At 46.6% G+C, this 288,358-nt stretch overlaps 7 protein-coding genes across 8 annotated transcripts in view; 6 read left to right on the forward strand and 1 right to left on the reverse strand.

Moving 5' to 3' along the window:
• Nucleotides 1-29,878: 29,878 nt before the first annotated feature.
• On the forward strand, nt 29,879-81,430 carry LOC145356403 (transient receptor potential cation channel subfamily V member 6-like). Of its 2 annotated transcripts, none has more exons than XM_080209110.1 (15): nt 29,879-30,194; nt 33,409-33,506; nt 36,165-36,287; nt 40,838-40,978; nt 45,747-45,845; nt 48,407-48,573; nt 52,084-52,233; nt 52,326-52,658; nt 54,271-54,357; nt 62,017-62,093; nt 62,843-63,008; nt 69,143-69,209; nt 72,047-72,315; nt 76,091-76,197; nt 80,016-81,430. In XM_080209110.1, the coding sequence occupies exons 1-15, from the start codon at nt 30,064-30,066 to the stop codon at nt 80,254-80,256; spliced, it is 2,256 nt and encodes a 751-aa protein (XP_080065236.1). In that variant the 5' UTR covers nt 29,879-30,063; the 3' UTR covers nt 80,257-81,430. The 2 variants fall into 2 exon arrangements, with proteins under 2 accessions (XP_080065236.1, XP_080065237.1); XM_080209111.1 differs by having other exon boundaries at nt 52,326-52,538.
• A 21,084-nt stretch (nt 81,431-102,514) lies between these two features.
• trpv6 (transient receptor potential cation channel, subfamily V, member 6) lies at nt 102,515-144,930 on the reverse strand. Its single transcript, XM_080209227.1, has 15 exons — nt 144,800-144,930; nt 139,576-139,673; nt 137,851-137,973; nt 133,064-133,204; nt 129,617-129,715; nt 126,963-127,135; nt 123,687-123,836; nt 122,603-122,815; nt 121,257-121,343; nt 118,202-118,278; nt 115,363-115,528; nt 111,367-111,433; nt 109,803-110,071; nt 104,058-104,164; nt 102,515-102,737 (listed from the first exon to the last, which is right to left on the reverse strand). The coding sequence occupies exons 1-15, from the start codon at nt 144,928-144,930 to the stop codon at nt 102,515-102,517; spliced, it is 2,124 nt and encodes a 707-aa protein (XP_080065353.1).
• A 7,697-nt stretch (nt 144,931-152,627) lies between these two features.
• On the forward strand, nt 152,628-158,684 carry LOC145356592 (E3 ubiquitin-protein ligase TRIM47-like; the record flags this gene model as incomplete). The annotated part of the gene is made up of 3 exons (XM_080209375.1): nt 152,628-153,736; nt 156,486-156,581; nt 158,568-158,684. Coding segments are annotated over exons 1-3 (792 nt in total), but the record flags the coding sequence as incomplete, so codon positions are not given.
• A 9,859-nt stretch (nt 158,685-168,543) lies between these two features.
• On the forward strand, nt 168,544-171,925 carry LOC145356593 (E3 ubiquitin/ISG15 ligase TRIM25-like). The gene is made up of 2 exons (XM_080209376.1): nt 168,544-168,622; nt 171,348-171,925. The coding sequence occupies exons 1-2, from the start codon at nt 168,544-168,546 to the stop codon at nt 171,893-171,895; spliced, it is 627 nt and encodes a 208-aa protein (XP_080065502.1). The 3' UTR covers nt 171,896-171,925.
• Nucleotides 171,926-195,812: 23,887 nt separating this feature from the next.
• Nucleotides 195,813-216,423, forward strand: LOC145356594 (E3 ubiquitin-protein ligase TRIM47-like). Its single transcript, XM_080209378.1, has 8 exons — nt 195,813-197,287; nt 200,227-200,322; nt 202,309-202,542; nt 206,459-206,627; nt 208,108-208,146; nt 212,010-212,063; nt 215,052-215,333; nt 216,374-216,423. Exons 1-8 carry the CDS (start codon nt 196,709-196,711, stop codon nt 216,421-216,423), a joined length of 1,503 nt encoding a protein of 500 aa, XP_080065504.1. The 5' UTR covers nt 195,813-196,708.
• A 25,731-nt stretch (nt 216,424-242,154) lies between these two features.
• Nucleotides 242,155-262,206, forward strand: LOC145356500 (E3 ubiquitin/ISG15 ligase TRIM25-like). Its single transcript, XM_080209228.1, has 7 exons — nt 242,155-242,898; nt 245,697-245,792; nt 247,757-247,990; nt 252,520-252,688; nt 254,169-254,207; nt 258,067-258,120; nt 261,118-262,206. Exons 1-7 carry the CDS (start codon nt 242,320-242,322, stop codon nt 261,663-261,665), a joined length of 1,719 nt encoding a protein of 572 aa, XP_080065354.1. The 5' UTR covers nt 242,155-242,319; the 3' UTR covers nt 261,666-262,206.
• An 18,538-nt stretch (nt 262,207-280,744) lies between these two features.
• Nucleotides 280,745-288,358, forward strand: part of LOC145356595 (E3 ubiquitin-protein ligase TRIM47-like) — a 19,574-nt gene continuing 11,960 nt past the window's right edge. The window contains exons 1-3 of the mRNA XM_080209379.1: nt 280,745-281,748; nt 285,217-285,312; nt 287,299-287,532. Coding sequence (XP_080065505.1) covers nt 281,170-281,748; nt 285,217-285,312; nt 287,299-287,532 — 909 coding nt within the window. The 5' untranslated portion in view covers nt 280,745-281,169. The remainder of the gene's footprint in view (nt 281,749-285,216; nt 285,313-287,298; nt 287,533-288,358) is intronic.

Raw genomic sequence — 288,358 nt, forward strand, 5'->3', positions numbered from 1 at the left:
AAGAAATAGAAACTGGAGTTGGCATTGGACATTCGAACCTACTCTGCCACTCAGTAAGATCATGGTTGATTTTCAGCCTCAGCTGGTGGTAGGATGGCATGGTGGCACAGTGGTTCGCACTGCTGCCCACAGTGCCAGGGACGCAGGTTCGATTCCAACCTTGGGTGACTTCTCTGTGTGGAGATTGCATGTTTTCCCTGTGTCTGCGTGGGTTTCCTCCGGATGTTCTGGTTTCCTCCCATGATCTAAAGATGTGCAGGTGAGGTAGATAGGCCATGGTAAGTTGCCCCTTAGTGTCCCAAGGTGTGTAGGTTAGGAGGATTAGGCATGGTAAATGCACACAATCAGGGGGATAGAGCAGAAGGGAGGACCTGTGTAGGATGCTCTTTCAGAGAGTCGGTGCAGACTCAATGGGCTGGGTGGCCTTTTCTGCACTGTAGGGATTCTATGATTCTAACTCCAGTTGCCCGTACTTTGTCCATATCCCTTCATTTTCTTAGTTCCCCAAGGTTTGTCTGTCTTAGCCTTGAATATGCTCAATAACTGCACATCCACAGCTCTCTGGACAGAGAACATAAGAAATAGGAGCAGGAGTAGGCCATCTAGCCCTTCGAGCCTGCCCCGCCATTCAATAAGATCATGGCTGATCTGTCCTGGCTCAGTTCCACATTCCCGCCCTCTCCCCATAACCCTTAATCCCCTCTCTTATCAAAAACGCATCAACCCGCGTCTTAAAAATATTTAGCGAGGTAGCCTCCACCACTTCAACGGGCAGAGAATTCCAGAGATTCACCACCCTTTGAGTGAAGAAGTTCCTCCTCAACTCCGTTCTAAACCACCCCCCCTTTATCTTGAGGCTGTGCCCCCTAGTCCTATTATCCTTTCTGAGCGGGAAGAGTCTCTCCACCTCTATGCTATCCATCCCATTCATCATCTTATACGTCTCAATGAGATCTCCCCTCATTCTTCTAAACTCTAACGAGTACAAGCCTAATTTATTCAGCCTCTCCTCATAGCTCAACCCCCTCAACTCCGGCATCAGCCTAGTAAACCTCCTCTGCACTCCCTCCAAGGCCAAAATATCCTTGCGTAAGTACGGCGCCCAAAACTGCACACAGTACTCCAGCTGCGGCCTCACCAATGCCCTATACAGCTGCAGCAAGACCTCCCTACTTTTATATTCAATCCCCCTCGCTATGAAGGCCAGCATCCCATTCGCCTTCCTGACCACCTGCTGCACCTGCAAGCTGGGTTTTTGCGACTCATGCACAAGGACCCCAAGGTCCCTCTGCACCGTCGCCTGCTGCAGTTTTTCGCCATGTATGTGATAATCCTTCCTACCATTATTCCTACCAAAGTGGACCACCTCGCACTTGCCAACATTAAATTCCATTTGCCATTTCCTGGCCCATTCGCCCAGCCTATCTAGATCCTTCTGTAGACTCTCCACACCCTCCGCACAATTTGCCTTTCCTCCAATCTTGGTGTCATCAGCAAATTTCGACACCCTACACTCGGTTCCCTCCTCCAGATCATCTATATAAATGGTAAATAGCTGAGGCCCCAGCACCGACCCCTGAGGCACTCCACTAGTCACCATCCGGACGCGCGTCCGGGAACCCACTTTCTCCTCCTCCATCTGCACCAGAAACTCCACCATACAATGATCACTCTCCCCAAGAGGATCCTTCACTGCAAGGTCCCTAATTCTACCCGCCTCATTACATAGCACCAGATCCAAGATAGCTCGCTCCCTCGTCGGCTCCAACACACACTGTTCGAGGAAACTATCCCGGCAGCATTCCAAGAACTCCTCCTCGAGCCCACCGCGTCCAACATGGGTCGACCAATCTATATGTAGATTGAAATCCCCCATAACTACGGCTGTCCCATTCCTGCACGCCTCACTTATTTGTGCGTTAACAGCCCGCCCCACCTCCAGATCATTATTTGGGGATCTATAGACGACACCCACCAGCGTCTTCTTCCCTTTGCTGTTCCTAATCTCTACCCACAACGATTCCGCTTTCTGCTCCTTGGCTCCAATATCATCCCTTGCTACCACCCTGATGCTATCCTTAATCAGCAGAGCTACACCCCCCCCTTTTCCCTCCTGCCTATCCTTCCTAAACACTTGATATCCCTGGACATTCAGCTCCCAGTCCCTGTCACCTTGCAGCCACGTCTCTGTAATGGCCACCAGATCATATCCATTTGTGCTGATCTGCGCCACCAGCTCATCCACTTTATTCCGAATGCTTCGTGCATTCAGGTAAAGTGCCTTCATCCCAGCCTTCACCTGGACCCTATTTGCCGTAACGCCACCAAAGATTTACAATCTGTCAAGTGAACAAATTTTTCCTTTTTTCTGTCCTAACTGGTTGATCCTTAATTCTGAGACTGTGACCCCTTGTTCTAGATACCCCAATGGGCGTTTGATCTGATATATTTCATTGTTCTTTATTCGATCTTGTTAATCCATCATGCATTGTTACGTTCTTTATTGTCCATAAGGATAATGCTCCGTTCCATTAGGAGTCAATTATTTGGATTAAAAACATCTTATCAGGAAATCTCTAATTTATTGGGCTGTATAAGAAATATGTAAAAGGCAAGGTAAAGTGGCCATAGTCCCAGGTGACCATAGGCTGCTCTCCGCTTTGATGGGGAGCGCTGACTTGTGGTGACTTAACATAAGAACTAGGAGCAGGAGTAGGTCATCTGGCCCCTTGGGCCTGCTCCACCATTCAATAAAATCATGGCTCATCTATTCGTGGACTCAGCCTTACTTACCCACCTGCTCACCATAACCCTCAATTCCTTTACGGTTCAAAATCTTATCTATCCTTGCCCTTAAAAACATTCAACAAGGCAGCCTCAACTGCTTCACTGGGCAGGGAATTCCACGGATTCATGGTCCTTTGGGTGAAGAACTTCCTCCTCAACTCAGTCCTAAACCTGCTCCCCCTCATTTTGAGGCCATGCCCCCAAGTTCTACTTTCAACCTCCCTGCTTCTACCTTATCTATTCCCTTCATAATCTTATATGTTTCTATATAATCTCCCCTCATTCTTCTGAACTGCAATGACTACAGTCCCAGTCAATCTCTCCTCATAAGCCATTTAACCCAAGGATCACCATACCTCAGGCAAGGGGCAAGATTGAGAAGATGGGGCCTTCGTGAATAACCTCAGCTGAGCGGCATGATGGCACAGTGGTTAATACTGCTGCCTCACAGCATCAGGGACTTGGGTTCAATAAGGCTTCGCAGCTGTGTGGAGTTTGCACATTTTCGCCATGTCTCCTTGGGTATCCTCCAGGTGCCCCTCCCACAGTCTAAAGATGTGCGGGTTAGGTGGATTGGCCATGCTCAATTACCCCTTAGTGTCAGGGGGACATGCAGAGTAAGTACATGGCGTTATGGGGATTGTTGTCACTGCGGGCCTGATGGGCTGAATGGCCTCCTTTTGAACTGTAGGGAATCCATGTTTCTATGGTATGGGAATTGAACCGGCACTGTTGGTATTGCGCTGGATCAGAAACCAGTTGTCCAGCCAACTGATCTAAACCGACCCCTTTATAAAGAATAAATTTAGCACTGATTTCAATGGCCTGTTTTACTTCTGCATAATCATAATTCAGAATAAATGTATTTTACAAATTTAGCCTGAGCATTGCTGTTTGAGAGCGTGTCGTTGTTCTACCCGTCAGTGAGAACTGAAGACAACCTCAATTGTCAGGTATTTTGGGAAACGGGAAATTGGTTGATTGTTTTCGTAAACCTCTAAGGCAGTCTACTGTTATGTTTGTAAATTATTCCCTGACCCTAGTAAAGGGAAACATCAACATATAAACTAGAGAAATGTTGGAAGAGATATTGCTGATCATGGAACTTCCAAAAGTCATATTAAAACTATGAGCGTATTTGTTCAAAGTTGTAAATGATCTGGAAGAATTGATTCTGTGTTATTGGATCAGTTTGAAAAGGAGTTATCTTACTGGGGGGAAGTGCTGAGAAGTGATGTAGCCACAGTCAAACTGCTGTCTTCCTTTAAGAGGACACAATGAGTAAACAGTGTCAGGTTGAAAAGGTAGTTTTTAGGCTGCCTTGAATATCTCAGCGAATTTGACAAGTTTCTCAAAGAGCATTTGAAAAGTTACCAATATTGTGGCTCAGGGAAGAGCCACAGAATCTACGAATGGCAGAATGGCTCTCAATTCATCAATGAGGTTAAAGATGCCAAATACTATGCCATAATAGTTGAATCAACAGCAGATGTGAGCCATGTGAACCAATTAGCATTAATTTTAAAATATGTGACCAGTGATGGTGAAGATGTAGATTGATTTCTGTTTTGTCCAGCTACAATTCCACACGGAGCCTGGAATCAACTGTTTTGGAAATCATTGCAAATTTACATGTGGATGTCAAAAACTGTCAAGGGTAGAGTTTTGATAATGCCCAGATATGGCAAGAAAATATTCAGGTTTATGAGCAAGACTGAACGATGCCAGCCCCTGTGCATTATTCATCGCATGTTTCAGTCATTCCTTGAATTTAATCTGCAACGCTGCAGCTGAGGCAGCAATACGTTTTTTTGACTTTTGGTTTCCACGCATTGGTGGAATGTGTTGCAATCACTCTTGGAGCAGGGACATAGAAAACATTTGATGGTCAAAAGAACTTGTGACATCAGGTGGTCCACTCATGCGGGTGCTGCTTTGGCTTTGAAACTGGACTTTGTTGATATGCTTACGTGACAGCAAATTCTGAGAAACCACATGTGAAAACTGAAGCAACATCAGCATAGAAGTTTGAAACGTACAATATTGCAGCTTTTGCTGCCTTGTGGAACACGCTTACTTCAAAGAATCAGTGCCGTCAGCAAATTGCTGTAAAATATTGATACAACTTCATCTAACGTTTCACAATTGTTAGCCTCATTTGGAAATTTTATCCTGGAAGTTCGAAATAACAATACCTCAGTGGAAGCAGAGGTGCAAATATTAATGAAAAGGACAGGTCAGTCTGATGATGAGAAGGTATAAGGCGCAGGAAGTTATTTTCTGATGAAACTAGAGACAATGAAACCACTTGTAAAGGGAAAGAGAAGATCATAGTTGAGACTGTCAGTGTTATTTGTGACATAGTAATGGTACAATAGCAGAGTAGATGTGAATCTCTGAAGAAAACTGTTCAATTATTTTCCGTGCTTTTCGACAGAACGTTGGATGTGAATGCCACAATGAAAAATGAATGAATTCTACAGGGAGAATGTAGACACAATCTTTTTTAAAGATGAAGTGAAACAATTCATTCATTTCGTCAATAATGATGAGCTCCGTGGTTCAAAGTCACTAGTTGATTTGTACAGATTTGTATGTGATGGTTTGCAGGCAACCTTTCCAAGCTGGAAAGCATTCTGAAAATATTTTTAACAATAACTAATCTTTTGGATGAGCATTCTTTCTCTGTATTGAAAAGAGTTAAAAATTATCTGTGAAGTACAATGTGTAATACTGATGATTGAAAATGCACTCTTGCAAGATTTTATCTCTAATGATGCTATTGATGATTTTGTGAAGAAAAGCTATCTAAATTGCCATGGATTACAAACAACTGATGAAACTAGAAAATCTTAAAAAGATATCCTTCTTCCCTATTCTCCTGTTTATAGAATCCCTACAGTACAGGAAGAGGCCATTTGGCCCACTGATCCTGTACCAGCCACAAACCCACCCAGGCCCTACTCCTGTAACCTCACTGGTCCTCCTGACACTATGGGGCAAATCACATGACCTGTAAACCTAACCTGCACATCTTTGGAGTGTGAAAGGAAACCAGAATGCCCGGAGGAAACCCATGCAGACACGGGGAGAAAGTGCAAACTCCACACAGGCAGTGACCCAAGATCAGAATTGAACCCAAGTTCTGGTGCTGTGAGCCAGCAGTGCTAACAACTGTGCCACCCCTAACTTTTCAAACAGGACCACTATTTGCTGGTCTGATATCATGGCTGTCACTCACAGACACTTATAACCGGTGAGTAATTGCCATCCCCCCACTGCTCTCAGTATTGGCCTTCAGAAAGTCTCTTTTGGGTAAGGAATGGAATCCTGCCAGACAGTTGCCAGTGGAGCCACTGATGTTGGACTTGGACTGACTGGGCTGCACTTGATTGGAGTATTTACTGCTGCTTTGGACTTTTTCTGGCTCATTCTGTCTTGGCCTGAACTATGCTGGAATCATAGAATTGGCTGATTTCTCATCTCATTGCTTGTCAGCCAGTGCCGTGTTTGCTTGCCTCAAGACACAGAGATCATGAATCAACCACCTCCACCTTCATGCTGACAACAGAAATACTTGGATTTCAACTGATCAAAATTACAGGCTTGTTTCCATATGTTAAAAGAAAAGAAAGCAGTTAGGCGCTGGTTTGTCATTAGTGCATTTTGTTTTGTATTTTTGTGACTTGCATTGTGGAATTGAATTTGAATTCACCGATTACAAGCTTGTTTTCATAAGTTACAATGCCAACGAGCAATGATTTGTGTACTTTCGTACTTTGTTGAGTTCCTGTGGCTTCCATTATGGATTTGAGTTAATCAATCACAGGCTTGTTTGCATAAGTTAAAAAGCACTGAAGCAGTGACTTGTGTACTTTTCTGTATTTTTGTGGCTCACATTGGTTGAGCTGAGGGTGGACGTGGTCAGGAGGACAATGATGTCATTTAGGGGCAGGGTTTGATGACATTAGGGGTAGGGATTGGTGGGCAGGGACTTGAAGTCACCGAGGGAGAAGCCCCTAAAATGTAAGTCCACCCCTGGATGCATGTTCAGCTGCTTGAGTCCTAAGCTCTGAAATTCCCTCATTATCTCTCCTCCTTGCATACCCCACACCCTTCATCACAGGGGAACATGCTGCAGTGGGTCGCCATCGGCAAGACTGGAAGACCCTGCTGGCGAGAAGCCATGAAAATTTAAATTTTGGCTCATAATGATCATAAGAAGCACCTTGGGACATTTTACGGTTATGGATACTATTTAACTACAAGTTGTTGTTGTTATTATGTGAGCCTGCTGAATATGAAGTAAAAAGAAGAATCGTGAGATAGAAGAATACGAAATCTACACAAGCTGTACAAAGCATGGTATCCAAAATTTAAACACGTAATCTATTAGAACAGAGAACCATACAGCACAGGAACAGGCTCTTTGGCCCACAAAGCCTGCGCAGATGCACAGTTTGTATCCCTCTGTTTGCCTCCTGTTCATGTGTTTAAGGTGGATGCCTGGAACACACTGCCTGGAATGCACGTTTCTTAAGTGCCTACTTCCACCACCACCACTGGTAGTGTGTTCCAGACACCCACCACTCTCTGTGTGAAAAAGCTTCCCCGCGCATCTCCCTTAAACTTATCACCGCTCACCTTAAACCTGTGCCCTCTTGTAATTGACATTTCTACCCTGGGAAAAAGCCTCTTACTATCCACCCTGTACATTTTTATTTGTTTGTTTTTATTCCAATTCAATCAAGGAGAGATACAAAATTGTCCAGAGGGGCAATTTTTTCACACAGAGGGTGGTGAGTGTGTGAAGCAAGCTGCCAGAGGTAGTAGCAGAGGCGGGTGCAATTTTGTCTTTTAAAAAGCATTTAGACAGTTAAATGGGTACGATGGGTATAGAATTATCATAGAACCCTACAGTACACAAAGAGGCCCTTCGAGTCTGTACCGAACACAATCCCACCCAGGCCCTAACCCCATATCCCTACATGTTATGCCCACTAATCTACACATCCCTGGACACTAAGGGACAATTTCTTAGCATGGTCAATCAACCTAACCCACACATCTTTGGACTGTGGGAGGAAACCGGACTGCCCAGAGGAAACCCACGCAGACGCGAGGAGAATGTGCAAACTCCACACAGGCAGGGACCCAAGCTAGGAATCGAACCCAGGACCCTGGAGCTGTGAAGCAGCAGTGCTAACCACTGTGCTACCGTGCCGTCTTGCATATAGAGGGATATGGGCCAAATGTGGGCAATTGGGATTAGCTTAGGTTTTTTAAAACAGAAAGGGCGGCATGGACAAGTTGGGCCGAAGGGCCTGTTTCCATGCTGTAAACCTCTATGACTCTATAAATCAAGTCCAATTCAGAGTCTCAACAAGTTGAGACATTCCTGATCCAAGCTGACAAGACAGGGCTCTCACCTCCTGTCTTGGGCTTGATCTACATGATCCAAGCTGGAGTAGGAATAGCTCCTCCTCCAAGGCTTGGTCTCATTCGTATCTTAGCCAAAAGGCCGAGATGCTGCTTTTAAAAATTACTTCAAATGAAGCTGAAATGTAACCTAATGACTTCAACCAAGCACAGCATGTCGATGCTACACTTGATCATAGCCAAAAGGCCGAGTGCCTCTCATAATTTTGTAGATCTCTGTCAATATTAGTTACAGCGTATCAAATTAATCCTTTTGCCTTTGTATTAAAAAAAGCCTTGCATTTAATGAATGCATTACATTACCTCCAGATTTCCCAAAGCACTTCATAGCCACTGATGTACTTTTTGAAGTGTAGTCAATGTTGTTGAGTGAGAAGTGTTACAACCAATTTGCACACAGCAAGATTCCATCAATAGTGATGAGTTTCTAAGTAATTAATCTGCCTCAGTGATGTTGGTTAAAGGACAAATACCGAGCAGCATACCAGGAAGAATTTTTCATTGATTTTTTAAATAGTGTCATGGAATCTTTTATCTCCATGTGTTGCAAGCTGGTTCGAGTTCCACCTTCTCAGATCATGATAGCTTGAGAGACCAAGCCTCTCTTCAAACTTAATGTTAAGTTAAACCTTTACTGGATATTAGTTACGCTTAAATGCCACCGTGCCTGAGCCAGTACCACACAGAGGAGGCTGTTTATAGTCTTAAGGACACCAACGTGCTACTAAATAACGCCACACAAGAGGGTCAAGCTCTGTGCTCTAATTGCATTCACACACCAACAAAGGGATCGCTTACATGTGTAATGGCAAATGATTAATAATAGAACATAGAGCACTACAGCACAAACAGGCCCTTTGGCTCACAAGTTGTGCCGATCATATCCCTACCTACCAGGCCTATCTATAACCCTCAATCCCATTAAATCCCATGTACTCCTCCAGAAGTCTCTTAAAAGACCCCAACGAGTTCGCCTCCACCACCACCGACGGCAGCCGATTCCACTCACTCACCAAAATACAATATTTGTTTGTGTAATGTACAAACAAATTTTTATTCTCAAGCCTCACAGCACAGAAATAACATCTGATTAGCTTGCACAACTGTTAACCAACCAACAGTTTAATCATAGTAAGTTTTCTTAATGTTATATAGAAAAAGAACGTAGTCGTTCTCACAAGCCATGATTTCCCAAATCAGATTACAGTCAGTGAAGTCATTTTGGAGTGTGGTCATTGTAATGTAGGACAGCAAGTCTTCATAAGCTGCAGTGATAATAAACATTACAACATCATCTTTTTTTAGATTATGCCACAGTATAGTACCATGGGATCTTTAATGTAATGTAATATGCTAGTATAAGCTGTTATGAGGTATCCTGGCCTTTTTAACAGCTAAGAAAAAAAGGCCTATTGCACAATGCGAACTTTGTATAATGTCATTTAATGTCAAACTGCCTTAATATATTACAAGCCTGACACTTCCTTCATTGGTTAGCAACTCGCAGTGATAAACATGACTTTCCACCTTGGAGGATTGCGTTTGGATAGAGTGTGATTGGAGTTGTGCCTTGAATGTGGGTTAGTGCACACATACTCAGCTCCCAGTCTGAGCAGCCAATCATACGTATAACCTTGAAACAAATAATTTCTGCATCATAACACCTCAGTTAACAAGCCCAGTAGTTAAATGCAGCTTTAAGAAATGTCTTTTCCTTTCATTTTACTGCTTAAACAATTGTTTGACATAATTGCTTTTCAGTTGCTGGGCTTTTGACCATATCAACTTGTTGGTATAACACACACATGATAGAACATGCTGAGAATGTCGAAAAACATTAGGTGAGAATTATCTTTTAGAGTCTTTTATCTCTTTTAGAGTCGTAGCAGACATGCCAAATTTCCTTAGTTTCCTGAGAAAGTAGAGGAGTTGGGGGCTTTCCTAACCATAGCATTAGTGTGGAGGAACCAGGACAGATTGTTGGTGATCTGAACACTTAGCAATCTGAAGCTCTTGACCACTTCCACTTTATCCCCATTGATGTAGACGGGGGGAGAGATTGTCATTACAGCAGCTCACCAGATTCTCTAGTATTTATCCAGTAACCACACTTCTTTAAAATTTGATTTTGATTTGCTTTATTATTGTTATGTGTATTGGAATACCGTGAAAAGCATTGTAACTTGCACGCTTTACAGACAAAGTGTACCGTTCATAAAGTACATAGGGGAGAAGGAAAGGAGAGGGTGCAGAATATAGTGTTACAGTCATAGCTAGGGTGTAGAGGAAGATCAACTTAATATATGGCAGGTCCTTTCAAATGTCTGATGGCAGCGGAGAAGAAGTTGATTGCTTGAGTTGGTTGCTATGTGACCTCAGACTTTTGTATCTTTTTCTCGATGGAAGAAGGTGGAAGAGAGAATGTCCGAGTTGCGTGGGGTTCTGGATTATGCTGGCTGTTTTTCCAAGGCAGCAGGAAGTGTAAACAAAGTCAGTGGTTTGCATGATGGCCTGGACTTTGTTCATGACCTTTTGTAGTTTCTTATGGCCTTGGACAAAGCAGGAGCCATACCAAGCTGAGATACCTCTGGAAAGGATGCTTTCTATGTTGCATCTGTAAAAGTTAGTGAGAGTTGTAGCAGACATGCCGATTTTCCTTAGTCTCCTGAGAAAGTAGAGGAGTTGGGGGCTTTCTTAACTATAGCATTAGTGTGGAGGAACCAGGACAGATTGTTGGTGATCTGAACACTTAGCAACCTGAAGCTCTCGACTGCTTCCACTTTATCCCCATTGATGTAGACAGGAGCATGTCGTCCACTATGCTTCCTGAAGTCAATGACTATCTCCTTTGTTTTGCTAAACATTGGGGGAGAGATTATTGTCATTGCAGCAGTTCACCAGATTTTCTAGCTCTTTCCTGCACTTTGTTTGAAATCTGACTCATAATGGTGGTGTCATCAACAAACTTGAAAATGGAGTTGGAGCAGAATTTGGCCATACAATCATGGGTGTATAAGGAGTATAGTAAGGGGCTGAGGACATAGCCTTGTGGGGCACCAGTGTTGAGGATAATCACGGAGGTGTTATTGCCTATCCTTACTGATTGCTTGGACATTTTGCTGCATTGGCCTCTAATTTGGTTTTCTGTGTTCTATGAAGAAATGTTATAGAATCCCTACAGTGCAGAAAAAGGCCATTCTGCCCATCAAGCCTGCACTGACAACACATAGAAACACATAGAACATTACAGCACAGTACAGGCCCTTCGGCCCTCAATGTTGTGCCGAGCTATGTCCAATCCCAAGTTCAAGCTATCCCACTCCCTATAATTCTGGTGTGTTCCATGTGCCTATCCAATAACCGCTTGAAAGTTCCTAAAGTGTCCGACTCCAGTACCACAGCGGGCAGTCTATTCCACACCCCAACCACTCCCTGAGTGAAGAATCTACCTCGGACATCTCCCCTGTATCTCCCACCATGAACATTATAGTTATGCCAAACAATTCCCCCAGGCCCTATCCCTGTATCATAGGAACCCCACAGTGCAGAAGGAGGTCATTCGGACCATTGAACCTGCATCGGCAACAATCCCACCCAGGCCCTATCTCTATAATGTCATGTTTTCAACCTGTTAGTCCCTTTGACACTAAGGAACAATTTAACATGGCCAATCAACCTAACCCACACATCTTTGGACTGTGGGAGGAAAGTGGAGCACCTGGAGGAAACCCATGTAGGCGTGGGGAAAACATGCAAACTCCACGCAGACAGTGACCTGAGATCGGAATTGAACCTGGGTCCCTGGTGCTGTGAGGCAGCGGTGCCAACTACTATTTCCTTAGTTTCCTGAGAAAGTAGAGGAGTTGGGGGCTTTCTTAACTACAGCATTAGTGTGGAGGAATCAGGACAGATTGTTGGTGATCTGAACACTTAGCAATCTGAAGCTCTCAACCACTTCCACTTTGTCCCCATTGATGTAGACAGGAGCATGTCCTCCACTACGCTTCCTGAAGTTGATGACTATCTCCTTTGTTTTGCTAAACACACCAAGGTTCCTTAAGCAGCACCTCTCAACCCTACAACCACTACCATCTAGAAGGACAAGAGCAGCAGGTAGCTGAGAACACCACCACCTGGAGGTTCCCCTCCAAGTCACTCACCATCCTGACCTGCAATTCTCTGTCATTGGGTCAAAATCCTAGAGCTCCCTCCCTAACAGCACTCTGGGTGTACGTACAGCTCAGGGACTGCAGCAGCTCAAGAAAAAAAAGTCAGTTGAACCGGAATCATCAATGCACCTGAGATACTACAGCCCACAGGGACTGAGAATTATACTTTGTCATGGGAATTTATTTTACGAATCAGTATCTACTCTTTGTGTGTGTGATCTTGTGTGTGAATCGAGCAACCGACTGAAGTTTAAATCTCCAGGGAAGTGTGGGATAATAAATAACATTCTTTCTTTTAAAACCCATTGAAAAGCTTGCTGCTGGATTTTTTTGAATAGGGTCAATCACTCTGAGGATAAGAAAATAAACCCACTTCATGTACAAACATGTTGAGCACGGACGGTAAGAGAACACATAAATTCTGTCGTTGGATCTGAGATAAATCAGATATCTCAGACAAGATACAAATCAACACTAGCGGATACATAACAAACATGGCGATAAGGAAGGTTGTGAGAAGTTCAAACGTACCCACTTCAGAGCCATTTCTTTCATCGCCAGGATATCCTCCCTTTTTGTGGGTGTGGTGGTTTTTGGGGTTCAGGATTTAGTTGCTCGCCACAGGGATGGACAGTCTGGATGTAGCAACAATCTGCAAGAAGGCGATGTCTGTACATTGTCTCAGAGCAAAGCCCAGTGAATATTCCAGCACTGATAGAAAAACACACCTACGTGGCAATAAATGGGGTAGGCGATGACCCAATGATATTATCGCTAAATTCAGAAATTCAGTTAATGTTTTGGGGGACTCGGGTTCGAATCCCGCTACAGCAGATGGTGGAATTTGAATTCAATAAAAAGTATCTGGAATTAAGACCTACTGATGATCATGAAACCATCGTCGATCATCAGAAAAACTAATCTGGTTCACTAATGTCCTTTAGGGAAGGAAATCTGCTGTCCTTATCTGGTCTGGCCTACACGTGACTCCAGAGCCACAGTGATGTGGTTGACTCTCAACGGCCCTCGGGCAACTAGGGATGGGCAATAAATGCTGGCCAGCCAACGATGCTCATGTCTCACAAATGAAAAATAATGCTCTCCAAAAATATTCAGAGCCAAAGAAAGGTATGGTGGTCTAATGGTACACAATCTGTCAGAGATCCCAAGGGAATAGTGAGCTCATCAAACAGCTTGTGGCAGTGTTGTGGTGATTGGTTTCCACATGTAAATTTTGTGTACTAACCAATTAAATAATCTGCAACCAAATAATTGAAAAGACTTCAGTTCCATGAATTAGGGAACATCTGAGGGAGGAGAATGATCGAACTTTGGAAAAAAAGAACCACAAGCTTGGCAGTCCAAACAAATCTGTCATGGTAGATCTGAAGAGGTTATGCATCAATGCACTTGAAGAGTCAGGGTCACGGACATATCTTGCCCAACAAGTTTTGTCATGGTGGCCACGAAGGCAGGGGAGTGGGGTGGGTGGTGGCGGGGTCATCAGTAGATCCACCCATGGGCTTCGTGAAATATAACTGTCTTAGTGATTGAGTGGAAGCTCGCTCAGTTGGAAGCAGTCAGCAGAGGTTTTTAAGCTTGTAACTTTACCCGCCCCGGAGTTGTAGGTCTCCGGGTGAAGACTACCTGACTGTAAGTTGCAGGAGTGCCCTTTTCCTTTGGTGCACAGTAGGGGGTGTTGGTGGCAGGAAACTGACATTTGGCTGAATTACTACAAGTTCAAGGCCAGACTTATGAACAAGGAGAGCAATCTCATTACGGCTTTATTTTGTGTTGAACAATGAATATTGTTCCTTTCCAATCGAGCTTCCTGAGTTATTTACACATCCTGAAAACCGGTAAGGTTTTTTCCCCATATTTGTGTTTGAATCAATATCTTAACTCATCACTCTTGCTGAAAGCTTTGTCAGAGTTGGGCCCAAATTGTAGAAATGCTCGCTGAATCGGAGCAGCATGTCTAGCTCAAGGGGAAAGCGTGTAAATGGTGGGACCATTTTGTAAATGTGTGCCAGTCATTAAAGAAGAAAAGCTCATCAGTTTGACATGAAGAGAATTTTCCCGAGAGTCAGGAATGATATGTATGTATCATCACAAAATGAGATACTCACAGAGATGTGTGTAAGAACCACAAAAAGGCACACTAGACAGAGAAACCCTAAATTATATACTTGCAGAGATGTATGTAAGAACCACAAAAAGACACACTAGGCAGAGAGACCATTCCAGTGTGAGGACTGCCAAGCTTTGTTACTGACTCCCTCTAGAGACCTCTACTGAGGCATGACAGTGTACAGGCTTTCAGATGTAACCTATGTGACAAAGCCTGTGTGACGTTCTCTATGATTAAGAGGCACAAGAAGAAACATCCTGAGGAGAACGAAGAGATTTGCCTGTGTTGCAGCCAGAGATTTAACAGCAGTGGAAGGTAGTCTGTGAAGCCCCACATGTGAATGGCCTTACCAGTCTCCCTGCTGTGACAAAGCTTTCAGCAAGAATGACAGATTATAATACTTATTCAAACACAAATATCGAAAGAACCTTGCCAGTTCTCGGAATGTGACAAGGTTTCAGTTAGAAAGAGGTAAATTCGCGAGGACAGTAACGTAAAAGCAAAATGCTGCAGATTCTAGGATCGGAAATAAAAATAGAAAGTGCTGAAAAAATTCAGCAGGTCTGACAGAGGCTGGAATTCTCTGATCTTGTTCACCCAGCTACTGCTGCCAGCGAGAGCAGAGGATTTGGCACTCAGCCAATCCCAGCTACAGTCGAAGTTGGAGAATTCCGGCCAATGTCTATCTGCTCTGGCACTCTGGTTCCCATCCCTCTGCAAATCTAGTTTAAACCCTTCCCAATAACACTAGCAAACTTCCCTGCAAGTACATTTGTCCCCTCGAAGTTCAGGTGTAACCCGTCTCTCTTGTACAGGTCCCTCCTGCCCCAAAAGAGGTCCCAGTGATCTAGAAATCTGAAACCCTGACCCCTACACCAGTTCCTCAGCCCCGTGTTCATCCGCCTGAGCATCCTACTCTTACCCTCACTGGCACATGGCACAGGTAGCAATCCTGAGATTACTACCCTTGGGGTCCTGCTTTTTAACTTCCTACCAAGCTCTCTATACTCACTCTTCAGGACCTCCACACTCTAACTTCCTAGGTCATTGGTACCAATGTGTACCATGACGTCTGGCTGATCTCCTCCCACTTCAGAATGCTGTACACGCGATCAGAGACATCCCTGACCCTGGCATCCGGGGGGGCAACAAACCATCCGGGAGTCTCTGTCACGACCACAGAACATCCTGTCTATACCTCTGACTATCGAGTCCCCTATCACTACTGCTCTGCTCTTCTTCCGCCCGCCCCCCCGCTTCTGCACTGCAAAATCAGACTCAGTGCCAGAGACCTGGCTGCCCCTGCTTGTCCTAGATGAGGCATCCTCCACAACAGTATCCAAAGCAATATACCTATTGTGGAGGGGAATGGCCACTGGGGAAGCCTGCTCTGCCTGCCCTTTCCCCTTCCCTCGCCTGACAGTAACCCAATTACCTGTGCTCTGTGCCTTTGGCGTACCTACCTCTCTGAAGCTACTATCAATAAACTTCTCATTCTCCCAAATATCTACCTCCTTCTTGAAAACATTCAATGTTTTGACCTCAACTACTTTCTGTGGTAGCGAATTCCACAAGCTGACCACTCTCTGGGTGAAGAAATTTCTCATCTCCGTCCTAAATGGTCCACCCTATATCCTCAAGACTGGTTCTAGACACCCCCACCATCAGGAACATGCTCCTTGCATCTACCCTGTCTAGTCCTGTTAGAATTGTATAGGGGTCTATGACATCCCGCCTCATCCTTCTAAACTCTGGTGAATATAATCCTAACTGACTCAATCTCTCCTCATACGTTAGTGGAAAGAGCGGGGGTGTGAAATGATTTGGATAGCCCTCTCAAAGAGCTAGTACATAATGGGCCGAATAGCCTCCTTCTGAGCCCAGTGATTCTGTGACTGGGGAAAATACACACTTTATTACCAAACAGCTGGTGGGGATGTGTATGCGCACTGTTGCTGAGACTCTTTTCATGTGGAGATGCCGGCGTTGGACAGTAAGAAGTCTCATAACACCAGGTCAAAGTCCAACAGGTTTATTTGGTAGCACGAGCTTTTGGAGTGTTGCTCCTTCATCAGGTGAGTGGAGGTTAGTTCACAAACGCGACATATATAGACAAAGGCACAATTGCAAGATAATTACAGATTCTTCACATTCCAATCTATAACTAGCTTGCAACTGTGTCTTTGTCTACATATGTTGTGTTTGTGAACCAACCTCCACTCACCTGATAAAGGAGCAGCGCTCCAAAAGTTTGTGATACCAAATAAAGGATTTTAACCTGGTGTTGTGAGACTTCTTAACTGAAACTCTTCTGATTGTCCTGAATTACTGGCAGGGTTGGTACGTTGGCAATAAAATCCCACACTGGAGCAGGGTGAGGAGATACTACAGTTTAAGAACATAAGAACATAAGAAATAGGAGCAGGAGTAGGCCATCTAGCCCTTCGAGCCTGCCCCGCCATTCAACAAGATCATGGCTGATCTGTTGTGGCTCAGTTCCACTTTCCCGCCCTCTCCCCATAACCCTTAATCCCCTCTCTTATCAAGAACCCATCAACCTGCTTCTTAAAAATATTTAGCGAGGCAGCCTCCACCACTTCAACGGGCAGAGAATTCCAGAGATTCACCACCTTTTGAGTGAAGAAGTTCCTCCTCAACTCCGTTCTAAACCGCCTCCCCTTTATCTTGAGGCTGTGCCCCCTAGTCCTACTGTCCTTTCTGAGCGGGAAGAGTCTCTCCACCTCTATCCTATCCATCCCATTCATCATCTTATACGTCTCAATGAGATCTCCCCTCATTCTTCTAAACTCTAACGAGTACAAGCCTAGTTTATTCAGCCTCTCCTCATAGCTCAATCCCCTCAACTCCAGTATCAGCCTAGTAAACCTCCTCTGCACTCCCTCCAGGGCCAAAATATCCTTGCGCAGGTGCGGCGCCCAAAACTGCACACAGTACTCCAGCTGCGGCCTCACCAATGCCCTATACAGCTGCAGCAAGACCTCCCTACTTTTATATTCAATCCCCTTCGCTATGAAGGCCAGCATCCCATTCGCCTTCCTGACCACCTGCTGCACCTGCAAGCTGGGTTTTTGCGACTCATGCACAAGGACCCCGAGGTCCCTCTGCACCGTCGCCTGCTGCAGTTTTTCGCCACGTAAGTAATAGTCCTTCCTACCATTCTTCCTACCAAAGTGGACCACCTCACACTTGCCAACATTAAATTCCATTTGCCATTTCCTGGCCCATTCGCCCAGCCTATCTAGATCCTTCTGCAGACTCTCCACACCCTCCGCACAATGAGGAACAAATACTTCCTGCAGCTCAATTCTGTTCCTTCGAGCACTGCAATATTAAAAAAATGACCATGCAATGTCAGGGTCTTGGACAAGTGTCAATATAACATGCAAGAAACAACGCGCCCGATTCTTTCAAAAAAATTCCTAGTGCTGAATTGGCGAGAAAACTGGTGTAATTCACAATTGTTTTTTCGGTGGGAGTTCAGACTCAAATCTCCCACACTCTGTGGAATGCAGAAGCCACAATTGTGAATCACATTAAAAGCTCGGGGGGGGGGGGCATTATCTATTCGTGCCGGAGTCTGAGCATGTCGGAGTTCTGGAACTCTGCGCATGCGCAGTGACCCCAGTCTGTCAGGTCGCAGTTTACTAGCCAGCTCGGTCGCTGGCCAGCCCAGGACCCCCTCACTGCTGCCCCTCCAACATGTCCCCACAGCCCGATCGCAGACCCGACGAGCATTTCTGGGCCAGCCCCGACTCTACCCCCTCCTGGCCAGGAGCGCCCCGTTCTCCAGCCACCCACCACAGCTAAGTGGTGATTCCCCCCACCCAGTAGATCTCCTCCACTGACACCCCTCCCTACCCCCGCGAGGCAGACCCCCCCCCCTCCCCCCCCCCCCCCGGTGGACCACCTCCCTGCCTGAGCCTGCCCCGATCGCTGGCCTCTCTCTAGCCCCGATCGATCCCAATGCAGAGTGGCAGCAGGACCCCCACCCCCACTGATTGCCTGTTGGCCCCATCCACAATAGGCCCTGCCCCTTTGCCCCGGCTCTGGCCTACTAGACCCCATCCTCTTGCCCTGGGCCTCATTCCCTTGGCACTGCCTGATGCCTGGTGGGCAGTGCCAAAGTGACCCCTGGGTATGGGCACTTTGCCCCTTGGGCAGTGTCAGGAGGCACAGGCTGGCACTGCCAGGGTGCCCATGCCCAGGAGACACCACCCGCCCGCCACCCAACCCCCTGGGGGAACCTCGATTGCTCCCTTAATTCCGTCGGGGTCTCCCGCTTGTTCCCTGTAAGTGGGGAACTGCGCTAAGCCCCACCGGAATGAAATACTCCTGGCAGGCTGGGAGATGCTAAGGGACCTGGAGAATTCTGTGCCGGCCCAATAATGAGATTTAAAATACATTAGAAAAAGATTTATGTGACTGATCTCGCTTCCCATCAGTTTCCAGTGTGGTGCCGACTGCTCCTGCTCTCCAGGTGTGGGAGACACACATACACAAATCCTGCAAAATGGCCAACGTGTGATTCTCCCATCCTGACGTGTCAAAAAAAACATGTGTGTCTGAATAGGAGAATTGAGCCCAAGACTTTTTACTGTATATTAATACATGTAACAATAATAAATCAAATCAAGTGCCTTTCCTAGGGTTGCCAAATGTAGTTAAACGCATCCCTGAAGGTTTCATCAGATGACTCCCCCCCCCCACCCCCCCCAGCACACTCCAGCCGTTAGTCGGCCAACACAACCCACCCTTTATCGCACTGCCCTCCTACACAAATTGGAGAGCAAAAGACCCCAATCTTGGCTGTCAGGCAAACGGCCTCTCTTTCCCATTTTTAGATCTGGTGAAGGGGAATTACAGTTAAAACAGTCCGCTTTAATGTCCCGATGGTTTTCCTCCAGGACTCTGATCTTCAGTTCCTGGAGACACCAGGCCATTCCTGGAGACACGGCAACCCCAGCTGCCACTCCAATCGGACAGCTTTCAGTCAAAGACCCTGATCGGATGCCAGTGGCTGGAGCACCAGCATAAACGGTGCAGCACATTACCCATTACCAGGCTAGAGCTGCCTGATCTGAGCCTGGTTAAAGCTGCAGGTGAGTGTGATGCAGTGCGTTCATCACCCAATAGATGGTGGTGTTATATCACACACCCTGAAGAAGGCCCACATCACAGTGTAGCACTGCCCCAGAGAGACGATGGGAAGAGGGAATTCCAATTCCTAAGATTGAACTTAAAATTTCCTCAGCTCTCTTCTCGCTGCCTTTAAAATTGGTTGGTGAACACGGCGGCTATTCTACATGACCAACATCCTATGGTGACAGGATTGAACAGTGAACTTATTTCATAGAATCCCTACTGTGCGGAAGGAGGCCATTTGGCCCATCGAGTAGAGAAGCCAGCTTTTGAGCACACTGTCCTCCATCCGGCGCCACCTTGAGACGGACATTCATTTGTCCTCCTTTTTGGGATCTGAGTAAAAAAGGGCAGGCGCTCAACTCTTTCCGGAGGATTTCCGAAGTCAGCTTCCTTCCGTGGAGTGCCCAAAGGCCAGCGACGCAACCTCCGTGCTTCCGAAGGTGATGCAGCGCTCGGTCAGAACGCAGCACCCTCGGCTCATCCCAATCGGTGGCCGTAGATGAGTCGGGAGTGCTCGGGTGGGTGGTGATGTTCTCGGCTGTGTGGAGGCTCTTGCTGAAGCTGACGCAATGGATGAGTGTCCAAGCGCTCGGTTGCTTCCGGAGGGATCGAAGATGAGTCGGAGGGGGGAGCTCGGATGGTGACGCGATGACATTCTGGTCTGAGCTGGCACGTTATGGGGGGTGGGGGTGGGGGGGGTCAGAGGATCGGGTGGAAACTCATGCAGACACGGGGAGAACATGCAAACTCTACACTAATAGTCACTCAAGGCCAGAATTAAACCAGGTCCCTGGTGCTGTGAGGCAGCAGTGCTAACCACCATTCCATCCACAAGGGAAAATAACCTCTCAGCATCTATCCTGTCAAACCCCCTGAGAATCCTGTATGTCTCAATGAGTCCACTGTTATTTGTCATTTATATTAATGATTTGGATGAGAATTTAGGAGGCATGGTGAGTAAGTTTGCAGATGACACAGAGATTGGTGCATGGTGGACAGTGAAGAAGGTTATCTCGGATTGCAATGGAATCTTGATCAATTGGGCCAGTGGGCTGATGAATGGCAGATAGAGTTTAATTTAGATAAATTCAAGGTGTTGCATTTTGGTAGATTGAACCAGGGCAGGACTTATCCAGTTAATAGTAGGACGTTGGGAAGAGTTATAGAATAAAGAGGTCTAGGAGTACAGGTTCATAGCTCTTGAAAGTGGAGTCATAGGTGGACAGAGTGGTGAAGACGGTATTCAGCATGCTTGGTTTCATTGGTCAGAACATTGGCTACAGGAGTTGGGGTGTCTTGTTGATGTTGTACAAGACATTAGTAAAACCACTTGGAATACTGTGTATAGTTCAGGTCACCCTATTAGAGAAAGGATATTCTTAAACTAGAAAGAGTGCAAAAAGATTTACTAGGATTCTATTTAGACTTGATGGTTTGAGTTATAAGGAGAGGCTGGATAGACTGGGACTTTTTTCCCTGGAGCATAGAAGGCTTGGGAGTGATCTTATAGAGGTCTGTGAAATAATGAAGGGCATAGATGAGATAGATAGTCAATATCTTTTCCCAAAGGTATGGGAGTCTAAAACTAGAGAGCATAGGTTTAAGGTGAGAGGGAAGAGATACAAAAGGTTCCGGAGGGACTTTTTTTTTACACAGAAGGTGGTGAGTGTTTGGAACAAGCTGTCAGAGGTAGTACTAGAGACTGGTATAATTTTGTCTTTTAAAAAGCATTTAGACAATTACATGGGTGAGATTGGTATAGAGGAATATGGGCCAAACATGGGCAATTGGGACTAGCTTAATGATAAATATTGGGCGGCATGGACAAATTGGGTCGAAGGGCCTGTTCCATGCTGTAAAACTCTATGATTCTATGGTTGTCTCCCATTCTTCTAAACTCCAATGAATACAGGCTCAACCTACTCAACCTCTCCTCATATCCAGGATCAACTTAGTGTCTGGACTCCCCCCACCCCCATGCCAGTTTATCTTTCCTTAGAAAAGGGGATCAAAACTGTTCACAGTATTCCAAGTTGTATGGTTTTAGCAAAAATTCCCTATTTTTTATACTCCATTTCCTTTGAAATAAAGGCTAACCTTCCAATTGTCTTCCCTGTTTCCAGCTGAACTAGCATGCTAGGTTTTTGTGATTATACACAAGGATCCCCAAATCCCTCTGCACTGCAACTTCCTGCAGTCTTTCTCCATTTAAATAACTTCAGCTCCTTTATTCTTCCTACCAAAGTGCAAAACTTCACATTTTGCTACAATATATAACAGTTGCCAAGCTTTTTCCCATTCATCTAACCCCTCTATATCCCTCTGTAGACTCTTTTGTCATCCTCACCACTTGCCTTCCCATCTATTATTGTATCATCTGCAAACTGCCAATAGTACATTCACTTCCCTCGTCCAAGTCATTGACATATATTGAAATGTAGAGTGAGGTTGGAGTGGGCAGAGTTGATGTAATGGGTAGAGTTGGTGGTGGGTGAACAATTTATGGAGCAGGCAGTTGACAGTGAAGTGGTTCCTCGTTGGATCAATAAAAGCGATACTCAGGGCTTATAATGGCTTCGCTTCATGTAAGCAAATTACAGCGAGTTTACACAATACAGGGACAGGCCATTCAGCCCATTAGTCAGTGTTGGCATTTATGCTCAACATGACCTTCCTCTGACAATATGTCATCTAAATTAGTTAGAAAATCTTTCTAAGAACATAAGAACATAAGAAATAGGAGCAGGAGTAGGCCATCCAGCCCTTCGAGCCTGCCCCGCCATTCAATAAGATCATGGCTGATCTGTCGCTGCTCAGTTCCACTTTCCCGCTCTCTCCCCATAACCCTTAATCCCCTCTCCTATCAAAAACCCATCAACCCGCGTCTTAAAAATATTTAGCGAGGCAGCCTCCAACACTTCAACGGGCAGAGAATTCCAGAGATTCACCACCCTTTGAGTGAAGAAGTTCCTCCTCAACTCCGTTCTAAACCGCCCCCCTTTTATCTTGAGGCTGTGCCCCCTAGTCCTATTGTCTTTTTTGAGCGGGAAGAGTCTTTCCACCTCTATCCTATCTATCCCATTCATCATCTTATACGTCTCAATGAGATCTCCTCTCATTCTTCTAAACTCTAACGAGTACAAGCCCAGTTTATTCAGCCTCTCCTCATAGCTCAACCCCCTCAACTCCGGTATCAGCCTAGTAAACCTCCTCTGCACTCCCTCCAAGGCCAAAATATCTTTGCGCAGGTGCGGCGCCCAAAAATGCACACAGTACTCCAGTTGCGGCCTCACCAATGCCCTATACAGCCGCAGCAAGACCTCCCTACTTTTATATTCAATCCCCTTCGCTATGAAGGCCAGCATCCCATTCGCCTTCCTGACCACCTGCTGCACCTGCAAGCTGGGTTTTTGCGACTCATGCACAAGGACCCCGAGGTCCCTCTGCACCGTTGCCTGCTGCAGTTTTTCGCCCCGTAAGTAATAGTCCTTCCTACCATTCTTCCTACCAAAGTAGACCACCTCACACTTGCCAACATTAAATTCCATTTGCCATTTCCTGGCCCATTCGCCCAGCCTATCTAGATCCTTCTGCAGACTCTCCACACCCTCCACACAATTTGCCGTTCCTCCAATCTTGGTGTCATCAGCAAATTTCGACACTCTACACTCGGTTCCCTCCTCCAGATCATCTACATAAATGGTAAAAAGCTGAGGCCCCAGCACCGACCCCTGGGGCACTCCACTAGTCACCATCTGCCAATCCGAATAGCACCCGTTGACCCCCACTCTCTGCCTCCTATTTGACAACCAATCCTCTATCCACGCTAACACCCTACCCCCAACTCCATGTCCCTCGACCTTCAGCAATAACCTCTTGTGAGGCACTTTGTCAAACGCCTTCTGAAAATCTAGAAAGACCACATCCACCGGCTCTCCTCTATCCACCGCCCTAGACACATCCTCATAGAACTCCAGTAAATTTGTCAGACACGACTTCCCTTTAATGAAACCGTGCTGCGTCTGCTCTATCAAGCAATTCCCTTCAAGATGCCTTGCAATTTCCTCCTTAATGACAGATTCTAACATTTTACCTACCACAGACGTTAAACTAACCGGCCTATAATTCCCCGCCTTTTGCCTGGCACCCTTCTTAAACAACGGCGTAACATTAGCCTTTTTCCAATCATCCGGCACTTCCCCGGAATCCAGCGACGTTTGGAAAATAACCACCAAGGCATCCACTATAACCTCCGCCATTTCTTTCAGAACCCTCGGATGCATTCCATCCGGTCCTGGGGACTTGTCCACAATCAGCCCCTCCAGTCTGTCTGATTGCACTTATCCAATCCTGCTTTAAGTAAATCAGTGATATTAATCTCAACCATTCCATCTGGCAGTGTGATGTTCAATTGTTTGTGTTTGATTATGTGAGTCTGTTTACTATTGAAGCTCACTTTGCTAGATTGGTTAAGGCTTGATGTGGACACAGGGAAAAATAAACCAACTGTAGAAAGAGCAGGGAGTGTGGAGTAGAGGCATAGGATAAAACATCTACAATTAAAGTTCTTGCACACATGTAGTGAAATTTTCCCATAATTTGATAGTGTTAGTGTCTGACTAAAAACCAGTGTGTATCTCTTCTGGTGCTCACGTGATGCTGGATTTCCTGCTTTTTAACACTTCTGGACAGAGATCCCGACAGCAGTTTTCAGATAAGGATATATCCTCCAAATAGTAAAACCTCAGAGAGGTAAATCCAGCCTTTGGCATCTTCCAGAAGGGGCAAGAGGGCAGGCTGTCAGGCAGCTTTTTACAAAGCCCAGCAGAAAACCACAAAGCTGCTCCAAGGTCAGAAACACAGCAGCTGAGAGTTATTGCATGAAAAGTGGTCAGTGAAATCACTGTTATTTTACAACTCATTGGATGCTGGGGAGGTGGGATGAGGTAGCTTAGAGGAGGGTTTGGAGGGAGTTCAGAGCTGTGATTATTAGAGGCATGTTTTATAAATATATAAAAAGGAAGAGGCTGGCTAGGGTGAACGTTGGTCCTTTAGAGGATGAGAAAGGGGACCTAGTGGTAGGGGATGGGGATATGGCTAAGGTATTGAATAACTTTTTTGTTTCTGTCTTCACGGAGGAGGACGTGAATAATTTGCCGGGTGTTAGCGATGGAAAGGTGGTAGGACTGGAGGGTCTTAATGACATTACTGTTACTAGAGAGGCGGTGCTCGACAGACTGGAGGGGCTGATTGTGGACAAGTCCCCAGGACCGGATGGAATGCATCCGAGGGTTCTGAAAGACATGGCGGAGGTTATAGTGGATGCATTGGTGGTTATTTTCCAGACGTCGCTGGATTCCGGGGAAGTGCCGGAAGATTGGAAAACGGCTAATGTTACGCCGTTGTTTAAGAAGGGTGCCAGGCAAAAGGCAGGGAATTATAGGCCGGTTAGTTTAACGTCTGTGGTAGGTAAAATGTTAGAATCCGTCATTAAGGAGGAAATTGCAAGGCATCTTGAAGGCAATTGCTTGATAGAGCAGACGCAGCACGGTTTCATTAAAGGGAAGTCGTGTCTGACAAATTTACTGGAGTTCTATGAGGATGTGTCTAGGGCGGTGGATAGAGGAGAGCCGGTGGATGTGGTCTTTCTGGATTTTCAGAAGGCGTTTGACAAAGTACCTCATAAGAGGTTATTGCAGAAGGTCAGGGGACTTGGAGTTGGGGGTAGGGTGTTAGCGTGGATAGAGGATTGGTTGTCAAATAGGAGGCAGAGAGTGGGGGTCAACGGGTGCTATTCGGATTGGCGGATGGTGACTAGTGGAGTGCCCCAGGGGTCGGTGCTGGGGCCTCAGCTTTTTACCATTTATATAGATGATCTGGAGGAGGGAACCGAGTGTAGGGTGTCGAAATTTGCGGATGACACCAAGATTGGGGGAACGGCAAATTGTGCGGAGGGTGTGGAGAGTCTGCAGAAGGATCTAGATAGGCTGGGCGAATGGGCCAGGAAATGGCAAATGGAATTTAATGTTGGCAAGTGTGAGGTGGTCCACTTTGGTAGGAAGAATGGTAGGAAGGACTATTACTTACGGGGCGAAAAACTGCAGCAGGCGACGGTGCAGAGGGACCTCGGGGTCCTTGTGCATGAGTCGCAAAAACCCAGCTTGCAAGTGCAGCAGGTGGTCAGGAAGGCGAATGGGATGCTGGCCTTCATAGCGAAGGGGATTGAATATAAAAGTGGGGAGGTCTTGCTGCGGCTGTATAGGGCATTGGTGAGGCTGCAGCTGGAGTACTGTGTGCAGTTTTGGGCGCCGCACCTGCGCAAAGATATTTTGGCCTTGGAGGGAGTGCAGAGGAGGTTTACTAGGCTGATACCGGAGTTGAGGGGGTTGAACTATGAGGAGAGGCTGAATAAACTAGGCTTGTACTCGTTGGAGTTTAGAAGAATGAGGGGAGATCTCATTGAGACGTATAAGATGATGAATGGGATGGATAGGATAGAGGTGGAGAGACTCTTCCCGCTCAGAAAGGACAGTAGGACTAGGGGGCACAGCCTCAAGATAAAGGGGGGGCGTTTTAGAACGGAGTTGAGGAGGAACTTCTTCACTCAAAGGGTGGTGAATCTCTAGAATTCTCTACCCATTGAAGTGGTGGAGGCTGCCTCGCTAAATATTTTCAAGAAGCGGGTTGATGGGTTTTTGATAAGAGAGGGGATTAAGGGTTATGGGGAGAGGGCGGGAATGTGGAACTGAGCCACGACAGATCAGCCACGATCTTATTGAATGGCGGGGCAGGCTCGAAGGGCCAGATGGCCTACTCCTGCTCCTATTTCCTATTTCTTATGTTCTTATGTTGGTGGTGAGGTTAGAGGGGTTTTGGAGAGGACAGTTAGAGGGGAATGTTCGAGGCAGAATTGGGTGAAGGTTGGAGGGGTTGTTAGGAGGGGCTGCTAGAGAGAGTTGGTAAAAAGTCTGACAACACCAGGTTTTAATCCAACCGATTTATTTGATAGTAAACGCACAAGCTGTTGTCAGACTTTTTACTGTGTTTACGCCAGTCCAACACCGGCATACCCACATCATGACTACTATCGACACTGCAAACTGCCGGATCCAAGTGGAGAGGATCTCCAAGAAGATTGCGCATATCGACACAGACATCAAGTTTTCAGTAATCTCTAAACAGTCTGTGCTTTATATGCTCTGTCTGAGGCCAGAACTCTCCATTCACCTGACGAAGGGACTAACCCCGAAAGCTTGTGCGTTTACTATCAAATAAATCGGTTGGATTAAAACCTGGTGTTGTCAGACTTTTTACTGTGTTTACGCCAGTCCAACGCCGGCATACCCACATCAGAGAGAGTTGGAGCAGGGGTTGGGGAGGTTAGAGGGAAACTGGAGGAGTTCATAAAATCCCTGCAGTGCAGAAGGAGGCAGTTCAGCCCATCGGGCCTCACTGACAATAATCCCACCCAGGCCCTACCCGTAATTCCACATATTTACCCTGCTAATCTCCCGGCACTCAGGGGAAATACAGCATGGCCAATCAACCTAACCTACATATCTTTGAGTGTGGGGGGAAACTGGAGCACCTGGAGGAAACCCACGCAGACACGGGGATAATGTGCAAACTCCACACAGATAGTGGCCCGAGGCCGGAATTGAACCAGTGTCTCTGGCGCTGTGAGGCAGCAGTGCTAACCTGTGCCACTGCCACGTAGCTGGGAAGTTGGTCATGTTGGCAGAAGTTAGAAGAGGTTGTGGGAAAGGGTTAAGGAGGGAGCTACAAGATTGGTTGACGGGTGAGATTGGAGGGGGTTCAGGGAAATTGTTGGCAGGGGTTGTGGGAAGGTCAGAAAGGGAGCTGGGGAAGGTTGGCTGCAGAGTTGAATTGTTTTGTAAATGTGGTGATGTCTTTGCAACCATTTTTCTAACATCAGTTGATTGCTCCGTGATTAATTATCACAGAGAACCAGCATTGGGCTTCCTTTTTCACCATTGCTACAGTCACACTGCCTACTGCTTGCTGGTCTAAGACAAAGCCTATATTTATACAGTGCCTTTCTCAATGTTCCAGATCATTTTATAGCCAATTAAATATTTTTGAGTTCTTGTCACTGTATAATGCTGGCAATGTTTTCAAGTGGCAGAGCAGGGTTGAGGGGTCGAATGGCCTAATCTGTTCTGAATAAATAAATTCCTATGTCATTCTGGATGAATGAGCTTGTTAAGACCCAGGCCAGAAATTCCAAGGTGTTTTGTGAAGTTAATCTAGACACTTAAGTTTTACATTTGATTTTGGCATTAATGAGCAGAAGGTGTTTCAGTCCAGGTATGATTCAAGTGATCCACTAGGAAGCTTTGATCAAACAAAGTTTATTTAAGAATTCAGTTAAAATATAACAAAAAGAATTAGCATAATTTTTACCAATTACAAGATTTAAACATGACACAGTATAACTCCTAACAGCTATCTCTGTTGATCCAGTGTAAAGCAATATCCCACCATTGCACAACCTTCTTCGGCATTAATTAGCACAAAAACAAGTATGCTCACGTGATGCTGGATTTCCTACTTTTTAACACTTCTGGACAGAGATCCCGACAGCAGTTTTCAGAGAAGGATATATCTTCCAAATGGTAAAACCTCAGAGAGGTAAATCCAGTCTTTGGCATCTTCCAAAAATAGCCACCCATAAGACAGAATCAGCAACTCCACATAGGGGGAGAAACACCATTGTCTCTTTCAGCATCAGTCAGCTTCTGGAAACAAAACTGGAATGCTCTAGGAAAAGTAGCTGTCTCTAGCTACATGACCTGACCTATCAATTATCCCCAATCAAGCTCTACACAGCAATCCCAAGGGAACACTGAAACTACAGAACACTGCATTAGTTCAGATTAAAACAACCATGATGTCATCTGTACTGCTTCAGTATCAATAAAGGACACTGGCTACAGACAACACAGTGCCGACAAAATCCCAGGGACTGCTAAAACATTTTGCAGAAAAACATGATTAAAATACAGTCCTTAATGGCAGAGTATCATCACAGGATGAACTGAGCTAGCTGGCTTTCGTCATCCAACAATCAATGGTATTTGTCATGATCATCATTACTGAAACCAGCTTTCATTTCCAGATTTATTAATTCAATTTAAATTCCACCAGCTGCTGTAGTGGGATTTGAGTCCACGTCCCCAGAGCCTGGGCCTCTGGATATTAGCCCAGTGATATTACCACAATGACACCATCTCCGCATCTCTTGTGGTACACCTGCTCACAAAATCTATCATATATTGGGGGTGCACCATTGCCGACTGGACCTGGGAGGCTGACTGTGGCAAACTAGGCTAGGTAGCCAAGCTACTAGGTTAGGTCCTGGGGCGAGGGGGTTGCTAAGGTCCTTGGAGCAGATGTCCTGGTGGGACTCAGCAACTTCAAGTGGGGTGGTGGAGGGGGCGGGGTGTGGGGTTGGGGGGATGGGGTGGTGGGTGCAGGTTAGCTGTGATGTTAGATTACATGGAATTTACAGCACAGAAACAGGTCATTCTGTCCGTGCGTACGCCCCACAAAAATCCTCCTCCCACCTCTCCTCATCCAATACCCTCTGTGTATCCTTCCATTCCATTCTCATGTCCTTATCTAGCTTCCCCTTAAACACATCTATCCTGTTTTCCTCGATGACTCCCTGTGCTGGCGAGTTTGACGTTCTCACCAAAATATTGCTCACAGAAGTGAGACCATCCATCAGCGCTGAATGTTTGTTGTTTGCCGTCAAGAGTCCCTACAATCTCCCAATCTGCAGTTTTCCAGCAAATTCTCTGAGCTCTACACTTCTCCCTTATTCTCCTGCCAATCAATCACTTTGCAGCTTGCCAAGCGAAGGGAGAAACAAACCTCTCCTGGCTGCCGTGACAACGCCCTCAGTAGGAGTGACCACCTCAAGTCAGCCGTTGTGTCACCGACGACCTTTCATTAAAGGGGCTGCACTCACAAACCCCCCCCCCCCCCCCCCCCCCCACTTGAGCACAGGAAGGGTAAAGGTGTCCCCACATCCTGACTCTTGGACCTGCCTCCACTCCTGGGCTCATGCACTGTGGGGTTGTAGGGGGGGGGGAGCGTGGGAAAGGCTCTTTGTTTTATTTGTTTTTAGGAAGAAATAGCTGGACAGGCAGTAGAGGGTTAAGTCAGGAAGTGTGTTGAGTGCAGAACACAAGCTGAGTGCATGTGGGCTCAGAGCAGCAGCAGATTCGCAGTAAATTCTCAGCAACCTGAGGTGACATTCGGGAAGATTTGGGGAATAGCGGGAGTTCTCCGCTCTGATTCCGATTGTCCTGGGCACAGAAAGCGAGAGCTGGAGGCAGCGAGCGAAGGATGATGGGATTTCTGCTGGGCAGTGGTCGATGGTCCGTCTCCCACTGTGTCAACGAGCTGTCATTGAAACTCCAGCCCAGGATCGCGCAGCAGGAGAGAATCGATGAGCTTTACATCTTGCAGCACAAGAGGTGAGGCAGAGGGCCCGGTGTCTGCAAGGCAAAGCCTCCTCCATGGAGGAGGCCACTGGAGGGGGGGGACTGTCCTGGGCTCAGGTGAGCCACAGCAATTGGTAAACCTGCTGGAAGAGGGACGTGACTAGGCACTGAGTGAGTGAGTGAGTGAGAAGCTGTGATGCCTAGTGTTCAATGGTCTCACAGCACTTACTGCCTGAACTTGCATCTGATGAATGCTTGTTTGATAAGAGTGTTGCATTCTCAACAGAGACCTTCAGGTGTTGCCTTTCTTCGTTCCTAAGCCTAAACGCTTTGCAATGCCCTGAAATTGTGAAAGGCATTGTGTAAATGCCAAATAAATGATAGCTTGGAAATCAGCCTGGGGACTGTGTCTACAGCAGTAAAATAAAGTCTGAGTGTTTGTGGGATCTTGCTGTGCACAGATTAACTGCCATGTTTCCTACATTACAACAGTGACTGCATTACAAAATGACTGTTGCTGTGAAGCACCTTGGGATGTGCTGAGGTTGTGAAAAGCTGTCCATGAGCGCAAATCTTTTTTCAATTTCCACTGCCTGTCACATCGATTTCATGACCTGAGTTCTTATTTTAAACCGAATTTTACAAACAAGACATTGGAATGAAGACAGTGACACGGGCAGGAATCCATTCCCTTAGGGCCTGGGTCACAATATGGAGCAAATGTACTGTGTGTGTGTGTGTGTGTGTGTGTGTGTGTGTGTGTGTGTGTGTGTGTGTGTGTGTGTGTGTGTGTGTGTGTGTGTGTGTGTGTGGAGTTTGGGGGGGTGGGTGGGGAGACGGGGATGGGTGGGAATGGCAGAACATTTGGAAAGTGGTACATTTCATTTTCCACCTAGCTTCAATTTAATGGCATTTCAAACAAAACCCTTAGTATCGGGGGACCAGCTGGGGTAAATACATGGGATTATAGGGATAGGGCCTGGGTCGCATTGTGGTCGGTTCAGACTTGATGGGCCAAATGGCCTCCTTCTGCACTGTATGATTCCATGATCTGTTTCTATCTACCCATACCTGCTCAGGTATACATAACAACCTACTAATTTATCTATCGTTTGTATTTATTGACCAGTTATGTTTCTTGTAACTTTGTTTCTGTTTATCTTTTCATTGTCTTTATGTGTCTCTCTCTATGGATGTAATTACTGATGAACCTGTCTCTACACATGTATCTCTTTCCATCCATCCAGAAATAAGACTTTTTTCCATCGGTGTTTCGATTTACTATCTATTCCTGTCTCTCTGTATAACTATCTGTCTTTCCATGTTAATATTTACTGTCAGTTTATGCTGCTATCTCTAGTCTGAGGGCTGACACCATTTTGGAGTATCTCTTTTACTGCTCAGTTCAGATTTTTAAAATTTTATTCCTTTCTCAGAGTTACAAAGCCAATGCGCAGAGTAACTGGGCGAGCCCTTAATCCATCTCTTTGATTCTCCAAAAAACAATTCAAATTCTAACTGAATTCAATTCATGGTCCCCACAAGGGAAACATACAGTTTAAAGTTTATTTATTAGTGTCACAAGTAGGCTTACATTAACACTACAATGATGTTACTGTGAAAACCCCCTAATTGCCATACTCGGCACCTGTTAAGGTACACTGAGGGAGAATGCACCCTAATCAGCACATCTTTCGGACTGTGGGAGGAAACTGGAGCACCCGGAGGAAACCGGAGCACCCGGAGGAAACCCCCACGGACACGGGGAGAATGTGCAAACTCCGCACAGACACTGACCCAAGCCAGGAATCAAACCTGGATCCCTGGCACTGTAAGGCAGCAGTGCTAATCACTGTGCCACCATGCTGCTCCAAGATCCAAGCTGACAAGAGCAGGCATTACACCTGCAATTGTATAAGATGTTGGCGAGGCCACACCTGGAGTATTTTGTATTTTGGTGTCCTTACCTGAGGAAGGATGTCCTTGCTATAGAGGGAGTGCAGCAAAGGTTTACCAGGCTGATTCCTGGGATGGCTGGTCTGTTATTGAGGAGAGTCTAAGTCGGTTAGGATTGTGAGTTTAGAAGAGTGAGACGGGATCTCATTGAAACTACAAACTTCTAACAGGTTTAGACAGGGTGAATTCAAAAAGAATGTTCCCACTGGTGGGGCGAGTCCAGAACTAGGGGGTCAGGGTTATAGTTTGAGGATAAACGATAAACCTTTTAGGACTGAGGTGAAGACAGAAATTTCTTCACCCAGAGGATGGTGAATCTGGAATTCACTATCACAGAAAGCAGTTAAGACCAAAAGGTCTGAGTTGAAGAAGAAATTAGATATAGCTCTAGGGGCTAAAAGGATATGGGGGGGAAGGTGGCGTCAGGATATTGAATTTGATGATCAGTCATGATCAAAATGAATGGTAGCAGAAGCACAAATGGCTGAATGGCCTACTTCCGCTTCTATTTTCTATGTTTCTGTGATCATGGGCTTGATCCTATGCTTGATCTTAGCCAAAAGCCCAGTTCAGATCAGCTAACACAGCACACTTCTGATGACTCATTCAGCAGTGTATTTACTGAGTTCACTGCCTGTAGGACTGAGTTACAGTCAGTTTTCAACTGTATCTATCCTGGCATTGGGATGTGGTGAAGATACTGCACTTTGTCACTGGTCCCTTTTGATTCTCATAACCTGAGGCTGCCGACAAGACACAGTCAACCTCGTGGACATGGATAAGCAAAATACGTTGTCACATTTGTATAGAATTGAGATTAGGTTCAATAAGGTTTTGTGAGTTGTAGCATTCTCAGCCTGTGACCTGCTGTACTCATTCTCTGAATTTCAGGAGTGAAACTTCTTCATGTGTCTGCCAAAGAACCAGGAGGAGAAGACATTTTTCCTCATGCAGCAAACTCTTACTGTTCAGAACGTGCTGCTCATGAAAGTGCGGATCCAAAAGTCAGTTTCAAAAGAAAATTGAAGAATTAATTCGAAAAGGATACATTGACAGGGCAGTGGGGAAAGAGTGGGGGAGTGGAACTAATTGGATAGCACAGGCACAATGGGCTGATTGGCCTCTTGCTGTGATTCTATGGGAGGACAGTTTCCTGGTCCTACAAAAAGGTGACAAGCCTGGAAAACAATATGGCTCCCGATCGAGTTAGCCTCATCCAGGTTGGTGTGACAATCAATATCACTCTTCATCTTTGCCTTCAATGCCCTCACTCTGACCTCTCACCCTACAGAATCATGGAAACACCTCTGTTTATAGCGGCAAGATCAAATGATGTCAATGCCATCAAGAAACTCCTCGCCTCTCCCTCCATCAATCCCTTTGAAAAAGGTGAGGGCATACATTTCATTTTGAGAAAAGGAATGAATGGGTTGACACTTTCACTTCGTTCTAAGACTGTTACATATGATAAACACTGCATAAACAGGCCATTTGGCCCAACCAGTTGATGCTGGCATTTATGTTCCACCTGAGCCTCCTCCATTCTCTCCCTAAACCTGACTATTCCTCTCCACTCTCTAATCCTTTCTCTCTCATCTGCTAGTTTCCTCTTAAATGCATCAAAATTATTTGCCTCAACCACTTCCACTGACAGTCAATCTCAGCACACTCTGGGTAAAGAACTTTCTTCTCCACTCTCATTTGATTTCTTAGTGACTATCTTATATTGATGGCCTTTAGCTCTTCCGACGAGACAACATTCTCTCTGGGAGGGAAATTTGTTCCTTTATCCTGTTGGGATGAGGGATGCGGAATGGAAAATCCAGGAATGTTGGCAATGAGACCCCAAAGGTGGTTTGGGAGTGTTTCTTCAGAAGGAACTCTTCAAAATGCAGCTAATGAAATACAACAAAACTTACTCCAATTTATAAATCAAAGAAAGGGTTTAACCCAAAAAACCCATTATTACCACAAACCTGGGGCCTTGTCCTGGGCCACTCCAAGTTCCCCTCAATTCTACGTAGTTCCTTATTTATAGTGAATCAGCAGATCAGCTGACAATTACATCACTCTGTAATTGCGGTTCCATTTTTTACTAGGTCAGCTGACCCTTACATCTTGTTCCCATTGGTCACATTAGATCCAATACAAAGTTGTCACTGGTTACATTCTATCAGGGTGGAGGTAGCCAATTATGTGGCTGCCTCTGGTAGCCCTGTCCAATTAAGGACAGCAGGCCACTCTCAAGTCTGGAGGACCAATAGGAGGCCATCCAGCACCGAAAGATTTCCAGTCCCTGCTCGGGGATGGCTCTGCTGAAGTGTATAGGGAGGTAGGAGAGAGCCCCCATTCATGGTCAGTTCTCACACATGGAGAATATAATGAGGGCCCAAACATTTGGGGCCAACAGACAAGAGGGGGAAAGCCCTCCATGATAATGGGCACTGTCAGGGTTACAGTTGTTTATAAATGCAATGCTATTGAATGCAAGGTCCGATTCCTAAGGCTGCCGGACTGCCACTGGGAAGCTGCCATCTGTTCAATACCAGCCTCATGGCTCAATAGGTAACAAGTATACCAGCTGGAACATCCAGGTGGCATTGGGTGTATATTTTATATTTATTCAGAGGTTTGGGCATTTCTGACTGGGCCAGCATTTGTTATCCATTTCTAATTACCCTTGAACTGACTGGCTTTAAGAGTCAACCACATTGCTGTGGCTCTGGAGTCACATGTAGGCCAGACCAGGTAAGGACGACAGATTTCCTTTCCTAAAGGGTATTAGTGAACCAGATATCATTGGTCGTGGTGAGATGCAAACCCAGGTCCCCAGAACATTATCCTGGATCTCTGGATCACTAGTCCAGTGACAATACCACTAGACCACTGCCTCCCCACTTCTAATTAAGCTCTCAAATAATTTAATTAGCTACCCAGTCATGTAAACAATCCCACCATTAACCCATCTCTTGAAGAGTTATTGAGCCCTCCATACTCCATTCGCCAAGGATTATGGAATTGAGAATTACTCTACAAGACCCCTGTCATTGGACAGGACTTTAGGTCACAGACTCAACCATATTGCTGGCTCTATCTTCAATCCTTCAGCTTTTGAATACCCCCTAAACCTTTCTGCTCTCTTATTCTCTCCCGAAACCTGTCCACTCTCTTTTTCTCTCTAAACCTGTCTACTTTCCCCCTAAACCTGTTCATTCTCTTCCTAAGCCTTTCCATTTTCTCCTTCTCTCCCTAAACATGTCCACTCATTCTCTCTCCCTAAACCTTTCCACTCTCTCCCTCACTCCCGAAACCTGTCCACTTTCTCTTCTCTCTTAAGCACTCCCTAAAATCTACTGCTTTGAACAATCTTTTGATAAGCTGCTCTAACATCTCCTCCAATTTCTTTTTGTCTGATAAAAGTTATTTGGAGCAGCCTCAGGCCATTTTACCATCTTAAAAACAGTATATAAATGCAGGCTGTAATTGTGTAGTGGTGAACTCCTTGCCCTACACTGGGAGCAGTGGTTTGTTTATTGCAGCTAATGTTGCAAATGATTCACTGTGATTTATTATGGACAATAATCAAATGACCTTGAGGGCCACCATACCACATGATAAGCCTCATTAATTACAGCTTAATACTCATTGCGCACTCTTGGTGAATGACTGATAACCATGTTTGATGTAGGGGTTGGGAGTGTCGCACTGATTGCGATACAGCACTGTGGGATGAGCAATGTTTGAAACAGGGTTGCCAACTCTGGTTGGACATGTTCAAGGAGGATTCTTCAGACGATTGCTGAACCATAGCTCTCCTCCCCACCCAACAGCCCTTTTCCCAATCTCCAATATTTCAACAGCTAAAATACTAAAGTGTTTAAAGAAGACAAAGAGAGAATTGTTTTAATGCCACCAGTGATTTTGAACTTTCAGCAACGTCCAAGAGATCAATCTTTAATTTCCAAAGATTCCAGGACATTCCTGGAATGTGAGCTGAATGTAAACCTCGGTGTTCAGTGTGATTGCCGCTGCTTTATTTCCTGATAGGAGTGATGGGTGAGACGGCATTGCACATCGCGGTATTGTACGGTAATTGTGAGGTTGCAACCGTGCTCCTTGAAAAAGTGCCAGATCTTGTCAATGTACCGGCTACGTCTGAGCTGTACGAAGGTAGTCTTCACAAATTCATTCATTTTTTTTCTTTCTTGTTAGCCGGTAATGGGGAGCAGCTGAGATATACGGTAGGGTAGGTGGGATTAAAAAACACGGATAGGTAAGATTTGAGACGTGTCTATTTTAACTTAAGGAGTGTTGTGAACAAAGTGGATGAGCTTAGAGCGTGGATCACTACTTGGAAATGTGATGTGGTGGCCATTACAGAGACTTGGATGACTCAAGGACAGGACTGGTTACTTCAAGTGCTGGGTTTCAACTGTTTCAGAAGGGACAGGGAGGGAGGCCAAAGAGGTGAGGGAGTGGCACTGTTGATCAGGGATAGTGTCACAACTGCAGAAAAGATGGACGCCAGGGATTGTCTAAGGCATCTCTGTGGGTGGAGGTTAGGAACAGGAAGGGGTCAACAACTTTACTGGGTGTTTTCTGTAGGCCACCCAATAGTAACAGGGATGTTGAGGAGCAGATTGGGAAGCAGATCCTGGAAAGGTGTAATAATAAGAGTTGTCGTGATGGGAGATTTTAATTTCCCAAATATTGATTGGAATCTCCCTAGGGTAAGAGGTTTAGATGCGGAGGAGTTTGTTAGGTGTGTTCAGGAGGGTTTCTTGACACAGTATGCGGATAAGCCTATAAGAGGAGAGGCTGTACTTGATTTGGTATTGGGAAACATGTCAGGTGTCAGATCTCTCAGTGGGAGAGCATTTTGGAGATAGTGATCATAATTCTATCTCCTTTACAATAGCATTGGAGAGGGATAGGATCAGACAAGTTAGAAAAGTGTTTAATTGGAGTAAGGGAAATTATGAGACTATCAGGCAGGAAATTGGAGGCTTAAATTGGAAAGAGGTTTTCTCAGGGGAATGTACGGAAGAAATGTGGCAAATTTTCAGGGAATATTTGTCTGGAGTTCTACATAGCAACATTCCAATGAGACAGGGAAGTTATGGTACGTTACAGGAACCGTGGTGTACAAAGGCTGTGGTAAACCTAGTCAAGAAGAAAATAAAAGCTTACAAAAGATTCAGAGAGCTAGGTAATGTTAGAGATCTAGAATAGTAAATGGCTAATAGGAAGGATCTTAAGAAGGAAATTAGGAGACCCAGAAGGGGTCATGAGAAGGCCTTGGCAGGCAGGATTAAGGAGAACCCCAAGGCATTCTACACGTATGTGAAGAGCTAGAGGATAAGACGTGAAAGAATAGGACCTATCAAGTGTGACGGTGGAAAAGTTTGTATGGAACTGGAAGAAATAGCAGAGGTACTTAATGAGTACTTTACTTCAGTATTCACTGTGGAAAAGGATCTTGGTGGTTGTAGTGCAGACTTGTAGCGGACTGAAAAGCTTGAGCATGTAGATATTAAGAAAGAGGATGTGTTGGAGCTTCTGAAAGGCATCAAGTTAGATAAGTCACCGGGACTGGATGGGATGTACCCCAGGCTACTGTGGGAGGCGAGGGTGGAGATTGCTAAGTCTCTGGCAATGATCTTTGCGTCATCAGCGGAGAATTGGAGGATCGCTGATGTTATTCCTTTATTCAGGAAAGGGAGTAGAGATAGCCTTGGGAATTATAGACCAGTGAGTCTAACCTCAGTGGTTGGTATAAACTGAATAAACTAGGCTTGTACTCGTTAGAGTTTAGAAGAATGAGGGGAGATCTCATTGAGACGTATAAGATGATGAATGGGACGGATAGGATAGAGGTGGAGAGGCTCTTCCCGCTCAGAAAGGACAGTAGGACTAGGGGGCACAGCCTCAAGATAAAGGGGGGGCGGTTTAGAACGGAGTTGAGGAGGAACTTCTTCACTCAAAGGGTGGTGAATCTCTGGAATTCTCTGCCCGTTGAAGTGGTGGAGGCTGCCTCGCTAAATATTTTTAAGACGCGGGTTGATGGGTTTTTGATAAGCGAGGGGATTAAGGGTTATGGGGAGAGGGCGGGAATGTGGAACTGAGACACGACAGGTCAGCCATGATCTTATTGAATGGCGGGGCAGGCTCGAAGGGCTGGATGGCCTACTCCTGCTCCTATTTCTTATGTTCTTATGTAAGTTGATGGAGGAGATCCCGAGAGGCAGATTTATGAACATTTGGAGAGGTATAGTGTGATTAAGAATAGTCAGCATGGCTTTGTCAAAGGCAGAACATGCCTTATGAGCCTGGTTGAATTTTTTGAAGATGTGACTAAACACATTGACGAAGGAAGAACAGTAGATGTAGTATATATGGACTTCACCAAGGCATTTGATAAAGTGCCCCATGCAAGGCTTATTGAGAAAGTGAGGGGGCATGGGATCCAAGGGGACATTGCTTTTTGGATCCAGAACTGGCTTGCCCACAGAAGGCAAAGAGTGGTTATAGATGGGCCATATTCTGCATGGAGGTCAGTCACCAGTGGAGTGCCCCAGGGATCTGTTGTGGGACCCTTACCCTGTGTGATTTTTATATATGACCTGGATGAGGAAGTGGAGGGATGGTTTGGTAAGTTTGCTGATGACACAAAGGTTGGAGGTGTTGTGGATAGCGTGGAGGGATGTCAGAAGTTGCAGCGAGACATAGATAGAATGCAAGACTGGGCGGAGAAGTGGCAGATGGACTTCAATTCAGCTAAGTATGCGGTGATTCATTTTGGCAGGTCAAATAGGATGACAAAGCTCGGTCTGTTCTCCTTGGAGAAACGAAGGATGAGGGGTGACTTGATAGAGCTGTATAAGATGATGAGAGGATTCTCAGAGGCTTTCTCCCAGGGCTGAAATGGTTGCCACAGGAGGACACAAGTTTAGGTTGCTGGGGAGTAGACACAGAGGAGATGTCAGGAGTAAGTTTTTCACTCAGAGGGTGGTGGGTGTGTGGAATTGGTTGCCAGCAGTGGTGGTGGAGGCGGATTCAACAGGGTCTTTTAAGAGACTTTTGGATAAGTACATGGAACTTAGTAAGATAGAGGGTTATAGGTAAGCCTAGTAATCTCTAAGGTAGGGACATGTTTGGCACAACTTTGTGGGGCGAAGGGCCTGTATTGTGCTGTAGTTTTTCTATGTTTCTATGTAAGGTTGAAAAGTTGGCTGACACAGTGGATTGAGATGTAGTGTCAAATAGTCATCTAGAAATGAGAGATAGAAAATCAGTGAGCAGTGGGGGATGGGCAGTGAGTGGGGAATGGGATGCAATAGAGAATGGGAATGGGGTACAGTAATGTATGGAAGTGGGATACAGTTGTGTATAGGGAGTGGGGTGCAATAGTGTATAGGGATTGGGTACAGTAGTGTATGGGCTGTGGGGTATGGTAGTATATGGGGAGCTGGGTACAGTAATGTATGGGGTGTGGGATATGGTAGTGTATGGGGTGTGGGGTATGGTAGTGTATGGGGTGTGGGGTATGGTAGTGCATGGGATGTGGGGTACAGTAGTGTATGGGGTGTGAGGTACGGTAGTGCATGGGATGTGGGGCATGGCAGTGTATGGGGAGGGGGGTGCGGTAGTGTATAGGGATTGGGGTACAGCAGTGTATCGGGTGTGGGGTGCGGTAGTGTAGGGGTGTGGGGTACAGTAGTGTATGGGGAGGGGGTGTATGGTTGTGTATGGGGTGTGGGGTACGGTAGTGTATGGGGTGTGGGGTATGGCAGTGTATGGGGATTGGGGTACAGCAGTGTATGAGGTGTGGGGTACGGTAGTGTATGGGGAAGGGGGGTACAGTTGTGTATAGGGTGTGGGGTACGGTGGTGTATGGGGTGTGGGGTACGGTAGTGTATGGGGAGGGGGGTACAGTTGTGTATGGGGATTGGGGTACAGTTGTGTATAGGGTGTGGGGTACGGTAGTGTATGGGGAAGGGGGATACGGTTGTGTATAGGGTGTGGGGTACGGTGGTGTATGGGGTGTGGGGTACGGTAGTGTATGGGATGTGGGGTACGGTAGTGTATGGGGAAGGGGGGTACAGTAGTGTAGGGGGTGTGGGGTACAGTAGTGTATGGGGAAGGGGGGTACAGTTGTGTATAGGGTGTGGGGTACGGTGGTGTATGGGGTGTGGGGTACGGTAGTGTATGGGATGTGGGGTACGGTAGTGTATGGGGAGGGGGGTACAGTTGTGTATAGGGTGTGGGGTACGGTGGTGTATGGGGTGTGGGGTACGGTAGTGTATGGGATGTGGGGTACGGTAGTGTATGGGATGTGGGGTACGGTAGTGTATGGGGAAGGGGGGTACAGTTGTGTATAGGGTGTGGGGTACGGTGGTGTATAGGGTGTGGGGTATGGTGGTGTATGGGGAAGGGGGGATACGGTTGTGTATAGGGTGTGGGGTATGGTGGTGTATGGGGTGTGGGGTACAGTAGTGTATGGGGTGTGGGTTACAGTTGTGTATAGGGTGTGGGGTACGGTGGTGTATGGGGAAGGGGGGTACGGTAGTGTATGGGGAAGGGGGGTACAGTAGTGTATGGGGAAGGGGGGTACAGTTGTGTATAGGGTGTGGGGTACGGTGGTGTATGGGGAATAGGGTTTGGGACAGGAGAATGTTACAGATTGATTGAAATTGAGCACATATCATTTTGTTGCGTAGGTCAAACGGCCCTGCACATTGCTGTAGCGAACGACAATTTTGATTTGATTAAAGAGCTGGTAAACCGGGGAGCTGATTTGGTATCACCACGTGCAACTGGGGTCTTCTTCAGGAGAAATGAAAACAACATAATTTATTATGGTAAGTCTTCATCATAACATGTTCTGAATGTCCAATCATCCTCCCTGCCTCACATCACCTTTCAGTAACCCAGCTAGACATCTTAAATAACAGAGAACCTCTGAATGTACCTCATCATGAACTATTCAATCTGTTTGAGGTCCTTCATGTGAATGGGAGATAAAGGGTACACTGCCTGGTTTACTCCACCATTTTGTGATCTGTGTCTTCTTGAGCCACGGTGGTAGAATGGTTAGCACTGCTGCCTCACTGCACCAGGGGCCCAGGTTCAATGCCAGCCTTGGATCACTGTCTATGTGGAATTTGCACATTCTCCCCGTGTCTGCATGGGTTTCTTCTGGGTGCTCTGGTTTCTTCCCACACTCCAAAGATGTGCGGATTAGGTGGGTTGGCCATGCTAAATTGCCTCTTATTGTCAGGGGGATTAGCAGGGTAAATATGTAGGGTTACGGGGATAGGGCCTGGGTGGGATTGTGGTCGATGCAGACTCAATGGGCCGAATGGCCTCTTTCTGCACTGTAGAGATTCTATGATCCTAATTTCCCCGGATCTTTCTTTACTTCCCCATGACCCAATTTCCCAAAGACTTTTTAAACACCACTTTGATCTTCTGGGGAGACTCTTTAGGGTATTTTAATTGGTTTATGACTTTGTCCCCTTGTCTGTATTTTTCCTTTGGAAGAAGAATCATTCCCTGTCAAAGCCACATTTCCCGAACTTGCCTCCCACGGTTGACCATTTATTGCGGCCCAAACATCTAAGTGTATTTGTCTTCACTTCTAATCACATGTCTTAGTAAGGAATCGCCGTGACATTCCTTGAAGCAGGAAAAGAGAGACAGTAAATGTTCCATTTGTTCAGGAGCCAGACCAGATACACCAGCGGAAGTCATTACTACCACGAGTGCTGAACAGTCTCAGAGATTTAACAATATAATTCTAGAGAGACAGACATTGTTTCGAACCAAGTATAAGGATTTGAGACCTGGGATTGGATCAAATAAGTGGTACATATTAGCCCTGTGCAGGCTAACCTATCCTGGATCAAGAGAATATATAGCAGAGAAATAGGCTAATTAGCCAGAGCAATGTGCACTAATTGATCATAAAATCATTACAGTGGAGCAGGAGGCCATTAGGCCCATTGAGCTTGCACCGATAACAATGCCACCCAGGCCCTATCCCCATAACCCCATGCGTTAACCTGCTAGCCCCTGAACACACTAAGGGCAATGTAGCATGGCCAATCAACCATGGAGTGTTGGAGGAAACCGGAGCACCTGGAGGAAACCCACACAGATACGGGGAAAACATGCAAACTCCACACAGACAGTGACCTGAGGCTGGAATTGATGATGTGGGTATGCCGGCGTTGGACTGGCGTAAACACAGTAAAAAGTCTGACAACACCAGGTTTTAGTCCAACCTATTTATTTGATAATATACTCACAAGCTTTCGAGGGACACCCTCTTCGTCAGGTGAATGGAGAGTTCTGGCCTCAGACAGAGCATATAAAGCACAGACAGTTTAGAGATTACTGATTAGAATGCGAATCCTTACACCTAACCTGCTGTTCAAGACCTGAAGTGGCTGATAATGTGAGTGGAAGGAGCACTGATCACAGTTTAAAGAGATGTGTATTGTCTCCAGACAGTACAGTAAGTGAGGTTTTGCAAACCCAGGCAAGTCACGGGGGTTACAGATAGTGCGACATGAACCCAAGATCCCTGTTGAGACTGTCCTCATGTGTGCGGAACTTGGCTATCAGTCTCTGTTCAGCGACTCTGCGCTGTCGTGTGTCATGAAGGCCGCCTTGGAGAATGCTTACCCGCAGGTCAGAGGCTGAATGCCCGTGACCACTGAAGTGTTCGCCAACAGGAAGGGAACAGTCTTGCCTGGTGACTGTCGAGCGATGTTCATTCATCCGTTGTCGTAGCGTCTGCATGGTCTCCCCAATGTACCATGCTTCGGGACATCCTTTCTTGCAACGTATCAGGTAGACAATGTTGGCCGAGTTGCAAGAGTATTTACCATGTACCTGGTGGACGGTATTCTCACGTGTGATGATGGTATCCATGTCGATGATCCGGCATGTCTTGCAGAGGTTGCTGTGGCAGGGTTGTGTGGTATTGTGGTCACTGTTCTCCTGAGGGCTGGGTAGTTTGCTGCGAATAATGGTCTGTTTGAGGTTGTGTGGTTGTCTGAAAGCAAGAAGTGGGGGTGTGGGGATAGCCCTGGCGAGATGTTCGTCTTCATCAATGATATGTTGAAGACTCCGGAGAAGATGTCGTAGCTTCTCTGCTCCGGGGAAGTACTGGACGACGAAGGGTACTCTGTCCACTGTGTCCTGTGTTTGCCTTCTGAGGAGATCGGTGCGGTTTTTCGCTGTGGCGCATCGGAACTGCCGATCTATGAGTCGAGCACCATATCCTGTTCTTATGAGGGCATCTTTCAGGGTCTGGAGGTGTCTGTCACGATCCTCCTCATCTGAGCAAATCCTGTGTATACGGAGGGCTTGTCCATAGGGAATAGCTTCTTTAACATGTTTAGGGTGGAAACTGGAGAAGTGGAGCATTGTGAGATTGTCTGTGGGCTTGCCTGGTGACTGTCATCACACCATCATCACACGTGAGAATACCGTCCACCAGGTACATGGTAAATACTCTTGCAACTCGGCCAACATTGTCTACCTGATACGTTGCAAGAAAGGATGTCCCGAAGCATGGTACACTGGGGAGACCATGCAGACGCTACGACAACGGATGAATGAACATCGCTCGACAGTCACCAGGCAAGACTGTTCCCTTCCTGTTGGCGAACACTTCAGTGGTCACGGGCATTCAGCCTCTGACCTTCGGGTAAGCATTCTCCAAGGCGGCCTTCATGACACACGACAGCGCAGAGTCGCTGAACAGAGACTGATAGCCAAGTTCCGCACACATGAGGACGGTCTCAACAGGGATCTTGGGTTCATGTCGCACTATCTGTAACCCCCGTGACTTGCCTGGGTTTGCAAAACCTCACTTACTGTACTGTCTGGAGACAATACACATCTCTTTAAACTGTGATCAGTGCTCCTTCCACTCACATTATCAGCCACTTCAGGTCTCGAACAGCAGGTTAGGTGTAAGGATTCGCATTCTAATCAGTAATCTCTAAACTGTCTGTGCTTTATATGCTCTGTCTGAGGCCAGAACTCTCCATTCACCTGACGAAGAGGGTGTCCCTCGAAAGCTTGTGAGTATATTATCAAATAAATAGGTTGGACTAAAACCTGGTGTTGTCAGACTTTTTGCTGGAATTGAACCCAGGCCTCTGGCGCTGTGAGGCAGCAGTGCTAACCACTGTGCTAATGTTACAACTGAGTGGCTTGTGAGGCCATTTCAGAGGGCAATTACATTGCTGTGGGTCTGGAGTCACATGTAGGCCAGACCGGCTAAGGACAGCAGATTCCCTTCCCCAGAAGCCATTAGTGAATCAGATGGGGTTTACAACAATTGACAATGATTTCATGGTCACAGCACAGAAGGAGGCCCTTTGACCCATTGTGGTTGCACCAGCCATCAAGCACCTATCTATTCTAACCCTATTTCCACAGTCCATAGCATTGTATGGACATTGGGAGAAAACCAGAGCACCCAGAGGAAACCCATGCAGACACAAAGAGAATGTGCAAACAAACCAGATATACCAGCAGAAGTCATTGCTATCACAAGTGCTGATTGGATCAAATAAGTGGTACCCAGTTTCCCTGTGCAGGGTAACCTACTCTGGATCAAGAGAGTATATAGCAGAGAAATAGGCTAATTGGCCAGAGCAATATGCATTAATTGATCATAAAATCTGTACAGTGGACGAGGAGGCTCATCGAGTCTGCACTGATAACAATCCCACCCAGGCCCTATCCCCATAACCCCATGCATTAACCTGCATTGGGTTACGGGGAAATAGACAGTGACCCAAGGCTGGAATTGAACCTGCTGTGAGGCAGCAGTGCTAACCACTGTGTAATTGTGACTCCCCCATCCTGTTTTTATCTTTGCTTTATTGAGTTCCAGCTGGTTCCAAATACTTCTAATCAATTTTAACTTATTCTGAGTCCGGCTACGTTGAGTTAGATGTCTCCTTGCTGGCAGGAGGCAAGGTGTGGAGATGCCGGCGTTGGACTGGGGTAAACACAGTAAGAAGTCTGACAACACCAGGTTTAAGTCCAACCGATTTATTTGATAGTAAACTCAGAAGCTTTCGGGGTTTCTCCCTTCGTCAGGTGAATGGAGAGTTCTGGCATCAGACAGAGCATATAAAGCACAGACAGTTTACAGATTACTGATTAGAATGTGAATCTTTACAACTAACCTGCTATTCAAGTCTTAAAGATGCCGACAATGTGAGTGGAAAGAGCATTAGGCACAGGTTAAAGAGATGTGTATTGTCTCCAGACAGTACAGTAAGTGAGGTTTTGCAAACCCAGGCAAGTCATGGGGTTTACAGATAGTGCGACATGAACCCAAGATCCCTGTTAAGACTGTCCTCCTGTGTCACAGGCAAGGTCACAGAGACAAACTGCATTTGTGGTGTTCAGAATGTAGCTGGGACAGTTCAGAGTATGATAGGGATAGGAATTGCTGGACCAACTGTCCTTCATTCACTTGGATTATTTCTGTATCAGTGACTGTCAATACTGTCTTGCTCAGACACATTCTGCTTCATTAACATTGAGTTGGTTTACTTGTCTCCGGTTTGTTGAGTTGTTGTCACTTTGTTTTAGGTGAACACGTGTTGTCTTTTGCTGCTTGTGTTGGGAATAAAGAGATTGTTCAGTTCCTGATTGAAAATGGTGCAGACATTAAGGCCCAGGATTACCTTGGTAAGGATCAGCAATGAATTGACTTAGAATAATATTGACCTTGAAATGTTAACTCTTTCTCTCCCAATAGATGCTGCTAGACCTGTTGAGTTTTTCTAGCACTTTTTTTTAATATTGCAGTTCATAGGCCCGCTCCAAAAAGTCTACAACCAATTGGGGCTTGTCAATCAGACTATGAATCGAGAGGCACCCCACTGTGATAATGGAAGCTTTTGACATCAGTCATACAGCACTAAGTTTATTTGATGGCAGTCAGGCTTTTGAAAACAGTGTGAAATAGCAAGCACTGATTTTTTAAAACACTGCATAATTTTCCCCCAAATATTTAAAGGGCAGGTGTTTTAAATGCTGTGACAGCTTGACCGCCCCTTTTGACAGCTCCCTTGACAGTTTCAATGAGCTTGATGGTTCCAGTGAATCTATGCATTCTTTACAAACATGTATGTCTATAGTTAACAATCCCAAAAGGCACCTTACCTCTCCCAAATGGCACCTTACCTCCCGTTGAGGGCAAATTACTTCCCCCATGTTCAAGAGGGTACCTTACCTCTCCAAAAGTGTACCTGAGCTATCCGATGAACTCCACAAAATTTATACCAGTTCCTGCCTGGTCTAATCTGCACGCATCGTGTGTGCCACTCCTAGCTGATGAGAATCAGATATGGCTAGAGACAGCTGCTTTCTTGTATGGACAGCTGCCTCCTTGAACCATGTATGTGCAGTTTGGAACCCACCCTCATTACCCCCTGTGGAAATGGTAGATGCTGTCTTCAGGGGCGGGACTTCCAGCCTGGACTTCCTACACTTCCTGGAGCCATTTTTGTAATGACGGAGAGATTCGATTATGGAATTCAGGTCTGTAACTCACAACATCTATCAATCTCAATTTTTAAATTGTCCAGTGATCACGGCCTTAAAATTCTTGGGGAAGAGTTCCAGATTTCCACTACCCCTAGTTTTGAAGAACTGCTTCCTGAAAACCTGTGACTCTCTGCTCTTTAGTTTTAAGATGTCCCCTTGATTTGGGCCATTCTACCAGAGGAAATAGCTTATGTCTATCAGATCCTTTAGTCGCCTCAAACACCTGAATTAGATCACTCCTTAGCCTTCCACACTCAAGGGAATACAAGCTTTGTCAATGCATCCTGTTCTCATAATTTAACCTATTTTGCCCTAATGTGGTTGTGTTGAATCTATGCCAGACACACTCAGAAGCCAATACATCCTTTTTGAGGTGCTGTGCCCAGAAATGAATCCAGGTGATGGATTTATGGGTCTTGCTGGAGATCACAAAGTTGAATTACTCTTAAGCAGGGTGATTTAGTGAATGGAGTGACTCACACAGAGTAATGCCCCACTCTGGCATCCTATTGTCTCTGAGCAAATCTGAGAGGACTGAAGGCCTCCTCCATTGTAGGGGACTGGGATGTACAGTACCTTCACTTAATATCCTATTTTTGTATGAACCCAACACTCAGATTCTCAGTATGCTGAGTTATTAGGTGCCAACGGCGGCTCTGTTGGTACCACTCTTGTCTCCAAATTTGAAGCACATTGGTTTAAGTCCCGTTCCAAAGACTTGAGAATGATACCTTAGCTGATACTTGCAGGGCAGTACTGAGACAGTGCTTCACTTCTAAAGTTGTCATCTTTTGGATCAGATGTAAAACTGAGGTGGACATAGAATCCCTGAAGTGCAGAAGGAGGCAATTCGGTCCATCAAAACTGCACCATATCTCTGACGGAGCATCTTACCCAGGCCATCTCCCCTGTCTTACTCCCGTAACTCCACACACATTTGCCATGGCTAATCCATCTAACCTACACATCTTGGGACACTAAGGGGCAATTCTGCCGTGGTCAATCCACATCTTTGGACTGTGGGAGGAAACCCGTGCAGACGCAGGGAGACGGTGAAAACTCCACACAGACAGCCATCCAAAGTCGGAATCGAACTCGGGTCCTTCGTGCTGTGAGGCAACAGTGTTAACCACTGTGCCACCACGCCGCCCATAAAGGATGCTGCAACATGATTTAGAAGAGCTGGCAAATTCTCCCATGTGCTTCTGGTCAGTATTAATCCCACAGGAAGACTATTGAAAATAAAAGATCTGATCATTGTCACTTTGTTATTTGTGGGATCTTGCTATGCACAGACTTTTAAATTAATTCGTGGGACATGGGCATTGCTGGTTGGCCATCATTCATTGCCCATCCCAATTGAGAATTAACCACATTGCTGTGGTTCTGGGGTCACGTGTAGGCCAGACTGGGTAAGGATGGTAGATTTTCTTCCCTAAAGGACATTATCAGGTGGATTTTTCCAACAAAAAAACAATGATTTCATGGTCATTAGTAAATTCCAGATATTTTTTATTGAGTTTAAATTCCACCATCTGTCGTGGCGGGTTCGAACCCAGTCTGCTGTACTTCCCATATAACAACGGTGTATATATGTGCTGGGTATTTTCATAAAGCTCTCTAGGGTGCCATGAAGCTGTAAAAAGCACCATATAGATGCGAGTCTTTATAATTTCTTTCCTCCGATGGGTCTATTTCAGGTAACACTGTTCTGCATCACCTGGCCCTGCAGGCACACCAGTACACGGCACACATGTACGATTTTATCCTGTCACTCGACCCAGAGAACGGCAGCCCACTGGAAATGATCACAAACAAAGATGGACTGACTCCCTTCAAACTCGCTGCCCGGGAAGGAAACGTCCAGGTGAGGGGGTGTTCAGTAATTTGTCATTTTCACAAAATGGAGAGGCTTTGCTACAGGAATAATCAAACTCATACATACACACAGAAAGGGGCAAAGAGGGTAGGCCAGAGAGAGTGAAAGGGATCGAGTTCTCATCACCATTTGATATTACATAGAGCCTAAATCCCAAAATGACAGAACTTGACTCAATAATGTCCAAACACCCAATAAAAGCCATCACTCTGATCAAATACCACTAATGCTGCAAATCTGAAACAAAGACAGAAATTGCTGCCAAGACTCAGCAGGTCTGGCAGCATCTGCGGAGAGAGTGATACAGAGTTAACGGACGTGATCTTTCCAGCTGTTCACACCCCGCTGCCGCCGCAATCGAGAATGGAGGATTCGGCGTCCAGCCAAACCTCCGTTCCCTGCAGTGGGACCAGGGAATTCCGCCAGCGTGAACAGCCACGAGATTCCATCCAGCGTTCCAGGTCTTTGATCAGAACTGGAAGAAGTTAAAAATTTAAAAATGTTGGAGACGAGTGAAATGAGGGCGTGTGCATGTTGGGGGAAGGTGGGGATCACTGGAGAGAGGGTGGGGGAAAAGGGCAAAAGGAAACAAAAAACGACAAAGCTTTGGTGGTGTCAGGCCAAATGGAGCGGTAATAGAAGAAAGAACGTGCCTAGAGAAGGGTCTCGACAGCAGAATGACATCGCTGCTGTCTGAAAGCCAAAAGAGCAGAAAAACAGGTCAAAACCTGCACAGAGAAAAGATACAACAAAGGGGCTGAGGTTATGGTATGATTTTGTTGAACACAAAGAGAGTTTGGAAGGTTGTAAAGTGCCTAAGCAAAAGGTAAGGTGCTGTTTCTTGAGCTTGCATTGAGTTTTATTTGGAACAGGATAGGAGAAAGGTGGGCAAGGTGGAGAATTACAATAATGGGTAGGACATGCTTGAGGGCTGAATGGGGGTGGACTGCAAAGTGATCACGCAATCTGTGCTTGCTCTCTCCAATGCACGGCAGATCACACTGAGCAGTGAACACAGCATCCTAAACTGAAAGAGGCACACACAAATCACTGTTACAGCTGGAAGGAGCGTTTGGAGCCTTCAGCAGTGAGGAGAGAGGAGGGAAAAGGGCAGGTTTGGCATCTCCTGCGCTTGTATTGAAAGTTGCTGCAGGGAGAGGAGTGGGTGTTGGGCAGATTGAAGAGTAGACCAGGTCTTCATAGAGAGAAGGGTTCCTTTGGAATGCTAAAAGGTGGGGGGTGTTTGGTGGTGGTATTGAGCTGGAGAATGATGCAATGAGTAAGGTGGCTGCTGGGGTGGAAGGTTAAGGGTGGCTCTGGGAGGGTGGAGTAGGGGTAAGGGCAGACATGTGGGAAATGGGGTGCACCCAATTGAGGGCCTGTCATGTTAATTGAGTAAAAAGGATTGATATGAGGGGTTACATCATCAGAATAGAATCTTGTAAAATGGAATGAGAGTCCTGCACAGGAAGGGGGAGGAAGTGTAGGAGAGTTAACTGTGGGAGTCAGTGGGCTTCTGGCGAATATTTACCGACAGCCTATCCCCAGAACTTGAGACAAGAGTAGTTAAGGATGGAAAGGCAGGGGGCAGAAATGGATCATATGCAGCTGGCTGCAAGTGGGAAAAAAAATCAATCAAATGATCCAGTTGGTATGAAGAAAGATTTATGTCCTATAAAACCACTGCCTGACTTCGCTATTAGGCTTGATTCACCAGTAACACTCTTGCCTCTACCACAGGAGGTGTGTGTTCAAACTCAACTACAGCAATCTGAGCACAAAGCCCAGGTTGACACTTCAGTGCAATAATTGAGGGAGTGCTGCATTGTCACACACTCGGTCTCAGAGGAGGCATTAAACCTCAACTATATCCGTCCTCTTAATTGTATATAAAAGATCGCATGGCTTTTTTTCAACAGAATGCTGCAGTAATGCTCATGCAATAACCAAGATTACTAAAATAGGCTATCTGACCAGTGAACATATTGCACAGTCTGGCTGCTGTGTTTCCCATGTTATGACAGTAGCTGCACTTCCAAAGCATTTAGTTGTCTGTGAAGTTGGCTAAGATCAAGTTTAGTATCGACACGCTGTGCTTGGTTGAAGTCATTAGGTTACATTTCAGCTTCATTTGAAGCAATTTTTTAAAGTGGCATCTCGGCCTTTTGGCTAAGATGCAAATAAGATCAAGCCTTGGAGGAGGAGCTATGCCTACTCCAATCAGCTTGGGTCATGTAGGTCAAGCCCAAGACAGGAGGTGAGAGCCCTGTCTTGTCAACTTGGACTGGGGATGTCCCAACTTGTTGGGACTCTGAATTGGCTTTAATTTGACTTGATTGGATTGGAATAAAGTAAACAAAAATGAAATTAGTTGTCTGTGAAGTACTTTGGGACATCCGGTGATTGTAAAAAGTGCAATACAGCTTTCTTTCTTTAAAATAATTTGTACACAGTCTATACCATCATGGTTTCTAACCTACTCTCTACATCTCTTCTGAAGAACTATAGAGTCATAGAATCATGACTCTGATTCTATGAGGTTTACAGCATGGAAATAGGCCCTTCGGCCCAACATGTCCATGCTGCCCTTTTTTTAAACCCCTAAGCTAATCCTAATTGCCCGCATTTGGCCCAATTTCTTCTATACCCATCTTACCCATGTAACTGCCTAAATGCTTTTTAAAGGACAAAATTGTACCTGCCTCTACTACTACCTCTGGCAGCTTGTTCCAGACACTCACTACCCTCTGTGTGAAAAAATTGCCCCTCTGGACACTTTTGTATCTTTCCCCTCTCACCTTAAACCTATGGCTTCTAGTTTAAGACTTCCCTACTTTTGGGAAAAGATATTGACTATCTAACTGATCTGTTCCCCTCATTATTTTATAGACCTCTATAAGATCACCCCTCAGCCTCCTACACTCCAGGGGAAAAAGTCCCAGTCTATTAAGCCTCTCCTTATAACTCAAACCATCAAGTCTCGGTAGCATCCTAGTAAATCTTTTTGGCACTCTTTCTAGTTTAATAATATCCTTTTTTTAATAGGGTGACTATTGAATGAAGAATTTGTAGCCTGCAAAATACCTACCCACCTTCACATGTCCCCTACTGATCCCTGGTTTACTTTTCTCTGTAAACACTATCCCTTAACACATTGGGTCGCATTGAGTAAGGGTGGTGAATTGAGTCAGGGTAGGGAAAGGGTGGTGAATCCCTGGAATTCTCTGCCCGTTGAAGTGGTGGAGGCTACCTCGCTAAATATATTTAAGTCACGGGTAGATAGGTTTCTGATAGACAGGGGAATTAAGGGTTATGGGGAGAGAGCGGGAAAGTGGAACTGATCCACTTCAGATCAGCTATGATCGTATTGAATGGCGGGGCAGGCTCGAAGGGCTAGATGGCCTACTCCTGCTCCTATTTCTTATGTTCTTATGAGTACATGGGCTCATTCTCTAAATGACAGCAACTATCACGTTGGATTTGTATTATATTTTCCAGCTGTTCCGACATTTAATGAGAAAGAGGGAATACCATATGCAGTGGTTTTTCAAATCGATTTCCGCCACCTTCTATGACCTGACTGGCATCGATTCCTGGGACGATGACCATTCTGTCCTGGATCTGGTTTTGTGCAGTAATGAAGCTGAGGTGAGCCAAGGCATTGCAGACAGGAGCACCCTGTGAAGGTGTCTGAGTAGAGTGTAACTGCTGAGTGTTTCTACGTCGTTCTGTCTTGGCAGGCCCTGAAAATCCTTGAACTCCCCGCGATCAACACACTGATCCGTTTCAAGTGGAACAAATATGGAAAGTATTATTTCCGCGTACTCGCTCTTTTCTACTTCATCTACATTATCATATTCACCTCCTGTTGCATCTTTCGACCTCTTATACCACGGCGTGACAATATCACAGACCCTAGAGACACACAGATTCTGGAAGAGGCGCCATTAAATGTTAGTAACCATAACCATGTGCCAATGGTGGAGTGGTACCAGCTACTGTTTGGAGCAAGGTGGGGAGGAATTTCTGCCATCAGTATGCCTCACCCAAGGGACCACATATCAGAATTCAGGGTGTGTTACATACAAAAACCAACGTGGCTACCCACTGGGACCACCAAATGTGAAAGTTATCTCTTGAATGCTATAGTTCCCAAGTGCCATGTTTCCATTGACAAACTAAAGGGAGATTAGAGTGTAGTTTGGGTGACCTTTCCTATGAATCGATTCAAAATTGTGATGTGTTACCACCAGTGCCTGCAGAATCATGTATCTTATAGAACATAGAACACTAAAGCACAAACAGGCCCTTCGGCCCACAAGTTGCACCGATCATATCCATACCTACCAGGCCATAGAACTATCTGTAACTCCCAATCCCATTAAATCCCATGTACTCATCCAGAAGTCTTTTAAAAGACCCCAGCGAGCTCGCCTCTACCACCACCGACGGTAGCCGATTCCACTCACTCACCACCCTCTGAGTGAAAAACTTACCCCTGACATCTCCTCTGTACCTGCTCCCCAGCACCTTAAACCTGTGTCCTCTTGACCATTTCAGCCCTGGGAAATAGCCTCCGAGAATCCACCCTATCTATTCCTCTCAACATTTTATAAACCTCTATCAGGTCGCCTCTCAACCTTCGTCTCTCCAGGGAGAAGAGACCTAACTCTCTCAACCTATCCTCATAAGGCATGCCTCCCAATCCAGGCAACATCCTTGTAAATCTCCTCTGCACCCTCTCAATAGCTTCCACATCCTCCCTGTAGTGAGATTGTGTAGATTGTAGTGAGATTATAGATTGTGTATTCAGGCAGTTGAGAGAGAGGGGAGTAGAGAAATGAAAAGGTTAGAAATATGTTATCATCCACATTCTTAACACATTCATTTGCAATTGCTCTTTGTTTCATCTTTAAAAAATTGTTTGTATGTTTGGCATGGAGATTGTGGCTGAGGCATGGTGATTTCAAGAGAACATTTGTTAAGATTTATTATTTTTTTCAAACCTGTTTAAGATATTATTGAACAAAACACACAAGAAGTAGAAGCAGGAGGAGGTCACCAGGCTCTTCAATCCTGCCCCGCCATTCGTTACAATCATGGCTGATCTATGCTGCCGTCAGCTCCTTTCCTGTGCCGTTTCCCCATATCCCTCAATTCCTTGATCTATCAAATATTTATCCACCTCCACTTTAAATACTTCTAATGATCCAGCCTCCAGCACCCTTTGGGGCAGAGAATTCCACAGATCCACCACCCTCTGTGAGAAGAATTTTCTTCGCACCTCAGTTTTAAATGACTGGCCCTTTATCTTGTGGTTTTATCCCCTTGTTCGAGATTCTCCCATTGAGAAAACATCTCACCATCTAACCTGTCAAGTCCCCTCAGGATCTTATACGTTTGAAAGAACTGAAAAACACAGAGCTCTTCTCACTGTTGCTGCATATAAAAGACTATCATATCTGCCACTTCTTTGGTGTGTACTAGATCTATGTGCCTCTCACTGAGGAAGTTCAGTGGGAGTTAGTTTCTGTATTAGAAACATTAATAAGAAGTCTCACAACGCCAGGTTAAAGTCCAATGCCGGCATCTCCACATCATTAGAAACATTACACAGACACTAATCTCATGTTAATCCAATGTCGCAATGCAGTGTAACTTTCACTCTCTGCCTCTTGATTCCAGCTGTGTTACGTATCAAATGAGGATTACATCCGTCTGGTGGGGGAGTTCATTTCTGTCTTTGGAGCCATTGCCATCCTTCTGGTAGAAGTAAGGAACGTGTTTTCTTTTTGCTTGGCTGGGTGTGTGTATGGAATGAAAGCTAAAATAAACGTGATTGCCCGTACTTAATTGCCTTTGAACTGAGTGGCTGGCTAGGTCATTTCAGAGGGCCTCTTACACATAGGCCAGAGCAAGTATGGACGGCAGATTTCCTTCCCTAAAGGACATTAGTGAACCAGATGGCTTATTCAGACAAGCGACAATGGTTTCATGATCATCATTATGGGCGGCACGGTAGCACAGTGGTTAGCACTGCTGCTTCACAGCTCCAGGGTCCTGGGTTCGATTCCCGGCTCGGGTCACTGTCTGTGTGGAGTTTGCACATTCTCCTCGTGTCTGCGTGAGTTTCTTCCGGGTGCTCCGGTTTCCTCCCACAGTCCAAAGATGTGCGGGTTAGGTTGATTGGCCATGCTAAGAAATTGCCCCTTAGAGTCCTGGGATGCGTAGGTTAGAGGGATTAGTGGGTATAATATGTAGGGATATGAGGGCAGGGCCTGGGTGGGATTGTGTTTGGTGCAGACTCGATGGGCCAAAGGGCTTCTTTCTGCACTGTAGGGCTCTATGATTAGGCTTTTAATTCCAGATTTTGATTGAATTCAAACGTTTAAAACCTGGGTCCCCAGAGCGTTACCCTGGGTCAGTTGATTATTAGTCCAGTAACAATACCGCTACATCACCAACATAGATCTTAGTAAACGTAGCTGAGAATCATGTGTCTATTGGTGGAGTCATCTCAGCTAAAGACAAAAAACAAATTAACCTTTTCCAACATGTCCAATGTTAGCTTCAATCTGCAGTTCAGTGAAGGGATCGCTAGACAATGAACATTGAAAAGATCAATGCAGCAATTACCTGCTCTTCAATCTGCCCAGTGATTAAGGCTGAACGTTTATTCTTGTCTAAAGAATGGAGACATGGGTGAAGTCTGATATTCACTCCCTGTGATGTCGGGGAAACGGCAGAAGGGAATCCGGAATGTGCCCTGTCCAGCTTTCCAAAGGAAAACCAGGCAGTTTGTAAACCGTCCCAACCATCCCAAATGATGAACATGCATTTACATAACACAAGAGGAGATCCAGAAGTCTTTGAGAGGTATCAGGACACTCAAATGGTAATGAGGGAGTGGTTGGGATCGATTAGGAGTCAAGAGGAATCAAGTGGAAGCAGACAGAATGACAGAGGTACTAAATGATTCCTTGCATCTGTCTTTACCCAGGAAGAGGATATTATCAAAATCTTTCTGGGTGAGGAGGTGATTGAGATACTAGGTAGGCTGAAAATGGTAAAGTGGGGATAGTAGGAAGATTGGCTGTATTTAAAGTTGCTAAGTTAACATGACCAGACTGATTGCAGCCAAGGATGCGATGGGAACTAAATACATAAATTCCATTCCAGTTCCTCTTAGATAACAAGATGTTTCCAGAGAACAGGATAATTATAAATTTGAACAAATCCTTGTTCAAAAAAGGGTAAACATAAACCTGGTATCACTAAACCTCACTGATGTTGGGGGCAATTCTCCCAAAAAGAACCTAAGTATCAAATTCATGGAAAGACTGGAGTAAATCCTGCTGCTTTCTTTCAGCGGGATCTCCCACACTCTGCATCACAGAGAGCCCTAGCGTGAATCATGCTGAAAATCAGTGGGCAGGACTGATTCCCGCTGGAGAGGCCAGCAGCATAGAGCTGAGTGGGCCATTGCGCATGCGCCGGTCTGTCAAAGCCTTGTTTGGTGCATGCACAATAGCCCCGCACTGCCGGGCCCCCAATCGTTGGCCAGCCTGATGGACTGCAGTGTTTAAAAGGGTCTTCTGTTTAATTCAGTTGAGTGTTCCTCATCGAGGGAAAGTTTGAAAATTTGAGGGGAAGGTTAACTGAGGTAGATTGGGAAGCTACATTAAACGGTATGACAGAAGAGAGGCAATGAAAAAAAGTGAAAGTCAGCCAGTCCCGTGAACCTGTATTGGTGCTCCTCCGATCCCCCCACTCTCTGATTGCTGGCCTCCTGGGCAAGTCTATGCCAGCCCCGACCATTGCCACCCCTCTGCCCATCTGGCCCACCTTGATCTCATGATTTCCCTCCCCCACTCCCACCTGCAGCCCTGACCGCACCCCCCCCCCACCCCCCAGGATCCCTCGTGTCCCTGTGCTCGTGATCCCTATGCGGAGTGGTAGTGGAAACTCCCATCTGCCCCCGCTAACCTCCCCCAAGAGGCCTTCCTCTGGCCCTGTCCCTTGGCACAGCCTGATGTCCCAATGGACAGTGCAAGGTACCCCCCCAGGCATTGCCACATTGCCCCTTGTGCAGTGCCAGAGGGCCAGGCTGGCACTACCCAGAGGGCAACAACCCTTGCCCCTGACCCCTTGGGGGGCCTCCATGGCCCCCCCCTTCACTCCAGCAGAGTTGGGCCGCCAGCTCCCCATTAGTGAGGAGCCATTGTAAACCTCCTCACGAGGTGGGGAGAGGCCAGCAAGCTTGGGGACTTCAGTCCCAGACCTGCTAATGAGATCAAAATTCAGATATTTTAATCAGAATCGTCGCCGTGATGTGCAAGAGTGTTCCAACCTGAAACTGGTTTCTCGTGGTACATTGTTTTTCGAATATTAGTGAGAAACCTTTGCGGAAACAATGGGAACTCAGACCTCTCTTTCATTAAATAAATAAATAAAAATATTTATTAAAGCAGAAGAATGATAATAAAAGACTACAAAGAACAATTTCATACTTCATCAAATTGGGTTTCCTCCAGTTTCGTCCCACAGTCCAAAGATGTGCAGGTTAGGTTGATTGGCCATGCTAAGAAATTGCCCCTTAGTATCCAGGGATGTGTAGGTTAGAGGGATTAGTGGGTATGATATGTAGGGATATGGGGGGGTAGGGCCTGGATGGGTTGTGTTTGGTGCAGACTCGATGGGCCGAAGGGCCTCTTTCCGCACTGTAGGGTTCTATGGTTCTATGATGATTCTATGATTAACAGTAAATGCTTAGTGCCTCAAAGACTGAAGACCCAAAAGTATCTGTTTCCGCCGTAATCCTAAACTCTGCTGAGATCCCCGTTTCCCAAACAACAACCATAAACCATCAAATCTAGCCAGTGATTACCACACTGTACCGCCTAAGTGACCAGGACTTGGGAATGGTCTTCGGATCAGCAAAGAAAACAATCTTTTACACAAACTGACCTTTGCATTCAGCACTTCATCTCGAGCTGTGCTGTTTCCCGAGGTCGCTGCCACTCTCTCTCTGCTGTCTTCAGCCTCTAACCTCACCTGGTTCCTGGGACTGCCTCTCTCTCTCTTGCTGCTGCTTCTTCAACACCCCATCTGTGTCTAAACAGCTTCCTGGCTCGCAGCACTCTGACTAGTAATTGTATCAATTGTAAAGGACATCCTGTCCCCTATTCTTTCCTTTTCCTTCCTTTCTCTTAGTTGCTGTCCAGACATGGTTTACAAAGTACATGGCAATTTGATTTTACTTGCAAAAGGAAATTCATTTTAGTAGCATCCTAACATTTCGTGGCCTTAGCAACTACAGGCCAGTCTCTTTACCATTGCTGGTGAAAAACAGTAATTGGAGTAAATTTATCAGTCATTTGGATGAGTATAGATTATTTCAAGGATGCTACTGTAGATTGTTAAAGACAAACCATGTTTCACTAACTTGATTGGGCTTTTTAAGAGGGTAACAGAGAGTATTGCTGAGGGTGATGTGGCTGATGTGATGTGTATGGATTTCCAAAAGATCATTGATAAAATCACACATAATGGGCTGGATATAATGGAAGCATTGGAGTCTCGCCAGCTAGCAAGAGAGTAGTAGGAACCCTGCATTGTCTTAAGACTATAAGACCATAAGACACAGGAGCAGAATTAGGCCATTCGGCCCATCAACTCTGCTCTGCCATTCATTCATAGTTGTATGATTCTCATCCCCATTCTCCTGCCTTTTCTCCATAACCCCAATCCTCTTATTGATCAAGTACCTATCTATCTCTGTCTTAAAGACACTCAATGACCTGGCCTTCACAGCCCTCTGTGGCAATGAGTTCCACAGATTTACCGCCCTCTGGCTGAAGAAATTCCTCCTCATCTCAGTTTTAAAGGAGCGTCCCTTCACTCTGAGGTTGTGCCCTCGAGTTCTAGTCTGTCCCACTAGTGGAAACATCCTCTCCACGTCCACTCTATCTAGGGCGCTCAATCTTTAGAGGAACCCGCTGAATTAACTGCCTATCATCTAGCAGTCAAGTGGTAGGCTTTGCTCCTGTATCAAGGACCTTGGGGTGGAGGTCCCAGTGGCCAAAATCACTCTGGCCAATCAGAGGCTGGCAGCTCTCTTATACTCAACAGTACCACTGGTGCGTTAGTGGCTTCTGCCAGTACACCTACCTGAGGCCTCAGATCAAAGAGATTGGGGTTGTCAACAAGGGCAGAGGGTGGCTGTCAGCAGGCTCGGTCCCTTGGCCTTGCCTTTGTTTATCGTGCTCCCAGAATGGCAAAGTCCCGTCGCCTGCCGTTGGGTTATAGGATCAAAAGACGTAAGAACAGAAGAAAGGCATTTGGCCCATCGAGCCTGCACCATCATCTAATGAGATCATAGCTGATCTGATACAAGCCTTTACTTTCCCACCTTATCACTTTAACCCTTCATTCCCTTGCGCATTAATCATGGCCAATGCACGTCTTTGGACTGTGGGAGGAAAATGGAGCACTTGGAGGAAATCCAAGCAAATATAAGAAGAATGTACAAATTCCACACAGTCACCCAAGGCTGGAATCAAACACAGGTCCCTGTCACTGTGAGGCAGCAGTGCGAACCACTCTGCCAAAGTGTTGTCTCTCATCTAAGTCGTGAATATATTTTGTTTAATCATGGCCCCGGTACTGATCCCTCTGGCACTACTCTAGTAAGAAGTCTCACAACGCCAGGTTAAAGTCCAACCAGTTTATTTGATAGTAATCCCACAAGCTTTTGGAAACGGTGTTCCTTCATCAAGTGTGTGGAAGGAATACCATTTCCGAAAGCTTGTAAGATTACTATCAAATAAACTGGTTGGACTTTAACCTAGTGTTGTGAGACTTCTTACTGTGTTTACCCCAGTCCAACGCCGGCATCTCTACATCAGCATTACACTAGTTACAGGTTGTCACCCTGACAATGTCCCTCTTATCCCAACTCTTCGTCTTCTATCAATTAGCCAAACCTCTATCTTTGCTAATATACTACCCCCAACACCATGGGCTCTTACCTCATTGAGTAAGATTTTGTGCTGCACATTTCTGAGCACTTTTTGGAAATCTAAAAATCAACATCTGCTAGTTCCCCATCACCTGCCCTGCTTGTCATCACCTCAAAGAATTATAATAAACTTGTCAAGTATGATTTTCCCGTCATGAAGACATGATGACTCTGCTTGATTATATTATATGTTTCTAATCGGTCTGTTATTACATCTTTTATAATGGACTCTAACATTTTCCCAATGACGGATGTTAAGCTAACTGGCCTATAGAGGATTGGCTAACTGAGAGAAGACAAAGAGTTGGGATAAGAGGGCCATTGTCAGGGTGACAACCTGTAACTAGTGTAATGCTGATGTAGAGATGCCGGCGTTGGACTGGGGTAAACACAGTAAGAAGTCTCACAACACTAGGTTAAAGTCCAACCAGTTTATTTGATAGTAATCTTACAAGCTTTCGGAAATGGTATTCCTTCCACACACTTGATGAAGGAACACCGTTTCCGAAAGCTTATGGAATTACTATCAAATAAACTGGTTGGACTTTAACCTCGTGTTGTTACTCATTTTTTTTGTCTCCCTTTTTTGTCTAAGGGTGTTATATTGGGAGCTTTCCAAATCTCTGGGACTTTTCCAGAATTTAAGGATTTTTGGAAGATTACTATAGTGCATCCATTTTCTCTGCAGCTACTTTCTGCAATATCCTAGGATGTAACCCATTAGGTCCAGGGCACTTATCGGCCTTTAGCCCCATTAGTTTCCCTAGTGCTTCTTCTCTAGTGATAGTTATTGTATTTATTTCCTTTTCTCCTTTTGCGACTGGATTATTTAGTATTTTTGGAATGTTATTAGTGAAGACCTGACACAAAGCATTTTTTTTAACTCCTCTGTTATTTGCTGGTTTTCCATTATTATTTCCCCAGTGTCCTTCTCTAAGGGGTCTATGACTATTTTGGTGTCGCTTCATCTGGACTTGGAAAAATGTATCAATTTTGTCTCTAATTTCCACCCCCCTGTCACCTTCACGTGACACTTCTTTTCCCTTCCTTGACCTCTCTGTCTCCATTTCTGGGATAAACTGCCCACCATATCCATTACAAACCCACCAACTCCCACAGCTACCCTGACTACAGGTCTTCACGCCTCACATCTTGTAAGAACTCTATCCCATTCTCACAATTCCTTCGCCTCTGCTGCATCTGCTCTGGTGATGTCACTTTGCAAAACAACACTGCCGATATCTCTCCCTTCTTCCTCAAGTGGGTTTTCCACCCACTGTGGTTGACATGGCTCTTGACCCATCCTCCAGGCCACGGTTGTCACCTCCTCCCCTCCCTCCAGGGCCCCCTTTGTCCTCACTTTTCACCCCACCAACCTCCACATTCAAAGGATCGTCTTCCGCCACTTCTACCAACTCCAGCATGATGTCACTATTCAACACATCTTCCCTTCGGTTTAAAGTCTCATCTGAAAGACAGCACTGCCGATAGTGCAGCATTCGCTCACGAATGTCCTGGAGTATTAGCATTTATCGTGTGGGTCAAATCTCTGGAGTGAGTTTTGATTCAGACTATGAGTCACTGCGCTATGACCGAGGGATCCCATCCACCATTGCCAGAGTTCCATCATTGCTGAATGTGAAAATTTGCCCCTAAATTTTGAGAAATATCACAGTGGCAGCCGCTTGAACTATCTACAAGATGCATTGCAGCGACTCCTCAAGGTTCCTTATGCAGCTGCTTCCAAACATTCAGAAGGACAAGGTGGAAGATTCCCGGGAGCACCACCACCTGCAAATTCTTCTCAAAGTCACTCATCATCTTGACTTGGAAATATGTCGGCTGCTCACTGTTGCTGTGTCACAATCCTAGAACCCCCTCATTAACAGTATGGTGGTGTGTACCTACACAGAATGCAGCAATTTAAGAAGGCAGCTCACATCACATCATAGAATCATAGAAACCCTACAGTGCAGAAACCGGCCCTTCGGCCCATCAAGTCTGCACTGACCACAATCCCACCCAGGCCCTACCCCCATATCCCGACACATTTACCCGCTAATCCCTCTAACCTACACATCCCTGGACACTAAGGGGCAATTTTAGCACGGCCAATCCACCTAACCCGCACATCTTTGGACTGTGGGAGGAAACTGGAGCACCCGGAGGAAACCCACGCAGACACGAGGAGAATGTGCAAACTCCACACAGACAGTGACCCGAGCCAGGAATCGAACCCAGGTCCCTGGAGCTGTGAAGCAGCAGTGCTAACCCACTGTGCTACCGTGCCACCTTCTCAAGGGCAATTAGGGATGGGCAATAAACACTGGCCCAGCCAGTGATACCCACGTCCTGTGAACAAACAAATTAAAAAATATTTACGAGTTGCTTATTTTCTCTTTTCTCCCTAGAGTGTTGACATGTTACGATATGGAACAGCAGGATATTTTGGGAAAACTGTCCTAGGAGGGCCATTCCATTGTATAATGTAAGCAGAATGACAATAGATTGTCAAAAGAAAATCAGTTAAACCAAATGTGTGAAATTGCAAATATTTCCACGTTGTTTTCTTCCACTTTCTCACTATGTTCTTCAACCTCTCACAGCCCATGATGAATGGACATATATCTTGTCTATGTTTTTTTGCCTAATTCCATTGGCACTAGTTTGTTTTGTGTGTGTGTGTGTGTGTGTGTGTGTGTGTGTGTGTGTGTGTGTGTGTGTGTGTGTGTGTGTGTGTGTGTGTGTGTGTGGATACTATTTCAACCGGACAGTCTTCAGAAAAGACACAAGATAACCTTATTTTAAGGCTCCGGATTATGATCTGGAACATGCTGATGGAACGGGTGGTCAAAGCAGATTCAAACTTTCAAAAGACAATTGGATCTTTCCCTTTTTTCCTCCAGAAAATCTTGGCATGCATCTCTCATCCTCCTCTTCTCTTACACTCCCTACTAGTTCCTTCTCCCTCTCTTTCTGTTCCTTTAAAATCCCACTCTTTTCTTTCTCTCTTTGTTCATCACACAATCTGGAATTACTTTCTCTCTTCATTTTACTGATTTGTCCATGGGCCCTATATCTATCTGCTCCTCCACAACTGCCAGCTTCTCACCACTTAGGAACTGTACAGGTGGACCTTTCTTAGATCCAAAGTGGAGAGTTCACACTTTTCCAATCCTCCATCAACCACAGTTATTTTCCCTCGCTTTAACCTTTGTTGTACTTTTCTCTCGACAGAATCTGCTATGCATTCCTGGTGCTATTGATTGTCATTCTAAGGCTGACAAGTGCAGGTGCCGAAGGATCCTTCATGGCTCTTGCCATCGTCCTGGCCTGGTGCAATTCCATATACTTTGCTCGGGGTTTCCGGATACTCGGGCCATTTGCCATCCTGCTCCAGAAGGTAAATAAACCAAATCTCCACCTGGGATAAACAGAGCACAGTTATAGAACATAGAACACTACAGCACAAACAGGCCCTTCGGCCCACAAGTTGCGCTGATCATATCCCTACCCACTAGGCCTATCTATAATCCTCAATCCCATTAAATCCCATGTACTCATCCAGAAGTCTCTTAAAAGACCCCAGCGAGTTCGCCTCCACCACCACTGACGGCAGCCGATTCCACTCACCCACCACCCTCTGAGTGAAAAACTTACCCCTGACATCTCCTCTGTATCTACTCCCCAGCACCTTAAACCTGCATCCTCTCATTGCAACTATTTCAGCCCTGAGAAATAGCCTCTGAGAATCCACCTGATCAGTACCTCTCAACACCTTATAAACCTCTATCAGGTTGCCTCTCATCCTTCGTCTCTCCAGGGAGAAAAGACCGAGTTCCCTCAACCTATCCTCATAAGGCATGCCACCGAATTCAGGCAACATCCTTGTAAATCTTCTCTGCACCCTTTCAATAGCTTCCACATCCTTCCTGTAGTGAGGTGACCAGAACTGCGCACAGTACTCCAAGTACTCCATAGACTGAACTGAAGGGAGCATGTTAAAACAGTAAGGAGCAAACAGGAAGGGGGTGCTCCAAACTTCACCGCAAGTGGGTTAACTTTGCAAAGTCAATGCAAGTTAACTGACTTACTGTTGATGGCCAGGATTCTTCAACCTTGCTCTTGTTTGGGATTCTCAGTCTCACTGCAATGAATGGAGTTTTAGCTGAACACAAAATTCTCCATTCTCAATGGCAGAGGTGGCAGGACGTACAGCATCGGAGAATTCCAACCAGTATGTTTGGCAAAGAGGGGTTGGTGCGAGTGGGAAGAGATTGCCCTGATACACCAGCTGGTCTTACTTGGGAATAGGAATCAGGGGGAATTCGTACCCCAATGTCAGTACCAGCCGGCAGATACAGGAAATCTTTCCTCACATATCTAGATTGCTAAAGCTGATGGGGGAGGATTCACTGCCCTTGTCAGTGGCAATCCCGATGCCCTGACGAATTGGGAGATCAGCCAAGAATCAGGATCAATGCCAGGCATGAGGGATGTTGGGATTCACTCCTAGCTGGTGGCAACCCGATTATTATGCAAACCCGTTTTAGATAACTGCAGCACTCCATTCTGCAGCAGGGATTTCCCTTTCTCCCTGGCAAATGCTGCAGCTGTGAGCAGACCCCTTTGAAGTTCTCTGTCAGAGAGGCAAAGTCAATTTCACTAAGGAAAGGGTTCTACACCACAGCTGTTCATTCAGCCCCAATGTATTCGCACAGCTTTTACTTGAAGTCTTTGAGGCATCTTAGAAAGCTGAAACCTTTAAAACCTTCTCTATTCCATTGAAAACCTTTGATCTTTTTTAATTTCAGTAATGCAGTGCTTTGAAATTGGCTTTGATTGACAGCTCAATGGATTTCTACTCAGCCTCCAGTCAGCTGTGCTTATTTACCCTCCCCTTCATACTTGGAGTTCATTGTTCCTAACCACAATACTTACAAAGACTCTCAGCCTGATTGAGAGCTGTGGTTTCTTCAAAGAGAAAAGTGGTCTGCAAAAGAGGAAATGAAATCAGCTATTCCCTATGAATAAACCACAGCTGCCAGTCTTTGAAGGATCTGAGGGAAGAGGATGGCTGAGTAGGATTGGCAATCTGAGTCCAAGCACCACTCCAGGGCAATTACACGCTGTGTTCTTCTGGTATCTACTGTTCTATTATAACTTTGGCAATTGGGCTTTTGTTGTTATTTGATTATTAATCTACACCAAAGCTATAGTAAAAGTGATGAGTTTACATCAACTAACTCACTATCAATTATCTTTATTAGTGGATGGACACTTGATATGACACAACATTCCTTTGTAATTGTATTGCTAACACTAATCTACAGGTTGGAACTTTGCTGTGTTAATTGTGCCACTGCCAGACTTTAGTGTGGGTCCTGTCCATGGTCTATTAATGCAGTTTTAAAACTGAATAGGATGGGAATGGGGTTATGTTGGGGTTGGGTTGACCAATCCAGATACTTAACTCTCCTCCCTCACCCCACCATTGATCACCTCCCATCCATCGGGGTAAGCAGTGTTCTGATTAATATTGCTGTGTCTGGAACTTTCCAAGTGGCATTCAAGGTTTTGATTTTATTTAGACTTTATGCAAAGTTCCAGTGTTTTGGCAAAGCGGAGTAATGATCCGTAATGCATTGGCATCATCCTGTGACCAAATACATCATCACGTATATCGTTCACAATGAATCAGAGTAAGAATGTTATGACATTCTTCAATGAACCATGGTCTATCTTTGAGAGATCCTGGCAGAGTGTCTTGCTGGGAATAGGCCATGTCGGCACCAAGTGTCAGACCGTGAAATGTTACATTTGTGTTCTCTGCTGGTCCCATGTTCTTGGTATGACATTGTTTGTTAGTGAGTGGGTGAAGCTAAGGTCTCAGGAATGCCGCTGGACTTGACCTGAAGCTTATTTATCATGTCTTGTTACATGAGTATCTGGAACAAGTTGCCAGAGGGAGTTGTAGAGGTGAGTACAATTTTGTCTTTTAAAAAGCATTTGGACAATTTATGGATAAGACAGGTATAGAGGGATATGGGCCAAGAGTGGGCAGTTGGGACTAGCTTAGTGGTAAAAAAAAAGTGGCATGGACAAGTTGGGCCGAAGGGCCTGTTTCCATCAGTAAACCTCTGTGACTCTATAACATTGAAGTACCTCACCTATAGCTTAAAATAGTTTGCCAAGTGAAGTCTTTAGAAGAATCTGTAGCCCATGGTCAGAAATGTAGGGCCCTGAAATCCCCAGTGGATTCACTTTTCTAATAGAGGCAATAATGAATGTCCTTGCAATGGCTGAACTCAGCAAAGGTTTTATCACCAACAATAAGAACATAGATCATGGGTAGGGGTATGGGGATAGGGCCTGGCTGGGATTGTGGTCAGTGCAGACTCGGTGGGCCGAAGGGCCTGTTTTTGCACTGTAGGGTTCTATGTTCTACGTTCTATGTAACATAGGACAGTACAGCACAGTACAGGCCCTTTGACCCTCGATGTTGTGCTGAGCTATGTCTGAACCCAAGATCAAACTATCCCATTCCCAATCATTCTGGTGTGCTCCATGTGCCTAACCGATAACCGCTTGAAAGTTCCTAAAGTGTCTGACTCCACTATCACAGCAGGCAATGCATTCCACATCCCAACCACTCTCTGAGTAAAGAACTACCTCGGACATCCCTCCTATATCTCCCACCACGAGCCTTATAGTTATACCCCCTAGTAACAGCTACATCCACCCAAGGAAATAGTCTCTGAACGTCCACTCTATCAACCCCCCTCATCATCTTGCGAACTTCTATTAAGTCACCTTCATCCTCCTCTGCTCTAAAGAGAAAAGCCCCAGAACAATGTATACAAGGTCAGACTAGATTTCAAATGCGACTGCTCTACGTGACTCCCTGGCACTGTGAGTCCCTCTTCAATCCGTGGTATGCACCCTCCTCTCAATTGGATCAGCTTCCTGCCAGGACAATCGATCGAGTCCTCGTCAATGACATGGCTTTTGGGAAACGAACACCTTTAAATGGCCACTCTATTACAACTTCATTGTCAATATTGTGGGGGAACAAAGGCGCACCATGGAATGCAATGACAGCTCTGCGTAGTTTTACAGGGATGGAGGCTATTGAATGCTCAAGCACGGCAGCTTACTCCTGTCAGGCCACCTATCAAATTCAGCAACCAGCAAAACTGGAACTGTATCATGCTGCTGACAAGGGTTCAACTGACACCATTAAAAGTATTTATGGGTCAAAATTGTGGGCCATTCCTCCCTAACACCCTTATCCTAGTGGAATGCTTTTGGCTGGCATGTGAGAACAGGGCAAAACTCTGTTAGACCCCTCATGCCACCCACTTTCGATTGAGAACGATTGTTGTCAGTTATATTTTGAAGCTTGGTATTTGAACTCACACGTCAGAATAGATCTCCTTCAGAGCAGAACACTCTGCAATTCAGTATATGAATGATTTGAGATTTGATTCGTGGTGATGGCATATCCAGGAGTAACGGATGATAATGGTTACCCTAATGATAAGATTTTCTTCCTGTCGAGTTGGTGGAGACTCATTCTGTGATTAGTCAACAACTCCATTGCTGTTGCATGGTGTGATGGTAAACCAAAAGAATCATAGAATCTCTATGGTGCAGAAGGAGGCCGTTTGGCCCATCAAGTCTGCACCAATCACAATCCCACCCAGACCCTATTCCTATAACCACACATTTACCCTAACTAGTCCCCCTGATGCTATGGGGCATTTTAGCATGGCCAATCCACCTAACCCGCATATTTTTGAACTAAAGTTGAAGTTTATTTGTTATTGTCACAAGTAAGGCTTACATTAACACTGCAGTGAAGTTACTGTGAAAGAAAACTGGAGCACCCGGAGGGAACCCATACAGACACGGGGAGGAAGCGCAAACTCCACACAGACAGTGACCCTAGCCGGGAATCGAACCCAGGGCCCTGGAGCTGTGAAGCAGCAGTGCTAACCATTGTGCTGCTCCTATGGGCAATTACGAGGTTATGCACTTTGGTAAAACCAGCAGTTGCTGTGTTCCTGCGTCAGCTTGTTAACTTGTTAGCTTTTCGTTCTGAAACACCCAACCCTTTCTGCTGTAGTTGTTTTTTAGAATCCTGTCACGGTTACCAGAATAACAGTCTGGCTGGAGAGAGGGCAGGTCTGGAGGCTGTCACAGCCAATTAACCTGATGTTCGTTTTTCTGCTGCTGATTGGATGGGGACTTGGAGGTGGAAATGTTTTAAACTGAGCTGCAGTTATCAATGGGCCAAACTGCTCACATTTGTGCTGTGTCACTCAGTGAGTAACTGAGGACATTGCGCATAGCTTGGTGATGCGTATAGAGTAGGAATCAGCGTGTGTTGGGCCATTGGGCACGAGTTAGCTACAACTAACTCCCAGGTGAGGGACACTATAGCTGCCAGCTCTCCAAAGGGCTCCAGCCTATAATTCTAAAATTAAACTACAGGCATGACAAGGGGGGGGTGAAATCAGGGAGCACCCCATTTTACAATGAGGACAGTCAAAATCTGAAACTCTTCCCCAGAAAGCTGCAAAAGTGGGGGGGCCAAGAGGGGTTTTGAGATTAAGGTCAATTCATTTCTTTAGGTAAGGGGCACCGATATGGATTGAAGGTGGAAAAGTGGACCAGAGGTACAGATAAGCTTTGATTGAATTGTATGGTGGAGCAGGCTAGAGGAACACCCTTTTCCCAGTCATGTGGAAGAGTGTGAGAGTCAGAGTGTGGAATGAGCTGCCGGATAAAGTGGTAAATGCGGGGTCACTTTTAACATTTAAGAAAAACTTGGACGGGTTCATGGATGAGAGGGGTGTGGAGGGATATGGTCCAAGTGCAGGTCAGTGGGACTAGGCAAAAAATGGTTTGGCACAGACAAGAAGGGCCAAAAGGCCTGTTTCTGAGCTGTAATTTTCTATGGTTCTATGTGTTTCTCCTAAACTCCTAAAATGGTAGCAGTCAGCTAAGTATAGCTGATTGTTGAAAATTCATATCCCGAGCTGCATCTTGCAAATCAAGTGTACACTTTTTAATTAATGGTTGAGGTCTGTAATGAGTCGTAGAGTCATAGACATATATATAAAACATATATATGTATATATATAATGTAATATGTAATATATATATAAAACATATATATGTATATATAATATATAATATATTATATGTATATATCCAGTTATAAAAACCTTTCTTTGCTCAGGTTAAAACAAACTCTCGGACCACAAGTTGCTGCAGGTCAGTAATAGTGGTTGCAGCATTCATGGAACATCCTTTGGTTTGATGATTAAATGAAGGCAATCCCACAAATCTTTCATATTATTTAAGGTCAGGAACTCCATGGGAACTGTGTCCTGAAATTCTAATACATGTGGTCGCTGGGCAACATTAGCAGTGCAGACACAGGGACAATATGCAACCTCCTCAGTGGAGAATGTTAATGGAAAGCTTTTTTTAATTTGCTTCTCAGATTATTTTTAATTTGCTTCTCAGATTATTTTGGAGAAATTCTTGACCTTTGTGATATTAATGGTGATGGTGCTAATCGGATTTACAACAGGTAATTTTAAATAAATATCACTTTGTTAATGTTTTGCCGATGCGTTATACATTAACTCTAATAAACATTATGTTACATCATTACAATTAGCAATAATATTAATAAATCAAATCATAATCAAACTTTGTGTCTTTCTTAACCCAAATTTTAATTGTGATTTTGTTGAGACAGTAAATGTCACCTCCCCTACTTTTCTGTTTAGGTTTGTAACTGAAGAATTTACTACAACTGAATCATATAATTGCAGAATGTTACAGCAGGAGAATATGGATCTGAAAAATATCAGCCATGATTGAATGGTGGAGCAGACTCAATGGGCCGAGTGGCCTAATTCTGCTCCTATGGTCTTATGATCTAACTTGGAAATTGGCCATGTCAGATCTGCTTTTATCACCCTCCTAGACCGTCCCTTCCCACCATGGTTCTTGATATTAAACTAAGAATGGATGAGTTGGGCTCAGATTGGAAGTTTGACATCAAACCTGCCCAATTCTGGGTCTAACCCAAGTCAGCCAGCCCATTCCCAGGGGTCAGGTTGGCAATTCATATATATAGGTGAGGCTGGCAGACTCTGATTTAATCAGATTTACAGGTTAGCTGTGATCTGCCAGGTTTCCCAGGCCTTGGCAACGCTAATAGCAACCGGACAGCACCTGGGGCAAAGAGCCTTTACAGCATTCCTTGTGGGTCAGACACAGTAGAAGTGCTTGCACCCGGCTGCCCCCTCAAGCTCTGCTCCCTGTATCAGAGCCCTTCCCTTCCATTAAAAGACCCCTTGGATCTGAGATCGGACTTTCCTGCACCTCCAGGGTTTGTGATCAAACACCTCCTGCTTCCAGAAAACAAAATCTTTCCCAAACTTGGGATTGAACCTAGCTGGGCGTGGGGCCTTTTCCAGAGGTCTGCCCGCCTGACTGGAAGTCAAGCAAGCTAACATTCAGGCAGGGGAACTGTCCCAGAACATACACGCACGGAGGGGTTTCTCCCTCACTTGCTGCTTAAACCCCCTTCCTACATGCAACCCCCACTGCCAATATCCAGGCTGCTGACTCCTTCTTACTCATAAAATTGAAAGGAACTTTAATGTTCCTCTCTTTCAAACAACTCCATTGTAATAGAGTTTTGGGATTCTGCCTCAAGAATGGCTTGTAGGGAAAAGCTGCCCATTTGAACATTGCCCCGTGAAGATATTTTGTCCAACCTCCTGATTTTCCTTCCATTATTTTTATTTTATGTGCCCAATTTGTATTCTTAGTGAAAAGTATCTAACTTTACTTACCTTGCTGCTCTCCTTGGCAATATTGAAGATCCTTATTTCAGTTTTTTTTAATCCTCCTCAGTCCTGGTGAAACTTAAGTTTCCCACCATTACTGACAACCCCCTTATCCGTGAGTAGGTCCCAGTCAGTCCCAGTCCAAAGATGTGTAGGTTACATGGAGTGGCCATGGTAAATGTGTGGGGCTGCAGGGATAGGGTAGAGGGGAGGGCCTGGGTGAGGTGCACTTTTGGAGAGTCAGTGCAGACTTGATGGGCCGAATGGCCTCTTTCTGAACTGTAGGGATTCTATGGTATGGTTCAATCTCTGCTGCACTTTTAATCATTGCTTTCCTATCTGAGCTCTACAGGGACGCCCTTAACTGAGGCAGTAATCCAAGGTAATGCTCTGGGTGACTAGGCCTTGAACTGTGCCATGGTGGGTGGTGAAATTTGAATTCAGTAAACATCTGGAACGAAAAGTCTAATGATGATCATGAAACTATTGTTGATTGTTATAAAAACCCATCTGGTTCACTAATGTCCTGTAGGGAAGGAAATCTGCCGTCCTTACCCAGTCTGGCCTACATGTGACTCCAGGGTCACAGCAATGTGATTGACTCTTAACCCCCCTCTCAAAGGGAACTAGGGATAGGTAAAAGTGCTGGTGTAGGAAAATGACACCCACATCCTGCAAATGTTTAAAAAAGATACACTAACCATTGGCTTAACAATGGCACTATACAAATTCAACATGCTCTCGTATTTCTCTAAATATAAGTAAAAAGTCAATGATTACGTTTGCCTTACCTGTTTGCTAAATCTCCTTTTTTGTTAGAGCGGTATTGTCACTGGACTAGTAATCCAGAGACCCAGGGCAAGATCTGGGGACCCCAGGTTCGAATCCCACCACGGCAGATGGTGAATTCAATAATAAAAACCTGGAATTAAGAATCTACCGATGACCACAAAACCATTGTCATCGAAAAACCCATTTGGTTCACTTGTGTCTTTTAGGAAAGGAAATCTGCTGTCCATACCTGGTGTGGGCTACGTGTGATTCCAGATCCACAGCAATCATCATAGAACCCTACAGTGCAGAAAGAGGCCCTACGGCCCATTGAGTCTGCACCGAACACAATCCCACCCAGGCCCTACCCCCATATCCCTACATATTATACCCACTAATCCCTCTAACCTCCACCACCCTGAACACTAAGGGGCAATTCCTTAGCATGGCCAATCAACCTAACCCGCACATCTTTGGACTGTGGGACGAAACCAGAGAACTCGGAGGAAACCCACACAGACACGAGGCGAATGTGCAAACTCTACACAGACAGTGACCCGAGCCGGGAATCGAGCCCAGGACCCTGGAGCTGTGAAGCAGCAGTGCTCACCACTGTGCTACCATGCCACCCTATGTGGTGGACTCTTAAAATGTTCTCTGAAATGGCAGGCAGTGAAGCAATAAATTCTGGCCCAGCGAGTGATGTCCGCATCCCATAAAATGAAGCTTAAGAATAAAGGTTACACAGCAAGGTTCCAGGTTTGATGCTGACAGTGGTTTCTTTTCATTCCAGCCATACACATGTCATTCCAGGAGCTCGACCCTGCCCAGTGGGTTCGTTTTAATGACTACAAGAATCTGCTCTTTCTGATGTTCATGCTCTTTTTTGGACTTCTGGACATCCCACTGAACTATGAAAAGCACACGCCTTTCATGGTGAAGATCTTATATGTGTCCTACATTATGATGACTTTCCAGGTGATGGCTATTCTCTTCATCTTCTTGATTGCTCAGACACTGCGGAGGGTGATGAAGAATTTGGATGTACTCTGGCAAGCTCAGGTATGGAGTTCACACGCATTCACTTGTTTGTCAAAGCCCGAAATGAGGTTTTCTTCAGTTGTTGTCCTTTTACATCATTGGGCGGAATTCCATGCCCCCAACAGATGCAAGGGCAAGAAAGAATTACCTGCATTTATATAGCACCTTTCAGGTTGTTTCCAAAGCTCATTACAGCCCATTAAGTTCTTTGAGGTATAATCACTGATGCATTCTTGGAAGTGGTAGTCAATTGGCACGTAGCTACGCCAACAGTGATGAAACAATTTGTTTCCGAATTGATATTGATTATAGGATAAATATTGGCCAAGACACCCACTCTTCCTCGAAATTATAGGGGCAAAATAGTGGCAATAGTGCTTTTACATCCACCTGAGAGGGTAGACAGGTTTAGGACAGAATTTTCCATGTTTAACACAGATTGTCACCAGCCCCAACGGTGGCTTTCTCCACCCTATCATGAGGAACAGTGAGGAAAATAAATCCAGGGTCAGATCCCACAACTTCATTGAGCCCAGCCTGCCAGCTACTTAGTTGTTTTAAAGGTTGGGCCACCATTTTTAAAGGCAGCAGTGAGGAAGCTGTGGTTGGGGGGAAGTGGGGGTGGCGGGGGGGGGGGAGAATTGGTGAAGAGGTTCCCTTCATCAACTAACAGCAGAGAAGAAAGAAAGAAGAATGAATAAGCATTTCTACAGCAACTTTCATGACTTCTGTGTGTCCCGGAGAGCTTCACAGCATTTCAGGATGAAGTCACTGCTATAATATGAAAAATATGTCAGCCAGCCATTTTTGTGCACAGAAAGCTCCCATAGACAACGGTGTTGGACCTTTGGGCGGCACGGTAGCACAGTGGTTAGCACTGCTGCCTCACCACACCAAGTGGTGAGGCAGCAGTGCCTCATCCACTCTATCAATCCCCCTCATCATGTTATAAACTTCTATTAAGTCACCTCTCATCCTCCTCCGCTCCAAAGAGAAAAGCCCCAACTCCCTCAACCTTTCCTCGTAAGACCTACCCTCCAAACCAGGCAGCATCCTGGTGAATCTCCTCTGCACTCTCTCCAATGCTTCCACATCCATAAGCCATAAGCATAGATAAGGGTCATGGGTGGAGGGGGGATTGGTAATGTTAAATTGGCAGCGCGGGTTTGTTTGGCCAAAGGGCCTGTTTCCCAGGCTGTTTTTGTTTTTATAGTGAGGTGACCAGAACTGAACACAATATTCCAAGTAATGCTGAAATATCTGTAATTTCCTCAGCTGAACCCAGGGTGTGAACCTATCAGGATCTGGGTTTTGTTGATATTTTGATGTATTTTTTCCATAAGCTGTTTTTATGTTAAGTTTAACTTCAGTGAGTTCCAGTCCTTGATTACTTATTAATTTCCCTGGAATGTCAAATATGTTATTCCCTTCCTCTGTTGCAAGGATAATTATTCAACAAACATGCCATTTCTTTGCAGTGTTTCATTTGTAATATTGTCCTCATCTGTTTTTAAAGACCCACACTCCCCTTTCTCTTCTAATACAATTGTAAAAATATTTTGTGTCAATCCCGATATCCCACACAAGTTTCTTCTTGGGTGGCATGGTCGCACTTTGGTTAACACTGTTGCCTCGCAGTGTCAGGGACCTGGGTTCAATTCCTAACTTGTGTCACTGCTTATGTGAAGTCTGCATGTTCTCCTCATGTCTGTGTGAGTTTCCTCCGGGTGCTCCAGTTTCCTCCCACAGTCCAAAAGACGTGCTGGTTAGATGCATTAGCCATGCTATATTATCCCTCCGTGTACCCGAACAAGCACCGGAGTGTGGTGATTAGGGAATTTCCACAGTAACTTATTTGCGGTGTTAATATAAGCCTACTTGTGACACTAATAAATAAACTTCAACTTAAATAATCTTAAAAACTTTTTGACTTTCTTTGCTCCATAGCTAATACAATTGGTGCATTATGGGAGGTACAAGGGGTGCATTGTGGGAATTGGTTAACTAACAGAAAGCAAAGAGTGGGGGTAAATGGGTGTTTTTCTGGTTGGCGATCAGTGACTAGTGGTGTGCCTCAGGGAGCAGTGTTGGATTCGCAATTGTTTACAATATACATAGATCATTTGGAGTTGGGGACCAAGTGTAGTGCGTCAAAATTCGCAGAGTACTGTGTGCAGTTTTGGGCGCCGCACCTGCGCAAAGATATTTTGGCCTTGGAGGGAGTGCAGAGGAGGTTTACTAGGCTGATACCAGAGTTGAGGGGGTTGAGCTATGAGGAGAGGCTGAATAAACTAGGCTTGTACTCGTTGGAGTTTAGAAGAATGAGGGGAGATCTCATTGAGACATATAAGATGATGAATGGGATGGATAGGATAGAGGTGGAGAGACTCTTCCCGCTCAAAAAAGACAGTAGGACTAGGGGGCACAGCCTCAAGATAAAGGGGAGGCGTTTTAGAACGGAGTTGAGGAGGAACTTCTTCACTCAAAGGGTGGTGAATCTCTGGAATTCTCTACCCGTTGAAGTGGTGGAGGCTGCCTCGCTAAATATTTTCAAGAAGCGGGTTGATGGGTTTTTGATAAGAGAGGGGATTAAGGGTTATGGGGAGAGGGCGGGAAAGTGGAACTGAGCCACGACAGATCAGCCATGATCTTATTGAATGGCGGGGCAGGCTCGAAGGGCTAGATGGCCTACTCCTGCTCCTATTTCTTATGTTCTTATGTTCTTATAAGATGAGTGGTACAGCAAAGCGTGCAGAGGGCGCTGAAAGTCTGCAAGAGGATATAGATAGTCTAAGTGAGTGGGCAAGGGTCTGGCAGATGGAGTACAATGTTGGTAAATGTGAGGTCATCCATTTTGGTAGGAATAACAGCAAAATGGACTATTATTTAAATGGTAAAAGATTGCAGCATGCTGCTGTGCAGAGGGACCTGGGTGTCCTTGTGCAGGAACCTCAACGAGTTGCTTTGCAGGTGCAGCAGGAATTAAGAAGGCAAAAGGAATTTTATCCTTTATTGCGAGAGGGATGGAGTTTAAAAACAGTGAGGTTATGTTGCAGCTGCATAAGGTGCTGGTGAGGACACACTTGGAATACAATGTACAGTTTTAGTCTTACTTGAGAAAGGATATACTGGCACTGGAGGGGGTGCAGAGGAGATTCACTAGGTTGATTCTGGAGTTGAGAGGGTTGGCTTATGAGGAGAGATTGAGTAGGCTGGGGTTATACTCACTGGAATTCAGAAAGATGAGGAGAGATCATAAAGAAACATATGAAAGGAGTAGATAAGATAGAAGCAGGGAAGTTGTTTGCACTGGCAGGTGAAACTAGAACTAGGAGCACAACCTCAAACTAAGTGTGAACAGATTAAGACTGAGTTGACGAGAAAACTTCCTTACCCAAAGTGTTGTGAATCTGTGGAATTCCCTGCCCAGTGAAGCAGTTGAGGCTACCTCATTGAATGTTTTTAAGGCAAGAATAAATAAGTTTTTGAACAGTATAAGGGCTATGGTGAGTGGGCGGGTAAGTGGAGCTGAGTCCATGAAAAGATCAGCCATGATCTTATTGAATTGCAGAACAGGCTCGAGGGGCTAATGGCGTACTCCTGCTCCTAGTTCTTATGTTCTTGTGATGCAATCGGTGCATTGTGGGAGACACAATCAGTGCATTGTGGGACATCGTGGGCGTATTGAAGGAAAGCAAAGAACTCGCATTCGTATCCATTTTTCATGACATCAGGGTGTCCCAAAATGCTCTGTCCAGCCAATCACGTAACAACGTTTATTTCTTTCCGACAACAGATTACGGCATCGATGATTCACCTGGAACGATGGCTTCCCAGATATTTCTGGTCCCGGGCTGGTATCTGTGGGACGAGGCTGGGACTTGACAACAACTGGTACATCTGGTGAGAGCTCGGAAGCTACTTCAAAAACGTTACAAGAACACAACACAGGAACACAAGAAATAGAAGCAGGAGGAGATCACCAGGCTCTTCGAACCTGCCCCGCTATTCATTACGATCATGGCTGATCTATACTGGCCCCAGCTCCTTTCCTGTGCCGTTTCCCAATAGCCCTCGATTCCTCGATCTATCAAATATTTATCCACCTCCACTTTAAATATTTCTAATGATCCAGCCATCACTACACTTTGGGGCTGAGAATTCCAGAGATTCACCACCCTTTGTAAGAAGAAATTTCTACACTCCTCAGTTTTAAATGCCCGGCTCTTTATGTTAGAGCAGGGAAAGAAATTATCTGAGAATTCCTTCGGGATTCATATCAGACAAGTAGGAATTTGGACATAAGTTGTGTGTGATATTCAAACCCTAAGGAATGTACTGTTGGTGGCCGGCGTTGTGTGGGGTTGGGAAGCTGCCAGTTTATGCAATTTCTGCACCAGCATTTGGAGGGAAAGGCAATTCGGGAAATGTATGAACCATAGACCCTGTCCAAATGATGTGTTTAAATCCTCTCTTACTTATTCCAGGTACAGGGTACTCACTGAATCCTGTTCCAAGCACAGGGTACTCACTGAATCCTGTTCCAGGCACAGGGTACTCACTGAATCCTGTTCCAGGCACAGGGTACTCACTGAATCCTGTTCCAGGCACAGGGTACTCACTGAATCCTGTTCCAGGTACAGGGTACTCACTGAATCCTGTTCCAGGCTCAGGGTACTCACTGAATCCTGTTCCAGGCACAGGGTACTCACTGAATCCTGTTCCAGGTACAGGGTACTCACTGAATCCTGTTCCAGGTACAGGGTACTCACTGAATCCTGTTCCAGGTACAGGGTACTCACTGAATCCTGTTCCAGGCACAGGGTACTCACTGAATCCTGTTCCAGGCTCAGGGTACTCACTGAATCCTGTTCCAGGCTCAGGGTACTCACTGAATCCTGTTCCAGGTACAGGGTCCTCACTGAATCCTGTTCCAGGTACAGGGTACTCACTGAATCCTGTTCCAGGTACAGGGTACTCACTGAATCCTGTTCCAGGTACAGGGTACTCACTGAATCCTGTTCCAGGTACAGGGTACTCACTGAATCCTGTTCCAGGTACAGGGTACTCACTGAATCCTGTTCCAGGCACAGGGTACTCACTGAATCCTGTTCCAGGCACAGGGTACTCACTGAATCCTGTTCCAGGTACAGGGTACTCACTGAATCCTGTTCCAGACACAGGGTACTCACTGAATCCTGTTCCAGGCTCAGGGTACTCACTGAATCCTGTTCCAGGTACAGGGTACTCACTGAAACCTGTTCCAGGCTCAGGGTAATCACTGAATCCTGTTCCAGGCTCAGGGTACTCACTGAATCCTGTTCCAGGTACAGGGTACTCACTGAATCCTGTTCCAGGTACAGGGTACTCACTGAATCCTGTTCCAGGTACAGGGTACTCACTGAATCCTGTTCCAGGTACAGGGTACTCACTGAATCCTGTTCCAGGTACAGGGTACTCACTGAATCCTGTTCCAGGTACAGGGTACTCACTGAATCCTGTTCCAGGTACAGGGTACTCACTGAATCCTGTTCCAGGTACAGGGTACTCACTGAATCCTGTTCCAGGTACAGGGTACTCACTGAATCCTGTTCCAGGTACAGGGTACTCACTGAATCCTGTTCCAGGTACAGGGTACTCACTGAATCCTGTTCCAGGTACAGGGTACTCACTGAATCCTGTTCCAGACACAGGGTACTCACTGAATCCTGTTCCAGGTACAGGGTACTCACTGAATCCTGTTCCAGGTACAGGGTACTCACTGAATCCTGTTCCAGGTACAGGGTACTCACTGAATCCTGTTCCAGGCTCAGGGTACTCACTGAATCCTGTTCCAGACACAGGGTACTCACTGAATCCTGTTCCAGGTACAGGGTACTCACTGAATCCTGTTCCAGGCACAGGGTACTCACTGAATCCTGTTCCAGGCACAGGGTACTCACTGAATCCTGTTCCAGACACAGGGTACTCACTGAATCCTGTTCCAGGTACAGGGTACTCACTGAATCCTGTTCCAGGCACAGGGTACTCACTGAATCCTGTTCCAGGCACAGGGTACTCACTGAATCCTGTTCCAGACACAGGGTACTCACTGAATCCTGTTCCAGGTACAGGGTACTCACTGAATCCTGTTCCAGGCTCAGGGTACTCACTGAATCCTGTTCCAGGTACAGGGTACTCACTGAATCCTGTTCCAGGCACAGGGTACTCACTGAATCCTGTTCCAGGTACAGGGTACTCACTGAATCCTGTTCCAGGTACAGGGTACTCACTGAATCCTGTTCCAGGCACAGGGGACTCACTGAATCCTGTTCCAGGCACAGGGTACTCACTGAATCCTGTTCCAGGCTCAGGGTACTCACTGAATCCTGTTCCAGGTACAGGGTACTCACTGAATCCTGTTCCAGGTACAGGGTACTCACTGAATCCTGTTCCAGGTACAGGGTACTCACTGAATCCTGTTCCAGGCTCAGGGTACTCACTGAATCCTGTTGCCAGCTGTATTGACTGGCCATAAGCCCTTTGTGAGGATTGAACTGTTGAAGTGTGAAGATCTATTTGTCTATAGGCTGCCTAAACCCCCAATGAGGAGAGCAGGATGAACACTAGGAGCTGGGGGTGCTGTGCCCGCCACCTCAGTTATAGCCCAACAACCAAAACACACCTTTTTCATACACCACTAAGGAACTCAGCAGCTTTCTGAGGCCTCACTGTAACATTGGCTTATTCTGCGACTGACAATATTAACTGCACTCAGGAACAGCCAGGCCTACCTGCAGCCGAACAGTGGCTGGGTGGGTGGTGAGTGGCAAGGGAGTGATGCAGTGTCCTTAGAGGAACCAACTGCAGGAATTCCCTTCCAGAGCCAACATTAAAAGAAAGCAGGTTGTTTCCAACACCCTACGACACCTAGAATCCCTGCATTGCAGAAGGAGGCCATTTGGTCCATTGCATCAGCACAGACTGCAATCCCACCCAGGCCTTATACGCTCAACCCCACCCATTTACCCGGTTAGTCCCCCTGACATAGGCAATTTGTGTGGCCAATCCACCTAACCTTCACATCTTTGGAATGTGGGAGGAAACTGGAGCACCCGGAGGAAACACATGCAGACACGGGATGAATGTGCAGACCCAAGCTGAGAATCAAGCCTAGGTCCTTGGCATTGTGAGGCAGCAGTGCTAACCACTGCGCCACCATGCTACCTCTCATTCATAAGATGTCTCTTCCCTTCCCCCTCTGCATTGCACCAATAACGCTAATTTCCTGTCCTTACCATATACCCCAACCCTGTTTGTCACCTCGCCTGCTACTAATTAGCTACCCTCCCATCACCTCTATCTCAGCATCACCCTTCCCCAATTCATCCCAACTCATCTCCCTTAAATCACCCACCCTTTCCGACAATCCACTCCCCTAAAGGCCCCTGCTGCGTGTAATGTTGTCCTAATCTTCAATTATGTTTCACCGGTAACTGTGTAGCTGGCAGATGGAAATGAGGCTCAATATTAGGGTGTGTTGACCTCACCAGTCCAAAACCCAGATTATATCCAACGCTGCAAACTCCCACAGTTAGCCCTCAAGCACAACTTGCTGACCCTTCTTTCGGGCCTCCCTTCCCAACTTTCCCACAAAGACTCATCGTCTCACTTTCTACCTTTCCTCTGTAGAAAATGCTAAAGCAAGTTAATTGTTTGTCCTCTCTATTTTGGCCTCACAGGGTGGAAGACGCTTTCGAGGGCGACACGAAGAGCTGCAGCAGCCCCAAGCACACAGAGGTGGAAGAGCATCAGGAACCTGGGAGCAAGACTGAGAAAGGGCAAAATGGCCACTCACCCCCTACTGGCAATGAAGCTGAGCTAAACTCTAGCATAGAGCTGCACATCCTCCAGCGCAGGTCCCGGACTCACTTCACCGATGAAGCTTACAATGAGGTTAAGGAGGCCGAGTGTTACTTATAAACTCTAAGAGACACTCTGTGTTAGCTACCATTGGAACCTCTATGCTGCGGAGCATCTAGTCCATTCTCCGATTGACGTGTAGGGAACATTACCACTGGAGGGGCAAAGGGGCCTATCATACACAAACCTGGAGGCTTGGAGGTGGCAAGGACCACTGGCACCTTGATACTTTGCTCAGACACAACATGGTCTGGTGAACAGTTGGTGGCGAGGACTTCCCTGAAGTTCCTCTTCCAGCCAGTGCTGTTGAGCTTCGCTATATTTACTACTTATCCTTCCCCGTCTCTCAAATCTGAGAGAATCTTACCTTTGATGGAGAGATTCAAATGTTTCATAATAGATACCTAGGAGCAAATCATAGGTTGGGTTCTAATTGAGCGGTTCAGATGATGACAGATAGCAGATACGCTAATCTAGGTAGGATAATGTATATCTGGGAGATTGAGCGCAGAGAGAATTCAGATCAATGGTACTATAGCCTGTTTGTAGAAGATGTCCACCTGATGAACAGCATGGAGATTGAAACCTCTACTTTCTGATCTGACGTTTAAATACACATATATATTTTATATATTTAAATCTAAATAAATCTCTATTCAGATGTGTGCTTTTGTTTATGATGAGCATCTTAGTAATTCCGAAAGGAAGTCTTCCAGTTCTCTGTATCTACAGGAGTGCTGGCTCTGCAAGGCTCAAACCTGGAAGGACAGTCCGGGGGAGATTTATCTGCTGGAGTTTAGGTTTAATTAAAGAACGGGGATGTGTGAAACCACAAAGGTATTCAAATTCATTCAGGAGTCTGGACCGAGGGACAAACTGTTCCCATTGCTGGAAGGACCAAGAACCAGAGGGCAATGATTACAGGTAATTGTTTAAAAAAATGGTAACACGGGGAAATCTTTTTACAGAAAGTGAGTGTTCAGAAGTGCACTGACAGAGAATGCGGTGGAGGCAAATTCCATCATGATCCAAGTGGGATTGGATCATTATCTGGAAAGGGAAACATTTGCAAGGCTACAGTGAGAGCTGGTACAGAAGTGACCGGCCAAATGGCCTCTTTCTGCACTGTAACCATCCTAAGATTCTGTGAAGCAGGGAGTGAGGGCTGATGAAGTGGAAACATTTTAAGGAAGAGAGCTGAGGGGGCTGGATGATGATTGAGGGAGGCTTGAACCGCAAGCAGCCTCTGACTCAGTTTTGCTTCTTGGGTTCCCTGCCCTTTCCCATGCCTCTCATATACTCTCCCTTTTCAGAAAAATGTCTAATTCCCCTTTTAAATAATGCTAACTCCTGCCTCAGTAAGAATGTGTGGTGAGGTATTGTGCAATGAGTGTCGCATCTCACTTGTTAAACTGTGGAATGAACTCCTTCCTCAGACATTTCCGGGAACCTCTGCCCACGAAACCCAGATTGCACACTTACACAAAACAGGTTCAGATCTTTATTCCCAGAGATGCTCACTTGATTTGCTCCTTGCGTTGGAAGATCTCATCAAAATTTAGCACATTTCCCATTGGTTTTTAACTTAATAAATCTCTATTCAAGTTCAGGAGTTTGATGTGGATGGAACTTTGAGCATGAAACATGGTTTGACCATTTGTACTGCAGTGTGTTGCTGCTTTGTTAATACCTAGTGAAATAAAACTCTGATGTTTGAATCAAAGGCTGCCTGCCATCCGTGTTCCCCCATGCTGCTAGCGAGATTTCCATTGCTCGAGGTTAGATTTATATCTTACTTCTTGAACCGTGGAGCATGTCAAAACATTTACATTCGACAGACCTACCAAAACACCTCCTTCCCCAAGGCCAGCTGAGCAGAGCATCTCAGCTCCAACCCTGCCGGTTCTCAGAACCTGTCAAAAAAGAAGGAATTACATCCATATGAGGCAGCACTTTTGAAGCGTAGTCACTGTTGTAGAATAGAGGTAATGGCAGCCACTATTTCGTTTCATTTGTGGGACATGGGCGTCGCTGCCTGACCAGTATCCGTTGCTCATCCCTAGTTGCCCGAGGGCAGTTGAGAGTCAACCACATTGTTGTGACTCTGGAGTCACGTGTAGGCCAGACCAGGTAAGGATGACAGATATCCTTCCCTAAAGAACATTAGAAACCCTACAGTGTAGAAGGAAGCCATTTGGCCCATAAATCCTGTGCTGACAAGAATCCCACCCAGACCCTATCCCTGTAACACCACCTATTTAACCTGCCAATCCCCTGACACTAAGGGACAATATTTCATAGCCAATCCATCTAACCTGCACATTTTTGGAGTGATGTGGAGTTGCCAGCGTTGGACTGGCAATTTGAGGCATACAAGATGATCAGAGGATTAGATAGGGTGGACAGTGAGAGCCTTTTTCATAAGAACATAAGAAATAGGAGCAGGAGTAGGCCATCCAGCCCTTCGAGCCTGCCCCGCCATTCAATAAGATCATGGCTGATCTGTCGTGGCTCAGTTCCACTTTCCCGCCCTCTCCCCATAACCCTTAATCACCTCTCCTATCGAAAACCCATCAACCCGCGTCTTAAAAATATTCAGCGAGGCAGCCTCCACCACTTCAACGGGCAGAGAATTCCAGAGATTCACCACCCTTTGAGTGAAGAAGTTCCTCCTCAACTCCATTCTAAACCACCCCCCTTTTATCTTGAGGCTGTGCCCCCTAGTCCTATTGTCTTTTTTGAGCGGGAAGAGTCTTTCCACCTCTATCCTATCCATCCCATTCATCATCTTATACGTCTCAATGAGATCTCCTCTCATTCTTCTAAACTCTAACGAGTACAAGCCCAGTTTATTCAGCCTCTCCTCATAGCTCAACCCCCTCAACTCCGGTATCAGCCTAGTAAACCTCCTCTGCACTCCCTCCAAGGCCAAAATATCTTTGCGCAGGTGCGGCGCCCAAAAATGCACACAGTACTCCAGTTGCGGCCTCACCAATGCCCTATACAGCTGCAGCAAGACCTCCCTACTTTTATATTCAATCCCCCTCGCTATGAAGGCCAGCATCCCATTCGCCTTCCTGACCACCTGCTGCACCTGCAAGCTGGGTTTTTGCGACTCATGCACAAGGACCCCGAGGTCCCTCTGCACCGTCGCCTGCTGCAGTTTTTCGCCCCGTAAGTAATAGTCCTTCCTACCATTCTTCCTACCAAAGTGGACCACCTCACACTTGCCAACATTAAATTCCATTTGCCATTTCAATTTCAATTCCATTTTCCATTTTCCTCGGATGGTGACGGCTAACACGAGGGGACATAGCTTTAAATTAAGGGGCGGTAATTATAGGACGGATGTCAGAGGTAGGTTCTTTACTCAGAGGGTAGTAAGGGCATGGAATGCCCTGCCTGCAGCAGTTGTGGACTCGCCAAATTTAAGGGCATTCAAATGGTCAGTGGATAGGCATATGGATAACATTGGAATAGTTTAGGTTAGAGGGTCATTAGATTGGTTCCACTGGTCGGCACAAAGTCGAGGGCCGAAGGGCCTGTACTGCGTTGGAATGTTCTATGGGATGAGCACAGTAAGCAGCCTCACATCACCAGATTAAGGTCCAACAGGTTTATTTGATAGCACAAGCTGTTGGAATGTCAGCCCTTCTTCAGGTGTTGCATTTTTGGGCTGTGGGAGGAAACTGGAGCACCTGGAGGAAACCCACGCAGACACAGGGAGAATGTGCAAACTCCACACAGACAGTGATCCAAGGCAGGAATCGAACCCGGATCCCTGGTGCTGTGAGGCAGCAGCGCTAACCACTGTGCTACCATGCTGCCCCAGATGGGTTTTTCCAACAATTAACAATGGTTGTGGGAAGCAGGGTGGGTAAGTGAGCTGAGTCCGCCAAAAGATCAGCCATGATCTTATTGACTAGCTGGAGGGGCCACATGGCCTACATCTGCTCCTAGTTCTTATGTTTTTCTTACGATTCTTGGTCATCAATAGATTCTTAATTCCAGATTTTTTAAATTGAATTCAAATTTCACCACCTATCCTGGCGGGATTCGAATTGCACGCAGCATGGTCTCACAAATTGCAATGGTCCCATGCACCCGACTGCACCCGCAAACATTTCACACCCACACCTGTTACCTTCCCTCCGCCTCCCATTGCCTCCTACTTCACAGACAGACACCTCCCCACCTCTCAAGTTCACTACCACCCCTTCCAAGGAGAGAGATACATCACCATCTCCCCCTCATGTTAGGTTGTTCTTGATTTGGAAGTGAGATATTTTTTATTCACGGGAACCGGGCATCAGGGGGCTGTCCAGCATCTAGAGATTGGATCTGGGTCCCTCCTGGTGTGTACTGCGTCACAACCCATTCTCAGCAGTGAATTTTTCCACTGGGTCATCAGGGATGTGTTATTGGGACGGTGATGCTGCCTTCCAGGTGTCCCTGAAAGCAAATTGATTAACGTGGATCAAAATAAACTCGCTGCAGGTGAGAAAATGAAAAGAGGCCTTAGATTCCCTACAGAGCAGAAGGAGACCATTCGGTTCATCGAGTCTGCATCAACTCTCTGACAGAGCATCTTACCTGCTCCCCCCCCCCATACCCCCATAACCTTGCACATTTGCCCCACTGGGACACTAAGGGGCAATTTAACATTGCCAATGCACCTAACCTACACGTCTTTGGACTTTGGAAGGAAACTGGAGCACCTGGAGGAAACCCACGGGGAGAACGTGCAAACTCCACATAGACAATGACCCAGGGCCAGAATTGAACCCGGGTCCCTGGTGCTGGGAGGCAGCAGCGCTAACCGCTGTGCCACTGTGCCACCATCCTTTTATACAGCACCACTCACAAACTCTACAAATCCTAAAGTGCTTTACAGACAATGAAATAATTTTGAGGTGCAGCTAACTTAGTAATTTTGGAAACCCAGCAACCAAAATTTGCATAATATCCCACAAGCAAATGTGCGATAATGTCCCATTATCATATTGTAGTGGTGCTGAATGGGGAGAAATCCTGACCAGAATACGAAGGAGAAATCTAAGATAAAAGCAAATTATTACTGCAGATGCTGGAATCTGAAACAAAAAATGCTGGAAAATCTCAGCAGGCCTGCTGAGATTTTCCAGCATTAGCTTTTTTGTACTGGGGAGAACTCCCATGCTTTCTCCAATGTAAGCTTTTACACCTGCCTGAGAATGCAGACTTGGTTTAGCGTCTAATCGAAAGGGCAGCAACGCCAACTATGTAGCAGTCCCTCAGTACTGCGTCGATCCGTCAGCTTAAAGTTTGAGTACAAGTCTCCAGAGTGGGTCTCAGCTTCAAGACCAGAGGAGAGAGTGCGTCCTGCCAAACTATCACTAACATAAATCTCCGGGAAGCTCTTGCCACAGAGCTGCTGTAGTGTCGGGCTCTTTATTGATCAAGTGGGAATTGTAAATATGCAGGCTGTCAGGAGAGAAAAATAGGTTCTTGTGTGAGTCAAACGATAGCCTGCTTCCCACACTCCCATATGCTGGTGTGAAATATACCGGGAAAGCCTGGCATCTCAATGCTATCGTTTCCCACGACAATACCACAGATGTCTAAAGGAAGGTCAGAGAAGGTTATCAAACCCATTTGTGATCCCATATCAATTAGCTGCTGCCATTCATCACACTGCCAGATTGACATGTTTCATCTATCTAACCATCATTGCGTTATTGGTGGCTTCGTACGTAGCACACTTGTCTCTCAGAAGGTTTTGATTTCAGTCTCCACTCCACACAGTCAAGGCTGATGTTTCCGTGCGGTGCTGAGGCTGTGTTGCACAGTCACAGGTATCACCTTTCAGATGAATGGCTGCACTGGGTCCCTGTCTACTTTCTCAGCGAGATGTTGAACATCTCACGGCACTGAAAGGAGCAGGCCAATTCTCCTGGTCAATATCTATCTCTCAACGAACATCATCAACACAAATTAACAGGGCAGTATCTCATTTGTGGGAGCTTGCTGTGCACAGGTTGGTTGCTGTTTTTCCTACGTCAGAGAGCATGCTTTGAAGGTATCTCTTTGGCTGTAAAACATTTTGAGATGCCCTGAGTCATGACGGTCTTCCTTTTTCAAATTTCCATTATATTTATTGGTCAATAAGAGATTGTAATTCCAGATAACAGTTCCATAGAACTCATAGAATCCCTATAGTGCAGAACAGGCCATTCAGCCCATCGAGTCTGCACCAACTCTCTGAGAGAGTATCTTACCCAAGGCCACCTCTCTGCTCTATTCCCATGACCCCACACATTTGCGATGGCCAATCCCTCTAACCTGTACATATTTGGACACCAAGGGACAATTTAGCATGGCCAATCCCCCTAACCTGTACGCCTTTGGACACTAAAGGGCAATTTAGCATGGCCAATCCTCCTAACCCACACATCTTTGGGCGCTGAGGGAGGTTTTAGCATGGCCAATCCACCTAACCTATACATCTTTGGACACTAAAGGGCAATTTAGCATGGCCAATCCACCTAACCTATACATCTTTGGACACTAAAGGGCAATTTAGCATGGCCAATCCACTTAAACCTCACAACTCTTTCACACTGTCTATTCAGGGTCCAGGTAAGCAAAAGACAACTCTGGAGTTTGGAAATAGTTATAATTGTTGGATAAGTAAGATTAGCCTATGAACTGACAGAGAAGGTCTTGTGGTTCAGCATCCCTGCCTCTGAGCCAGAAGCTCTGGGTTCAAGTCCCAGTCCAGGACTTGAGGGCCAAAGAAGGCCATTCATAACACTGTCAAACAGGTTGAGCGCCAACCTACAAATCCCTCCAAACATGCCAATGGTTGGCAGTAAGAGCAGGAGAGACTCCTGGTCTGCCAGGCTTAATATGAGTGGCACCCCTCAAGCTATAAGCCTCTAGTGAGAGATTAGCGACTTGTTCCAGAAATGACTAGTTATGGAAACAAACAAAAGTCTGCCTCAGAGCACCACTGAGCATGGGAAGGGAAAGAACAACAAAGAAGTAATTGATTGAAGATCCTTATCCTGTAATAGGACTTGAGCTGAGACTCGGGGTAGTTTATCTTTGTTCTTAACGGATTGTCTCCATTTGCCTCGATCATGGAGATATATCCGCCACTTCCAACAAATGCCTACATTTTCAGGGATTGATCACATTCTGAACAGAGATTGCAGTTAGAATCCCTTGTTCAGATCTATCGCTGGCTGATAGATTGTGGATCGTTGTAAAACCTGTAAGAATACAAATTGCCCAAGGCGATGATGGCAGGGTTTCAATCTTGATTAGTCCCATGTTCAAATGGTTGGAATTCTTATAGTGCAACAAGTGATAATAGCTGGGAGCTGATAAGATCAGATCATGGATAAGACTTGTTCTCATTCACTCATGCCTAAAACGGTACAACATCTTTACTGCATTTAACCCTTACGCTGCTGATGGTGACGTGAAGCACAGGAATAATAAGCAAAGACAGTGTTAAGGGAGTCTCTGTAAGTTCACAATGTCTTATTTAGATTGTCTCTCAGCGTATGTTGGGCTCAGTGGAGGGAAAACTGGAAGTAAAGTAGATATTTGTGATAAAAAAAGTTCACGGAACTTAAGTTTGCAGACTTGCTCTGAGGGGGAAACTAAAACCATTGTCATGGGAACCATGAGGGCCGATCATAGAATCCCTACGGTACAGGACGAGGCCATTCAGCCCATTGAGTCTCCCCGGCCAAAATCCCACCCAGGCCCTATCCCCATTACCCAATGCATTTACCCTGTTAGTCCCTCTGACACTAAGAGGCAATTTAGCATTTCTAATGCACCTAACCCACACATCTTTGGACTGTGGGAGGAAACTGGAGCACCCGAAGGAAACCCACACACACACATAAGGAGATGTATTCTCTTTTAGAGAATAGCTGGTTTAGAGAATGTACAGAAACCTCCATTTGACTTTGAGCATCAGCGGCTTTTGGGGAAGGTGATCCCAGAATTCCACCACCCTGTGTGTGAGGAAGTGACATCGCCCATCAGCAACCCTGCTCTAATTTTAAGATTAATCACTCAAAGAACAAAAACAGCCCGGGAAACAGGCCCTTCGGCCCAACGAGCCCGCGCTGCCATTTTAACACTACCAGTCCCCCCCCTCCACCCATGACCCTTATCTATTGTTTTATGGCCATCCACATTGAGGGAAACTAATATAGGGACTCCTTATTGTGTTACACTTAAGAGCGTATAAATCTTAGCCTGTGTAACCTGTCTTAGGTCATAGAACTCTACAGTGCAGAAAGAGTCGGCCCATCGAGTCTGCACTGAACACAATCCCACCCAGGCCCTACCCCCATATCCCCACACATTTACTCACTAATCCCCTCTAACCTACACATCCCTGGACACTAAGGGGCAATTTCTTAGCATGGCCAATCAACCTAACCTGCACATCTTTGGACTGTGAGAGGAAACAGGACTACCCAGAGGAAAGCCACGCAGACACGAGGAGAATGTGCAAACTCCACACAGTCAGTGACCCGAGCCAGGAATCGAACCCCGGACCCTGGAGCTGTGAAGCAGCAGTGCTAAACCACTGCGCTACCGTGCCACCCTCTGCAACATTAGACTCCAGCTTTTATACTCTACACCCCTCCCTATAAAGGCAAGCATTCCATATGCCTTCTTTGCCACCTTCTCCACCTGTACTGCCACCTTCATCTTTATCATTTCAACCTTTAATCCTCTGTATCACTCGCAGTATCTGCACGGCAGCCTCTTCAAGGCTAGTCTATCCTTGCTATGGTGTGCTCAGGATTGAACACAGTACTCTAACTGAGGCCTTATCAATGTTCCAAGCAGTAATGGTGGCATCGTGGCAATGTTACTGGGCTAGTAACCCAATGGCAGAATATACTGGGAAATCTCAGCAGGTCTGACAGCATCTGTGGAGACAGAACAGAACCAATGTTTCAAGTTTCAAGATGACACTTCGCCAGATCTCTTTTCTAGAATGTTGCAAAATGTTTAATTAGGACGTTGTTGATTTTGTTTTAGGATGTCGCAAGTTGTCCCAGCTGCCGTGGTAGAATTTGTCACGGCTGTCGAAATGGGAGCAGAGTTTTCAGAGCAGGTTGTTGGATGTGGATTTCTCTGAAGCCTCCTCGGTGAGATGAGAGTCCTTAATAAAAAGATTTAGTCTTAGAGCATCAGCCAGGCAGTGAAAAGCCTTAAGAAAGAGCTACATCATTGTAATGTCATTGAGTTAACACAGCAGGGCGGAAATATACATCCTAAATAGCACCCTCTTCACTTGTTCTGCATTGTTTCAAAATTCTTGATTATTGTACAGCTGGAACTATCCAGACTTCATCACTCTTCTGGTTTGTGCCCCACAGGCATTGCTAACACTTTTAGAGATTTAGACTCTGACTTTATCCGGTAATTAAAAAAATCATTTCACAGGATCTGGGTATCACTGGCTGGGCCAGCATTTATTACCCATCCTGAGCAGGTGGTGGTGAGCTGCCTTCTTGAACCTCTGCAGTCCCTGAGGTGTAGGTACATCCACAGTGCTGTTAGGGAGAATCTTGACCCAGCAACAGTGAAGGAACAGAGATACATTTCCAAGTCAGGCTGGTGAGTGACTTGGAGGCAAAGCTCCAGGTAGCGGTGTCCCCAGGTACTGCTGCTCTTGTCCTTCTAGATAGCAGCGGTCGAGGGTTTGGAAGGTGCTGCCTAAGGAGCTTTAGTGAGTTCCTTCAGTGCGTCTTGTAGATGGTACACACAACTGCCACTGTTTGTTGGTGGTAGAGGGATTGAATGTTTGTGAAAGGGGGTTGCAGTCAAGTGGGCTGCTTTGTCCTGGATGGTGTCAAGCTTCTTGAGTGTTTTTGGAGTTGCACTTATCCAGGCAAGCAGAGAGTATTCCACCACACTCCTGACTTGTGCCTTGTAGGTGGTGGACAGGCTTTGGGGAGTCAGGAGGTGAGTTACTCATCCTAGCCTCTAATCTGCTCTTTCAGCCGCAGTATTTATATGACTAGTCCAGTTCTGTTTCTGGTCAATAGTAACTCCCAGGATGGTGATAGTGAGGGGAACTCAGTGATGGCAATGCCATTGAATGTCAAAGTGTGATGGTTAGATCCTCTCTTGTTGGAGATGGTCATTGCCTGGCTAACGTTACTTGCCACTTGTCAGCCCAAGCCTGGATATTGCCCAAGTCTTGCCACATTTAGACACAAATTGCCTCAGTGTGTGAGGATTAGCGAATGGTGCTGAACATTTACAATCTCTTCAGTTTTTAATTGATCTCAGTATTTACGTGCCTGGTCCAGTTTTGATTTTGGTCAATGCTGACCCTCAGGTTACTTGGGGGGGATTTGATGTCTGTAATGACAAGGAGAAGTCATTAGCGTCACTCTCATAACAGATGGTCATCAGAAGCTACTTGTCACTTACTATCCCAAGCCTGATTATGGCACAGGTCGAGCTGGATGTTGCGTGATTTCTTTAATATCTTTAGATAATTCCTCATCATCTAAGGAATTGGAAATGTAACTGGGCATGGTGCAATCATTAACAAAGTACCTTCTTGTAACTTGAAGTGACGCTAGTGTACCTTTAAGAATTTCTTTTTAAAATCATGTTCTCTGCAGTTTATAAGCAGGCCGTTTGGTTTCATATTAGCTCCGGCTATCTGCTGGAAGTCTGTTTATTGCTGCTTTTATAGAACATAGAACATTCCAGCGCAGTACAGGCCCTTCGGCCCTCGATGTTGTGCCGACCAGTGGAACCAATCTAATGACCCTCTAACCTAAACTATTCCAATGTTATCCATATGTCTATCCACTGACCATTTGAATGCCCTTAAAGTTGGCGAGTCCACAACTGCTGCAGGCAGGGCATTCCACGCCCTTACTACCCTCTGAGTAAAGAACCTACCTCTGACATCCGTCCTATAGTTATCACCCCTCAATTTAAAGCTATGTCCCCTCGTGTTAGCCATCACCATCCAAGAAAAAAGGTTCTCACTATCCACCCTATCCAATCCTCTGATCATCTTGTATGCCTCAATTAGGTCACCTCTTAACCTTCTTCTTTCTAACGAAAATAACCTCAAGTCCCTCAGCCTTTCCTCATAAGACCTTCCCACCATACCAGGCAATATCCTGGTAAACCTCCTCTGCACCCTTTCCAATGCCTCCACATCTTTCTTATAATGCGGCGACCAGAACTGTACGCAATACTCCAAGTGCATTGGCCGCACCAGAGTTTTGTACAGTTGTAACATGACCTCACGGCTCCGAAATTCAATCCCTCTACCAATAAAAGCTAACACACCGTACGCCTTCTTAACAACCCTATCAACCTGGGTGCCAACTTTCAGGGATCTGTGCACATGTACACCGAGGTCTCTCTGCTCATCGACACTGCCAAGAGTCCTTCCATTAGTCCGATATTCTGGTTTAAATTTTGTTTTGTTTATTTTTACTCCGGGCGTTGGGTACATCCTGGGATCTTTTATGACCCTTGCCTTGTGAAAGGGAAGATTAATTGATGAGTCAAATTCAGGTGGTTCCTCCTCAGAAGAATCCAAAGATCCATTTTCAATTTTGGTTTTAGAGTCAGAAACTGCCCTGGTTGTCAAATGATAAGCAGGTTTTCACTCTCTCTCCTTGGTATTGGACATCCTGCCGGCTAGCTGAGCTCAAGTCTCCTGGCCTTCCTGGAAGGTGTGTGTGTGTGTGTGTGTGTGTTTGTCCAACCAAAAGACTACAGGACGGAACTAGAGCACTTGGAGGAAACCCACGCAAACATGGGGAGAACGTGCAAACTCCACTCAGACGGTGGCCCAAAGTCAGGATTGAATCTGGATCCCTGAATCTGTCTCCACCACACTCTCAGACAGTGCATTCCAGATCCTAACCACTCGCTGTGTGAATCTGTCTCCACCACACTCTCAGACAGTGCATTCCAGATCCTAACCACTCACTGTATGAATCTGTCTCCACCACACTCTCAGACAGTGCATTCCAGATCCTAACCACTCGCTGTATGAATCTGTCTCCACCACACTCTCAGACAGTGCATTCCAGATCCTAACCACTCGCTGTGTGAATCTGTCTCCACCACTCTCTCAGACAGTGCAGTCCCGATGCTAACCACTCGCTGTGTGAAATCATTTTTCCCCAATTTGCCATTGCTTTTTTTGCCAATTACTTTAACTCTGTGCCCACTTGATCCTTCTGCCAGTTTAATTCCAGACAGTGGAGATTTCCGCTCCTTTCTTCATTTATTGTAGTTAGACTTGAGTTCCTTGCTTCCACACTTGGTTAATTATTGTCAAGGTCGGTCACTCGAGTCTCACCTCTGGAACACAGCTCTTGTTTCTGTTTGAAGGAAGGCTATAACAAGGGGTGGAATTAGCCAGTGCTGGTGACAATTACAGATTAGGCCTTTGGAAATAAGGGCTGTTCGGTGGCAAGGTTGATGACCCCTCATTGGGAATGAGCAGTATTTGGCCTGCATTTTGTGATCGGAACATACCATATTCCCAGGTAGATTTAAACTGAATTGGTGCACCTTAGATACGCAGCTAGCATGGCTAACACTTGAGCTGAGCATCTGGAATATTGTCTGGGCCAATATGTGCAACACACTAATTAGCCCTTTGATTAATCAAATGGGCTAAAGATGGCCATCACTGGGGGTGGGTGCATGGTCCTCTTGTTAGTGCTCTCTGCATGATTCCCTCAATATACTGTGAGGTGTAGGGTATCCTCAACATCTTGTATAGCTTTCCCAGCCTACTATTATACTACACAAAGCTAAACTACCTGTCCTGGTGTTGTTGGTGAGACCACATCTGGAGTATCGTGTCCAGTTTTGGTCTCTTTATTTGAAGGAGGATGTGGTGGCATTGGAGGCAGTTCAGAGGAGATTCACTAGATTAATTCTGGGGATGAAAGAGATTAAACAGTTTGAGTTCATTGTTCCATTAGGATCTTTCATTAATGTCTGTATAGTCTGTTGTATGTTTTATTGATGTCTCCTTTTGACATCCACAGGGGATTCAGTCCGCCTTGTTGTCCAACAAGGGGCATACACGCGGTGGGTCATACGAGGGCTGCTCTTGAATGTTGCTTCGAGAGTTGCCCAGTGCTTCACATCCGTTAGTGTTCGCTTAAACTGGACCAACTGACGGGTAACACGACAGCTCGGTGACTATCACTGTTTGCTGTGCAGATACAGGGACCCGGGTCGGATCTCCGACTTGGGCCGGTGTCTGTGGGAGTTTGCACATTGTCCCCGTGCTTGCGTGGGTTTTCTCCGGGTGCTCCGGTTTCCTCCCATGTCCTAAAAACGTGCTCTTAGGCTGATTGGTGTCAATAAATTGTTCCTAAATTGGACCTCCCTTAATCTGGCGTACACATAATTCCCTAAATTTGCACCCCCCTTTATTGTGGAGTCCACTAGAGGCAGACAAGAGTCGTAGGTAGAAGAAAGACTTGAATAAGGCACTCACTGAGTGTTAAAATGGGCTGCGTGGGCTTATAGGGCCGAAGGGCCTGTTTCCTGTGCTGTGTTGTTGTTTGTTCTATACTCGCTGGAGTGTGGAAGGATGAGAGGGGATCTGATCGAGGTTTATAAAATTTTAAAAGGGACCGATAAAGTAAATGCAGACCAAATGTTTCCACTTATGGGGCAATTAGAAACAAGAGGAGACAGGTCGAGGTTGAGAGGCGGTAGATTTCTAACTGAGATCAGGATGAACTCCTTCTCACAGAAGGGGGTGAATTTGTGGAACTTGCTGCCCCGTAGCGCGGGGGACTGTGACTCGTTAAATGGTTTCAAGAAGGAGATCGATCTGATTAAAACAACGGGTTAAAGGGATATGAGGGACAGGGATAGATCATCAGCTATAATCTGACTGAATGGTGGAGCAGCTTGGAGAGCTGAATGTGCCAACTGCTGCTTCTAATTCCTTTGATCCTAAAATACCCTGAAGGAAGCTAAAAATAAGATTTAAAAAGTGAGATAAAGTAAATGTCTTTATGAAGTAATAAGCTGAAGCGGTTACCGGGCTGGCAGAGAGGGAGAGAGAAAGGGGTACTAAAACTGAGAATCAGACCACACAAACATACTTATGAAGTATTTTATTTGAAGCATTTCTTATACCTGACAGATTATGTACCAGAATGACCTTCTATCACACAATTATTTGCATCAATTCAATCTTCAAATATGAACCACAACTGCCTAAGTTCACACAAGACTATTGGAGACTTTCCAGAATGAGTTTGCTTTGATTTGCTTCACTTGGTGTAATTAAGATTATAACTCTGAGTATTTCTGAGTAACAGCAGCAGAGAGCACTGACCGGACATTTCCCCAACTTGTCACCGCTACACATTTCTTCCGATATCTCCCGAGCCCGCCTTTCACCGAGACTCTGCCGGACAGGAGTCGCTGCTCTAGCTACTAAAGGGTAAAGGTGCAGTCTGAATTTCCATGAATGGACGAGTGAATGGGTGAGTGAGTGAATGGGTGAGTGAGTGAAAGGGCGTGTGGGTGAGGTGGGTAAGACTGGTAAGTGGGTGGGTGAGGTCAGTAGATGTTTAGAGTGGGTGGCAAATGAGGAAGTAGGTGAACAGGATGGGCAGCCAGGTCTGGTGAGGGGGGGAGGTAGTCTGGTGCTTGCAGCTATTTGGGTGACTGGGCGAGGTGGTTGGGTCAGGTAGGCAGTTGCCTGGTCCAAGGAGACATCATCAGACTGGAGGGATGGTTGCGGGGTTTCACATTGCGCGGGGGGGGGGGATGGTAATGAGGTCAGTTTGTGTCTTGAGGGTCAGGGTCAGGTCGGGGTGGTAGTCAGGTGGATGTGGGGGTAACCAAGTTGAATTATGTCGGGGGTATTGAAGTCGGGAGGGGAGGCAGGTAGACAGGAGCATTGTCAGGTCAAGGGATAGTTGGCTCAGAAGGGCTGTTGGGTGGTTGCGAGGCCTCGTCTGGTTGAGGGTGGCCAGGTAGAAGAGGGGTAGCAGTTTGGTTGGGTAACGTCAGGATGATCGGCAGACAGGGTAGTCAGGCTGGACTGGTTGATGAGGTAGTCGGGTTGGGTCGAGGGAATAGTAGATGGTCAGGAAGTAATTGGGTCAGATTAGGGGTTAGTTATGTAGGTTCGGTAAGGTTGTTGGGGTTAGCAGGTTGGGTTGTGGAATTAGTTGGGTGAGGGGGAATTAGTCAGGGAGGCGTTGTGTCCAGAGATCAGAGAGTTAGCCAGGAGGGGGGATCAGGGGGTGATTTAGGGGTCAGTTGTGCAGTTACCCATTTATTAGATAAGCTTTAATCTGCCTAATATTTCCTAGGTCACAACTCAAGTAACTTCTGTGGAACTGGCCAAAGTCAGAGACATTCATGGAGGGTTCTTGGGAACAGGGATATTATCCATGGGAAACTAAAACTTCCTGGGCAATTCCCACAGAGGTCTGTGTGTCTGGACTTCCGTCAGGTTCCAACAGACGTCTCAGTCACAAGTCTGGTCTCTGATGGTTCAGAGAACAGAAAGTTTAGCCCATGATTTCCCTAGTCATTCTCCACATTCTCAGAGTCACTCTCAACATTCTCAGCATCTAAATCTATATTTACATCTGAATATTTGTTAATTCACGGACTATTTCATCCTCTCTCTGTACAGTTCCGCTGTTTGTTGAAGAATTTGATATTTAACAAGAGACTGTATGAGGAATTCTTCGTTCTTGAACTAAATTGAAGAGATTTCTTGATGTTCGTACTCAGCTGATATATTTTCTAATGTTTTTGTAAGAACATAGAACATTACAGCGCAGTACAGACCCTTCGGCCCTCGATGTTGCGCTGACCAGTGGAACCAATCTAATGATCCTCTAACCTAAACTATTCCAATATTATCCATATGCCTATCCACTGACCATTTGAATGTCCTTAAAGTTGGCTTTAGGCAGGCAGGGCATTCCACGCCCTTACTACCCTCTGAGTAAAGAACCTACCTCTGACATCCGTCCTATAATTATCACCCCTCAATTTAAAGCTATGTCCCCTCGTGTTAGCCATCACCATCCGAGGAAAAAGGCTCTCACTGTCCACCCTATCTAACCCTCTGATCATCAAGAAGGGTTTTGACAATTTAGTAATAAGGAACTTGAGCATTGCAGAAAGAGAGACATGTCAAAAAGCTCTTCAGTAATATTCAACTTTTGATTTTGATTGTTATTCTTATGGGAAGAAAGATAATGTGTGAGTTCCCTCACTTCCTGGTGTCAATTAAACTTTACCATTTTCCACTCTGATTGATGCTAATACCATCTCAGTCTGACTCTGAATGTTAAGATTCATAGATAAACATTTCCTTAAAGAATTCCGTTCTCTTACTTAACACTGCCTCTTTTCGCATTCTCTCACCCTCTGTGCTTCTTGCTTTATCCTCTTCTCCTTCTGTTGCTTCTCTCATTACCAAATAATAACGTGGAGTATTATGGGAGCAGAACTTACAGCAAACTAATGAAATGAGGAGGAAAATCAGGAAGTAACAATGTGAACTTGTCACATCCTTTCTTGGAATTGGTTAAAGCTTGTCTGGGTGGCAGTGTCAGCAGGAACAGAGGCTGGAATTTTCCATCCAGCAGGGTCTTCCACTCCTGCTGATGTTCACCCAACCACACACCTCCCCCACACTTCCCCCATCCTCCACAATGGCCATGGGGGGGACCTGGGGACCCACCTCCATCCACCATGCCCACCCTGCATTTTGGCCATAGTGTAGGCATGGTGACACAATGACCAGGGGAAGAGGGGGGAGGCTCAGAGAGGGATACTCCAGAGCGATTTTGCCCATATTAACCCAGGACTTGTCCAACAAGGGGCATACATGCGGTGGGTTGTGCGACGGCTGCTCTTGGATGTTTCGAGAGTAGCCTAGTGCTTCACGTCGTTAGTGTACACTTAAACTGGACCAACTGACGGGCAACACAACAGCTCAGTGACTATCACTGATTGCTGTGCAGATACATGGATTTGGGCCGGTGTCTGTGGGAGTTTGCGCATTCTCCCCGTGCTTGCGTGGGTTTTCTCCGGGTGCTCCAGTTTCCTCCCACACCCCAAAGATGTGCTGTTAGGCTGATTGGTGTAACAAATTGTCCCTAAATTAGTCTCCCCTCAATCTGGTTTCCAATGTGGAGTGCCATAAGCGTAGACGAGGGTCACGGGTGGAAGAGGGGACTCACAATGTTAAAATGGTGGCGCGGGCTCGTTGGGCCGAAGGGCCTGTTTCCCGGGCTGTGTTGTTCTTTGCTCTCTGGCTTTTTCACTCTTCTATTTTTGTCTGCCGCAGGAGTGAACAGGGTTCAATGGGAGGGAAGGAGTGCTTAGCTATAATGGTCTGTTCATCATAGTGAGGGTGGGTTTGATGAGGTGGTGGCTTGTTTTGATGCCTATCAATGCTGCATGTTAATGGCTCGGAAACATAATCCACTATGCTGCCACCACACTCCTGTTGACTGAATGCTTGTGGAGGCTGTTCTTAGCCAGGCATCATTACTCACAGAAATATGTCAACACCGGACTTATTCTCTAACTGTTAAACCTTTCATTTAAATATTTTAAGTTACTCTTGATGGAATTCAGATATTTTAGTGTGAATTTTCCCAGTTCTGCAGCACTGACACATTCCAGGAGCAGGGACAGTAAAGCTACAAAGATCTAGTCCACATTAACCAGCCAAATGTTAAGATCAGAGTCATGCATTTATTGCCCTGTGCTAGTTGCCCTTGAGGAGGTGGTGTCTTCTTGAATCACTGCAGTCGCTGAGGTGTAGGTCCATCCACGATGCTGTTAGGGACTAGCATGAGTTAGTCTGTCCTGGAGAGCAGGATAGAAAAGGGGGAGACAATAATTCCCTCGCTCTCCTCACTGATTACCTAAAGGGGTGATGGGATGTGCGAGATTGGATCCTGGTTCCTGGCTACACTGTTATTAGATTGACATAAGCTGTAAGCTGGTGTGTATGTTTAATAAGGCCCTGCTTTTTAAAACCATTTTATTTTAACTGTTGGTTACATCAAGCATCATTCATGGTGCGTGTTAAGAAAGAGAAGTCAGTTTGCACAATGTTCAGTACCGTTCCTGATCCCTCAGATACTGGTGCAGACCTTGTTCAGATACAGCAAGACCTCCCAGGGTATCCCTTGGGAACAATCCCTGGACTGAGTTCCAGGTAATACAGGTTGCTGTACCTCCTCTGGCCACCAGTGCTGTGCCTGGAAGGGGTTGGAGGACTGCCATCCAATCTGAATGGTTAACAGCTCTCCAAGGCGGGACTTCTTTCCAAGGGTGGACAGAAGTCCAACCCACTACCAATCAATGCTCATGTGAGCGTTAACTGGAGTGGACTCCCCAGAGTCAGGGAAGGGCTTACGTGCTTTCTCTCAGGAAGGTTAGCACCAAGCACTCACCAGCCTGAAACTTCTACCCATGGTCTGCAGCAGTTCAAGAACCTGACTCACCATCAGCTGCTCAGGGGCAGTTAGGGAGGGGCAACAAGTGCCATCCTAGCCAGAGACACCCATATCCTTCCTGCGAGTGAATAAAGGAAAAAAAACACAAGGACTTTTCATTGATAGTTTGATACGATAACAATCCAGTAGGTACAGTCTGTGCTGCCTTATTACAAGAGAGATTGCAACTAATTCACTAACGTCTCAGTTCAGTGCACAATCATTTAATCTAAAACAAAACAGAACAATCCAGAAGCTGATGGTTAAAGTCTGGAATGCAGTCCTTGGCAGCTGGAGATTGAGGTTCCTGGTTTTAGCCTTCCCAGCCCAGAGAGACAACCAAAGGCTATCCACCTTTCACAGTGTGGGATCATGCAACACATACACACACACACACACACACACACACACACACACACACACACACACACAAACACACACAACTGACATCTCATTGTGTAAGCAACTTGCGAATGGGCATGGTTAATTCTCCAAATCATACCTGTTACAGGTAGCTCAGGGAGATCTGCCTTCTCACCTTGTCCCACTCTTACAGAGAAGGGCCCCTCACACTACATATAACCCACTGTCTCTCTCTAATGGAGAGAGATGCCTATGGTCCTGTATGGACAATGGCTAATCAGCTATTATCTATCCTGCATGGTGAGGAGGTCTATGTGTGTGCGTGCGTGTGTAGCTCCACCTGCACTGCCTCGTCCAACACTCCCCAGATACGGTATGGATGTAGTCCAAACCAGGCAGACCGTCCCAACACAATGGGTGGGATTTTCCCTTTTGGGGACCAGGTCTACTGAAAGAGTCAAAAGTAGAAGTGACCGCCTTTGGAGCATGAGGTGGCGGAACACCTCAGATTTGGGGCGGCACGGTGGTCCAATGGTGAGCACTGCTGCCCCACAGCGCCAGGGTCCCGGGTTCGATTCCCGGCTCGGGTCACTGTCTGTGTAGGGTTTGCACATTCTCCCCATGTCTGCGTGGGCTTCCTCCGGGTGCTCCGGTTTCATCCCACAGTCCGAAAGGTGAGCAGGTTAGGTCGATTGGCCATGATAAATTGCCCCCTTAGAGTCCAAGGCCGGGATTGAACCTGGGTCCCTGGTGCTGTGAGACAGCAGTGCTAACCACTGTGCCACTGTGCCCTTTCTAAAACCATGCTGAGTCGAATGGATTGTGCTTTGATTTTCCAAACGTCCCGTTACTACTTCCTTAATAATGGATTTCACCAATTTCCCAATGGCGGGTGTTAAAACTAACTGGTCCACAGCTTCCTATTTTCTGCCCCTCCCCCTTTTTGAACAGGGGTTTTAAAATAGCCTTTAACCAATTCACTGGGATTTTTCCAGAACGAGGGAATTTTGGAATATTGCAAGCAATGCTGCCACTATCTCTGATCCAGCAAAGAATCTCAGTGATTTTTGAGTCAAGTCAAATTTGAATCTAATTTCAACTCCATTCAGAGCCACTCACATCGACAGATTTAAAGTGTTAATTGTGAGGAGGTCAATGTGTCTCCATCAGCAGAGTGAGTTGTTTCTGCTGTTTAACATTTGGGGTGGACATTTCTCATCCTGCGCCCCTCCCCCACCCCGCCCACAGGAATCATAGCGGGCGGACACGGACCATACAAAGGTTTGTTGACCTCAGGCGGGATTTTCTGGTCTTGGGGCGAGTGTGGCTGGAAAATCTCGCCTTAGATGTCCTTTTTGCCCAATAGACTGAGTGAGCAAGGGTAATTACTTCCTGGGTGTATGGATACATGCACCATTGAATACCGTTAGACTTCATCCAGTCAGATATCTAACCCAATTCAGCTGGTAAACATGGAATCCCTACAGTGCAAAAGGAGGCCATTCAGCCCATCGAGTCTGTACCGACTACAATCCCACTCAGGCCCTATCTCCATAACCCCATGTATTTACCCCACTAATCCCCCTAACACTACTGGGCAACTTAACATGGCCAATCAACCTAACATGCACATCTTTGGACTGTGGGAGAAAACTGAAGTACCCCGAGGAAACTCACGCAGACACGGGGAGAATGTGCAAACTCCACACAGACGGTGACCCAAGTCTGGAAATGAGCCGGGTCTCTGGCGCTGTGAGGCAGCAGTGCTACCCACTGTGCTGCCACAGTGCCAGCGAGCGGCTAAAATCATTTGGGTGGTACATTACCAGCAGTCGCGGGGCGTCCCACCATACAGAAAAATATTTAAGATCTCACAGATCACATTAAATGAGATGAAACTCCAGTCAGTGTTGTGAGCTGAATGAAGGATAGAAACAAGGCTAACACATTAACTAACTATTGGCTTTCCTGTGAGCAGAGCCTTCAAGCAGTTGATTAGAGGTCAGGCTGATACTGGGAGGGAGGATTGCGGGCGCTGGGTAGGATTTTCCACACCTCGCAGCATGTTCTGTGGCTGCGGAAATGGCCCGCCATTGGCTGGTGGTGGGATCTTCCAGTCCTGCTGCTGAGAGCAGGGTTTCCTGTTGTTTGTAAGTGCGGCCGTTGGGAAATCCATGGTGAGGCAGGGGAGGGAGGGTCACTGTCAGCAGGACTGGGATATCTCACTGTCGGGAAAGGCTGGAAAATCCTGCCGTCTTTGGGACTTTTGCAGAAGGTCAGGGGACTTGGAGTTGGGGGTAGGGTGTTAGCGTGGATAGAGGATTGGTTGTCAAATAGGAGGCAGAGAGTGGGGGTCAACGGGTGCTATTCGGATTGGACCAGTGATGGTGACTAGTGGAGTGCCCCAGGGGTCGGTGCTGGGGCCTCAGCTATTTACCATTTATATAGATGATCTGGAGGAGGGAACCGAGTGTATGGTGTCGAAATTTGCGGATGACACCAAGATTGGGGGAACGGCAAATTGTGCGGAGGGTGTGGAGAGTCTGCAGAAGGATCTAGATAGGCTGGGCGAATGGGCCAGGAAATGGCAAATGGAATTTAATGTTGGCAAGTGTGAGGTGGTCCACTTTGGTAGGAAGAATGGTAGGAAGGACTATTACTTACGTGGCGAAAAACTGCAGCAGGCGACGGTGCAGAGGGACCTCGGGGTCCTTGTGCATGAGTCGCAAAAACCCAGCTTGCAGGTGCAGCAGGTGGTCAGGAAGGCGAATGGGATGCTGGCCTTCATAGCGAGGGGGATTGAATATAAAAGTAGGGAGGTCTTGCTGCAGCTGTATAGGGCATTGGTGAGGCCGCAGCTGGAGTACTGTGTGCAGTTTTGGGCGCCGCACCTGCGCAAAGATATTTTGGCCTTGGAGGGAGTGCAGAGGAGGTTTACTAGGCTGATACCGGAGTTGAGGGGGTTGAGCTATGAGGAGAGGCTGAATGAACTAGGCTTGTACTCGTTAGAGTTTAGAAGAATGAGGGGAGATCTCATTGAGACGTATAAGATGATGAATGGGATGGATAGGATAGAGGTGGAGAGACTCTTCCCGCTCAAAAAAGACAGTAGGACTAGGGGGCACAGCCTCAAGATAAAGGGGGGGCGGTTTAGAACGGAGTTGAGGAGGAACTTCTTCACTCAAAGGGTGGTGAATCTCTGGAATTCTCTGCCCGTTGAAGTGGTGGAGGCTGCCTCGCTAAATATTTTTAAGAAGCGGGTTGATGGGTTCTTGATAAGAGAGGGGATTAAGGGTTATGGGGAGAGGGCGGGAATGTGGAACTGAGCCACGACAGATCAGCCATGATCTTATTGAATGGCGGGGCAGGCTCGAAGGGCCAGATGGCCTACTCCTGCTCCTATTTCTTATGTTCTTATGTTCTTAAATGAGGCGGGATTCATCACTGCCCTCGTTGTAAAAGTCGCTGCAGTTCTGACCCATCCTCCTCTGCCTCACCATCTGCCACCCCTGGCACGACCTTTGCTGGCTTTCCTCCTTCTCCGATGGCCCAGCTTTCTCCGTCTTGTCCTCACGTCCTTTGCTTTCCATGGTTTTGCCGCAAGGAGGGATCTTCAAGAGAATGTTATCATTCCGATTATCCACACTGCAACAACAGCAAGATTCGCCATTGGAACGGGCCACAAATCAAATCCCATCATAGCAAAAATCAGAGTATTGCAGATATCAAAGAACAACACAGCACAGGGAACAGGCCCTTCGGCCCGACAAGCCCACGCTGCCCATTTTAACACTCAGTGAGTGCCTCATTCCGATCCTCCTTCTACCTACCACTTTTGTCTACGCCTCTTGGACTCCACAATAAAGGGGTGCAAATTTAGGGAATTATATGTGCGCCGGATTAAGGGAGATCCAATTTAGGGACAACTTATTGACACCAATCAGCCCAAAAGCACCTCCTCTGCACTCTCTCCAAGGCCTCCACGTCACTGCAATGAAGTTACTGTGAAATTCCCCTAGTCGCCACAGTCTGTCGTCTGTTCAGGTCAATGCACCCTAACCAGTACGTCTTTCAGACTGTGGGAGGAAACCCACGCAGACACGGGGAGAATGTGCAGGCTCCACGCAGACAGTGACCCGAGTTGGGAATAGAACCCGGGTCCCTGGCACTGTGAAGTCAGTCCTTCCACCGTGCCACCTGTCTTGCTGACACTCTTTGGCTGGATTTTGCTGTGAGATTTGAGATCCCAATGATGGGACCAAATAAAGACCTGGAACCTGTCCTTCTGACCATTGGGACTGGCCATCTGTATTGTGGACTATGCAACTGTTATTGAAAGGAAACGAGTGAAAAGGCCAATCTTAACTGCTGTGAACATGGGGGATGGTGACTTGATTTGATTTATAATTGTCGCATGTATTGGCATACAGTGAGAAGTATTGTTTCTTGTGTGCTAGTGAGACAAAGCATGCTGTTCATAGGGTAGATAGAGGGGATGGAAAGTAGAGGGTGCAGAATATCTTGTTACAATTACAGATAGGGTCAAGAGAAAGATCAGCTTAATATATGATAGGACCATGGGGAGAGTCAGGGCTGCAAGAACACAGGGGTCTGTCCAATACAGACTACCCGCTGCCAAACCCGACTCCTACTGGAGTTAGAAGCTGCCCATGGCCACCAGCAAGTTCCAGCAGGGAAATTCAACGCAGACTTTTTTGTTGAGATAAGCTGCGAGTTATAGGCATGGAGTGTAGCAGGGTCCAAATGTCCCTAGACCCCTGAGCCAAGAATTCTTAGCTCAGCTCTGGCACGGTTGGTAATGGTTAAATCTCCTTTTCATCTTAATGGATGGCTTTAAATGGAAGTGGGATGTTGAGTGATCAATTCACTCTGTGGGTATCTGTGAATTTTGGGACAATCTCCATACACATATTTGTCAAGATATATATTTCCCTTTGAACTCACCGGAGATACCAGTTGTCTCCAAGCCCATATTTGCTTCCACAGATTCCCAAACGAGGAAAGAGACATCGCGGGAGCCGGCGCTCAAGAAGTAGAGTTGTTGCCGCAACCTTTGATCAGGAAACAATTTAACAGTAAAGGTCAGAGTATCATTAACATCTGTACAACCCTGGGACCTGGCTTCAAACCTGGTTTAGATACATGTTTGAGTCACACCAGCACGCACTAGGCAGCGAAATCTTTCTCAGTTCTCATACCTAACTGACAGAGAGTTCTTCATACCCTCAAGTACCTGAGATATCATCAGGGTTTCTTTACCAGAGACAAGTGGAACAAACAGTGTGCAGGAATTTGCAAATATTTATTAACTATATTCAACCATGTGCAGGGATAAATGAGCATGAGTTTCCTTTCAGAAGATCTCCAGTGATGTGTGATCTGATATCACCGATGATGCATATTAACCTATTGCCCCCAAGTCTTGCAGGTTCCTATTAAATATTTCTACATCCTGCCTCCCTCCTCCCTACCCAAAGGCACCATTACATCTCAGAATCTTAGGGAAAGATGTTCCAGCGGTTTGTCCCGTCTCTGCTGGTCCCTGGTTCCTCTTCTTACTTCTCTTGGAGAATTAGACTATTGGAGAATGTCTAGTTTAAGGACATTGGGAATGGTAATGGGGTCATTACAGACTAACATGTTGCCCTTAGGGTGACTGTTACGATGGCCACGCTCGTCAATAGATCTCCCCTTGGACCTCACAGAATACGTGCTCCCCGATTAGGCGAGTGGAGCCTCGCCCAGCAGGGAAGGAGCAGTGTGGGGGTGAAGGGGGGTGGGGGGGGATGGTGTAGCTAGAAGTAGCTGGCTCCACTCAGGCTGACAGTCGAAGGACTTCGGTGCTGACCTGTACTCTGTAGCTGCTGAGTATCACTCTGAGCGCGTTGTAAGGAAGTCTGGCCTTGGTGACATTATTACAACGTTGTACAGAACACAATTTCCCGGAACATATTCAGGCCATCCAATAACACAGAACTCCTATATTGGTGCACACTCAGCAACAGCTCTCGAGGCTCATATCTCTTCTCATTTCTTACTGGTCGCCAGGAGGAAGTTGACGGACGGGAAGACTCAAGACTCCACACTCTCAGCGAAGTGTTCAGTACATTGTTCTGTGCATGCTTCTCCACACGGATGTGGGATAATGCTTCATCTGTAGTCTGTTGTTTAGTTTCATCCTGTAATGGTGTCAAACCTCATGAGCTGCTCTTTGGCGTGTCAGCTACAAATCTCACAGATGTGTCAGAGAAAGCATTCTTTCTGGTTGTATCACAGCTTGGTGTGGCTCCTGCTCTGTCCAAGACCACAAAAGAACTACAAAGGGTCATGAACGAAGCCCAGTCCATCACCAGCCTCCCAACCATTGACTCAGTTACACTCCCTGCTGCCTCAAGAAAAGCAGTCAGCATATTCAACACACACCCCGGACATTCTCTCTTCCATTTTCTTCTGTCGGGAAAAAGATACAAAAATCTGAGGTCGCATACCAACCAACTCAAGAACAGCTTCTTCCCTGCTGCCATCAGACTTTTGAATGGACCTGCCTCGCACTAAGTTTATTTTTCTCTACACCCTAGCTATGACTGTAACACTGCATTCTGCAATCTCTCCTTTCCTTCTCTATGAACGGTATGCTTTTTCTGTATAACACGCAAGAAACAATACTTTTCACTGTGGGTTAATACGTGCGACAATAATAAATCAAATCTTATCAAGGTATCCTTGCTAATTCTGTGGTGTTCAGCAGGGTGACTATTGGCTTATGATTGATCTGGAGGGTGAATCTGAGCCCAGGATGTACACTGAAACCTTTGTGCCAGTTGACTTGACAGCCAGGTTTTCCTTTTCCATGAGAGTATACCGTGGCTAATTCTCTGTCATTGCCCTGGAGGAATAATAGACCAATCTGTGAGAACCATCTCACTGCATTAGGAACAATATGGCCCCGAAGTCAATGGACGATGTCCTCACTGCGACTGTGGTGAGAAGGTCTGGCTTGTAGTGGGCCAGTGTTTCCATGGACACGAGAAGGTTCTTGATTGTGCCAAACAGCCCCTGCCACTTTTCACCCCAACGTAGTGTACACTTAAACTGGACCAGCTGACGGGCAACACGACAGCTCAGTGACTATCACTGTTTGCTGTGCAGACACATGGATTTGGGCCGGTGTCTGTGGGAGTTTGCACATTCTCCCCGTGCTTGCGTGGGTTTCCTCCGGGTGCTCCGGTTTCCTCCCACACCCCAAAGATGTGCTCTTAGGCTGACTGGGTGTAACAAATTGTCCCTAAATTAGTCTCCCCTCAAGCTGGTTTCCAATGTGGAGTGGCATAAGCGTAGACAAGGGTCACGGGTGGAAGAGGGGACTCGCAATGTTAAAATGGCGCTGAAGGGCCTGTTTCCCGCGCTGTGTTGTTCTTTGTTCTTTGCTGATGTGTGTAAGATTGGGTAAGAATTTACCCAGCTGATAAAGCACACCTATAGGCTCTCGAAGCTTCATAACTGGAAGGGGTGATTGGAAACTTTTCATTGCAGTTTACTGGGATCTTCTTTTGTGTGAACAATGTGGTCTAAGGAGCTGACAGTGGGTTTTAAGAACTCGCATTTATGATGCCCATGGCGTGTAAATGCTGTAATTCTGTTTGTACCAAGGAATCATGCCCCAGGGTGATGGAGGGGAATATTGTCCATCTGGCAGATAGCTCCGTCCAGCCCTTCCAAAATTCCAATTATGGATGGAAAGGGATTGGTTTAGGTTAGAGGGTCATTGCTTTTTAACCGGTCGGCGCAACATTGTGGGCCGAAGGGCCTGTTCTGCGCTGTAATGTTCTATGTTCTAATCATGGAGCATAGAAAGGCCTCGGGAGCTGAGACAATACCAAACACTAGGTGACTGAAACAGGATGTGATAAAGGTTGGTCGCAGTTTGGACTCGATCTCATTGAGCTGATAGAAGCCACTGCTGGTATATAATTTAGTGAAAGCGGTCACCCCGGGCTGTGACCGACAGACGCTTTGAGACGAACCTCCCTCTCTAGGGCCTGGTTCAAATGTGTGAGGCACATACCAATATGAAGTGTCCCAATCACAAGAAATGGACTACGTTACTGGCATATTGTCCCCTACCACCCATCCCACCCCCACCCACCCACCCACCACCTCCCTAGTGCGGGATATAAAGTTTTAATAGCCTATTTATTAGTGTCACAAGTCGGCTTACATTAACACTGCAATGGAGTTCCTGTGAAAATTCCCTAGTCGCCACACTCGGGCGCCTGTTCGGGCACATTGAGGTAGGATTTAGCGCGGCCAATGCATCTAACCAGCACGTCTCTCAGGATGTGGGAGGAAACCGGAGCACCCGGAGGAAACCCCCACAGACACGGGGAGAATGTACATATTTCACACAGACAGTCACCCAAGAGCAGGACTGAACCCAGTTCCCTGGCACCGTGAGGCAGCAGTGCTAAGCACTGTGCCACTGGATGGAATCAATCTCGTGTCTCACCTTTTTCAAGAGAGGATATGGGGGCAAATAAACACACTGGCTTGGAATGTGGCTTTGAGTAATGTGGGAAGTTGTTTGGAGATCCCCCCGATCTGTGAATATTATGGGAACTCCCTCTTGAATTTCTCCAGTTTAGCTTGGTTGTTCAGCTCTTCCATACTGTAAACAAGTTGTAAATCCGAGCAGGATCTGCAGCTCTGCAATCAGTACTTCCGATCTTGGATAATGCCAGGAATGGCTGGAATTTGCCTTCCTCATTATTGTAATGGCGACATTCCCTTCCGGATGTTTAATTGTAATAATCCAGTAATATTACTCAAGCCAAAACTGCTGCCACTGCAATAAGACAGTCACTTCCACAGAAACTCACCTCCGGTCTGCTGTGGAAATCCAAGAGCTTCAGAACAAGACTGCTTTTTGCAGCTTTTGTGTCTTGACTGAAGGGTTCAATCCTCACCTTTCCCAACCCAGAGCTGTTTACAGGAGGTCTTCCCCAAACAGCCAACGCCAAATCAGCTTAACAACTCTGCTCAACTATCTTCTTTTTTATGCCTTCAATTCCATCGTTCCCCAGCACTTCCCTGAACTTAATATTTCCAAAATATAAATATCGTTTAGATGTCTCCATTGCCCAACTTTGGGATCAAGTAAAATTTAATAACCTTCCCTTGTTTATTTATGAAACATTTGTAAACTATAAAAGCCTTTTACTTTCCCTTCGAAATTTAATCGAGGGATATGGGTCAAATGCGGGCAATTGGGACACTTATTGTTTTATTTTTAACAATAAGTGTTCCTAATTGCCCGCATTTGACCCATATCCCTTGATACCCACCCTACCTGTGTAATTGTTTAAATGCTTTTTAAAGGACAAAATTGTACCCACCTCTATTACTACCTCTGGCAACTCATTTCAGCCACTCACCACCCTCTGTGTGAAAAAAATGCTCCTCTGGACCCTTTTGTATCTCTCCCCTCGCACTTCAAACCTACGCCCTCTAGTTTTAAACTCGGCTAACTTTGCGTAAAGCTGATCTGTGCCCCTCATTATTTTATGGACCTCGATAAGATCAACTGTACGCTCCAGAGAGAAAGGTTCTGGCCTTTCTGCCCTTGATGATGTTAATAGCTTGTTTGGAATGGGAAACTTTGAATAACAGCGTCTATCTGATGCTGGCCACTTTGGAGTGAATTTAAGTAATTCAAATGCCAGTTGCATCACAGCTGATTGACAAGCTCTTCCCACCCAATGTCCTTTCAGATTGTTAAGATCCTGGACCCGAACCCCAAGGTACATTTTGAAGCCAGATGAGATCCTAACAATTTTTTCTATTTTGGCATAAATGTGAGGAAAGGATATTTCATTCCAGGAGCGATTCCATTGATAAATTAGGGATCTTTTATCAAGGTAATCTTTTTCATGTCATAATTTAAGTATAATCACAACAAAATTAAGAATCTTAACTCTTAAAAGTTGAACAGCCTTTAAACATGAAAAGAAACAACTTGAATGTCAAACTTATCACTATTTCAGTTCCAAATAAGCAACATTCTGCATACAGACTTCAAACCCACTTTAAATACAGTTAGCAATCACAAATATACTTGTTGCAATAAGTGTAGAAACCGTGGAGTCTTCAGGGAGATATAGAGCCTTTAGAAGCCTGCAGAATTCTCTAAACTTCAACCAGAACAGCCAAACTAAAGTTCTCTAAACTTCAACCAGAACAGTCAAATTCCGAGTCCTTTCTGAAAAAAACTTTCTTTTTCTTGCTGCAGGTCCAAGTGACACATAAACCACAACATCACATGACCCTGTCAATCACTCTAATCTGAAATTCCAGGGCAATTTGAGAAAAAAAGTTCATTGACTCTAATTAACATAACCACATGCAAAGCTTGAAATAAGTACTTATTTTGCTCTCTCAGCATCTGAGCTGTATTCCTGTCAGACATACTGACTGCCTGCAGCACTATGCTGAATTTTAAATGTTCTCCTGAATCACATATATAGCTAGCTAATTTGCACACTTTACACAATGTTAGCTGAAGGTAGTACGGGTTACCCATTTCTCTACCCCATTTCTCTCTTCCTGACTGACTGCAGCTCCCTTAAGCTGCCCCTTCTCTGCATTTAGGTGTCTCTTGAATTTACCAAGTGAAGAACTATTTTATAATTTTACCTGTGCTCTCCAGAGGTCATCGTGCTGCTTTGACACTCGCCGAATCAATTCGCCCATCATGTGGATGACGAGAAAAACCGTGATGGCAAAAGCAAGCAGGGTGTACATGGCATAGAGGAATCGCGCCATGTCGGGCTGGATCACCTCCCAGTTCAGTGGCATGTTAACCAGCCCAAAGAAGAGGAGGTAAATGGTGAAGAGAACGGTGCTGAAATCCACAAAGCGTTCCCACTTTTCAGGATCCAAGACTTGGAAGGACAGATGGGTACCTGGGAAAAGCAGAGCGGAATGTCAAAGAGCACACGTTACCTGCACAAGACATATTAACATAAGGACATAAGAAATAGGAGCAGGAGTAGCCCTTCGAGCCTGCCCCGCCATTCAATAAGATCAGGGCTGATCTGAAGTGAATCAGCTCCACTTTCCCGCTTTCTCCCCATAACCCTTAATTCCCCTGTCTATCAGTAACCTATCTACCCGTGACTTAAATATATTCAGCGAGGTAGCCTCCACCACTTCAACGGGCAGAGAATTCCAGAGATTCACCACCCTTTGAGTGAAGAAGTTCCTCCTCAACTCTGTTCTAAACTGCTCCCCCCCTTTTTTTTGAGGCTGTGCCCTCTAGTCCTGCTATCCTTTCTAAGCGGGAAGAATCTCTCTACCTCTACCCTATCCATCCCCTTCATTATCTTGTAAGCCTCTGTAAGATCCCCCCTCATCCTTCTAAACTCCAACGAGTACAGACCCAGTCTATTTAGTCTCTCTTCATAGTCCAACCCCCTCATCTCCGGTATCAGCCCAGTGAACCTCCTCTGCACTCACTCCAAGGCCAATATATCCTTTTGCAAATAAGGGGACCAAAACTGCACACAGTACTCCAGCTGCAGCCTCACCAGTGCCCTGTACAGTTGCAGCAAGACCTTCCTGCTTTTATATTCTATCCTAAGACAGGAGATGCAGGAAGGACAGAGAAAGGAAGAATCAGGAAGTAATAGACAGCAAACGAAAAGTTAAAGTGGAGAGAGAAAAGGGTTCGCATTTATACAGTGCAGATGTTTGAAAGCATTTTATATGGGTCAGCAAGGTGGCCTAGTGGTTAGCATTGCTGCCTCACACTGCCAGGGCCTGGGTTCAATTCCCGCCTACGGTCAGTGTGGCATTTGCATGTTCTCCCCATGTCTGCGTGGGTTTCCTCCGGGTGCTTCAGTTTCCTCCCACAATCCAAAGATGTGAGGATTAGGTGGATTGGCCGTATTAAATTGACCCTTAGTAAGAAGTTTCACAGCACCAGGTTAAAGTCCAACAGGTTTATTTTGGAGTGACTCGCTGGATGAAGGGGATGAACCACAAAATAACCTGGTGTTGTGAGACTCCTTACCATGCCTCTCCCAGCCCAACACCTGTACCTGACCCTTAGTGTCAGGGGGATTAGTGGGGTGCATGCATGGGGCTATGGGGTTAGGGCCTGGGTAGGATTGCTTTCAGTGCAGACCAGTGTGGCCGAATAGCCCCCTTCTGCACTTTAGGGATTCTATCAATCTATGAATAACTACTAAATGCTTACTGCATGTGAATGCCAGAAGCAAGATGAGCATCAGCACCAAGTACGGCATTACAATCTCAAATATTATCTGTGGAGAAAGAAGAACATGTCAATAACATTTGAATTCAAACAGATTGATTTGTTGCGGTATTGTTTATGATTCATATGGACTGGACTCTCACCTCTCTAGTTATAGCAGTGGCTGCTGTTTACTGTATTACAGGTGGAAATGGGTTTCCGACTCATGTTTTAGCCCCAGTTTTCACCTTTGAGGCAGGTCATTTCCCAATGTCACAATCCCACCTTCTTACCGGGCAGTGCCTGTCATAGTGGTTTACAGCATGGAAACAGGTCCTTCGACTTAATTTGTCCACACCACTCAGTTTTTACCCTAAGTTAATCCCAATTGCCCACATTTGGCCAATATCCCTCTATATCCATCTTACCCATGTGACTGTCTAAACACTTTTTAAAAGACAAAATTGTACCCACTTCTACTACTACCTCTGGCAGCCCGTTCCAGACACTCACTACCTTCTGAGTGAAGAAGATTACCCCTCTGAACCCTTTTGTATCTCTCCCTTCTCACCTTAAACCAACGCCCTTTAGTTTCCCTACCCTTGGGAAAAAAACATTGACTATCTAACTCATTATGTCCCTCATTATTTTATAGACCTCTATAGATCATCTCTCAGCTTCCTACACTCCAGAGAAAAATAGTCCCAGTCTATCCAGTCTCTCCTTATAATTCAAATCATCAAGTCCCGGTAGCATCCTAGTAAATCTTATCTGCACTCTTTCTAGTTTAATAATATCCTTTCTATAATAGGGTGACCAGAACTGTACACAGCATCCCAAATGTGGCCTTACCAATGTTTTGTACAACTTAAACTGGACGTCCTAACTCCTGTATTCAATGTTCTGACCAATGAAACCAAGCATGCCGAATGCCTTCTTCACTACTCTGTCCACCTGTGACTCCACTTTCAAGGAGCTATGAACTTGCACCCCTAGATCTCTTTGTTCTATAACTCTCCCCAACGCCCTACCATTAACTGGGTAGGTCCTGCCCAGATTCAATCTACCGAAATGCATCACCACACATTTATTTAAATCAAACTCCATCTGCCATTCATCGGCCCACTGATTGATTAAGATCCTGTTGCAATCCTAGATACCCTTCTTCACTGTACCACCAATCTTGGTGTAATCTGCAAACTTACTAACCATGCTTCCTAAATTCTCATCCAAATCATTAATATAAATAATAAATAACAGTGGACCCACAACCGATCCTTGACGTACACTGTTGGTCACAGGCCTCCAGTTTGAAAAACAACTCTCTACAACCACCCTCTATCTTCTGTCATCAAGCCAATTTTGTATTCAATTGGCTACCACACCCTGGATCCCGTGAAATTTAACCTTATGCAACAACCTACTATGTAATACCATGTCAAAGGCCTTGCTAAAAACAATGTTGACCTCACTGCCCTCATCTACCTTCTTGGTTACCCCTTTAAAACAACTCAATCAAATTTGTGAGACATGATTTTCCATGTTGGGTTGGAGGGGATGGGCTGGATTCAGGGCCATCAACTGCTGGCACAGGCCCAAAATGGGATTGGAGACAGATGAATACCAGGAGGAGCAGATTTGAAGGCCTTTCTGCATTCACTTGGACATTTGCCCAGCTCAGGGCATTTGTGTTAGGCACCCTAGCCCTCAGTTTTCAGCACTGGCCACCCCCTCCCCTCACCCAAACTCCCCATGGCCCTTCCAAACACCCCCATGACCCATCCATGTTCTCATACCCCAATATGTTCCCACATAAGCCATCCATACCATTGGGAAATATTAGCGATGTTCATGACACTATCAAAATAAACAAACAGCTATTCAAAAACCTCTTGTAAAATATAATCTTATCAAATGTTCATAAACCTGTCAATCAAAACTTATCTCACAACTGTGTCAACAACTACTATTGAGCTGAATCCATTTGTGAGATTAGAGCTCAGGCAAATGTCCATAATGGAAATCAATGTTCATCTTTATTACTAAAGCCTCCACAGGAAATATTTTGAAGTCATGGCATGGACAGCCACCTGTTCCACTGCTTCAAAGGTTCAACAGATGATTGGGTGTTAATCGAAGAACTCAGCTCGAGGGTTTCATTTTAAAGGCTCAATAAGTGGCCATACCATTCATCAGAGAATCCAATTAACAAGTTAAAATTCAAAGCTCAACACAGTTTAAAGCAGAAGAGGACTTTATCCACTGGTGAAACTATTTTGCAACTGAAGATGTTTCCATTTTCACAATGCTCATCAATTTAGTGATCACTTACCCATTCTAAACAAAGCTCTATCATCAATTACTGCATTAACACCATACTTAACTATTCACATAGAATTAGTCACGGCATTTGAAGCTGTAAAAACATTTTGACTTATCTGTCAATTAGTTTCTATCTCCAGATTAAGATTCCCCTATGGTTCACAATTCCCCTGACGTGCTGTGAACTGTATCACCTACCAAGGCGCCATGAAAATATCGCAGGGTCTAAAATGCCCAAGGTGGGAGTGGAGGGCCTGCACTCCAGTCACCGCAGCAAGCCTGGGGAATCTCGAATGCGGGTGAGGTTGGAGAATCCCGGCCAATGACTTTTGCACGTGTCTTTGCATATTGTGTGATTTTCCTCCCCTTGCGGGTGGCTAGAGACAAATCTAGCACCATCTAGTTAACAGTGCAACATTAAAACTGCCCTTGTTCCCAGCTCCCCGATATCAGGTGGCTCCTCAGGGAGTGGAATAAGAGGCTAGAAAGAATTTCCTCCCTCAGAAGGTTGTAGAAGAATAGAATAGAATACATAAGAACATAAGAACATAAGAAATAGGAGCAGGAATAGGCCATCTAGCCCTTCGAGCCTGCCCCGCCATTCAATAAGATCATGGCTGATCTGTTGTGGCTCAGTTCCACATTCCCGCCCTCTCCCCATAACCCTTAATCCCCTCTCTTATCAAGAACCCATCAACCCGCGTCTTAAAAATATTTAGCGAGGTAGCCTCCACCACTTCAACGGGCAGAGAATTCCAGAGATTCACCACCCTTTGAGTGAAGAAGTTCCTCCTCAACTCCGTTCTAAACCGCCTCCCCTTTATCTTGAGGCTGTGCCCCCTAGTCCTACTGTCTTTTTTGAGCGGGAAGAGTCTCTCCACCTCTATCCTATCCATCCCATTCATCATCTTATACGTCTCAATGAGATCTCCCCTCATTCTTCTAAACTCTAACAATGCCCACAGTGTGGAAGGAGGCCAGTTGGCCCATCGAGTGTGCACCAGTTCTCCGATGGAGCACCTCACCCCGAACCCCCACCCCCTCCCCCCGCCTTATCTCCACAACCCTACATGTTTACCCTGCTAATCCCCCTAAACTACACATCTTGGGGCATAAGGGGCAACTTAGCATAGCCAATCTCTGAATTGAGAGAGGAAAACTGGAGCACCGAGAGGAAACCCATGCAGGTACGGGAAGAATGTGCAAACTCCTCACAGGCAGTCTCCCAAATCGAACCTGGGCCTTTGACGCTGTGAGGCAGCAGTGCTAACCACCATGCCACCATGCCACCACCCCCTCCACAGCATCTGCTGTGACAGATTTGCCAAAGGAAATGTCCGAAGCAGATACCATTATATCCGCGAGTGGATGGGTGGGAACATTGGGAGCTGAGGAAATACTGAGACAGTGGGAATGTGGGATTTGTTTTGAATTCCCATAACAAAGGCTCAGCACTGGCACACTAGTTAACAATGGTTTTTGTTCCCTAATGCAAACGTGGATGGCTCCATGAAAAATAATATTTTGACTTGTTTGTTAACCAATGATCCATTTGCTTTGATTCGAATCATGTTACGCAATGTTACGCATCGATTCCATCTGATTTCCTTGATAGAATTAGCTCCTGGACTTACACTTGTACCTGATTTGGACAGCCATAAACCCTTCGCCATTTACCTTCTGGATCATAATGGTGAATGGTCCTAACAAGCGGAAACCTCGAGCGAAGTACATGAGGTTACACCAGGCGAGGATGAGGGCCAAGGACATGGGGATTGATTCCCCAGCCCAGGACGTCAGTCTCAAGGCTAGAACGGTCAACACTAGGACTCCATAACAGATGCTGTGGGAGTAAAGCGACAAGACAGGGACTTAGGACAAAGATCGGAGGTGACAGTAGGATAAAGAGAACGAGAGATACAGTGGGAGCAGATCGAAAGATGGTAAGAGGGAGAGGAAAGTGGAAGAATATGAAAAAGCGCCAGAGTTAAAGAGGATGTGATGATTCAATAAAACAGAGAGAGAATTAGAGAGAAGCTAAGAAAAAGTGCAAGAGGAAAAACCAGTAGAAAATGTGACAAGCAGAAAGCAAAACGCAAAAGACAAAAAAAAGGAGAATGACCAAAAAATGGGAATTGAAAGAAAAGGAGAGAAAGGAAGTCAAGACGGGGAGTGAGAGAGCAGGTAGATACAGAGAGAGCAAGAGGCTGAGGTTAACACAAAAGCAAGATAACTTCAACAAAGCATTATTAGTTGTGATATTGAAAATTTATACAATGTTATACACCATTGATTTATACAACGGCGAATTGTCACTCACTCAGTGACAGCTATCAGTGTGGCTCAGGTCAACATATCCTGGGTGGGATTCACCAGCCACGCTCACCCCAAAACCAGAAAATCCCACCCCCCCCTCTAGACCTTTGCATAGCCCCTCACCCGTACGATTCCCGTGATGGATGGGAATGGAAAATTCCGGTCCTTGAGTAGATTAGCATCACTGCAATTTGATTTGATTTATTATTGACATGTGTATTGGTATACAATGAAAAGTATTGTTTCGTGCATGCTGTAGACAAAGCATACTGTTCATAGAGAAGGAAAGGAGAGGGTGCAGAATGTAGTCTTACAGTCATAGCTAGGGTGTAGAGAAAGATCAACTTAGTGCGAGGTAGATCCATTCAAAAGTCTGACGGCAGCAGGGAAGAATTCTTGAGTCGGTTGACTGCAGACTTTTGTACCTTTTTCCCAACGGAAGAAAGTGGAAGAGAGAATGTCCGGGGTGTATGAGGCCATCTCAATTCTGACACCCCTTCCAGAGATAGCTAGTGGCGGATTAACTACCCCTAGGCTGAGCTTAGTAAGGCCCCTGACCTTGTCCCCAGCCCCACCCTTCATTGAATAGAATAAAGTGATGTTAAGTGACATTAGATAACTTATATCATTGTATTATATATAATGTACTACGTGTATAATATCATAAACTTATATGAATCAGTTACTGCCCTTTTATTCATTTATTTTTCATTTTCTTTACATTTGTACTTTAAAAAGCTTCCGTGTATTTTTGGTTTACAAAAGTGTCGATAACGGCATGTAAATCAACAGGTCGAAGTGCGTCTGATTCAATGTGCATGAGTTCCAGATGAGTAAGTTTCTCACTGTTGAGTGCAAGTAGATTTTGATCCTCTTCAGTGCCAAAAATGAATGCTTACCTGAACAGTTAGTGATCATTAAGGACAGATAAATTCTGACAGATAAATTCCGGGGGTGAAGCTCCTCTATTTATAGATATTTGTTCTATTAATTCACCCACGCGGTGCAATTATGAAAACTTATTTCCCCCCTTAAGAGGGTTAAATCAATTTTTTTTTGCTCTCGGGCCCCCCCTCTCTTTCGGGCCCCTAGGCTTAAGCCTACTAATGGTTAATCCACCACTGCAGAGGGTGGTGGACCTGTGGAACTCACTGCCATAGAAACTGTTGAGACCAGGTCATTGAGTGTCTATAAGATAGAGATAGATAGGTTCTTGATCAATGAGGGGATTCAGGGTTATGGAGAGAAGGCAGGACAATGGGGATGAGAATCATATCAGTTATGATTGAATAGTGGAGCAGATTCAATGGGCTGAATGGCCTAATTCTGCTCCTATATCTTATGGTCTTACAAACATATCGGCCCACATAAATACATACACCCACTGACACACAAACAAACAGACACACACAAATGTATACGCTCACACAAACATATATACTCACACAGACATAGACACACACACACACACACACACACAAACACACACACACATATACAAACACACACACACACGCACACACACATATACAAACACACACACATACACACACATATACAAACACACACACACACGCACACACACATATACAAACACACACACACACACGCACACACACATATACAAACACACACACATACACACACATATACAAACACACACACACACGCACACACACATATACAAACACACACACATACACACACATATACAAACACACACACACATGCACACACACATATATAAACATACACATATACAAACACACACACACATATACAAACACGCACACATACACACATATACAAACACACACACACATGCACACACACATATATAAACATACACATATACAAACACACACACACATATACAAACACACACACATACACACACATATACAAACACACACACGTGCACACACACATATATAAACATACACATATACAAACACACACACATATACAAACACACACACACATATACAAACACACACACATATACAAATACACACACACACACATACACACACATATACAAACACACACACATATACAAATATACACACACACACACACATACACACACATATACAAACACACACACACATATACAAATACACACACACACAAATATACAAACACACACATCTGCCCATTCAGTGGCAATTTCAATAATGCAAACAGTTTTCAAGCTCACTTGATGACGTGGAAAGGTCCACCCAGGGCAGTTTTTCCAAAGTATTTCCTAGGTCCATATCTCAATATGTCATGAATCTATTCAGAAGAAAGAACAATCCATTCAATAATAAAAAAAATCCAATCAGGTAAAACTGAAACTCCAACAGAGACAGGAATCAAACCCCAACACAAATCAAAATTTTGCCCCCTCAGACTATTGGACTAAACAGCTCAACATCAGCTTTCCTGGTCCAATGTTGTTTGATTCTTCTGTGGTCAAGGTCTCCACAGCTACAAGAGATCTTATACAGCATCGCCTGGCTTATGATCTGCTGGGTGATGCCCCCCATGACTGAATGACCAATTTGGTGGGGTGGGGGGGCATCACTTCATCTCAAGCAAAGCAATCTGGGGTTCCTCCACGATCTCGGTCTTGGATTGGCACAAGGCAATATTTATTTTCAACGTGGTATATTGGGTCATAATTAGATGTAGCAGAGAAGTGGGGACCATCTGTTGTGAGTTGGGCTTGGCCGCGCAAGTGTAGGTTTTTGTGTGGGAAATTGGTGAATGTGTAGCTAGTAATGATCCAGCGAGGGACGCTGGCCATCTGGAAACAGGGAAAGTGACTGTGAATTCATTCATTAACAAAAACTTGCAAGATTAGCAGCGGGAAGACTGAGAAGGAAGTGTAAATTTGAGTGAGTGAATTTAACGTGAAACCAAGCACAGAACGAGAAATAAAGAGCGGGATAGGGTTCTGATGAAACGTCATCGATCTGAAGTATTGGACGGAATTCTCCGGCCTCGCCAACAGCTGGGATTCTCCGACCTCACCCCACAGCTGGGATTCTCCGACCTCACCCACGACTGGGATTCTCCGACCTCGCCCGGGGCTGGGATTCTCCGACCTCACCCAGGGCTGGGATTCTCCGACCTCGCCCAGGGCTGGGATTCTCCGACCTCGCCCAGGGCTGGGATTCTCCGACCTCGCCCAGGGCTGGGATTCTCCGACCTCGCCCAGGGGCTGGGATTCTCCGACCTCGCCCGGGGGCTGGGATTCTCCGACCTCGCCCGGGGGCTGGGATTCTCCGACCTCGCCCGGGGGCTGGGATTCTCCGACCTCGCCCGGGGGCTGGGATTCTCCGACCTCGCCCGGGGGCTGGGATTCTCCGACCTCGCCCAGGGCTGGGATTCTCCGACCTCGCCCAGGGCTGGGATTCTCCGACCTCACCCAGGGCTGGGATTCTCCGACCTCGCCCCGGGGGCTGGGATTCTCCGACCTCGCCCAGGGCTGGGATTCTCCGACCTCGCCCGGGGCTGGGATTCTCCGACCTTGCCCGGGGCTGGGATTCTCCGACCTTGCCCGGGGCTGGGATTCTCCGACCTCGCCCCGGGGGCTGGGATTCTCCGACCTCGCCCGGGGCTGGGATTCTCCGACCTCACCCCGGGGCTGGGATTCTCCGACCTCGCCCGGGGCTGGGATTCTCCGACCTTGCCCGGGGCTGGGATTCTCCGACCTTGCCCGGGGCTGGGATTCTCCGACCTCGCCCCGGGGGCTGGGATTCTCCGACCTCGCCCGGGGCTGGGATTCTCCGACCTCGCCCGGGGCTGGGATTCTCCGACCTCACCCCGGGGCTGGGATTCTCCGACCTCGCCCCGGGGGCTGGGATTCTCCGACCTCACCCCGGGGGCTGGGATTCTCCGACCTTGCCCGGGGGCTGGGATTCTCCGACCTCGCCCGGGGCTGGGATTCTCCGACCTCGCCCGGGGGCTGGGATTCTCCGACCTCACCCCCGGGGCTGGGATTCTCCGACCTCGCCAGGGGACTGGGATTCTCCGACCTCGCCCGGGGCTGGGATTCTCCGACCTCACCCATGGCCAGGATTCTCCGACCTCACCCATGGCCAGGATTCTCCGACCTCACCCGGGGCTGGGATTCTCCGACCTCACCCGGGGCTGGGATTCTCCGACCTCGCCCACAGCTGGGATTCTCCAGTCCCGTTGCAGTGAATGGAAATTTGGCTGAGCGCCAGATTCTCCATACTCGCTGGCATCGATAGTGGGCTGTTTGAGGTCAGTTCCCCTCTCTGCAGGTCAGACCTGCAGAATATTTCCAACATTTTCCGTTCTCATTTCCACATTTCCAGCGTGTTTTCACAAGGGGATTCAACATTAGAAACGTTGACTAGCAGGAATGAAATCTTATCAGGTGGTTTACAAATACATGGAGCGAAATGGCCAACTTTAAGGGCATTCAAATGGTCAGTGGATAGGCATATGGATAACATTGGAATAGTTTAGGTTATAGGGTCATTAGATTGGTTCCACTGGTCGGCGCAACATCGAGGGCCGGAGGGCCTGTACTGCGCTGGAATGTTCTATGTTTTAGAGTACTGTGTGCAGTTTTGGTCCCCTTATTTGTGAAAGGATATATTGGCCTTGGAGGGAGTGCAGAGAAGGTTCACCAGGCTGATACCGGAGATGAGGGGGTTAGCCTATGAGGAGAGATTGAATAGATTGGGCCTGTACTCGTTAGAGTTTAGAAGGATGAGGGGGGATCCGATAGAGACGTATAAGATAATGAAAAGGATGGATAGGGTAGAGGTAGAGAGATTCTTCCCGCTTAGAAAGGAAACAAGAACTAGAGGGCACAGCCTCAAAATAAGGGGAAGCCAATTTAGAACAGAGTTGAGGAGGAACTTCTTCTCTCAGAGGGTGGTGAATCTCTGGAATTTCTGCCTATTGAAGCAATGGAGGCTACCTCGATAAATATGTTTAAGTCACGGGTAGATAGGTTTTTGGTAGGCAAGGGGATTAAGGGTTATGGGGAGTAGGCGGGTAAATGGAACTGATCCACGACAGATCAGCCATGATCTTATTGAATGGCGGCGCAGGCTCGAAGGGCTAGATGGCCTACTCCTGCTCCTATTTCTTATGTTCTCATGTTCACTGTTCTCCTGACTGTGACTTTGACAGGAGAATCTGGCCGATTAGTTCAGGAACACCAGGTGACTCAGAGTTGAGCGTCCATATTGATTCAGTGACCCAGGAAAGATATGACAACCCCTTACCTCCAACAGAAGGATGATGACCGCTCCGAACACACTGATAATCTCGCCCACTAATCGCAAATGGTCTTCATGAGTTACGTAGCTTTCCTGCCAAAGTGATCGGAATTGGTTTTCAGAACAAGGGCTTTCTTTGCTTAAGACTATATATTTTAGATAATTGTAGTGTATCCAGAGCTGAGACAGAGCTGTGTAGGGAAATGGAAATGACTGTCTATCCCAATCATATTATATAGAGGAGAGGCTTCATCCCCAATCCTTCCCCTTCTAAAGTCGAAGTCATCATTGTCCCAGATGACCTTAGGGGGGTCTTCCCCTCAAAGGGGAGGATTACCAGTGGTGATTTAACCTGAAGGTTACCACACATTGCGGGGCGGGGTGCGGAGGAGGTTGAGAAGGTGGGGCCTGCATGGATAACCTCAGCCAGCGCAGGAATTGAACACATGAAGTTGGCATCATTCTGTATCGGGAACCAGGTGTCCAGAGAACTGAGCTAAACCAACTCCAAACAGTTCAATGTCTCAGGTGAAAGACAGCACCTCTGACAGAACAGCACTCCCTCAACACTGCACTTGCAACAAGGGTGTTGCCTGGATTGGGAGGCATGCCCTATGAGGATAGGTTGAGGGAGCTCGGTCTCTTCTCCCTGGAGAGACGAAGGTTGAGAGGCGACCTGATAGAGGTTTATAAAATGTTGAGAGGAATAGATAGGGTGGATTCTCGGAGGCTGTTTCCCAGGGCTGAAATGGTCGCTACGAGAGGACACAGGTTTAAGGTGCTGGGGAGCAGGTACAGAGGAGATGTCAGGGGTAAGTTTTTCACTCAGAGGGTGGTGAGTGAGTGAAATCGGCTGCCGTCGGTGGTGGTGGAGGCGAACTCGCTGGGGTCTTTTAAAAGACTTCTGGATGAGTACATGGGATTTAATGGGATTGGGAGTTACAGATAGTTGTATGTGTTGGTAGGTATAGATGTGATCGGCGCAACTTGTGGGCCGAAGGGCCTGTTTGTGCTGTAGTGTTCTATGTTCTATGCAACATCAGTCTTGATTTTTCTGCTAAAATTCCGGAGTGGAAATTGAATCGAGAGCTAAGAGCGTCATCAGCTAAGCCTCGATATACCCCACCAAGTCCTCTCTATACATCCTGCTGTATCACTGTGCCTTACTATATATTCCACAGACCCCCCCCACTGCCCCCTTGATGCGATACAAACTGGAGCAAGTGGCCATGGATTAACGGTAATGTATTGTGAGAAGGTTGGTTGTGTGGGGTGAGGTGGTGTGTGGGCTCGGGGGGAGGGGGGGCAGGGTAGCTGTGTGTGTTGGCACGCTGGCTGTGAACTGTACTAACCTCCAGTGTCCTCGGAACGTACAGCGTGGAGTCTTTCTCGCTGGTGGCGTTGTCGGTCCGCGGTTTGAGTGGGCGGTAGGCACAGCAGAAGGTGAAGACGGTGATGTAGACGAGGTACAGGAACGCCAAGAGCCGGAAGTAATACATCCCGTAGTTATTCCACTTCAGGTGGAGGAGGTCCTTGACTGGGGAAAGGCGCAGGATCTTCAGGGCCTGTGCGGAGAGACGGAAGGGGCAGGAATAATGGCCAGGACCTTGGGCCCAGGCTCTGTGTGGGATCGCTGGCGGGAGCGCAAAATCCAGACAGAACCCAAAATCGCAAATCTTTTTGGCGAGATCCCGATTTCCGATGGCCCCCATCCCGAGCTGTTCATGCCCCTAAATTTCAATCCAATTATCTAACCCCCTCACAACGTCCTCCCCCTCCCCTTATACATTCATACCCAAGGCTTACAATAAATTTGACCAGGCCTAATCTTGTCAAGTGGAACCCTCCGGGGGGGCACAGGGCTAAGAATAGCCCCCCCTCCTGGGGGAGACATGGCCAAGCAGTGACTTGGTAATGACCCCTAGCAATTACTCCTGGCACAGGCTGGCACTGCCCACTCGTGGGCAGGGGGCAGTGCCAGGGAAGGGTCCTAGTGGGAGCCCCGTGGGGTGGGGTGGGGCGCATTTACCTGTGATGGTGATGGGGGAGAGAGCAACCACTGTGGGTTTGAGATACCGGTGATGGTCGCGTGGGAAGGTGGTCAGGAGAGCTCCCAATACCCCTATTGTTGAGGGGGTGAGGGTTTTATTTTTATTTCTGGTTGGGGTGCCCTTAAAAGATGATGCCTCGATCTCTGTGGAGCATGTTGCCATCTCTAAGAGTCTCTGCCTTGCCAGAGTGAGCCGCACTCACTCATTTCTTTTTAAACAGCCTCAAAATGTGGAGCGAGGACAGGTCTACGCAACTGGAGAGTTACACAAGTCTTTACTCCCTCAGATTGACACTTGGACAAATTCTGGTAAGGCCACCCCCCTCCATATTGGTTATTTTCCTTTCCACCCTCACAGGTCTCCTCCCCAGAACTCTCGCCATTACCTCCTTGGACGTACTGGAGACCACCAGCTGCAGCACGGAGCAATCATCGTCCCAGGAATCAATGTCGGACAGGTTGTAGTAGGTGCTGGAGACGGGGCCGTAGGGCTGTTGGACAAGCCGTTCCTTCCTCTGCAGCAGATGCTGGAACATCTAACAAAGAGCAAGAACGTCAAACCCCAACTGAGAAAGAGTGACTCTGATGGAAATAGAAGGGGGGAGAGATGGAAATGGCCTTGCTATCGTCGGTCTCTCACTCTCACGCAGATGTTTGAGGGTACGGCATTGCTGGGATTGACGGGTTGCTAAAGACTGCCTGGTCCCTGAAGCCTGCCTCACACCCAGAACATAAGAACATAAGAAATAGGAGCAGGAGTTGGCCATCTAGCCCTTCGAGCCTGCCCCGCCATTCAATAAGATCATGGCTGATCTGTCGTGGCTCAGTTCCACATTCCCGCCCTCTCCCCATAACCCTTAACCCCCTCTCTTATCAAAAACCCATCAACCCGCTTCTTGAAAATATTTAGCAAGGCAGCCTCCACCACTTCAACGGGCAGAGAATTCCAGAGATTCACCACCCTTTGAGTGAAGAAGTTCCTCCTCAACTCCGTTCTAAAACGCCCCCCCTTTATCTTGAGGCTGTGCCCTCTAGTCCTACTGTCTTTTTTGAGCGGGAAGAGTCTCTCCACCTCTATCCTATCCATCCCATTCATCATCTTATACGTCTCAATGAGATCTCCCCTCATTCTTCTAAACTCTAACGAGTACAAGCCTAGTTCATTCAGCCTCTCCTCATAGCTCAACCCCCTCAACTCCGGCATCAGCCTAGTAAACCTCCTCTGCACTCCCTCCAAGGCCAAAATATCTTTGCGTAAGTACGGTGCCCAAAACTGCACACAGTACTCCAGCTGCGGCCTCACCAATGCCCTGTACAGCCGCAGCAAGACCTCCCTACTTTTATATTCAATCCCCCTCGCTATGAAGGCCAGCATCCCATTCGCCTTCCTGACCACCTGCTGCACCTGCAAGCTGGGTTTTTGCGACTCATGCACAAGGACCCCGAGGTCCCTCTGCACCGTCGCCTGCTGCAGTTTTTCGCCACGTAAGTAATAGTCCTTCCTACCATTCTTCCTTCCAAAGTGGACCACCTCGCACTTGCCAACATTAAATTCCATTTGCCATTTCCTGGCCCATTCGCCCAGCCTATCTAGATCCTTCTGCATCGGATGGAACATTACCCCCCCACCCGGCCTCACTGGCTGGGAGACGCATTCGCATTAAATGAGCACAAACTCCTTTCTGGGATCTTTAACACGCCCCTAGTGTGCGACACTACCATTTCTTCATCAGTATTAACTCTCATCTTAATAAGTGTAAACGTACAGAGATTAGACATCCCAATACCCTAATGTTTTAACTATTGAGAATCCTGCTGGGTGTAAAACTCAATCAAAGCTCGTAGATACTCTCCTTGGACAGTGTAGAGCTAGTGGATTTCTGTTGCAGTGTTAGCGTTGATATCAATGCTCTGGATGAAAGCTTATGAGAAATGGTTGAGAGCTTCAAGTTCCTCGTTGTCCAGATCACCATCAACCTGTTCTGATCCCCCCATGCTGACACTGTGATTAAGAAAGCCCCACCAACGCCTCTACTTTCCCAGGAGACTAAGGAAATTTGACATGTCCGCTATGACTCTCACCAACTTTGACAGATGCACCATAGAAAGCATTCTTTCTGGTTGTATCACAGCTTGGTATGGGCTCCTGCTCTGTCCACAAGAAACTGCAAAGGGTCATGAATGTGGCCCAATCTATTACACAAACCATCTATTGACACTGTCTATGCTTTCTTCTGCCTTGGAAAAGCAGCCAGTATAATTAAGGACCCCAGGCTTACTTCCTTCCACCTTCCTTCATCGGGAAAAAGATACAGAAATCTGAGGTCATGTAGGAACCGATTCAAGAACAGCTTCTTCCCTGCTGCCATTAGACTTTTGAATGGGCCTACCTCGCATGAAGTTGATCTTTCTCTACACCCTAGCTTTGACTGTAACACTACGTTCTGCACTCTCCTTTCCTTCTCAATGAATGGTATGCTTTGTCTGTATAGCGCCAAGAAATAATACTTTTCACTATATACTAATGCATGTGACAATAGTGAATCAAGTCAAATCCAGAACTCAGAAAGAAGACATTTTGTGCTGATATTTATATTCCACAACTTCCTTCCTAACCCTCTTCATCTGAACCAAACCACTTATAAGAACATAAGAAATAGGAGCAGGAGTAGGCCATCCAGCCCTTCGAGCCTGCCCCGCCATTCAATAAGATCATGGCTGATCTGAAGTGGATCAGTTCCACTTTCCCGCTTTCTCCCCTTAATCCCCCTGTCTATCAGAAACCTATCTACCCGTGACTTAAATATATTTAGCGAGGCAGCCTCCACCACTTCAATGGGCAGAGAATTCCAGAGATCCACCACCCTTTGAGTGAAGAAGTTCCTCCTCAACTCTGATCTAATCTTTTAGACCCTTCCCCCTCATGTACTTATACACTTCATTCTCAAATGTACCTTAGCTATTTGTCTCAATGACTCAGTGTGGTAGTAAGTTCCACAGTCTAACCGTTTGCTGAGTAAATATTTCCTCAGGAACTCTCCACTGAGACTATATTGTATTTCTGATACCTTGTTTCAGTCTCCAGTTGGAAGCATCTTTTTCTCTATATCTGCCCATTCAAACACCCATCATTTGAAATACTTCGACCAGATCATTTTTTCTTTCCAAATGAGAAGACCCCACCCCAACCTATTCAACCTTTCCTGATAGTTCTACATCTCAGTTCTGATATATTCCTTGTAAACCTAGCTTGCACCTTCCCTGGCTTCCAGTATTATGTGGGTGAACCAAGGATGTAGAAAGGTTACCATAATTCCTTCACTTTGCGTCGCCAACCCTCTAGAAAAGGGTAAAATAAATTAGTCGCTGTGACGGATTATTGTGAGTCTTTTCCTCTCCTGGAGTGTGTGGATTTTGGGAGCATCTATTTTGGCAGAGACACCTGCACCACTGAATGATCTTGCAATATTCACTCACCGTTTCCCCTTAAGAGATGGAACCTCGCTCTCTGTGGAGTCTGTTTCTGTCTCTAAGTGTCCCCACATGGGGAAACATGAGGGAACATGTCAACATCGATGGAACCGTACAGTCAGTGCCACGAGGAGAGAGTAGGGGACAAAAGTGGACAGTAGTAATTAAGCCAAAAAATTAAAATTCCTGACCTGAATGTTCCCTTCAACTGCTGCAAGTTTGATGGAGGTCAATCTGTTCCCATTGATGATCATGTCAACCGCAATTTCATTCTCTGGCTTGTCGTAGGACAGAATTAAATCGTACATCTGTGGGATGTGAGGATTTTTTGGTTGGAGCACCAGGACGTGAAGAACAGTGTTACCTGAGAAAAGGAGACATCAGGATTGAGGGCTTTACACTGTGTGGGAATGGTTCTCCCTCACATCCCTGCATAGAAATGCCTTGTCCCCCCTGGCCATCGCCCCCAACCAGCCACCAGTCTCTTATAGATCTCCAACTCTGAATTACACCAATGAAAAGAAGATTAAGTGCCAGCTGTGGCTCAGTAGGAGAATTACCGTCTTTGAGTCAGAGTGTTGTGAGTTCCCATTCCAATTCTAGTTACATTCCGGAACCAATAGGACAAAATCCAGCCTAACACTGCGGCACTGAAGGAGCGCTGCACTGTCAGAGACACTATCTTTCAACTAAACTAAGACCATTCTGTCTTCTATTAGAAAGGAGTTGAGGGTGGTGAATCTCTGGAATTCTCTGCCCGCTGAAGTGGTGGAGGCTACCTCGCTAAATATATTTAAGTCACGGGTAGATAGGTTTCTGATAGACAAGGGAATTAAGGGTTATGGGGAGAAAGCGAGAAAGTGGAACTGATCCACTTCAGATCAGCCATGATCTTATTGAATGGCGGGGCAGGCTCGAAGGGCTAGATGGCCTACTCCTACTCCTGCTCCTATTTCTTACGCTCTAATTCCCAGAAGCTTAACATAATTTCACTTTTAGACTCAGAATACTGGAGATCCAAGTGACTGGGAGACTGATAATACTCAGTATCTGATTACCATGTAGCAGTAAATGTGACTCTTTGGATGTATATCCACCTCGTAATTAGTCTCTTGCTCTTTATAAATAACGGAACAATCTAACAGAGGCCGTATCTGCTCCCTCAAGGCGATATATTCCGGGAAGAGCAGGGCCATCCCCCCATTTATTCCCCAACCAACATCATTGAAACAAATCATCTCAGGTTGCTATATAAATACAAATGTTTTCCTTATTTTTGTAGAGATTATCATCTAAGAAACGGCGACAAAGAGTTACTTGTGCAGGGCGGTGGTAATTTTTAATACAAAACGTGGCAGCTATCAGAGTCTCACAAATAGATTCCTGACGAATTAATCTGTTTTGATTTGCATTGGTAGTGGGACCAATGTTGGCTGGTGCACCGGGAGAACACCTTGCTCCGTGCCAAACTGATGATCCTCAACATCTTCCTGGGTGGAGAGGGGGGACTGGTGGTGTTGAGATGGCGGCGCGGGCTCGTTGGGCCGAAGGGCCTGTTTCCCAGGCTGATTTTGTTCTTTGTATTACTGGAAGCAGCAGATAAGGCCTCAGTTTAGCATCTCGTCAAATTAACAAATCAGATACCTTTAATATTATCATGGATGGTCGACAAAGAAAGAACTAACTTGTGTCTTTCATAGAATTCTATAGTGCAGGGGGTGGCCCTTCAAATCTACACTGACCACAATCCCAACCAGGCCCTACCCCTATATCCCTACCTATTATTACCTGTTAATCCCTCTAACCTCAGCATCTTAGGACACCAAGGGGCAATTTTAGCATGGCCAATCAACCCAACCCGCACATCTTTGGACTGTGGGAGGAAACTGGAGTACCCGGAGGAAACCCGCGCAGACACGAGGAGAATGTGCAAACTCCACACAGACAGTGACCCGAGCCGGGAATCGAACCCAGGTCCCTGGAGCTGTGAAGCAGCAGTGCTAACCACTGTGCTACCGTGCCACCATGACTGCAGTATGTATGCCAAAGTGCTTTACAGCCCATATTTTTGAAGTATGGTCTGTCAGAAATGTGGCTGCCAATTTGCAATCAGCAAGATCCCTGAAAATTAGACCCCACTTGGAGTACTGTGCGCCATTCTGGTCGCCTCATTACAGGAAGGATGTGGAAGCTATTGAGAGGGTGCAGAGGAGATTTACGAGGATGTTGCCTGGATTGGGAGGCATGCCTTATGAGGATAGGTTGAGGGAGCTGGGACTCTTCTCCCTGGAGAGACAAAGGTTGAGAGGCGACCTGATAGAGGTTTATAAAATGTTGAGAGGTATAGATAGGGTGGATTCTCCGAGGCTATTTCCCAGGGCTGAAATGGTCACTACGAGAGGACACAGGTTTAAGGTGCTGGAGAGCAGGTACAGAGGAGATGTCAGGGGTAAGTTTTTCACTCAGAGGGTGGTGAGTGAGTGGAATCGGCTGCCATCGGTGGTGGCAGAGGTAAACTCATTGGGGTCTTTTAAGAGACTTCTGGATGAGTACATGGGATTGAGGGTTATAGATATGTCTGATAGGTAGGGATATGATCGGCGCAACTTGTGGGCTGGAGAGCCTGTTTGTGCTGTAGTTTTTCTGTGTTCAATGTTCCAAGTCCACTCGCAATGTTCCTATCCAGTCAAACAATTGGTCTGAGCAGTTGAGATCAGCTTTGCCTAATGTATGAGTGTAAGAGGAAGCTCTCAGCCAATGCAGTGCATACCATTAGAGAACTGAAGCCAACACGCTGGCACAGTGGTTAGCACTGCTGCCTCACAGCCCCCCTTCTGCCTCTTACCCAGGTGGTCCTGTGCCCTAATGTCAGCCCCGTTTTCTATCAGAATCCGGACGATCTCTTCATTCCCAACACAAGCGGCGAAAGACAAAATGTGTTCACCTGGACAAAGAAACCAAAGGGTTGAAAATGAAACGGATGCAGTTGGATGGGAGTTACTCTGTTCCCAAGTTGTAGGGGTGTGTTCAACTCAGGGGCGCTGCTTGCACAACCATTTGGGGGCACTTTTCACACCAGGTGTATTCTGGAACTTTCCTTTTGAAGGTTTGAAGAGTGGGTTTATCGATTTTTGTGAAGGGGCGATATCAGGGAATATGGAGCTAAGGCAGAAAAATGGAGTTGAGATATAGAGTACTCATGGTCTAACTGAATGGTGCAGCTGGCTTGAGGGGATGAATGGCCTCTACCATTCTAATCTTTTTGCGAAAGAGTGACAATGATGAAATAAAGGGAACTTGGTTTCGTAACATGTCACCTCCTCGGTATACAGCCAATGAATGGCTTTGCAAAGTGCAGCCACTGCTGTTATGTAGGAAAATCTGCAGCTAATGTACACATAGCAAGATACCCCAAATGGCAAGGGGGCCTGCTGCCTCGGAAAAGCAGCCGGCATAATTAAGGACCCCACACGCCCCGGACATTCCCTCTTCCACCTTCTTCTGTCAGGAAAAAGATACAAAAGTCTGAGGCCACGTATCCACCAACTCAAGAACAGTGTTCTCTGCTGCCGTCAGACTTTTGAATGGACCTCCCTCACATTAAGTTGATCTTTCTCTACACCCTAGCTGTGACTGTAACACTACATTCTGCATGCTCTCCTTTCCTTCTCTATGAATGGTATGCTTTGTCAGTGTAGCACGCAAGAAACAATACTTTTCATTTTATCTAACGCCTGGACAATAATAAATCAAATCAAAATCAAAATGATGCCTTAGTGAGTTTTATGTTGGGTTGGTTTATGGAACAATTTCGATCAGGGAACCAGAACAATTCCTAATGTTTCAAATAATGCCAAGGGATTACTAATAACTAGCTGAACTATAGTACCACACTCGCCACTCATCATTCCAATCCTAAGACTGACAATTATAGAGATAATGATAACATGGGATTTTGCTTTTATTCTTCATAGAATCCTTCAGTGCAGAAAGAGGCCCTTCGGCCCATCGAGTCTGCACCGAACACAATCCCACCCAGGCCCTACCCCCATATCCCTACATATTATACCCACTAATCTCTCTAACCTACACATCCCTGGACACTAAGGGGCAATTTCTTAGCATGGCCAATCAACCTAACCCACACGTCTTTGGACTGTGGGAGGAAACCGGAGTACCCGGAGGAAACCCATGCAGACACGAGGAGAATGTGCAAACTCCACACAGACAGTGACCCCGAGCCGGGAATCGAACCCAGGTCCCTGGAGCTGTGAAACAGCAGTGCTACCGTTCTGCCCACTCTTCTGTGGGATGGAAGTGTAGCTGTTAATGGCATTTGTTGCCTCTCATTATTTCTTCTTGAGAAGGTGGTGGTGAGCTCCTTTCTTGACTACTACTGTCCATGTAGTGTAGGATAGAGGTGGAGAGACTCTTCCCGCTCAGAAAGGATAATAGGACTAGGGGGCACAGCCTCAAGATAGAGGGGGGGCGGTTTAGAACGGAGTTGAGGAGGAACTTCTTCACTCAAAGGGTGGTGAATCTCTGGAATTCTCTGCCCGTTGAAGTGGTGGAGGCTACCTCGCTAAATATTTTTAAGACGCGGGTTGATGGGTTTTTGATAAGAGAGGGGATTAAGGGTTATGGGGAGAGGGCGGGAATGTGGAACTGAGCCACGACAGATCAGCCATGATCTTATTGAATGGCAGGGCAGGCTCGAAGGGCTAGATGGCCTACTCCTGCTCCTATTTCTTATGTTCTTATGTACACCCACATTGCTGTTAGGGCGGAAATTCATTCATGTTGACCCGGTCACAGTGAAGGAATGCTGATATATTTCCAAGTCAGTGTGGGTGTGTCTTCAACGGGAACTGGTGTTCCCATGTGTCTGCTGCCTTTTTTCTTCCAGGTGATAGGGGTTGTGAGTTTGGAAGGTGTTGCCTTGGTGAGTTGCTACAGGGCATCTTGTAGATGGTTCACATTGCTGCCACTGTCACTAATATTTATATGGCTAGACCAGTTTCTGGTTGATTGTAACTCTCAGGATGTTGATCGTGGGGGATTCGCCTCCAGTTACTACAACCATTTTCCACTGTGCTAGGTATGATTCCAACCAGCGGACGATCTTTCCCCCGATTCCCATTGACTCGGCTTCTTGATACCACACCTGGTCAAATGCTGCCTTATGTTAAAAGCAGCCACTCTCACCCCACCAGAAGCTCTGCAGAAGTTACGGCCATTGTGTTTAAGCCAGCATTTCCATCTTTAACATTCCAGTATATGTCTTCTGGAAATGACCGTCAAACAGTCAGCAAACTGATTCCCTGGCTATTAAACTGGGTGAGGTTCTACCCAATGGCACTGAGCTCTAACCAATGACACTGAGTTCTACCCAATGACACTGAGTTCTACCCAATGACACTGAGTTCTACCCAATGGCACTGAGTTTTACCCAATGACACTGAGTTCTACCCAATGGCTCTGAGTTCTAACCAATAACACTGAGTTCTACCCAATGGCACTGAGCTCTAACCAATAACACTGAGTTCTACCCAATGGCACTGAGTTCTACCCAATGACACTGAGTTCTACCCAATGGCACTGAGTTCTACCCAATGACACTGAGTTCTACCCAATGACACTGAGTTCTACCCAATGGCTCTGAGTTCTACCCAATGACACTGAGTCCTACCCAATGGCTCTGAGTTCTAACCAATGACACTGAATTCTACCCAATGGCTCTGAGTCCTACCCAATGGCTCTGGTTAGAACTCAGTGTCATTGGATTGAGCTCAGTGTCATTGGTTAGAATGACACTGAGTTCTACCCGATGGCTCTGAGTTCTAACCAATGACATTGAGTTCTAACCAATGACACTGAGTTCTACCCAATGGCACTGAGTTCTACCCAATGACACTGAGTTCTAACCAATGACACTGAGTTCTAACCAATGACATTGAGTTCTACCCAATGACACTGAGTTCTACCTAACGGCTCTGAGTTCTATCCAATGACACTGAGTTCTATCCAGTGTCATTGGATAGAACTTAGTGTCATTGGATAGAACTCAGTGTCATTGGTTAGTGTCATTGGTTAGACCTCAGTATCATTGGGTAGACCTCAGTATCATTGGGTAGAACTCAGTGCCATTGGGTAGAACTCAGTGTCATTGGTTAGAACTCAGTGGCATTGGTTAGAACTCTGAGTTCTATGCAATGACACTGAGTTCTAACCAATGACACTGAGTTCTATCCAATGACTCTGAGTATTAGGCCTGAATAGATGTTACACTCACCATAATAGATGACACCCCTGCTGTTTTTCCTGAAGAAGGTTCCGGTTGCTCGAGGTGCCACCACATCGGCCCGCCGATTTATCAGTTCTTTCACTAGACTCACATTCTCATTGGCTACAGCGATGTGAAGAGCTGTTTCCCCTATTTGGCAAAGCGATATCCAATTATTTCTGAATTCAGTCTGCACTCACACAAACATCAGTAACTTCAGGCAAAATCACATTTCCTTCCAAAACCTCATCCATTATAGATTACCCACTGCCCAAAGCCACACACTGCCCATACCCTCACTGCCAATCCCTCACTCACTACCCACCCCCCACTCACTGCCCACCCCCCACTCACTGCCAATCCCTCACCCACTGCCCACCCCCCACTCACTGCCCACCCCCACTCACTGCTCAAGCCCCCACTCACTGCCCAACCCCCCACTCACCTGACAATCCCCCACTCACTGCCCACCCCCCACTCACTGCCCACCCCCACTCACTGCTCAACCCCCCCACTCACTGCCAATCCCCCACTCACTGCCCACCCCCCACTCACTGCCCACCCCCACTCACTGCTCAACCCCCCCACTCACTGCCAATCCCCCACTCACTGCCCAACCCCCCACTCACTGCCAATCCCCCACTCACTGCCCACCCCCACTCACTGCTCAACCCCCCACTCACTGCCCAACCCCCCACTCACTGCCCAACCCCCCCACTCACTGCCAATCCCCCACTCACTGCCCACCCCCACTCACTGCCCACCCCCACTCACTGCTCAACCCCCCACTCACTGCCCAACCCCCCACTCACTGCCCAACCCCCCACTCACTGCCAATCCCCCACTCACTGCCCACCCCCACTCACTGCCCACCCCCCACTCACTGCCAATCCCTCACCCACTGCCCACTCACTGCCCAACCCCCCACTCACTGCCCAACCCCCCACTCACTGCCAATCCCTCACCCACTGCCCATACCCTCACTGCCAATCCCTCACTCACTACCCACCCCCCACTCACTGCCCACCCCCCACTCACTGCCAATCCCTCACTCACTGCCCACCCCCCACTCACTGCCCACCCCCCACTCACTGCCCACCCCCCACTCACTGCCCACCCCCACTCACTGCCCAACCCCCCACTCACTGCCCAACCCCCCACTCACTGCCCACCCCCCCACTCACTGCCCAACCCCCCACTCACTGCCCAACCCCCCACTCACTGCCCAACCCCCCACTCACTGCCCACCCCCCACTCACTGCCCACCCCCACTCACTGCCCAACCCCCCACTCACTGCCCACCCCCCACTCACTGCCCAACCCCTCACTCACTGCCCACCCCCCACTCACTGCCCACCCCCCACTCACTGCCCACCCCCCACTCACTGCCCACCCCCACTCACTGCCCAACCCCCCACTCACTGCCCAACCCCCCACTCACTGCCCACCCCCCACTCATTGCTCACCTCCCACTCACTGCCCAACCCCCCACTCACTGCTCACCTCCCACTCACTGCCCACCCCCCCATTCATTGCCCACCCCCACTCCCCCCCACCCCCATTCACTGCCCATTCCACTCACGCAAGTTGACTCCCATATCCGGGTTTTATCTTATTTCTGTTGCTTGCCCCCCATTCCTTATTCACAGGACAGTCTGTGGGGGATTGATCCTTGAAGCTTTACATTCGAACAGGATTGCAAGTGAGTCAGCCAGGGGAGAGATAGCAATAATGGAAATATGGAGACAGAGGGCTTAGCAGTGGGAGTTGGCCATTTGCCCCTGCGAACCCACCCTGCCATTCAATAAGGCCATGGCTGATCTGGTTGTGGTCTCAAATCCACTCTGCTGTCTGACTCCACCCTCCATAACCCTTAATTCCCTTATCGATCAGAAATCTATCTCACACAGCCTCGAGTCAATTCAATGACCCACTCTCCACTGCTTCCTGGGAACAGGAATTCCACAACTAATAATCCTTTCAGAGAACAAAAGAAATCCCCTCACATTTGTCTTAAAAATGAAACCTTTCATTCTTTAACATTGTCTCCTTGTTCTAGTCTCTCCCACAAATGCAAACATCCTCCTGGTATCGATCCTACCAAATCCTCTCAGAAGCTTGTAAGAAACTCACCTCTCACTCTTCAAAAATCCAATGTGTATTGAATCCACTTATTTCACTTTTCTTCATTGGATAAGACTATCATCCCAGGAATACGTTGAGTGAAAACTTTGGAATTGCTTCTGACGCAGTTATATGCTTTTTCAGATAAAGAGACCAAAACACAGTATTCCTGATGTGATCACAAAACAGCTTCAGCAAAACTTCCAATCCTCTTGCAATAAAGGCCAACATTCCATTTGCCTTCCTAGTCGCTTGCTCTGCCTGCATGTACCATGGCACCCAGATCCCTCTGTACCACTGAGATCTGCGCTCTTTTTGTTTATGGTACACTGTTTTTCCATTCTTCCTTACAAAATGAACAAGTTTACATTTTCCCACATTACTCTATTTGGAAACTTTTTCCCTGCTCTCAGTTACCAACGCTCCCCCCCCCCCACCCCGCCCCCCCCACCCCCTGCCCTTCTCCCCAGTCCCACAGTCAAAGAACAAACAAAGAACAAAGAACAACACAGCACAGGAAACAGGCCCTTTGGCCCTACAAGCCCGCGCCGCCCATTTTAACACTCAGTGAGTGCCTCATTCCAATCCTTCTCCTACCTACGACTTTTGTCTACGCCTCTTGGAGTCCACAATAAAAGGGGTGCAAATTTAGAGAATTTTAAGTGTGCCAGATGAAGGGAGGTCTAATTTAGGGACAATTTATTAACACCAATCAGTCTAAAAGCACGTTTTTGGGGTGTGGGAGGAAACCGGAGCACCCGGAGAAAACCCACGCAGACACGGGGAGAATGTGCAAACTCCCACAGACACCGACCCAAGTCGGAGATCTGACCCGGGTTCCTGTATCTACACAGCAAACAGTGATAATCACTGAGCTGTCGTGTTGCCCGTCAGTTGGTCCAGTTTAAGTGTACACTAACGATGTGAAGGACTAGGCAACTCTCGAAGCAACATCCGAGAGTCGTAGCAGCCCCTAATTTATTTCTTAAGAATTGGTCAAACTGCTGACACTTTAGTCACTACCCATTCCCCATTCCTCACTCACTGCCCTTCCACACTCATTATCCATCCCCCATCGCTCATTTACCACCCACCCCATCAACCTTCCATTCAATACCCACAGACAGTTTCTGACTTGCCTCCCATTGCCTGTTTGAGGGATCCTACGTACACTAAGCTATTTTTGCTTCATTGATGCAGAGACTACGTTTTAAGATATTTCTGCCTATGCAATTAGATTTAAACGCTAAGCTTTTAAAGCTAACTTGACCACATTACAAACTCAGAAGGCACGCTGGGAAAATTGACTGCCTTTGACAATACAAGGCAAACAAAAGCAGCGTTCTTCCAAGACCACAGGAGTGAGGGTTGCTTTGGCAGAGACAGAGACAGCATCTACCAAACAATTCCAATAGCACAGATAATAATTAACTTATTTGTAGTCACAGATAAATGTTTAATTAGTTCAATCCAGCGTCTGTTTGAGTGTTGCTTTAATCAGTACAGGGGCTGGCTTTTTGCCAGTATCTCTCTCTCTCTCTCTATTTCAGTCCCAGATTTTTTTGCTTTCTGTAATGTGTTAATTTAAAATTCTGCTCCATAAAAGAAATTCAACTTTGTACTAGTGCTGTCTTAATCTATTCTGAGGAATGAATGGACCCTACATTATTCCTCAGACAGTACATAGCCACAGCACTGTGGGGGGAGTGGGGGGGGGGTTCATTCCCCTTGTATTTGGCTTTCCATAGAACATTACAGCACAGAAACAGGCCTTTTGGCCCTTCTTGTCTGTGCCGAACCATTTTTCTGCCTAGTCCCACTGTCCCTGCACCTGGACCATATCCCTCCACACCCCTCTCATCCATAAGTACATAAGAACATAAGAAATAGGAGCAGGAGTAGACCATCTAGCCCCTTCGAACCTGCCCCGCCATTCAATAAGATCATGGCTGATCTGAAGTGGATCAGTTCCACTTTCCCGCTTTCTCCCCATAACCCTTAATCCCCTTGCCTACCAAAAGCCTATCTACCCGTGTCTTAAATATATTCAGCGAGGTAGCCTCCACCACTTCAACAGGCAGAGAATTCCAGAGATTCACCACCCTTTGAGTGAAGAAGTTCCTCCTCAACTCTGATCTAAACTGCACCCCCCTTATCTTGAGGCTGTGCCCTCTAGTCCTGCTATCCTTTCTAAGCGGGAAGAATCTCTCTACCTCTACCCTATCCATCCCCTTCATTATCTCATACATCTCTATAAGATCCCCCCTCAGCCTTCTAAACTCCAACGAGTACAGACCCAATCTATTTAATCTCTCTTCATAGGCCAACCCCCTCATCTCCGGTATCAGCCTAGTGAACCTTCTCTGCACTCCCTCCAAGGCCAAAATATCCTTGCGCAAGTGCGGCGACCAAAACTGCACACAGTACTCCAGCTGCGGCCTCACCAGTGCCCTGTACAGTTGCAGCAAGACCTCCCTGCTTTTATATTCTATCCCCCTCGCTATAAAGGCCAACATCCCATTAGCCTTCCTGATCACTTGCTGCACCTGCAGACTGGGTTTTTGCGACTCGTGCACAAGGACCCCCAGGTCCCTCTGCACCGTAGCATGCTGCAGCTTTATAGAACCATAGATCACTGTGTCGACTCCCCCTCACAGACGTGCAACTGGTACCTGCGTAGAGATCGCCTGTGATCGACATGTTGATGAGTTCAGGAGCCGCATCAAGGAGTGTGACTGCTGCCTTATTGGCATTGTACATGGCAGCTACGTGTAACGCTGTCTCCCCCATGGTGCCTGTGGAGAGAGAGCACAGAGAGAGCCTGAGATGGGGGATCAGTAAAACTGGTGGTGAGAGGAAGGAAGGACAACTGAGAAGCATTGAGCAACCTGAGGAGGAATCCTGAGACTCACTGCTCCATTTTGGGGAGGGAGACGAGTGGGTCAGAGTGGGGCTGGAGGATGTATGGTTACCGTACAGCTCACATAATGTTTCTTCCAGAATTAATTCTCCTGAGGTTCCAGAGACTGGTCACCATGACTTTCCAAGATGGCGGCGCGGACGGGGGGGGGGGGGTGTGATCCGCTCTGTTCCAATACAGGAAGAGCAATGGTAACAGGAGGACATCGTCCTGAACCAAAAGTGTGTCCAGGCTGGACCCTCTTTGGGCACATCACAGATTAGATAAGAATGTAGATATCATGGTATGGTATTGAATCGATGTGAGAACCCCTTGTCCCTATCTGGGAATCTACACAAACAACTGGGAGCAGGGTGGGGGCAGGGCCTGACTGATGGGAACAGGCCACAAAGAACATAGAAGGAGATCAGAGAGTGTGAAGAGACTTGGAGAAGGTCCCTCAGCAAATCCTGCAAATGTAAGTATCAGATGTAAGGCTGTTGTACCTTGTTCGATATGGGGCTTAATGTGTTGCAATGAATAAGGTAATTCTCAGATATATCACTGTCTCTACCTTTTAAAATTGGTTGAAAGACAAGTAATAATTATCCAGCAATGGATAGGGAGAGCACAATTAATTGGGTCGATGGAGTTGAGTTAAACAGGATATAATTGAACAATGATATAATTGGGTGGCATGTTGGCACACTGGTTAGCACTGCTGACTCACAGCACCAGGGACCCGGGTTCAATCCCCAACCTGGATCACTGCCTGTGTTGAGTTTGCACATTCTCCCGGTGGGTTTCCTCCAGATGCTCCGGATTCCCCCCCACAGTCCAAAGATGTGCAGGCTAGGTGGATTGGCCATGCTAAGTTGCCCCTTAGTGTCAAGGGAACTAGCTAAGGTAAATGCATGGGGTTATGGAGGATGGGGCCTGGGTGGGATTGTGGTTGGTACAGATTCAGTGGCCTCCTTCTGCACTGTAGGATTCTATGAATAGCAGAACTGATTCGATGGGCTGAATGGCCTCTTCCTGATCCTATCCCCATAGGGTTATATTTATACAGTCAGCAGTAACACTGATTGAACGGCTGTCACTGATCTTAGAGGCATCTCTGAAAAGTCCGATGCTGTCCTCACTTCCATTGAGCCTCACTGCATCCACTTTAAGTCCAGTGCCAATATACAGCCCAGGAATTATATTGTTAATGAAGGAAGATTGTGGATGTCTAATTAAAGGCCTCTGATGTGGCAGATGAGAATAAGAGACTTTGTACCCAAGCTGCGGATGGGGATGGGAGAGAACCTTTAGAAGAGTGTTTGACAGTAACACATATTGGGAAACATCTGCAAACACATTGTGTCCATCCAGCAGAGAGCTTCCACTTTATATCCTCAGGCAGACAGTGCCGACGTTAAATAAAATCCGGATAGCAAGTTGGGACAATGGAAATCTGGGCACCACGTGGAGTAGATTGTAAAGAAACCCATCTCACCTGTATCGAAAAGGTTAAATGATGGACATTGAGCAAGTTTAAAAATATCCCGATCTTTATTTTCTTTGGCAGCGAGAAGCAGAGGGGACTCATTGATCCTGTTAATGGAGGAAGAGTGAATATATTAATATATGTTGGCAACAAATAGCTCGTACTGCGTTCAGTTCTTTCATGGTTTCGGTGCTGGCACACAGCTTGGTGGCTACTAACTTATATCCAGACCCCATGCTGTACCTGTCCTGGGAGTGTTTGATGGGGGGGACAGTGTAGAGGGAGCTTTACTCTGTATCTAACCCCGTGCTGTACCTGTCCTGGGAGTGTTTGATGGGGACAGTGTAGAGGGAGCTTTACTCTGTATCTAACCCCGTGCTGTACCTGTCCTGGGAGTGTTTGATGGGGACAGTGTAGAGGGAGCTTTACTCTGTATCTAACCCCGTGCTGTACCTGTCCTGGGAGTGTTTGGTGGGGACAGTGTAGAGGGAGCTTTACTCTGTATCTAACCCCGTGCTGTACCTGTCCTGGGAGTGTTTGATGGAGACAGTGTAGAGGGAGCTTTACTCTGTATCTAACCCCGTGCTGTACCTGTCCTGGGAGTGTTTGATGGGGACAGTGTAGAGGGAGCTTTACTCTGTATCTAACCCCGTGCTGTACCTGTCCTGGGAGTGTTTGATGGGGACAGTGTAGAGGGAGCTTTACTCTGTATCTAACCCCGTGCTGTACCTGTCCTGGGAGTGTTTGATGGGGACAGTGTAGAGGGAGCTTTACTCTGTATCTAACCCCGTGCTGTACCTGTCCTGGGAGTGTTTGATGGGGACAGTGTAGATGAAGCTTTACTCTGTATCTAACCCCGTGCTGTACCTGTCCTGGGAGTGTTTGATGGGGGACAGTGTAGAGGGAGCTTTACTCTGTATCTAACCCTGTGCTGTACCTGTCCTGGGAGTGTTTGATGGGGGGACAGTGTAGAGGGAGCTTTACTCTGTATCTAACCCCATGCTGTACCTGTCCTGGGAGTGTTTGATGGGGGGACAGTGTAGAGGGAGCTTTACTCTGTATCTAACCCCGTGCTGTACCTGTCCTGGGAGTGTTTGATGGGGGACAGTGTAGAGGGAGCTTTACTCTGTATCTAACCCCGTGCTGTGCCTGTCCTGGGAGTGTTCGATGGGGACAGTGTAGATGAAGCTTTACTCTGTATCTAACCTCGTGCTGTACCTGTCCTGGGAGTATCTGATGGGGACAATGTAGATGAAGCTTTACTCTGTATCTAACTCCATGCTATACCTGTCCTGGGAGTGTTTGGTGGGGACAGTGTAGAGGGAGCTTTGCTCTGTATCTAACCCCGTGCTGTACCTGTCCTGGGAGTGTTTGATGGGGGACAGTGTAGAGGGAGCTTTACTCTGTATCTAACCCCGTGCCGTACCTGTCCTGGGAGTGTTTGATGGAGACAGTGGAGGGGGAGTTTTACTCTGTATCTAACCCCGTGCTATAGCTGCCCTGGGAGTGTTTGATGGGGGACAGTGTAGAGGGAGCTTTACTCTGTATCTAACCCTGTGTTGTACCTGTCCTGGGAGTGTTTGATGGGGTCAGTGTAGAGGGAGCTTTACTCTGTATCTAACCCCATGCTGTACCTGTCCTGGGAGTGTTTGATGGGGGACAGTGTAGAGGGAGCTTTACTCTGTATCTAACCCTGTGCTCTACCTGTCCTGGGAGTGTTTGATGGGGGGACAGTGTAGAGGGAGCTTTACTCTGTATCTAACCCCGTGCTGTACCTGTCCTGGGAGTGTTTGATGGGGATAGTGTAGAGGGAGCTTTACTCTGTATCTAACCCCGTGCTGTACCTGTCCTGGGAGTGTTTGATGGACATGATGTGGAGGTGCTGGCGTTGGACTGGGGTAAAACAGAAAGAAATCCCACAACACCAGCTTAAAGTCCAAATAGGTTTATTTGGAGCAAAAGCTGCAAGGACAGCCTGCCCCTTCAGCTTGTGGCTTTTGTACAAATAAACCTGTTTGGACTTTAAGCTGGTGTTGATGGGGACAGTGTAGAGAAAGCTTTACTCTGGATAAAATAAATCTGAAGTGACTACTGGCATTGAGCATTTCAGGCAGCTTCTGTAAGAAGGGGTATGTTTAATTTCTCAGTGGAATGTGTGTGTCTCTGCTGTGTATTCTACAACTTATGTTCTTGCTGAGCTCAGACTGCTCAGTGCTGACACCCCGTGACAATGATGGAATAGCGCCAATCCTCAGTTCACCGATGGACTGCACGGTCACTAAGTTTAATGATACGTTTAATGATGATAAGATAACACTGAGAAGTTTCCGTCAATCCTCGACCTTCCATTCAATTGGAATAAAATGCTGGATACACACAACAGGTTAATTAGCTTCCTCGCCGGAAAAATGGGCTGACATTTTGGGACATAGTTAGACCATAAAACCATGGGATGTAGGAGCAGAGTTAGGCCATTTGGCCCATCGAGTCTGCTCCGCCATTCGATCATGGCTGATAAGTTTCTCAACCCCATTCTTCCGCTTTTTCCCCTATAACATTTGATTTTTTTTATACATTCATGGGATATGGGTGTCGCTGGCTGGCCAGCATTTATTGCCCATCCCTCGTTGGCCAAGGGGGTTTGAGAGTCAACCACATTGCTGTGGCTCTGGAGTCACATGTAGGCCAGGCCTGGTAAGGATGGCAGATTTCCTTCCCTGAAGGATATCAGTGAACCAGATGGGTTTTTCCAACAATCGACAATGGTTTCAGGGTCATCAGTAAATCCCTAAATCCGGATTTTTTTTTCATTGAATTCAAATTCCACTACCTGCCGTGGCGGGATTCGAACCCGGGTTCCCGGGACATTAGCTGAGTTTCTGGATTATTAAATCTAGCACGAGGCCATTGCCATCCCTTACCAATCAAGAACCTATCTATCCCTTTCTTAAATACACCCAATCTATCCAAATATTCATTCTGTGGCTGTGGTGGTAAATTTGTTTGATCAGGCACTATATCAATGGACGGCACGGTAGCACAACGGTTAGCACTGCTGCTTCACAGCTCCAGGGTTCGATTCCCGGCTCGGGTCACTGTCTGTGTGGAGTTTGCACATTCTCCTCGTGTCTGCGTGGGTTCCCTCCGGGTGCTCCGGTTTCCTCCCACAATCCAAATATCTGTGGGTTAGGTCGATTGGCCGTGCTTAAATTGCCCCTTAGTGTCCAGGTTAGAGGGGATTAGTGGGTATAATATGTAGGGATATGGGGGTAGGGCTTGGGTGGGATTGTGTTCGGTGCAGACTCGATGGGCCAAAGGGCCTCTTTCTGCCCTGTAGGGTTTCTATGATTCTATGATCAGTGACCTGGCCTCCACAGGCTTCTGTGGCAACGAGTTCCACAGGTTCACCACCCTCTTGCTGGAGACATTCCTCCTCATCTCGGTTTCTAAAGGATCATCCCTTTCACACTGAGGCTGTGCCCTTAGTCCCCACACAACACAATATTCCAGCTTCCAACTGCCCCTGTGCGCGCTCAGCTTATTGTGTTCGGCTCATTCATCGCAGGAACCAAAAGGCCAGGAGATATTACTGGATGGGATATTCTAACCCCCTCTGCGTTGGGATTCACTGGGCTCAATGTTGGTTGGGTGCCAGACCAAATGATAAAGAGGGGGCCTTGACCTCAGCAATGGCCAGAGCCACTGTTGACGATAGAAGGGACGGCAACAGTATCTGTGGTGATGGCTGCTCCCCCGTGAGGCCCTCCCTGCCCTGAGACAATGAGGAATTAATCTGCAGCGAGGCCCATCATGCAATGCCGTACGAGTGTCTGAAGGTCTAAGACATTCGTATCAACGACACCGGGCACCTTTAATATAGTAACTCCACAGGAGGTTTAGCAGCTAACAATGTGATGCTGAATTGCCAGAGGTGTAAGAGGCCAGAGGTCCGTAGGACGGGAAACAGGAGCCGGAGCAGGTGAGGGGCACACCATGCAAAGGTCCATTGACCTCGGGTGGCGTTTTCCGGTTTTGGGACCAACGCGACTGGAAAATCCCGCCCATGACTTTTAAGGTTGGTTTGATGGAGGGTCAGTACGGAGGAGGGAGGTGTGGGGAGGGTCGGGAGAGCTTAGGGCTCAGCTTAGGGCTGGAGTCACGGTTCCTTTGCACAAAAAGGGTGGGGGGGGGGTGCGGGGCGGAGTGTCAGTGCCTGAGACTAGCAGGTAAGGAATGTGTCGCTATCCCGGGGAGGGGGGGGGTCTGTGATCAGTGTCTCACATAGTGGGGGGGGGGGGTCTGTGATCAGTGTCTCACACAGTGGGGGGGGGGGGTCTGTGATCAGTGTCTCACATAGTGGGGGGGGGGGGTCTGTGATCAGTGTCTCACACAGTGGGGGGGGGGTCTGTGATCAGTGTCTCACACAGTGGGGGGGGGGTCTGTGATCAGTGTCTCACATAGTGGGGGGGGGGGGTCTGTGATCAGTGTCTCACACAGTGGGGGGGGGGTCTGTGATCAGTGTCTCACACAGTGGGGGGGGGGGTCTGTGATCAGTGTCTCACACAGTGGGGGGGGGGGTCTGTGATCAGTGTCTCACACAGTGGGGGGGGGGGGTCTGTGATCAGTGTCTCACACACTGGGGGGGGGGGTCTGTGATCAGTGTCTCACACAGTGGGGGGGGGGGGGTCTGTAATCAGTGTCTCACACAGTGGGGGGGGGGGTCTGTGATGAGTCTCACATGCGGAGGGGGGGGGTCTGTGATGAGCCTCACATGCGGAGGGGTGGGGGGGTCTGTGATGAGCCTCACATGCGGAGGGGGGGGGTCTGTGATGAGCCTCACATGCGGAGGGGTGGGGGTCTGTGATGAGTCTCACATGCGGAGGGGGGGGGGTCTGTGATGAGTCTCACATGCGGAGGGGGGGGGGTCTGTGATGAGTCTCACATGCGGAGGGGGGGGGGTGTCTGTGATGAGTCTCACATGCGGAGGGGGGGGGTCTGTGATGAGTCTCACATGCGGAGGGGGGGGGGTCTGTGATGAGTCTCACATGCGGAGGGGGGGGGGTGTCTGTGATGAGTCTCACATGCGGAGGGGGGGGGGTCTGTGATGAGTCTCACATGCGGAGGGGGGGGGGTGTCTGTGATGAGTCTCACATGCGGAGGGGGGGGGGTCTGTGATGAGTCTCACATGCGGAGTGGGGGGGGGGGGTCTTTCTCACACATGTGCTGCGCTCACCTCCTCTGCTGAAGTACGTGCAGCTCGTACGCCTCTGGATCCAACCCTTCCTCGTTCTGCGGCTCCGAGACCGGCCGACTCAGCCAGTTCAGGGTGGTCAGTCTCCGGCCTTGCCCGAAGGGTCCCGGCATCTCGTCCCCTGGATCCCGCGCCCGACACCAACCGAGAGGAACCTTTCCCAGCTATGGGTCACCCACAGCTGACTCCTTCAAAAGAGATGCTGGAGCTCAGAGTCGGAGAGAAGGGACTTGCTTTGCCGTTTGCCAGCGACGAGACAGAAGCTTGTTGGAAGTTAGCTTCGGGTCGTCGGGTCCAGCTTGCTACACAATCTCTCGGATAGAGGCTGGTGAATGTAGTCACTGGAACGTTGGCGGAGCTGTCACACCTTGTGGGAGGAGTCACAAACATTTCCCACAGGTGTGTTTTAACCCTTCCAGCCCCGCTGCCTGTACTTCCTGGGCAGTGCAGCGTGTAAGGGCCCCCTCTCTTGACAAAATCCATGAATGTTTGCATAAGATGTGCATGGTATTGATGTTTTTCTCTTTTAATCCACAGGTGCTTCGGTCCGCCTTGTTGTCCAACGAGGGGTATGCACGCGGTGGGTCGTGCGAGGGCTGCTGGGAATGTTTGACGGGGACAGTGTAGAGGGAGCTTTACTCTGTATCTAACCCCGTGCTGTACCTGTCCTGGGAGTGTTTGATGGGGACAGTGTAGAGGGAGCTTTACTCTGTATCTAACCCTGTGCTGTACCTGTCCTGGGAGTGTTTGATGGGGACAGTGTAGAGGGAGCTTTACTCTGTATTTAACCCCGTGCTGTACCTGTCCTGGGAGTGTTTGATGGGGGACAGTGTAGAGGGAGCTTTACTCTGTATCTACCCCCGTGCTGTACCTGTCCTGGGAGTGTTTGATGGGGACAGTGTAGAGGGAGCTTTACTCTGTATCTAACCCTGTGCTGTACCTGTCCTGGGAGTGTTTGATGGGGACAGTGTAGAGGGAGCTTTACTCTGTATCTAACCCCGTGCTGTACCTGTCCTGGGAGTGTTTGACGGGGACAGTGTAGAGGGAGCTTTACTCTGTATCTAACCCCGTGCTGTACCTGTCCTGGGAGTGTTTGATGGGGGGACAGTGTAGAGGGAGCTTTACTCTGTATCTAACCCCATGCTGTACCTGTCCTGGGAGTGTTTGATGGGGGGACAGTGTAGAGGGAGCTTTACTCTGTATCTAACCCCATGCTGTACCTGTCCTGGGAGTGTTTGATGGGGGACAGTGTAGAGGGAGCTTTACTCTGTATCTAACCCCATGCTGTACCTGTCCTGGGAGTGTTTGATGGGGGACAGTGTAGAGGGAGCTTTACTCTGTATCTAACCCCGTGCTGTACCTGTCCTGGGAGTGTTTGATGGGGGACAGTGTAGAGGGAGCTTTACTCTGTATCTAACCCCGTGCTGTACCTGTTCTGGGAGTGTTTGATGGGGGACAGTGTAGAGGGAGCTTTACTCTGTATCTAACACACATTGCAGTGACTTGAGCTCACAGTCCAATACGGCTGCACAATTTGCATCACTGTACCTTCCACATTCCAAACCATTGAGATGGTGACCACATACCTGCAGAAACCCATCAAAGACATGGACATCAGGGGAATATGAATGACCTACATATTCTGTTCCATGAACAAAGCATCAACGTGCCTTATGTACTCAATGCTGTGGAGATGAATATTTATCCAAATCACTGGAACAAAGGGACACTGACTGAGGAGGAATTCCTTGACATGATCTACTCAAATTACAACTGGAGTACATTAGCCCCGATCATATTTAAATATAGTTCTCTGACAAGCCTAGTGTTTGTGTGTGTCAGCATCTGCCCTCCCTGCAGCTCAGGTCAACTGAGATGCTGAGGGAACAAGCCCTGAGTGGGTGTTTTCTCTCTCTCTCTCTCTCTCTCTCTCCACTCAATATACAAGCTTTTGAACCCTGTACACTGATTGTCACTAACAAGTGTCCCAGATAGAGCTTTCTGAAAAGGATTCAACTCAGCACTGGTATCTCCTGACAGTAAAACTCAGCAGATTAACAGCTGTCTCTACCTTTACCACGCTGTGAAGCTGGAAGCATTCAGGACATTGAGGGAGAGTGCCACCAAATCCAACCTGAAGCATGTGCTATCTCCAAACTTCATGAACTATATAACCTTTTCATTTTTTGCACTCCAACACAATCTATCCTCACCTACTCTGCAATCTATTTGTGTATGCGTGAAATATGTGTATGCGTGAAATAAGTGTTTGTATGTGTGCGTGTGTGTGTGTTTGGGCATGGGTGTGGGTGTGTGTGTGTGTGTGAATGTGTGTGTGTGTGTCTGTGTGAGTGTGTGTGTGTGAATGTGTGTGTGTGTGTGTCTGTCTGTGTGAAGGTGTGAGTGTGTGTGTGTGTCTGTGTGAATGTGTGTGTGTGAGTGTGCAATGCATGTGTGTCCATGCATGTGTGCGTGTGTGAGTATGCATGTGTGTGTGAGTGCATGAGTTTGTGTATGTACGTGCATGCATGTGTGTGTGCGTGTGTGTGTGTGTGTGTGTGTGTGTGGATGAGTGTGTATGCGTGAGTACATGTGAGTGAGTGTGAGTACGTGCGTGAATGTGAATGTGCGTGTGTGTGTGCGTGTGTGTGTGTGAGTGTGAGTGTGTGTGTGTGTGTCTGTGTGAAGGTGTGTGAGTGTGTGTGTGTGTGCTTGCAATTTTCATGCTCTGTACAACCAATCAACTACTTGGCAAATCTATACTTTATAAAAAAACAAACTGTTGCAGTGGAACAGGAAGTAGGGAGAGACAGAGCCACCCAAGCCTTCCTCACCTGCTGGTAACAATGCAACCCCCCCCGGGATGTAGCTAATGGGGGATTGAGCGATGGTAATGCCATTAGATGTCAAGGAGAGATGGCTACATTCTACCTTGATTGAGATAGTCATTGTTTGACACCTGTGTGGTGTGAATGTTACTTGGAATTGAACAGTCCAAGGCTATATTTTATCCTGGTTTTGTTGCATTTGGAAATGGATTGCTTCAGTATCTGAACAGTCGTGAATGGTTCTGAACATTGTGCAACCATCAATGAACATTTTCACTTCTGAGGGATGTTGATGAAGTAGCTGAAGACGGTTGGGCCCAGGACAGTAGCCTAAGGAACTTCTGCAGTGCCGTCCTGGGATTGGGGTGGCACAGTGCTTAGCACTGCAGCCTGCCAGCGCCAGGGACCCAGGTTCAATTCCAGCCTCCGGTCACTATCTGTGTGGAGTTTGCACATTCTCTTCGTGTCCGCGTGGGTTTTCTCCGGGTACTCTGGTTTCCTCCCACAGTCCAAAGATGTGCAGGTTGGATTGATTGGCCACGCTAAAATTTCCCCTTAGTGCAGTGGGATTACTGAAGTCAATAGATGTGGTTACAAGGATAGGGCTTGGGGGGGGGATTGTAGTTGGTGGAGGCTTGATGGGCAGAATGGCCTCCTTCTGCACTGTAGGGATTCTACGATACTATGAGCTGAGATCATTGGTTCAATGATGGGCCAATGACATTTATGGCGTTGATCTAGGTAACTTCAAAGCTGAGATGAGAGTGGAAGCCTCTTGGAGAGATTAACACGCCCAGAACAAACAATAGTCTGCCCTGTGCATCACAAGGAATCCCATATGTTGTTCATGTGTCCTTCTCTCCTACTTTTCCTGTCTTTTCACATTACAGTTTCTCTATCTCACATCATAGTTGAGATATGTAAGAGGAAGCCATGAGATACCACCTTAGCGATCTTACCGAAGGTGAAGCATCCTTCGATAAATGTTTTTGACGGTGGTGGGGTGTTGCGTTCCACATCAGTAATTGGAAAGTCTGCCTCATATTGATCTCTTGTTTCTCTGACTCTCCGCCAACAGAAATATTGCACATTACAGGCAGCAACTTGGAAATGTATAAGATATTGATTACTCAGTGAGAGACCATGAAATCACAATGTCCCTTGTGTGATTGCTAATGATTGCAAACTGCTGCTTCATCCCCACAATTAGATATCTCCCAGACATCACTATATTCCGAGGAAAGGAGGAAGTCGTGAATGTAATGGACAGGATTGAGAGAGAACTGGAACATTTGTAACTTTTCCCTTCTGTCCGTAATCAGCGTGGTTTTTGAGGAGCGAGATGTTTCTGAGAGCCCTGAAGTGCATGGACAATTTAAATATCAGCAGCAAGCTTCTGTGGGTTCAAATAAAGAGGATTATGCAGTCAAGCTGTACAAGTGTGGTGATAAACTGTTGATGAAATTGTCCCCTCCTGTCCTTGGTTCTGTGCTGGGACCAGAAAGTAGGACTGACTCTTACTGCGGAATAGAGGGGGCTGGTATATACAATCATGTGCTCCCTGCCTCATCATTTATGCATGTGTTGTGGCAGGTTGTACACTCCATGTTTGGGTGTTTAACAGTCCCCGTGACAGGCCTTCATTAAAGATGCTCATACCTGGAAAAGGTATGAGCAGGAGAAGACAGCAACCTCTGGCTCACCACATTCAGCGATGCAATCCTGGTGTACCTCTCTATGATCAGGAGATGCTGGCGTTGGACTGGAATAAATACAGTAAGAAGTCTAACAACACCAGGTTTAAGTCCAACCAGTTTATTTGATAGTAAACTCACAAGCTTTTGGAAATGGTGTTCCATCGTCAGGTGTGTGGAAGGTTCTGATCAGAGAAGGGGATATAAAGACACAGACAGTTTACAGAATACTGATTAGAATGCGAGTCTTTGCAGCTAACCTGCTATTCAAGTCTTAAAGATGCAGACAATGTGAGTGGAGATAGCATTAGGCACAGGTTAAAGAGATGTGTATTGTCTCCAGACAGGACAGTAAGTGAGGTAGTGCGACATGAACCCCAGATCCCAGTTGAGACCGTCCTCATGCGTACGGAACTTGGCTATCAGTCTCTGCTCAGCGACTCTGTGCTGTCGTGTGTCGTGAAGGCCGCCTTGGAGAACGCTTACCCGAAGATCAGAGGCCGAATGCCCGTGACCGCTGAAGTGTTCGCCCACAGGAAGGGAACAGTCTTGCCTGGGGATTGTCGAGCGATGTTCATTCATCCGTTGCCGTAGCGCCTGCATGGTCTCCCCGGTGTACCATGCTTTGAATGGACCTACCTCATGTTCAGTTGATCTTTCTCTACACCCTAGCTATGACTGTAACGCTACATTCTGCACTCTCTCCTTTCCTTCTTTGTGATGGTATGCTTTGTCTGTACGGTGCGCAAGAAACAATACTTTTCACTGTATACTAATAAATTAAATCAAATTCAAAATAGGCTTGTCGATTGTCAAGCTGGATAAAGTTAGACAGCTTAAGGAGGTGACGTAATTTAAATACAGGGAATGATGTTTTTGTGACTCAGAGCCAACAAAGATCAGACAGATTTGATTGATAGGTGTAGGACACAGGATACATTCAAGTCCTCTAAGATGGGCGGCGAAAAGACTTAAGAATCTGCGATTTGCATGCAGTGTGTGAGCTATTGTAACTAAAGACATTTTCATCAGGTCATTGAAAGGATCTGCTCTGGAATTTAATGTTGAATAGATGGACTGCAGCCGATATTTCAGAAGTATTTCTTTAGCTGTGAAGTGTTTGAAACCTGCTGGCGGCGAACAGCCTACACAATTCTTTATTTCATTTGTATGCAATCACTGAAAAAAAAAGTATCGTCTGGCTGCAATAAAACTGGCAGTTTACAGTGTCGATAGTAGGTTACAGATAGTGAGAGGGAAACTGCGAAAGCTCATGAGTTTACTATCAAATAAATCGGTTGGACTTAAACCTGGTGTTGTCAGACTTTTTACTGCAATAAAAGTATCAAATCAAGGGATAGAATGTATTTATATAAATAAAGAACAAAGAACAACACAGCCCGGGAAACAGGCCCTTCGGCCCAACGAGCCCGCGTCGCCATTTTAACATTGTGAGTTCCCTCTTCCACCCGTGACCCTGTCTACGCTTATGCCACTCCACATTGGAAACCAGATTGAGGGGAGACTAATTTAGGGACAATTTGTTACACCCAATCAGCCTAATAGCACATCTTTGGGGTGTGGGAGGAAACTGGAGCACCCGGAGAAAACCCACGCCAGCACGGGGAGAATGCGCAAACTCCCACAGACACCGACCCAAATCCACGTATCTGCACAGCAAACAGTGATAGTCACTGAGCTGTCGTCTTGCCCAGCATCTGGTCCAGTTTATAGACAAAAGAAGATTAGAATTGGTGCTCTGTAGGAATCTGGCACTTTGATCCCTTGTTTATAATTTATCAAATCAAAACGGCATTTTAAAAATGGTTGCATTCTTTTTGATGATAGAAAAGCAGCTAAGGGAATTAGAACAAAACATTCATAAGTTGCTACAATGGAAATACGATTTGAAAATGAAACTCGGTTAAATACAAATGATAACTTGGTGAGTAAAACGCAATTTTATGTATTACATGGAAGAATAAATTAAGTGTCATTGTCCATAAAATTGACTAAAATATAAATACAAATTGACAAATAATTCAAACCAGAGAGAAAAGTTGACCAGTAGCCAAAGCAAATATATTTATTTCCTAAATCAAACAAAAGAAGGGAAATTGCTGGACAAACTCAGCAGATCTAGAGAGAGGAGTCCCACACTTTGAGTGCATCTCTCTTTTGTGCCAGACCTGCTGAACCATAGAACCCTACAGTACAGAAAGAGGCCCTTCTGCCCATCGAGTCTGCAACGAACACAATCCCATCCAAGCCCTACCCCCATATATTATACCCACTAACCCCCTCTAACCTACGCATCCCTGGACACTAAGGGGCAATTTCTTAGCATGGCCAATCAACCTAACCCGCACATCTTTGGACTGTGGGAGGAAACCCACGCAGACATGAGGAGAATGTGCAAACTCCACGTAGACAGTGACCCCAGCCGGGAATCGAACCCAGGACCCTGGAGCTGTGAAGCAGCAGTGCTAATGTGAGAAACACCGCTCACAGTCAAATAATTTAGTCGAGTCAAGTTCCGAAGGAGCAAGGTATTTTATTTAACGTTCTTGCAAGACCGGGTGTCCAAAAGATAGGCACACCCTACATCGAGTTTAAGCAAGCATTTTATACTATTTTACAAGCATATTAATCAATTACACAATATCTTGTTCTCCCCTAATTGGTGGTTCCTGTCCTATCAGTGAGTTGTCGTTCCCCTATTGGCTCACGGTGCCCCACATTCCCGTCCCCTCTACTCCCCTTCCAACCATGTTTCTTGTTATCGCGAGAGTACATATCATAGTGTTTATTCAATCTTCTTACTTGATTAGTTCTCCCATCTGTCTTATCTAAAACTATTTAACATGTCCAGTTCATACCGGCTGTAATCAATCTTCTGCTAACTTAATTACCGACGTCCCGACTATCTCAGTGACTGTCATCCCCCTGTAGTTAAGAGGTATGCTCAGTTGCAAAAACAACACATCCTGCTTACCATTTGTCTCCTAATCTGGGCCCCCAAACGTTCCTCCCACTGCCCATCTGGTGTTAACCCTACCCAATAGGTGGTTTCTTCACTGTCCTTGACCACAGTTCTGCTAGCATCAGCGAATTTTATACTCTGTGTTTGTGATTAAAACCAATTATTGTTCCCATAATGTGGTTTGGCCATGTGTCTGACTATATCCATCTTACCTGACTTTAAGCTATTTTTCTATGGTGTGCAGGTATATGTGTTAACAGCATCTTTACCTGCTGTTCACAGCTAATAACCACTGTGCTACCGTTCCTTTATTCATTTTGCTTTCAATTTCCAGCGTTGACACGTAGCCCCAGTAAATTGCCTGGGCTTGTAAAATCTCACCCTGTGTGCTTCCCATCCCCACCCCCTTCCCCCTTATTAGGAAAAGGAGGAAGTGTTGGGAATGAAAGCGAAACTTTGCCTGGGAGGTTCCTGGAACTATTTTGGAGAACGCAGGGCAGTGTGGAGTGGAGAGAGAGAGAGAGAGGGAGAGAGAGCTGGCTGTTGGAAGATTTGGCTGTAAATTTTGACCTGGGGTTATCAGCTGTCAATGAATTGGGGAGGAGGAGGGAATCCGATCTCCACGGGAAGCAGGGAAAACAGGAACCAAACCAACAGTAAACAAGGGAGGGGTTCACATAGTGTGGCTGTGTCTATGAATCGACAAATTGTCTCGATAAGAACTTGTTCTCCTTGCTGTGCAAGAGCAGACTTGCTGATTTCCCAGGCGAGAATCCTGCCTTGGTTTCCTGTTGGACTTTAACCTGACTTCTTACTGCGTTGGGTCCCCATCGCCATGGCTTCGCCGCTGGGCTCTCAGGATAAGTTTGTCTGTGCCATCTGCCGAGACATCTTCAGCAATCCAGCCACTCTCCCGTGTGGCCACAGCTTCTGCCTGCAGTGTGCGCAGTGTTACTGGGAGCTGAACTCCAGCCCAGACAGATCCAGCTGTCCGCACTGCCTCCAAACCTTCAGCCCCAGGCCCAGCCTGCACAAGAACCTCATCCTGTGTGAAATCCTGGAGGAGCTCAGGTCCAGCGGCAAGCTCTCAGCTGGGGCTGAGGCCGGCCCGGAGGACGTGGCCTGCGATCTCTGCGCCCGCACCAAGCTGAAAGGCAGGAAGTCTTGCTTGGATTGCCTGGTCACCCTCTGCCAGGGCCACCTGGCAGCCCACGAGAAGAGCCCAGCTTTCGGGGACCACACCCTGGTCGACCCAGTCAGCCAGCTGAAAGTCCAGCAACAGTGTGCGGCGCACGGGAAACCTCTGGATCGGTTCTGTAGGACGGACAGAAGGTGTATTTGTGAGCTGTGTGTCGGCGAGCAACATCTTATTCACGAAACTGTAACTGTGCCAGAGGAAGTGGACAAACGACAGGTAAGGGAATCTAGGCCATAAAACATGATGTGGGTATGCCGGCGTTGGACTGGGGTAAACACAGTAAAAAGTCTGACAACACCAGGTTTTAGTCCAACCGATTTATTTGAGAATAGACTCACAAGCTTTCGGGGTTAGTCCCTTCATCAGGTGAATGGAGAGTTCTGGCCTCAGATAGAGCATATAAAGCACAGACAGTTTAGAGATTACTGATTAGAATGATAAACTGTCTGTGCTCAGAGCATATAAAGCACAGATAGTTTAGAGATTACTGATTAGAATGATAAACTGTCTGTACTTTATATGCTCTGTCTGAGGCCAGAACTCTCCATTCACCTGACGAAGGGACTAACCCCGAAAGCTTGTGAGTCTATTCTCAAATAAATAGGTTGGACTAAAACCTGGTGTTGTCAGACTTTTTACCATAAAACATTAGACAGGGATCGTGGGTGGAGAGGGGGGACTGGTGGTGTTGAGATGGCGGCGCATGGGCCTGTTTCCCCGGCTGATTTTTGTTCTTTGTAGGCCTGAGACAGAGACCCAGTTTCAGGGTGGAAGCTATCAATATTGAGAGTTAAAATCCAGATCGTTCCACAGTAATGTTCTTGAATAGTTGTGTGTAGACAGTGAATAGTACATACCCAGAAACCAGTAAACAGGGTACTTGTCTTATCCGAGGGAACGCTTACTGAGTATTTAATACCTTTTTACAGTTTTTTTTTACAGCACAGTGGGTTAGCACTGCTGCTTCACAGCTCCAGGGTCCTGGGTTCGATTCCTGGCTCGGGTCACCGTCTGTGTGGAGTTTGCACATTCTCTTCGTGTCTGCGTGGGTTTCCTCCGGGTGCTCTGGTTTCCTCCCACAACCCAAAGATGTGCGGGTTAGGTTGATTGGTCATGCTAAGAAATTGCCCCTTAGTGTCCAGGGATGCTTAGGTTAGAGGGATTAGTGGGTAAAATATGTAGGGGTTTGGGGGTAGGGCCTGGGAGGGATTGTGGTCAGTGCAGACTTGATGGGCCAAATGGCCTCTTTCTGCACTGTAGGGTTCTATGATTCTATGATCTTTGCTCTGAAAGCACATTACCCAATAAATTTGACATTATCGAAACTAATTCTTGCTTTTCAACAAGTAGAACCTGTGTCCCCTCATCATTCTCATCGGGTAGAGGGCCTGAGCATCTTCAGCGCAGATGAATGGATAGCATCCCAGTCATCCTCAGCGCTGCCTGCGAGGTGTAGGTCAGCAAGCGTAATTTCTAAGTTTTCACCACACATCCCAAAGCTCTTTGAGATACTTTTAAAGTTTGGTCACTATCGTGATCTAAGAAACACAGTCACCTCACACAAACAGCGATGTGATAATGATTAGGTAATATGTTTTTGTGAGGTTGACTGAGGGATAAATATTGGCCGAGACACTGTTCTCCAGTGCCAAAGGATCTTATATATACGCCAAAGGGGTTGTATCAGAGATGAGGGGGTTAGCCTATGAAGAGAGATTAAATAGACTGGGTCTTTACTCGTTGGAGTTTAGAAGGATGAGGGGGGATCTTATAGAGACGTATAAGATAATGAAGGGGATGGATAGGGTAGAGGTAGAGAGATTCTTCCCGCTTAGAAAGGATAGCAGGACTAGGGGGCACAGCCTCAAGATAAGGGGGGGGCAGTTTAGAACGGAGTTGAGGAGGAACTTCACTCAAAGGGTGGTGAACCTCTGGAATTCTCTGCCCGTTGAAGTGGTGGAGGCTACCTCGCTAAATATATTTAAGTCACGGGTAGATAGGTTTCTGATAGACAAGGGAATTAAGGGTTATGGGGAGAAAGTGGGAAAGTGGAACTGAGCCACTTCAGATCAGCCATGATCTTATTGAATGGCGGGGCAGGCTCAAAGGGCTAGATGGCCTACTCCTGCTCCTATTTCTTATGTTCTTATGTTGCTTGAAAGATCGCACCTTTAACAGTGCAGTTTCAAACTAGAGTGTCAGCTGAGGCTTTTGTGTCAAAGTATCAAAGTGGTTTTTGTTAGACAGAAGAAGGTTAAGAGGTGACCTAATTGAGGCATACAAGATGATTAGATAGGGTGGACAGTGAGAGCCTTTTCCCTCGGATGGTGATGGCTAAAATGAGGGGACATAGCTTTAAATTGAGGGGTGGTAATTATAGGACGGATGTCAGAGGTAGGTTCTTTACTCAGAGGGTAGTAAGGGTGTGGAATGTCCTGCCTGCAGCAGTTATGGACTCGCCAACTTTAAGGGCGTTCAAATGGTCAGTGGATAGGCATATGGATAACATTGGAATAGTTTAGGTTAGAGGGTCATTAGATTGGTTCCACTGGTCGGCGCAACATCGAGGGCCGAAGGGCCTGTACTGCGCTGGAATGTTCTATCTGGAGTGGAACAAGAACTCACAATCTTCCCGACACTGGATCGAGGGGGCTGACTCAGGGTTGACACAAATGAAGAGGAGGAATTAGGACCTGTGTCAAAATGTTAGGATTAAGGAGAGACTTTAAAAAGATGGCTTGGGAAGGGAATTCCAGATCCTGGGGCTCAGGAAGCTGATGGCAAAGGTGGGGCAATAACAATCTAAGATCCGCAAGAGGCCAGAATTGGAGAACTGAAAGATCCTGGAGTGTAGTAGAGTTTGAGGATTGTATGGAGATGGGGGAGTTTGAAACATTTGGGTGTAATTCAGGCAACCTCACGGTAGGTTATTAATCGCATGTGGGTTTTTTTTTTCCCCTTCTAGAAACTGATTCTCCAGGAGTTATCTCGTCACAAACAACAGCTACAAAACGCATTAGCAGAGACCAATAATCTTCAGCTAAAAGCTGACTCAATTAAGGTAAGCACATTGGTAATTCTGGACTTCATAAAAACACAAATGAGGGGGGAATTTCTGCACTCACAGGGCCACGCATCTGATGAATACCCTACCCCAGAGTGCAGTGGACACCGGAACACTAAACAAATTTAAGGAGATGGATAGATGGGCTTTTAATTAGTAACGGGATGAAGCGTGATGGGGAGTGGGCAGGGAGATGGAGATGAGGCTGAGATGAGAACAGCCCTTGAATGGAAGAGCAGGCTCGAGGGGCTGGATGGCCTGTTTCAGCTCCTAGTTCTTAGGTTCTTCTAAAACAATGAGATTTTCTCCAGATAGACCATAGGAGTAGGACAAGGCCATTCAGTCCCTTGAGGCTGTTCTGCTACTCAGTTAGATGGTTTCATCTGCTTTGGTTCCACATTCTTTAAGAGCATTGGCTAACAAAAATCTATGCATCTGAACTTTTACTTCATCTCAAAATGTTTTGGAGCGTGGAGTTCCCGATTCCCACTTTGTGTGAAGAAATGTCTCCTGACACCATCCTAAATGCCGATCTTGGGTTCATGTCGCACTATCTGTAACCCCCGTGACTTGCCTGGGTTTGTAAAACCTCACTTACTGTCCTGTCTGGAGACAATACACATCTCTTTAACCTGTGCCTAATGCTCCTTCCACTCACATTGTCGGCATCTTTAAGACTTGAATAGCAGGTTAAGTGTAAAGACTCGCATTCTAATCAGTAATCTGTAGAGCGGCACGGTAGCACAGTGGTTAGCACCGCTGCTTCACAGCTCCAGGGACCTGGGTTTGATTCCTGGCCTGGGTCGCTGTCTGTGTGGAGTTTGCACATTCTCCTTGTGTCTGCGTGGGTTTCCTCTGGGTGCTCTGGTTTCCTCCCACAGTCCAAAGATGTGCGGGTTAGGTTGATTGGCCATGCTAAAATTACCTGTTAGAGTCCAGGGATGTGTAGGTTAGAGGGATTAGCAGGTAACCGTGTAGGGATGTGGGGTTAGGTCCTGGGTAGGATTATGGTCTGTGTAGACTCGATGGGCCGAAGGGCCTTTTTCTGCACTGTACGGTTCTATGATCTAAACCGAGTGTGCTGTTATATGCTCTGTCTGAGGCCAGAACTCTCCATTCACCTGATGAAGGGCAAACTCTGAAAGCTTGTGAGTTTACTATCAAATAAATAGGTTGGACTTTAACCTGGTGTTGTCAGACTTCTTACTGTGTTTACCCCAGTCCAACGCCAGCATCTCCACATCATCATCTTAAATGCCCAGACCAAAACTTGAAGTTTATGCTTATCCTGGTCTCCCCCACCAAAGTAAATAGTTTCTCTTTATCTGGCTGACACAGTGCTTAGCACTGCTGCATCACAGCTCCAGGGACCCAGGTTCAAATCTTGCCTTGGGTCACTGCGCGGAGCCTGCACCTTCTCCCCGTGTCTGCGTGGGTTTCCTCCGGGTGCTCTGGTTTCCTCCCACAGTCCAAAGATGCGCCGGTTAGGCGGATTGGCCATGCTAAATGCACAGGGTTATAGGGATAGGGTTGCGGGGTTAGGGTGGGGAGGGGGTTAAGACCTGGATGAAATGTTCTGTCGGAGAGTCAGTGCAGACTCAATGGGCTGAATGGCCTCTTTCTGCTCAGTAGGTATTCTACAATTCTATGGAATCTATCAAATCTTCCAAATTATTTTGCACATCGCCAATTTCCATCACTCTATCAGTGTTGGCTGTGTCTTGAGCTGCTGAGTCCCACAACTGGATTTGCTCCCTAAACTCCTTTTTATCTCTCTTTCTCCTGTGTTTGGTGTGAAATTTTATTTGTTAATCCACCGTGGAATGATTTGTCATGTTTGGCTATGTTAATGATACCTCATAATCACAAGTTGTTGCTGAACCTCTCAGTCAGATGATCTTTAATAGTTAAGGCAGCGTGAATCTAATCAATGCGGCCTGTCCTCATTCGGGAATGTTGCCAATTTTCCTCTGTTGTTAATAGAATTCCGCAGAGGGGGTGAGAACTGAAATCACCGAGAAACTCGCTGCCATGATCCAAGCCGTGGAAGCAGTCCACAGGGAAGCGATTGGGCTGGTTAATGATGACGAGCAGGTGGCACTGTGCCAGGTCGACAGCATCAGGAGCCAACTCCAACAGAGGGGTGCTGAACTCAGCAGGAATGAGAATCAGCTGAGCTCCCTGCTGAAGATCGATCACCAACTCATCTTTCTGCAGGTAAGGACATCATTTCACATTTGTTGCTGGGGCTGGTGTCCCGAGGGAGATGTCCAGTTGTCCAGGGATGCTAAGAGCGGGATGTCCAGTTGTCCAGGGATGCCAAGAGCGGGATGTCCAGTTGTCCAGAGATGCTAAGAGAAGGATGTCCAGTTGTCCAGGGATGCTAAGAGAAGGATGTCCAGTTGTCCAGAGATGCTAAGAGAAGGATGTCCAGTTGTCCAGAGATGCTAAGAGAAGGATGTCCAGTTGTCCAGAGATGCTAAGAGAAGGATGTCCAGTTGTCTAGAGATGCTAAGAGAAGGATGTCCAGTTGTCTAGAGATGCTAAGAGAAGGATGTCCAGTTGTCCAGAGATGCTAAGAGAAGGATGTCCAGACATGTCCAGATGTCCAGAGAAAAATGTCCATTTGTTCAGGACATCATGTTCTTCCACTGAGGGCTGAAGGTTGGGAATCTGTTTCATGTTTGCCGGGCGGGATTCTCTGATCTTGTTCACCCCACTCCCCTGCTGCCAGCAAGAACGGAGAATTTTGTATTCCAACCAAAACTCCTTTCACTCCCAGTCACCGGCGAGATCAGAGATTTCCGGCGATCAGCCTTTGCTTTTCCATTTGTTAATTTTCCATAAGTTATTTCCATCAAACAGCTATCTCATTGAGGGCCAGATATTCATCAAGGAAAAGTGGGATTGGGAAATTTTGTAGGATCAAGGATTCCATCTTGATTTTGGAAGAGCCTTGCTATGATCCTGATAGAGATCAGCATTGTTTTCTTTAGAATCTGGGTGCTCATATTTATTTAAAGAATAAAGATACAAGCTTACTACATAAAAATCATGAATGCTAATACATACATTCTATCTTAAATAGTGAAATTACAGATAATAAAAGTACAATGCACTCAGTTACTTACAATCTAAACTAATTTTTAACTCCAGTTGCCATCTATATATTCACGTACTGGCTGTGGTTTCTTGGATTTTCCATTTGCTTTTGTAAGGCTGTCCCTTCACATCTCCTCTAACCATCCTACAATGTTATACTCTTATTCAACACTTTTCTTAGGGGTAAGTTTTTCACTCAGAGGGTGGTGAGTGAGTGGAATCGGCTGCCGTCGGTGGTGGTGGAGGCGAACTCGCTGGGGTCTTTTAAAAGACTTCTGGATGAGTACATGGGATTTAATGAGATTGGGAGTTACAGATAGTTCTATGGCCTGGTAGGTATGGATGTGACCGGCGCAACTTGTGGGCCGAAGGGCCTGTTTGTGCTGTAGTGTTCTATGTTCTATGTTAACACAGACCTCACAGCATTTTCAGCATGTCCACCTTCCTGGTTTAAACATTCATTACCTTTGATGTTCACTCTCAAGTGAATAGTTGTATCTAAAACTTTGTCTGTCTCTCCTTCTCGCCCACTCTCAGTTTGGCTCTATCAGAAGTTCAATTCTTTGGGAGTTCTTCAGTCAGCAAGAGGGTTAAACTATTTTAACCAAAACACAAAGTTTCACCTTACTTCCATGGCTGTAATTCAAACCTAGAACCCAATCTTATGTTTCAAAAGACATCCTTTGATTACATTTTAACTTTTGCTGACTATACAGCTGCAGTGACCTGCACCACATTAGGAATCTTGATTTAAGAGAGAGCTTGCCTTTCTCAGATATTTTTTAAAAAAGCTTCTGGTATTTTTACTTCCCTCTCAGTAACAAATTCAAGGTCTGTCTTTTGAGCTCTCGCCTTGTTGGTTTGCACCATGGCCCCGTCGTCTTATTGACCCATTTTCGATTACAAAAATCGGAGGCTCGGAGGCATCTCCCTTCAGCTTCTTGCTCACCTTGTCTGGTCCACTTTACTTTGGGCTGGGATTTCACTCTTTAAATCAGTTGGCAAATACTCGCGCGCTGTAATTCTGCCACAGTTTTTCCTGGCCTGAATAAATCCCAACCCATCGCCAATCTGTTATGGGGCTGTCATGATGTTTCTCCTACTGTAGTTCAAACTATCGTTTCCCTTAAGTAGCCAGACAAAGTCATAGAGTGATTTAAGATGATTTATTACTATAGCTAAAAGACCCTGACTAAATCTTGAAGACCAGAGTGCAGAATTCAGAAATATACAAACAATTACAGTTTCAAATTTGATTACAAGTAATTGGCATATACCAATAAAAGCATAGGAGTTATCTCTGTCCACTCACAATTATTGATTAAGGTTACATCATGCATGCACAAGGGTATAATGTCCAATGAAAAGTTGTGCATGTTATATCATCAAGCAATCACAGGTCTTTCTCTGACCAAAGGGATATCAACCTCCCTTTCCATTGTTGCTTGTTCTTATGAGCAAACATGAGCTACAGCTGCACATCATTTAATTCAATGGTCCTTGACTCTCATCTGGGTTTAATCAAGACTTGTGGTTTTTGCATGGCTTTCCCTGTGTGACTGAAATACAGCTTGCAGCTCATGTGATTTTTAAACTTGTGTGATTATTTACCATTTCACTCACCTAATTTGCACTCGGTGCATAACCAATAAACCAGAGTCTACATAGTTTGCTATAAGTTCTCATGTAATAGAAAGAAAATAGCCATTCAGAATTGTCCCTTCTCCAGAAACCTGTCAATGAGTAATAAGTAGGGAAATCCCATTGTAAACACCTTTTAGTCTATTTCACACCTCTTAATCTTCTCCAAACAAACACAGAGGCATGGCAAGACCACTTTAAAGATAAAGATCCAGTTATCGCAAGGTATTAAAGCTGTCAGTCAAACAAAGCTAACCCGCTCCCTTTGCAGCTGTGTGAACAGATTCTTGCTGGACTGAGTCGGCTAGTCATTCCTGTATTTATATTTGATGTGAATGAGTCAGTCCCTCAAGTGTTTACTGATAATTCCACTCAATGAGCTCAACTGTTCTCGTGAGAGTGAAATGACTGGGTGGAGCCTAAGTATCAGCGCACAGCACTTAACTCGAAACACTTGTTTCTGTCTTGTTAAATCTCTGCAACTCTATAGATTTGAGAAGCTGTCACGAGAATGTTTAATAGAGATGTTTCGTATTTTGTTTCCCACGTACCCTGATCACATCGAACGGTTTATTCTGGGGTAAGGGTTCCTGGCACCTCCACCTGTCCAGCCTGAAAAGTAAGACCAGTCCCACACTAGATGGATAGGTCAGTTTTCTTGGGGCTATTGAGGATGGGGCAGTGTTACTCAAACTCCAGGAAGAAATCGGGAGAAAGGGCAGTGCAGTCAGTGTTAGTCCTGAAATTGAATTTAAGCTGATGGTGTGATTTACAAAGAACAAAGAACAACACAGCACAGGAAACAGGCCCTTCGGCCCGACAAGCCCACGCCGCCCATTTTAACACTCCGTAGGTGCCTCATTCCAATCCTTCTTCTATCTATGACTTTTGTCTACGCCTCTTGGACTCCACAATAAAGGGGTGTAAATTTAGAGCATTATATGTGCGCCAGATTAAGGGAGGTCTAATTTAGGGACAATTTGTTAACACCAATCAGCCTAAGAGCACGTTTTTGGGCTGTGGGAGGAAACCGGAGCACCCGGAGAAAACCCACGCAAGCACGGGGAGAATGTGCAAACTCCCACAGACACCGACCCAAATCGGAGATCCGACCCGGCTCCCTCTAACGGCACAGCAAACAGCGATAGTCACTGAGCTGTCGTGTTATCCATTGTGCTTTGTTCACCACAGAGGGTGGTGAATCTCTGGAATTCTCTGCCCATTGAAGTGGTGGAGGCTACCTCGTTGAATATGTTTAAGTCACAGGTAGATAGGTTTCTGATAGACAGGGGGATTAAGGGTTATGGGGAGAAAGCGGGAAAATGGAACTGATCCACTTCAGATCAGCCATGATCTTATTGAATGGCGGGGCAGGCTCGAAGGGCTAGATGGCCTACTCCTGCTCCTATTTCTTACGTTCTTATGTTTATCCCTGATAGGAATCCAGTTGTTTAAAAGCAAGCGTGCAACCTCTGGATTTCCCACAACAGAAGACAGATGTCAAGTCCACAATGGCTCAGATCAACGTAGCTGTCACAGAACTTGCCACATGGGTCGAACAGCGAATGCAGCTGTTCTCCAAGCAAATCCTCGAAAAACGGAACAGCGGTTAGTGATTTCATACACTGTTTCAACCTATTACTGTTTCAGCAATATGGATAAGGCAAGTGACTATTATCTAAAGAGTAGGTGGGACTTTGCACGATGGTCAGCACCGCTGCCTCACAGCGCCAGGGACCCTGGTTTTGATTCCCAGCTTTGGTCACCATCTGCGTGGAGTTTGTGCATTCTCCCCGTGTCTGCGTGGGTTTCCTCCGGGTGCTCCAGTTTCCTCCCACTGTCCAAAGATTAGGTGGATTGGCCACAGACCCAAGGCCAGACTTGTACTCGAATCCCTGGCATTGTGAGGCTGAATAATCATAGAATACTGTACAGAAAGAGGCCATTTGGCCTATCAAGTCTGTACCAACCACAATCCCACCCAGGCTCTATCCCCATAACCTCACACGTTTACCCTGCTATTCCCTCTGACACTCGGGTCAGTTTAGCGTGGCCAATCAACCTAACCTGCACATCATTGGACTGTGGGAGGAGACTGGAGCACACGGAGGAAACCCACGCAGACACGGGGAGAATGTACAGGCTCCTGTGCAGACTTTTGATGACCTGAGGCTGGAATTGAACCTTGATCCCTGGCGCTGCGAGGCAGCAATGCTCATTACTATGTCACCTTTTAAAGAGATAGGTGCAATTTATAGAACCCCGACAGCACAGGAATTAACTTTTCATTGCCTCAATAAAATCACCACTCTTAATTTGAGAAAAAATCTAAAGGAATTTAAGTCATGAAACTTAAATCCATCTGAAAAGGTTTGGGAACCACATATGAAATGTTAGGGTGGCGTACAGTCCCCGGGCTGCAGGTCGAAGAACTGCGGCTAAATCTGGAACTTCATTATGCCATTGAAGCCTAGATGCAGAGACCAAAACCTGTGTTGCAAACAGTCCTGATCAACATCTGACCCGAGACTGGATACGGAAAATTTTCACATGTCCTAGGCAGCCAGCTAAAACGGGTGTGTTTTCCCTTGGGAGCAATAGGTCGATAGGTTTCTCTCCCTATTATGTACATATAATATGTATATTATAGGTAATAGAACCTATTGTGTATTATGGACTAGAGGACACAGCCTCAAGATAAGGTGGGGGCGCAGTTTAGAACAGAGTTGAGGAGGAACTTCTTCACTCAAAGGGTGGTGAATCTCTGGAATTCTCTGCCCGTTGAAGTGGTGGAGGCCACCTCATTAAATATATTTAAGACACGGGTAGATAGGTTTTTGGTAGGCAAGGGAATTAAGGGTTATGGGGAGAAAGCGGGAAAGTGGAACTGATCCACTTCAGATCAGCCATGATCTTATTGAATGGCGGGGCAGGCTCAAAGGGCTAGATGGCCTACTCCTGCTCCTATTTCTTATGTTCTCAGTATTGAAATGATAAATGAAGTAAATGGAACAATGTAACTTGCTGAAGATCACTGTGGAAATTAGCCTTCAATGATTTCACCTCACTATGTTTGCTTTGTGTAGAACATCCAAAGGTGAAGAACAGTGAAGAGTTCATATTTTGTAAGTATTTTTGATTCTACACTAAGTCCAGATGTGATTTGTCAGTTGTTATATGTTCCAAATCAACAGGTTCTTCACTGAAACTCTATTGAAATGGGGCTTTTACTTGCTGGCTTCATTAGGCCAGAGGCACAAGACGGATCCTCCTTGCCAACCTCACACATGCTGTCTTCAGTGTGAGACTGGGTTAAAATTGGCCCTGCTGCTCCCAGTATTGCTAACACATTAAGGCAAGCTCTGGGTATGAACAGTGTCCCTCTGCTGCAGACAGCAGCTGCCCCGGAGAGGCTGAAAATATGGTTCTGAGACATCATCAACAGATATTAGGTCAGATACCAAATCTTGAACGAAAGGTAGATTTTGCAGAGTGTCTTAAAGGAGAGAAAGGTATCAAGGCAAAGAGACGGAAGGAAGAAATGGCAATGTTCTCAGCAATGACTGAAGCCATTTAAAGAAGGCGCATGATTGGAAGACATGAATGGAGCCAGGCAAGCCAACTGGACAACAGGGCAAGAGGTGTTGGAGGGTGATTGTGTAATCAGGCAAGTCAAAAACTTTCAGACAGGTTGAGAAGTACGAGAAGGGAAAGTTTCCCTTTGTCACAATCACATAGGATGCCCTGTGTTACTTTGTTAAGAGCTGCGTCAGCACGGTGAAACAGGCGCTGATACGAGGGATCCAAGCACGGAGTTCTGGGATTTGGGAAAGGACAATGTTTGTACACCTGAGGGACGAAAGGGAAGTTAGAGATGGAGCAGTAGTTGGCAAGAATGGAGTGGTCATGGGAGGAGAGAGGTGACGATGCAGTTTTGAGGGAGAACTGGACTGTATCAGTTAACAAGGGAGACAGGATGGGAGACTGGGTGATCGCAGTTTAATGACAACTTAATAGAGATTTTGGAAACTAAAGAAAAATATGAATTCTGGTAGGGCAAGAAGGCGACCAGGATGAGAAGGTAATTCACCAATACACCAATACTGACCGATTTCCCCAATAGAATGTTATATAGTCATATTAACAGCACAAATTGCAAATCAACTTGTCAGCTTTTGATTTGTGTACTATTTATTGTAACAAATAACTCAATCAGGTTCCTAAAATTTATAAAGCTTCAAGTATGGTTTATTTATTAGTGTCACAGTAAGCTTACATTAACACTGCAATGAAGTGACTGTGATTGGTATGTGGCCTGAGTAACTCAGAAGAGGCGGTTGGCAGAGCCCAATTTGGACTTTAAAGAAGCCATTGGAATAGTTTTATTGCTGGAGATGGCTGTAGAAGGGGTCCCTGAGCTATGGGGGGAGCGGGGGGCAGGCAACAATATCCTCCAGCGAGGGGTGGGGGAGGCACCTCCTGTAACCAGTCCTCAATGAGAGAGCTTGTGTAAACCAAATGTTAAAGGGCCCTTACGATATTGAAGCCCTAATATCACCACCAGGTAGCCAAAGAAAGGCCATGACAATGCAAGAGAAAACATATTCCAGAGAGGTGCAGGTGGATCGCTGTAAAGGAACACCTGGACTATCTCAGGGGCAGGGATTCCACACCTGAGCAGGTCTCACAAGTGGCCATGGAGATGGCCACTTTCAGTATCAGTCCTCAGCTCGAAGCTGACTCCACATTGTCCCTCTGGATAGAATCATAGAACCCTACAGTGCAGAAAGAGGCCCTTCAGCCCATCGAGTCTGCACCGAACACAATCCCACCCAGGCCCTACCCCCATATCCCTACATATTATACCCACTAATCCCCTCTAACCTACACATCCCTGGACACCAAGGGGCAATTTCTTAGCAAGGCCAATCAACCTAACCCGCACATCTTTGGAAGGAAACCACAGTACCCGGAGGAAACCCACGTAGACACGAGGAGAATGTGCAAACTCCACACAGACAGTGACCCGAGCCGGGAATCGAACCCAGGACCCTGGAGCTGTGAAGCAGCAGTGCTAACCCTCCTTGCTACTGTGCCGCCCTGTCTGAAGGCACAGTCTGAAGTTTGAAGGCACAGACTCGGAGATGGGAGCTGAGGAAGTGGACGTCCAGACTGAAATGGAGGTTGAGGAGGAACCCGCGTCGCTGACCCTGCGACACTCCCTCCGGAAACACGGGTCCCCCTCTCGGTTTGCACTGTCTGACCCAGCCCCACCTTCAACAGACCTCAGACCAATCGCTAAACAACAGGAAGGAACTTCTCACCGTGGGGACACTGAGGGGGAAGTGGACTGAAGTGGGGGGGGGAGGGATGTTATGACAGGAAGTGACAATTCCATGGATAGGATCTGGTTTGTAAAAGATAGCAGTGGTCTGGCCTGTGTTATTGTAGAATCCCCACAGTGCAGAAGGAGGCCATTTGGCCCATCGGGCCTGTACCGACAACAGTCCCATCCAGGCCCTATTCCCATAACCTCACACTTGCTAATCCCCCTGACACCAAGTTCAATTTAGCATGGTCAATCAGCCCGACTCGCACACCTTTGGACTGTGGGAGTCCACACAGACACGGGGAGAAAGTGCAAACCCCACGTAGACAGTGACTCAAGGCTGGAATTGAACCCGGGTCCCTGGCAGAGTGAGGCAGCAGTGCTAACCACCATGCTGCCTGGGCTGATTCTCTACACAGAGTTTGTGCATCCCAGCAAAAGACTTGATGTACAGTAACATTGATGGGATTATCTTCAACACCTTCGCTTTTCTCTGCTTTGGCTTCTCACTGTAGACAAATCCTGGCGCAGCACTAAAAGAAAATGCCACTAAAGTTAGAAGAGAAATTCCGATTCTGCAAGGGCAGAAAGAACATTTAAAACGGGTGGTCTGGCTCTTCGGACGTGATCCCAAACGGATCCCTGGGATCATTATGGAGCAAGCAGGGCCAGTCTCTTACAAGGTTAAAGTCTAGGGTAGAACCTCAAAGAAAGGTTCATTGATAGATCTCCCCATGGGCTTCATGGTGTACAAACCCCCTTATCGAGTGAGTGGAGGCTTGCCCAATGGGATGGGACCAATGGGGGGGTGTTAAAACCTGTTGCTCTAACCCAGACTGTTGTTGGGAGGCCCCGGGGTACAGTCTTACCAGCTGTAAGGCACAGGCACAGCACTTCCTTTGGCTTCCAATAAACGGCTTCTGGTGATGGGAAACTGGGCAAGGCTGAATTACTACGGCATGGTGGCACAGTGGGTTAGCACTGCTGCTTCACAGCTCTAGGGACCTGAGTTCGAATCCCAGTTCGGGTCACTGTCTGTGTGGAGTTTGCACATTCTCCTTGTGTCTGTGTGGGTTTCCTCCGGGTGCTCTGGTTTCCTCCCACAGTCCAAAGATGTGCGGGTTAGGTGGATTGGCTGTGCTAAAATTGCCCCTTAGTGTCCTGGGATGTGTAGGTTAGAGGGATTAGTGGGTAAATGGGTAGGGTCAGGGTGGGATTGTGGTCAGTGCAGACTCAATGGGCCGAAGGGCCTCTTTCTGCACTGTAGGGTTCTATGGTTTTTACTAAGTCTGCCCCTGTCCATCACTGAGAGACGAGCAACTTGAAGTTTTGGCTTTCAGGGATAGGTGAACAGCCGGTCAAGCGACAATAAGCATCTGGAAGCTTGGCTAAATAATTGGAAATGGGTCTAATTTTGGGTCAGTCCTGGGCAGTTCCGATTCTGGACCCAAAGAGATTTCCCCTCACCACCTCCTGGTCTTTACCCAGGGAGTAACTTCAACCCTCAGAGCAAATTATTCTATTGATATCTCTCCTTATTGATCTATTTAATGTGTTTAATGAGATGTTAAATAAAATAGAAATGTGTGCCTGCAGCTACCTGTAGGATCTCACTGATTTTTGTCTTATTGTGTTTACTTTGTACAGCCACTCAAATCAAGAACATACCCAAGACCGTCTCTAGAACATATTACTTACAGTGTAAGTGTTCCTGACCAGTGCTGTGTTTTGTTCAATGATGGTTTACATTCTGTTCGATTTGCCAAATCCGCAAATAGTTCACAGGAAGTGCTTTGGAGCAACACTTCCACTTCCTGGTTCAACTCAGTCTGAAATGTGGACTGTCGGAACGACTGGAAGAAGCTGTTGTGGAATTAAGTGGCCAAAATGATCCAGATTTTCCTGCTGTCCAAATCGCATGGTCCCTCGAATGGCAAACACAGCAACCGTTCCCTGGTGGTGGGAGGTACAAAACTCCAGGCTCGAGCACAAACAGTTAGGCCCGCCCTGTGGTACTACCCTACCTGAACATCATGATAACATTTTTGATTTTGTGTGCACTCAGTGCTCTCAATTTCAACTTGACATCAATAGTACTAATTTTTTTTGTTGTTTTTATTCCAATCAAATCCAATTCAGAGTCGTTGGGCCTGTTTCCCGTGCTGGGTTGTTCTTTGTTCTTTGTTGTTTGTTCAACAAGTTGAGACATTCCCAATCCAAGTTGGCAAGACAGGGCTCTCACCTCCTGTCTTGGGCTTGACCTACAGGATCCAAGCTGATTGGAGCAGGCATAGCTCCTCCTCCAAGGCTTGATCTCATTTGCATCTTAGGCCGAGATGCCACTTTTAAAAATTGCTTCAAATGAAGTTGAAATATAACCTAACACTACACTTGATCTTAGCCAAAAGGCTTGAGAAGCTGACATCAATAGTTCTGATTTGGATCGAATTTGATACCATGTTTGGTAGCTCACTCAAATCATCCCCATGTTCTCAAATCTGGTCAGCACCAGCAATAACTACCACTAAAGTCACACTAATCCCATTTTCCAGCCCTTGTCCCATATCCTTGAATGTTATGATGTTTCAAGTGCTCATCCAAATATTTTTTCATAGGTTGTAAATTTTCCAGCCTCCACTACCTTCCCAGAGAGCACATTCCAGAGTCCCACCACCCTCTGAGTGAAAAACCTTTCTCTCAAACCTCCTCTGTCCCTCACCCTATGCCCCCTCATGATTGACGTCTCAACCGAGGGGAATGGCTGCTTCCTATTCACCCTGTCCAAACCTCTCCTAGTCTTATACGCCTCAGTCACATTCCCCACCCTCAGCCATCACTGCTCCAAAGAAAATAATAAGAAGGCTCACAACACCAGGTTCAAGTCCAACAGGTTTACTTGGTAGCAAATGCCACCAGCTTTCAAAGCGCTGCTCTCCACTCACCTGACGAAGGAGCAGCGCTCCGAAAGCTAGTGGCGTTTGCTACCAAATAAACCTGTTCGACTTCAACCTGGTGTTGAGAGAATTCTTACTGTGTTTACCCCAGTCTTACGCCAGCATCTCCACATCTAAAGAAAACAATCCAAGCCTATCTATTCTCTCCTTTATAGCTCAAACACTCCATCCCAGGCAACATCCTGGTGAATGTCCTCTTTACACCCTCTAGTTGCTCACACTTTTCCTATAGTGAGATAACTGGAACCGTACACAGTGCTCCAGCTGTGACCTAACCAATGTTCTATACAGCTCCAACATTACTTCCTCGCTCATATAGTCTATGCCACAACTGATAAAAGCAAGTGTCTCCATATGCCTTCTTAATATCCTATTCACTTGTTTGGCTGTCTTCAAGGATCTGTGAATAGTTATCCCAAGATCCCTCAACATTTCCTACATTACAACACTGACTACACTTCAAAAGTGACTTCATCGGCTGTTAGACTCTTGAAGAAAAGTGCATTATAAATACAAGTCTTCCTTTTCCTCACCCCAGTCTTAAACGGTCAAACCCTTGACCTGAGACTATTCATTCTAGAATCTCTGGCCGGGAAATTTTATAGGTTTCAATGAGATGGCTTCTCATTTCAATGCATTCCAGAGAGTACAGGGATCTCACACAACGACATTGCCAATTATTCCTTTCTCATTACACAATACCCAGTCTAGGATGGCTTGCTCGCTAGGTGCTTCCCCAGTGTACTGGTCCAGAAAACCATCCAGGAATTCCTCCTCGACGATATTGCGGCTAATTTGATTTGCCCAACCCGTACGCAGATTAACATCGCCCACAAGTACAGATCTTCCCTTTTCACGTGCATCTCTAATTTCCTGTTAAATGCCATCTCCAAAATCACCAGCTTAGGGGTCCATAGACAACCCCTACTCATGCTTTTTGCCCCTCGGTATTTCTCAGCTCTACCCACACAGATTCCACACTGTTGGAGTGAATATCCTTCCTCAGTGTGATGTTAATTGTCTCTTTAACCAGCAATGTAATTCCACTGCCTTTACCTTTTTTGTCTATCCTTCCTAAATTCTGAATACTCTTGGAAGTTCAGTTCCCATCCCTGGTCACCCTGCAACCACGTATCCATAATCCCGGTTATATCATTCCCGTTTACAACTGTTTGTGTAACTAATTCATCCACTTTGCTATGAATGCTCTGAGCGTTAAATGTTGGGCGACACGGTAGCACAGTGGGTTAGCACTGCTACTTCACAGCTCTAGGGTCCCGGGTTCGATTCCCGGCTCGGGTCGCTGTCTGTGTGGAGTTTGCACATTCTCCTCGTGTCTGTGCGGGTTTCCTCCTGGTGCTCCGGTTTCCTCCCACACCCCAAGGATGTGCTCTTAGGGTGATTGGGTGTAACAAATTGTCCCTAAATTAGTCTCCCCTCAATCTGGTTTCCGATTGGGGGTACCATAAGCATAGACATGGGTCAAGGGTGGAGGAGGAAAAACACATTGTTAAGATGGCGGCCTGGGCTCGTTGGGCCGAAGGGCCTGTTTCCCGTGCTGTGTTGTTCTTTGATTCTTTGATCTGAGTGATGCAGTTTTTCTCAAATCCCCTCCTGCCCCTTATCCTAAACCCATGCCCCCTCGCGAGGGGAGCCTACGAGGAATAGCGACTCCAATCTGTCTTTTCAAACACGTGTTGTAACAAAGGGATTTCCTTTCTTTCATTGTCTTCACAGATGCTGGAAGACTCCGATTCAATTTAAACTCTGCAAATGGCTGTCTTCACTTCTCTAACAGGTATCAGGCAGTGTGGTATTCAACACCAATAAATTACCCTGATCACCCAGACAGATTTGATAGGCAACCACAAATCCTGTGTGACTCTGTCTGGATCGGCAACTTCAGTCGTAGATATTTTGAATTTGAATTGTTCAAAAATCAGAGGAGTGACCATATTTGCGTGGGCATCACACACTCTGATATTGAAAGAAAAGGCATTAGCCTTTCCTCTGTGCTGGGTAGGTATAACCAGTCCTGGTGTTTAGATTTGCACCTAACACCACGCGATACTTTCTTAATCTTTGAGAATGGAGTCGAATCTGACGTACCAAGCGTGAGCTACAACAGGATTGGAATGTTTCTGGACAATCGGAGCTTGTCGTTTTACAGTGTGACAGACACAATGACCCTAATCCACAAATTTACAAATATAAATACACAGACAGCCTATCCTGCTTTTCGAATGGGAGCTGGAACAGCCCTGAGACTCTGTCAACTTTGCTAAAGACTAGTTTCTACAACTGAGAGTCCTGTATCGAATGCCTTGGGATAGAATGTAACTCCGACACCCAGTGGCCATTGATGACTCGTTTAGTTTAAGGAATTTGGACAGTTGCATTCACGACCAGCGCTCACAAGTGCGGCGCTGATGGGGTTTGAATTTGTAAGTGGGCGGCTGGGCGATGCCTGTGCGCCTCTAAGCTGTGGGAGGGGAGAGAGGTACAGTGATCCTCATGGGAATGCAAGATCCCCCCTGAGCCACATGCCACCCTGATTTGGAAATAGACAGATACAGAACATAGCTTGTAAATACAATGTATCAAGTCTTCACACTAATTCAACATTATAAGGAAGCAAGTGTAAGGTGATTGAGATTGGTAGATGCGAATTGTAATCAAATTTGAAACTATAATTGCGTATGTATCTCTGAATTCTGCATTCTGGTTAGTTACAGGCTGTGACCTGCCAGTTTCTGAGCTACGTAACTTGATTAAACAACTGCTTAAGAGAGCTCCGTGTCTTGGTCTGGTTACTTGAAGGATAAAGTTGTGATCAGTTAAAAAACTGGACATCAAAGCCCGCAACACTTTTCTATTAAACATCTTCAAAGAGTTGACGATAGTTAGTTTCAATATTGTTAACAATATACTGGCGCAGATTATCCTCTAGATAACTAGCTTAATATAATAACAAACTAGCATTGCCTAAGAACCTGGACAGTCTGTTATGATATGTGCATATGGTTGGCCAGACTGACATTTATCGTCTGTTCCTCCAGGTGGTTGGAGAAAGTGTTGGTCAGCTGTCTTCTCAAACCACTTGAATTGATATACCGACAATGCTCTTAGGGAGACTGTTCATAGATCATCATAGAACCCTACAGAGCAGAAAGAGGCCCTTCGGCCCATCGAGTCTGCACCGAACACAATCCCACCCAGGCCCTACCCTCATATCCCTACATATTATACCCACTAATCCCTGTAACCTACGCCTCCCTGGACACTAAGGGGCAATTTCTTAGCATGGCCAATCAACCTAACCCGCACATTTGCTGATGACACAAAGATAAGTGGAAAAGCAAATTGTGCGGAGGGTGTGGAAAGTCTGCAGAGGGATCTAGATAGGCTGAGTGAGTGGGCGAGGACCTGGCAAATGGAGTACAATGTTGGCAAGTGTGAGGTTATCCACTTTGGCAGGAATAATAGTAGGAGGGATTACTATTTAAAAGGCGAAAAGCTGCAGCATGCTACGGTGCAGAGGGACCTGGGGGTCCTTGTTAACGAGTCGCAAAAACCCAGTCTGCAGGTGCAGCAGGTGATCAAGAAGGCGAATGGGATGTTGGCCTTTATAGCGAGGGGGATAGAATATAAAAGCAGGGAGGTCTTGCTGCAACTGTACAGGGCACTGGTGAGGCTGCAGCTGGAGTACTGTGTGCAGTTTTGGTTGCCGCACTTACGCAAGGATATTTTGGCCATGGAGGGAGTGCAGAGGAGGTTCACTAGGCTGATACCGGAGATGAGGGGTTGGACTATGAAGAGAGATTAAATAGACTGGGTCTGTACTCGTTGGAGTTTAGAAGGATGAGGGGGGATCTTATAGAGACGTATAAGATCACAAAAGGGATGGATAGGGTAGAGGTAGAGAGATTCTTCCTGCTTAGAAAGGGCAGCCTCAAGATAAGGGCGGGGTGCAGTTTAGAACGGAGTTGAGGAGGAACTTCTTCACTCAAAGGGTGGTGAATCTCTGGAATTCTCTGCCCATTGAAGTGGTGGAGGCTACCTCGCTGAATATATTTAAGTCATGGGTAGATAGGTTTTTGACAGACAGGGGAATTAAGGGTTATGGGGAGAAAGCGGGAAAGTGGAACTGATCCACTTCAGATCAGCCATGATCTTATTGAATGGCGGGGCAGGCTCGAAGGGCTAGATGGCCTACTCCTGCTCCTATTTCTTATGTTCTTATCTTTGGACTGTGGGAGGAACCCAAGCAGACATGAGGAGAACGTGCAAACTCCACACAGACAGCGACCCGAGCCGGGGATCTAACCCAGGTCCCTGGAGCTGTGAAGCAGCAGTACTAACTGCTGCTCTTAGGGTGTTGACCTGACAATGTTGGAGGCAGGATCCAAGGTGGGATGGAGGAGAAATTGCAGGCGTTTTTATTTATTCGTTCATGTGGGTGTCGCTGGCTGGGCCAGCATTTATTGTCCATCCTTGAGTAGTCGATTTGAGGGCGTTTAAGAGTCAACAACATTGCGGTGGACCTGGATTCACATGTAGGCCAGACTTAATGACATTACTGTTACTAGAGAGGCGGTGCTCGACAGACTGGAGGGGCTGATTGTGGACAAGTCCCCAGGACCGGATGGAATGCATCCGACGGTTCTGAAAGAAATGGCGGAGGTGATAGTGGATGCCTTGGTGGTTATTTTCCAGACGTCGCTGGATTCCGGGGAAGTGCCGGATGATTGGAAAACGGCTAATGTTACACCGTTGTTTAAGAAGGGTGCCAGGCAAAAGGCGGGGAATTATAGGCCGGTCAGTTTAACGTCTGTGGTAGGTAAAATGTTAGAATCTGTCATTAAGGAGGAAATTGCGAGGCATCTTGAAGGGAATTGCTTGATAGAGCAGACGCAGCACGGTTTCATTCAAGGGAAGTCGTGTCTGACAAATTTACTGGAGTTCTATGAGGATGTGTCTAGGGCGGTGGATAGAGGAGAGCCGGTGGATGTGGTCTTTCTAGATTTTCAGAAGGCGTTTGACAAAGTACCTCACAAGAGGTTATTGCAGAAGGTCGAGGGACATGGAGTTGGGGGTAGGGTGTTAGCGTGGATAGAGGATTGGTTGTCAAATAGGAGGCAGAGAGTGGGGGTCAATGGGTGCTATTCGGATTGGCGGTTGGTGACTAGTGGAGTGCCTCGGGTCGGTGCTGGGGCCTCAGCTTTTTACCATTTATATAGATGATCTGGAGGAGGGAACCGAGTGTAGGGTGTCGAAATTTGCTGATGACACCAAGATTGGGGGAACGGCAAATTGTGCGGAGGGTGTGGAGAATCTGCAGAAGGATCTAGATAGGCTGGGCGAATGGGCCAGGAAATGGCAAATGGAATTTAATGTTGGCAAGTGGGAGGTGGTCCACTTTGGTAGGAAGAATGGTAGGAAGGACTATTACTTACGGGGCGAAAAACTGCAGCAGGCGACGGTGCAGAGGGACCTCGGGGTCCTTGTGCATGAGTCGCAAAAACCCAGCTTGCAGGTGCAGCAGGTGGTCAGGAAGGCGAATGGGATGCTGGCCTTCATAGCGAGGGGGATTGAATATAAAAGTAGGGAGGTCTTGCTGCAGCTGTATAGGGCATTGGTGAGGCCGCAGCTGGAGTACTGTGTGCAGTTTTGGGCGCCGCACCTGCGCAAAGATATTTTGTCCTTGGAGGGAGTGCAGAGGAGGTTTACTAGGCTGATACCAGAGTTGAGGGGGTTGAGCTATGAGGAGAGGCTGAATAAACTGGGCTTGTACTCGTTAGAGTTTAGAAGAATGAGGGGAGATCTCATTGAGACGTATAAGATGATGAATGGGATGGATAGGATAGAGGTGGAGAGACTCTTCCCGCTCAGAAAGGACAGTAGGACTAGGGGGCACAGCCTCAAGATAAAAGGGGGGCGGTTTAGAACGGAGTTGAGGAGGAACTTCTTCACTCAAAGGGTGGTGAATCTCTGGAATTCTCTGCCTGTTGAAGTGGTGGAGGCTGCCTTGCTAAATATTTTTAAGACGCGGGTTGATGGGTTTTTGATAAGAGAGGGGATTAAGGGTTATGGGGAGAGGGCGGGAAAGTGGAACTGAGCAGCGACAGATCAGCCATGATCTTATTGAATGGCGGGGCAGGCTCGAAGGGCTAGGTGGCCTACTCCTGCTCCTATTTCTTATGTTCTTATGTTCTTATGTACTAGGTAAAAGGCATGAGTGACCCAAAAATGACAATGGTTTCATGTTTGCCATTCAACTTCCACATTTCTATCAAATTCAAATTTCATTGCATGCCGAGGTGAGATTCAAACCTGGGTTTCCAGCCAGGAACCCTGGATTCCTAGCTCAGTGACAGTACATCTAAGCCATCGCTTGCTCCTAGTTTCCCCTACCTCTGCTAAGTTTTAAAGTTTATTTATCAGTGTCACAAGTAGACTTACATTAACACGAGGGGACATAGCTTTAAATTGAGGGGTGGTAATTATAGGACGGATGTCAGAGGTAGGTTCTTTACTCAGAGGGTAGTAAGGGCCCTGCCTGCAGCAGTTGTGGACTCGCCAACTTTGAGGGCGTTCAAATGGTCAGTGGATAGGCATATGGATAACATTGGAATAGTTTAGGTTAGAGGGTCATTAGATTGGTTCCACTGGTCGGCGCAACATCGAGGGCCGAAGGGCCTGTACTGCGCTGGAATGTTCTATGTTCTAACACTGCAATGAAGTTATTGTGAAAATCCCTTTGTCACCACACTCTGGCGTCTGTTCGAGTACACAATCAAGCAACTTCTTTTCCTGGACGCACAGCTCTCAGGGACACCAGGAAAATTAAACAGTCAGCATTTCTCAAGTTATTTGGGGTGGCATGGTGGCATGGTGGTTAGCATTGCTGTCTCGCAGCACCAGGGACCCGGGTTCAATTCCAGCCTTGGGTCACTGTTAGTGTGGAGTTCGCACATCCTCCCCGTGTCTGCTTAGCCTTCCTCCCCCAGTCCAAAGATTGGCCATGCTAAATTGCCCTTTACTACTGGGGGTATTGGCAGGGTAAATATTATAGGGATGGGGCCTGGGTGGGATTGTGGCCAGTGCAGACTCGCTGGGCCAAATAGCCTCCTTCTGCACTGTAGGGTTTCTGCTGGCTCCTTGCAAGTTGTGTAGTGAATTTAAACAAAGAAGTTTATCTAGTACTCAGGAACACCAACGAGTGCATACAGCTCACCTTCTTTGTATTGTCAAGGATGACTAACACATCCTTGCAGCTTCCAAATAAATTTTACACCACCCAATGAGCTAAATCTATGTAATTGAACTTTATAAATCTCCCTGCTTCTTGTTCTGTGCTTCTGTTTTCGTTTCTGATCAGGTTGGTTGAAAAATATAGTTACGTTCTAACTTGTCATCAAAGCAAAACATAGCTTTGAAGTCTCGCAGTTGGCTGGTTTTCACCCTCTGAGCCTCTTCCGTAGCTTTGAGATTGTTATTTTCCGATACAATCCAACAATGACCTTCATCCACAAAATAGAAAGCCCAGCCTGACGGCTCCAGCACTGGGCTGAGTTGAAGATATTAACGGAAAATGTAGAGATTTGGTACAATCACAAAGTCTCGATTAGCGAATATCAAAAGTAAATTGGCTTCGCTAGGTGGAAAACCCAGATCCCACCAGAAGAAAGCGATAAATATATAGCAACGCTGGCTAAAGCAAATAAAACACTTCAGGCTGAGGTTTTCCAACCTCGCCCGCACTGGGATTCTCCAGTCCCGCTGCAGTGAAGGGAGATTTGGCCAATTCTATGTTCTCATTGGTAGTGGGGCGTGAATGGCCAAGTATTCCAGAATTTGAGCTAATGATGCCCAGTTAAAGAATCACCCATAAGAACATAAGAAATAGGAGCAGGAGTAGGCCATTTAGCCCTGGATCCCGCGCCCGACACCAACCGAGAGGAACCTTTCCCAGCTATGGGTCACCCACAGCTGACTTCTTCAAAAGAGATGCTGGAGCTCAGAGTCGGAGAGAAGGGACTTGCTTTGCCGTTTGCCAGCGACGAGACAGAAGCTTGTCGGAAGTTAGCTTCGGGTCGTCGGGTCCAGCTTGCTACACAATCTCTCGGATAGAGGCTGGTGAATGTCGTCACTGGAACGTTGGCGGAGCTGTCACACCTTGTGGGAGGAGTCACAAACATTTCCCACAGGTGTGTTTTAACCCTTCCAGCCCCGCTGCCTGTACTTCCTGGGCAGTGCAGCGTGTAAGGGCCCCCTTTCTTGACAAAATCCATGAATGTTTGCATAAGATGTGGATGTTATTGATGTTTTTCTCTTTTAATCCACAGGCGCTTCGGTCCGCCTTGTTGTCCAACGAGGGACATACACGCGGTGGGTCATGCGAGGGCTGCTCTTGGATGTTTCGAGAGTAGCCTAGTGCTTCACATCGTTAGTGTACGCTTAAACTGGACGGGCAAGACGACAGCTCAGTGACTATCACTGTTTGCTGTGCAGACACATGGATTTGGGCCGGTGTCTGTGGGAGTTTGCGCATTCTCCCCGTGCTTGCGTGGGTTTTTCTCCGGGTGCTCCGGTTTCCTCCCACACCCCAAAGACGTGCTCTGAGGCTGATTGGTGTAACAAATTGTCCCTAAATTAGTCTCCCCTCAATCTGGTTTCCAATGTGGAGTGCCATAAGCATAGACAAGGGTCATCATGGGTGGAAGAGGGGACTCACAATGTTAAAATGGTGGCGCGGGCTCGTTGGGCCGAAGGGCCTGTTTCCCGTGCTGTGTTGTTCCTTGTTCTTTGCTCTCAGAGCCTCCTCTTTAATAACCATTCATTTTTGGAAGGTTGGACAAGCGAAAGGTCATTTTGCGACAGATATCGGGCAGGATGTGAAATGGGAGCTATCGGACTGCGCGCTTTTCCTAATATTCATTTCCAATGAAATGAAGATCAGAGAATCAGATATCACTCACTTTATACAGTCGCCCAAAGCCAGAATCGTGGCCACAAAGAAAGAACTTGCATTTCTATAGCACCTTCGCATCTTCAGGATGTTTCAAAGCACTTTATATGTAATAAAATGTTTTCAAAGAGCAGTCACTGTTGTAGGTAATGTGAGCGCAGCAAGAAGCAATCCCTCCAAGGCCAATATATCCTTTCAAGATTTACAATTCTAACAGCAGTACACAGAGTGCTCGCAGTCGGCAGTCTACCTTCGGGAGTGCCAGAGGAACTGACACGCCCGCTCAAATACAAGGAAAAGACTCCCTGCTTGGCCCATCAAACTCAAAAGGGACAGCTCTCTATAAGGAGGAGAACCACCCAAAACAAAAGAGAAAGCAGAAAACTCCTTAATCGTATTCCAATAGACCCATCTCAGTGGTTGAAGTCATTGCAGTATCCTGTCCAGGACAGCTGGCAATGAGTGACTCATGAAAGCAACAGAGGAAGGAGAGGCTGTATGCTACAACAGCTGGACTTTACCAGCTCTCTGGAAAGATGGATTATAATGGGCCAAATGGCCTTCTTCATGCCTGAGTTATCTTGTAATATGATGAGTGGAGATTTGAAGTTGGGCTTGGACTGATGACACCTGACTCAGGAAATAAAGAAGTCACCACCCTTCAGCCAATAGTCTGGGGCTTTAAGGTGCCAAGATGTAAGTTCAGAACATCCTGGAAAAACAAGGGTGACTTTTAAATAGTGTGCAGCTGAGGGGGCTGGGCAGGGTAGTGGCTGGCAGAGACCGCAGGGTGAGACAATGACTCTGCTTCTAAACTCCTCCCATGTTGGAAAGTGATCTCACAACATGAACATAAAGTGACTCCGTACAGCTAAAAAGCCTTTTCATTGTCTCTATTTTAATGTCATCCTCTCTCTATTCCGTGTATGGGCCAATGTTGTCTACCTGATACGTTGCAAGAAAGGATGTCCCGAAGCATGGTACACTGGGGAGACCATGCAGATGCTACGACAACGGAAGAATGAACATCACTCGACAATCACCAGGCAAGACTGTTCCCTTCCTGTTGGCGAACACTTCAGTGGTCACGGGCATTCGGCCTCTGATCTTCGGGTAAGCGTTCTCCAAGGCGGCCTTCACGACACACGACAGCGCAGAGTCGCTGAGCAGGGACTGATAGCCAAGTTCCGCACACATGAGGACGGTCTCAACCGGGATCTTGGATTCATGTCGCACTATCTGTAACCCCCATGACTTGCCTGGGTTTGCAAAACCTCACCTACTGTACTGTCTGGAGACAATACACATCTCTGTAACCTGTGATCAGTGCTCCTTCCACTCACATTGTCGGCCACTTTAGGACTTGAACAGCAAGTTAGTTGCAAAGATTCGCATTCTAATCAGTAATCTGTAAACTCTCTGTGCTTTATATGCTCTGTCTGAGGCCAGAACTCTCCATTCACCTGACGAAGAGGCTAACCCGAAAGCTTGTGAGTTTACTATCAAATAAATTGGTTGGACTTAAACCTGGTGTTGTCAGACTTTTTACTGTGTTTACCCCAGTCCAACGCCGGCATCTCCACATCATGCCCATCAAACACTCCCAGGACAGGTACATGGCCATTGTTTATTTTATTCCTTCATGATATGTAGCTGTTGATGCCAAGGTCACCTTTTGTTACCCATCGTTAATTGTCTTTGAGAAGGTGATGCTGAGCCATTTTCTTAAACCACTGCAGTTGATGTGGTACAGGTACACCCAAAATCCTGTTAGGAAGGTAAGTGGTTTGGATGGGTGTTCCCATGTACCTGCTGCTCCTGTTGTTCTAGATAGTGGAGGTTGTGTGTTTGGAAGGTGCTCTCGAAGATGCCTTAGTGAGTTGCTGCAGTCCCTCCAGTAGATGTTACACATGGCTGTCACTGTGTGTCCATGGTGGAGGGAGTGAATATTGAAACTGGGCTGCTTTATCCCACACGGTCCTGAGCTTCTTGAATGTTGTTAGAATTGCCCTCATCCAGAAAATCCCATCACATTCCTGACTTGTGGCTTATGGAATTCAGGAGGTGAGTTACTTGCTGCAAAACTCCTAACCTCTAACCTACTCTTGTAACCATAGCATTTATGAGCAGTCAGCTATGTTTCTGGTCAATGGTGTCATAATGACTTGCTTTATACAGATAATGACTTTTTGATCTACTGCCTGAATTGAACTTTTTATCTAACCCCGTGCTGTACCTGTCCTGGGAATGTTTGATGGGTGACAGTGTAGAGGGAGCTTTACTCTGTATCTAACCCCGTGCTGTACCTGTCCTGGGAGTGTTTGATGGGGACAGTGCAGAGGGAGCTTTACTCTGTATCCAACCCTGTGCTGTACCTGTCCTGGGAGTGTTTGATGGGGGGACAGTGTAGAGGGAGCTTTACTCTGTATCTAACCCTGTGCTGTACCTGTCCTGGGAGTGTTTGATGGGGACAGTGTAGAGGGAGCTTTACTCTGTATCTAACCCCGTGCTGTACCTGTCCTGGGAGTGTTTGATGGGGGACAGCGTAGACGGAGCTTTACTCTGTATCTAACCCCGTGCTGTACCTGTCCTGGGAGTGTTTGATGGGGGACAGTGTAGAGGGAGCTTTACTCTGTATCTAACCCCGTGCTGTACCTGTCCTGGGAGTGTTTGATGGGGGACAGCGTAGACGGAGCTTTACTCTGTATCTAACCCCATGCTGTACCTGTCCTGGGAGTGTTTGATGGCTGACAGCGTAGAGGGAGCTTTACTCTGTATTGTAAGGGGAAGCTGATGCAATTTTTGAGAAAGCGGGCTGACAGAGCGGGAAATCGAGAAGTGAAATATGCTGTATAAACGCTTTGCAGGGGCAGGTGCTTAAAAACAAGTATGAAGTCAGTTGCTCGCAGTCAAAGTAGTCATGGGTTGGGTATGATAAAGAAGCAGTTACTGCGAACCATAAAAAGGAGGAATAGGCGCCAAAGGTAGAACAAGGGAAGAGAGATGTAGGAGGGTGAAACTAGCTGAGCAGTTCACGATAAGGGAGCGTGGAAACCAAGGACAGAGCTAGCTGAGCAGTTCACGATAAGGGAGCGTGGAAACCAAGGACAGAGCTAGCTGAGCAGTTCACGATAAGGGAGCGTGGAAACCAAGGACAGAGCTAGCTGAGCAGTTCACGATAAGGAAGCGCGGCACGGGAGCCAATTAACAAGGGAAGGGAGATGTATGATAAACTGCATAGGCATATAAGGCAGAATCATGTATTGTGTGTGTGTGTGTGTACCTGCGGGACTGCACCATTTCTTGCAAGATTGAATAAACTGACGTAGAATGACTCCGCCGTGTCTTTGATTTCAAGAGCAGGGGGGAAAGGGAAGTGGGGTCGGTGTCCCCAGAGGTGTCTCTTTGGATGGGCTCGACGGTTGAAACCTAACGGTGACAACTAAGCCGATCGAGTTCCCCCCCCAAGGATTGAGTCAGTTGCTCGGGTGTAATCCATACAAACTGACTGGCCTCGGGTTGGGTACCTCCTACTTCTCACACAGTATCTAACCCCATGCTGCACCTGTCCTGGGAGTGTTTGATGGGGGGACAGTGTAGAGGGAGCTTTACTCTGTATCTAACCCCGTGCTGTACCTGTCCTGGGAGTCTTTGATGGGGACAGTGTAGAGGGAGCTTTACTCCGTATCTAACCCCATGCTGTACCTGTCCTGGGAGTGTTTGATGGGGGACAGTGTAGAGGGAGCTTTACTCTGTATCTAACCCCGTGCTGTACCTGTCCTGGGAGTGTTTGATGGGGGACAGTGTAGAGGGAGCTTTACTCTGTATCTAACCCCGTGATGTACCTGTCCTGGGAGTGTTTGATGGGGGGACAGTGTAGAGGGAGCTTTACTCTGTATCTAACCCCGTGCTGTACCTGTCCTGGGAGTGTTTGATGGGGACAGTGCAGAGGGAGCTTTACTTTGTATCTAACCCTGTGCTGTACCTGCCCTGGGAGTGTTTGATGGGGGACAGTGTAGAGGGAGCTTTACTCTGTATCTAACCCTGTGCTGTACCTGTCCTGGGAGTGTTTGATGGGGGACAGTGTAGAGGGAGCTTTACTCTGTATCTAACCCTGTGCTGTACCTGTCCTGGGAGTGTTTGATGGGGACAGTGTAGAGGGAGCTTTACTCTGTATCTAACCCCGTGCTGTACCTGCCCTGGGAGTGTTTGATGGGGGACAGTGTAGAGGGAGCTTTACTCTGTATCTAACCCCATGCTGTACCTGTCCTGGGAGTGTTTGATGGCTGACAGCGTAGAGGGAGCTTTACTCTGTATTGTAAGGGGAAGCTGATGCAATTTTTGAGAAAGCGGGCTGACAGAGCGGGAAATCGAGAAGTGAAATATGCTGTATAAACGCTTTGCAGGGGCAGGTGCTTAAAAACAAGTATGAAGTCAGTTGCTCGCAGTCAAAGTAGTCATGGGTTGGGTATGATAAAGAAGCGGTTACTGCGAACCATAAAAAGGAGGAATAGGCGCCAAAGATAGAACAAGGGAAGAGAGATGTAGGAGGGTGAAGCTAGCTGAGCAGTTCACGATAAGGGAGCGTGGAAACCAAGGACAGAGCTAGCTGAGCAGTTCACGATAAGGGAGCGTGGAAACCAAGGACAGAGCTAGCTGAGCAGTTCACGATAAGGAAGCGCGGCGCGGGAGCCAATTAACAAGGGAAGGGAGATGTATGATAAACTGCATAGGCATATATGCAGTTTATCATATCTCTGTTTGAGAGAGAAAGGGATTTGTCACGACATGAGGCACCCGAATCAAACATGGTCAAATTTATTAGAGGCCAGTGAGCTCCCATCAGTAAAGGGTTAAAAAGAGACAAGCAGGCTGACTCTGTATGGTACAGAGAGAGAGAGGGTGTAACTGTGTCATTGAGACCCTCATGTGATGTAATAGGCATAGCCGATCAAAGTGAATTGCTTTAAGTTTAATAAATTATGTAGGGATCGGACAGAGATTTGAGTTCTGCCAAGTGGGAAAGGTGGCTTTACATTGCATCTTAAAGTTGTAAGGAGAGTTAACCAGTTAGGCACACAGTAGATTTGATTTTGTACTTGCCTGTGTTGGTTACAAAGGCAGAGCTGTAGAAATAATTAAACATGTAGATTGCACATTAGAATGCTTTCAGTATTTCTTCGTGCATCTGTGCTCCAAGTGATGTTTTGTTTTATTGTACCAGAATTGTAAGAATGTGCAAGGGTCTTGATTTAGTGAGGATATTTAAAGGTGATAAAAATAAATCTTATTTTGGATTTTCTGAATCAGGCTTTGTTAAATAAACTGCTGTACTTTGACTCACAATTAGTCTCAGAGGTATCTTTACCTACAAGAATTGGTGCCGAAACCCGGGATCTGTTTACGGGTCCGGTTGAATGGCCACAACCGGAGCTCCGGAATAGATTACCAAATTTAAGGGAGTGAATCAAAGTGCAGTAGGGGCTCACCTGTGATGAAAAAGTGTGAGAGTGTGTGAGAAGTCTGAACTGAACATGTACAGACAAGGAGGCATCTGTCTTTACACCCAGCCTTAGACCAGTTGTTAAGAGGGGTGGCCCCCTACGCGAAGTTCAGGAGTTTGAAGTGAGTGTAAAGGCTGGAGAAGGATGCCTGGGATGTGATGTTCAGACGTGAGTAAGAAAGAATCTGTCTGAGAGATCGCCGGAGTAGAAGGGAAAGCCGGCTTAATAGTGTGAGCTTAAGGGTGTAAGCTCACGAGTGTAAGCGGTGGTACGGAGGGCACTAAACACCCCTAACAGGTATCACCAGACTCTGAGAAGAGCGACCTAGGGGTGGGATCCATTTCACCCACTAGATCAACAATGGAAATGATTGGAAAAAAAGGACAGAACTAAGATAATTGGAATTCTCTTAGTTTGAATTAATTAAACAGGTTTAAACCGGATTAATTGAACACATCTCAGTCTTGGGTAAAAAAAAATTGGGCTGACGACAAGGAGAGAATTAAAACAACAGAATCACTGATTAGAGAGTTAGAAAAGAGAAACCAAACAAAGAAAATAGCAGTATTGTTAATACATCAGTTAGCTGGACTAATTGAACAAGTAGACACTTCCACTAAGAAGTGGAGTGGGGATAAAAAGATTAAGGAATTAGAATTCAGAGTAAGGGAACTGGAGAAACAAAACTAAGTGTTAGAAGACTACTGCGGGGGGACATCACCTCCCTACCCCGGCAGTATGACCATGAAACTTACAGCACCTGGGGGCGACTTTAATACTGAGGAGAAGGCCTGTAACCTTGCTCTGGTAACGAGGGGAGGAACAGTGAATAATCCATTGACCAATTTAAATATTTCACACCAGGGAAAGACATCAGATCCTGGTGTCACTGAGAAAACTCCAGCCCTGGAGTTCAAATGCCAAATTTTGGTATTATCATTGTCCCACAAAGTATTTATAGTATTAGATATAGCTAACGAGTTCTCGTCCATCCCCTGAACTTGAACTCACAGGATAAGTTTTTCTTTATAGTAGACGATAAGCACGGATGTTATATTTGGGACATTTTAATATCCCAAGGGATCAAGGAGAGGCCTGTGGACAAGCTAGCCGATGAAATAGCAAAAAAAAAAGCAGCCCTAAACCCACAACCAATTAGGATGCAGGCCCTTATTTCCCTAATGCCCCGGGGAGCGAATCCAATCTTTACAGAAAAGGAAAAAGAGGAGCTGACTGAGATGGGAGCTAGGGAAACTGAGGAAGGAAAATGGGTACTGCCGGATGGAAGAGAAATGATAAATAAACAAGTAATGGGGGAAATCATGGCCCACTTACATCAGGGAAGTACTCGAACAAATAGTGCCTAGATATGGTTTGGTAGAGAATGTAGATTCTGATCAGGGAAGACATTTTACATCAAAAGTGCTACAAGGGATAATGAAAGGATTAGGAATATCATGGGACTTCCACACCCCCTGGCATCCCCCGTCCTCGGGCAAGGTCGAGCGGATGAACCAGACCCTTAAAAAACAGCTCACGAAACTCACTACTGAAACGGGGCTGCCCTGGACTAAGTGCCTTCCCCTAGCTCTCCTACAAATACGAACACAACCACGGCGTGATTTAGGCGTCTCCCCGTATGAAATGCTGTTCGGTCTCCCCTTTAATGGACTGAGGGGGGAGTTACCCCTCTTCGAGTCTAGAGACGTATTTATACGAAAATATGTTGAGGCCTCGGAATCTGTCCTGTCTCGTTTACGTCAACAGGGACTCCTGGCACAGACGCCGCCTCTGGAATTCGCGGTTCACACTATCAAGGCGGGACAGTGGGTCCTAATTAAGAACTGGAAACTACGAACATTGGAGCCGATCTGGGCCGGCCCCTTCTTGGTACTACTGATTACAGAGACTGCTATACGGACGGCTGAGAGAGGCTGGACGCATTACACCAGAGTTAAGGGACCAGTACCGGCTCCAGCGGAGGAGACGTCAACTCTTAGCGATCACGTTACAGAGGCGGAGCATATTACAGAGGACTAAGTGGACAATATTCTGAAAATGAACTCTGATCACAAAGCTGAAATTTAAAAGACTCTAAATAATCAATTTTTAGTAGCGGCGTGAGCGCGGGATAGGAACTGTTTTGAATTAAGTTCTCTCCTAAAAGGTAATGAGAAAGGGATAGAATGGAAGGGGTAATCTGGATAATGCTTTCCTTCCTCTTGTTCCAGGGAGTACTCACAAGTACGGGATATAATTCAGATAAGTTAGAAGAGGACAAGGGAAACACTATGAGCTCAATTACGGTTCTGGATCTCCCTACAACACAGGTGGTAGAGACTGACCTATGTTCTTTGGTAGTATGTGGAGATCTGGTGAGCCAGCGAAAATATTCGGTGGAATCCTTACAATTTTATGCTGATGGAAAGTATCCTTGGGGTAAACTCCCTTCCATAATATCCCTTCATCAGAAATATATGCAGCCCAGATTAGAATGCTTAGACAAGAAATGCAATCCTATATATATAACAATAAAAGGGACCAAATGGACCAGAAGAATAAGCGGTCCAGTCTTAGATCCTAAGAACCTCTCTCAATATTCCATAGCTGATGGGCCTTTTTTTTAACTGGACCAGGGACTATCAATTACATCAGGCAGTATTTGGAATTAGGATAAAGGAAGAAGGAAAAGATAGCAAATTGAAATGTTGTTTCCGAATCTATGTAGATAAAAATTTAAAAACACCCGACCGAAATGATAAGGTTCCCCAAAATGACCCAAGGGCAGTAAGAGTGGTAGAAGTAAACAACCTAAAACAAACCCTTGAAATAGAGACTGGGTATGAGGAGACCAATGCCTGGGTAGAATGGGTCAGGTATACGGTCAAAAGCCTCGAAAAAGGCAACTGTTATGCCTGCACGGGCAGTAGGCCGACTCCACAGGTAGTTCCCTTCCCGTTAGGATGGGATAAGGAGCCACAACAGATGGAATGCCTGGTGAGATTATATCAACACCGGACGGCCTGGGATGATCCCACCTGCCAATCCCTGGGCCTGACGTTTCCCCCTGTAAGATCCAACAGGGAATCGCAGCCCCCAGTGTTCTCTGGGGTATTAGGGACACGTCACACTTGTGTTTCCCGGACTGGGAACAGACTGGACAGGCAGGTGGGCACCTTTGACAGATGCGGTACGATCAAAAAGTGACGACACGGGGGAAGGGAATTATTCCCAAATCCAGGTCCCCCGAGCTGACCTCTGGTGGTACTGTGGAGGAAGGACTTTGCGACCAACGTTACCCCGGAGATGGACAGGGACCTGCGCGATAGTCCAATTAGTTGTCCCATTCACCCTGGCATTCGAACACCAGGAACCCCGTAGGGATCGGCGAACAGAGAGGAGCTTACCCACCTCTTTTGACGACCGGGTCTATTTAGACAATATAGGAGTCCCCAGGGGGGTTCCCGATGAATATAAAGCTAGGAACCAGATAGCGGCGGGGTTTGAGTCTCTGTTCTGGTGGGTGACCATCAATAAGAATGTGGATTGGATCAACTACATCTACTATAACCAGCAGCGATTTATTAATTACACCCGCGATGCGGTGAAGGGAATCGCGGCGCAGCTTGATGCCACCAGCAGAATGGCATGGGAAAACAGGCTAGCCTTAGATATGATCCTGGCAGAGAAAGGCGGGGTCTGTGTCATGATAGGGACACAGTGTTGTACCTTCATCCCGAACAACACCGCCCCTGATGGGTCAATCACTAGAGCCTTAGAAGGACTAACGACTCTGGCTGAGGAGATGGCTGAGAATTCAGGAGTGGATACTGACCTTGCTGGGTGGTGGGAGACATGGTTCGGGAAATGGAAAGGAGTCGTAGTATCCGTCCTCATCTCCTTTATAGTGGTAGCAGGGGTGTTGACCGCCTTAGGGTGCTGTGTTATCCCTTGCATACGGGGTCTGACACAGAGGCTCATTGAAACAGCTCTGACTAAACGCGATATCCTGGATGGACGGGTAGTGGGCATACACTTAGAAACAGAGGAGGGACAGGGCCTCCTAGACACCAAAGGTGGAGATGGCGCCTGGGACGAACGAGCCCGCATAATGCTTGAGGGATGGAAACAGGAGGTGGAAGTCAAAAATTGCAGCGTGTAAGGAAAAGCAGGGGGGATTGTAAGGGGAAGCTGATGCAATTTTTGAGAAAGCGGGCTGACAGAGCGGGAAATCGAGAAGTGAAATATGCTGTATAAACGCTTTGCAGGGGCAGGTGCTTAAAAACAAGTATGAAGTCAGTTGCTCGCAGTCAAAGTAGTCATGGGTTGGGTATGATAAAGAAGCAGTTACTGCGAACCATAAAAAGGAGGAATAGGCGCCAAAGATAGAACAAGGGAAGAGAGATGTAGGAGGGTGAAGCTAGCTGAGCAGTTCACGATAAGGGAGCGTGGAAACCAAGGACAGAGCTAGCTGAGCAGTTCACGATAAGGGAGCGTGGAAACCAAGGACAGAGCTAGCTGAGCAGTTCACGATAAGGAAGCGCGGCGCGGGAGCCAATTAACAAGGGAAGGGAGATGTATGATAAACTGCATAGGCATATAAGGCAGAATCATGTATTGTGTGTGTGTGTGTGTACCTGCGGGACTGCACCCTTTCTTGCAAGATTGAATAAACTGACGTAGAATGACTCCGCCGTGTCTTTGATTTCAAGAGCAGGGGGGGAAAGGGAAGTGGGGTCGGTGTCCCCAGAGGTGTCTCTTTGGATGGGCTCGATGGTTGAAACCTAACGGTGACAACTAAGCCGATCGAGTTCCCCCCCAAGGATTGAGTCAGTTGCTCGGGTGTAATCCATACAAACTGACTGGCCTCGGGTTGGGTACCTCCTACTTCTCACACAGTATCTAACCCCATGCTGCACCTGTCCTGGGAGTGTTTGATGGGGGACAGTGTAGAGGGAGCTTTACTCTGTATCTAACCCCGTGCTGTACCTGTCCTGGGAGTGTTTGATGGGGGACAGTGTAGAGGGAGCTTTACTCTGTATCTAACCCCGTGCTGTACCTGTCCTGGGAGTGTTTGATGGGGGGGACAGTGTAGAGGGAGCTTTACTCTGTATCTAACCCCATGCTGCACCTGTCCTGGGAGTGTTTGATGGGGGGACAGTGTAGAGGGAGCTTTACTCTGTATCTAACCCCATGCTGCACCTGTCCTGGGAGTGTTTGATGGGGGGACAGTGTAGAGGGAGCTTTACTCTGTATCTAACCCCGTGCTGTACCTGTCCTGGGAGTGTTTGATGGGGGGACAGTGTAGAGGGAGCTTTACTCTGTATCTAACCCCATGCTGTACCTGTCCTGGGAGTGTTTGATGGGGGACAGTGTAGAGGGAGCTTTACTCTGTATCTAACTCCGTGCTGTACCTGTCCTGGGAGTGTTTGATGGGGGACAGTGTAGAGGGAGCTTTACTCTGTATCTAACCCCGTGCTGTACCTGTCCTGGGAGTGTTTGATGGGGGACAGTGTAGAGGGAGCTTTACTCTGTATCTAACACACATTGCAGTGACTTGAGCTCACAGTCCAATACGGCTGCACAATTTGCATCACTGTACCTTCCACATTCCAAACCATTGAGATGGTGACCACACACCTGCAGAAACCCATCAAAGACATGGACATCAGGGGAATATGAATGAACTACATATTCTGTTCCATGAACAAAGCATCAACGTGCCTTATGTACTCAATGCTGTGGAGATGAATACTTATCCAAATCACTGGAACAAAGGGACACTGACTGAGGAGGAATTCCTTGACATGATCTACTCAAATTACAACTGGAGTACATTAGCCCCGATCATATTTAAATATAATTCTCTGACAAGCCTAGTGTTTGTGTGTGTCAGCATCTGCCCTCCCTGCAGCTCAGGTCAACTGAGATGCTGAGGGAACAAGCCCTGAGTGGGTGTTTTCTCTCTCTCTCTCTCTCTCTCTCTCCACTCAATATACAAGCTTTTGAACCCTGTACACTGATTGTCACTAACAAGTGTCCCAGATAGAGCTTTCTGAAGAGGATTCAACTCAGCACTGGTATCTCCTGACAGTAAAACTCAGCAGATTAACAGCTGTCTCTACCTTTACCACGCTGTGAAGCTGGAAGCATTCAGGACATTGAGGGAGAGTGCCACCAAATCCAACCTGAAGCATGTGCTATCTCCAAACTTCATGAACTATATAACCTTTTCATTTTTTGCACTCCAACACAATCTATCCTCACCTACTCTGCAATCTATTTGTGTATGTGTGAAATTCAAGTGTTTGTATGTGTGCGTGTGTGTGTGTTTGGGTATGGGTGTGGGTGTGTGTGTGTGTGTGTGTGAATGTGTGTGTGTGAGTGTGTGTGTGTCTGTCTGTGTGAAGGTGTGAGTGTGTGTGTGTGTCTGTGTGAATGTGTGAGTGTGTGTCTGTGTGAGTGTGTGTGTGTGTGTGAATGTGTGTGTGTGTGTGTGTGTGTCTGTCTGTGTGAAGGTGTGAGTGTGTGTGTGTCTGTGTGAATGTGTGTGTGTGAGTGTGCAATGCATGTGTGTCCATGCATGTGTGCGTGTGTGAGTATGCATGTGTGTGTGAGTGCATGAGTTTGTGTATGTACGTGCATGCATGTGTGTGTGCGTATGGGTGTGTGTGTGTGTGTGTGTGTGGATGAGTGTGTATGCGTGAGTACATGTGAGTGAGTGTGAGTACGTGCGTGAATGTGAATGTGCGTGTGTGTGTGCGTGTGTGAGTGTGAGTGTGTGTGTGTGTGTGTGTCTGTGTGAAGGTGTGTGAGTGTGTGTGAGTGTGTGTGTGTGTGTCTGTGTGAAGGTGTGTGAGTGTGTGTGTGAGTGTGTGTGTGTGTGTCTGTGTGAAGGTGTGTGAGTGTGTGTGTGTGTGTGTGTGAGTGTGTGTGTGAGTGTGAGTGTGTGTGTGTGTGTCTATGTGAAGGTGTGTGAGTGTGTGTGTGTGTGCTTGCAATTTTCATGCTCTGTACAACCAATCAACTACTTGGCAAATCTATACTTTATAAAAAAACAAACTGTTGCAGTGGAACAGGAAGTAGGAAGAGACAGAGCCACCCAACCCTTCCTCACCTGCTGGTAACAATGCAACCCCCCCCCGGGATGTAGCTAATGGGGGATTGAGCGATGGTAATGCCATTAGATGTCAAGGAGAGATGGCTACATTCTACCTTGATTGAGATAGTCATTGTTTGACACTTGTGTGGTGTGAATGTTACTTGGAATTGAACAGTCCAAGGCTATATTTTATCCTGGTTTTGTTGCATTTGGAAATGGATTGCTTCAGTATCTGAACAGTCGTGAATGGTTCTGAACATTGTGCAACCATCAATGAACATTTTCACTTCTGAGGGATGTTGATGAAGTAGCTGAAGACGGTTGGGCCCAGGACAGTAGCCTAAGGAACTCCTGCAGTGCCGTCCTGGGATTGGGGTGGCACAGTGCTTAGCACTGCAGCCTGCCAGCACCAGGGACCCAGGTTCAATTTCAGCCTCCGGTGACTGGTTGTGTGGAGTTTGCACATTCTCTCCGTGTCTGCGTGGGTTTCCTCCGGGTACTCTGGTTTCCTCCCACAGTCCAAAGATGTGCAGGTTGGATTGATTGGCCACGCTAAAATTTCCCCTTAGTGCAGTGGGATTACTGAAGTCAATAGATGTGGTTACAAGGATAGGGCTTGGGGGGGGGATTGTAGTTGGTGGAGGCTTGATGGGCAGAATGGCCTCCTTCTGCACTGTAGGGATTCTACGATACTATGAGCTGAGATCATTGGTTCAATGATGGGCCAATGACATTTATGGCGTTGATCTAGGTAACTTCAAAGCTGAGATGAGAGTGGAAGCCTCTTGGAGAGATTAACACGCCCAGAACAAACAATAGTCTGCCCTGTGCATCACAAGGAATCCCATATGTTGTTCATGTGTCCTTCTCTCCTACTTTTCCTGTCTTTTCACATTACAGTTTCTCTATCTCACATCATAGTTGAGATATGTAAGAGGAAGCCATGAGATACCACCTTAGCGATCTTACTGAAGGTGAAGCATCCTTCGATAAATGTTTTTGACGGTGGTGGGGTGTTGCGTTCCACATCAGTAATTGGAAAGTCTGCCTCATATTGATCTCTTGTTTCTCTGACTCTCTGCCAACAGAAATATTGCACATTACAGGCAGCAACTTGGAAATGTATAAGATATTGATTACTCAGTGAGAGACCATGAAATCACAATGTCCCTTGTGTGATTGCTAATGATTGCAAACTGCTGCTTCATCCCCACAATTAGATATCTCCCAGACATCACTATATTCCGAGGAAAGGAAGAAGTCGTGAATGTAATGGACAGGATTGAGAGAAAACTGGAACATTTGTAAGTTTTCCCTTCTGTCCGTAATCAGCGTGGTTTTTGAGGAGTGAGATGTTTCTGAGAGCCCTGAAGTGCATGGACAATTTAAATATCAGCAGCAAGCTTCTGTGGGTTCAAATAAAGAGGATTATGCAGTCAAGCTGTACAAGTGTGGTGATAAACTGTTGGTGAAATTGTCCCCTCCTGTCCTTGGTTCTGTGCTGGGACCAGAAAGTAGGAGTGACTCTTACTGCGGAATAGAGAGGGCTGGTATATACAATCATGTGCTCCCTGCCTCATCATTTATGCATGTGTTGTGGCAGGTTGTACACTCCATGTTTGGGTGTTTAACAGTCCCCGTGACAGGCCTTCATTAAAGATGCTCATACCTGGAAAAGGTTTGAGCAGGAGAAGACAGCAACCTCTGGCTCACCACATTCAGCGATACAATCCTGGTGTACCTCTCTATGATCAGGAGATGCTGGCGTTGGACTGGAATAAATACAGTAAGAAGTCTAACAACACCAGGTTTAAGTCCAATCAGTTTATTTGATAGTAAACTCACAAGCTTTTGGAAACGGTGTTCCTTCGTCAGGTGTGTGCAAGGTTCGGGTCAGAGAAGGGGATATAAAGACACAGACAGTTTACAGAATACTGATTAGAATGCAAGTCTTTGCAGCTAACCTGCTATTCAAGTCTTAAAGATGCAGACAATGTGAGTGGAGATAGCATTTGCATAGGTTAAAGAGATGTGTATTGTCTCCAGACAGGACAATAAGTGAGGTAGTGCGACATGAACCCCAGATCCCGGTTGAGACCATCCTCATGCGTACGGAACTTGGCTATCAGTCTCTGCTCAGCGACTCTGCGCTGTCGTGTGTCGTGAAGGCCGCCTTGGAGAACGCTTACCCGAAAATCAGAGGCCGAATGCCCGTGACCGCTGAAGTGTTTGCCCACAGGAAGGGAACAGTCTTGCCTGGGGATTGTCGAGCGATGTTCATTCATCCGTTGCCGTAGCGTCTGCATGGTCTCCCCGGTGTACCATGCTTTGAATGGACCTACCTCACGGTCAGTTGATCTTTCTCTACACCCTAGCTATGACTGTAACGCTACATTCTGCACTCTCTCCTTTCCTTCTTTGTGATGGCATGCTTTGTCTGTACGGTGCGCAAGAAACAATACTTTTCACTGTATACTAATAAATCAAATCAAATTCAAAATAGGCTTGTCGATTGTCAAGCTGGATAAAGTTAGACAGCTTAAGAAGGTGACGTAATTTAAATACAGGGAATGATGTTTTTGTGACTCAGAGCCAACAAAGATCAGACAGATTTGATTGATAGGTGTAGGACACAGGATACATTCAAGTCCTCTAAGATGGGCGGCGAAAAGACTTAAGAATCTGCGATTTGCATGCAGTGTGTGAGCTATTGTAACTAAAGACATTTTCATCAGGTCATTGAAAGGATCTGCTCTGGAATTTAATGTTGAATAGATGGACTGCAGCCGATATTTCAGAAGTATTTCTTTAGCTGTGAAGTGTTTGAAACCTGCTGGCGGCGAACAGCCTACACAATTCTTTATTTCATTTGTGTGCAATCACTGAAAAAAAAAGTATCGTCTGGCTGCAATAAAACTGGCAGTTTACAGTGTCGATAGTAGGTTACTGATAGTGAGAGGGAAACTGCGAAAGCTCATGAGTTTACTATCAAATAAATCGGTTGGACTTAAACCTGGTGTTGTCAGACTTTTTACTGCAATAAAAGTATCAAATCAAGGGATAGAATGTATTTATATAAATAAAGAACAAAGAACAACACAGCCCGGGAAACAGGCCCTTCGGCCCAACGAGCCCGCGTCGCCATTTTAACATTGTGAGTTCCCTCTTCCACCCGTGACCCTGTCTACGCTTATGCCACTCCACATTGGAAACCAGATTGAGGGGAGACTAATTTAGGGACAATTTGTTACACCCAATCAGCCTAATAGCACATCTTTGGGGTGTGGGAGGAAACCGGAGCACCCGGAGAAAACCCACGCCAGCACGGGGAGAATGCGCAAACTCCCACAGACACCGACCCAAATCCACGTATCTGCACAGCAAACAGTGATAGTCACTGAGCTGTCGTCTTGCCCAGCATCTGGTCCAGTTTATAGACAAAAGAAGATTAGAATTGGTGCTCTGTAGGAATCTGGCACTTTGATCCCTTGTTTATAATTTATCAAATCAAAGCGGCATTTTAAAAATGGTTGCATTCTTTTTGATGATAGAAAAGCAGCTAAGGGAATTAGAACAAAACATTCATAAGTTGCTACAATGGAAATACGATTTGAAAATGAAACTCGGTTAAATACAAATGATAACTTGGTGAGTAAAACGCAATTTTATGTATTACATGGAAGAATAAATTAAGTGTCATTGTCCATAAAATTGACTAAAATATAAATACAAATTGACAAATAATTCAAACCAGAGAGAAAAGTTGACCAGTAGCCAAAGCAAATATATTTATTTCCTAAATCAAACAAAAGAAGGGAAATTGCTGGACAAACTCAGCAGATCTAGAGAGAGGAGTCCCACACTTTGAGTGCATCTCTCTTTTGTGCCAGACCTGCTGAACCATAGAACCCTACAGTGCAGAAAGAGGCCCTTCTGCCCATCGAGTCTGCACCGAACACAATCCCATCCAAGCCCTACCCCCATATATTATACCCACTAACCCCCTCTAACCTACACATCCCTGGACACTAAGGGTCAATTTCTTAGCATGGCCAATCAACCTAACCCGCACATCTTTGGACTGTGGGAGGAAACCCACGCAGACATGAGGAGAATGTGCAAACTCCACGTAGACAGTGACCCCAGCCGGGAATCGAACCCAGGACCCTGGAGCTGTGAAGCAGCAGTGCTAATGTGAGAAACACCGCTCACAGTCAAATAATTTAGTCGAGTCAAGTTCCGAAGGAGCAAGGTATTTTATTTAACGTTCTTGCAAGACCGGGTGTCCAAAAGACAGGCACACCCTACATCGAGTTTAAGCAAGCATTTTATACTATTTTACAAGCATATTAATCAATTACACAATATCTTGTTCTCCCCTAATTGGTGGTTCCTGTCCTATCAGTGAGTTGTCGTTCCCCTATTGGCTCACGGTGCCCCACATTCCCGTCCCCTCTACTCCCCTTCCAACCACGTTTCTTGTTATCGCGAGAGTACATATCATAGTGTTTATTCAATCTTCTTACTTGATTAGTTCTCCCATCTGTCTTATCTAAAACTATTTAACATGTCCAGTTCATACCGGCTGTAATCAATCTTCTGCTAACTTAGTTACCGACGTCCCGACTATCTCAGTGACTGTCATCCCCCTGTAGTTAAGAGGTATGCTCAGTTGCAAAAACAACACATCCTGCTTACCATTTGTCTCCTAATCTGGGCCCCCATACGTTCCTCCCACTGCCCATCTGGTGTTATCCCTACCCAATAGGTGGTTTCTTCACTGTCCTTGACCACAGTTCTGCTAGCATCAGCGAATTTTATACTCTGTGTTTGTGATTAAAACCAATTATTGTTCCCATAATGTGGTTTGGCCATGTGTCTGACTATATCCATCTTACCTGACTTTAAGCTATTTTTCTATGGTGTACAGGTATATGTGTTAACAGCATCTTTACCTGCTGTTCACAGCTAATAACCACTGTGCTACCGTTCCTTTATTCATTTTGTTTTCAATTTCCAGCGTTGACACGTAGCCCCAGTAAATTGCCTGGGCTTGTAAAATCTCACCCTGTGTGCTTCCCATCCCCACCCCCTTCCCCCTTATTAGGAAAAGGAGGAAGTGTTGGGAATGAAAGCGAAACTTTGCCTGGGAGGTTCCTGGAACTATTTTGGAGAACGCAGGGCAGTGTGGAGTGGAGAGAGAGAGAGAGAGGGAGAGAGAGCTGGCTGTTGGAAGATTTGGCTGTAAATTTTGACCTGGGGTTATCAGCTGTCAATGAATTGGGGAGGAGGAGGGAATCCGATCTCCACGGGAAGCAGGGAAAACAGGAACCAAACCAACAGTGAACAAGGGAGGGGTTCACATAGTGTGGCTGTGTCTATGAATCGACAAATTGTCTCGATAAGAACTTGTTCTCCTTGCTGTGCAAGAGCAGACTTGCTGATTTCCCAGGCGAGAATCCTGCCTTGGTTTCCTGTTGGACTTTAACCTGACTTCTTACTGCGTTGGGTCCCCATCGCCATGGCTTCGCCGCTGGGCTCTCAGGATAAGTTTGTCTGTGCCATCTGCCGAGACATCTTCAGCAATCCAGCCACTCTCCCGTGTGGCCACAGCTTCTGCCTGCAGTGTGCGCAGTGTTACTGGGAGCTGAACTCCAGCCCAGACAGATCCAGCTGTCCGCACTGCCTCCAAACCTTCAGCCCCAGGCCCAGCCTGCACAAGAACCTCATCCTGTGTGAAATCCTGGAGGAGCTCAGGTCCAGCGGCAAGCTCTCAGCTGGGGCTGAGGCCGGCCCGGAGGACGTGGCCTGCGATCTCTGCGCCCGCACCAAGCTGAAAGGCAGGAAGTCTTGCTTGGATTGCCTGGTCACCCTCTGCCAGGGCCACCTGGCAGCCCACGAGAAGAGCCCAGCTTTCGGGGACCACACCCTGGTCGAGCCAGTCAGCCAGCTGAAAGTCCAGCAACAGTGTGCGGCGCATGGGAAACCTCTGGATCGGTTCTGTAGGACGGACAGAAGGTGTATTTGTGAGCTGTGTGTCGGCGAGCAACATCTTATTCACGAAACTGTAACTGTGCCAGAGGAAGTGGACAAACGACAGGTAAGGGAATCTAGGCCATAAAACATGATGTGGGAATGCCGGCGTTGGACTGGGGTAAACACAGTAAAAAGTCTGACAACACCAGGTTTTAGTCCAACCGATTTATTTGAGAATAGACTCACAAGCTTTCGGGGTTAGTCCCTTCATCAGGTGAATGGAGAGTTCTGGCCTCAGACAGAGCATATAAAGCACAGACAGTTTAGAGATTACTGATTAGAATGATAAACTGTCTGTGCTCAGAGCATATAAAGCACAGACAGTTTATCATTCTAATCAGTAATCTCTAAACTGTCTGTGCTTTATATGCTCTGAGCACAGACAGTTTATCGGGGTTAGTCCCTTCATCAGGTGAATGGAGAGTTCTGGCCTCAGAGCATATAAAGCACAGACAGTTTAGAGATTACTGATTAGAATGATAAACTGTCTGTGCTCAGAGCATATAAAGCACAGATAGTTTAGAGATTACTGATTAGAATGATAAACTGTCTGTACTTTATATGCTCTGTCTGAGGCCAGAACTCTCCATTCACCTGACGAAGGGACTAACCCCGAAAGCTTGTGAGTCTATTCTCAAATAAATAGGTTGGACTAAAACCTGGTGTTGTCAGACTTTTTACCATAAAACATTAGACAGGGGTCGTGGGTGGAGAGGGGGGACTGGTGGTGTTGAGATGGCGGCGCATGGGCCTGTTTCCCCGGCTGATTTTTGTTCTTTGTAGGCCTGAGACAGAGACCCAGTTTCAGGGTGGAAGCTATCAATATTGAGAGTTAAAATCCAGATCGTTCCACAGTAATGTTCTTGAATAGTTGTGTGTAGACAGTGAATAGTACATACCCAGAAACCAGTAAACAGGGTACTTGTCTTATCCGAGGGAACGCTTACTGAGTATTTAATACCTTTTTACAGTTTTTTTTACAGCACAGTGGGTTAGCACTGCTGCTTCACAGCTCCAGGGTCCTGGGTTCGATTCCCGGCTCGGGTCACTGTCTGTGTGGAGTTTGCACATTCTCCTCGTGTCTGTGTGGGTTTCCTCCGGGTGCTCCGGTTTCCTCCCACAGCCCAAAGATGTGAGGGTTAGGTTGATTGGCCATGCTAAGAAATTGCCCCTTAGTGTCCAGGGATGCTTAGGTTAGAGGGATTAGTGGGTATAATATGTAGGGGTTTGGGGGTAGGGCCTGGGAGGGATTGTGGTCAGTGCAGACTTGATGGGCTGAATGGCCTCTTTCTGCACTGTAGGGTTCTATGATTCTATGATCTTTGCTCTGAAAGCACATTACCCAATAAATTTGACATTATCGAAACTAATTCTTGCTTTTCAACAAGTAGAACCTGTGTCTCCTCATCATTCTCATCGGGTAGAGGGCCTGAGCATCTTCAGCGCAGATGAATGGATAGCATCCCAGTCATCCTCAGCGCTGCCTGCGAGGTGTAGGTCAGCAAGCGTAATTTCTAAGTTTTCACCACACATCCCAAAGCTCTTTGAGATACTGTTAAAGTTTGGTCACTATCGCGATCTAAGAAACACAGTCACCTCACTCAAACAGCGATGTGATAATGATTAGGTAATTTGTTTTTGTGAGGTTGACTGAGGGATAAATATTGGCCGAGACCCTGTTCTCCAGTGCCAAAGGATCTTATATATATGCCAAAGGGGTTGTATCAGAGATGAGGGGGTTGGACTATGAAGAGTGATTAAATAGACTGGGTCTTTACTCGTTGGAGTTTAGAAGGATGAGGGGGGATCTTATAGAGACGTATAAGATAATGAAGGGGATGGATAGGGTAGAGGTAGAGAGATTCTTCCCGCTTAGAAAGGATAGCAGGACTAGGGGGCACAGCCTCAAGATAAGGGGGGCGCAGTTTAGAACGGAGTTGAGGAGGAACTTCACTCAAAGGGTGGTGAACCTCTGGAATTCTCTGCCCGTTGAAGTGGTGGAGGCTACCTCGCTAAATATATTTAAGTCACGGGTAGATAGGTTTCTGATAGACAAGGGAATTAAGGGTTATGGGGAGAAAGTGGGAAAGTGGAACTGAGCCACTTCAGATCAGCCATGATCTTATTGAATGTGGGGCAGGCTCGAAGGGCTAGATGGCCTACTCCTGCTCCCATTTCTTACGTTCTTATGTTGCTTGAAAGATCGCACCTTTAACAGTGCAGTTTCAGACTAGAGTGTCAGCTGAGGCTTTTGTGTCAAAGTATCAAAGTGGTTTTTGTTAGACAGAAGAAGGTTAAGAGGTGACCTAATTGAGGCATACAAGATGATTAGACAGGGTGGACAGTGAGAGCCTTTTCCCTCGGATGGTGATGGCCAACATGAGGGGACATAGCTTTAAATTGAGGGGTGGTAATTATAGGACGGATGTCAGAGGTAGGTTCTTTACTCAGAGGGTAGTAAGGGTGTGGAATGCCCTGCCTGCAGCAGTTGTGGACTCGCCAACTTTAAGGGCGTTCAAATGGTCAGTGGATAGGCATATGGATAACATTGGAATAGTTTAGGTTAGAGGGTCATTAGATTGGTTCCACTGGTCGGCGCAACATCGAGGGCCGAAGGGCCTGTACTGCGCTGGAATGTTCTATCTGGAGTGGAACAAGAACTCACAATCTTCCCGACACTGGATCGAGGGGGCTGACTCAGGGTTGACACAAATGAAGAGGAGGAATTAGGACCTGTGTCAAAATGTTAGGATGAAGGAGAGACTTTAAAAAGATGGCTTGGGAAGGGAATTCCAGATCCTGGGGCTCAGGAAGCTGATGGCAAAGGTGGGGCAATAACAATCCAAGATCCTCAAGAGGCCAGAATTGGAGAACTGAAAGATCCTGGAGTGTAGTAGAGTTTGAGGATTGTATGGAGATGGGGGATTTGAAACATTTGGGTGTAATTCAGGCAACCTCACGGTAGGTTATTAATCACATGTGGGTTTTTTTTTTCCCTTCTAGAAACTGATTCTCCAGGAGTTATCTCGTCATAAACAACAGCTACAAAACGCATTAGCAGAGACCAATAATCTTCAGCTAAAAGCTGACTCAATTAAGGTAAGCACATTGGTAATTCTGGACTTCATAAAAACACAAATGAGGGGGGAATTTCTGCACTCACAGGGCCACGCATCTGATGGATACCCTACCCCAGAGTGCAGTGGACACCGGAACACTAAACAAATTTAAGGAGATGGATAGATGGGCTTTTAATTAGTCACGGGATGAAGCGTGATGGGGAGTGGGCAGGGAGATGGAGATGAGGCTGAGATGAGAACAGCCCTTGAATGGAAGAGCAGGCTCGAGGGGCTGGATGGCCTGTTTCAGCTCCTAGTTCTTAGGTTCTTCTAAAACAATGAGATTTTCTCCAGATAGACCATAGGAGTAGGACAAGGCCATTCAGTCCCTTGAGGCTGTTCTGCTGCTCAGTTAGATGGTTTCATCTGCTTTGGTTCCACATTCTTTAAGAGCATTGGCTAACAAAAATCTATGCATCTGAACTTTTACTTCATCTCAAAATGTTTTGGAGCGTGGAGTTCCCGATTCCCACTTTGTGTGAAGAAATGTCTCCTGACACCATCCTAGATGCCGATCTTGGGTTCATGTCGCACTATCTGTAACCCCCGTGACTTGCCTGGGTTTGTAAAACCTCACTTACTGTCCTGTCTGGAGACAATACACATCTCTTTAACCTGTGCTCAATGCTCCTTCCACTCACATTGTCGGCATCTTTAAGGCTTGAACAGCAGGTTAGGTGTAAAGACTTGCATTCTAATCAGTAATCTGTAGAGCGGCACGGTAGCACAGTGGTTAGCACCGCTGCTTCACAGCTCCAGGGACCTGGGTTCGATTCCCGGCTCGGGTCACTGTCTGTGTGGAGTTTGCACATTCTCCTCGTGTCTGCGTGGGTTTCCTCTGGGTGCTCTGGTTTCCTCCCACAGTCCAAAGATGTCCGGGTTAGGTTGATTGGCCATGCTAAAATTACCTGTTAGAGTCCAGGGATGTGTAGGTTAGAGGGATTAGCAGGTAACCGTGTAGGGATGTGGAGTTAGGTCCTGGGTAGGATTATGGTCTGTGCAGACTCGATGGGCCGAAGGGCCTCTTTCTGCACTGTACGGTTCTATGATCTAAACCGAGTGTGCTGTTATATGCTCTGTCTGAGGCCAGAACTCTCCATTCACCTGATGAAGGGCAAACTCTGAAAGCTTGTGAGTTTACTATCAAATAAATAGGTTGGACTTTAACCTGGTGTTGTCAGACTTCTTACTGTGTTTACCCCAGTCCAACGCTGGCATCTCCACATCATCATCCTAAATGCCCAGACCAAAACTTGAAGTTTATGCTTATCCTGATCTCCCCCACCAAAGTAAATAGTGTCTCTTTATCTGGCTGACACAGTGCTTAGCACTGCTACATCACAGCTCCAGGGACCCAGGTTCAAATCTTGCCTTGGGTCACTGTGCGGAGCCTGCACCTTCTCCCCGTGTCTGCGTGGGTTTCCTCCGGGTGCTCTGGTTTCCTCCCACAGTCCAAAGATGCGCCGGTTAGGCGGATTGGCCATGCTAAATGCACAGGGTTATAGGGATAGGGTTGCGGGGTTAGGGTGGGGAGGGGGTTAAGACCTGGATGAAATGTTCTGTCGGAGAGTCAGTGCAGACTCAATGGGCTGAATGGCCTCTTTCTGCTCAGTAGGTATTCTACAATTCTATGGAATCTATCAAATCTTCCAAATTATTTTGCACATCGCCAATTTCCATCACTCTATCAGTGTTGGCTGTGTCTTGAGCTGCTGAGTCCCACAACTGGATTTGCTCCCTAAACTCCTTTTTTTCTCTCTTTCTCCTGTGTTTGGTGTGAAATTTTATTTGTTAATCCACCGTGGAGTGATTTGTCATGTTTGGCTATGTTAATGATACCTCATAATCACAAGTTGTTGCTGAACCTCTCAGTCAGATGATCTTTAATAGTTAAGGCAGCGTGAATCTAATCAATGCGGCCTGTCCTCATTCGGGAATGTTGCCAATTTTCCTCTGTTGTTAATAGAATTCCGCAGAGGGGGTGAGAACTGAAATCACCGAGAAACTCGCTGCCATGATCCAAGCCGTGGAAGCAGTCCACAGGGAAGCGATTGGGCTGGTTAATGATGACGAGCAGGTGGCACTGCGCCAGGTCGACAGCATCAGGAGCCAACTCCAACAGAGGGGTGCTGAACTCAGCAGGAATGAGAATCAGCTGAGCTCCCTGCTGAAGATCGATCACCAACTCATCTTTCTGCAGGTAAGGACATCATTTCACATTTGTTGCTGGGGCTGGTGTCCCGAGGGAGATGTCCAGTTGTCCAGGGATGCTAAGAGCGGGATGTCCAGTTGTCCAGGGATGCTAAGAGCGGGATGTCCAGTTGTCCAGGGATGCTAAGAGCGGGATGTCCAGTTGTCCAGAGATGCCAAGAGAAGGATGTCCAGTTGTCCAGGGATGCTAAGAGCGGGATGTCCAGTTGTCCAGGGATGCTAAGAGCGGGATGTCCAGTTGTCCAGGGATGCTAAGAGCGGGATGTCCAGTTGTCCAGGGATGCTAAGAGCGGGATGTCCAGTTGTCCAGGGATGCTAAGAGCGGGATGCCCAGTTGTCCAGAGAAAAATGTCCATTTGTTCAGGACATCATGTTCTTCCACTGAGGGCTGAAGGTTGGGAATCTGTTTCATGTTTGCCGGGCGGGATTCTCTGATCTTGTTCACCCCACCCCCCTGCTGCCAGCAAGAATGGAGAATTTTGTATTCCAACCAAAACTCCTTTCACTCCCAGTCACCGGCGAGATCAGAGATTTCCGGCGATCAGCCTTTGCTTTTCCATTTGTTAATTTTCCATAAGTTATTTCCATCAAACAGCTATCTCATTGAGGGCCAGATATTCATCAAGGAAAAGTGGGATTGGGAAATTTTGTAGGATCAAGGATTCCATCTTGATTTTGGAAGAGCCTTGCTATGATCCTGGTAGAGATCAGCATTGTTTTCTTTAGAATCTGGATGCTCATATTTATTTAAAGAATAAAGATCCAAGCTTACTACATAAAAATCATGAATGCTAATACATACATTCTATCTTAAATAGTGAAATTACAGATAATAAAAGTACAATGCACTCAGTTACTTACAATCTAAACTAATTTTTAACTCCAGTTGCCATCTATATATTCACGTACTGGCTGTGGTTTCTTGGATTTTCCATTTGCTTTTGCAAGGCTGTCCCTTCACATCTCCTCTAACCATCCTACAATGTTATACTCTTATTCAACACTTTTCTTAGGGGTAAGTTTTTCACTCAGAGGGTGGTGAGTGAGTGGAATCGGCTGCCGTCGGTGGTGGTGGAGGCTAACTCGCTGGGGTCTTTTAAAAGACTTCTGGATGAGTACATGGGATTTAATGGGATTGGGAGTTACAGATAGTTCTATGGCCTGGTAGGTATGGATGTGACTGGCGCAACTTGTGGGCCGAAGGGCCTGTTTGTGCTGTAATGTTCTATGTTCTATGTTAACACAGACCTCACAGCATTTTCGGCATGTCCACCTTCCTGGTTTAAACATTCTTTACATTTTGATGTTCACTCTCAAGTGAATAGTTGTATCTAAAACTTTGTCTGTCTCTCCTTCTCGCCCGCTCTCAGTTTGGCTCTATCAGAAGTTCAATTCTTTGGGAGTTCTTCAGTCAGCAAGAGGGTTAAACTATTTTAACCAAAACACAAAGTTTCACCTTACTTCCATGGCTGTAATTCAAACCTAGAACCCAATCTTATGTTTCAAAAGACATCCTTTGATTACATTTTAACTTTTGCTGACTATACAGCTGCAGTGACCTGCACCACATTAGGAATCTTGATTTAAGAGAGAGCTTGCCTTTCTCAGATATTTTTTAAAAAAGCTTCCGGTATTTTTACTTCCCTCTCAGTAACAAATTCAAGGTCTGTCTTTTGAGCTCTCGCCTTGTTGGTTTGCACCATGGCCCCGTCGTCTTATTGACCCATTTTCGATTACAAAAATCGGAGGCATCTCCCTTCAGCTTCTCACTCACCTTGTCTGGTCCACTTTACTTTGGGCTGGGATTTCACTCTTCAAATCAGTTGGCAAATACTCGCGCGCTGTAATTCTGTCACAGTTTTTCCTGGCCTGAATAAATCCCAACCCATCGCCAATCTGTTATGGGGCTGTCATGATGTTTCTCCTACTGTAGTTCAAACTATCGTTTCCCTTAAGTAGCCAGACAAAGTCATAGAGTGATTTAAGATGATTTATTACTATAGCTAAAAGACCCTGACTAAATCTTGAAGACCAGAGTGCAGAATTCAGAAATATACAAACAATTACAGTTTCAAATTTGATTACAAGTAATTGGCATATACCAATAAAAGCATAGGAGTTATCTCTGTGCACTCACAATTATTGATTAAGGTTACATTATGCATGCACAAGGGTATAATGTCCAATGAAAAGTTGTGCATGTTATATCATCAAGCAATCATAGGTCTTTCTCTGACCAAAGGGATATCAACCTCCCTTTCCATTGTTGCTTGTTCTTATGAGCAAACATGAGCTACAGCTGCACATCATTTAATTCAATGGTCCTTGACTCTCATCTGGGTTTAATCAAGACTTGTTGTTTTTGCATGGCTTTCCCTGTGTGACTGAAATACAGCTTGCAGCTCATATGACTTTTAAACTTGTGCGATTATTTACCATTTCACTCACCTAATTTGCACTCGGTGCATAACCAATAAACCAGAGTCTACACAGTTTGCTATAAGTTCTCATGTAATAGAAAGAAAATAGCCATTCAGAATTGTCCCTTCTCCAGAAACCTGTCAATGAGTAATAAGTAGGGAAATCCCATTGTAAACACCTTTTAGTCTATTTCACACCTCTTAATCTTCTCCAAACAAACACAGAGGCATGGCAAGACCACTTTAAAGATAAAGATCCAGTTATCGCAAGGTATTAAAGCTGTCAGTCAAACAAAGCTAACCCGCTCCCTTTGCAGCTGTGTGAACAGATTCTTGCTGGACTGAGTCGGCTAGTCATTCCTGTATTTATATCTGATGTGAATGAGTCAGTCCCTCAAGTGTTTACTGATAATTCCACTCAATGAGCTCAACTGTTCTCGTGAGAGTGAAATGACTGGGTGGAGCATAAGTATCAGCGCACAGCACTTAACTCGAAACACTTGTTTCTGTCTTGTTAAATCTCTGCAACTCTATAGATTTGAGAAGCTGTCACGAGAATGTTTAATAGAGATGTTTCGTATTTTGTTTCCCACGTACCCTGATCACATCGAACGGTTTATTCTGGGGTAAGGGTTCCTGGCACCTCCACCTGTCCAGCCTGAAAAGTAAGACCAGTCCCACACTAGATGGATAGGTCAGTGTTCTTGGGGCTATTGAGGATGGGGCAGTGTTACTCAAACTCCAGGAAGAAATAGGGAGAAAGGGCAGTGCAGTCAGTGTTAGTCCTGAAATTGAATTTAAGCTGATGGTGTGATTTACAAAGAACAAAGAACAACACAGCACAGGAAACAGGCCCTTCGGCCCGACAAGCCCACGCCGCCCATTTTAACACTCCGTAGGTGCCTCATTCCAATCCTTCTTCTATCTATGACTTTTGTCTACGCCTCTTGGACTCCACAATAAAGGGGTGTAAATTTAGAGAATTATATGTGCGCCAGATTTAGGGAGGTCTAATTTAGGGACAATTTGTTAACACCAATCAGCCTAAGAGCACGTTTTTGGGGTGTGGGAGGAAACCGGAGCACCCGGAGAAAACCCACGCAGACACGGGGAGAATGTGCAAACTCCCACAGACACCGACCCAAATCGGAGATCCGACCCGGCTCCCTCTAACGGCACAGCAAACAGTGATAGTCACCGAGCTGTCGTGTTATCCATTGTGCTTTGTTCACCACAGAGGGTGGTGAATCTCTGGAATTCTCTGCCCGTTGAAGTGGTGGAGGCTACCTCGCTAAATATATTTAAGTCACAGGTAGATAGGTTTCTGATAGACAGGGGGATTAAGGGTTATGGGGAGAAAGCGGGAAAGTGGAACTGATCCACTTCAGATCAGCCATGATCTTATTGAATGGCGGGGCAGGCTCGAAGGGCTAGATGGCCTACTCCTGCTCCTATTTCTTATGTTCTTATGTTTATCCCTGATAGGAATCCAGTTGTTTAAAAGCAAGCGTGCAACCTCTGGATTTCCCACAACAGAAGACAGATGTCAAGTCCACAATGGCTCAGATCAACGTAGCTGTCACAGAACTTGCCACATGGGTCGAACAGCGAACGCAGCTGTTCTCCAAGCAAATCCTCAAAAAACGGAACAGCGGTTAGTGATTTCATACACTGTTTTAACCTATTACTGTTTCAGCAATATGGATAAGGCAAGTGACTATTATCTAAAGAGTAGGTGGGACTTTGCACAATGGTTAGCACCGCTGCCTCACAGCACCAGGGACCCTGGTTTTGATTCCCAGTTTCGGTCACCATCTGCGTGGAGTTTGTGCATTCTCCCCGTGTCTGCTTGGGTTTCCTCCGGGTGCTCCAGTTTCCTCCCACTGCCCAAAGATTAGGTGGATTGGCCACAGACCCAAGGCCAGACTTGTACTCGAATCCCTGGCATTGTGAGGCTGAATAATCATAGAATACCGTACAGAAAGAGGCCATTTGGCCTATCAAGTCTGTACCCACCACAATCCCACCCAGGCTCTATCCCCATAACCTCACACATTTACCCTGCTATTCCCTCTGACACTCGTGTCAGTTTAGCGTGGCCAATCAACCTTACCTGCACATCATTGGACTGTGGGAGGAGACTGGAGCACACGGAGGAAACCCACGCAGACACGGGGAGAATGTACAGGCTCCTGTGCAGACTTTTGATGACCTGAGGCTGGAATTGAACCTTGGTCCCTGGCGCTGCGAGGCAGCAATGCTCATTACTATGTCACCTTTTAAAGAGATAGGTGCAATTTATAGAACCCCGACAGCACAGGAATTAACTTTTCATTGCCTCAATAAAATCACCACTCTTAATTTGAGAAAAAATCTAAAGGAATTTAAGTCATGAAACTTAAATCCATCTGAAAAGGTTTGGGGACCACATATGAAATGTTAGGGTGGCGTACAGTCCCCGGGCTGCAGGTCGAAGAACTGCGGCTAAATCTGGAACTTCATTATGCCATTGAAGCCTAGATGCAGAGACCAAAACCTGCGTCCCAAACAGTCCTGATCAACATCTGACCCGAGACTGGATACGGAAAATTTTCACACGTCCTAGGCAGCCAGCTAAAATGGGTGTGTTTTCCCTTGGGAGCAATAGGTCGATAGGTTTCTCTCCCTATTATGTACATATAATATGTATATTATAGGTAATAGAACCTATTGTGTATTATGGACTAGAGGTCACAGCCTCAAGATAAGTGGGGGGGTGGCAGTTTAGAACAGAGTTGAGGAGGAACTTCTTCACTCAAAGGGTGGTGAATCTCTGGAATTCTCTGCCCGTTGAAGTGGTGGAGGCTGCCTTGCTAAATATTTTTAAGAAGCGGGTTGATGGGTTCTTGATAAGAGAGGGGATTAAGGGTTATGGAGAGAGGGCGGGAAAGTGGAACTGATCCACTTCAGATCAGCCATGATCTTATTGAATGGCGGGGCAGGCTCGAAGGGCTAGATGGCCTACTCCTGCTCCTATTTCTTATGTTCTCAGTATTGAAATGATAAATGAAGTAAATGGAACAATGTAACTTGCTGAAGATCACTGTGGAAATTAGCCTTCAATGATTTCTCCTCACTATGTTTGCTTTGTGTAGAACATCCAAAGGTGAAGAATAGTGAAGAGTTCATATTTTGTAAGTATTTTTGATTCTACACTAAGTCCAGATGTGACTTGTCAGTTGTTATATGTTCCAAATCAACAGGTTCTTCACTGAAACTCTATTGAAACGGGGCTTTTACTTGCTGGCTTCATTAAACCAGAGGCACAAGACAGATCCTCCTTGCCAACCTCACACATGCTGTCTTCAGTGTGAGACTGGGTTGAAATTGGCCCTGCTGCTCCCAGTATTGCTAACACATTAAGGCAAGCTCTGGGTATGAACAGTGTCCCTCTGCTGCAGACAACAGCTGCTCCGGAGAGGCTGAAAATATGGTTCTGAGACATCATCAACAGATATTAGGTCAGATACCAAATCTTGAACGAAAGGTAGATTTTGCAGAGTGTCTTAAATGAGAGAAAGGTATCAAGGCAAAGAGACGGAAGGAAGAAATGGCAATGTTCTCAGCAATGACTGAAGCCATTTAAAGAAGGCGCATGATTGGAAGACATGAATGGAGCCAGATAAGCCAACTGGACAACAGGGCAAGAGGTGTTGGAGGGTGATTGTGTAATCAGGCAAGTCAAAAACTTTCAGACAGGTTGAGAAGTACGAGAAGGGAAAGTTTACCTTTGTCACAATCACATAGGATGCCCTGTGTTACTTTGTTAAGAGCTGCGTCAGCACGGTGAAACAGGCACTGATACGAGGGATCCAAGCGCGGAGTTCTGGGATTTGGGAAAGGACAATGTTTGTACACCTGAGGGACGAAAGGGAAATTGGAGATGGAGCAGTAGTTGGCAAGAATGGAGTGGTCAAGGGAGGAGAGAGGTGACGATGCAGTTTTGAGGGAGAACCGGACTGTATCAGTTAACAAGGGAGACAGGATGGGAGACTGGGTGATCGCAGTTTAATGACAACTTAATAGAGATTTTGGAAACTAAAGAAAAATATGAATCCTGGTAGGGCAAGAAGGCGACCAGGATGAGAAGGTAATTCACCAATACACCAATACTGACCGATTTCCCCAATAGAACGTTATATAGTCATATTAACAGCACAAATGTCAGATCAACTTGGCAGCTTTTGATTTGTGTACTATTTATTGTAACAAATAACTCAATCAGGTTCCTAAAATTCATGAAGCTTCAAGTAAGGTTTATTTATTAGTGTCACAGTAAGCTTACATTAACACTGCAATGAAGTGACTGTGATTGGTATGTGGCCTGAACAACTCAGAAGAGGCGGTTGGCAGCGCCCAATTTGGACTTTAAAGAAGCCATTGGAATAGTTTTATTGCTGGAGATCGCTGTAGAAGGGGTCCCTGAGCTATGGGGGGAGCGGGGGGCAGGCAACAATATCCTCCAGCGAGGGGCGGGGGAGGCACCTCCTGTAATCAGTCCTCAATGAGAGAGCTTGTGTAAACCAAATGTTAAAGGGCCCTTACGATATTGGAGCCCTAATATCACCACCAGGTAGCCAAAGAAAGGCCATGACAATGCAAGAGAAAACATATTCCAGAGAGGTGCAGGTGGATCGCTGTAAAGGAACACCTGGACTATCTCAGGGGCAGGGATTCCACACCTGAGCAGGTCTCACAAGTGGCCATGGAGATGGCCACTTTCAGTATCAGTCCTCAGCTCGAAGCTGACTCCACATTGTCCCTCTGGATAGAATCATAGAACCCTACAGTGCAGAAAAAGGCCCTTCAGCCCATCGAGTCTGCACTGAACACAATCCCACCCAGGCCCTACCCCCATATCCCTACATATTATACCCACTAATCCCTCTAACCTACACATCCCTGGACACTAAGGGGCAATTTCTTAGCACGGCCAATCAACCTAACCCGCACATCTTTGGAAGGAAACGAGGGTACCCGGAGGAAACCCACGCAGACACGAGGAGAATGTGCAAACTCCACACAGACAGTGACCCGAGCTGGGAATCGAACCCAGGACCCTGGAGCTGTGAAGCAGCAGTGCTAACCCACTGTGCTACCGTGCGTCCCTGTCTGAAGGCACAGTCTGAAGTTTGAAGGCACAGACTCGGAGATGGGAGCTGAGGAAGTGGACGTCCAGACTGAAATGGAGGTTGAGGAGGAACCCGCGTCGCTGACCCTGCGACACTCCCTCCGGAAACACGGGTCCCCCTCTCGGTTTGCACTGTCTGACCCAGCCCCACCTTCAACAGACCTCAGACCAATCGCTAAACAACAGGAAGGAACTTCTCACCGTGGGGACACTGAGGGGGGAGTGGACTGAAGTGGGGGGGGAGGGATGTTATGACAGGAAGTGACAATTCCATGGATAGGACCTGGTTTGTAAAAGATAGCTGTGGTCTGGCCTGTGTTATTGTAGAATCCCCACAGTGCAGAAGGAGGCCATTTGGCCCATCGGGCCTGTACCGACAACAGTCCCATCCAGGCCCTATTCCCATAACCTCACACTTGCTAATCCCCCTGACACCAAGTTCAATTTAGCATGGTCAATCAGCCCGACTCGCACACCTTTGGACTGTGGGAGTCCACACAGACACGGGGAGAAAGTGCAAACCCCACGTAGACAGTGACCCAAGGCTGGAATTGAACCCGGGTCCCTGGCAGAGTGAGGCAGCAGTGCTAACCACCATGCTGCCTGGGCTGATTCTCTACACAGAGTTTGTGCATCCCAGCAAAAGACTTGATGTACAGTAACATTGATGGGATTATCTTCAACACCTTCGCTTTTCTCTGCTTTGGCTTCTCACTGTAGACAAATCCTGGCGCAGCACTAAAAGAAAATGCCACTAAAGTTAGAAGAGAAATTCCGATTCTGCAAGGGTAGAAAGAACATTTAAAACGGGTGGTCTGGCTCTTCCGTCGTGATCCCAAACGGATCCCTGGGATCATTATGGAGCAAGCAGGGCCAGTCTCTTACAAGGTTAAAGTCTAGGGTAGAACCTCAAAGAAAGGTTCATTGATAGATCTCCCCATGGGCTTCATGGTGTACAAACCCCCTTATCGAGTGAGTGGAGGCTTGCCCAATGGGATGGGACCAATGGGGGGGTGTTAAAACCTGTTGCTCTAACCCAGACTGTTGTTGGGAGGCCCCGGGGTACAGTCTTACCAGCTGTAAGGCACAGGCACAGCACTTCCTTTGGCTTCCAATAAAAGGCTTCTGGTGATGGGAAACTGGGCAAGGCTGAATTACTACGGCACAGTAGCACAGTGGGTTAGCACTGCTGCTTCACAGCTCTAGGGACCTGGGTTCGAATCCCAGTTTGGGTCACTATCTGTGTGGAGTTTGCACATTCTCCTTGTGTCTGTGTGGGTTTCCTCCGGGTGCTCTGGTTTCCTCCCACAGTCCAAAGATGTGCGGGTTAGGTGGATTGGCCGTGCTAAAATTGCCCCTTAGTGTCCTGGGATGTGTAGGTTAGAGGGATTAGTGGGTAAATGTGTAGGGATATGGGGGTAGGGTCAGGGTGGGATTGTGGTCAGTGCAGACTCAATGGGCTGAAGGGCCTCTTTCTGCATTGTAGGGTTCTACGGTTTTTACTAAGTCTGCCCCTGCCCATCACTGAGAGACGAGCAACTTGAAGTTTTGGCTTTCAGGGATAGGTGAACAGCCGGTCAAGCGACAATAAGCATCTGGAAGCTTGGCTAAATAATTGGAAATGGGCCTAATTTTGGGTCAGTCCTGGGCAGTTCCGATTCTGGACCCAAAGAGATTTCCCCTCACCACCTCCTGGTCTTTACCCAGGGAGTAACTTCAACCCTCAGAGCAAATTATTCTATTGATATCTCTCCTTATTGATCTATTTAATGTGTTTAATGAGATGTTAAATAAAATAGAAATGTGTGCCTGCAGCTACCTGTAGGATCTCACTGATTTTTGTCTTATTGTGTTTACTTTGTACAGCCACTCAAATCAAGAACATACCCAAGACCGTCTCTAGAACATATTACTTACAGTGTAAGTGTTCCTGACCAGTGCTGTGTTTTGTTCAATGATGGTTTACATTCTGTTCGATTTGCCAAATCCGCAAATAGTTCACAGGAAGTGCTTTGGAGCAACACTTCCACTTCCTGGTTCAACTCAGTCTGAAATGTGGACTGTCGGAACGACTGGAAGAAGCTGTTGTGGAATTAAGTGGCCAAAATGATCCAGATTTTCCTGCTGGCCAAACACATAGTCCCTCGAATGGCAAACACAGCAACCGTTCCCTGGTGGTGGGAGGTACAAAACTCCAGGCTCGAGCGCAAACAGTTAGGCCCGCCCTGCGGTACTACCCTACCCGAACATCTTGATAACATTTTTGATTTTGTGTGCACCCTGTGCTCTCAATTTCAACTTGACATCAATAGTACTAATTTTTTTTTTTGTTTTTATTCCAATCAAATCCAATTCAGAGTCGTTGGGCCTGTTTCCCGTGCTGGGTTGTTCTTTGTTCTTTGTTGTTTGTTCAACAAGTTGAGACATTCCCAATCCAAGTTGGCAAGACAGGGCTCTCACCTCCTGTTTTGGGCTTGACCTACAGGATCCAAGCTGATTGGAGCAGGCATAGCTCCTCCTCCAAGGCTTGATCTCATTTGCATCTTAGGCCGAGATGCCACTTTTAAAAATTGCTTCAAATGAAGTTGAAATATAACCTAACGCTACACTTGATCTTAGCCAAAAGGCTTGAGAAGCTGACATCAATAGTTCTGATTTGGATCGAATTTGATACCATGTTTGGTAGCTCACTCAAATCATCCCCATGTTCTCAAATCTGGTCAGCACCAGCAATAACTACCACTAAAGTCACACTAATCCCATTTTCCAGCCCTTGTCCCATATCCTTGAATGTTATGATGTTTCAAGTGCTCATCCAAATATTTTTTCATAGGTTGTAAATTTTCCAGCCTCCACTACCTTCCCAGAGAGCACATTCCAGACTCCCACCACCCTCTGAGTGAAAAACCTTTCTCTCAAACCTCCTCTGAATCTCCTGTCCCTCACCCTATGCCCCCTCATGATTGACCTCTCAACCGAGGGGAATGGCTGCTTCCTATTCACCCTGTCCAAACCTCTCCTAGTCTTATACGCCTCAGTCACATTCCCCACCCTCAGCCATCACTGCTCTAAAGAAAATAATAAGAAGGCTCACAACACCAGGTTCAAGTCCAACAGGTTTACTTGGTAGCAAATGCCACCAGCTTTCAAAGCGCTGCTCTCCACTCACCTGACGAAGGAGCAGCGCTCCGAAAGCTAGTGGCGTTTGCTACCAAATAAACCTGTTCGACTTCAACCTGGTGTTGAGAGAATTCTTACTGTGTTTACCCCAGTCTTACACCAGCATCTCCACATCTAAAGAAAACAATCCAAGCCTATCTATTCTCTCCTTTAAAGCTCAAACACTCCATCCCAGGCAACATCCTGGTGAATGTCCTCTTTACACCCTCTAGTTGCTCACACTTTTCCTATAGTGAGATAACTGGAACTGTACACAGTGCTCCAGCTGTGACCTAACCAATGTTCTATACAGCTCCAACATTACTTCCTCGCTCATATAGTCTATGCCACAACTGATAAAAGCAAGTGTCTCCATATGCCTTCTTAATATCCTATTCACTTGTTTGGCTGTCTTCAAGGATCTGTGAATAATTATCCCAAGATCCCTCAACATTTCCTACATTACAACACTGACTACACTTCAAAAGTGACTTCATCGGCTGTTAGACTCTTGAAGAAAAGTGCATTATAAATACAAGTCTTCCTTTTCCTCACCCCAGTCTTAAACGGTCAAACCCTTAACCTGAGACTATTCATTCTAGAATCTCTGGCCGGGAAATTTTATAGGTTTCAATGAGATGGCTTCTCATTTTAATGCATTCCAGAGAGTACAGGGATCTCACACAACGACATTGCCAATTATTCCTTTCTCATTACACAATACCCAGTCTAGGATGGCTTGCTCGCTAGGTGCTTCCCCAGTGTACTGGTCCAGAAAACCATCCAGGAATTCCTCCTTGACGATATTGCGGCTAATTTGATTTGCCCAACCCGTACACAGATTAACATCGCCCACAAGTACAGATCTTCCCTTTTCACGTGCATCTCTAATTTCCTGTTAAATGCCATCTCCAAAATCACCAGCTTAGGGGTCCATAGACAACCCCTACTCGTGCTTTTTGCCCCTCGGTTTTTCTCAGCTCTACCCACACAGATTCCACACTGTTGGAGTGAATATCCTTCCTCAATGTGATGTTAATTGTCTCTTTAACCAGCAATGTAATTCCACTGCCTTTACCTTTTTTGTCTATCCTTCCTAAATTCTGAATACTCTTGGAAGTTCAGTTCCCATCCCTGGTCACCCTGCAACCACGTATCCATGATCCCGGTTATATCATTCCCGTTTACAACTGTTTGTGTAACTAATTCATCCACTTTGCTATGAATGCTCTGAGTGTTAAGTGTTGGGCGACACGGTAGCACAGTGGGTTAGCACTGCTACTTCACAGCTCTCGGGTCCCGGGTTCGATTCCCGGCTCGGGTCGCTGTCTGTGTGGAGTTTGCACATTCTCCTCGTGTCTGTGCGGGTTTCCTCCGGGTGCTCCGGTTTCCTCCCACACCCCAAGGATGTGCTCTTAGGCTGATTGGTGTAACAAATTGTCCCTAAATTAGTCTCCCCTCAATCTGGTTTCCGATGGGGGTACCATAAGCATAGACATGGGTCAAGGGTGGAGGAGGAAAAACACATTGTTAAGAAGGCGGCCCGGGCTCGTTGGGCCGAAGGGCCTGTTTCCCGTGCTGTGTTGTTCTTTGATCTGAGTGATACAGTTTTTCTCAAATCCCCTCCTGCCCCTTATCCTAAACCCATGCCCCCTCGCGAGGGGAGCCTAAGAGGAATAGCGACTCCAATCTGTCTTTTCAAACACGTGTTGTAACAAAGGGATTTCCTTTCTTTCATTGTCTTCACAGATGCTGGAAGACTCCGATTCAATTTAAACTCTGCAAACGGCTGTCTTCACTTCTCTAACAGGTATCAGGCAGTGTGGTATTCAACACCAATAAATTACCCTGATCACCCAGACAGATTTGATCAGCAACCACAAATCCTGTGTGACTCTGTCTGGATCGGCAACTTCAGTCGTAGATATTTTGAATTTGAATTGTTCAAAAATCAGAGGAGTGACCATATTTGCCTGGGCATCACACACTCTGATATTGAAAGAAAAGGCATTAGCCTTTCCTCTGCGCTGGGTAGGTATAACCAGTCCTGGTGTTTAGATTTGCACCTAACACCACGCGATACTTTCTTAATCTTTGAGAATGGAGTCGAATCTGACGTACCAAGCGTGAGCTACAACAGGATTGGAATGTTTCTGGACAATCGGAGCTTGTCGTTTTACAGTGTGACAGACACAATGACCCTAATCCACAAATTTACAAATATAAATACACAGACAGCCTATCCTGCTTTTCGAATGGGAGCTGGAACAGCCCTGAGACTCTGTCAACTTTGCTAAAGACTAGTTTCTACAACTGAGAGTCCTGTATCGAATGCCTTTGGATAGAATGTAACTCTGACACCCAGTGGCCATTGATGACTCGTTTAGTTTAAGGAATTTGGACAGTTGCATTCACGACCAGCGCTCACAAGTGCGGCGCTGATGGGGTTTGAATTTGTAAGTGGGCGGCTGGGCGATGCCTGTGCGCCTCTAAGCTGTGGGAGGGGAGAGAGGTACAGTGATCCTCATGGGAATGCAAGATCCCCCCTGAGCCACATGCCACCCTGATTTGGAAATAGACAGATACAGAACATAGCTTGTAAATACAATGTATCAAGTCTTCACACTAATTCAACATTATAAGGAAGCAAGTGTAAGGTGATTGAGATTGGTAGATGCTAATTGTAATCAAATTTGAAACTATAATTGCGTATGTATCTCTGAATTCTGCATTCTGGTTAGTTACAGGCTGTGACCTGCCAGTTTCTGAGCTACGTAACTTGATTAAACAACTGCTTAAGAGAGCTCCGTGTCTTGGTCTGGTTACTTGAAGGATAAAGTTGTGATCAATTAAAAAACTGGACATCAAAGCCCGCAACACTTTTCTATTAAACATCTTCAAAGAGTTGACAATAGTTAGTTTCAATATTGTTAACAATATACTGGCGCAGATTATCCTCTAGATAACTAGCTTAATATAATAACAAACTAGCATTGCCTAAGAACCTGGACAGTCTGTTATGATATGTGCATATGGTTGGCCAGACTGACATTTATCGTCTGTTTCTCCAGGTGGCTGGAGAAAGTGTTGGTCAGCTGTCTTCTCAAACCACTTGAATTGATATACCGACAATGCTCTTAGGGAGACTGTTCATAGATCATCATAGAACCCTACAGAGCAGAAAGAGGCCCTTCGGCCCATCGAGTCTGCACCGAACACAATCCCACCCAGGCCCTACCCTCATATCCCTACATATTATACCCACTGATCCCTGTAACCTACGCATCCCTGGACACTAAGGGGCAATTTCTTAGCATGGCCAATCAACCTAACCCGCACATTTGCTGATGACACAAAGATAAGTGGAAAAGCAAATTGTGCGGAGGGTGTGGAAAGTCTGCAGAGGGATCTAGATAGGCTGAGTGAGTGGGCGAGGACCTGGCAAATGGAGTACAATGTTAGCAAGTGTGAGGTTATCCACTTTGGCAGGAATAATAGTAGGAGGGATTACTATTTAAAGGGTGAAAAGCTGCAGCATGCTACGGTGCAGAGGGACCTGGGGGTCCTTGTGCATGAGTCGCAAAAACCCAGTCTGCAGGTGATCAGGAAGGCGAATGGGATGCTGGCCTTTATAGCGAGGGGGATAGAATATAAAAGCAGGGAGGTCTTGCTGCAACTGTACAGGGCACTGGTGAGGCCGCAGCTGGAGTATTGTGTGCAGTTTTGGTTGCCGCACTTACGCAAGGATATTTTGGCCTTGGAGGGAGTGCAGAGGAGGTTCACTAGGCTGATACCGGAGATGAGGGGGTTGGACTATGAAGAGAGATTAAATAGACTGGGTCTGTACTCGTTGGAGTTTAGAAGGATGAGGGGGGATCTTATAGAGACGTATAAGATAGTGAAGGGGATGGATCGGGCAGAGGTAGAGAGATTCTTCCTGCTTAGAAAGGGCAGCCTCAAGATAAGGGGGGGGTGCAGTTTAGAACGGAGTTGAGGAGGAACTTCTTCACTCAAAGGGTGGTGAATCCCTGGAATTCTCTGCCCATTGAAGTGGTGGAGGCTACCTCGCTGAATATATTTAAGTCACGGGTAGATAGGTTTCTGATAGACAAGGGAATTAAGGGTTATGGGGAGAAAGCGGGAAAGTGGAACTGATCCACTTCAGATCAGCCATGATCTTATTGAATGGCGGGGCAGGCTCGAAGGGCTAGATGGCCTACTCCTGCTCCTATTTCTTATGTTCTTATCTTTGGACTGTGGGAGGAACCCACGCAGACACGAGGAGAACGTGCAAACTCCACGCAGACAGCGACCCGAGCCGGGGATCTAACCCAGGTCCCTGGAGCTGTGAAGCAGCAGTGCTAACTGCTGCTGTTAGGGTGTTGACCTGACAATGTTGGAGGCAGGGTCCAAGGTGGGATGGAGGAGAAATTGCAGGTGTTTTTATTTATTCGTTCATGTGGGTGTCGCTGGCTGGGCCAGCATTTATTGTCCATCCTTGAGTAGTCGATTTGAGGGCGTTTAAGAGTCAACAACATTGCGGTGGACCTGGATTCACATGTAGGCCAGACTTAATGACATTACTGTTACTAGAGAGGCGGTGCTCAACAGACTGGAGGGGCTGATTGTGGACAAGTCTCCAGGACCGGATGGAATGCATCCGAGGGTTCTGAAAGAAATGGCGGAGGTGATAGTGGATGCCTTGGTGGTTATTTTCCAGACGTCGCTGGATTCCGGGGAAGTGCCGGATGATTGGAAAACGGCTAATGTTACACCGTTGTTTAAGAAGGGTGCCAGGCAAAAGGCGGGGAATTATAGGCCGGTCAGTTTAACGTCTGTGGTAGGTAAAATGTTAGAATCTGTCATTAAGGAGGAAATTGCGAGGCATCTTGAAGGGAATTGCTTGATAGAGCAGACGCAGCACGGTTTCATTAAAGGGAAGTCGTGTCTGACAAATTTACTGGAGTTCTATGAGGATGTGTCTAGGGCAGTGGACAGAGGAGAGCCGGTGGATGTGGTCTTTCTGGATTTTCAGAAGGCGTTTGACAAGGTACCTCACAAGAGGTTATTGCAGAAGGTCGAGGGACATGGAGTTGGGGGTAGGGTGTTAGCGTGGATAGAGGATTGGTTGTCAAATAGGAGGCAGAGAGTGGGGGTCAACGGGTGCTATTCGGATTGGCGGATGGTGACTAGTGGAGTGCCCCAGGGGTCGGTGCTGGGGCCTCAGCTTTTTACCATTTATATAGATGATCTGGAGGAGGGAACCGAGTGTAGGGTGTCGAAATTTGTTGATGACACCAAGATTGGGGGAACGGCAAATTGTGCGGAGGGTGTGGAGAGTCTGCAGAAGGATCTAGATAGGCTGGGCGAATGGGCCAGGAAATGGCAAATGGAATTTAATGTTGGCAAGTGTGAGGTGGTCCACTTTGGTAGGAAGAATGGTAGGAAGGACTATTACTTACGGGGCGAAAAACTGCAGCAGGCGACGGTGCAGAGGGACCTCGGGGTCCTTGTGCATGAGTCGCAAAAACCCAGCTTGCAGGTGCAGCAGGTGGTCAGGAAGGCGAATGGGATGCTGGCCTTCATAGCGAGGGGGATTGAATATAAAAGTAGGGAGGTCTTGCTGCAGCTGTATAGGGCATTGGTGAGGCCGCAGCTGGAGTACTGTGTGCAGTTTTGGGCGCCGCACCTGCGCAAAGATATTTTGGCCTTGGAGGGAGTGCAGAGGAGGTTTACTAGGCTGATACCGGAGTTGAGGGGGTTGAGGTATGAGGAGAGGCTGAATAAACTGGGCTTGTACTCGTTAGAGTTTAGAAGAATGAGGGGAGATCTCATTGAGACGTATAAGATGATGAATGGGATGGATAGGATAGAGGTGGAGAGACTCTTCCCGCTCAGAAAGGACAGTAGGACTAGGGGGCACAGCCTCAAGATAAAAGGGGGGCGGTTTAGAACAGAGTTGAGGAGGAACTTCTTCACTCAAAGGGTGGTGAATCTCTGGAATTCTCTGCCTGTTGAAGTGATGGAGGCTGCCTTGCTAAATATTTTTAAGACACGGGTTGATGGGTTTTTGATAAGCGAGGGGATTAAGAGTTATGGGGAGAGGGCGGGAATGTGGAACTGAGCAGCGACAGATCAGCCATGATCTTATTGAATGGCGGGGCAGGCTCAAAGGGCTAGGTGGCCTACTCCTGCTCCTATTTCTTATGTTCTTATGTTCTTACGTACTAGGTAAAAGGCATGAGTGACCCAAAAATGACAATGGTTTCATGTTTGCCATTCAACTTCCACATTTCTATCAAATTCAAATTTCATTGCATGCCGAGGTGAGATTCAAACCTGGGTTTCCAGCCAGCAACCCTGGATTCCTAGCTCAGTGACAGTGACAGTACATCTAAGCCATCGCTTGCTCCTAGTTTCCCCTACCTCCGCTAAGTTTTAAAGTTTATTTATCAGTGTCACAAGTAGACTTACATTAACACGAGGGGACATAGCTTTAAATTGAGGGGTGGTAATTATAGGACGGATGTCAGAGGTAGGTTCTTTACTCAGAGGGTAGTAAGGGTGTGGAATGCCCTGCCTGCAGCAGTTGTGGACTCGCCAACTTTGAGGGCGTTCAAATGGTCAGTGGATAGGCATATGGATAACATTGGAATAGTTTAGGTTAGAGGGTCATTAGATTGGTTCCACTGGTCGGCGCAACATCGAGGGCCGAAGGGCCTGTACTGCGCTGGAATGTTCTATGTTCTAACACTGCAATGAAGTTATTGTGAAAATCCCTTCGTCACCACACTCTGGCGTCTGTTCGAGTACACAATCAAGCAACTTCTTTTCCTGGACGCACAGCTCTCAGGGACACCAGGAAAATTAAACAGTCAGCATTTCTCAAGTTATTTGGGGTGGCATGGTGGCACGGTGGTTAGCATTGCTGTCTCGCAGCACCAGGGACCCGGGTTCAATTCCAGCCTTGGGTCACTGTTAGTGTGGAGTTCGCACATCCTCCCCATGTCTGCTTAGCCTTCCTCCCCCAGTCCAAAGATTGGCCATGCTAAATTGCCCTTTACTACTGGGGGTATTGGCAGGGTAAATATTATAGGGATGGGGCCTGGGTGGGATTGTGGCCAGTGCAGACTCGCTGGGCCAAATAGCCTCCTTCTGCACTGTAGGGTTTCTGCTGGCTCCTTGCAAGTTGTGTAGTGAATTTAAACAAAGAAGTTTATCTAGTACTCAGGAACACCAACGAGTGCATACAGCTCACCTTCTTTGTATTGCCAAGGATGACTAACACATCCTTGCAGCTTCCAAATAAATTTTACACCACCCAATGAGCTAAATCTATGTAATTGAACTTTATAAATCTCCCTGCTTCTTGTTCTGTGCTTCTGTTTTCGTTTCTGATCAGGTTGGTTGAAAAATATAGTTACGTTCTAACTTGTCATCAAAGCAAAACATAGCTTTGAAGTCTCGCAGTTGGCTGGTTTTCACCCTCTGAGCCTCTTCCGTAGCTTTGAGATTGTTATTTTCCGATACAATCCAACAATGACCTTCATCCACAAAATAGAAAGCCCAGCCTGACGGCTCCAGCACTGGGCTGAGTTGAAGATATTAACGGAAAATGTAGAGATTTGGTACAATCACAAAGTCTCGATTAGCGAATGTCAAAAGTAAATTGGCTTCGCTAGGTGGAAAACCCAGATCCCACCAGAAGAAAGCGATAAATATATAGCAATGCTGGCTAAAGCAAATAAAACGCTTCAGGCTGAGGTTTTCCAACCTCGCCCGCACTGGGATTCTCCAGTCCCGCTGCAGTGAAGGGAGATTTGGCCAATTCTATGTTCTCATTGGTAGTGGGGCGTGAATGGCCAAGTATTCCAGAATTTGAGCTAATGATGTCCAGTTAAAGAATCACCCAATAAGAACATAAGAAATAGGAGCAGGAGTAGGCCATTTAGCCCTGGATCCCGCGCCCGACACCAACCGAGAGGAACCTTTCCCAGCAATGGGTCACCCACAGCTGACTTCTTCAAAAGAGATGCTGGAGCTCAGAGTCGGAGAGAAGGGACTTGCTTTGCCGTTTGCCAGCGAGGAGACAGAAGCTTGTCGGAAGTTAGCTTCGGGTCGTCGGGTCCAGCTTGCTACACAATCTCTCGGATAGAGGCTGGTGAATGTAGTCACTGGAACGTTGGCGGAGCTGTCACACCTTGTGGGAGGAGTCACAAACATTTCCCACAGGTGTGTTTTAACCCTTCCAGCCCCGCTTCCTGTACTTCCTGGGCAGTGCAGCATGTAAGGGCCCCCTCTCTTGACAAAATCCATGAATGTTTGCATAAGATGTGCATGTTATTGATGTTTTTCTCTTTTAATCCACAGGCGCTTCGGTCCGCCTTGTTGTCCAACGAGGGACATACACGCGGTGGGTCGTGTGAGGGCTGCTCTTGGATGTTTCGAGAGTAGCCTAGTGCTTCACGTCGTTAGTGTACGCTTAAACTGGACGGGCAAGACGACAGCTCAGTGACTATCACTGTTTGCTGTGCAGATACATGGATTTGGGCCGGTGTCTGTGGGAGTTTGCACATTCTCCCCGTGCTTGCGTGGGTTTTCTCCGGGTGCTCCGGTTTCATCCCACACCCCAAAGATGTGCTCTGAGGCTGATTGGTGTAACAAATTGTCCCTAAATTAGTCTCCCCTCAATCTGGTTTCCAATGTGGAGTGCCATAAGCGTAGACAAGGGTCATCATGGGTGGAAGAGGGGACTCACAATGTTAAAATGGTGGCGCGGGCCCGTTGGGCCGAAGGGCCTGTTTCCCGTGCTGTGTTGTTCCTTGTTCTTTGCTCTCAGAGCCTCCTCTTCAATAACCATTCATTCTTGGAAGGTTGGACAAGCGAAAGGTCATTTTGCGACAGATATCGGGCAAGATGTGAAATGGGAGCTATCGGACTGCGCTCTTTTCCTAATATTCATTTCCAATGAAATGAAGATCAGAGAATCAGATATCACTCACTTTATACAGTCGCCCAAAGCCAGAATCGTGGCCACAAAGAAAGAACTTGCATTTCTATAGCACCTTCGCATCTTCAGGATGTTTCAAAGCACTTTATATGTAATAAAATGTTTTCAAAGAGCAGTCACTGTTGTAGGTAACGTGAGCGCAGCAAGAAGCAATCCCTCCAAGGCCAATATATCCTTTCAAGATTTACAATTCTAACAGCAGTACACAGAGTGCTCGCAGTCGGCAGTCTACCTTCGGGAGTGCCAGAGGAACTGACACGCCCGCTCAAATACAAGGAAAAGACTCCCTGCTTGGCCCATCAAACTCAAAAGGGACAGCTCTCTTTAAGGAGGAGAACCACCCGAAGCAAAAGAGAAAGCAGAAAACTCCTTAATCGTATTCCAATAGACCCATCTCAATGGTTGAAGTCATTGCAGTATCCTGTCCAGGACAGCTGGCAATGAGTGACTCATGAAAGCAACAGAGGAAGGAGAGGCTGTATGCTACAACAGCTGGACTTTACCAGCTCTCTGGAAGGATGGATTATAATGGGCCAAATGGCCTTCTTCATATCCAAGTTATCTTGTAATATAATGAGTGGAGTTTTGAAGTTGGGCTTGGACTGATGACACCTGACTCAGGAAATAAAGAAGTCACCACCCTTCAGCCAATAGTCTGGGGCTTTAAGGTGCCAAGATGCAAGTTCAGAACATCCTGGAAAGACAAGGGTGACTTTTAAATAGTGTGCAGCTGAGGGGGCTGGGCAGGGTAGTGGCTGGCAGAGACCGCGGGGTGAGACAATGACTCTGCTTCTAAACTCCTCCCATGTTGGAAAGTGATCTCACAACATGAACATAAAGTGACTCCGTACAGCTAAAAAGCCTTTTCATTGTCTCTATTTTAATGTCACCCTCTCTCTATTCCGTGTATGGGCCAATGTTGTCTACCTGATACGTTGCAAGAAAGGATGTCCCGAAGCATGGTACACTGGGGAGACCATGCAGACGCTACGACAACGGATGAATGAACATCACTCGACAATCACCAGGCAAGACTGTTCCCTTCCTGTTGGCGAACACTTCAGTGGTCACGGGCATTCGGCCTCTGATCTTTGGGTAAGCGTTCTCCAAGGCGGCCTTCACGACACACGACAGCGCAGAGTCGCTGAGCAGAGACTGATAGCCAAGTTCTGCACGCATGAGGACGGTCTCAACCGGGATCTGGGGTTCATGTCGCACTATCTGTAACCCCCGTGACTTGCCTGGGTTTGCAAAACCTCACCTACTGTACTGTCTGGAGACAATACACATCTCTGTAACCTGTGATCAGTGCTCCTTCCACTCACGTTGTCGGCCACTTTAGGACTTGAACAGCAGGTTAGGTGTAAAGATTCGCATTCTAATCAGTAATCTGTAAACTGTCTGTGCTTTATATGCTCTGTCTGAGGCCAGAACTCTCCATTCACCTGACGAAGGGACTAACCCCGAAAGCTTGTGAGTTTACTATCAAATAAATTGGTTGGACTTAAACCTGGTGTTGTCAGACTTTTTACTGTGTTTACCCCAGTCCAACGCCGGCATCTCCACATCATGCCCATCAAACACTCCCAGGACAGGTACATGGCCATTGTTTATTTTATTCCTTCATGATATGTAGCTGTTGATGCCAAGGTCACCTTTTGTTACCCATCGTTAATTGTCTTTGAGAAGGTGATGCTGAGCCATTTTCTTAAACCACTGCAGTTGATGTGGTACAGGTACACCCAAAATCCTGTTAGGAAGGTAAGTGGTTTGGATGGGTGTTCCCATGTACCTGCTGCTCCTGTTGTTCTAGATAGTGGAGATTGTGTGTTTGGAAGGTGCTCTCGAAGATGCCTTAGTGAGTTGCTGCAGTCCCTTCAGTAGATGTTACACATGGCTGTCACTGTGTGTCCATGGTGGAGGGAGTGAATATTGAAACTGGGCTGCTTTATCCCACACGGTCCTGAGCTTCTTGAATGTTGTTAGAATTGCCCTCATCCATACAATCCCATCACATTCCTGACTTGTGGCTTATGGAATTCAGGAGGTGAGTTACTTGCTGCAAAACTCCTAACCTCTAACCTACTCTTGTAACCATAGCATTTATGAGCAGTCAGCTATGTTTCTGGCCAATGGTGTCATAATGACTTGCTTTATACAGATAATGACTTTTCGATCTACTGCCTGAATTGAACTTTTTATCTAACCCCGTGCTGTACCTGTCCTGGGAATGTTTGATGGGTGACAGTGTAGAGGGAGCTTTACTCTGTATCGAACCCCGTGCTGTACCTGTCCTGGGAGTGTTTGATGGGGACAGTGCAGAAGGAGCTTTACTCTGTATCTAACCCCGTGCTGTACCTGTCCTGGGAGTGTTTGATGGGGGACAGTGTAGAGGGAGCTTTACTTTGTATCTAACCCTGTGCTGTACCTGCCCTGGGAGTGTTTGATGGGGGACAGTGTAGAGGGAGCTTTACTCTGTATCTAACCCCGTGCTGTACCTGTCCTGGGAGTGTTTGATGGGGGACAGCGTAGACGGAGCTTTACTCTGTATCTAACCCCATGCTGTACCTGTCCTGGGAGTGTTTGATGGCTGACAGCGTAGAGGGAGCTTTACTCTGTATTGTAAGGGGAAGCTGATGCAATTTTTGAGAAAGCGGGCTGACAGAGCGGGAAATCGAGAATTGAAATATGCTGTATAAACGCTTTGCAGGGGCAGGTGCTTAAAAACAAGTATGAAGTCAGTTGCTCGCAGTCAAAGTAGTCATGGGTTGGGTATGATAAAGAAGCAGTTACTGCGAACCATAAAAAGGAGGAATAGGCGCCAAAGATAGAACAAGGGAAGAGAGATGTAGGAGGGTGAAGCTAGCTGAGCAGTTCACGATAAGGGAGCGTGGAAACCAAGGACAGAGCTAGCTGAGCAATTCACAATAAGGGAGCGTGGAAACCAAGGACAGAGCTAGCTGAGCAGTTCACGATAAGGAAGCACGGCGCGGGAGCCAATTAACAAGGGAAGGGAGATGTATGATAAACTGCATAGGCATATAAGGCAGAATCATGTATTGTGTGTGTGTGTGTGTACCTGCGGGACTGCACCCTTTCTTGCAAGATTGAATAAACTGACGTAGAATGACTCCGCCGTGTCTTTGATTTCAAGAGCAGGCGGGGAAAGGGAAGTGGGATCGGTGTCCCCAGAGGTGTCTCTTTGGATGGGCTCGACGGTTGAAACCTAACGGTGACAACTAAGCCGATCGAGTTCCCCCCCAAGGATTGAGTCAGTTGCTCGGGTGTAATCCATACAAACTGACTGGCCTCGGGTTGGGTACCTCCTACTTCTCACACAGTATCTAACCCCATGCTGCACCTGTCCTGGGAGTGTTTGATGGGGACAGTGTAGAGGGAGCTTTACTCTGTATCTAACCCCATGCTGTACCTGTCCTGGGAGTGTTTGATGGGGACAGTGTAGAGGGAGCTTTACTCTGTATCTAACCCCATGCTGTACCTGTCCTGGGAGTGTTTGATGGGGGACAGTGTAGAGGGAGCTTTACTCTGTATCTAACCCCATGCTGTACCTGTCCTGGGAGTGTTTGATGGGGGACAGTGTAGAGGGAGCTTTACTCTGTATCTAACCCCGTGCTGTACCTGTCCTGGGAGTGTTTGATGGGGGACAGTGTAGAGGGAGCTTTACTCTGTATCTAACCCCATGCTGTACCTGTCCTGGGAGTGTTTGATGGGGGACAGTGTAGAGGGAGCTTTACTCTGTATCTAACCCCGTGCTGTACCTGTCCTGGGAGTGTTTGATGGGGGGACAGTGTAGAGGGAGCTTTACTTTGTATCTAACCCTGTGCTGTACCTGCCCTGGGAGTGTTTGATGGGGGACAGTGTAGAGGGAGCTTTACTCTTTATCTAACCCCATGCTGTACCTGTCCTGGGAGTGTTTGATGGGGACAGTGGAGAGGGAGCTTTACTCTGTATCTAACCCTGTGCTGTACCTGTCCTGGGAGTGTTTGATGGGGACAGTGTAGAGGGAGCTTTACTCTGTATCTAACCCCGTGCTGTACCTGTCCTGGGAGTGTTTGATGGGGGACAGTGTAGAGGGAGCTTTACTCTGTATCTAACCCCATGCTGTACCTGTCCTGGGAGTGTTTGATGGCTGACAGCGTAGAGGGTGCTTTACTCTGTATTGTAAGGGGAAGCTGATGCAATTTTTGAGAAAGCGGGCTGACCGAGCGGGAAATCGAGAAGTGAAATATGCTGTATAAACGCTTTGCAGGGGCAGGTGCTTAAAAACAAGTATGAAGTCAGTTGCTCGCAGTCAAAGTAGTCATGGGTTGGGTATGATAAAGAAGCGGTTACTGCGAACCATAAAAAGGAGGAATAGGCGCCAAAGATAGAACAAGGGAAGAGAGATGTAGGAGGGTGAAGCTAGCTGAGCAGTTCACGATAAGGGAGCGTGGAAACCAAGGACAGAGCTAGCTGAGCAATTCACAATAAGGGAGCGTGGAAACCAAGGACAGAGCTAGCTGAGCAGTTCACGATAAGGAAGCGCGGCGCGGGAGCCAATTAACAAGAGAAGGGAGATGTATGATAAACTGCATAGGCATATATGCAGTTTATCATATCTCTGTTTGAGAGAGAAAGGGATTTGTCACGACATGAGGCACCCGAATCAAACATGGTCAAATTTATTAGAGGCCAGTGAGCTCCCATCAGTAAAGGGTTAAAAAGAGACAAGCAGGCTGACTCTGTATGGTACAGAGAGAGAGAGAGAGGGTGTAACTGTGTCATTGAGACCCTCATGTGATGTAATAGGCATAGCCGATCAAAGTGAATTGCTTTAAGTTTCATAAATTATGCAGGGATCGGACAGAGATTTGAATTCTGCCAAGTGGGAAAGGTGGCATTACATTGCATCTTAAAGTTGTAAGGAGAGTTAACCATTTAGGCACACAGTAGATTTGATTTTGTACTTGCCTGTGTTGGTTACAAAGGCAGAGCTGTAGAAATAATTAAACATGTAGATTGCACATTAGAATGCTTTCAGTATTTCTTTGTGCATCTGTGCTCCAAGTGATGTTTTGTTTTATTGTACCAGAATTGTAAGAATGTGCAAGGGTCTTGATTTAGTGAGGATATTTAAAGGTGATAAAAATAAATCTTATTTTGGATTTTCTGAATCAGGCTTTGTTAAATAAACTGCTGTACTTTGACTCACAATTAGTCTCAGAGGTATCTTTACCTACAAGAATTGGTGCCGAAACCCGGGATCTGTTTACGGGTCCGGTTGAATGGCCACAACCGGAGCTCCGGAATAGATTACCAAATTTAAGGGAGTGAATCAAAGTGCAGTAGGGGCTCACCTGTGATGAAAAAGTGTGAGAGTGTGTGAGAGGTCTGAACTGAACATGTACAGACAAGGAGGCATCTGTCTTTACACCCAGCCTTAGACCAGTTGTTAAGAGGGGTGGCCCCCTACGCGAAGTTCAGGAGTTTGAAGTGAATGTAAAGGCTAGAGAAGGATGCCTGGGATGTGATGTTCAGACGTGAGTAAGAAAGAATCTGTCTGAGAGATCGCCGGAGTAGAAGGGAAAGCCGGCTTAATAGTGTGAGCTTAAGGGTGTAAGCTCACGAGTGTAAGCGGTGGTACGGAGGGCACTAAACACCCCTAACAGGTATCACCAGACTCTGAGAAGAGCGACCTAGGGGTGGGATCCATTTCACCCACTACATCAACAATGGAAATGATTGGAAAAAAAGGACAGAACTAAGATAATTGGAATTCTCTTACTTTGAATTAATTAAACAGGTTTAAACCGGATTAATTGAACACATCTCAGTCTTGGGTAAAAAAAAAATTGGGCTGACGACAAGGAGAGAATTAAAACAACAGAATCACTGATTAGAGAGTTAGAAAAGAGAAACCAAACAAAGAAAATAGCAGTATTGTTAATACATCAGTTAGCTGGACTAATTGAACAAGTAGACACTTCCACTAAGAAGTGGAGTGGGGATAAAAAGATTAAGGAATTAGAATTCAGAGTAAGGGAACTGGAGAAACAAAACTAAGTGTTAGAAGACTACTGCGGGGGGACATCACCTCCCTACCCCGGCAGTATGACCATGAAACTTACAGCACCTGGGGGCGACTTTAATACTGAGGAGAAGGCCTGTAACCTTGCTCTGGTAACGAGGGGAGGAATAGTAAATAATCCATTGACCAATTTAAATCCTTCACACCAGGGAAAGACATCAGATCCTGGTGTCACTGGGAAAACTCCAGCCCTGGAGTTCAAATGCCAAATTTTGGTATTATCATTGTCCCACAAAGTATTTATAGTATTAGATATAGCTAACGAGTTCTCGTCCATCCCCTGAACTTGAACTCACAGGATAAGTTTTTCTTTATAGTAGACGATAAGCACGGATGTTATATTTGGGACATTTTAATATCCCAAGGGATCAAGGAGAGGCCTGTGGACAAGCTAGCCGATGAAATAGCTAAAAAAGCAGCAGCCCTAAACCCACAACCAATTAGGATGCAGGCCCTTATTTCCCTAATGCCCCGGGGAGCGAATCCAATCTTTACAGAAAAGGAAAAAGAGGAGCTGACTGAGATGGGAGCTAGGGAAACTGAGGAAGGGAAATGGGTACTGCCAGATGGAAGAGAAATGATAAATAAACAAGTAATGGGGGAAATCATGGCCCACTTACATCAGGGAAGTACTCAAACAAATAGTGCCTAGATATGGTTTGGTAGAGAATGTAGATTCTGATCAGGGAAGACATTTTACATCAAAAGTGCTACAAGGGGTAATGAAAGGATTAGGAATATCATGGGACTTCCCCACCCCCTGGCATCCCCTGTCCTCGGGCAAGGTCGAGCGGATGAACCAGACCCTTAAAAAACAGCTCACGAAACTCACTACTGAAACGGGGCTGCCCTGGACTAAGTGCCTTCCCCTAGCTCTCCTACAAATACGAACGCAACCGCGGCGTGATTTAGGCGTCTCCCCGTATGAAATGTTGTTCGGCCTCCCCTTTAATGGACCGAGGGGGGAGTTACCCCTCTTCGAGTCTAGAGACGTATTTATACGAAAATATGTTGAGGCCTCGGAATCTGTCCTGTCTCGTTTACGTCAACAGGGACTCCTGGCACAGACGCCGCCTCTGGAATTCGCGGTTCACACTATCAAGGCGGGACAGTGGGTCCTAATTAAGAACTGGAAACTACGAACATTGGAGCCGATCTGGGCCGGCCCCTTCTTGGTACTACTGATTACAGAGACTGCTATACGGACGGCTGAGAGAGGCTGGACGCATTACGCCAGAGTTAAGGGACTGGTACCGGCTCCAGCGGAGGAGACGTCAACTCTTAGCGATCACGTTACAGAGGCGGAGCATATTACAGAGGACTAAGTGGACAATATTCTGAAAATGAACTCTGATCACAGAGCTGAAATTTAAAAGACTCTAAATCATCAATTTTTAGTAGCGGCGTGAGCGCGGGAAAGGAACTGTTTTGAATTAAGTTCTCTCCTAAAAGGTAATGAGAAAGGGATAGAATGGAAGGGGTAATCTGGATAATGCTTTCCTTCCTCTTGTCCCAGGGAGTACTCACAAGTACGGGATATAATTCAGATAAGTTAGAAGAGGACAAGGGAAACACTATGAGCTCAATTACGGTTCTGGATCTCCCTACAACACAGGTGGTAGAGACTGACCTATGTTCTTTGGTAGTATGTGGAGATCTGGTGAGCCAGCGAAAATATTCGGTGGAATCCTTACAATTTTATGCTGATGGAAAGTATCCTTGGGGTAAACTCCCTTCCATAATATCCCTTCATCAGAAATATATGCAGCCCAGATTAGAATGCTTAGACAAGAAATGCAATCCTATATATATAACAATAAAAGGGACCAAATGGACCAGAAGAATAAGCGGTCCAGTCTTAGATCCTAAGAACCTCTCTCAATATTCCATAGCTGATGGGCCTTTTTTTTAACTGGACCAGGGACTATCAATTACATCAGGCAGTATTTGGAATTAGGATAAAGGAAGAAGGAAAAGATAGCAAATTGAAATGTTGTTTCCGAATCTACGTAGATAAAAATTTAAAAACACCCGACCGAAATGATAAGGTTCCCCAAAATGACCCAAGGGCAGTAAGAGTGGTAGAAGTAAACAACCTAAAACAAACCCTTGAAATAGAGACTGGGTATGAGGAGACCAATGCCTGGGTAGAATGGGTCAGGTATACGGTCAAAAGCCTCGAAAAAGGCAACTGTTATGCCTGCACGGGCAGTAGGCCGACTCCACAGGTAGTTCCCTTCCCGTTAGGATGGGATAAGGAGCCACAACAGATGGAATGCCTGGTGAGATTACATCAACACCGGACGGCCTGGGATGATCCCACCTGCCAATCCCTGGGCCTGACGTTTCCCCCTGTAAGATCCAACAGGGAATCGCAGCCCCCAGTGTTCTCTGGGGTATTAGGGACACTTGTGTTTCCCGGACTGGGAACAGACTGGACAGGCAGGTGGGCACCTTTGACAGATGCGGTACGATCAAAAAGTGACAACACGGGGGAAGGGAATTATTCCCAAATCCAGGTCCCCCGAGCTGACCTCTGGTGGTACTGTGGAGGAAGGACTTTGCGACCAACGTTACCCCGGAGATGGACAGGGACCTGCGCGATAGTCCAATTAGTTGTCCCATTCACCCTGGCATTCGAACACCAGGAACCCCGTAGGGATCGGCGAACAGAGAGGAGCTTACCCACCTCTTTTGACGACCGGGTCTATTTAGACAATATAGGAGTCCCCAGGGGGGTTCCCGATGAATATAAAGCTAGGAACCAGATAGCGGCGGGGTTTGAGTCTCTGTTCTGGTGGGTGACCATCAATAAGAATGTGGATTGGATCAACTACATCTACTATAACCAGCAGCGATTTATTAATTACACCCGCGATGCAGTGAAGGGAATCGCGGCGCAGCTTGATGCCACCAGCAGAATGGCATGGGAAAACAGGCTAGCCTTAGACATGATCCTGGCAGAGAAAGGCGGGGTCTGTGTCATGATAGGGACACAGTGTTGTACCTTCATCCCGAACAACACCGCCCCTGATGGTCAATCACTAGAGCCTTAGAAGGACTAACGACTCTGGCTGAGGAGTTGGCTGAAAATTCAGGAGTGGATACTGACCTTGCTGGGTGGTGGGAGACTTGGTTCGGGAAATGGAAAGGAGTCGTAGTATCCGTCCTCATCTCCTTTATAGTGGTAGCAGGGGTGTTGACCGCCTTAGGGTGCTGTGTTATCCCTTGCATACGGGGTCTGACACAGAGGCTCATTGAAACAGCTCTGACTAAACGCGATATCCTGGATGGACGGGTAGTGGGCATACACTTAGAAACAGAGGAGGGACAGGGCCTCCTAGACACCAAAGGTGGAGATGGCGCCTGGGACGAACGAGCCCGCATAATGCTTGAGGGATGGAAACAGGAGGTGGAAGTCAAAAATTGCAGCGTGTAAGGAAAAGCAGGGGGGATTGTAAGGGGAAGCTGATGCAATTTTTGAGAAAGCGGGCTGACAGAGCGGGAAATCGAGAAGTGAAATATGCTGTATAAACGCTTTGCAGGGGCAGGTGCTTAAAAACAAGTATGAAGTCAGTTGCTCGCAGTCAAAGTAGTCATGGGTTGGGTATGATAAAGAAGCAGTTACTGCGAACCATAAAAAGGAGGAATAGGCGCCAAAGATAGAACAAGGGAAGAGAGATGTAGGAGGGTGAAGCTAGCTGAGCAGTTCACGATAAGGGAGCGTGGAAACCAAGGACAGAGCTAGCTGAGCAGTTCACGATAAGGGAGCGTGGAAACCAAGGACAGAGCTAGCTGAGCAGTTCACGATAAGGGAGCGTGGAAACCAAGGACAGAGCTAGCTGAGCAGTTCACGATAAGGGAGCGTGGAAACCAAGGACAGAGCTAGCTGAGCAGTTCACGATAAGGGAGCGTGGAAACCAAGGACAGAGCTAGCTGAGCAGTTTACGATAAGGGAGCGTGGAAACCAAGGACAGAGCTAGCTGAGCAGTTCACGATAAGGGAGCGTGGAAACCAAGGACAGAGCGAGCTGAGCAGTTCACGATAAGGAAGCGCGGCGCGGGAGCCAATTAACAAGGGAAGGGAGATGTATGATAAACTGCATAGGCATATATATGTTTCCGAATCTACGTAGATAAAAATTTAAAAACACCCGACCGAAATGATAAGGTTCCCCAAAATGACCCAAGGGCAGTAAGAGTGGTAGAAGTAAACAACCTAAAACAAACCCTTGAAATAGAGACTGGGTATGAGGAGACCAATGCCTGGGTAGAATGGGTCAGGTATACGGTCAAAAGCCTCGAAAAAGGCAACTGTTATGCCTGCACGGGCAGTAGGCCGACTCCACAGGTAGTTCCCTTCCCGTTAGGATGGGATGTATGATAAAACATATATACATGTATTGTGTGTGTGTGTGTGTACCTGCGGGACTGCACCCTTTCTTGCAAGATTGAATAAACTGACGTAGAATGACTCCGCCGTGTCTTTGATTTCAAGAGCAGGGGGGGAAAGGGAAGTGTGATCGGTGTCCCCAGAGGTGTCTCTTTGGATGGGCTCGACGGTTGAAACCTAACGGTGACAACTAAGCCGATCGAGTTCCCCCCCAAGGATTGAGTCAGTTGCTCGGGTGTAATCCATACAAACTGACTGGCCTCGGGTTGGGTACCTCCTACTTCTCACACAGTATCTAACCCCATGCTGTACCTGTCCTGGGAGTGTTTGATGGGGGGACAGTGTAGAGGGAGCTTTACTCTGTATCTAACCCCGTGCTGTACCTGTCCTGGGAGTGTTTGATGGGGACAGTGTAGAGGGAGCTTTACTCTGTATCTAACCCCGTGCTGTACCTGTCCTGGGAGTGTTTGATGGGGGACAGTGTAGAGGGAGCTTTACTCTGTATCTAACTCCGTGCTGTACCTGTCCTGGGAGTGTTTGATGGGGGACAGTGTAGAGGGAGCTTTACTCTGTATCTAACCCCGTGCTGTACCTGTCCTGGGAGTGTTTGATGGGGGACAGTGTAGAGGGAGCTTTACTCTGTATCTAACCCCGTGCTGTACCTGTCCTGGAAGTGTTTGATGGGGGACAGTGTAGAGGGAGCTTTACTCTGTATCTAACCCCATGCTGTACCTGTCCTGGGAGTGTTTGATGGGGGACAGTGTAGAGGGAGCTTTACTCTGTATCTAACACACATTGCAGTGACTTGAGCTCACAGTCCAATACGGCTGCACAATTTGCATCACTGTACCTTCCACATTCCAAACCATTGAGATGGTGACCACATACCTGCAGAAACCCATCAAAGACATGGACATCAGGGGAATATGAATGAACTACATATTCTGTTCCATGAACAAAGCATCAACGTGCCTTATGGACTCAATGCTGTGGAGATGAATATTTATCCAAATCACTGGAACAAAGGGACACTGACTGAGGAGGAATTCCTTGACATGATCTACTCAAATTACAACTGGAGTACATTAGCCCCGATCATATTTAAATATAATTCTCTGACAAGCCTAGTGTTTGTGTGTGTCAGCATCTGCCCTCCCTGCAGCTCAGGTCAACTGAGATGCTGAGGGAACAAGCCCTGAGTGGGTGTTTTCTCTCTCTCTCTCTCTCTCTCTCTCCACTCAATATACAAGCTTTTGAACCCTGTACACTGATTGTCACTAACAAGTGTCCCAGATAGAGCTTTCTGAAGAGGATTCAACTCAGCACTGGTATCTCCTGACAGTAAAACTCAGCAGATTAACAGCTGTCTCTACCTTTACCACGCTGTGAAGCTGGAAGCATTCAGGACATTGAGGGAGAGTGCCACCAAATCCAACCTGAAGCATGTGCTATCTCCAAACTTCATGAACTATATAACCTTTTCATTTTTTGCACTCCAACACAATCTATCCTCACCTACTCTGCAATCTATTTGTGTATGTGTGAAATTCAAGTGTTTGTATGTGTGCGTGTGTGTGTGTTTGGGTATGGGTGTGGGTGTGTGTGTGTGTGTGAATGTGTGTGTGTGAGTGTGTGTGTGTCTGTCTGTGTGAAGGTGTGAGTGTGTGTGTGTGTCTGTGTGAATGTGTGAGTGTGTGTCTGTGTGAGTGTGTGTGTGTGTGTGAATGTGTGTGTGTGTGTGTGTGTGTGTGTGTCTGTCTGTGTGAAGGTGTGAGTGTGTGTGTGTGTCTGTGTGAATGTGTGTGTGTGAGTGTGCAATGCATGTGTGTCCATGCATGTGTGCGTGTGTGAGTATGCATGTGTGTGTGAGTGCATGAGTTTGTGTATGTACGTGCATGCATGTGTGTGTGCGTATGGGTGTGTGTGTGTGTGTGTGTGGATGAGTGTGTATGCGTGAGTACATGTGAGTGAGTGTGAGTACGTGCGTGAATGTGAATGTGCGTGTGTGTGTGCGTGTGTGAGTGTGAGTGTGTGTGTGTGTGTGTGTCTGTGTGAAGGTGTGTGAGTGTGTGTGAGTGTGTGTGTGTGTGTCTGTGTGAAGGTGTGTGAGTGTGTGTGTGAGTGTGTGTGTGTGTGTCTGTGTGAAGGTGTGTGAGTGTGTGAGTGTGTGTGTGTGTGTGTGTGTGAGTGTGTGTGTGAGTGTGAGTGTGTGTGTGTGTGTCTGTGTGAAGGTGTGTGAGTGTGTGTGTGTGTGCTTGCAATTTTCATGCTCTGTACAACCAATCAACTACTTGGCAAATCTATACTTTATAAAAAAACAAACTGTTGCAGTGGAACAGGAAGTAGGAAGAGACAGAGCCACCCAAGCCTTCCTCACCTGCTGGTAACAATGCAACCCCCCCCCGGGATGTAGCTAATGGGGGATTGAGCGATGGTAATGCCATTAGATGTCAAGGAGAGATGGCTACATTCTACCTTGATTGAGATAGTCATTGTTTGACACTTGTGTGGTGTGAATGTTACTTGGAATTGAACAGTCCAAGGCTATATTTTATCCTGGTTTTGTTGCATTTGGAAATGGATTGCTTCAGTATCTGAACAGTCGTGAATGGTTCTGAACATTGTGCAACCATCAATGAACATTTTCACTTCTGAGGGATGTTGATGAAGTAGCTGAAGACGGTTGGGCCCAGGACAGTAGCCTAAGGAACTCCTGCAGTGCCGTCCTGGGATTGGGGTGGCACAGTGCTTAGCACTGCAGCCTGCCAGCGCCAGGGACCCAGGTTCAATTTCAGCCTCCGGTGACTGTCTGTGTGGAGTTTGCACATTCTCTTCGTGTCTGCGTGGGTTTCCTCCGGGTACTCTGGTTTCCTCCCACAGTCCAAAGATGTGCAGGTTGGATTGATTGGCCACGCTAAAATTTCCCCTTAGTGCAGTGGGATTACTGAAGTCAATATATGTGGTTACAAGGATAGGGCTTGGGGGGGTGGATTGTAGTTGGTGGAGGCTTGATGGGCTGAATGGCCTCCTTCTGCACTGTAGGGATTCTACGATACTATGAGCTGAGATCATTGGTTCAATGATGGGCCAATGACATTTATGGCGTTGATCTAGGTAACTTCAAAGCTGAGATGAGAGTGGAAGCCTCTTGGAGAGATTAACACGCCCAGAACAAACAATAGTCTGCCCTGTGCATCACAAGGAATCCCATATGTTGTTCATGTGTCCTTCTCTCCTACTTTTCCTGTCTTTTCACATTACAGTTTCTCTATCTCACATCATAGTTGAGATATGTAAGAGGAAGCCATGAGATACCACCTTAGCGATCTTACTGAAGGTGAAGCATCCTTCGATAAATGTTTTTGACGGTGGTGGGGTGTTGCGTTCCACATCAGTAATTGGAAAGTCTGCCTCATATTGATCTCTTGTTTCTCTGACTCTCCGCCAACAGAAATATTGCACATTACAGGCAGCAACTTGGAAATGTATAAGATATTGATTACTCAGTGAGAGACCATGAAATCACAATGTCCCTTGTGTGATTGCTAATGATTGCAAACTGCTGCTTCATCCCCACAATTAGATATCTCCCAGACATCACTATATTCCGAGGAAAGGAAGAAGTCGTGAATGTAATGGACAGGATTGAGAGAGAACCGGAACATTTGTAACTTTTCCCTTCTGTCCGTAATCAGCGTGGTTTTTGAGGAGCGAGATGTTTCTGAGAGCCCTGAAGTGCATGGACAATTTAAATATCAGCAGCAAGCTTCTGTGGGTTCAAATAAAGAGGATTATGCAGTCAAGCTGTACAAGTGTGGTGATAAACTGTTGGTGAAATTGTCCCCTCCTGTCCTTGGTTCTGTGCTGGGACCAGAAAGTAGGAGTGACTCTTACTGCGGAATAGAGAGGGCTGGTATATACAATCATGTGCTCCCTGCCTTATCATTTATGCATGTGTTGTGGCAGGTTGTACACTCCATGTTTGGGTGTTTAACAGTCCCCGTGACAGGCCTTCATTAAAGATGCTCATACCTGGAAAAGGTTTGAGCAGGAGAAGACAGCAACCTCTGGCTCACCACATTCAGCGATACAATCCTGGTGTACCTCTCTATGATCAGGAGATGCTGGCGTTGGACTGGAATAAATACAGTAAGAAGTCTAACAACACCAGGTTTAAGTCCAACCAGTTTATTTGATAGTAAACTCACAAGCTTTTGGAAATGGTGTTCCATCGTCAGGTGTGTGGAAGGTTCTGGTCAGAGAAGGGGATATAAAGACACAGACAGTTTACAGAATACTGATTAGAATGCGAGTCTTTGCAGCTAACCTGCTATTCAAGTCTTAAAGATGCAGACAATGTGAGTGGAGATAGCATTAGGCACAGGTTAAAGAGATGTGTATTGTCTCCAGACAGGACAATAAGTGAAGTAGTGCGACATGAACCCCAGATCCCGGTTGAGACCGTCCTCATGCGTACGGAACTTGGCTATCAGTCTCTGCTCAGCGACTCTGCGCTGTCGTGTGTCGTGAAGGCCGCCTTGGAGAACGCTTACCCGAAGATCAGAGGCCGAATGCCCGTGACCGCTGAAGTGTTTGCCCACAGGAAGGGAACAGTCTTGCCTGGGGATTGTCGAGCGATGTTCATTCATCCGTTGCCGTAGCGTCTGCATGGTGTCCCCGGTGTACCATGCTTTGAATGGACCTACCTCACGTTCAGTTGATCTTTCTCTACACCCTAGCTATGACTGTAACGCTACATTCTGCACTCTCTCCTTTCCTTCTTTGTGATGGCATGCTTTGTCTGTACGGTGCGCAAGAAACAATACTTTTCACTGTATACTAATAAATCAAATCAAATTCAAAATAGGCTTGTCGATTGTCAAGCTGGATAAAGTTAGACAGCTTAAGGAGGTGACGTAATTTAAATACAGGGAATGATGTTTTTGTGACTCAGAGCCAACAAAGATCAGATAGATTTGATTGATAGGTGTAGGACACAGGATACATTCAAGTCCTCTAAGATGGGCGGCGAAAAGACTTAAGAATCTGCGATTTGCATGCAGTGTGTGAGCTATTGTAACTAAAGACATTTTCATCAGGTCATTGAAAGGATCTGCTCTGGAATTTAATGTTGAATAGATGGACTGCAGCCGATATTTCAGAAGTATTTCTTTAGCTGTGAAGTGTTTGAAACCTGCTGGCGGCGAACAGCCTACACAATTCTTTATTTCATTTGTATGCAATCACTGAAAAAAAAAGTATCGTCTGGCTGCAATAAAACTGGCAGTTTACAGTGTCGATAGTAGGTTACAGATAGTGAGAGGGAAACTGCGAAAGCTCATGAGTTTACTATCAAATAAATCGGTTGGACTTAAACCTGGTGTTGTCAGACTTTTTACTGCAATAAAAGTATCAAATCGAGGGATAGAATGTATTTATATAAATAAAGAACAAAGAACAACACAGCCCGGGAAACAGGCCCTTCGGCCCAACGAGCCCGCGTCGCCATTTTAACATTGTGAGTTCCCTCTTCCACCCGTGACCCTTGTCTACGCTTATGCCACTCCACATTGGAAACCAGATTGAGGGGAGACTAATTTAGGGACAATTTGTTCCATCCAATCAGCCTAAGAGCATGTCTTTTGGGGTGTGGGAGGAAACCGGAGCACCCGGAGAAAACCCACGCCAGCACGGGGAGAATGCGCAAACTCCCACAGACACCGACCCAAATCCATGTATCTGCACAGCAAACAGTGATAGTCACTGAGCTGTCGTCTTGCCCAGCATCTGGTCCAGTTTATAGACAAAAGAAGATTAGAATTGGTGCTCCGTAGGAATCTGGCACTTTGATCCCTTGTTTATAATTTATCAAATCAAAGCGGCATTTTAAAAATGGTTGCATTCTTTTTGATGATAGAAAAGCAGCTAAGGGAATTAGAACAAAACATTCATAAGTTGCTACAATGGAAATACGATTTGAAAATGAAACTGGGTTAAATACAAATGATAACTTGGTGAGTAAAACGCAATTTTATGTATTACATGGAAGAATAAATTAAGTGTCATTGTCCATAAAATTGACTAAAATATAAATACAAATTGACAAATAATTCAAACCAGAGAGAAAAGTTGACCAGTAGCCAAAACAAATATATTTATTTCCTAAATCAAACAAAAGAAGGGAAATTGCTGGACAAACTCAGCAGATCTAGAGAGAGGAGTCCCACACTTTGAGTGTATCTCTCTTTTGTGCCAGACCTGCTGAACCATAGAACCCTACAGTACAGAAAGAGGCCCTTCTGCCCATCAAGTCTGCACCAAACACAATCCCATCCAAGCCCTACCCCCATATATTATACCCACTAACCCCCTCTAACCTACGCATCCCTGGACACTAAGGGGCAATTTCTTAGCATGGCCAATCAACCTAACCCGCACATCTTTGGACTGTGGGAGGAAACCCACGCAGACATGAGGAGAACGTGCAAACTCCACGTACACAGTGACCCCAGCCGGGAATCGAACCCAGGACCCTGGAGCTGTGAAGCAGCAGTGCTAATGTGAGAAACACCGCTCACAGTCAAATAATTTAGTCGAGTCAAGTTCCGAAGGAGCAAGGTATTTTATTTAACGTTCTTGCAAGACCGGGTGTCCAAAAGATAGGCACACCCTACATCGAGTTTAAGCAAGCATTTTATACTATTTTACAAGCATATTAATCAATTACACAATATCTTGTTCTCCCCTAATTGGTGGTTCCTGTCCTATCAGTGAGTTGTCGTTCCCCTATTGGCTCACGGTGCCCCACATTCCCGTCCCCTCTACTCCCCTTCCAACCACGTTTCTTGTTATCGCGAGAGTACATATCATAGTGTTTATTCAATCTTCTTACTTGATTAGTTCTCCCATCTGTCTTATCTAAAACTATTTAACATGTCCAGTTCATACCGGCTGTAATCAATCTTCTGCTAACTTAATTACCGACGTCCCGACTATCTCAGTGACTGTCATCCCCCTGTAGTTAAGAGGTATGCTCAGTTGCAAAAGCAACACATCCTGCTTACCATTTGTCTCCTAATCTGGGCCCCCATACGTTCCTCCCACTGCCCATCTGGTGTTAACCCTACCCAATAGGTGGTTTCTTCACTGTCCTTGACCACAGTTCTGCTAGCATCAGCGAATTTTATACTCTGTGTTTGTGATTAAAGTCATGATGTGGGTATGCCGGCGTTGGACTGGCGTAAACACAGTAAAAAGTCTGACAACACCAGGTTTTAGTCCAACCTATTTATTTGATAATATACTCACAAGCTTTCGAGGGACACCCTCTTCGTCAGGTGAATGGAGAGTTCTGGCCTCAGACAGAGCATATAAAGCACAGACAGTTTAGAGATTACTGATTAGAATGCGAATCTTTACACCTAACCTGCTGTTCAAGACCTGAAGTGGCTGATAATGTGAGTGGAAGGAGCACCGATCACAGTTTAAAGAGATGTGTATTGTCTCCAGACAGTACAGTAAGTGAGGTTTTGCAAACCCAGGCAAGTCACGGGGGTTACAGATAGTGCGACATGAACCCAAGATCCCTGTTGAGACCGTCCTCATGTGTGCGGAACTTGGCTATCAGTCTCTGCTCAGCGACTCTGCGCTGTCGTGTGTCATGAAGGCCGCCTTGGAGAATGCTTACCCGAAGGTCAGAGGCTGAATGCCCATGACCACTGAAGTGTTCGCCAACAGGAAGGGAACAGTCTTGCCTGGTGACTGTCGAGCGATGTTCATTCATCCGTTGTCGTAGCGTCTGCATGGTCTCCCCAATGTACCATGCTTCGGGACATCCTTTCTTGCAACGTATCAGGTAGACAATGTTGGCCGAGTTGCAAGAGTTTTTACCATGTACCTGGTGGACGGTATTCTCACGTGTGATGATGGTATCCATGTCGATGATCCGGCATGTCTTGCAGAGGTTGCTGTGGCAGGGTTGTGTGGTGTTGTGGTCACTGTTCTCCTGAAGGCTGGGTAGTTTGCTGCAAACAATGGTCTGTTTGAGGTTGTGTGGTTGTCTGAAAGCAAGAAGTGGGGGTGTGGGGATAGCCCTGGCGAGATGTTCGTCTTCATCAATGATATGTTGAAGACTCCGGAGAAGATCATAGACATGGATACCATCATCTCACGTGAGAATACCATCCACCAGGTACACGGTAAATACTCTTGCAACTCGGCCAACATTGTCTACCTGATACGTTGCAAGAAAGGATGTCCCGAAGCATGGTACACTGGGGAGACCATGCAGACGCTACGACAACGGATGAATGAACATCGCTCGACAGTCACCAGGCAAGACTGTTCCCTTCCTGTTGGCGAACACTTCAGTGGTCACGGGCATTCAGCCTCTGACCTTCGGGTAAGCATTCTCCAAGGCGGCCTTCATGACACACGACAGCGCAGAGTCGCTGAGCAGAGACTGATAGCCAAGTTCCACACACATGAGGATGGTCTCAACAGGGATCTTGGGTTCATGTCGCACTATCTGTAACCCCCGTGACTTGCCTGGGTTTGCAAAACCTCACTTACTGTACTGTCTGGAGACAATACACATCTCTTTAACCTGTGATCGGTGCTCCTTCCACTCACATTATCAGCCACTGCAGGTCTTGAACAGCAGGTTAGGTGTAAAGATTCGCATTCTAATCAGTAATCTGTAAACTGTCTGTGCTTTATATGCTCTGTCTGAGGCCAGAACTCTCCATTCACCTGACGAAGAGGGTGTCCCTCGAAAACTTGTGAGTATATTATCAAATAAATAGGTTGGACTAAAACCTGGTGTTGTCAGACTTTTTACTTTGTGATTAAAACCAATTATTGTTCCCATAATGTGGTTTGGCCATGTGTCTGACTATATCCATCTTACCTGACTTTAAGCTATTTTACTATGGTGTACAGGTATATGTGTTAACAGCATCTTTACCTGCTGTTCACAGCTAATAACCACTGTGCTACCGTTCCTTTATTCATTTTGCTTTCAATTTCCAGCGTTGACACGTAGCCCCAGTAAATTGCCTGGGCTTGTAAAATCTCACCCTGTGTGCTTCCCATCCCCACCCCCTTCCCCCTTATTAGGAAAAGGAGGAAGTGTTGGGAATGAAAGCGAAACTTTGCCTGGGAGGTTCCTGGAACTATTTTGGAGAACGCAGGGCAGTGTGGAGTGGAGAGAGAGAGAGGGAGAGAGAGCTGGCTGTTGGAAGATTTGGCTGTAAATTTTGACCTGGGGTTATCAGCTGTCAGTGAATTGGGGAGGAGGAGGGAATCCGATCTCCACGGGAAGCAGGGAAAAGAGGAACCAAACCAACAGTAAACAAGGGAGGGGTTCACATAGTGTGGCTGTGTCTATGAATCGACAAATTGTCTCGATAAGAACTTGTTCTCCTTGCTGTGCAAGAGCAGACTTGCTGATTTCCCAGGCGAGAATCCTGCCTTGGTTTCCTGTTGGACTTTAACCTGACTTCTTACTGCGTTGGGTCCCCATCGCCATGGCTTCGCCGCTGGGCTCTCAGGATAAGTTTGTCTGTGCCATCTGCCGAGACATCTTCAGCAATCCAGCCACTCTCCCGTGTGGCCACAGCTTCTGCCTGCAGTGTGCGCAGTGTTACTGGGAGCTGAACTCCAGCCCAGACAGATCCAGCTGTCCGCACTGCCTCCAAACCTTCAGCCCCAGGCCCAGCCTGCACAAGAACCTCATCCTGTGTGAAATCCTGGAGGAGCTCAGGTCCAGCGGCAAGCTCTCAGCTGGGGCTGAGGCCGGCCCGGAGGACGTGGCCTGCGATCTCTGCGCCCGCACCAAGCTGAAAGGCAGGAAGTCTTGCTTGGATTGCCTGGTCACCCTCTGCCAGGGCCACCTGGCAGCCCACGAGAAGAGCCCAGCTTTCGGGGACCACACCCTGGTCGACCCAGTCAGCCAGCTGAAAGTCCAGCAACAGTGTGCGGCGCACGGGAAACCTCTGGATCGGTTCTGTAGGACGGACAGAAGGTGTATTTGTGAGCTGTGTGTCGGCGAGCAACATCTTATTCACGAAACTGTAACTGTGCCAGAGGAAGTGGACAAACGACAGGTAAGGGAATCTAGGCCATAAAACATGATGTGGGTATGCCGGCGTTGGACTGGGGTAAACACAGTAAAAAGTCTGACAACACCAGGTTTTAGTCCAACTTATTTATTTGAGAATAGACTCACAAGCTTTCGGGGTTAGTCCCTTCATCAGGTGAATGGAGAGTTCTGGCCTCAGACAGAGCATATAAAGCACAGACAGGTTAGAGATTACTGATTAGAATGATAAACTGTCTGTGCTCAGAGCATATAAAGCACAGATAGTTTAGAGATTACTGATTAGAATGATAAACTGTCTGTGCTTTATATGCTCTGTCTATCATTCTAATCAGTAATCTCTAAACTGTCTGTGCTTTATATGCTCTGTCTGAGGCCAGAACTCTCCATTCACCTGACGAAGGGACTAACCCCGAAAGCTTGTGAGTCTATTCTCAAATAAATCGGTTGGACTAAAACCTGGTGTTGTCAGACTTTTTACCATAAAACATTAGACAGGGATCGTGGGTGGAGAGGGGGGACTGGTGGTGTTCAGATGGCGGCGCATGGGCCTGTTTCCCCGGCTGATTTTTGTTGTTTGTAGGTCTGAGACAGAGACCCAGTTTCAGGGTGGAAGCTATCAATATTGAGAGTTAAAATCCAGATCGTTCCACAGTAATGTTCTTGAATAGTTGTGTGTGGACAGTGAATAGTACATACCCAGAAACCAGTAAACAGGGTACTTGTCTTATCCGAGGGAACACTTACTGAGTATTTAATACCTTTTTACAGTTTTTTTTACAGCACAGTGGGTTAGCACTGCTGCTTCACAGCTCCAGGGTCCTGGGTTCGATTCCTGGCTCGGGTCACCGTCTGTGTGGAGTTTGCACATTCTCCTCGTGTCTGCGTGGGTTTCCTCCGGGTGCTCCGGTTTCCTCCCACAGTCCAAAGATGTGCGGGTTAGGTTGATTGGCCATGCTAAGAAATTGCCCCTTAGTGTCCAGGGATGCTTAGGTTAGAGGGATTAGTGGGTAAAATATGTAGGGGTTTGGGGGTAGGGCCTGGGAGGGATTGTGGTCAGTGCAGACTCGATGGGCCAAATGGCCTCTTTCTGCACTGTAGGGTTCTATGATTCTATGATCTTTGCTCTGAAAGCACATTACCCAATAAATTTGACATTATCGAAACTAATTCTTGCTTTTCAACAAGTAGAACCTGTATCTCCTCATCATTCTCATCGGGTAGAGGGCCTGAGCATCTTCAGCGCAGATGAATGGATAGCATCCCAGTCATCCTCAGCGCTGCCTGCGAGGTGTAGGTCAGCAAGCGTAATTTCTAAGTTTTCACCACACATCCCAAAGCTCTTTGAGATACTTTTAAAGTTTGGTCACTATCGCGATCTAAGAAACACAGTCACCTCACACAAACAGCGATGTGATAATGATTAGGTAATTTGTTTTTGTGAGGTTGACTGAGGGATAAATATTGGCCAAGACACTGTTCTCCAGTGCCAAAGGATCTTATATATATGCCAAAGGGGTTGTATCAGAGATGAGGGGGTTAGCCTATGAAGAGAGATTAAATAGACTGGGTCTTTACTCGTTGGAGTTTAGAAGGATGAGGGGGGGATCTTATAGAGACGTATAAGATAATGAAGGGGATGGATAGGGTAGAGGTAGAGAGATTCTTCCCGCTTAGAAAGGATAACAGGACTAGGGGGCACAGCCTCAAGATAAGGGGGGGGCAGTTTAGAACGGAGTTGAGGAGGAACTTCACTCAAAGGGTGGTGAATCTCTGGAATTCTCTGCCCGTTGAAGTGGTGGAGGCTACCTCGCTAAATATATTTAAGTCACGGGTAGATAGGTTTCTGATAGACAAGGGAATTAAGGGTTATGGGGAGAAAGCGGGAAAGTGGAACTGAGCCACTTCAGATCAGCCATGATCTTATTGAATGGTGGGGCAGGCTCGAAGGGCTAGATGGCCTACTCCTGCTCCTATTTCTTACGTTCTTATGTTGCTTGAAAGATCGCACCTTTAACAGTGCAGTTTCAGACTAGAGTGTCAGCTGAGGCTTTTGTGTCCAAGTATCAAAGTGGTTTTTGTTAGACAGAAGAAGGTTAAGAGGTGACCTCATTGAGGCATACAAGATGATTAGATAGGGTGGACACTGAGAGCCTTTTCCCTCGGATGGTGATGGCTAACACGAGGGGACATAGCTTTAAATTGAGGGGTGGTAATTATAGGATGGATGTCAGAGGTAGGTTCTTTACTCAGTGGGTAGTAAGGGTGTGGAATGTCCTGCCTGCAGCAGTTGTGGACTCGCCAACTTTAAGGGCGTTCAAATGGTCAGTGGATAGGCATATGGATAACATTGGAATAGTTTAGGTTAGAGGGTCATTAGATTGGTTCCACTGGTCGGCGCAATATCGAGGGCCGAAGGGCCTGAACTGCGCTGGAATGTTCTATCTGGAGTGGAACAAGAACTCACAATCTTCCCGACACTGGATCGAGGGGGCTGACTCAGGGTTGACACAAATGAAGAGGAGGAATTAGGACCTGTGTCAAAATGTTAGGATTAAGGAGAGACTTTAAAAAGATGGCTTGGGAAGGGAATTCCAGATCCTGGGGCTCAGGAAGCTGATGGCAAAGGTGGGGCAATAACAATCCAAGATCCGCAAGAGGCCAGAATTGGAGAACTGAAAGATCCTGGAGTGTAGTAGAGTTTGAGGATTGTATGGAGATGGGGGATTTGAAACATTTGGGTGTAATTCAGGCAATCTCACGGTAGGTTATTAATCGCATGTGGGGTTTTTTTTTCCCTTCCAGAAACTGATTCTCCAGGAGTTATCTCGTCACAAACAACAGCTACAAAACGCATTAGCAGAGACCAATAATCTTCAGCTAAAAGCTGACTCAATTAAGGTAAGCACATTGGTAATTCTGGACTTCATAAAAACACAAATGAGGGGGGAATTTCTGCACTCACAGGGCCACGCATCTGATGGATACCCTACCCCAGAGTGCAGTGGACACCGGAACACTAAACAAATTTAAGGAGATGGATAGATGGGCTTTTAATTAGTCACGGGATGAAGCGTGATGGGGAGTGGGCAGGGAGATGGAGATGAGGCTGAGATGAGAACAGCCCTTGAATGGAAGAGCAGGCTCGAGGGGCTGGATGGCCTGTTTCAGCTCCTAGTTCTTAGGTTCTTCTAAAACAATGAGATTTTCTCCAGATAGACCATAGGAGTAGGACAAGGCCATTCAGTCCCTTGAGGCTGTTCTGCTACTCAGTTAGATGGTTTCATCTGCTTTGGTTCCACATTCTTTAAGAGCATTGGCTAACAAAAATCTATGCATCTGAACTTTTACTTCATCTCAAAATGTTTTGGAGCGTGGAGTTCCCGATTCCCACTTTGTGTGAAGAAATGTTTCCTGACACCATCCTAAATGCCGATCTTGGGTTCATGTCGCACTATCTGTAACCCCCGTGACTTGCCTGGGTTTGTAAAACCTCACTTACTGTCCTGTCTGGAGACAATACACATCTCTTTAACCTGTGCTCAATGCTCCTTCCACTCACATTGTCGGCACCTTTAAGGCTTGAACAGCAGGTTAGGTGTAAAGACTCGCATTCTAATCAGTAATCTGTAGAGCGGCACGGTAGCGCAGTGGTTAGCACCGCTGCTTCACAGCTCCAGGGACCTGGGTTCGATTCCCGTCTCGGGTCACTGTCTGTGTGGAGTTTGCACATTCTCCTCGTGTCTGCATGGGTTTCCTCTGGGTGCTCTGGTTTCCTCCCACAGTCCAAAGATGTACGGGTTAGGTTGATTGGCCATGCTAAAAGTACCTGTTAGAGTCCAGGGATGTGTAGGTTAGAGGGATGTGGGGTTAGGTCCTGGGTAGGATTATGGTCTGTGTAGACTCGATGGGCCAAAGGGCCTCTTTCTGCACTGTACGGTTCTATGATCTAAACCGAGTGTGCTGTTATATGCTCTGTCTGAGGCCAGAACTCTCCATTCACCTGATGAAGGGCAAACTCTGAAAGCTTGTGAGTTTACTATCAAATAAATAGGTTGGACTTTAACCTGGTGTTGTCAGACTTCTTACTGTGTTTATCCCAGTCCAACGCCAGCATCTCCACACCATCATCCTAAATGCCCAGATCAAAACTTGAAGTTTATGCTTATCCTGGTCTCCCCCACCAAAGTAAATAGTTTCTCTTTATCTGGCTGACACAGTGCTTAGCACTGCTGCATCACAGCTCCAGGGACCCAGGTTCAAATCTTGCCTTGGGTCACTGCGCGGAGCCTGCACCTTCTCCCCGTGTCTGCGTGGGTTTCCTCCGGGTGCTCTGGTTTCCTCCCACAGTCCAAAGATGCGCCGGTTAGGCGGATTGGCCATGCTAAATGCACAGGGTTATAGGGATAGGGTTGCGGGGTTAGGGTGGGGAGGGGGTTAAGACCTGGATGAAATGTTCTGTCGGAGAGTCAGTGCAGACTCAATGGGCTGAATGGCCTCTTTCTGCTCAGTAGGTATTCTACAATTCTATGGAATCTATCAAATCTTCCAAATTATTTTGCACATCGCCAATTTCCATCACTCTATCAGTGTTGGCTGTGTCTTGAGCTGCTGAGTCCCACAACTGGATTTGCTCCCTAAACTCCTTTTTATCTCTCTTTCTCCTGTGTTTGGTGTGAAATTTTATTTGTTAATCCACCGTGGAGTGATTTGTCATGTTTGGCTATGTTAATGATACCTGATAATCACAAGTTGTTGCTGAACCTCTCAGTCAGATGATCTTTAATAGTTAAGGCAGCATGAATCTAATCAATGCGGCCTGTCCTCATTCGGGAATGTTGCCAATTTTCCTCTGTTGTTAATAGAATTCCGCAGAGGGGGTGAGAACTGAAATCACCGAGAAACTCGCTGCCATGATCCAAGCCGTGGAAGCAGTCCACAGGGAAGCGATTGGGCTGGTTAATGATGACGAGCAGGTGGCACTGCGCCAGGTCGACAGCATCAGGAGCCAACTCCAACAGAGGGGTGCTGAACTCAGCAGGAATGAGAATCAGCTGAGCTCCCTGCTGAAGATCGATCACCAACTCATCTTTCTGCAGGTAAGGACATCATTTCACGTTTGTTGCTGGGGCTGGTGTCCCGAGGGAGATGTCCAGTTGTCCAGGGATGCTAAGAGCGGGATGTCCAGTTGTCCAGGGATGCCAAGAGCGGGATGTCCAGTTGTCCAGGGATGCCAAGAGCGGGATGTCCAGTTGTCCAGGGATGCCAAGAGCGGGATGTCCAGTTGTCCAGGGATGCCAAGAGCGGGATGTCCAGTTGTCCAGGGATGCTAAGAGCGGGATGTCCAGTTGTCCAGGGATGCTAAGAGCGGGATGTCCAGTTGTCCAGGGATGCCAAGAGCGGGATGTCCAGTTGTCCAGGGATGCTAAGAGCGGGATGTCCAGTTGTCCAGGGATGCTAAGAGCGGGATGTCCAGTTGTCCAGAGATGCTAAGAGCGGGATGTCCAGCTGTCCAGGGATGCTAAGAGAGGGGTGTCCAGTTGTCCAGGGATGCTAAGAGTGGGATGTCCAGTTGTCCAGGGATGCTAAGAGCGGGATGTCCAGTTGTCCAGGGATGCTAAGAGCGGGATGTCCAGTTGTCCAGGGATGCTAAGAGCGGGATGTCCAGTTGTCCAGAGATGCTAAGAGCGGGATGTCCAGCTGTCCAGGGATGCTAAGAGAGGGATGTCCAGTTGTCCAGGGATGCTAAGAGTGGGATGTCCAGTTGTCCAGAGATGCTAAGAGTGGGATGTCCAGTTGTCCAGGGATGCTAAGAGCGGGATGTCCAGTTGTCCAGAGATGCTAAGAGCGGGATGTCCAGGGATGCTAAGAGCGGGATGTCCAGTTGTCCAGAGATGCTAAGAGCGGGATGTCCAGTTGTCCAGAGATGCTAAGAGCGGGATGTCCAGTTGTCCAGAGATGCTAAGAGCGGGATGTCCAGTTGTCCAGGGATGCCAAGAGCGGGATGTCCAGTTGTCCAGAGATGCCAAGAGAAGGATGTCCAGTTGTCCAGAGATGTCCAGATGTCCAGAGAAAAATGTCCATTTGTTCAGGACATCATGTTCTTCCACTGAGGGCTGAAGGTTGGGAATCTGTTTCATGTTTGCCGGGCGGGATTCTCTGATCTTGTTCACCCCACCCCCCTGCTGCCAGCAAGAATGGAGAATTTTGTATTCCAACCAAAACTCCTTTCACTCCCAGTCACCGGCGAGATCAGAGATTTCCGGCGATCAGCCTTTGCTTTTCCATTTGTTAATTTTCCCTAAGTTATTTTGATCAAACAGCTATCTCATTGAGGGCCAGATATTCATCAAGGAAAAGTGGGATTGGGAAATTTTGTAGGATTAAGGTTCCCATCTTGATTTTGGAAGATCCTGATAGAGATCAGCATTGTTTTCTTTAGAATCTGGGTGCTCATATTTATTTAAAGAATAAAGATACAAGTTTACTACATAAAAATCATGAATGCTAATACATACATTCTATCTTAAATAGTGAAATTACAGATAATAAAAGTACAATGCACTCAGTTACTTACAATCTAAACTAATTTTTAACTCCAGTTGCCATCTATATATTCACGTACTGGCTGTGGTTTCTTGGATTTTCCATTTGCTTTTGCAAGGCTGTCCCTTCACATCTCCTCTAACCATCCTACAATGTTATACTCTTATTCAACACTTTTCTTAGGGGTAAGTTTTTCACTCAGAGGGTGGTGAGTGAGTGGAATCGGCTGCCGTCGGTGGTGGTGGAGGCGAACTCGCTGGGGTCTTTTAAAAGACTTCTGGATGAGTACATGGGATTTAATGAGATTGGGAGTTACAGATAGTTCTATGGCCTGGTAGGTATGGATGTGACCGGCGCAACTTGTGGGCCGAAGGGCCTGGTTGTGCTGTAGTGTTCTATGTTCTATGTTAACACAGACCGCACAGCATCTTCAGCATGTCCACCTTCCTGGTTTAAACATTCTTTACCTTTGATGTTCACTCTCAAGTGAATAGTTGTATCTAAAACTTTGTCTGTCTCTCCTTCTCGCCCACTCTCAGTTTGGCTCTATCAGAAGTTCAATTCTTTGGGAGTTCTTCAGTCAGCAAGAGGGTTAAACTATTTTAACCAAAACACAAAGTTTCACCTTACTTCCATGGCTGTAATTCAAACGTAGAACCCAATCTTATGTTTCAAAAGACATCCTTTGATTACATTTTAACTTTTGCTGACTATACAGCTGCAGTGACCTGCACCACATTAGGAATCTTGATTTAAGAGAGAGCTTGCCTTTCTCAGATATTTTTTAAAAAAGCTTCTGGTATTTTTACTTCCCTCTCAGTAACAAATTCAAGGTCTGTCTTTTGAGCTCTCGCCTTGTTGGTTTGCACCATGGCCCCGTCGTCTTATTGACCCATTTTCAATTACAAAAATCGGAGGCTCGGAGGCATCTCCCTTCAGCTTCTCGCTCACCTTGTCTGGTCCACTTTACTTTGGGCTGGGATTTCACTCTTTAAATCAGTTGGCAAATACTCGCGCACTGTAATTCTGCCACAGTTTTTCCTGGCCTGAATAAATCCCAACCCATCGCCAATCTGTTATGGGGCTGTCATGATGTTTCTCCTACTGTAGTTCAAACTATCGTTTCCCTTAAGTAGCCAGACAAAGTCATAGAGTGATTTAAGATGATTTATTACTATAGCTAAAAGACCCTGACTAAATCTTGAAGACCAGAGTGCAGAATTCAGAAATATACAAACAATTACAGTTTCAAATTTGATTACAAGTAATTGGCATATACCAATAAAAGCATAGGAGTTATCTCTGTCCACTCACAATTATTGATTAAGGTTACATCATGCATGCACAAGGGTATAATGTCCAATGAAAAGTTGTGCATGTTATATCATCAAGCAATCATAGGTCTTTCTCTGACCAAAGGGATATCAACCTCCCTTTCCATTGTTGCTTGTTCTTGTGAGCAAACATGAGCTACAGCTGCACATCATTTAATTCAATGGTCCTTGACTCTCATCTGGGTTTAATCAAGACTTGTGGTTTTTGCATGGCTTTCCCTGTGTGACTGAAATACAGCTTGCAGCTCATGTGATTTTTAAACTTGTGTGATTATTTACCATTTCACTCACCTAATTTGCACTCGGTGCATAACCAATAAACCAGAGTCTACACAGTTTGCTATAAGTTCTCATGTAATAGAAAGAAAATAGCCATTCAGAATTGTCCCTTCTCCAGAAACCTGTCAATGAGTAATAAGTAGGGAAATCCCATTGTAAACACCTTTTAGTCTATTTCACACCTCTTAATCTTCTCCAAACAAACACAGAGGCATGGCAAGACCACTTTAAAGATAAAGATCCAGTTATCGCAAGGTATTAAAGCTGTCAGTCAAACAAAGCTAACCCGCTCCCTTTGCAGCTGTGTGAACAGATTCTTGCTGGACTGAGTCGGCTAGTCATTCCTGTATTTATATTTGATGTGAATGAGTCAGTCCCTCAAGTGTTTACTGATAATTCCACTCAATGAGCTCAACTGTTCTCGTGAGAGTGAAATGACTGGGTGGAGCGTAAGTATCAGCGCACAGCACTTAACTCGAAACACTTGTTTCTGTCTTGTTAAATCTCTGCAACTCTATAGATTTGAGAAGCTGTCACGAGAATGTTTAATAGAGATGTTTCGTATTTTGTTTCCCACGTACCCTGATCACATCGAACGGTTTATTCTGGGGTAAGGGTTCCTGGCACCTCCACCTGTCCAGCCTGAAAAGTAAGACCAGTCCCACACTAGATGGATAGGTCAGTGTTCTTGGGGCTATTGAGGATGGGGCAGTGTTACTCAAACTCCAGGAAGAAATAGGGAGAAAGGGCAGTGCAGTCAGTGTTAGTCCTGAAATTGAATTTAAGCTGATGGTGTGATTTACAAAGAACAAAGAACAACACAGCACAGGAAACAGGCCCTTCGGCCCGACAAGCCCACGCCGCCCATTTTAACACTCCGTAGGTGCCTCATTCCAATCCTTCTTCTATCTATGACTTTTGTCTACGCCTCTTGGACTCCACAATAAAGGGGTGTAAATTTAGAGCATTATATGTGCGCCAGATTTAGGGAGGTCTAATTTAGGGACAGTTTGTTAACACCAATCAGTCTAAAAGCACGTTTTTGGGGTGTGGGAGGAAACCGGAGCACCCGGAGAAAACCCACGCAGACACAGGGAGAATGTGCAAACTCCCACAGACACCGACCCAAATCGGAGATCCGACCCAGCTCCCTCTAACGGCACAGCAAACAGTGATAGTCACTGAGCTGTCGTGTTATCCATTGTGCTTTGTTCACCACAGAGGATGGTGAATCTCTGGAATTCTCTGCCCGTTGAAGCGGTGGAGGCTACCTCGCTAAATATATTTAAGTCACGGGTAGATAGGTTTCTGATAGACAGGGGAATTAAGGGTTATTGGGAGAAAGCGGGAAAGTGGAACTGATCCACTTCAGATCAGCCATGATCTTATTGAATGGTGGGGCAGGCTCGAAGGGCTAGATGGCCTACTCCTGCTCCTATTTCTTACGTTCTTATGTTTATCCCTGATAGGAATCCAGTTGTTTAAAAGCAAGCGTGCAACCTCTGGATTTCCCACAACAGAAGACAGATGTCAAGTCCACAATGGCTCAGATCAACGCAGCTGTCACAGAACTTGCCACATGGGTCGAACAGCGAACGCAGCTGTTCTCCAAGCAAATCCTCGAAAAACGGAACAGCGGTTAGTGATTTCATACACTGTTTTAACCTATTACTGTTTCAGCAATATGGATAAGGCAAGTGACTGTTATCTAAAGAGTAGGTGGGACTTTGCACAATGGTTAGCACCGCCTCCTCACAGCGCCAGGGACCCTGGTTTTGATTCCCAGCTTTGGTCACCATCTGCGTGGAGTTTGTGCATTCTCCCCGTGTCTGCGTGGGTTTCCTCCGGGTGCTCCAGTTTCCTCCCACTGTCCAAAGATTAGGTGGATTGGCCACAGACCCAAGGCCAGACTTGTACTCGAATCCCTGGCATTGTGAGGCTGAATAATCATAGAATACCGTACAGAAAGAGGCCATTTGGCCTATCAAGTCTGTACCAACCACAATCCCACCCAGGCTCTATCCCCATAACCTCACACGTTTGCCCTGCTATTCCCTCTGACACTCGGGTCAGTTTAGCGTGGCCAATCAACCTAACCTGCACATCGTTGGACTGTGGGAGGAGACTGGAGCACACGGAGGAAACCCACGCAGACACGGGGAGAATGTACAGGCTCCTGTGCAGACTTTTGATGACCTGAGGCTGGAATTGAACCTTGGTCCCTGGCGCTGCGAGGCAGCAATGCTCATTACTATGTCACCTTTTAAAGAGATAGGTGCAATTTATAGAACCCCGACAGCACAGGAATTAACTTTTCATTGCCTCAATAAAATCACCACTCTTAATTTGAGAAAAAATCTAAACGAATTTAAGTCATGAAACTTAAATCCATCTGAAAAGGTTTGGGAACCACATATGAAATGTTAGGGTGGCGTACAGTCCCTGGGCTGCAGGTCGAAGAACTGCGGCTAAATCTGGAACTTCATTATGCCATTGAAGCCTAGATGCAGAGACCAAAACCTGTATTGCAAACAGTCCTGATCAACATCTGACCCGAGACTGGATACGGAAAATTTTCACACGTCCTAGGCAGCCAGCTAAAACGGGTGTGTTTTCCCTTGGGAGCAATAGGTCGATAGGTTTCTCTCCCTATTATGTACATATAATATGTATATTATAGGTAATAGAACCTATTGTGTATTATGGACTAGGGGGCACAGCCTCAAGATAAGCGGTGGGGGGACAGTTTAGAACAGAATTGAGGAGGAACTTCTTCACTCAAAGGGTGGTGAATCTCTGGAATTCTCTGCCCGTTGAAGTGGTGGAGGCTACCTCATTAAATATATTTAAGACACAAGTAGATAGGTTTTTGACAGACAAGGGAATTAAAGGTTATGGGGAGAAAGCGGGAAAGTGGAACTGATCCACTTCAGATCAGCCATGATCTTATTGAATGGCGGGGCAGGCTTGAAGGGCTAGATGGCCAACTCCTGCTCCTATTTCTTATGTTCTCAGTATTGAAATGATAAATGAAGTAAATGGAACAATGTAACTTGCTGAAGATCACTGTGGAAATTAGCCTTCAATGATTTCTCCTCACTATGTTTGCTTTGTGTAGAACATCCAAAGGTGAAGAATAGTGAAGAGTTCATATTTTGTAAGTATTTTTGATTCTACACTAAGTCCAGATATGATTTGTCACTTGTTATATGTTCCAAATCAACAGGTTCTTCACTGAAACTCTATTGAAACGGGGCTTTTACTTGCTGGCTTCATTAGACCAGAGACACAAGACAGATCCTCCTTGCCAACCTCACACATGCTGTCTTCAGTGTGAGACTGGGTTAAAATTGGCCCTGCTGCTCCCAGTATTGCTAACACATTAAGGCAAACTCTGGGTATGAACAGTGTCCCTCTGCTGCAGACAACAGCTGCTCCGGAGAGGCTGAAAATATGGTTCTGAGACATCATCAACAGATATTAGGTCAGATACCAAATCTTGAACGAAAGGTAGATTTTGCAGAGTGTCTTAAAGGAGAGAAAGGTATCAAGGCAAAGAGACGGAAGGAAGAAATGGCAATGTTCTCAGCAATGACTGAAGCCATTTAAAGAAGGCGCATGATTGGAAGACATGAATGGAGCCAGGTAAGCCAACTGGACAACAGGGCAAGAGGTGTTGGAGGGTGATTGTGTAATCAGGCAAGTCAAAAACTTTCAGACAGGTTGAGAAGTACGAGAAGGGAAAGTTTACCTTTGTCACAATCACATAGGATGCCCTGTGTTACTTTGTTAAGAGCTGCGTCAGCACGGTGAAACAGGCACTGATACGAGGGATCCAAGCGCGGAGTTCTGGGATTTGGGAAAGGACAATGTTTGTACACCTGAGGGACGAAAGGGAAATTGGAGATGGAGCAGTAGTTGGCAAGAATGGAGTGGTCAAGGGAGGAGAGAAGTGACGATGCAGTTTTGAGGGAGAACCGGACTGTATCAGTTAACAAGGGAGACAGGATGGGAGACTGGGTGATCGCAGTTTAATGACAACTTATTAGCGATTTTGGAAACTAAAGAAAAATATGAATCCTGGTAGGGCAAGAAGGCGACCAGGATGAGAAGGTAATTCACCAATACTCCAATACTGACCGATTTCCCCAATAGAACTTTATATAGTCATATTAACAGCACAAATGTCAGATCAACTTGGCAGCTTTTGATTTGTGTATTTATTGTAACAAATAACTCAATCAGGTTCCTAAAATTCATAAAGCTTCAAGTAAGGTTTATTTATTAGCGTCACAGTAAACTTACATTAACACTGCAATGAAGTGACTGTGATTGGTATGTGGCCTGAATAACTCAGAAGAGGCGGTTGGCAGCGCCCAATTTGGACTTTAAAGAAGCCATTGGAATAGTTTTATTGCTGGAGATCGCTGTAGAAGGGGTCCCTGAGCTATGGGGGAGCGGGGGGCAGGCAACAATATCCTCCAGCGAGGGGCGGGGGAGGCACCTCCTGTAATCAGTCCTCAATGAGAGAGCTTGTGTAAACCAAATGTTAAAGGGCCCTTACGATATTGAAGCCCTAATATCACCACCAGGTAGCCAAAGAAAGGCCATGACAATGCAAGAGAAAACATATTCCAGAGAGGTGCAGGTGGATCGCTGTAAAGGAACACCTGGACTATCTCAGGGGCAGGGATTCCACACCTGAGCAGGTCTCACAAGTGGCCATGGAGATGGCCACTTTCAGTATCAGTCCTCAGCTCGAAGCTGACTCCACATTGTCCCTCTGGATAGACTCATAGAACCCTACAGTGCAGAAAGAGGCCCTTCAGCCCATCGAGTCTGCACTGAACACAATCCCACCCAGGCCCTACCCCCATATCCCTACATACTATACCCACTAATCCCCTCTAACCTACACATCCCTGGACACTAAGGGGCAATTTCTTAGCATGGCCAATCAACCTAACCCACACATCTTTGGAAGGAAACCAGAGTACCCGGAGGAAACCCACGCAGACACGAGGAGAATGTGCAAACTCCACACAGACAGTGACCCAAGCCGGGAATCGAACCCAGGACCCTGGAGCTGTGAAGCAGCAGTGCTAACCCACCTTGCTACTGTGCCACCCTGTCTGAAGGCATAGTCTGAAGTTTGAAGGCACAGACTCGGAGATGGGAGCTGAGGAAGTGGACGTCCAGACTGAAATGGAGGTTGAGAAGGAACCCGCGTCGCTGACCCTGCGACACTCCCTCCGGAAACACGGGTCCCCCTCTCGGTTTGCACTGTCTGACCCAGCCCCACCTTCAACAGACCTCAGACCAATCGCTAAACAACAGGAAGGAACTTCTCACCGTGGGGACACTGAGGGGGAAGTGGACTGAAGTGGGGGGGGAGGGATGTTATGACAGGAAGTGACAATTCCATGGATAGGATCTGGTTTGTAAAAGATAGCTGTGGTCTGGCCTGTGTTATTGTAGAATCCCCACAGTGCAGAAGGAGGCCATTTGGCCCATCGGGCCTGTACTGACAACAGTCCCATCCAGGCCCTATTCCCATAACCTCACACTTGCTAATCCCCCTGACACCAAGTTCAATTTAGCATGGTCAATCAGCCCGACTCGCACACCTTTGGACTGTGGGAGTCCACACAGACACGGGGAGAAAGTGCAAACCCCACGTAGACAGTGACCCAAGGCTGGAATTGAACCCGGGTCCCTGGCAGAGTGAGGCAGCAGTGCTAACCACCATGCCGCCTGGGCTGATTCTCTACACAGAGTTTGTGCATCCCAGCAAAAGACTTGATGTACAGTAACATTGATGGGATTATCTTCAACACCTTCGCTTTTCTCTGCTTTGGCTTCTCACTGTAGACAAATCCTGGCGCAGCACTAAAAGAAAATGCCACTAAAGTTAGAAGAGAAATTCCGATTCTGCAAGGGTAGAAAGAACATTTAAAACGGGTGGTCTGGCTCTTCCGACGTGATCCCAAACAGATCCCTGGGATCATTATGGAGCAAGCAGGGCCAGTCTCTTACAAGGTTAAAGTCTAGGGTAGAACCTCAAAGAAAGGTTCATTGATAGATCTCCCCATGGGCTTCATGGTGTACAAACCCCCTTATCGAGTGAGTGGAGGCTTGCCCAATGGGATGTGATCAATGGGGGGGTGTTAAAACCTGTTGCTGTAACCCAGACTGTTGTTGGGAGGCCCCGGGGTACAGTCTTACCAGCTGTAAGGCACAGGCACAGCACTTCCTTTGTTTCCAATAGAAGGCTTCTGGTGATGGGAAACTGGGCAAGGCTGAATTACTACGGCACGGTAGCACAGTGGGTTAGCACTGCTGCTTCACAGCTCTAGGGACCTGGGTTCGAATCCCAGTTTGGGTCACTATCTGTGTGGAGTTTGCACATTCTCCTTGTGTCTGTCTGGGTACCCTCCGGGTGCTCTGGTTTCCTCCCACAGTCCAAAGATGTGCGAGTTAGGTGGATTGGCCGTGCTAAAATTGCCCCTTAGTGTCCTGGGATGTGTAGGTTAGAGGGATTAGTGGGTAAATGTGTAGGGATATGGGGGTAGGGTCAGGGTGGGATTGTGGTCAGTGCAGACTCAATGGGCCGAAGGGCCTCTTTCTGCACTGTAGGGTTCTACGGTTTTTACTAAGTCTGCCCCTGCCCAACACTGAGAGACGAGCAACTTGAAGTTTTGGCTTTCAGGGATAGGTGAACAGCCGGTCAAACGACAATAAGCATCTGGAAGCTTGGCTAAATAATTGGAAATGGGCCTAATTTTGGGTCAGTCCTGGGCAGTTCCGATTCTGGACCCAAAGAGATTTCCCCTCACCACCTCCTGGTCTTTACCCAGGGAGTAACTTCAACCCTCAGAGCAAATTATTCTATTGATATCTCTCCTTATTGATCTATTTAATGTGTTTAATGAGATGTTAAATAAAATAGAAATGTGTGCCTGCAGCTACCTGTAGGATCTCACTGATTTTTGTCTTATTGTGTTTACTTTGTACAGCCACTCAAATCAAGAACATACCCAAGACCGTCTCTAGAACATATTACTTACAGTGTAAGTGTTCCTGACCAGTGCTGTGTTTTGTTCAATGATGGTTTACATTCTGTTCGATTTGCCAAATCCGCAAATAGTTCACAGGAAGTGCTTTGGAGCAACACTTCCACTTCCTGGTTCAACTCAGTCTGAAATGTGGACTGTCGGAACGACTGGAAGAAGCTGTTGTGGAATTAAGTGGCCAAAATGATCCAGATTTTCCTGCTGTCCAAATCGCATGGTCCCTCGAATGGCAAACACAGCAACTGTTCCCTGGTGGTGGGAGGTACAAAACTCCAGGCTCGAGCACAAACAGTTAGGCCCGCCCTGTGGTACTACCCTACCCGAACATCTTGATAACATTTTTGATTTTGTGTGCACCCAGTGCTCTCAATTTCAACTTGACATCAATAGTACTAATTTTTTTTTTGTTTTTATTCCAATCAAATCCAATTCAGAGTCGTTGGGCCTGTTTCCCGTGCTGGGTTGTTCTTTGTTCTTTGTTGTTTGTTCAACAAGTTGAGACATTCCCAATCCAAGTTGGCAAGACAGGGCTCTCACCTCCTGTCTTGGGCTTGACCTACAGGATCCAAGCTGATTGGAGCAGGCATAGCTCCTCCTCCAAGGCTTGATCTCATTTGCATCTTAGGCCGAGATGCCACTTTTAAAAATTGCTTCAAATGAAGTTGAAATATAACCTAACACTACACTTGATCTTCGCCAAAAGGCTTGAGAAGCTGACATCAATAGTTCTGATTTGGATCGAATTTGATACCATGTTTGGTAGCTCACTCAAATCATCCCCATGTTCTCAAATCTGGTCAGCACCAGCAATAACTACCACTAAAGTCACACTAATCCCATTTTCCAGCCCTTGTCCCATATCCTTGAATGTTATGATGTTTCAAGTGCTCATCCAAATATTTTTTCATAGGTTGTAAATTTTCCAGCCTCCACTACCTTCCCAGAGAGCACATTCCAGACTCCCACCACCCTCTGAGTGAAAAACCTTTCTCTCAAACCTCCTCTGAATCTCCTGTCCCTCACCCTATGCCCCCTCATGATTGACCTCTCAACCGAGGGGAATGGCTGCTTCCAATTCACCCTGTCCAAACCTCTCCTAGTCTTATACGCCTCAGTCACATTCCCCACCCTCAGCCATCACTGCTCTAAAGAAAATAATAAGAAGGCTCACAACACCAGGTTCAAGTCCAACAGGTTTACTTGGTAGCAAATGCCACCAGCTTTCAAAGTGCTGCTCTCCACTCACCTGACGAAGGAGCAGCGCTCCGAAAGCTAGTGGCGTTTGCTACCAAATAAACCTGTTCGACTTCAACCTGGTGTTGAGAGAATTCTTACTGTGTTTACCCCAGTCTTACACCAGCATCTCCACATCTAAAGAAAACAATCCAAGCCTATCTATTCTCTCCTTTATAGCTCAAACACTCCATCCCAGGCAACATCCTGGTGAATGTCCTCTTTACACCCTCTAGTTGCTCACACTTTTCCTATAGTGAGATAACTGGAACCGTACACAGTGCTCCAGCTGTGACCTAACCAATGTTCTATACAGCTCCAACATTACTTCCTCGCTCATATAGTCTATGCCACAACTGATAAAAGCAAGTGTCTCCATATGCCTTCTTAATATCCTATTCACTTGTTTGGCTGTCTTCAAGGATCTGTGAATAATTATCCCAAGATCCCTCAACATTTCCTACATTACAACACTGACTACACTTCAAAAGTGACTTCATCGGCTGTTAGACTCTTGAAGAAAAGTGCATTATAAATACAAGTCTTCCTTTTCCTCACCCCAGTCTTAAACGGTCAAACCCTTGACCTGAGACTATTCATTCTAGAATCTCTGGCTGGGAAATTTTATAGGTTTCAGTGAGATGGCTTCTCATTTTAATGCATTCCAGAGAGTACAGGGATCTCACACAACGACATTGCCAATTATTCCTTTCTCATTACACAATACCCAGTCTAGGATGGCTTGCTCGCGAGGTGCTTCCCCAGTGTACTGGTCCAGAAAACCATCCAGGAATTCCTCCTCGACGATATTGCGGCTAATTTGATTTGCCCAACCCGTACGCAGATTAACATCGCCCACAAGTACAGATCTTCCCTTTTCACGTGCATCTCTAATTTCCTGTTAAATGCCATCTCCAAAATCACCAGCTTAGGGGTCCATAGACAACCCCTACTCGTGCTTTTTGCCCCTCGGTTTTTCTCAGCTCTACCCACACAGATTCCACACTGTTGGAGTGAATATCCTTCCTCAGTGTGATGTTAATTGTCTCTTTAACCAGCAATGTAATTCCACTGCCTTTACCTTTTTTGTCTATCCTTCCTAAATTCTGAATACTCTTGGAAGTTCAGTTCCCATCCCTGGTCACCCTGCAACCACGTATCCATAATCCCGGTTATATCATTCCCGTTTACAACTGTTTGTGTAACTAATTCATCCACTTTGCTATGAATGCTCTGAGTGTTAAGTGTTGGGCGACACGGTAGCACAGTGGGTTAGCACTGCTACTTCACAGCTCTCGGGTCCCGGGTTCGATTCCCGGCTCGGGTCGCTGTCTGTGTGGAGTTTGCACATTCTCCTCGTGTCTGTGCGGGTTTCCTCCAGGTGCTCTGGCTTCCTCCCACACCCCAAGGATGTGCTCTTAGGCTGATTGGGTGTAACAAATTGTCCCTAAATTAGTCTCCCCTCAATCTGGTTTCCGATGGGGGTACCATAAGCATAGACATGGGTCAAGGGTGGAGGAGGAAAAACACATTGTTAAGATGGCGGCCCGGGCTCGTTGGACTGAAGGGCCTGTTTCCCGTGCTGTGTTGTTCTTTGATTCTTTGATCTGAGTGATACAGTTTTTCTCAAATCCCCTCCTGCCCCTTATCCTAAACCCATGCCCCCTCGCGAGGGGAGCCTAAGAGGAATAGCGACTCCAATCTGTCTTTTCAAACACGTGTTGTAACAAAGGGATTTCCTTTCTTTCATTGTCTTCACAGATGCTGGAAGACTCCGATTCAATTTAAACTCTGCAAACGGCTGTCTTCACTTCTCTAACAGGTATCAGGCAGTGTGGTATTCAACACCAATAAATTACCCTGATCACCCAGACAGATTTGATCAGCAACCACAAATCCTGTGTGACTCTGTCTGGATCGGCAACTTGAGTCGTAGATATTTTGAATTTGAATTGTTCAAAAATCAGAGGAGTGACCATATTTGCGTGGGCATCACACACTCTGATATTGAAAGAAAAGGCATTAGCCTTTCCTCTGTGCTGGGTAGGTATAACCAGTCCTGGTGTTTAGATTTGCACCTAACACCACGCGATACTTTCTTAATCTTTGAGAATGGAGTCGAATCTGACGTACCAAGCGTGAGCTACAACAGGATTGGAATGTTTCTGGACAATCGGAGCTTGTCGTTTTACAGTGTGACAGACACAATGACCCTAATCCACAAATTTACAAATATAAATACACAGACAGCCTATCCTGCTTTTCGAATGGGAGCTGGAACAGCCCTGAGACTCTGTCAACTTTGCTAAAGACTAGTTTCTACAACTGAGAGTCCTGTATCGAATGCCTTTGGATAGAATGTAACTCCGACACCCAGTGGCCATTGATGACTCGTTTAGTTTAAGGAATTTGGACAGTTGCATTCACGACCAGCGCTCACAAGTGCGGCGCTGATGGGGTTTGAATTTGTAAGTGGGCGGCTGGGCGATGCCTGTGCGCCTCTAAGCTGTGGGAGGGGAGAGAGGTACAGTGATCCTCATGGGAATGCAAGATCCCCCCTGAGCCACATGCCACCCTGATTTGGAAATAGACAGATACAGAACATAGCTTGTAAATACAATGTATCAAGTCTTCACACTAATTCAACATTATAATGAAGCAAGTGTAAGGTGATTGAGATTGGTAGATGCGAATTGTAATCAAATTTGAAACTATAATTGCGTATGTATCTCTGAATTCTGCATTCTGGTTAGTTACAGGCTGTGACCTGCCAGTTTCTGAGCTACGTAACTTGATTAAACAACTGCTTAAGAGAGCTCCGTGTCTTGGTCTGGTTACTTGAAGGATAAAGTTGTGATCAATTAAAAAACTGGACATCAAAGCCCGCAACACTTTTCTATTAAACATCTTCAAAGAGTTGACAATAGTTAGTTTCAATATTGTTAACAATATACTGGTGCAGATTATCCTCTAGATAACTAGCTTAATATAATAACAAACTAGCATTGCCTAAGAACCTGGACAGTCTGTTATGATATGTGCATATGGTTGGCCAGACTGACATTTATCGTCTGTTTCTCCAGGTGGTTGGAGAAAGTGTTGGTCAGCTGTCTTCTCAAACCACTTGAATTGATATACCGACAATGCTCTTAGGGAGACTGTTCATAGATCATCATAGAACCCTACAGAGCAGAAAGAGGCCCTTCGGCCCATCGAGTCTGCACCGAACACAATCCCACCCAGGCCCTACCCTCGTATCCCTACATATTATACCCACTAATCCCTGTAACCTACGCATCCCTGGACACTAAGGGGCAATTTCTTAGCATGGCCAATCAACCTAACCCGCACATTTGCTGATGACACAAAGATAAGTGGAAAAGCAAATTGTGCGGAGGGTGTGGAAAGTCTGCAGAGGGATCTAGATAGGCTGAGTGAGTGGGCGAGGACCTGGCAAATGGAGTACAATGTTAGCAAGTGTGAGGTTATCCACTTTGGCAGGAATAATAGTAGGAGGGATTACTATTTAAAGGGTGAAAAGCTGCAGCATGCTACGGTGCAGAGGGACCTGGGGGTCCTTGTGCACGAGTCACAAAAACCCAGTCTGCAGGTGCAGCAGGTGATCAAGAAGGCGAATGGAATGCTGGCCTTTATAGCGAGGGGGATTGAATATAAAAGCAGGGAGGCCTTGCTGCAGCTGTACAGGGCACTGGTGCGGCCGCAGCTGGAGTACTGTGTGCAGTTTTGGTTGCCGCACTTACGCAAGGATATATTGGCCTTGGAGGGAGTGCAGAGGAGGTTCACTAGGTTGATACAGGAGATGAGGGGGTTGGACTACGAAGAGAGACTAAATAGACTGGGTCTGTACTCGTTGGAGTTTAGAAGGATGAGGGGGGATCTTATAGAGACGTATAAGATCACAAAAGGGATGGATAGGGTAGAGGTAGAGAGATTCTTCCTGCTTAGAAAGGGCAGCCTCAAGATAAGGGGGGGGTGCAGTTTAGAACGGAGTTGAGGAGGAACTTCTTCACTCAAAGGGTGGTGAATCCCTGGAATTCTCTGCCCATTGAAGTGGTGGAGGCTGCCTCGCTGAATATATTTAAGTCACGGGTAGATAGGTTTTTGACAGACAGGGGAATTAAGGGTTATGGGGAGAAAGCGGGAAAGTGGAACTGATCCACTTCAGATCAGCCATGATCTTATTGAATGGCGGGGCAGGCTCGAAGGGCTAGATGGCCTACTCCTGCTCCTATTTCTTATGTTCTTATCTTTGGACTGTGGGAGGAACCCACGCAGACACGAGGAGAACGTGCAAACTCCACACAGACAGCGACCCGAGCCGGGGATCTAACCCAGGTCCCTGGAGCTGTGAAGCAGCAGTGCTAACTGCTGCTGTTAGGGTGTTGACCTGACAATGTTGGAGGCAGGGTCCAAGGTGGGATGGTTGAGAAATTGCAGGCGTTTTTATTTATTCGTTCATGTGGGTGTCGCTGGCTGGGCCAGCATTTATTGTCCATCCTTGAGTAGTTGATTTGAGGGCGTTTAAGAGTCAACAACATTGCGGTGGACCTGGATTCACATGTAGGCCAGACTTAATGACATTACTGTTACTAGAGAGGCGGTGCTCGACAGACTGGAGGGGCTGATTGTGGACAAGTCCCCAGGACCGGATGGAATGCATCCGAGGGTTCTGAAAGAAATGGCGGAGGTGATAGTGGATGCCTTGGTGGTTATTTTCCAGACGTCGCTGGATTCCGGGGAAGTGCCGGATGATTGGAAAACGGCTAATGTTACACCGTTGTTTAAGAAGGGTGCCAGGCAAAAGGCGGGGAATTATAGGCCGGTCAGTTTAACATCTGTGGTAGGTAAAATGTTAGAATCTGTCATTAAGGAGGAAATTGCGAGGCATCTTGAAGGGAATTGCTTGATAGAGCAGACGCAGCACGGTTTCGTTAAAGGGAAGTCGTGTCTGACAAATTTACTGGAGTTCTATGAGGATGTGTCTAGGGCAGTGGATAGAGGAGAGCCGGTGGATGTGGTCTTTCTAGATTTTCAGAAGGCGTTTGACAAAGTACCTCACAAGAGGTTATTGCAGAAGGTCGAGGGACATGGAGTTGGGGGTAGGGTGTTAGCGTGGATAGAGGATTGGTTGTCAAATAGGAGGCAGAGAGTGGGGGTCAACAGGTGCTATTTGGATTGGCGGATGGTGACTAGTGGAGTGCCCCAGGGGTCGGTGCTGGGGCCTCAGCTTTTTACCATTTATATAGATGATCTGGAGGAGGGAACCGAGTGTAGGGTGTCGAAATTTGTTGATGACACCAAGATTGGGGGAACGGCAAATTGTGCGGAGGGTGTGGAGAGTCTGCAGAAGGATCTAGATAGGCTGGGCGAATGGGCCAGGAAATGGCAAATGGAATTTAATGTTGGCAAGTGTGAGGTGGTCCACTTTGGTAGGAAGAATGGTAGGAAGGACTATTACTTACGGGGCGAAAAACTGCAGCAGGCGACGGTGCAGAGGGACCTCGGGGTCCTTGTGCATGAGTCGCAAAAACCCAGCTTGCAGGTGCAGCAGGTGGTCAGGAAGGCGAATGGGATGCTGGCCTTCATAGCGAGGGGGATTGAATATAAAAGTAGGGAGGTCTTGCTGCAGCTGTATAGGGCATTGGTGAGGCCGCAGCTGGAGTACTGTGTGCAGTTTTGGGCGCCGCACCTGCGCAAAGATATTTTGGCCTTGGAGGGAGTGCAGAGGAGGTTTACTAGGCTGATACCGGAGTTGAGGGGGTTGAGCTATGAGGAGAGGCTGAATAAACTGGGCTTGTACTCGTTAGAGTTTAGAAGAATGAGGGGAGATCTCATTGAGACGTATAAGATGATGAATGGGATGGATAGGATAGAGGTGGAGAGACTCTTCCCGCTCTGAAAGGACAGTAGGACTAGGGGGCACAGCCTCAAGATAAAAGGGGGGCGGTTTAGAACGGAGTTGAGGAGGAACTTCTTCACTCAAAGGGTGGTGAATCTCTGGAATTCTCTGCCTGTTGAAGTGGTGGAGGCTGCCTTGCTAAATATTTTTAAGACACGGGTTGATGGGTTTTTGATAAGAGAGGGTATTGAGGGTTATGGGGAGAGGGCGGGAAAGTGGAACTGAGCAGCGACAGATCAGCCATGATCTTATTGAATGGCGGGGCAGGCTCGAAGGGCTAGGTGGCCTACTCCTGCTCCTATTTCTTATGTTCTTATGTTCTTATGTACTAGGTAAAAGGCATGAGTGACCCAAAAATGACAATGGTTTCATGTTTGCCATTCAACTTCCACATTTCTATCAAATTCAAATTTCATTGCATGCCGAGGTGAGATTCGAACCTGGGTTTCCAGCCAGGAACCCTGGATTCCTAGCTCAGTGACAGTGACAGTACATCTAAGCCATCGCTTGCTCCTAGTTTCCCCTACCTCCGCTAAGTTTTAAAGTTTATTTATCAGTATCACAAGTAGACTTACATTAACACGAGGGGACATAGCTTTAAATTGAGGGGTGGTAATTATAGGACGGATGTCAGAGGTAGGTTCTTTACTCAGAGGGTAGTAAGGGCCCTGCCTGCAGCAGTTGTGGACTCGCCATCTTTGAGGGCGTTCAAATGGTCAGTGGATAGGCATATGGATAACATTGGAATAGTTTAGGTTAGAGGGTCATTAGATTGGTTCCACTGGTCGGCGCAACATCGAGGGCCGAAGGGCCTGTACTGCGCTGGAATGTTCTATGTTCTAACACTGCAATGAAGTTATTGTGAAAATCCCTTTGTCACCACACTCTGGCGTCTGTTCGAGTACACAATCAAGCAACTTCTTTTCCTGGACGCACAGCTCTCAGGGACACCAGGAAAATTAAACAGTCAGCATTTCTCAAGTTATTTGGGGTGGCATGGTGGCACGGTGGTTAGCATTGCTGTCTCGCAGCACCAGGGACCCGGGTTCAATTCCAGCCTTGGGTCACTGTTAGTGTGGAGTTCGCACATCCTCCCCATGTCTGCTTAGCCTTCCTCCCCCAGTCCAAAGATTGGCCATGCTAAATTGCCCTTTACTACTGGGGGTATTGGCAGGGTAAATATTATAGGGATGGGGCCTGGGTGGGATTGTGGCCAGTGCAGACTCGCTGGGCCAAATAGCCTCCTTCTGCACTGTAGGGTTTCTGCTGGCTCCTTGCAAGTTGTGTAGTGAATTTAAACAAAGAAGTTTATCTAGTACTCAGGAACACCAACGAGTGCATACAGCTCACCTTCTTTGTATTGCCAAGGATGACTAACACATCCTTGCAGCTTCCAAATAAATTTTACACCACCCAATGAGCTAAATCTATGTAATTGAACTTTATAAATCTCCCTGCTTCTTGTTCTGTGCTTCTGTTTTCGTTTCTGTTGAGGTTGGTTGAAAAATATAGTTACGTTCTAACTTGTCATCAAAGCAAAACATAGCTTTGAAGTCTCGCAGTTGGCTGGTTTTCACCCTCTGAGCCTCTTCCGTAGCTTTGAGATTGTTATTTTCCGATACAATCCAACAATGACCTTCATCCACAAAATAGAAAGCCCAGCCTGACGGCTCCAGCACTGGGCTGAGTTGAAGATATTAACGGAAAATGTAGAGATTTGGTACAATCACAAAGTCTCGATTCGCGAATATCAAAAGTAAATTGGCTTCGCTAGGTGGAAAACCCAGATCCCACCAGAAGAAAGCGATAAATATATAGCAACGCTGGCTAAAGCAAATAAAACACTTCAGGCTGAGGTTTTCCAACCTCGCCCGCACTGGGATTCTCCAGTCCCGCTGCAGTGAAGGGAGATTTGGCCAATTCTATGTTCTCATTGGTAGTGGGGCGTGAATGGCCAAGTATTCCAGAATTTGAGCTAATGATGCCCAGTTAAAGAATCACCCAATAAGAACATAAGAAATAGGAGCAGGAGTAGGCCATTTAGCCCTGGATCCCGCGCCCGACACCAACCGAGAGGAACCTTTCCCAGCTATGGGTCACCCACAGCTGACTTCTTCAAAAGAGATGCTGGAGCTCAGAGTCGGAGAGAAGGGACTTGCTTTGCCGTTTGCCAGCGACGAGACAGAAGCTTGTCGGAAGTTAGCTTCGGGTCGTCGGGTCCAGCTTGCTACACAATCTCTCGGATAGAGGCTGGTGAATGTAGTCACTGGAACGTTGGCGGAGCTGTCACACCTTGTGGGAGGAGTCACAAACATTTCCCACAGGTGTGTTTTAACCCTTCCAGCCCCGCTTCCTGTACTTCCTGGGCAGTGCAGCGTGTAAGGGCCCCCTCTCTTGACAAAATCCATGAATAAGATGTGCATGGTATTGATGTTTTTCTCTTTTAATCCACAGGCGCTTCGGTCCGCCTTGTTGTCCAACGAGGGGCATACACGCGGTGGGTCGTGCGAGGGCTGCTCTTGGATGTTTCGAGAGGAGCCTAGTGCTTCACATCGTTAGTGTACGCTTAAACTGGACGGGCAAGATGACAGCTCAGTGACTATCACTGTTTGCTGTGCAGACACATGGATTTGGGCCGGTGTCTGTGGGAGTTTGCACATTCTCCCCGTGCTTGCGTGGGTTTTCTCCGGGTGCTCCGGTTTCCTCCCACACCCCAAAGATGTGCTCTTAGGCTGATTGGTGTAACAAATTGTCCCTAAATTAGTCTCCCCTCAATCTGGTTTCCAATGTGGAGTGCCATAAGTGTAGACAAGGGTCAACATGGGTGGAGGAGGGGACTCACAATGTTAAAATGGTGGCGCGGGCTCGTTGGGCCGAAGGGCCTGTTTCCCGTGCTGTGTTGTTCCTTGTTCTTTGCTCTCAGAGCCTCCTCTTTAATAACCATTCATTCTTGGAAGGTTGGACAAGCGAAAGGTCATTTTGCGACAGATATCGGGCAAGATGTGAAATGGGAGCTATCGGACTGCGCGCTTTTCCTAATATTCATTTCCAATGAAATGAAGATCAGAGAATCAGATATCACTCACTTTATACAGTCGCCCAAAGCCAGAATCGTGGCCACAAAGAAAGAACTTGCATTTCTATAGCACCTTCGCATCTTCAGGATGTTTCAAAGCACTTTATATGTAATAAAATGTTTTCAAAGAGCAGTCACTGTTGTAGGTAACGTGAGCACAGCAAGCAGCAATCCCTCCAAGGCCAATATATCCTTTCAAGATTTACAATCCTAACAGCAGTACACAGAGTGCTCGCAGTCGGCAGTCTACCTTCGGGAGTGCCAGAGGAACTGACACGCCCGCTCAAATACAAGGAAAAGACTCCCTGCTTGGCCCATCAAACTCAAAAGGGACAGCTCTCTATAAGGAGGAGAACCACCCGAAACAAAAGAGAAAGCAGAAAACTCCTTAATCGTATTCCAATAGACCCATCTCAATGGTTGAAGTCATTGCAGTATCCTGTCCAGGACAGCTGGCAATGAGTGACTCATGAAAGCAACAGAGGAAGGAGAGGCTGTATGCTACAACAGCTGGACTTTACCAGCTCTCTGGAAGGATGGATTATAATGGGCCAAATGGCCTTCTTCATATCCGAGTTATCTTGTAATATAATGAGTGGAGTTTTGAAGTTGGGCTTGGACTGATGACACCTGACTCAGGAAATAAAGAAGTCACCACCCTTCAGCCAATAGTCTGGGGCTTTAAGGTGCCAAGATGTAAGTTCAGAAAATCCTGGAAAGACAAGGGTGACTTTTAAATAGTGTGCAGCTGAGGGGGCTGGGCAGGGTAGTGGCTGGCAGAGACCGCGGGGTGAGACAGTGACTCTGCTTCTAAACTCCTCCCATGTTGGAAAGTGATCTCACAACATGAACAGAAAGTGACTCCGTACAGCTAAAAAGCCTTTTCATTGTCTCTATTTTAATGTCACCCTCTCTCTATTCCGTGTATGGGCCAATGTTGTCTACCTGATACGTTGCAAGAAAGGATGTCCCGAAGCATGGTACACTGGGGAGACCATGCAGACGCTACGGCAACGGATGAATGACCATCGCTCGACAGTCACCAGGCAAGACTGTTCCCTTCCTGTTGGCGAACACTTCAGTGGTCACGGGCATTCGGCCTCTGATCTTCGGGTAAGCATTCTCCAAGGCGGCCTTCACGACACACGACAGCGCAGAGTCGCTGAGCAGAGACTGATAGCCAAGTTCCGCACACATGAGGATGGTCTCAACCAGGATCTTGGATTCATGTCGCACTATCTGTAACCCCCATGACTTGCCTGGGTTTGCAAAACCTCACCTACTGTACTGTCTGGAGACAATACACATCTCTGTAACCTGTGATCAGTGCTCCTTCCACTCACATTGTCGGCCACTTTAGGACTTGAACAGCAGGTTAGGTGTAAAGATTCGCATTCTAATCAGTAATCTGTAAACTCTCTGTGCTTTATATGCTCTGTCTGAGGCCAGAACTCTCCATTCACCTGACGAAGAGGCTAACCCGAAAGCTTGTGAGTTTACTATCAAATAAATTGGTTGGACTTAAACCTGGTGTTGTCAGACTTTTTACTGTGTTTACCCCAGTCCAACGCCGGCATCTCCACATCATGCCCATCAAACACTCCCAGGACAGGTACATGGCCATTGTTTATTTTATTCCTTCATGATATGTAGCTGTTGATGCCAAGGTCACCTTTTGTTACCCATCGTTAATTGTCTTTGAGAAGGTGATGCTGAGCCATTTTCTTAAACCACTGCAGTTGATGTGGTACAGGTACACCCAAAATCCTGTTAGGAAGGTAAGTGGTTTGGATGGGTGTTCCCATGTACCTGCTGCTCCTGTTGTTCTAGATAGTGGAGGTTGTGTGTTTGGAAGGTGCTCTCGAAGATGCCTTAGTGAGTTGCTGCAGTCCCTCCAGTAGATGTTACACATGGCTGTCACTGTGTGTCCATGGTGGAGGGAGTGAATATTGAAACTGGGCTGCTTTATCCCACACGGTCCTGAGCTTCTTGAATGTTGTTAGAATTGCCCTCATCCAGAAAATCCCATCACATTCCTGACTTGTGGCTTATGGAATTCAGGAGGTGAGTTACTTGCTGCAAAACTCCTAACCTCTAACCTACTCTTGTAACCATAGCATTTATGAGCAGTCAGCTATGTTTCTGGTCAATGGTGTCATAATGACTTGCTTTATACAGATAATGACTTTTCGATCTACTGCCTGAATTGAACTTTTGATCTAACCCCGTGCTGTACCTGTCCTGGGAATGTTTGATGGGGACAGTGTAGAGGGAGCTTTACTCTGTATCTAACCCCGTGCTGTACCTGTCCTGGGAGTGTTTGACGGGGACAGTGTAGAGGGAGCTTTACTCTGTATCTAACCCCGTGCTGTACCTGTCCTGGGAGTGTTTGATGGGTGACAGTGCAGAGGGAGCTTTACTTTGTATCTAACCCCGTGCTGTACCTGTCCTGGGAGTGTTTGACGAGGACAGTGTAGAGGGAGCTTTACTCTGTATCTAACCCCGTGCTGTACCTGTCCTGGGAGTGTTTGATGGGGACAGTGCAGAGGGAGCTTTATTTTGTATCTAACCCTGTGCTGTACCTGTCCTGGGAGTGTTTGATGTGGGACAGTGTAGAGGGAGCTTTACTCCGTATCTAACCCCGTGCTGTACCTGTCCTGGGAGTGTTTGATGGGGGGACAGTGTAGAGGGAGCTTTACTCTGTATCTAACCCTGTGCTGTACCTGTCCTGGGAGTGTTTGATGGGGGACAGCGTAGACGGAGCTTTACTCTGTATCTAACCCCATGCTGTACCTGTCCTGGGAGTGTTTGATGGCTGACAGCGTAGAGGGAGCTTTACTCTGTATTGTAAGGGGAAGCTGATGCAATTTTTGAGAAAGCGGGCTGACAGAGCGGGAAATCGAGAAGTGAAATATGCTGTATAAACGCTTTGCAGGGGCAGGTGCTCAAAAACAAGCATGAAGTCAGTTGCTCGCACTCAAATTAGTCATGGGTTGGGTATGATAAAGAAGCAGTTACTGCGAACCATAAAAAGGAGGAATAGGCGCCAAAGATAGAACAAGGGAAGAGAGATGTAGGAGGGTGAAGCTAGCTGAGCAGTTCACGATAAGGGAGCGTGGAAACCAAGGACAGAGCTAGCTGAGCAGTTCACGATAAGGAAGCGCGGCGCGGGAGCCAATTAACAAGGGAAGGGAGATGTATGATAAACTGCATAGGCATATAAGGCAGAATCATGTATTGTGTGTGTGTGTGTACCTGCGGGACTGCACCCTTTCTTGCAAGATTGAATAAACTGACGTAGAATGACTCCGCCGTGTCTTTGATTTCAAGAGCAGGGGGGGAAAGGGAAGTGGGATCGGTGTCCCCAGAGGTGTCTCTTTGGATGGGCTCGATGGTTGAAACCTAACGGTGACAACTCAGCCGATCGAGTTCCCCCCCAAGGATTGAGTCAGTTGCTCGGGTGTAATCCATACAAACTGACTGGCCTCGGGTTGGGTACCTCCTACTTCTCACACAGTATCTAACCCCATGCTGCACCTGCCCTGGGAGTGTTTGATGGGGGACAGTGTAGAGGGAGCTTTACTCTGTATCTAACCCCGTGCTGTACCTGGCCTGGGAGTGTTTGATGGGGGGACAGTGTAGAGGGAGCTTTACTCTGTATCTAACCCTGTGCTGTACCTGTCCTGGGAGTGTTTGATGGGGGACAGTGTAGAGGGAGCTTTACTCTGTATCTAACCCCATGCTGTACCTGTCCTGGGAGTGTTTGATGGGGGACAGTGTAGAGGGAGCTTTACTCTGTATCTAACCCCGTGCTGTACCTGTCCTGGGAGTGTTTGATGGGGGGACAGTGTAGAGGGAGCTTTACTCTGTACCTAACCCTGTGCTGTACCTGTCCTGGGAGTGTTTGATGGGGACAGTGTAGAGGGAGCTTTACTCCGTATCTAACCCCATGCTGTACCTGTCCTGGGAGTGTTTGATGGGGGACAGTGTAGAGGGAGCTTTACTCTGTATCTAACCCCGTGCTGTACCTGTCCTGGGAGTGTTTGATGGGGGACAGTGTAGAGGGAGCTTTACTCTGTATCTAACCCCATGCTGTACCTGTCCTGGGAGTGTTTGATGGGGGGACAGTGTAGAGGGAGCTTTACTCTGTATCTAACTCCGTGCTGTACCTGTCCTGGGAGTGTTTGATGGGGGACAGTGTAGAGGGAGCTTTACTTTGTATCTAACCCCGTGTTGTACCTGTCCTGGGAGTGTTTGATGGGGGACAGTGAAGAGGGAGCTTTACTCTGTATCTAACACACATTGCAGTGACTTGAGCTCACAGTCCAATACGGCTGCACAATTTGCATCACTGTACCTTCCACATTCCAAACCATTGAGATGGTGACCACATACCTGCAGAAACCCATCAAAGACATGGACATCAGGGGAATATGAATGAACTACATATTCTGTTCCATGAACAAAGCATCAACGTGCCTTATGTACTCAATGCTGTGGAGATGAATACTTATCCAAATCACTGGAACAAAGGGACACTGACTGAGGAGGAATTCCTTGACATGATCTACTCAAATTACAACTGGAGTACATTAGCCCCGATCATATTTAAATATAGTTCTCTGACAAGCCTAGTGTTTGTGTGTGTCAGCATCTGCCCTCCCTGCAGCTCAGGTCAACTGAGATGCTGAGGGAACAAGCCCTGAGTGGATGTTTTCTCTCTCTCTCTCTCTCTCTCTCCACTCAATATACAAGCTTTTGAACCCTGTACACTGATTGTCACTAACAAGTGTCCCAGATAGAGCTTTCTGAAAAGGATTCAACTCAGCACTGGTATCTCCTGACAGTAAAACTCAGCAGATTAACAGCTGTCTCTACCTTTACCACGCTGTGAAGCTGGAAGCATTCAGGACATTGAGGGAGAGTGCCACCAAATCCAACCTGAAGCATGTGCTATCTCCAAACTTCATGAACTATATAACCTTTTCATTTTTTGCACTCCAACACAATCTATCCTCACCTACTCTGCAATCTATTTGTGTATGCGTGAAATTCAAGTGTTTGTATGTGTGCGTGTGTGTGTGTTTGGGTATGGGTGTGGGTGTGTGTGTGTGTGTGTGAATGTGTGTGTGTGAGTGTGTGTGTGTCTGTCTGTGTGAAGGTGTGTGTGTGTGTGTGTGTCTGTGTGAATGTGTGAGTGTGTGTCTGTGTGAGTGTGTGTGTGTGTGTGAATGTGTGTGTGTGTGAATGTGTGTGTGTGTGAGTATGCATGTGTGTCCGTGCATGTGTGCGTGTGTGAGTATGCATGTGTGTGTGAGTGCATGAGTTTGTGTATGTATGTGCATGCATGTGTGTGTGCGTATGGGTGTGTGTGTGTGTGTGTGTGTGTGTGTGTGGATGAGTGTGTATGCGTGAGTACATGTGAGTGAGTGTGAGTACGTGCGTGAATGTGAATGTGCGTGTGTGTGTGCGTGTGTGTGTGTGAGTGTGTGAGTGTGTGTCTGTGTGAAGGTGTGTGAGTGTGTGTGTGAGTGTGTGTGTGTGCTTGCAATTTTCATGCTCTGTACAACCAATCAACTACTTGGCAAATCTATACTTTATAAAAAAACAAACTGTTGCAGTGGAACAGGAAGTAGGAAGAGACAGAGCCACCCAAGCCTTCCTCACCTGCTGGTAACAATGCAACCCCCCCCCGGGATGTAGCTAATGGGGGATTGAGCGATGGTAATGCCATTAGATGTCAAGGAGAGATGGCTACATTCTACCTTGATTGCGATAGTCATTGTTTGACACTTGTGTGGTGTGAATGTTACTTGGAATTGAACAGTCCAAGGCTATATTTTATCCTGGTTTTGTTGCATTTGGAAATGGATTGCTTCAGTATCTGAACAGTCGTGAATGGTTCTGAACATTGTGCAACCATCAATGAACATTTTCACTTCTGAGGGATATTGATGAAGTAGCTGAAGACGGTTGGGCCCAGGACAGTAGCCTAAGGAACTCCTGCAGTGCCGTCCTGGGATTGGGGTGGCACAGTGCTTAGCACTGCAGCCTGCCAGCACCAGGGACCCAGGTTCAATTTCAGCCTCCGGTGACTGTCTGTGTGGAGTTTGCACATTCTCTTCGTGTCTGCGTGGCTTTCCTCCGGGAACTCTGGTTTCCTCCCACAGTCCAAAGATGTGCAGGTTGGATTGATTGGCCACACTGAAATTTCCCCTTAGTGCAGTGGGATTACTGAAGTCAATAGATGTGGTTACAAGGATAGGGCTTGGGGGGGGGATTGTAGTTGGTGGAGGCTTGATGGGCTGAATGGCCTCCTTCTGCACTGTAGGGATTCTACGATACTATGAGCTGAGATCATTGGTTCAATGATGGGCCAATGACATTTATGGCGTTGATCTAGGTAACTTCAAAGCTGAGATGAGAGTGGAAGCCTCTTGGAGAGATTAACACGCCCAGAACAAACAATAGTCTGCCCTGTGCATCACAAGGAATCCCATATGTTGTTCATGTGTCCTTCTCTCCTACTTTTCCTGTCTTTTCACATTACAGTTTCTCTATCTCACATCATAGTTGAGATATGTAAGAGGAAGCCATGAGATATCACCTTAGCGATCTTACTGAAGGTGAAGCATCCTTCGATAAATGTTTTTGACGGTGGTGGGGTGTTGCGTTCCACATCAGTAATTGGAAAGTCTGTTCATATTGATCTCTTGTTTCTCTGACTCTCTGCCAACAGAAATATTGCACATTACAGGCAGCAACTTGGAAATGTATAAGATATTGATTACTCAGTGAGAGACCATGAAATCACAATGTCCCTTGTGTGATTGCTAATGAGTGCAAACTGCTGCTTCATCCCCACAATTAGATATCTCCCAGACATCACTATATTCCGAGGAAAGGAGAAGTCGTGAATGTAATGGACAGGATTGAGAGAGAACTGGGACATTTGTAACTTTTCCCTTCTGTTCGTAATCAGCGTGGTTTTTGAGGAGCGAGATGTTTCTGAGAGCCCTGAAGTGCATGGACAATTTAAATATCAGCAGCAAGCTTCTGTGGGTTCAAATAAAGAGGATTATGCAGTCAAGCTGTACAAGTGTGGTGATAAACTGTTGGTGAAATTGTCCCCTCCCGTCCTTGGTTCTGTGCTGGGACCAGAAAGTAGGAGTGACTCTTACTGCGGAATAGAGAGGGCTGGTATATACAATCATGTGCTCCCTGCCTTATCATTTATGCATGAGTTGTGGCAGGTTGTACACTCCATGTTTGGGTGTTTAACAGTCCCCGTGACAGGCCTTCATTAAAGATGCTCATACCTGGAAAAGGTTTGAGCAGGAGAAGACAGCAACCTCTGGCTCACCACATTCAGCGATACAATCCTGGTGTACCTCTCTATGATCAGGAGATGCTGGCGTTGGACTGGAATAAATACAGTAAGAAGTCTAACAACACCAGGTTAAAGTCCAACAGGTTTATTTGACAGTAAACTCACAAGCTTTTGGAAACGGTGTTCCTTCGTCAGGTGTGTGCAAGGTTCTGGTCAGAGAAGGGGATATAAAGACACACACAGTTTACAGAATACTGATTAGAATGCGAGTCTTTGCAGCTAACCTGCTATTCAAGTCTTAAAGATGCAGACAATGTGAGTGGAGATAGCATTTGCATAGGTTAAAGAGATGTGTATTGTCTCCAGACAGGACAATAAGTGAAGTAGTGCGACATGAACCCCAGATCCCGGTTGAGACCATCCTCATGCGTGCGGAACTTGGCTATCAGTCTCTGCTCAGCGACTCTGCGCTGTCGTGTGTCGTGAAGGCCGCCTTGGAGAACGCTTACCCGAAGATCAGAGGCCGAATGTCCGTGACCGCTGAAGTGTTCGCCCACAGGAAGGGAACAGTCTTGCCTGGGGATTGTCGAGCGATGTTCATTCATCCGTTGCCGTAGCGTCTGCATGGTCTCCCCGGTGTACCATGCTTTGAATGGACCTACCTCACGTTCAGTTGATCTTTCTCTACACCCTAGCTATGACTGTAACGCTACATTCTGCACTCTCTCCTTTCCTTCTTTGTGATGGCATGCTTTGTCTGTACGGTGCGCAAGAAACAATACTTTTCACTGTATACTAATAAATCAAATCAAATTCAAAATAGGCTTGTCGATTGTCAAGCTGGATAAAGTTAGACAGCTTAAGGAGGTGACGTAATTTAAATACAGGGAATGATGTTTTTGTGACTCAGAGCCAACAAAGATCAGACAGATTTGATTGATAGGTGTAGGACACAGGATACATTCAAGTCCTCTAAGATGGGCGGCGAAAAGACTTAAGAATCTGCGATTTGCATGCAGTGTGTGAGCTATTGTAACTAAAGACATTTTCATCAGGTCATTGAAAGGATCTGCTCTGGAATTTAATGTTGAATAGATGGACTGCAGCCGATATTTCAGAAGTATTTCTTTAGCTGTGAAGTGTTTGAAACCTGCTGGCGGCGAACAGCCTACACAATTCTTTATTTCATTTGTGTGCAATCACTGAAAAAAAAAGTATCGTCTGGCTGCAATAAAACTGGCAGTTTACAGTGTCGATAGTAGGTTACAGATAGTGAGAGGGAAACTGCGAAAGCTCATGAGTTTACTATCAAATAAATCGGTTGGACTTAAACCTGGTGTTGTCAGACTTTTTACTGCAATAAAAGTATCAAATCAAGGGATAGAATGTATTTATATAAATAAAGAACAAAGAACAACACAGCACGGGAAACAGGCCCTTCGGCCCAACGAGCCCGTGCCGCCATTTTAACATTGTGAGTTCCCTCTTCCACCCGTGACCCTTGTCTACGCTTATGGCACTCCACATTGGAAACCAGATTGAGGGGAGACTAATTTAGGGACAATTTGTTACACCCAATCAGCCTAAGAGCACGTCTTTTGGGGTGTGGGAGGAAACTGGAGCACACGGAGAAAACCCACGCCAGCACGGGGAGAATGCGCAAACTCCCACAGACACCGACCCAAATCCATGTATCTGCACAGCAAACAGTGATAGTCACTGAGCTGTCGTCTTGCCCAGCATCTGGTCCAGTTTATAGACAAAAGAAGATTAGAATTGGTGCTCCGTAGGAATCTGGCACTTTGACCCCTGGTTTATAATTTATCAAATCAAAGCGGCATTTTAAAAATAGTTGCATTCTTTTTGATGATAGAAAAGCAGCTAAGGGAATTAGAACAAAACATTCATAAGTTGCTACAATGGAAATACGATTTGAAAATGAAACTCGGTTAAATACAAATGATAACTTGGTGAGTAAAACGCAATTTTATGTATTACATGGAAGAATAAATTAAGTGTCATTGTCCATAAAATTGACTAAAATATAAATACAAATTGACAAATAATTCAAACCAGAGAGAAAAGTTGACCAGTAGCCAAAGCAAATATATTTATTTCCTAAATCAAACAAAAGAAGGGAAATTGCTGGACAAACTCAGCAGATCTAGAGAGAGGAGTCCCACACTTTGAGTGCATCTCTCTTTTGTGCCAGACCTGCTGAACCATAGAACCCTACAGTACAGAAAGAGGCCCTTCTGCCCATCGAGTCTGCACCGAACACAATCCCATCCAAGCCCTACCCACATATATTATACCCACTAACCCCCTCTAACCTACGCATCCCTGGACACTAAGGGGCAATTTCTTAGCATGGCCAATCAACCTAACCCGCACATCTTTGGACTGTGGGAGGAAATCCACGCAGACATGAGGAGAATGTGCAAACTCCATGTAGACAGTGACCCCAGCCGGGAATCGAACCCAGGACCCTGGAGCTGTGAAGCAGCAGTGCTAATGTGAGAAACACCGCTCACAGTCAAATAATTTAGTCGAGTCAAGTTCCGAAGGAGCAAGGTATTTTATTTAACGTTCTTGCAAGACCGGGTGTCCAAAAGATAGGCACACCCTACATCGAGTTTAAGCAAGCATTTTATACTATTTTACAAGCATATTAATCAATTACACAATATCTTGTTCTCCCCTAATTGGTGGTTCCTGTCCTATCAGTGAGTTGTCGTTCCCCTATTGGCTCACGGCGCTCCACGTTCCCATCCCCTCTACTCCCCTTCCAACCACGTTTCTTGTTATCGCGAGAGTACATATCATAGTGTTTATTCAATCTTCTTACTTGATTAGTTCTCCCATCTGTCTTATCTAAAACTATTTAACATGTCCAGTTCATACCGGCTGTAATCAATCTTCTGCTAACTTAATTACCGACGTCCCGACTATCTCAGTGACTGTCATCCCCCTGTAGTTAAGAGGTATGCTCAGTTGCAAAAACAACACATCCTGCTTACCATTTGTCTCCTAATCTGGGCCCCCATACGTTCCTCCCACTGCCCATCTGGTGTTATCCCTACCCAATAGGTGGTTTCTTCACTGTCCTTGACCACAGTTCTGCTAGCATCAGCGAATTTTATACTCTGTGTTTGTGATTAAAGTCATGATGTGGGTATGCCGGCGTTGGACTGGCGTAAACACAGTAAAAAGTCTGACAACACCAGGTTTTAGTCCAACCTATTTATTTGATAATATACTCACAAGCTTTCGAGGGACACCCTCTTCGTCAGGTGAATGGAGAGTTCTGGCCTCAGACAGAGCATATAAAGCACAGACAGTTTAGAGATTACTGATTAGAATGCGAATCTTTACACCTAACCTGCTGTTCAAGACCTGAAGTGGCTGATAATGTGAGTGGAAGGAGCACTGATCACAGTTTAAAGAGATGTGTATTGTCTCCAGACAGTACAGTAAGTGAGGTTTTGCGAACCCAGGCAAGTCACGGGGGTTACAGATAGTGCGACATGAACCCAAGATCCCTGTTGAGACCGTCCTCATGTGTGCGGAACTTGGCTATCAGTCTCTGTTCAGCGACTCTGCGCTGTCGTGTGTCATGAAGGCCGCCTTGGAGAATGCTTACCTGAAGGTCAGAGGCTGAATGCCCGTGACCACTGAAGTGTTCGCCAACAGGAAGGGAACAGTCTTGCCTGGTGACTGTCGAGCGATGTTCATTCATCCGTTGTCGTAGCGTCTGCATGGTCTCCCCAGTGTACCATGCTTCGGGACATCCTTTCTTGCAACATATCAGGTAGACAATGTTGGCCGAGTTGCAAGAGTATTTACCATGTACCTGGTGGATGGTATTCTCACGTGTGATGATGGTATCCATGTCGATGATCCGGCATGTCTTGCAGAGGTTGCTGTGGCAGGGTTGTGTGGTATTGTGGTCACTGTTCTCCTGAAGGCTGGGTAGTTTGCTGCAAACAATGGTCTGTTTGAGGTTGTGTGGTTGTCTGAAAGCAAGAAGTGGGGGTGTGGGGATGGCCCTGGCGAGATGTTCGTCTTCATCAATGATATGTTGAAGACTCCGGAGAAGATCATAGACATGGATACCATCATCACACGTGAGAATACCATCCACCAGGTACATGGTAAATACTCTTGCAACTCGGCCAACATTGTCTACCTGATACGTTGCAAGAAAGGATGTCCCGAAGCATGGTACATTGGGGAGACCATGCAGACGCTACGACAACGGATGAATGAACATCACTCGACAGTCACCAGGCAAGACTGTTCCCTTCCTGTTGGCGAACACTTCAGTGGTCACAGGCATTCAGCCTCTGACCTTCGGGTAAGCATTCTCCAAGGCGGCCTTCATGACACACGACAGCGCAGAGTCGCTGAACAGAGACTGATAGCCAAGTTCCGCACACATGAGGACGGTCTCAACAGGGATCTTGGGTTCATGTCGCACTATCTGTAACCCCCGTGACTTGCCTGGGTTTGCAAAACCTCACTTACGGTACTGTCTGGAGACAATACACATCTCTTTAAACTGTGATCGGTGCTCCTTCCACTCACATTATCAGCCACTGCAGGTCTTGAACAGCAGGTTAGGTGTAAAGATTCGCATTCTAATCAGTAATCTCTAAACTGTCTGTGCTTTATATGCTCTGTCTGAGGCCAGAACTCTCCATTCACCTGACGAAGAGGGTGTCCCTCGAAAACTTGTGAGTATATTATCAAATAAATAGGTTGGACTAAAACCTGGTGTTGTCAGACTTTTTACTTTGTGATTAAAACCAATTATTGTTCCCATAATGTGGTTTGGCCATGTGTCTGACTATATCCATCTTACCTGACTTTAAGCTATTTTTCTATGGTGTACAGGTATATGTGTTAACAGCATCTTTACCTGCTGTTCACAGCTAATAACCACTGTGCTACCGTTCCTTTATTCATTTTGCTTTCAATTTCCAGCCTTGACACGTAGCCCCAGTAAATTGCCTGGGCTTGTAAAATCTCACCCTGTGTGCTTCCCATCCCCACCCCCTTCCCCCTTATTAGGAAAAGGAGGAAGTGTTGGGAATGAAAGCGAAACTTTGCCTGGGAGGTTCCTGGAACTATTTTGGAGAACGCAGGGCAGTGTGGAGTGGAGAGAGAGAGAGAGAGGGAGAGAGAGCTGGCTGTTGGAAGATTTGGCTGTAAATTTTGACCTGGGGTTATCAGCTGTCAATGAATTGGGGAGGAGGAGGGAATCCGATCTCCACGGGAAGCAGGGAAAACAGGAACCAAACCAACAGTAAACAGGGGAGGGGTTCACATAGTGTGGCTGTGTCTATGAATCGACAAATTGTCTCGATAAGAACTTGTTCTCCTTGCTGTGCAAGAGCAGACTTGCTGATTTCCCAGGCGAGAATCCTGCCTTGGTTTCCTGTTGGACTTTAACCTGACTTCTTACTGCGTTGGGTCCCCATCGCCATGGCTTCGCCGCTGGGCTCTCAGGATAAGTTTGTCTGTGCCATCTGCCGAGACATCTTCAGCAATCCAGCCACTCTCCCGTGTGGCCACAGCTTCTGCCTGCAGTGTGCGCAGTGTTACTGGGAGCTGAACTCCAGCCCAGACAGATCCAGCTGTCCGCACTGCCTCCAAACCTTCAGCCCCAGGCCCAGCCTGCACAAGAACCTCATCCTGTGTGAAATCCTGGAGGAGCTCAGGTCCAGCGGCAAGCTCTCAGCTGGGGCTGAGGCCGGCCCGGAGGACGTGGCCTGCGATCTCTGCGCCCGCACCAAGCTGAAAGGCAGGAAGTCTTGCTTGGATTGCCTGGTCACCCTCTGCCAGGGCCACCTGGCAGCCCACGAGAAGAGCCCAGCTTTCGGGGACCACACCCTGGTCGAGCCAGTCAGCCAGCTGAAAGTCCAGCAACAGTGTGCGGCGCACGGGAAACCTCTGGATCGGTTCTGTAGGACGGACAGAAGGTGTATTTGTGAGCTGTGTGTCGGCGAGCAACATCTTATTCATGAAACTGTAACTGTGCCAGAGGAAGTGGACAAACGACAGGTAAGGGAATCTAGGCCATAAAACATGATGTGGGTATGCCGGCGTTGGACTGGGGTAAACACAGTAAAAAGTCTGACAACACCAGGTTTTAGTCATAAGAACATAAGAAATAGGAGCAGGAGTAGGCCATCTAGCCCTTTGAGCCTGCCCCGCTATTCAATAAGATCATGGCTGATCTGTCGTGTCTCAGTTCCACTTTCCCGCCCTCTCCCCATAACCCTTAATCCCCTCTCTTATCAAAAACCCATCAACCCGCTTCTTAAAAATATTTAGCGAGGCAGCCTCCACCACTTCAAGGGGCAAAGAATTCACCGTTTGAGTGAAGAAGTTCCTCCTCAACTCCGTTCTAAACCGCCTCCCCTTTATCTTGAGGCTGTGCCCCCTAGTCCTACTGTCTTTTTTGAGCGGGAAGAGTCTCTCCACCTCTATCCTATCCATCCCATTCATCATCTTATACGTCTCAATGAGATCTCCCCTCATTCTTCTAAACTCTAACGAGTACAAGCCTAGTTTATTCAGCCTCTCCTCATAGCTCAATCCCCTCAACTCCGGTATCAGCCTAGTAAACCTCCTCTGCACTCCCTCCAGGGCCAAAATATCCTTGCGCAGGTGCGGCGCCCAAAACTGCACACAGTACTCCAGCTGCGGCCTCACCAATGCCCTATACAGCTGCAGCAAGACCTCCCTACTTTTATATTCAATCCCCCTCGCTATGAAGGCCAGCATCCCATTCACCTTCCTGACCACCTGCTGCACCTGCAAGCTGGGTTTTTGCGACTCATGCACAAGGACCCCGAGGTCCCTCTGCACCGTCGCCTGCTGCAGTTTTTCGCCACGTAAGTAATAGTCCTTCCTACCATTCTTCCTACCAAAGTCCAACCGATTTATTTGAGAATAGACTCTCAAGCTTTCGGGTTAGTCCCTTCATCAGGTGAATGGAGAGTTCTGGCCTCAGACAGAGCATATAAAGCACAGACAGTTTAGAGATTACTGATTAGAATGATGAACTGTCTGTGCTTTATATGCTCTGTCTGAGGCCAGAACTCTCCATTCACCTGACGAAGGGACTAACCCCGAAAGCTTGTGAGTCTATTCTCAAATAAATAGGTTGGACTAAAACCTGGTGTTGTCAGACTTTTTACCATAAAACATTAGACAGGGGTCGTGGGTGGAGAGGGGGGACTGGTGGTGTTGAGATGGCGGTGCATGGGCCTGTTTCCCCGGCTGATTTTTGTTCTTTGTAGACCTGAGACAGAGACCCAGTTTCAGGGTGGAAGCTATCAATATTGAGAGTTAAAATCCAGATCGTTCCACAGTAATGTTCTTGAATAGTTGTGTGTGGACAGTGAATAGTACATACCCAGAAACCAGTAAACAGGGTACTTGTCTTATCCGAGGGAACGCTTACTGAGTATTTAATACCTTTTTACAGTTTTTTTTTTACAGCACAGTGGGTTAGCACTGCTGCTTCACAGCTCCAGGGTCCTGGGTTCGATTCCCGGCTCGGGTCGCTGTCTGTGTGGAGTTTGCACATTCTCCTCGTGTCTGCGTGGGTTTCCTCCGGGTGCTCCGGTTTCCTCCCACAGTCCAAAGATGTGCGGGTTAGGCTGATTGGCCATGCTAAGAAATTGCCCCTTAGTGTCCAGGGATGCTTAGGTTAGAGGGATTAGTGGGTATAATATGTAGGGGTTTGGGGGTAGGGCCTGGGAGGGATTGTGGTCAGTGCAGACTTGATGGGCCGAATGGCCTCTTTCTGCACTGTAGGGTTCTATGATTCTATGATCTTTGCTCTGAAAGCACATTACCCAATAAATTTGACATTATTGAAACTAATTCTTGCTTTTCAACAAGTAGAACCTGTATCTCCTCATCATTCTCATCGGGTAGAGGGCCTGAGCATCTTCAGCGCAGATGAATGGATAGCATCCCAGTCATCCTCAGCGCTGCCTGCGAGGTGTAGGTCAGCAAGCGTAATTTCTAAGTTTTCACCACACATCCCAAAGCTCTTTGAGATACTTTTAAAGTTTGGTCACTATCGCGATCTAAGAAACACAGTCACCTCACACAAACAGCGATGTGATAATGATTAGGTAATTTGTTTTTGTGAGGTTGACTGAGGGATAAATATTGGCCAAGACACTGTTCTCCAGTGCCAAAGGATCTTATATATATGCCAAAGGGGTTGTATCAGAGATGAGGGGGTTAGCCTATGAAGAGAGATTAAATAGACTGGGTCTTTACTCGTTGGAGTTTAGAAGGATGAGGGGGGATCTTATAGAGACGTATAAGATAATGAAGGGGATGGATAGGGTAGAGGTAGAGAGATTCCTCCCGCTTAGAAAGGACAGCAGGACTAGAGGGCACAGCCTCAAGATAAGGGGGGGGCAGTTTAGAACGGAGTTGAGGAGGAACTTCTTCACTCAAAGGGTGGTGAATCTCTGGAATTCTCTGCCCGTTGAAGTGGTGGAGGCTACCTCGCTAAATATATTTAAGTCACGGGTAGATAGGTTTCTGATAGACAAGGGAATTAAGGGTTATGGGGAGAAAGCGGGAAAGTGGAACTGACCCACTTCAGATCAACCATGATCTTATTGAATGGCGGGGCAGGCTCAAAGGGCTAGATGGCCTACTCCTGCTCCTATTTCTTATGTTCTTATGTTGCTTGAAAGATCGCACCTTTAACAGTGCAGTTTCAAACTCGAGTGTCAGCTGAGGCTTTTGTGTCAAAGTATCAAAGTGGTTTTTGTTAGACAGAAGAAGGTTAAGAGGTGACCTAATTGAGGCATACAAGATGATTAGATAGGGTGGACAGTGAGAGCCTTTTCCCTCGGATGGTGATGGCTAACATGAGGGGACATAGCTTTAAATTGAGGGGTGGTAATTATAGGACGGATGTCAGAGGTAGGTTCTTTACTCAGAGGATAGAAAGGGTGTGGAATGTCCTGCCTGCAGCTGTTGTGGACTCGCCAACTTTAAGGGCGTTCAAATGGTCAGTGGATAGGCATACGGATAACATTGGAATAGTTTAGGTTAGAGGGTCATTAGATTGGTTCCACTGGTCGGCGCAACATCGAGGGCCGAAGGGCCTGTACTGCGCTGGAATGTTCTATCTGGAGTGGAACAAGAATTCACAATCTTCCCGACACTGGATCGAGGGGGCTGACTCAGGGTTGACACAAATGAAAAGGAGGAATTAGGACCTGTGTCAAAATGTTAGGATTAAGGAGAGACTTTAAAAAGATGGCTTGGGAAGGGAATTCCAGATCCTGGGGCTCAGGAAGCTGATGGCAAAGGTGGGGCAATAACAATCCAAGATCCTCAAGAGGCCAGAATTGGAGAACTGAAAGATCCTGGAGTGTAGTAGAGTTTGACGATTGTATGGAGATGGGGGATTTGAAACATTTGGGTGTAATTCAGGCAACCTCACGGTAGGTTATTAATCGCATGTGGGTTTTTTTTCCCTTCTAGAAACTGATTCTCCAGGAGTTATCTCGTCACAAACAACAGCTACAAAACGCATTAGCAGAGACCAATAATCTTCAGCTAAAAGCTGACTCAATTAAGGTAAGCACATTGGTAATTCTGGACTTCATAAAAACACAAATGAGGGGGGAATTTCTGCACTCACAGGGCCACGCATCTGATGAATACCCTACCCCAGAGTGCAGTGGACACCGGAACACTAAACAAATTTAAGGAGATGGATAGATGGGCTTTTAATTAGTAACGGGATGAAGCGTGATGGGGAGTGGGCAGGGAGATGGAGATGAGGCTGAGATGAGAACAGCCCTTGAATGGAAGAGCAGGCTCGAGGGGCTGGATGGCCTGTTTCAGCTCCTAGTTCTTAGGTTCTTCTAAAACAATGAGATTTTCTCCAGATAGACCATAGGAGTAGGACAAGGCCATTCAGTCCCTTGAGGCTGTTCTGCTACTCAGTTAGATGGTTTCATCTGCTTTGGTTCCACATTCTTTAAGAGCATTGGCTAACAAAAATCTATGCATCTGCACTTTTACTTCATCTCAAAATGTTTTGGAGCGTGGAGTTCCCGATTCCCACTTTGTGTGAAGAAATGTTTCCTGACACCATCCTAAATGCCGATCTTGGGTTCATGTCGCACTATCTGTAACCCCCGTGACTTGCCTGGGTTTGTAAAACCTCACTTACTGTCCTGTCTGGAGACAATACACATCTCTGTAACCTGTGCTCAATGCTCCTTCCACTCACATTGTCGGCCACTTTAAGACTTGAACAGCAGGTTAAGTGTAAAGACTCACATTCTAATCAGTAATCTGTAGAGCAGCACGGTAGCACAGTGGTTAGCAATGCTGCTTCACAGCTCCAGGGACCTGGGTTCGATTCCCGGCTCGGGTCGCTGTCTGTGTGGAGTTTGCACATTCTCCTCGTGTCTGCGTGGGTTTCCTCTGGGTGCTCTGGTTTCCTCCCACAGTCCAAAGATGTGCGGGTTAGGTTGATTGGCCATGCTAAAATTACCTGTTAGAGTCCAGGGATGTGTAGGTTAGAGGGATTAGCAGGTAACCGTGTAGGGATGTGGGGTTAGGTCCTGGGTAGGATTATGGTCTGTGTAGACTCGATGGGCCGAAGGGCCTCTTTCTGCACTGTACGGTTCTATGATCTAAACCGAGTGTGCTGTTATATGCTCTGTCTGAGGCCAGAACTCTCCATTCACCTGATGAAGGGCAAACTCTGAAAGCTTGTGAGTTTACTATCAAATAAATAGGTTGGACTTTAACCTGGTGTTGTCAGACTTCTTACTGTGTTTACCCCAGTCCAATGCCAGCATCTCCACATCATCATCCTAAATGCCCAGACCAAAACTTGAAGTTTATGCTTATCCTGATCTCCCCCACCAAAGTAAATAGTTTCTCTTTATCTGGCTGACACAGTGCTTAGCACTGCTGCATCACAGCTCCAGGGACCCAGGTTCAAATCTTGCCTTGGGTCACTGCGCGGAGCCTGCACCTTCTCCCCGTGTCTGCGTGGGTTTCCTCCGGGTGCTCTGGTTTCCTCCCACAGTCCAAAGATGCGCCGGTTAGGCGGATTGGCCATGCTAAATGCACAGGGTTATAGGGATAGGGTTACGGGGTTAGGGTGGGGAGGGGGTTAAGACCTGGATGAAATGTTCTGTCGGAGAGTCAGTGCAGACTCAATGGGCTGAATGGCCTCTTTCTGCTCAGTAGGTATTCTACAATTCTATGGAATCTATCAAATCTTCCAAATTATTTTGCACATCGCCAATTTCCATCACTCTATCAGTGTTGGCTGTGTCTTGAGCTGCTGAGTCCCACAACTGGATTTGCTCCCTAAACTCCTTTTTATCTCTCTTTCTCCTGTGTTTGGTGTGAAATTTTATTTGTTAATCCACCGTGGAGTGATTTGTCATGTTTGGCTATGTTAATGATACCTCATAATCACAAGTTGTTGCTGAACCTCTCAGTCAGATGATCTTTAATAGTTAAGGCAGCGTGAATCTAATCAATGCGGCCTGTCCTCATTCGGAAATGTTGCCAATTTTCCTCTGTTGTTAATAGAATTCCGCAGAGGGGGTGAGAACTGAAATCACCGAGAAACTCACTGCCATGATCCAAGCCGTGGAAGCAGTCCACAGGGAAGCGATTGGGCTGGTTAATGATGACGAGCAGGTGGCACTGCGCCAGGTCGACAGCATCAGGAGCCAACTCCAACAGAGGGGTGCTGAACTCAGCAGGAATGAGAATCAGCTGAGCTCCCTGCTGAAGATCGATCACCAACTCATCTTTCTGCAGGTAAGGACATCATTTCACATTTGTTGCTGGGGCTGGTGTCCCGAGGGAGATGTCCAGTTGTCCAGGGATGCCCAGAGCGGGATGTCCAGTTGTCCAGGGATGCCCAGAGCGGGATGTCCAGTTGTCCAGGGATGCCCAGAGCGGGATGTCCAGTTGTCCAGGGATGCCCAGAGCGGGATGTCCAGTTGTCCAGGGATGCCCAGAGCGGGATGTCCAGTTGTCCAGGGATGCCCAGAGCGGGATGTCCAGTTGTCCAGGGATGCCCAGAGCGGGATGTCCAGTTGTCCAGGGATGCCCAGAGCGGGATGTCCAGTTGTCCAGGGATGCCCAGAGCGGGATGTCCAGATGTCCAGAGAAAAATGTCCAATTGTTCAGGACATCATGTTCTTCCACTGAGGGCTGAAGGTTGGGAATCTGTTTCATGTTTGCCGGGCGGGATTCTCTGATCTTGTTCGCCCCACCCCCCTGCTGCCAGCAAGAATGGAGAATTTTGTATTCCAACCAAAACTCCTTTCACTCCCAGTCACCGGCGAGATCAGAGATTTCCAGCGATCAGCCTTTGCTTTTCCATTTGTTAATTTTCCATTTGTTAATTTTCCATAAGTTATTTTGATCAAACAGCTATCTCATTGAGGGCCAGATATTCATCAAGGAAAAGTGGGATTGGGAAATTTTGTAGGATTAAGGTTCCCATCTTGATTTTGGAAGATCCTGATAGAGATCAGCATTGTTTTCTTTAGAATCTGGATGCTCATATTTATTTAAAGAATAAAGATACAAGTTTACTACATAAAAATCATGAATGCTAATACATACATTCTATCTT

Source organism: Carcharhinus amblyrhynchos, chromosome 21, assembly GCF_965287045.1.
Source record: "Carcharhinus amblyrhynchos chromosome 21, sCarAmb.v2.hapA, whole genome shotgun sequence".
Classification (NCBI taxonomy): Eukaryota; Metazoa; Chordata; class Chondrichthyes; order Carcharhiniformes; family Carcharhinidae; genus Carcharhinus; species Carcharhinus amblyrhynchos.

Excerpts from the sequence above, each read along its gene's own strand:
- trpv6 (XM_080209227.1), bottom strand. The coding sequence starts at position 144,930 with ATGCCGGGACCCTTCGGGCAAGGCCGGAGACTGACCACCCTGAACTGG. Across the intron at positions 139,674-144,799 it reads CACGTACTTCAGCAGAGGAG|GATCAATGAGTCCCCTCTGC; the intron begins GTGAGCGCAGCA and ends CTCCATTAACAG. Across the intron at positions 118,279-121,256 it reads TCATCATCCTTCTGTTGGAG|ATTCATGACATATTGAGATA; the intron begins GTAAGGGGTTGT and ends TCTTCTGAATAG.
- LOC145356594 (XM_080209378.1), top strand. The coding sequence starts at position 196,709 with ATGGCTTCGCCGCTGGGCTCTCAGGATAAGTTTGTCTGTGCCATCTGC. Across the intron at positions 197,288-200,226 it reads AGGAAGTGGACAAACGACAG|AAACTGATTCTCCAGGAGTT; the intron begins GTAAGGGAATCT and ends TTTCCCTTCTAG. Across the intron at positions 208,147-212,009 it reads TAGTGAAGAGTTCATATTTT|CCACTCAAATCAAGAACATA; the intron begins GTAAGTATTTTT and ends TACTTTGTACAG.
- LOC145356593 (XM_080209376.1), top strand. The coding sequence starts at position 168,544 with ATGATCCAGATTTTCCTGCTGTCCAAATCGCATGGTCCCTCGAATGGC. Across the intron at positions 168,623-171,347 it reads CCGTTCCCTGGTGGTGGGAG|ATGCTGGAAGACTCCGATTC; the intron begins GTACAAAACTCC and ends TTGTCTTCACAG.
- LOC145356500 (XM_080209228.1), top strand. The coding sequence starts at position 242,320 with ATGGCTTCGCCGCTGGGCTCTCAGGATAAGTTTGTCTGTGCCATCTGC. Across the intron at positions 245,793-247,756 it reads TAAAAGCTGACTCAATTAAG|AATTCCGCAGAGGGGGTGAG; the intron begins GTAAGCACATTG and ends TGTTGTTAATAG. Across the intron at positions 247,991-252,519 it reads ACCAACTCATCTTTCTGCAG|GAATCCAGTTGTTTAAAAGC; the intron begins GTAAGGACATCA and ends TATCCCTGATAG.
- LOC145356403 (XM_080209110.1), top strand. The coding sequence starts at position 30,064 with ATGATGGGATTTCTGCTGGGCAGTGGTCGATGGTCCGTCTCCCACTGT. Across the intron at positions 62,094-62,842 it reads GGGCCATTCCATTGTATAAT|AATCTGCTATGCATTCCTGG; the intron begins GTAAGCAGAATG and ends TTCTCTCGACAG. Across the intron at positions 72,316-76,090 it reads ATGTACTCTGGCAAGCTCAG|ATTACGGCATCGATGATTCA; the intron begins GTATGGAGTTCA and ends TTCCGACAACAG.